The sequence below is a fragment of the Cryptomeria japonica genome, chromosome 10 (genome assembly GCF_030272615.1).
Source record: "Cryptomeria japonica chromosome 10, Sugi_1.0, whole genome shotgun sequence".
Classification (NCBI taxonomy): Eukaryota; Viridiplantae; Streptophyta; class Pinopsida; order Cupressales; family Cupressaceae; genus Cryptomeria; species Cryptomeria japonica.
This window is the reverse complement of record NC_081414.1, coordinates 694,207,428-694,495,785: the sequence shown is the minus strand read 5'-3', so window position 1 is coordinate 694,495,785 and position 288,358 is coordinate 694,207,428. Positions and strand designations below refer to the sequence as shown.

Sequence of the window (288,358 nt, the reverse complement as noted above, 5' to 3'; positions counted from 1 at the left end):
CTAAGGAAAGGAGAGCATTAAAATCACCCCCAAGCACAATAAAAAAATCATCATATCGTAAAAACAATTCAGATAAGGAATCCCATAAGTCGGTTTTATCTGAAGGAGAAGTCGGACCATAAATATTAAACATAACAAAAGAGACTTCAAACCAGTCAACCTTTAACAATTGCCAATGAGAAGCAAAAGATAACATCTCAACTTTGACTGATTTAGGATTCCATAAAGTTATAAGACCACCACAAGCACCCAAAGAAGGAACATGAACAACTTTCCAAAGGGACCATTTGGAAATTATGTTATCAAAAGAATCTTGAGAAAGTTTAGACTCTTGCAATAAGATGATATCCACTTTTGAAGAATCAAGAAATTTCTTGATCCTTCCCCTTTTGTCAGGGGCATTTAAGCCCCTGACATTCCAAGATAAAATCCTCATTTATCACAAGGAGAGCAACATGCCCTCCTTGTTTTGACTTGGGAAGAAAATTTCTCTACAATAGTGGATTGAATAACAACCGCAATCTCCTCCTTGATTTTAGCCAATTTTGGTTTCCGACCCCTCTTCTTAGGAGTTTTAAGAATAGGGGGGGAAACAGAAGGAGATTGCTCCAAGGCTAACTTCTGAGAGAAATCAAATCCATACACATTAGAAACAGTTGAAGAAGGACTATCAATAAGATCCGCATCCACACCTTCAACTGAATTTGGTTGAGAAGAGGAAACATGACAACCATCATGGACAGGCCCCGAAGAGGCAGATGCAAAAGAAAAAGAAAATTCGGGAAATTCCTTTGCAACAATCTCATCAAATAGATCAGAAGAAATTGAAAATAAAATATTGAAGCAATAAGCTGAATCTTCTTTTCAGAAACGAAAAGAGAAGAAGGAGACCTTGGAATGGGCAAAAAGAATCACTATCAAAAATCAAACTATGAACAATTTTGGTATCATCCGCCAGACCCACAAAAGAAGAACGAGGAGAAGAATTAACAGAGCAATGATTTGTGCAACCATTCGAAGGTAACAACAATTTTGGAAACGGAACCAAAGGACAAGAAATTTGAAAAAAACTCGCAGAGGAAAACAAAAAAGGTTCAAAACGAAATTCAGAAGACCAATAATCCTTGAAAGGACTAGGAAGAAACTTAACCGAGTTTGAAGAAATGGAACAAAACCGACGAATGGCAGACAAAACAAAGAAGAACACGACCAAAGAGCAGAGAAAAGTAAAATCCATCAAAGGCACATCACATACTGTATATCCAGAAAAATTAGTGTTAGTTTAGATAAATAATATATATAAATAGTTTATACATTTAAAGATTGTTTTATTTTACTTTGAAAAATAAAATCATATTAATTAATATTTTTAATCTAAATATTAATTTTCTTAATTGTTTAGATGAATTATGTTATTTTATATTTAAAAATATGATATAAAACTTTAAAAAATATTACTTTGTTCATTTTATTTATGAATAATATTTTCTTACTTTTAAAAAATGATTTATGATAAATATGTTCTTATTGTTTTTTTAAAATGAATTTATTTGAACGTAGATGTTTCATATAAGTATATATAATTAATGTTACATTACTATTAGATGATATAAAAAAATATTAATATTAGTATAATAATTATTAATTATAATGTAATAATGTTGCAGTCATAGTGCATAAAATAGTTTAATAATACTATAATATAAAAATAATATAATATAATAAGATAATAATATGGACTTCTATTTTATTAAAATTTGTAAAAAAAATCAATTAATTGAATAATTTTTTCCTTAATTTTAGAACTTTATTACACTAAAATAATTAATGTAATAATGTTGTAGTCATAGTGCATAAAATAGTTTAATAATAGTATTAAAATTTAATAATACTATAATATAAAAATAATATAATATAATAAGATAATAATATGGACTTCTATTTTATTAAAATTTGTAAAAAAAATCAATTAATTGAATAATTTTTTCCTTAATTTTAGAACTTTATTACACTAAAAGAAAACAAAAAAATTATTCAATTTTACTTTCAAAATATTATCACATTAATTAATATTGTCCATATTCATGTCAATTTTTTTAAAAATATTTGCTTTGTTACCCCTAGACAGTCAAATATTTTTAAAAAGAGTACCGTGTAGTTCCTAAAATGTATTATTTTGTGAGTTCAGTCAAGTAAATTATTTTGACTGTGGAAGTTTGAAAAAATTGCTCTTTAGTAAAATGATTCTTACTTAGTTTGACGATTTTTAAGGGTGTTATTGGTTTATTGCTTTCAAGTGACATAGGACTACATTTTATAATCACTTTATGAGCTTAATTATATTCTAAGTTGTCTACATGTAAGATCTAGGTCCCATGATCTTCTTGAACAAATCCAAGTTCGGGCTTTGTTACCTCCTAAACACCCAATTAACAACAATATAGAAGAAACATTATAGGTCATTCCAAAGTTAGGTTGTAACCCTCAATATAAGTATACAAAATAATACAACAAGAAATCGGAGATTAGAATTATCATTAGAATTAATGTTGATAATAATATAATATAAAGAATACAATAATAAAATTAAAAGAATAATTAAATAATAATGTAATAATAGATGGAATATAGTAATATATTATTTAATAGTCCAAGGTGTTGAGCTTAGTTGGTTAAAGCATTGAGTTCTCAATGTGGAGAATTCTAAGTTGTGACTCTTGGTCTTCCAAGGAAGAAACTTATAGCTATATACAAGAAAATAAGAAAAAACTAAAGATATATTTTTTTTTAATGCAATTTATTTCTTCCAATGTTACATCTATCTTTTATATCATATCTATGTAGAGTAGATTTGATATGAACAAATGTAACAATATGTATTTGTTTGTTTAGATGTATGCATATGCAAATTCACTTCTCTAAACACTGCATTTTTCACTTTTATGAAATTGATATCATGTACATTTGCTTTCCTACTTTTTTTCTTACCATAATTAGTAATTGTACCTAGCATTTCCAAAATGCAGACACAAAGTATATTTTCCTATTGACTTAATTCACCCAATTGAGGTACAAATGCTGGTTTATTTATAATGAAACATGAGTTTCTAATGGGCATCTATGTCCAGGATGAGGTTTCTTATTTGACCCACCCTGGTATGTGACAGCATTTGAAAAGACCTGTAAAGAGCACATTGGATTGTGGAAGGGAAAGAAAACAAATCGGGAGGGAGATAAAAAAATATTCTGCTCTTGACCGGCATGGTTTTCCTTAGTCTTTGCCTTCAGTAAACTCCACGTGCTTGACCAGATGTTAAGTTTGGCAATGTCATGATTAGTTACCATCTCTAATCATCTTAATTGCCTGTAATTCTCAGAGTCTGTGAGGAAACAATGTGGTCGGATTTGCCTGAGCATTTGAAGGAAAGAGTGATGGAATCCCTGCCAGTGGACTGCTTCTTTCGTTTCAGGTCTGTTTGCAGGGGATGGAATACCTTCTTGTCATCAGAGCACTTTAATTCCATTGCAAGGAACAGCCAGCCATTTCTCATTCTTTGCCCTTCCAAAACCCAACTACCATCCCTAATCTACTCCTTCATCACCCACACTTGGCGACCCATTTCTGTATCTTTCATACCTCATGATTGCCCTCTCAATTTTGGGGGATCTGCTTCAGGGCTTCTATTGGTAGGCCTCCAAACCAATTCCTGGTATGCCCATACTTCTCCAGTGCTATATGTCTGCAACCCACTAAGCAAAGCATGCTTGAGGCTGCCTGGAATGGCTTGTGTGATTACCATTATGGCCAACACTATTTCACCAGTGGGGCCTAAAAGGGATGAATATAAGGTCATGGTGATAGGCAGGGATAGCAGGGATATGGTTCTATTAGAGGTGTATGACTCAACCAGCAAGTCATGGAAAGTTGTAGGTAGGATTCCTGATGTGGTTATAAGGAATGAAAGCATGATCTACTCCAAGGGCTGTTTGTTCTGTATGACTGATGGGGGCATGATGGCCTACAATACTGAACAGGGGATCACAACAGTTGTGGCCATGCCCACAGCAGGGGCACACAATGTGTGGGCTCAATTGATTTGCTGTGAGTCCCGAGTGGTTGTGGTTGGGGCAATCGAAGAGAATTACAGTTTGAAGGGTGTTATTATGTGGGAGGTGGTTTTTCATGAGACGGTAAAGGATTATGTGTGGGAAGAGATTGTGAAGATGCCCAGTTCTGTATTTGATGAATTTAGAAGATGCTCGAATTCAGATTGGTTTCAGTGTGTGGGTGTGGGAGATAAAATCTGTTTGAGAGCGAATGAAAGCACGAAAATGCTTGTATATGATGTAAGTGGAGGTTCCTGGAGTTGGGTGTTCAATTTCCCTGCGGATTTGAGACATTAAGTATGAGATACCTTCCATTGGAAATCATGCCCAGTACCAGACTTTCTTAGTTTTTGTTTGTAATTCTGTGGTAGGAGAGTCAAAGTTTGAATGAATTAGATAAGCTCAACGGTATACCAGTAGAGCCCAGGTAAATCTTTCCCCATCTACAACAATGCGGGGATTCAGAATCCATAGATGTTTAAATGCACTGTCGATCCAAGACATCAATATGTTAATTTGCCTGTATTTACTAATTAATTAAGATCAGAGAACATTTTAAATTTTTTTATTTAATTCATAGATGTGATCAAAGATGTATTTTGATGCTATTGTAAAATATGTGTTGAAATGAATAACAAAAGAATGTGTATTAAATAAAAAATGTTAAATAATAAAATCAATCTAATTCTATAAAAAATATAGAATACATTCTTAAGACAAATTTAAAATTAAATGAATATACAAATTTTACTATTATGAAACTACATGATAACATTTTGTTTTGATTGAAGTAAGATTGAATTTTTATTTTGATTGAAATAAATGCTTTGGACTGAAGCTATGAATGACAAAGGAATTGTAAAAGACTCCAAAATCTTTTACATCAACAACCATAAGAAACATAAGACAACAATCAACAAATAAACAGACCCAAACAGATCCAAAACAACACTTTGATTCATAAACATGGCCCTAAAGAACCTGGACAAAACTATGAAATGTTGCTAAAACGTGGCACATATGATTACCCCCAACCAAATTTAGCAGAATTTGAGATTGGGCATGGGTTGCAGGGGTAGCCATCCCATACTCACAAATCTCAAATCTTCACAAAACTTGGCTAGCCAATTCCAAGAGGCTGTGCTCACATCATAAACAAGTATCAACATGCTTTCATTGGCTCTGAAACAGATCTTATCCCCCACTCCCACGCAATCAAACCAATTTGAATTTGAGCTTCTTCTGAACTCCTCACAGACAGAATTTGGCATTTTCCCAATCTCTACCCACTTATAATCCTTCACCATCTCATGAAAAACTAATTCCCACATAATCAAGCCTTTCAAACTGTGATTTTCTTCGATTGCCCCAACCACAACCAAACCAATCTTACAACAAACAAGCCGTGCCCACAAATTGTGTGCATCTACCGTGGGCATGGACACAATTGTTGTGATCCCCTGTTCAACATTGTAGGCCATTATACCCCCACTGGCAGTGACACAGAACAAAGAGCCCTTGCAAAAGAACATGTTTTCATTTCTTATATCCACATCAGGAATGGTGCCTGCAACTTTCCATGCCATGGTAGTGGAATTATATGCTTCTACTACAACTCTACCAGTGCTGTTCATGCCCACCACCATGACTGTATATTCATTCCTTTTATCCCCCACTGGCAAAATTGCCTTGGCCATGATTCTACTCACAGAACCCATTTCTGGCAGCAAGGAGTACATTTGGCTAAGAGGATTGCAAACACATAGCGTTGGAGAACTATACCCAAAGCAGAAATTGGCATTAATGTCGGCCAAGAGCAGCCCAGAAGCAGAACCTCTGAAATTGATGGGGCAATGGCACTCATGAGGTATGAAAGATAAAGAAATGGTTCGCCAAGTGTGGGTGAAAAAGGAATAGAGTAGGGAGGGCAGTTGGGTGCTGGAGGGGCAAAGAATGAGAAATGGCTGGCTATTTCTTGCTATGGAATTGAAATGTTGGGATGAGAAGAGAGCATTCCAGGTCTGGCAAACAGCCTTGTAACAGAAGAAGCAGTCCACTGGAAGGCATTCCAGTATTCTCTCCATCAAATGTTCAGGCAAATCTGACCACATTGTTTGCTCACGAAGTCTGAGCTTACCCATCTTCACAATTAGAGGCAATTCCTCAGTGGTGATGCTCTGCACAATTAGAGCCAAATTTCAGAGAATTTAGAACCGAGCATAATTTCCAGATGAAGGAATCTCAAATCTTTAGAAAACATGAGCAGCCAATTCGAAGAGCAATATTAAACTCTATATTTTAACAGAATGTTGTCACTCCTCGAGTCTGCAACTACATTATGTCAACATTATGTCTACACTCTGCCCCCTCAGAGTCACACTAGACCTTTTCAACAAAGGCAACGCCATTTCCATTTCTGCCCCAATGTCTCTATAGACTTCTTGACCACGGGCAAAAGTGAAATCAATTGGTGTGTTTTAGATTCTTGTCATTTGTAGCTCTCTTTCCACTTTTTAAAAATCATTTTTCTAATCATATTTTATGATTTAATTTTTTTATTATTATTTATGATTCAATTTGTGTTTTTAATGAATACATGTTTTAGTTTCTATTAATTAAAAATATATACATATATTCAAAAAAAATATAGGACACAAGGTCACATGATAGTGCCTTGAAAGCAAGATAATAGAAAAAAAAGAAGTTGCAGCTGGTCTTCAAAGCAAGATAATAGAAATAACAATAAAATCACTTAAATGGCGAGAGCAACAGAATGCAAGGTGGAGGGATCTTGGTCATGTGTTTTCTCATACGTTGATAGGGTTCAAGGTGATATGAATTGTTAAGAAAATTAATTTATTGAAATTAATAAAAGTGAAAATTTTAAATGATATTATTTTATGTAATTTTTTTTTGTAAAGTCTTGTTAATCATATATTTATTAAATATGTAATAAATAAAATAAAAATTATTTTATTAGTTATATTTATTTAATAATAAGTTAGTGGAAAATAGAGAGTGAACTTTCTATAAAAATAAGTTGAAAATTCTCCATTTCCTCTTATTCATTATCAATTAAGTTGTACTAATAATATTACAACATAGGTACATGTGTATTGACAATCATATGGTCAAAGTACTTACAATATAAGTATGACTAGTCTATCAGCAAATAGAATGCGTCTTTAAGTGTATTTGGCTATATTTATAGTTAATTTGAAAATCACCACAACAATCTTTTTTATTTTCAATTAATTAATAAATAGGGTCAAAGGTGCATTTTGGTTGCTTGTTGAATGGACAATTTGCATAAGTACTTGGGCATATGAAATGAGAGACCTAAATTTGGCGTTGTAGCATATAATGCAAACATTTTATAGCCATTAGAGTCAATTTTCAAACTATTAAAGTGGATTCAACCTCAACACCATGTTGCCATGATATCTACAAGGTTGATGAGGTAATATTTACATATTTTTAGTAGTTTTAATGGAAATAAACTTATTTATAATTATTTTAGGTTTTTATTTAATAAATGAAAACCTTTTGAACTCTTCTAAATCATAACCCATCAAGATTGAATGAATGAGAAAAGTTTGGCTAAAGAGAAGACACAATCTAATCTTATTCAAAAAATTTCCATTCCCCACCATGCTTGAGACACAAGAGAATATATCAAAACAAATTGAAGCGAATAAAATAAATTAATAATAATTAAAAACTTAGAAAATGTTAATGCAATGAACACACATTAGAGTGCCCTTGCCACATCATTAAAATCTTTTATCCTCACAATTTATACTACTGGCAAAATAAATACATGGTCAAATTGTAGAGAAAATGTATTACAATTTTATTCTATAAAATTATCATATAAATAAGTGAAAGATAAAAAAAATTAAAATATAATTTGTATGCATCATTTGTTTATTCAAGAACAAATACAGCTATGCATGTAAGTTGCAAAAAAAGAATATTCATTTGCTAACACTTAAGAATAAAAAATGATTTTTGAGATAAGTGGTAGATATTTTTTACCATCTTTGATGTAGCAATAATGAGGTGCTACAATATTTCTTAAGCAAACTCTATCGAGTTCATCCTTATTGACATTACAAACTATCCTTATATGTGTGATTTTGGGCCAAGGCTCTACATAAGATAAGGAAGATCACATCATGTTCAAGACTAGCCACTAAGAGCCCTAGCTAGGCCTTTGATTCAACATGCCATGATCCCTTCTACTATGAAGGAGAGCGGTGAGGTCGAGACCTTATAATCTATTAGTTCTCTCACACAAATCTTATTTTAGCATAATATGTCTCTTTCATGGGTTGATGAGAGTGTTGTTGACTTGGTGGTCAACACCTCCTTGGGGATTCATGACATGGCTTAATCGCCTCCCACGAATTAGGTTAAATCTAGTGTTTGTATTAGGTGTTGATAGTTCAAGCTTTTTGCGCAATGGAAAATGATTCCAACAATTGGTATCAAAGCCTTGGGTCATGGGTTCGAGTGTCCCTTCAATGGGTGTTAAAGGCTTAGTTAATGTTGAGGCAAAGATTGTTGACTTGGTGGTGAGCACCTAGGTGTCATTAGTCACCACACTTTTATCATTTTCATGGATCTATTTATATTATGGGTTTGAGGATGTCCATGATACATGCATTGGAGAGGATGATCCACAATTTTAAGAACTACATAAGGCTAGGAGAGAGATGAATCCATATTACATAATACATGGTCTATTAATAAATAAATTTCTAGATAGAACCTTTGACATTTATCAGTAGTTAATTATCAATAAAGTTCCACAATTGATTATATTTTATTTTAAAATCTAAAATCAACTATATATATATTTTTTTGATAGATAATGGGCCGAAGCCAATAAGGTGTACATACTCTACCCCCTTTGTGGGATTTGAACTTGTGACCTCTATTTCAAGAGCACGAATTCTCCACCACTAGGCCAACTCAAGTTGTACCTAAAATCAACTATATTGATCTATCATAAATTTTTAATTAATGTAAAGAATTATATGTAATATAAAATCATAGGGTCAACGTATTCATCCTACATCTATTAACCCTCCAACTCTTGTTCATTTAGTCATGTCAAGTTTTTGGGTATGTAATACATGATAAAATAGTAAATAAATTACATATTTTTTATTTTTTGTCATACATCAATGATAATTATGAAAGTCATATTTGGTGATGAATAGGTATTTATTAGACCTCCAACATTAAGACTTGTTAGCGATATTAATCATATTTCAACTTCTACTGAGATACATTTTACTATTTTTAAGCATTATGTATATACTTTATTTAGTTTTTACCTCAATAAATTTTAAAATTTTCATAAAAAATCAACAAGCATTATTGTGTCTCAAACCCCTCCATCACAACAACTCATTTAAGTTAGTTGTTATTGATTATAAACATTCTTAATCACTCCAAAAATAAAATTTCTCACCAAAATAAAATCATCAATTTAAATTTTTAATCATGAAATATTGACATGTCATATTTTTCACATAGTTTAACCTAGAGCCTATAATAATTAAATTTTGAATTGAATGAAATCATTCCATAACCTTATAAGTTACAAAAATAATTAAAACAAAAGTTTTAGAGATGCTACAAAGATCTTTATGGGATTATTTGGCACCATGTGATCAATTTTCAAGTAAGAGTATACTTCCAACCAAAGATATAAAATTGATTTTCATTAGTAAGTTTGTAAGTTGGATAGCTCACCAAAAATATGAAATGCTCATTTTATGCAAGTTTCAAAGTTCTCAAAAGTATGAAAATATGGTATATGTCTTTTATCAACATTTTTAGGGTTCACCAAAAGCAAAAAAAAAAGTGTAAAAGTTTTCTCTCTTGCAATTTTGTGTGACATACTAAACCTAAAAAGTTAATAATTTCTGTGATTATTTATTCGTAATTATTATTGCATTTTTTTAATATAAATAAAAAAAATTCGAAAGGTTAATAATTTTAGGTTTTTGACTCATTACTCTATGCACCACACTTACGTATGTCTAAATGGGAGCTCTAAAATAATTCATGGTCATTCATAAAAGAATAAAAAAATGATATTTAAAAAAAAATATTATGATCATAATTGCTTTGGCAAGAATGTTTATAAAACATATAAGCATAAACAAATAATAAAATTATTGTAGAACATCCTTGAAATAATTTTGTTCAAATGACTTTAATTTTTTAAGGTAAATGCACTCAATATCTTCCCTATGCATCCCAAAATGGGAGCTTTGGAACTACATATGGACTTCCATCAAAGCATAATAGTAGGAGAATTTTGCTAGATATTATAACTAAAGATGCTCTAATCAACATGCTTCCAAAATGTGGAAGCATAAATGAGGGATATTAACTATTTGAAAGAATGCCTCAAAGAAAGATCATCATATGAACAATAATGATTGTAGGTTTGGCATGAAATGGACTTCTTAGAGATTCTCTAATATTATTAAATTTTTACTAGATGTGAAAATTTTAAACTTATATATAATAAATTGCTAATCTATAGGACAGTCGTGCATAAATTTTTGGAATGACTTCATGCATACATGATCTATGTATGTAATATCTTTATGATTGAATATGAAAAAAGATGGTATAGATGAATAAAATGATCAGAATGATGATAACTCAATTGATGATTCCCTTATAATGATGAACTAGAAGAGGAAACTAAAGGGTTTACTAATCAAGTTCTAAATGAGATTGGATTTTATATTATCTCATAGTTGTTAGTGGCACCAACAGGAAAGATTTTTGACAAAGGAGCACAAAGCTTTGGCAATTTAGAAATGGATGATTTAGAGCTAACAATCTTTGATTAATAGGCACTAGAATGTGAGGGTTATCATTATTCCCTCATGTTTATAGAGGTGTATGGTCTAATAAAAATTGATGTTCATTTGTCTTTAAAATGAACACCTCTGTGGTTCCTTCTGAACAATTATATACCATGTTGAGTGTAAAGATGGTTGCAGAATGTAAGTGATCCATGTACTAGAAAAATAAACTTTTTTTTTTCTTTTTTTCCAGTAAAGAGTATTAAATTAAAATATTATCTACACAATTTTTATGTCATCATATCCATAGATACCTAAAATTGTCCTAGCCTAATTAAATAAATATTTTATTTATTTAATTATTTTTATTTTTTGATACATAATTGGCCGAAGCCTGAATAGCTTTTGATTGGAGCTATGAACTAGTGGGGACACAGTAGGGGGCCCCATCCCCATTACATATCTTTGAATTATTATTATTATTATTATTATTATTATTATGTTTGATTAGATTGACCCCAAGACCTTCCCCATCCTATGGAAGGCCAAGAGTCACAGCTTAGAATTCCACTTTTAAATGTCCCTATTAGGAATTGAACTTGGGTCTCCACAATGAGAACCCAGTGTTTTAACCAGTTAAGCTCAACCCCTTGGACTTATTTATTTAATTATTTTATCTTAAGCCTTCTAGTAATTAAATAGATCTTTGTTTATTTAATTAATTCACCAAGTCTTTTCTAGCCTTTCCCTATTTAAATAAATATTTTTTATTTATTTAAATTATCATTTTCCTAAATTAAGTAAATATTTTATTTATTTAACTAGTCCCACCTCTTTTATTAATTAAATAAATCTTTATTTATTTAATTATTTCATTAGCTTATTCCCTCCATGACAAGTGTCATTCATATCTTAATTTACCTTTAACCACCTCTCTAATATTTTACCATTTCCTATACCTACCCTCTAATTTGAGCCAACCATTTATCCTTCCACCTCTTAATCCTAACCCTCCATTTCTAGGGTGTTCTCTATAAAAGAGACCTCTTCCTCTTTCTTTCCATATGAAGAAAGTGATCAAGTACCTAAACTCTGCCAAATTGCATACTCAATCTATAATGTCTGCCAAGAAACCCTAGAGAACAACACTAACTAGCTAACCAACTAAACATTGAAGAAATAAGTTCTTTTTTAAAGATACAATATCACATTAAACTTAAAGGAAATATATACATTTAAATTAACATGATTACATATCATTAATGCAAAAGCGTAAATAAACTCATAACATCTAACTTACATCCTCTAAGGTATCGTAACATCATTACTGATAAAGCATCAACTAAAAGATACATGCAATATTCTCTACTTAAACTAATGACTAATCATTACACCTAGCATAAGATAGTACCCATTCTAAACCTTAGAGATATAACCATGAGATATTACATAAGCTAACACTTCTAAGACTAAATTCATTTTAAGAACCAACACCAAATGTTCCTATGCTAATAAATCTTGCAATCACAATGGATCTATCCATTCCTAAACTATAGCCAGTACCAACACCACATAGATTAAACACATGATAACATCATTACAATACACCTTACTCTCTATGCATTGTTCCATTACAGATCTACACCAAATTTTCCAATATAAATTATATCCAATTATAAAGCAAATAGATATATCTTATATACACCAGAGAATACATATGCATCTTGAACCACGACATTGGAAACTGGAGAGAAGAAGAAACATCATCAATATCACAAACATACCACCAGATATCTGAATGGTAGAAGGCATCAACCACCTGACCACGTGGAACCAATAAGGTCCACCCCTTGTGCTTTAGAGGATGACACAAGGCCCCACACACCTCACTTGACCTAGGTCGACACCTAAACATCCAAGGGGAATACAAACACTCACAAAGATGAAAACATACTAAAAGATTGAAACATCACAAGACATAGGATCAACCACAAAGCACAACTCACCGGAGGCTTTCACAACTCCACATAGGATAGGGAACTAGGATACAACTAGGGAAGAGTGTCATCACATGGCATCAACATGAGTTTCCTTGGGGTTCGACCCTCTCCAAACTCCAAACCCCGACACCCATTTGACTACACATGTGGAACCAAACAATCCTTCCATGGAAACAAGGAAGTTCGATCTACCATACATGCCTTGTTGAATATCCAGACAATTGAGAGGGTGGGGTGAATCAGTTGACAATAAATTTTCTTTTTAACCTTAATGTACAGATCCAAAATAATAAACAGAATTAATGAAACTTAAAAAAACACATGCAAGACTCAAAACAGACAAAAGAAACACCATATTTTACATGGAAAACCCAAGAAGGGAAAACCAAGGAGAATGCTAATTCTCAATATATAAACATCAATTAAGGTGACACCGATTAAGGTGATTTTTACAAAGGGTGGTTCATTGTCAAGGTGATCACTACAAGTGGGCTCACTGCCCTGAAAGACTCACTACCAATTTTCTCACTGTAGGTGGGATCAATGCCCTGAAAGGCTCACTACCGATTTGCTCACTGTGGGTGAGCTCACTTCTCTGAAAGGCCCACTGTCAAAGAAGAAAGAAAGATAAAGAGAATCTACCACAAAAACTGCCAGAACTACTTCTAGTAACAATCCACAACAATATACTCACACAACCACTAGATACTTTCAAGCTCGCATGTCTTCAACACAAAAAGCCATATATGAATTCATCAAATCAACTCCTATATATATAATCTCTGAAAATCATAATTCTCAATGTCGACTAAGACAGAGTTCTAAAATAGGTCTCCATTAGACATTCTGGTGGTGGTAAGGAATGGGAAGTAGATCATATCACACTGTTCCTCATCGAACATATCAACACACTAAATACAATACTAAACCCAAACCCAAAATGCATCTGCATGTTATATGACCTCAATATCCACTCCAAGGCCTCGAGCTTCAGACCAATCTGAACCCAAAGATAATACCGAGAAACATCTTCTAAGATACCAAGCACATCCGATGAAACCAAGAAACCTCCAAACACACAACATACCTAAACCAAACACTCCTTCTTATCATACCACATCTGGACCAAAGGATTTGACATCAATGACAACATATAATACAGTGCTAGCAATCTCCCCCTTTGTCATTGATGACAACATCCATCAACAACAACAACAAAGAAAACAAAATATCATCATTATGCACAACCATCTCTCTCTCCCCCTTTAACAACAATGAAAAAGGTGGAAAAAACTCCCCTTGAAAAAACTCATTCTTGCTCCCCCTTGAGAGGAAGCACGACAAAATTAGCCCAGAAAAGAATGTACACACTACTCACTAGACCAATGCACATCTGAAAAACATATTAGTTCAAACTGGTAGGGGGTAATACCCCTAACTTTGGTCAGAGATACTCAAAAGTATCTTTGCACAATGCCTTAGTAAATATGTCTTCAATCTTCTCTTTTGTAGGCACACACTCAAGTCTGACCTCATTGTCTAGAACTTTTCCCTCAAGACGTGATACTTGATAGATATATGCTTTGTTATGGAATGTTGTACCAGATTCTTTGAAATATTTATTGCACTAGTCTTATCACACATGATTGAGATAAGATCATCAAACTTTACACCAATATCCTTGAAAGTGTGCTTCATCCATAAAATCTGAGTGCAACAAGAAAATGTTGCAATGTACTCCGCTTCTGTCATAGATAAAGACACAAAAGTTTGCTTCTTACTCAACCGAGCAACTAATGGGGAACCAAGAAAGAATGCTCCTCCACTTGTACTTTTTCTGTCATCCACACTTTCGGCCCAGTCTACATCTATATAAGTTGTGAGGGTAAAATCTGAGTTCCTGGGATACCACAAACCGAATTCTTATGTACCTTTAAGATATTGGAAAATCCTTTCACTAATACATTTGGCCTAAAATTCCGATGAAGGTTTCCGACGGAGAAGGCATATTGTGACCAAATTTGATTTTTTTTTTTTAAATGCCCGCATTCGTCGAAATTTTGACGATAATTCAACATTTTGTTTTGACGGAGAAGGAATTGGCAATGAAATTTCTTTTTTTTTGAAAAAGTGCCAGTGTTCGTCGAAATTCCGATGACAACGGGCATTACTTAAAAAAAACCAAAAAAAAACCAAGTCATTTGATAAACATTAATCCCGCCTCTTCGTCCCGTCGACCTTTGCGATATTCACAAAAAAACTGGGTATTACAAGGAGGGAAACCGTTCTAGATTGCGGTGCCACCAAGACCTGGTTGAAGAAAAAAGGTAGGGTAACAACCAATTCATTCACAAGATGTTTTCTTGAAGAAAAAATCATTATGTTTGTGACAATGTGTCGAATTTTCTTTATCTAGTGATGAAATTGTTTGAAATATACATAGGAGGTTGCATTTGTGTTGGTTGATGATCGAGTTTTATCTTTATTATAATGAATTTTCCTACTCATAATTTTTTTTCCCTAGCTCATATTCAGTCTGGTAGAAAAAGAGAAAAATAAGATTGATTTGGATGGTTGATCAAATGAAATGATCAATTATCCTCTTTATAGGCATAACCTCTTAGGGAAGACCCTAATTAAGAACCAGGATGACCTAAACCTGTGTGATCAAATAGGGAAGAACACAGATTGTGCCACTTGTATCCAACATCCGTTGGAAGTGGCCTGAACGTAGGATCTAGCTGACGAGCTTACCTTGGGTATGGATGCTGGTATATATGGCCCTGTGATAGAAACTCCCTGCTGCAGGACCGTCAGACCACTATGATAGTGATCGAGTGCCATTTTTTGTCGGTGTTTTGGAAGGGAGGATAAGTGTACCGTGATAGGAAGGTGGTATAAAATGGAAGTTGAGAGGTATACGGTTATGAGGTGTGGGTTAAGATAAGATAGGGAGGTAAGTGATGAAGGATGTAATGGTGAAAGAGTAAGTTAGGATATGTTAGGGGAGATAATGAACTCTTTTGTGAGCTAATATAACAGGTGAATACCTCACAAAATGCATTGCTCTCAACCAAATCAATTTTGATCTAGATTAACTTATTTGTAAAAACACTCACAAATATTTCCCACTCTGCACTTCATGCCTAAAATTCCACTTAATTCAACACCAAGCATTTAGTTTTCCCATAAATCCTTATTGAAACTACTATTAACAATAAAATTAGGAACAAACAGACAATTTGAATACTTTCAACTTAAAATTAATGAATCTTGACTTAGCTTAGCCATGTCAAAACTAGGGGCAGCAAAAAGATCCAAATTTCTTTCCCTCAAAATTGAGTCTTGACCTCATTTAACCACATTTATTAACACTTGAAATGATCACTTATCCCAATTACATCAAGTTATTCACCTGGGGTACAAATTTCAAGGCACGTGGAGTAAGGAGACACTTTAAAAAGTGCACAACATATTCAAATAATAAGTTAGACCATGATACCAATGGACAAAGTGCCAAGGTTATGGTACCAAAAAAAATGGGGCACATCCAAGATTGACCTTTGTTGACAGATCTTAAGAATGTGTTTCACGCAACCCTTAAATCACATCAAATTAAAGGAGGCCCATAAACTTGCCCACAATTTTTAGTGAAAACAACAACAAAAGCTTTAAAATATGCAGGAACTCTCCAGAAAACCATTTGCTGCAAACTACTGAGTGGCTATCTAATGCAACCCCAACAATGATAGGGCAAATTCCAGATAAAGGTTCAATTATCTCACCAAAAAATATTATATTTTGATCTCATCGTAGAAAAATTCAAAAAGATTTCTTGCCCCAAAATTACTGAGTATCAACCATATTTAACAAGCTACATGAATTATCTAAAAGATCACTTGATCTATTTTACTTTATTTTGACATAACATAGCCAACCATGAGTAGTAGCTCAAAATGTTATCAAAGCTAGGTAAGGTTAGGAGCCCCAAGAACCTATAATGTGTCTTATAATGGGTGTTGAAAATAATCTACACTCAGGCCAACAATGGAATGGTAAGAAAGGGGGTGGTAGCTCAATGGTAGAGAAATTTATTAACAAATAGAATGCCTTAAGTTGGATTCCTAGCTATTTTATGAGTATTAGCTTAACATTTTCATGCGTAAATAATATCTACTCCCACTACCATAGATCCAACTTCCACCATTTCTCCTTCCACAACCTCTAGTCACCTTCATGTACCAAAGCCACTAGTGCCACACCTTTAGTATGAAAAATCCTTCACTTATCATCCACCATATGGCCTATTTATCAAATTTATTTCTTCTACATGTAAAAGCCATATGCACAAGATGGAATGACAATTGGTAGATTTAAAAGTCATTTACTGTGTAGTGATCGAGTGCCATTTTTTGTCATTTTTTTGGAAGGGAGGATAAGCGTACCGTGATAGGAAGGTGGTATAAAATGGAAGCTAAGAGGTATAAGGTTATGAGGTGTGGGTTAGGATAAGATAGGGAGGTAAGTGATGAAGGATGTAATGGTGAAAGAGTAAGTTAGGATATGTTAGGGGTTTGGAATGTAGGAAAGTGAATGGGGGGAGATAAAAGGATGTGAATGATGGAATGGGGTTGGGTAGGTGAAGTAAAAGTAAATGTGTATGAGGTTAAGGTTTAGGATAGGATGTAGGAAAGTGAAGGAGGTTAAGAGAGGGGATATGAAAGGTAGATGGAAGGTAATAATGATAGGAAGTGAGGTAAAGGTTATGAGGTGTGGGTTTGAAAATAGGGTGTAGAAAATGGAAGGAAGGGTCATCCATGCCGTAGTGCTTCAAAAGGAGCACATTCACATGAGGGATAAGAAGAGTCATTTCATGTCGTAGTGTACCTCCTTAAACCTTCCACCAACACCAAACTCAATACCAAACTCTTTCCCAATCTCGCTAATGGACTAACTCAACTCACTGTCAAATTGTGATAGTCAATGCAAGTTTTAGGACAGTAGTAATTAGGATCTTCTAATTATGGTGGGTCCTAGCCAACACAGGGTTATATGAGGCAGGGGTATGTTCAACAGTGATGTGTATTAGATTGTCATCAAAGTTTCCTGTTAGTGTTACTTTGTATCAGCATTAACCACTTATTGTCATTTCATTATAATCAATTTGTTATTCCTTATAAGAATTTGCAGTATTACCATAATTTGCATAACCTGAATCTGATTGTATTATGTAATCTTGAGATTATACGCAGATATATATATTTATATGTTATGTCTAGCAACAACATTATGTTATTTTAATGTTGTTTGAATAAATAGATAAAATTTACCTTCTTAACTTAATATGATATTAACTGTCATTGACTTGATTAAGAACATCTTAATTTATATTCAATGATGCATAAATCTGAATTTAAATATGTATATCATACTGGCTGATATATACTCTAATGCTAACTCAGGAAATTCATGCTTATATGTACCTGACACTGAACTTACCCCTATCTTTATCCCTATTGGTAGACTATCATTATTCATCTTGTATATTCTCTCTAAACTTAGGCATTAATGTTGTCCTATGCATTATCACATGACTATTTTTTCTTGTTCTTAGGGTTGTCTATTGCTCTAAACATGATTAGGCTTTTTCACTATGTTGACTACCACCTTTAATGGACTTCCATCATGAAGACTTATTACTATTTCCCTCTTTGACTATCACAAGATGACTAAAATGTTTGTATAGATCTAGGACTAGTAAGATCCTTATATAGTTACTAGGAGTCATGTCAGAGACACATAAAAGCATGATACCCAAGTTAGTAAGATCCTCTAATACTTAGTCATAGATCACATTCTAACAACAAATAGAAGGTCATATCTTGGTAAACTAACTAGTCCATGAGTAGTAGCTCAAAATGTTATCAAAGCTAGGTTAGGTTAGGAGCCCCAAGAACCTATAATGTGTCTTATAATGGGTGTTGAAAATAATCTACACTCAAGCCAACAATGAAATGGTAAGAAAGGGGACAATAGCTCAATGGTAGAGAAATTTATTAACAAATAGAATGCCTTAAGCTGGATTCCTAGCTATTTTATGAGTATTAGCTTAACATTTTCATGCGTAAATAACATCTACTCCCACTACCATAGATACAACTTCCACCATTTCTCCTTCCACAACCTTTGGTCACCTTCATGTACCAAATCCACTAGTGCCACACCTTTAGTATGAAAAATCCTTCACTTATCATCCACCATATGGCCTAATTATCAAATTTATTTCTTCTACATGTAAAAGCCATATGCACAAGATGGAATGACAATTGGTAGATTTAAAAGCCATATTCCACAACCTTTGCTAAAATCCTTTCTACAATGTGAGGTTTGTAACAGGATGCGACATCTATCAAAGCATAATAGAGATGAGATTTCATAGTGTTTTAAAGAAGATATCATAATTTTTCCAAAAATGTCAAAACCCTGCCTAGTGTTTACCAAGAGGAGTAAATAATGTATAGTTTGGTCTCCCATGCATATAAATTCACCCAAATGTGTGGGAAGGCCTTTGTTCATGCTATGTATCATATTATGTTATGTGCAGGGCTCCAAATTAGATTTGGTACGTGTTTGGGCATGAGGATAGTCTGATATCTCTATGTATCAGACAATAAAAGGCAACAAGAGTGAAGATTTTGGTGGGAAGACCAAGCGATTGGTATTTTGAAGTGGTTGATGACAGAGAGAGGGGCAAGGCAACCCTATGCAAACTTTGAAAGGGTTTGTGGATCAAAACCAAATGAAATAGATTAAATTTCTATGACTGTCCTAAGGGTATTGATTGTCATAGTCATAGTTTTACTAGTGATATTGTTTTTGTTTTGACAGAGTTGTGTTTGTAAACCCAAGTGTGGACATGTAATGGAGTCATGAGATGTCTTAAGAATACATCAATACTTAACAACAACATAGTGTGTAGGCACCTAAAATATGAAAGGACTACATATTGGAAGGCGCGTGTGATGATGCCATGAAAGGTCTGATATCCCTATGTATCAGACTGAGAAAACCAGTGAAAGACAAAAAAATGCATTGAGAAGGCAAAAGGTTGAATTGCCTAATGTTTGTTGTTGAAGTGATGTGTGGGAACCCTGCCAAGTCAAATACCTTGTTGTAGTTTCAAAGGGTGGAAAAAGAATAAGCATTTTATTTACCATCCTAATAGACCATCCATCATAACAATTATTACCAATGATGTGTGCATTGCAAACAAAGTTCTAGAGAAAGGCTCTTTCTATTGTAATACCAAGTGAGTGTTCATAGAACTTGTGTAGGGTCCTCCACGCCTAGAGTAAGGAGTTCGAAGCCTACATACATTGATTTGGCCTTGTGGCCATCAATGAGTGTTGACCCAATAGGAGCAGTCTTGAGACTGACAATTTTGGAAGTATGGCATTGTTGAGAGCCAACTATGTGTTAACCCTGTCTTCACGTATTATGATTAGTTGCCATGATACTTGACCCTATCCTCATGGTGTTGGCTCAATTCATATTAGTGTGTTTTGTTGAAGAAACATGATGTGAGAAGTTTGATGCAAAGGCAAGGGTAGAACTCAGTATTTCATATTAGGACAAAAACCACATTGATTAGGCAAGTCAGTTAAGGTCTCTCCAATATTTAGGATACTGAATTCACATTAGACACTCATGGATTACCCCAATTAGACATTATTCAACTTAAGATATGATACAAGGATTGCATACCACAAAGCCATTAGATATGTTTTGAGATGAAAAAGAAGAGTTAAATGGTTTTGGTTCAATGATGATAATTTGTATTTTCAAGTAATTTAATTTGGTATATTATACTGAAACGTGACTTCATAACTAACATTTCAACTTCTATATAACTAGTTCTATAGCCTGATTTTATTGCCTGTGAAGAAAGACCATGTCAGACAATATCAACGAACAACAAAATAAGGGGAAATTAATAGATTGTGGTCTAACTTGAAAAGAAAAGGTGATGGAAAATGTTTGTCCCTACAAAATTTGTAAGGGATTAAAGACTAGAAGACTTCTAATCAAAACAACTAAGAAACATTGTAGACTACATGGTCACATTGAAGGTGGACATGATTATCATCCATTGGTAAGTTTTTCATTATATCGTTTTAACAATTTATTTACATAATAAATCACTTGATGATGAGATCATTGATAAGTTGATACTTTGACATGTTTTTTTATCAAAACTCTTAGGTTATTGGCATCTTTTGGGTTGCATCTTGATAGTAAAGGATTGTGAATTGACTATATGTAATCCATGTGTTAAACCCAAACTTATGAAATCATGTTTGAACTTTGTCGGTTAATTCCTACAACCATACCAATTTATTCCTGCAGCCAAGTGATTTGTCCCTGTTGATATGTGGATTATTTAGGATAATGTCATATGTGAGTTAATGAATGTATTAATTGAGTAAGATATGTATACATGCCCTTGTATGTTGTTCTTGTTTAGTGTAGATAATAAATGATGCTGCGGTGGATGATTTCCTTGTGCCCAAAGACTGAAGAATCACGTACAAATAACTAGAGATCAAACTGAAGGGGATCCGAGAAGGCGCAACATATGTCATAATTGGAGTAGTCATAATTCACTATGGGAGTTTAACTCTAGTGCGTATTGAATTCACAAAATATCGCTATGGCGTGCAAAGACTGTGGTTCGGTTTAGATCCATTGACTGTTCCTGCAGCCAAGCTCTAGTTATCTCCTTCATCTGAAATTCATCCGCCTCTTCTTCTGGGTATGATTTGAGTTGTCCATTGTAGTTTATCTTTTCTTTATAACAAGCTCTTCCTTTTTCTTAGAGGTTAGAGAAAAATAGAAGGGAATTGAGCAAAGAGTTTTTGAAGGCATTCTAGAGTTTTCTTTTGAGAACATGTAATCGGTTTCAGAATGAAATAAAGTAAAGATATGTTGTTCTGATTTGTTAAGAGTATTTTGCTGGAAGTTTGATATCACTCATCCAAGGGGGCCCACTTGGTGAGTGATCCTATGTTTATGTTCATTGAAGTTCGTTTTTACCTAGTTGCAGTAGAAGTTCAAGACTGGATTATTCCTGTAGCCACTGGAAATAGATCCACTGATTGTTCCTGTAGCCAAGACAGAATGGTGTGATTTATGTTATTTACATTAGATCATTCCAGCATTGTTTTATAAAGCTTTCATGTAGCCTTTTATGACTTCCATTCTTGCCTTTCCTTTCTGCGTAATGTTAGTTACTGCAGCAATGCAGAATAATCATTTAAGGAGCTTAATGCATATATATTGTAGACCCATTTCAAGTTTTACATTCCTGGATTGATAACTAAATGAACACCAGCCATGAAAATAGTAAACTCTACAATATGAATGTCCAAACTTCGGATTGAGATTTCAATTAGAGTAATTATTATCATTATAGTTGGGGTAGACATTTTTGGCATCGTTGTCGGGGATGGTGTCAAACTGAGAACCTTTTATGGTTATTATAGTTTCTACTTAATAGTTTGAAATTTCATGAATCTGCATGCATAGCAGAAGAAGAGATGCCAGAGGTAGATTTCTGCCCACTCATCATAATCATGCAAAAGATAATTTCCCAGATATAAACCCTTTTGTTGAACTTTATCAAGTCCCACAGAATTTGAATCACCCTGAATCTGAATTTCTAGAAGGTAGTCTTCAATTCCTTTTTGGTCCACAAGAAGAAGAATTTCCTATAGTAACAACCCCCACAAGTCCAATGCAAGGGAACCCTCCTCTTGTTGGGAATAATCCACCACCACCACCTAGTCCAATGTTTGAGTTTCCCGCCTCTGATCAACATGATAATGCTAATCTCAAGAACATTCCAACATCTTCACTTCCTAAATTCTATGGGTTGGTGATAGAGGATCCAAATACATTTATGTTTGAGTTTGATGTTCTCTATAGGAGTCTTGACTATACTACAGATGCCCACAGACTCAAAATTTTTCCTGCCACTTTGAAGGAGTCATCTTTGAGATGGTTTATGAGCTTGGGTAGTAGCACAATCAATACATGGGATGAGATGAAATAGTTGTTTCTTGCAAAATACAAAGACTATTGTAGAGGCACTGATCGTCATGGGGATGATATCTTTAGAATGACACAAACTGAAGATGAGAGCCTTGAGGATTATCTGGAAATGTTTTTGTTTAGTGTCAAAAATTCCAAGCATAGTACTCTGAATGAAGATTCCCTCAAATTGATATTTTTGAGGGGTATCAGTGATGAATGCACCGATTCCTTAGATCTCATGGGAGGAGGTGACATTACACAATCTACTTGGGCTGAAATAGGGGAAACTTGCAAAAAGTATTCCAGATCTACATCTAAGAAGAACAGGAGATTTAAGCTAGGGGCACCATTATCAGCATCTGGAACTGGAGTTTCTAGATTGGAACTTAGTCATCTGTTAAAAGACTTCAAGGAGGACATAATAAACAATATGGCTACCCAGTTGGATACATTGGCACCTAAGAAGAAGCATGAGGAAGCTGATGCATTCCTTGCAGAATTCTGTCCTCATTGTAAACAATGGAAGAAAGATTGCAGATGTAAGATGGTTGCAAATGTGGAAGTACCTGACTTCAAACCAGTTCAAGGTGAGGACGAGCAAGTCTTCTATGTTGCTCAAAGAAGACCAAATTTTCAAAGACAAGGTATGCCACCCGATCCACTTTCTTTTTCTGGTTATAGTGGTAATTCTTATGCACCAAATAACCAATGGCAACCATAATATTCTCAAAATTTTGGTGACTATCCACATTGGTATGGGTCACAAGGCCAAGGGCAGCAATTTGTTAATCAAGTTCCACAATGGCAGCAACCACAAGGGAACTGGTATCCATCTCAGGGTCAAGGGAACCAGTTTCAAGGGAATTGGCAACCTACCTCTCAATGGAGGGGAAACCAATCATGGCCAACCCAAACTTTTGGATATCAGCCTCCTGTTCAGCAGCCACAACCTCCTTCTTTAATGCCTCCTCCAACAGCTACAGTTGCACCGCCTAAGCCAACACAATTGCCTACTCAACTGGTGCCTGATCCAAATATCAAATCTCAGCAACAACAACAAGCTTATTTAGCTGATGCTAATCAATACCCAGCCTATTCTTTATCACTAGATGATATTCACCTCCGATCTAGGACAACTCTACCTAATCCCTCTCATCCAATTATTATTGAGGTACAAGAAGAGCAGACAATCTCTGACCCGAAAGATACAATACCTTAGAATCAAATATTACCACCATTTTCCCATAGACTGCAAGACAAAGAAGTTCCCACTGAGCAACAACAAAGCTTTGATATTCTAGATCAACTAAAGCACATTTGTGTTAAAATTCCATTGTTGCAGGCAATAAAGGATATCCCTATATATGGTAAGGCATTAAGAGAGGCATGCCTAAAGAAACCCGACAGAAAGAGAAAGGATCCACAAATAGTGCATCTTAAGGGTCAATTGGCTAATATCATGTTAGGTAAAATTGCAATTCCAAAGTATGCTGATCCAGGTAGTCCTGTTGTGAGTATAGTCATTAATGGTAGTCAAATAAGGAATGTTTTGATTGATCTAGGGGTATCCATTAATGTAATGACAAGGGAAATAATGAAACATCTAGAGATCAATAGTTTAAGGACTACACCCACAGTTCTACAAGTTGTTGATGGCTCTACAGTGAAACCTGATGGTATCATAGAGGATGTCATAGTTATTCTAGATTCCTGGGAATATCCTGCAGACTTTATGATTCCATCTCCAAAAGCAACATTGGGAGGATATCCGATCATTTTGGGTAGACCCTCGCTTGCCACAACTGATGCATATATAGGGTGTAGATTAGGAGACATGACTATTTTAGATGGAAGTTCTAGAAAAACATTAGCCTTGTATTCTCCAGCACAACCACTACTTGAGCAGCAACAAGCTGTTTGGCCTACCTTGGGAGAGGAATCTGATGAAAGTGACTCTATTAATCATCTTCCACTCTAGCAAATATATGATAAGGAATCAATTCTTTATAAAATACTAATAAATGAATTCATAGAAGATCAAAAATTGCAAGAATTGGTTCTGAATATGGCAGGTCTAGACTTTCCTGTAGCCACTGATATTTTGCATACTCTATTGCCGCAGGAATTATCTTTCTCTAATTTTTCTGATATAAACCAAATTGATCTTACTATTAAGATAGAGGTGGAATTGAATAAATATTTGAATATCAATAGAGATCTATCAGATACTCAAAATAAGGGCCTTGGAGACTTGTTAAAGCTCCATAAAAATGCTTTTGCATGGGATTACAAAGATATGAGTGGGATTGATCCAGTAGTTTGTACTCACCGTATTTAAATAAAGGATGATTGTCACCCACTTAGACAACCTCAAAGAAGAGTCAATCCTGCCTTGAAGGAGATAGTTAAAGAAGAATTACAGAAATTCTTAAAAGCAGGGTTTATCTATCCTATCTCTGACAGTCAATGGGTATCACCTCTGGTGATAGTGCCTAAAAAAGGAGGCAAATGGAGAGTATGTGTTGATTATAGAGCTTTGAATTTGGAAACACGAAAAGACCATTTCCCATTGCCATTTGTGGATCAGGTATTAGATTCTCTTGCTGGTAAAAGATATTTTTCATTCGTTGATGGATTTAGTGGTTACAATCAGATATAGATAGACCTAGAGGATCAAGAGAAGACAACATTTACTTGCCCATGGGGCACGTATGCATATTTTGTTCTTCCTTTTGGGTTGTGTAATGCTCCAGCCACTTTTCAAAGAGTAGTGATTAGTATTTTTTCAGATATTTCTCAAGATATTATGGAAATTTACATGGATGACTTCACAACTTATGGTATTGAATTTGATCAAGCATTGGGTAATTTGAAGAAAGTGTTGCAACAATGTGAAGACTACAATTTGTCTTTGAACAGTGAGAAGTGTTTTATTATGATGGAAGAAGGAGTAGTCCTTGGCCATCATATATTTGTACAAGGCATAAAGGTGGATCCAGCAAAGATTGAGGTCATTCAACATATTAATGACCTTGTAAAGCAAAAAGATGTGAGAAGTTTTCTTGGTCATGCTGGATATTATAGAAGATTCATCAAAGATTTTAGTAAAATTGCAAGTCCCTTATATTCACTGCTTACTAAAGATGCAGAATTTAAATGGACCCCAACATGCAATGAAGCTTTCTCAAAGCTTAAGCATGCTTTGACTCAAGCACCCGTTCTTAAGGGGCCAAATTGGTCTATACCATTCCAAATCCATACAGATGCATCTGATTATGCAATAGGAGCAGTGCTAGGACAAAAAGTTGACAAGTTGGAAAATGCAATATATTATATCAACAAGAATTTGTAGGGACCTGAATTGAATTATACAGTTACTGAAAAGGAAATGTTAGCTGTCATATATGCCCTTAACAAGTTTACACACTATATTACAGGGTATCCCATATTTGTGCATACAGATCATACTGCAATTAGATATCTCATGAATAAGCCATCAATCACCGGTAGATTAGCTCACTGGTTATTGTTGATGCAGGAATTTGATATCACAGTTGTTGATAAGCCAGGAAAGTCTAATGTGGTTGCAGATTATCTTTCACGTCTTCAATTGCAGGAAGATTCTACAATGATAGATGACACTTTTCCAGATGAGCATTTGTTTCTCATACAGGCTCACACTCCATGGTATGCTGATATTGCCAACTATTTAGCTGTAGCTAAGATGCCAATTTCTTTTTCTCCTAAGGAAAGAAGGTTGTTGGTTGAGAAAAGTTTTAACTTTTCATGGATTGCTGATTGTCTATTTTATACTAGACCTGACCAAGTCATGCAAAGATGTGTCAGAGAGGATGAAACATATGACATCCTTCATGCATGTCATGATGAACCATGTGGAGGTCATTTTGCTTCCAAGAGAACAACACTGAAAATACTTAATACAAGATATTATTGGCCCACATTACACAAGGATGTAGCTCAGTACACAAGGAAATGTGACAGATGTCAGCGAATGGGCAAACCCACAAAATCAGATGAGATGCCACTATATCCTCAAATATTTGTTACACCATTTGATAAGTGGGGATTAGATTTTGTTGGCCCAATTGATCCCCCTTCTAATGGAAAATCTTATATCTTAGTATGTACAGACTATGTAACAAAATGGGTAGAAGCTAGAGCCATGACACATGCAAGAGATAATAAGGTGGCTGAATTTCTCTATGAAGAGATATTTACAAGATATGGAGTACCAAGGGAGATTGTCTCAGATTAGGGACCTCAATTTACATCAACCTTGATAAAAGCTTTGATCAATGAATACAATATAAGACACATGAAATCTACTCCATATCATCCATAGTCTAATGGACAAGTAGAGGTTACAAATAAAGAGCTGGAGGCTATTCTTACAAAAACAATGTCTGTTCATAGGAAAGATTGGTCCCATCGGCTTTTAGAAGCAATTTGGGCATATAGAACAACTTGGAAAACACCAATTGGTTTCACACCTTTTGAGATGGTTTATGGCAAAATAGCAATGATGCCTATTGAATTTGAACATAAAACCTTGAGAACAACTTTACAACTAAATATGACTTTGTCTGAAGCACAAAAAACATGCATTCAACAGTTAAATGCTCTTGATGAATGGAGGAAGATAGTTGTTCAACAAACAGAATTGATTCAAAATCAAAGAGCAAGATGGCATGATAAATATATCAGAGAAAAGAAGTTCAAAGTTGGTAACTGGGCACTCCTGTATGATTCCAGATATAAAGATGCTATGGGAAAACTTCAAACAAGGTGGTTAGGTCCTTATGAGATAGAAGAAGTTTTTCAGAATGGAGCAGTCCATTTGTCTACAATAGATCTTGTTCGATTTAAACTCTTAGTGAATGGACACCGCCTACGACTATATCACAAGCCAGCTACTAGAGAGGAGTTCCTGCAGCAGTTTGTTCCACAAAGTGACATAAAGGTTCCTGCAGCCACTGAAAAGGTTCCTGCAGCAACTGATGCGGATTCTGTAGCAACTCATGAGCTTCCTATTGCAATTAAGTAGGCTAATAAAGGTTATGTTCCTGCAGCCTCTGCAGTGGACATAATTGCCAGTTCATAATAAAATATTTCCATTTTATATGGAAATATTCTTCTCCGTACATAAAATTCAATCCACTACATTTCATCCCACGTTCTTACCTGTCAATTCATTTCATTTCGCCTTCATTTTTCGTGCAATTGCAGGTACGTGTATATTGTATTTTATTTTAATTGTGCATTTATTAGCTCATTATGATTATATCCCATTTAAGTCCGCTCCACTACTCGAAATCTTGTCAGCTTGTGTGGACATGTGCTAGGTTAAGTTGGGGGGGGGGGTACTTTATGGTTCATTTTCCAATATGATTAATTATCAGTCCTTTTTGGTACCCCAAATTGATATGCTTCCCATCATTGCTAATTATGTTATTATTTCATGCAAGTGAATGATAAATTTTGCCGCCAGAACTAAGATGTGTAAAGAGATTTCATTTTTAGCAATACTATCAAATATTCTAGTTCAGCTGCAGAGAGGAAAATAACAGAGTAAAAGATGGGCGGTGATCTAATTCGCCATGAGCCAATGGTTCATGAAGGGTTGCTACAGGATGGTCTTTGTGAACAGTATTTCTGAAACCACGGCTGGTTGGATTACTTCTTGAAAATTAGGGATTACAACGAAGAAATTGCTGTAGAATTCATGCATTCCTTTCATGAAGGGGAAGCTACGGTTAAAGGTTTGAGGGTAATTGCTATAGAACAACGAATAGCAGAAGTAACAGGATTGCTGTAGGAAGGAGAACTCTTTCCAGAATCAAAAGACGCAAGGAGTGCCAAGGCAAAGTTCACAATTCCTACAGATGGACCCTTGATGGTGGATAGACAAGGAACCAGAAGGGTTTCTTTACCCAAACATTGGCCTCAGGTAGCTTTGTATATCATGAAGTATATCACATGTGAAGGATAGTATTCAAACCTACATTCACCTCATTTTAAATTACTTAGTCATCTGCGGCATGGTCGACGAGTTAATGTACCTAATTTTTTATATCATCTCATCTCTACAAGTGCTAGGGAGACACGAAAAAATGGAAATCACTCTGTTAGCCATCATGGACTGGTTAAGCTACTTGTACAATGGTCCTTGAGAGATGTTTCGCAAATGGAATGGGGTGTATTTGAGGATATACTGCAATTTCAAATTGAGGATGCCCCTGTTGCAGATAACCCGTCGGTTGAAGAAGAGAATGTTGCAGAAGATCCTTCTGATGAAGATGAGGGTTTGCTTGTTGCTGAAGGAGCCGTAATTATGATAGAAGAAAATATTGAAGTGGAGTCAATTGAAGAACAACCCTCTACTTCTCTTCAAAGAGATTCACCCGTTCTGTCAAGGGAAGGCCAGGGGTTAGAAAAGGATGAATCAAATGAAGAACTTGTTATCCGGCCGCAGGTAACTTAGATTCCTCCTGCAGCCAAGAGGTGTAGGACAAAAACAAAAACTTCTATAGTCGTTCCAAAAGTATATGTAAGGAGAACAAGGAGGACACAGAAGGCCCAACCTGTGAGTAATCCAATAGAGATTTGTTAGGGGTCCCATAGATACTGAGAGTGGGGGGGTGAATCAGTATTTGACCGGTGATAAGATTTTCTTAACTTAAAACATGCAGAACATAATATAACAGTGTACTGGTATGCAAGAAATAATGCAATAAACAGAATCAAGAACATCCACATGAAAAACACACCATAACACAAGATGTTAACGAGGAAACCCGGTGTGGGAAAAACCTCAGTGGGATTTGTGACCCACAATATTCACTTACTGGCCAATAAGAGAATATTACTTACAATAGGGCCCTGCACATGCAGGAAGGCCAACTGCCTAGAGCTCACTGCTCAATGGGAAGTCACATTGACTTACAAATAAGGATTATACAAATCCAATAACTTGTACTGCTTTACAATAGCATCTTCAATGCCAGATTCAGTACCGGTTCCTGCTATGTTCTTTACATATACCCCTTGACCTATATTTCGCACTTTAGGTCTGCCTAATATTTTCTTTTATGCTTCTACATCACTCCTACAAATGTCTACAATGATCTCCTTTATATATAAGAGTCATTTTACAATTTGCCAAGTCGTCTTACAATAATAAACAAAATATTGTATAACAAAAATCCTGTCGGCCTTTGTGCCAGTATATTTCTTTTCTTTTGTGCCGGTGTCGGTGTCTTGATGCCGGTGTAGAATGTGTTTTGCTGATGCCGGTATAATGTCTTTGTCGGTGCCATAGGATTGCAAGGTTGCCATCAATGACAAAACCTTCAATCACATACAATGTCTCATTGGAGTGTGCATATGCCAACAAGATTATTGCAATAGAAACTTCGGAAGAAGAAAATGCCGCGGAGGAAGAAATTCAAGAACACCCTGTGGGGGAAGAAATTCAAGAAAACCCTATAGAAGATGAAATTCAAGAAGAGGTTGTTACAGATAAACTAGCAAATCTTGCTTCTGTAGCATTGCAATGTGAAGAAATTGTTGAGGATTTTCTACAACAACCTGAAGAAAATATGGGAGATATGCCATCCCAGAATGAGGAGTTTATTGAAGAAATCCCACGTCTAAGGTAGGACCTATTAGACCTCCTTCATCCCTAAGTAGTTTATCTATTGCTTTAACATTTTATAGGCAATGGGAAATAGAGAAGGATAGGTTGCAGGGGATAATTAATAAGCAGCAAAAAGAGATTGAAAAGAGAGATAATAGAATTGAGGAATTAGAAGCTAAGGTAGAAGTGATTTATGGCATGATTCCTGAGTTGATGCAGTGTAGGGCTCCCCTAAGAGTTTATGTAGTACATTTGAAAGAGCGGTATCTGAACCTCAAACTAAACCGCATTGTTAGGGACCTTAATCCATCCTTGGAGACACCTGAGGAATTCTATTATGCTTATCAAACCTCTCCTCCTACTATGAAGAATTTGTTATGTGAGTTATACTTACATAACTATGTTGTACCCCAAGACAGGGAATGGAATCCTTTATTGTATATTGGGGATATCCATATCAGAGCTTTAATGTCATGGATCCAAAATGAGATTATCATAGGGCCACAAGCCAGAGAGTATGATAAATTAGAGCTTGACTTTCCATTACCATTGAGAAGGGAGTCAGAAGCACCAAGGGTTCTCTATTATGATTGGCAAAAGTTACTGATAAGAGATGATGTTAGTAAGATAGTACTTCTAATGAGAGAGGAAGCCTATCAAGCATATGAGCATTTGGTTCAAACTGATAGGACAACCGCAATGAAAGGGTTAGCTCAACACTGAAATAATCTTCCAGAACATTTAAAATAGGGAGAACCTCACTCACTTCAGAATTTTCATGCAGCCATACAAAGAGCCCCCAGATACATACAGTTAGGCAGGGAGAAAGCCAACAACTGGCTTCCATTAATCTTTCAACATCTGATCCTTATGTGGCCACTTTTGGCATGCCAACCCGCAGAGCATAATTATAATGCAGTTGCAGAGGAAACAACTAGATGGTCCAGGTTGGAAAGAATGAAAGGATTTTATTGGAATTTGGCTTCCAAGGGAACCGGACAAGACACTATTGGTGATTTCAAAGTTTCAACAAAAATCAGAAATTTTCCTTTTGCTGCAGGAGCAGCAAACCCTTAAAGTTGGGGGGCATGATAAGTTGATACTTTGACATGGTTTTTTTATCAAAACTCTTAGGTTATTGGCATCTTTTGGGTTGCATTTTGATAGTAAAGGATTGTGAATTGACTATATGCAATCCATGTGTTAAACCTAAACATATGAAATCATGTTTGAACTTTGTCGGTTAATTCCTGCAGCCATACCAATTTATTAATGCAGCCAAGTGATTTGTCCTTGTTGATATGCAGATTATTTAGGATAATGTCATATGTGAGTTAATGAATGTATTAATTGAGTAAGATATGTATGCATGCCCTTGTATGTTGTTCTTGTTTAGTGCAGATAATAAATGATGTTGCGGTGGATGATTTCCTTGCGTGCCCAAAGACTAAAGAATCACGTACAGATAACTAGAGATCAAATTGAAGGGGATCCAAGCAGGCGCAACGAATGTCATAATTGGAGCAATCATACTTCACTATGGGAGTTTAACTGTAGTGCGTATTGAATTCACAAAATATCGCCATGGCATGCAAAGACTGTGGTTCGGTTTAGATCCACTGACTGTTCCTCCAGCCAAGCTCTAGTTATCTCCTTCATCTGAAATTCATCTACCTCTTCTTCTGGGCGTGATTTGAGTTTTCCATTGTAGTTTATATTTTCTTTATAATAAACTCTTCCTTTTTATTAGAGGTTAGAGAAAAATAGAAAGGAATTGAGCAAAGAGTTTTTGAAGGCATTCTAGAGTTTTCTTTTAGAACATGTAATCGGTTTCAGAATGAAATAAAGTGAAGATATGTTGTTCTAATCTGTTAAGAGTATTTTACTGGAAGTTTGATATCACTCATCCAAGGGGGCCCACTTGGTGAGTGATCCTGTGTTTATGTTCATTGAAGTTCATTTTTACCTAGTTGCAGTTGAAGTTCATGACTGGATTGTTCCTGCAGCCACTGGAAATAGATCCACTGACTGTTCCTGCAGCTAAGACAGAATGGTGTGATTTCTGTTATTTACATTATATCATTCCAACATTGTTTTATAAAGCTTTCATGTAGCCTTTTATGATTTCCATTCTTGCCTTTCCTTTCTGCATAATGTTAGTTACTGTAGCAATGTAGAATAATCATTTAAGGAGCTTAGTGCATATATATTGCAAACCCATTTCAAGTTTTACGTTCCTGGATTGATAACTAAATGAACACCAGCCATGAAAATAGTAAACTCTACAATATGAATGTCCAAACTTCGGATTGAGATTTCAATTAGAGTAATTATTATCATTATAGTTGGGGTAGACAATCATGATCATGGTTTATTTATGTTTATCAATTTTATATAGGTCCAACACCTCGGAGCACATGATATGGATCAACACAACCTGAAGAATATGGTTTTCGAAGTGGATGAACATGGAGGTGTGAATATCGAAGCTAAAGAAAATGATCCCATGGAAGATGACGATCATGAGCCACAAAGCACAATTGAAGATGATGGTACAAATACATTGATCCATGACACTTTTAGTACTCGCGCAACTGATCATGATGATGAAGATGACCTTGATGTTGTTCATGATGTCCCTCTACTTAAGAAGGCATCTGAGGCCCTTTACGAAGGCTCGTAGACAACTCTTCTCTCTGTTGTATTGTTGTTGGTGAACTTGAAGGTTATGAATGGTTTATCTAACATAACAATCTCACGTATGTTAAGGTATGTCATATATGTCATAATAAATGGTGAATCATGTTGTACCATTAATATTCTTTATATTAACAAATTATATTTTTTTGTTGTAGATTGATAGGTGAGTTTTTGTTACCACCATCAAATATTTTACCTCGCTCATATCGAGAATTATTTGCCATTATGAAAGGTATTGGAATGGAGTGTCAAGCAATAGATGCTTGTCCCAATGATCATATTATATATCACAAACAACATGAATTTTGAACTGAATGGTCTTAATGTCATATCAGGAGATATCAAATAGATCAAATAACAAAAAGGGTTCCTCGCAAGGTTCTTCGCTATATTCTCATTATTTGACGTATGCAACAATTATTCAACTGCACTAGCTTGGCACAATTTATGGATTACCATGCACACAATAGAAATCGAAATGACATTATTCGAATGCCTATGGATGGTTCAACATTTATGGACATAGAGGAAAAGTGGCCACACTTTAAAGAAGAACTTCATAATCTCAGGCTTTCATTGACAGCGGACGGTGTCAATCCATTTGGAGAGATGAGATCTGTTTACTCAGTGTGGCATGTTTTTGTTATCAACAATAACATTCCTCCATGGATGTCAATAAAGAGGGAGCACATAATGTTGGCAATGATTGTTCCAGGTATTTTATCATTTAAATATAGTCGTCTACATTTAATTATAAATATTGCAGTAAAATGGTCATAATAATTATGTAATGTTTTTGTTCATTCGATTAGATAAGTACCAAGTTAAAGATATGAATGTATATATCGAGCTTCTTATCGACGAGTTGCTGAAGTTATGGAATGGTGTCACTATGTATGACGTCTCTAGACCAATAGGACAAAGACAATTTCAATTCCATGCGATGCTTCTATGGACAATACACGATGCCCTAGGGCTAACACATTTTTGTGGTATGTTATAGTGTTTAAGTTGTGCATGAACATTATAATTCAAAAAATTATCATGTTTAATCCAATTATACATTATCTTGTAGGTCTTCAAACAAAGGGAAAATTTGCATGTCCCGTTTGTGGTCCAAAGAAGAAATCTCGTCATTCAAAAAGTTTAAGAAAGCAGGTGTTTGATGAGTATAGGCACTTTCTCCACAAAAATCATAAGTATTGAAATACTAAAAAATATCTTTTCAATGGGAAAGAAGAGAATAAATCAAAGGCACGAAGAATGACACCTCACCTGTGGAAGTTGGAATATAATAGAATTAATCGTCAAGGTAATGCCATTCCATCTAATGGTTTGTCATAAAACATCTTTTCTATTTTGTTTTGTTTACTGATGATGTGATTGATGATCATGAAGGTCGTGAAGGCATAAATGACCACCTTACTACATTTGTAAGTTGATAAACAATAAATACATATGTATCATAAGCATCACATGATGTATCATCATATATGTAATTGAGCATCACAATTTAAATTAACCAACCTCCAATTAATGAATCCAATATACCATTTTATTATGAAGTTTTTTTGCTAAGTCTATTAGTTTAATTTCGCTAACGTTTTTTATATTTTTTCTTTGTCACAAGGCAACATGGATCCAACACATATCGCAGATAGGGATGTAGGTTGTCACACTTCTACCGAGCAGGTAAACCTCATTGTAATTGTACAAATTAGGTAGAAGCAAACTATTACATTATTATGTTCTTTTTTTTAGTGATTTAGACTAATTATGTAATTGTTAATGATATTCTTGACACAGGTGGATGTTCGGGGAAAGGGAAAGGGAGCTGCAATACCTGAGCAACTCTCTAGGGATGTGGAATTAATAGGATTAAGTGATGATGACCCTGAAAATTCCACACACCCTATGGAATTCATAAAAAAGCCTCTTAGAAAAATTACTAAAGAGATTTTTGCTTTGGCAGCTGTGCATCCTATGACTGATGAGATACGAGAGAGGGTGGAAGTATTGATTCGAACAACAGAAAAATTGCAAGTAAGCAGTAATGAAAGCTTTTATTACAACAAAAGTTTGATAATGGTTTATATTTTATTCTCTTTTATGTCATTAACTAAAATATGTATGTGTTGTTTTTACAGCAGTTTATCCGCCCTCATGAAAGTCGTTGCCATGATCAGGGTGTTGCAGGTACTTCAGGTGATGACAATTTTCTTGTATTATCGCTTGCTTGGCTTATCACTTTGAGTACCCAAAACACATCATACTTGATAATGTCAATCTTGAAAATAAAGGTTCATCCTTGTTTACAATTCTTACACTTTTCATATATTTAATGTTTGATATATTTAATGTATTATTCTTCAGGTACTGTTAATGTTCTTGTGCAAATGCCGCCGCTGCCTCATTAGAGGTTAGCATCACCTGTATTGTTGACTGCAATGTCGACAACATGTAGCATGCAAACATCCTCTACTACACATCATATTGGCCCACCCACTATTGGTAGATCCCTCTTTTGCTCTATCTTCTGTTATGTGTTTATTTCCCTTCAAGTGTTCTTTCTTGGGGGCATTTCATACTGGATTCATTTTCTCTAGGAGGAGATGCACATGAGGATGCGCCAGAGGCGACTACTGCTGATAACATACCATCATTTCCTGTATCTTCTCGTATTGCTAGTACGGGAACGTTGCAGGCCACATTGGTGGTGAGCGACGAAGAAATGATTCCCTTAAAGATACAAAAGGTTCCAGGTACTTTAAAATTATTATTATATATAGTCTAATTGTAATTTACTTTATGATCACTCGTTTTGGACTAATGATCCCATGAATTTTTTTTGCAGGAAATGATATTTTCTATAAACATCTTAGTGACATTGCATTGCATATATTTGGGCCCACCATACGTAAAAGGTGGTACATCATATGTGAACTAACCCTAATCCACTATTTTGATTTCATATCATTGCTAGAATAGTTTTCCTTTGATCCATTTATTGAACTGTAATAAATGTAGCTTGAGTTCATTTCTAAATCTAACAGGTTTGTTTTTTCTTTAAAAGGTGGAATGATCAAGAAAAAAGGCAAAAAGATGAATTGACAAACCAAATAGTTGAGTGGTTTGGAAATGACACCTTTGACAAAACCAAGCTTCTTGAAAAAGTTGGCACATATCTAAAGTATGTGAGGGACCAATACAGGACCCATTTAGAGAGGAACCTAAAGTACGAGCATCCCCCCATGATTCCAGAGAGGGAGTGGAAGGACTTGATTTTGGATGCCAAGGAGAGAATTGAAAGGAAAAAAGGAAATACACCACCAGACGCCAAAAGAAGGTACAAGATACTATTAAGAATGTAATTATGTACTAATTAATTACTCTTTATATTTATATAATCTAACATATTTCAAAATTTTTATAGACTGAGTGACACATCAAAGGTAACTAAGGCAAGACAAGAAAAGCACGGGCAACACAAACTCGGCTCTAGTGGTTATATGAAACTTGCTACACGAATTGTAAGTATCTCATGTAAACGAAATATTGCATCAAAATATTAATAAATTGAAAACGATTTTTTTTTATCAAACAATGAAAGCAAAATTCACGATACCAAGCAAAAATGTAGGGCTCTAAATTCAATAGAGCGCCCATAGAAGATGACAAGAGAATTGCCTACCAGTAAGGCTATTCAGTCGTGGTTGATCGACTATGAGAATTGAGAGGGCATACACAATATTCGAGTGCATCCGTCACACAGGTAAATATGCTAAATGGAAATTGTTTCAAATTGAATACTTTACCAATAATCTAATTGATGTTGAGTTCCAACATAAAGTGACTATATTTGTTTTAAATAAGCAAGCAATGATAACAATGTGCATGACATTGGAATGCAACCTGCTAATCATGAAACACCACCCGCACATGAAGGTCTGGATGTGCATCCCAGTAGTGGAGGTATTCATTTGCTATTCAAATTTATTTATGTAGTTATTAATACAATTAAACATCTTAATTTGTAATTAGAGTAGTAATTAATGTAACCTTTTTTGTTAATATTTTAGAGCATCTAGTCGGTGGTGACCAAGTGGAGCATGATCTGGGTTCACAACATCAGGAACGTGATGTTCCCCACTCAGGTAAAGAGGACCACTGTTATTCCTTTAAACAAATATAATTGCAATTTGTGTTCAACATTAATGTAACCTTTAGTATTTCAACTCCAGATGATCTAGAGGGTGTTCAACATGTTGAGGTTGAGGCTAGACAAAATGATGTGGCCCCATCAGGTAAAGAGCGCAACAATTATGCTCTCTAAATTAATGAAATACTTGTAACAATAATAAAAAATGTTTTGAATTTAACCCATTTCTTTGTTATTGCAGAGGACCCCCCTTCGCTTTAGTGTCCTCATCCTCAGTATAGGACTAGGCATACATCAAGATCATGAGCAAAGGGCAGAACAACTGCTGAGGGGGGAAATGATGAAGAAACCGATGTTCCACTTAGTCTTTTCATAGCTTCAAAGAAAAAACAAAAAAGAAATGATTGTAATCTACCTTGTTTGATAATGACTGATTTTTATGTGCTAGTGAATGTAATTATGTGCTAAATAATGGTGATGGATGATATGTGTTACTTAATATTGATGAATGTTGCGTGTTAATGAATGTTATGTGATATTAATGAATGAATGTTATGTTTTATTAATGGTAGAAAGAATGGATGAATGAATGTTATAAGATGTTAACGGGGAATTTAGAGTGATGTTAGGGGGGGGAGGGACCAAATGAGCTTCCACCTTCACATGGTTGGCCATGTTAAGTAGAGAATATTAAACTATTCTCAAAACCAAGCGAAGCTCAACAAGATAACACACTTTTCAATATTTCATTATGTTGCACAGTTAATATTATTTAATAATGTATATTGAATCTTAATTGCAGGGTCCAACAGAGCCAACACGAACAACAACACCACAAGTTACTCGGTATAATGAACTCCCATATTGTCTTGTATGTACACTAACAATATGAGTTGCTTCTAGTGTTGATATCCATGGCAGGACTGCAAAAGTTATGAATATGCCTCATCCTTGTAAGTTTTTTTATTACTTGTCATTTTCTTTAGCATTTTGTTACTTCATGAATGAGAAGTTTTCAGATGTCTATTCCATGAATACCTCTCTATTGTATGCTTCATGATCTCGCTTCTGATTCAACTCTTTATATGTCCCAAAATTGTATGAGCCTAATAGCTTCTACTCTTGTTGATAGTTTGGTGGCTTTGAACAATGGCTCTTTTGAAGAAGCGTGATCCTTGTAATTTTGGCCTTCCATGATGTGAAAAAGAGGTTATGTTATGAATAATGGTCCAAATGGTTTAGTTATTTCTTATTATGTTGAGTATGAGTAAATTTGGGCTTCCTTGGCTATGGTCACTATTTTGTACTAACTATTGTCATTTAGTGTGATTTGAGCATGGACTTCAAGTAATCATGAGGGTGGAAACAATATTCAAGTTTAAGGGGGTACATGACCTTGACCAAGGGATGAAAGTATCGGGAAAGTACAAGTGATTCATGTGTAGATCAATGTATCATTCATCTATTAATTCCTAGCAACATTCTCGAATAAACAAGCAAAGAGGTATGTTGAGTGCATATATACATTTTATGTTGCCATGATATAAGTAAGATATCAAATATGTAACTTAGATTGATTTGCAATTTCAATCATAAATATTAGATCTTCCTTGGGGATTTTTGAATGCATAATGTCTCATTGATTTCAATATCTTTATTGCAAGTACTCTTTTCAGCATGAAACTCCACTCATTGAGGTCTCTTACTAAATGCAAGTCAGTTATCCTATCAATGATGATACATTTTGCATGCATTTTATGGGAAAATCTTATTAATAGCTATGGTTGGGTTGTTACTTTTTTTGTGAAAATATATACAAGTAGATTGGGACATTAGAGTTATAAACACCATAAATTGTGTTTGAGATCATTGTCCTAATTGTAACAGTCAACCACCATTGGCCCAAGGCCACACCAACACCGTTGTGACACCAAGGTTTGTGCATACTAGTGTAAGGGCTACTCTTAGGAAATTTCATTACCATTACATATACACACCTAGTGTGGTTTCCAAACACAACTTATTTGAGTAGGTAGTATCACTGGTAAACTTGTGATTGTCACAATTGGTACCCTTAGGATAGTCATTAATATTTGGTCCATGACACTTTTTTATGGCTTCTAAATGCTTCTATGGGGTGTGCAGGGGTCCCACACGTCTCTTCCAACATTCCATCCAATATTAATGTAATAAAGTTAATTATAAAGTGTCAAGATGCAAAAAGGTTAAAAACTTGTCAATTGACAACTAAAAGTGTCAATTTGACAATAAATTAAAGTTGTAAACACCCAAAAGTGGTTGTATGGGTGGTTAAGAGTTGGTTTTCGGTTTCCATGAAGGGAAGAGGTTTAAATATATTTGTAATGATCCAAAATTAAGAGGTTGAGGGTCGGATTTTCTTGGCATTGTAAGAGTTTGGGGTTTGGCAATAAAAATACAAGGTTTTCCTTGCAATTTTTCTCTAAAATCTTCACTTTATTGGTCTGAAACTCTTCTTCTTTGCTTCATTTTTTATTAGAAATGGATTTTGAAATGTAGAGGAGTGTTTGTAATATCATTTGATACTATTATTGAAGTTTTTACATTCAAATCTGATATACTTCTATTGGTTGTTCTAAAATCTGTTGTAGGTGATTGTTTTAGGGAGTTTTGAGAGTCACAATGCAAATGTGACCTATCCCACTTTAAGTGGTTGTTGTTTCTTTTGGAATGGATTAGTAATATTGTATCATATGTGTCTCTAACCTTAAATGTATAGGAAATAACGTGGAGATGAAGTGTTGATACCCTAGGGTAAGAGATTAAGTGAAGAAAAGCATGAAAATGGAGGCATGAGTATAGAAGAAGAAGATATACCTTAAGGAGGTAGTGTTTCTATGTGAAAAAGTGTTAGGGGATGGTAAATTCATGATCAATACCAATTTTCAAGATCTGGAAGTGAGTTTTGGGGTTTGAACAAGGAGGCCCTAGTTTTTTAGGCCTAAAAAGGGGGGTTTAGTATCTAACCTATCAAATGAGTGTGTATTGTCTTGAAACATGGAAAATATATGGTTTTGGAACATTTTTCAAGACTTTTTTTTGGTTTGGATTTCTAGTCGTACCATTTGTTGGTACTTTCTTTGGAAAAGAGGGCTAATTGGGCCTAGTTGGTGTGTAGCAAGGTGTTGGTCTGAGTATTTCGTCCAAAAGAACCATATTGTATTTTCACATATGTTATGTAACTTACAAAAGGGTATCCAGATATATAATTTTTTTTTTCAAGTGTTTTGGGATTATTTTGAGTAAAGGTTAGATTACTCGTTGAACATGGCTACTAGGGATTGGCCTATTTAGGGACCCGGGTAAGGGTTTGTGAGTGAACCAGTTGATAAGGTGAGTGAAGCATATTGGTTAAAGTGGAATAGAGTATGTAGAGACTCTAGGAAGTGTTGGAACAAGTTGGTGAGGTTGATAGTTCTATTTGGGCATCTTGGTGAAGCCTAGTGAAGGAAGGTGAAATAAGAAGAGTTGAGTTTTCAAGAAGAAAGAATAATGAGTTGCATCCATTCTCTTGGTGTTGTGCCCAATTGAGTATGTCTTGCTTATGTATGAAAATTTCATTTTTTATCTTTCCACCGACAATGTATTTGAGATGTCTTGCATTTAGATATGGCACGAGCTTAGTCCTAGAGTGAGACTAGGTAGTAGCTCCCACTCCTATCCCTCATCCATTAGCGTACCTATTACACTTGGAATTTGTGTTTGGGGAATTTTTTAATCAAGTGATAACATAAAAATAGACTTAGTTTAAAACAAATAACAAGAAAATTGGTTCCTTGAGCACGCCTTGAGGGCTATCACAACACCAAGGGTGTTTTGGGAAGGCATGCTCGCACATGGAGCGTTGGGACTTGTGCAAAGAGGCATGCCCACTCACACAAGGATTATGTGATCATTGTTCTCATTCACATGAGATAATTCTTGGTTCCATATGGTCCATCCCCATGTAGCACATACGATGAAAGGCATGCCTACACATGGAGCGTTGGGACTTGTGCAAAGAGACATACCCGCTCATGTAGCATAGGGATTGTGTGATTGTCGGTCTTGTCCATATGAGAGAATTCTTGGTTCCATATGGTGCGTCCCCATGAGCACATACAATGAAAGGCAAGCCAGCACATGGAGCCTTGGGACTTGTGCTAAGAGGCATACGATGACACTTCCTCCATTGCACTCTAGAATCTAATGCCTTGTGTAGTTTTAAAGTAGTGACCCTATGTGGATTCATGACTTGGTATCATCCTTCTCTATTGATGGTACACTGTATTGTTCCATTACTTGTGTCATGTATGCAACGTGTATGGCATGTGTGAGCCTATCATCCCCCTTGTATACTTTGATTGACTATTTGGAACTATCTCCACAAGCACGATGGGGTGGACCTAAGGGTTCCACATGGTCGGGTGGACTTAAACAAAAGAAAGGTTGGAACTATTTTATATCAAGTGTTTTGTGGGTGGTCATAATGCATTTATGTTTTCTTTTAAGATCCTAGTAACATTATTTTTAGTACTATCTTTACCTATTGTACTTTGCTATTGGACTCGATCAATCCAATAACCTTGTACATGTGATTTATTTTATTAAAGAGGATATTCATGTAGTCCAGAATGCATGATTATCATCTTTAAATATATGTTGAATATATAATAACGAGTGACTACTTAGTATGAGATATATATACACTATCTTTACCTATTGTACTTTTCTATTGGACACGATCAACCCAATAACCTTGTACATGTGATTTATTTTATTAAAGAGGATATTCATGTAGTCCGAAATGTATGATTATCGCCTTTGAATATATGTTGAATATATAATAACGAGTGACTACTTAGTATGAGATATATACATGTCATTCAATAGGTATATGTCATGTATTGACATAGGATGACACTTTATATGAGATTATCAATTTGGGATATACTTATAAGAAATATGTGTATATATAGCAGATAAATTCATTTCATGTATATATATAGTAGATAAGTTTTGGTAGCTCCCAAGAACAACTAACTTAGATAAAGTCATTTCATCTCCCTGATTGGCTTTAAAGGCTCTTGTATTTGGGTTAACTAATTCTCTATCAACACCATTTTTAATAGGTTTACCAGTACTCAGTGGTTCATACAGTCCTCTTAGGAGTTGGACCATCTCAACCATGGCGCACCTGATCATATTAGCTTGAAACAAGTGTGCCTCATATTAGCTTCAAACCTATGCTCCCTATTGGTAGCTAATGGGGATAAAATATCATTCGTTGTACATATCAATGAGGTTTGCTTTACGTCTAGATAATAATAATTTTTAAAAATAAAAAAAAATGTTCGTCGGAATTACGATGATGACTAAGCTTTCGCACTGATGATGGAATCGTCGGACCAACAATGTTCTCATCGATGCAAAGATTCTGGAGTCGTCGAAATGCCGAATCAAACTACACAAACATCTGACAAGGATGTTGTATGTTCGATGACACTTCCTTGTCGGATGGTCGTTGGACAAACAACATCCCTGTCGATGCAAAGTTTCAGACTTTCGTCAACATTCTGACGTCATCTAAACAAACATCCAACGAGGATGTTGTATGTCCGATGACTTTTTTGACCAGAAGAGAGATCATGCCTATCATCGGCAGAGTCCATGGGGTTTTCGTAATTTCGATGGTCAAAGGCATCATCGACAAGTCTGACGATGAGTTTTTGACGGTTACTTTTGTCAGCAGTCCGACGAAAAGTAGTCGCAATTCCGACAATCAGCCATCGAAAATTAGCCCCGAATGTACTAATGTTTTTACCACCACAACATGTGATTCTTTTGGTTCTTTCTAAAACCTTTCTACCAAACATACTGCATACATGATATCCAGTATGGTAGCAGTCAGATATAATAGTCCTCCAATCATTGACCTGTACTGACTAGCATCTGCCTTGGGTGATTTGTCATCCTTAGTTAATTTGCATCTGATAGTCATAGGTGTACATACCGGTTTGGAATTCTCCAGCCCAAACTTCTTCAACAGTTCTTTGACATACTTAGACTAAGAAATGAAAATTCCTTTATCATTTTGATTAACTTCTAATACAAGAAAGAAGTTTAACTCACCAATCATGGGCATTCCAAATTCTTTCTGCATCTCAACAACAAATCTTCTGCACATGTCTTCACTTCCTCCAAAGATTATATCATCAACATATACTACCACAATTAGAATTTTACCTAAACCTGTCTTGAAGTACAAGTTGTTGTTTGCTAAACCCTTCTGAAAACCTCGACCAGTTAGGTAGTTGTCTAGTCTCCCATACCAACCTCTAGGAGCTTGTTTCAGTGCATACAAAGCCTTTTTCAATCTGCAAACAACATTTGGATCATCCTTCAATTTGAATCCTTCTAGTTGTTCAATGTAGACCTCTTCTTTCAATTCTCCATTCAAAAATGCTGATTTCACATCCATCTAATAAACTTTGAAGTCCTTGAATGCTGCAAATGCCAAGAACATCCAGATTGCTTTCATTCTTGCAATCGGGGCATAAGTCTCATCAAACTCAATTCCTTCAATCTGAGTGTATCCTTTTCAAACCAACCTTTCCTTATTCCTTACAACCTTTCCATCTTCATCTAGCTTGTTCCAAAATACCCATTTAGTTCCAATCACATTATTGTCTTCCAGTCTGTTGACCAATTCCCATGTCTGGTTTTTCTCAATCTGATCTAGTTCCTCTTTCATTATCCTTCATCCAATTCTTATCATTACAAGATTCTTCTACTATCTTTGGCTCAGTTTCAGATAGCAAACACAACAAGACCTGTTATTGAGCTTCTTTGCTTCTTGTGATAACTCTTTTTCTCTTATCTCCAATGATATGTTCTTTTGAGTGATTCTTTTTGGCATACCTTGGAGTCTTGGATGTAGATGCCAAAGCATCTTGACCATTCTTTTGTTCACTCCTTCTTTCTTCTTTTTTTTTCCCTTTTTGCCGAACTCATCTGATTCATTTCCTACTGCTATCTCTAAATCCTTTGAAGTATTCTCATCAACTTTTACACTTGCACTTTCAACAATCTTATTCAACCTTTTTGTAAGGACCCGCTATTCCTAACTTTAGAAAAACTAACATAAAAAAAAAACATTACTATTTAAGTCTACATACATTTATTTCAAATGAATAACCATTAATATAAGTGCAAGATTTATCATTCGTCCATGTAGTTATGTAAAATAAGAACTATATGTCACCAAGTATGAAGGAATTATGGATATTCATATCAAAATAAATAAATATTGCAACCTAAATTTAAGTTATCTAAAGGTAATGTGCATGAAACTAGGAATTACTATGTCAACTTAGTGACTAATAACATTTTAAAGTTAGTGTGCATAATGTGAACTTAACAAACTTATATAATATAATTCAAGTACACATTCAAGAATGTAAGGATAATAACTACACAAAAGAAAACACACAAGAGATGAACCATGCACTCAAGGACACATGTTAGTAGGTTAGTAGTTTTCCTTACTTTTGTTAGTTACATCTTACATGGTGACCTCCTGTCACATTTTTGATAGTAGACCCCAAAGGCCCTTTACATGGATTACATAGCTTATTCATGAGACCACATAGGTCTTTTTACAATTTTATCATAATTACAATCATACATTAAGACATTGATAGGATAGTCCATTGGATTTTACAAACCAATATATATCTGAATCTCTGTCTCTGGATGTAGCATCTCTAGTGCCATCAGACTCACCTCCATCTACAACTGGAAGATGGACATGACCCAGGCATTTTATCCACCCAACCAAATGAAGCTTACGCTTCTCGGTGCTCATGATAAACTCCCATCCGTCACGATGGAGTTTCCTAGCAAACCAGAATCAACTGTCGGGAATGGAACATGTGCATGCATGTAGTATCTAACAACCAAACTATTGAAATTAGCTACATATGTTATGGTAGGGAGAAATTAATCAAGTTATTTGGCCAAATTAACCCTATTGGGGTAGGTGAAAACACCCTTCCTTGTTTTATCCCATAAACAAGCACATATTTCCAATGACATCCATCATAGACAGTAAATTTGAAATGAACCCCTCTCGGGTTAGGTTTAAATTCCACATTCAGTATTAGATTTATTTATGAAATTCATTTATTACTTATACCCAACTACAAATCTCCATTTAACGACAATAGATAATCACATCTTATGGATATAGTAGTGTACAATCAGGAAATTTTTGACAAGCTACAAGCTAATTTTAGTAAGTTGAAAATTATCAATGAAAAATTACTTACAGAGTATTATGAGGTGGTGTCGCTCCTCCCTTCTCCATATGCTAGTTCTACTTCTTTTGCTCCTTCATCTTTCTAGCCATTAGATGATGGAGAGAAAAGAGTCAATGTATTGCTTGAGGAGAATAAAAATGTTGTTTCATTCCTCCCTTCTCCATATGCTAGTTATAGTGCTACTTCCAGTTCTTCTTCCTTCTTCATCTTCTGAGCCATTGGCATCAGATGCTTCAAATTCAGTTCAGGAGTTAATAATAATGGCTCTCAAGGATGAAGTAGTAAGTTTGAAAGATGAGCTCAAAATGAGCAAAGAGGCTCAAAAAGGGACAATAGATGATGGAGAAAAAAGAGTTAGTGATTTGCTTGGAGAGTATAATAAGGTGGTGCCACTATCAAACCCTTCTCAATTCTTGTCACCAGTGTCAGATCAATATGTTTTAAGTGAGACGACTATAAAACTTCTAAACCACGTGACATCCAACATCATTGGCAGTGTAAAAAGTTTTGAGAGTGTTATAATATTGAGAGAATATGCAATCAAAGTCCATGAAGAGTCACAAGTGAGATTGCTATGCTTCCAAAAAAGTTGGTCTCCTCAAGTTAAATTTCTAAAAGTCTTGCTTGATCATGCAAAAATTGATGTTAATAGTTTTAGTTACATTTCATAAATATTTGCAAAATTTGATGTTGGGAACCATCCTACACACTCATGAGTATTTTCATGTCTTGTTAATTAAGTTGTAGAAAGAATGTAAAGAAATGCTAGTACTAGTAGATGAGATGCCTACTATTTTGATAGTAGAAGGTAAGTAGGTGAAATGTTCTTTTTGGAAGACTAATTTTTTCCTTACTATTTGTCGTGCAAATCGTAGAATTAATAATGATGGCGTTATAAACTTGAATATACTAAATGTTACACGAGACAAGATTTATTGCATTTAACATTCAATGGACAATATTTACGTTGCTATGAAGACAATAATAGGATGTTCAGGTTCTGATAGTTACATTGATCATGTGACAATGGTCAATCAATTTTTCCAGCCTAAAGCCTAGAGAGAATTTGGAACAAAACAAAATTTTCCTCCATTGTAATTGTAAATGTAATTACTAATTTTATATTTGAAAGAAACCAACATTGTTACATATGTAATTATATTTTCATAAAAGCAATAGCATAAAATAATATTTTTTCTCATGCTTGGATCTTAATATAACCAACCCAAAAATGTGTCACTTTCGTATTGATTTTCCAATTAATTAATACATAGAAGTATTTCTAATTTACAAAGTACAATATCTATATCTATTTCAAATCCCAAATAAAAAAAATGGGTTTAAGTTTTGTATTGATTTTCCAATTAATTGATACATAGAAGTATTACTAATTTACAAAGTACAATATCTATTTCAAATTCACAAATTTACAAATTACATTTCGAGCCCCTGGTAATTGCTGGTCTACTGGAAGTGGGTCATCCAATTAGCTTTTTTAGCATGCTCCACTATTGATTTGATAGAGTTGGAAGTTGTTCTAACTTATTTTATCCAACTTGAAAATCTGTTGACAATTCATAATTGATAGCTAAAATTGACTGGAATGTAACAATCAATGATTCATTCAATGATATCAACGGTTTGATAGAATCCAAAACTTTTGCCTCATCTACATGCATAGGAATCTAGTCCAGATCATTCCTCATCCTCTCCTCCATCTTTTTCTGTAAATCAATATTGCCAATGTATTTCTTAGATGTGTCAAAAGGCTGCATCAAACCAAGCTTTGTGGATAATTCAACTTTTTCATGTAGGCCCCACAACTTTCTTTCAACTTGATCCAAAAATTCCTCAATTTCATGTAGATTATAATATTTTTTAATCACATTTGATACCTTTATTGAGGCATCAATGTGGTTCTGAATATATTTCAATGCTAATTCACTATCACTGCCTGTGTATAGTTTTTGCAAGATCTGTGCATCCATTTTCTCTTTTGGTTTCAAGTCTCTATTGTCCCTAACATATTTTTTGAGCTTCTTATAATGTTCCATCAGATTGTCCAACAATGAAAAAAATTGAAACAATTGATCAGTCATCTTCATTATTTCCCCCACAAAATATTTTGTTTATATGCCTTATTGTTTGACTACATACTCCAGGTAGTCTTTTTCTACAAGACTTATTTACCTCATGTTATTTCATTAGGGATTTAGTCAACTTTTCATTGACATATTTCAAATTGTAATTCTTAGTTTGTAATTGTCCTCCTTTTTTATTGGCTTTGTCCTTTATGACCTTGGCTTGCACCAGGTTTTGTTCTATTTTTTTCTTGTGGGCACTTTCATCTTCATATTTTCACAATTGTTCTTCAGTTCATCTAACTTTTCCTTGTGATCACTATCTTGGCTTAAATATGTAGAGCCATATTTTGTTATCTTGTTCTCTAAATCCTTACTCTTGTTTTTTGTTTCTTTCCTTTGTGCTTTCTCATTTGCTAGGTCTACCTTTAGCTTTTCTTTTTGAGTTTGCAATTGATTTTTGACTCTTTCTATCTTTAGCAATAATGTGTACACCACTTGGTTGTTCCTTTTTGATACATTGATTTTGTCAGTATTTTTCATTCCTGAAAAATCCATTTGGACAATGCTTACATTATATTTAGATGGATCCATCTGATGTTCTAGTTTATTATTAACTCTGGGTACTATAATCATGTACTCCATGGTTTGTTTATTTGGATTATATGTAGGGTGTACCTTGGTTGCTGCAGGATTTGAAGTTACAGTATTAGTAATATGCTCTAACAATTACTTCTTTCCTTCTTTATCTGCATCTCTTTTCTCCTTCATCTTAGCTTCAAATTGTGTGCAATCTCAAAACCTTAGACTGCTGAAACAATTGAATGCTTAAATGGAGAAATTGAACTACTTGCAATCATGGTCATACTAAAAACTGGACTTGGAGGGGTGACTTCTAGAAATAATTCCTTTGGAGTTTGAGTTGCCATAATCTTTTGCTTCTTTGTAATTGTTTATTCATTGAGATCTTATAGTTGTTCAAAATCCTATAGAGATTGCCTCTTCTGACTATCAGTGTGAGGTTGAGGAATTGAAGTTTGAGATGAAACAAATTGAACTGGTTCTTCTATAATTTTTCCCCTTTGGCGGTTTTACTTTTAGATTGTTTTAGTGCTCCAATTCCAGTTTTATCATGCACATCTCTAGGGGTTACTTCAGGTAAAAAAAAAATCCTTGTCCACTAGATCCCAATGCAACACCATCTAGCCCATTTTTAAAATAATTGTTGCCCCTAAAGAATATTTTTGTTTTGTGGCTTCATTTGCAAAAGGTGTGTATCCATATTTTACCTAGCTAGTATCACCATCATGTTCAACAATTTCATAATCATCATCAAAATCTTCAGCATCACTTTCATCTTCATTGGGATGTTCTTTATTACATAAATTTGCTAAATTCATCATCCTCTGGGATATCATCGAGATCTGTAGTACTCATTGGATCACCTATGTTCTTCCTCATAGACTAGAACTCAGTTACCGTGTCCAATTTTTTTCTTTACAAGCTTTATCTAGTTTATCTTTGTTAGGATAATTGGTGAACAACTGAGAGGGGGGGGGTGAATCAGTTGTTAACAAATTATAACTTTTAATCCATAATATAACCTTAAACAAATCAAGTACTGGTAAAGCACATACAGATCTCGGTAGGAACAAATACCAGTAAACAAAACAACTTAACAATTAACTAGATAATCAATGCAACGCAACCATACCACTAAACACCATGATTTGTACTTGGAAAACCCAAAAAGGGAAAAACCACGGTGGGAAGCCTACCCATAGTCAGATGATACTTCTGTAGAAAGTATGTGTTACAATGAGGGGCCTGCACTTGCAGAAAGGCACACTGCCTAGAGCGTACTGCTCATTACAAAAGAGTCTCACTGACTATAGAGAGGCTACAACCATCTCAAGATAAATGGACAACAATCCAATAGAGTGAACTACCAGAAATAGCATCTACCATGTCTGATTACAGTCCCAGTTAAGCTCAATGTCGGAGGACTAAATCCTCTTATGAATCCAATTCGATCACTAATGATCAACCAACTAAATGATATTACAATATTCACACATTACATTCCTTGACCATGACCTTTTCAATAACCATGATATTCTACAGAGAGTTTCTATCTCTTATTTATACAAACCCTAAGGCCTAAACCAATTAGGTCAGCCACCTAAAATATATTACAATAAGATCATTACATAATTCCATATTACAATGATATGTCATGTCGGCTTAAGACCAAAACAATAATAACAAATATGTAAATCCTCTCGAAACATCCCGGTAACGTGTAGAGTACACGTTAGCATGATACCAGTCCATAACCTAGATAGGTACCAGACCTATTATGGGTCCACCATGCCAAAGCAATGTCTTCAAAGAATTGAAGTGCGATCAAAGAACATCTTTAACATCTTGAAATCCATGAAGAAGTTGCACCAACACCAACTATGCATCCTATCATGATTCCTCAATTAAAGCTCTACCGGTAAGGGTTTAGCAAAGTGTATGATAGCATCCAATTACCAAGCCAATACCAACTGACCAAAACATGCTCATGGAGTATATAACACATAAAATCAAATATACTTCACTGATCCAAACATGTCGGAAGTGTCCAACAGATAGTCTCTTCTGCCAGTAACACTAGATCTCCTACCGGTAACCAAAACTTGTCTACTGGTAACCAACCATAATAGCTAGTGTTGACATCAATGACAAGACATCAATGCAACACATAATCAATTCATTCATTATGCCAACAATCTCCCCCTTTGGTATTGATGGCAACACTAAAGGTGAAAAACATCTAAGTACTAAGAAATGCCAAACAAGTCTTCCCCTGTGGAAGACAACCAACAATCAATAGCTCTCCCCCTATGAATAATATCTCTGTAAGGTTCTAAATGATTTTTCACATTACTATCACTCCACCTTTGACATTAATGGCATAAATCTAACAAAAATATCAAAGCAATGATATAAACCTCTAAATCTCAAAGCTGACTACTCCCCCTAAGTAGTAGCACCACTCATCAGTGCCAGAATGAATAATGTCTCTGATAATGCATGCCAGACTGATGACAAACTTCATCAATCAAGTCTTTGTCGAAGGGGCAGAAACCCCTAACCTGTCTCTCAAATACTCAAATGATTCCTCAAACAACAGTTTAGTGAATATGTCTGCAATCTGTTCTTTAGTGTTCACATAAACCAGTTTGACTTCCTTTGCTTCTACCTTGTCCTTCAGAAAGTTATACTTTATTGAAATATGCTTGGTCTTAGAGTGAAATACCAGATTCTTAAACATTTCAATAGCTGCAAAGTTATCACAGTAGATAACTACTGGTTTACTACAATTTACCCTGATATCCTTCAACATTTGCTTCATCCACAAGACTTTAGTGCAATTAGTTGTTGCTACAACATACTCAGCTTCTGCAGTAGATAAAGAAATGCATGACTGTTTTTTGTTGATCCATGAAACTAATTTCTTTCCGAAAAAGAAAGCTCCACCAGAAGTACTCTTCTGGTCATCAGTATCTCCTACCCAATCTTTGTCAGTATATGCACATAAAGTGAAATCATTATTTTTAGGATACCATAAACCATATTCCATTGTTCTTGCAAATACCAGAATATCCTCTTTACTGCACATTCATGATTTTCTTTAGGATTACTTTGATATATTGAAACAATACTTATTGCATTCATTATATCACGTCTAGTCTGAGTTAGATATAACAGACCACCAATCATAGAATTATACCTTGTCGGATTTACCGGCGAAGAAGTATCCTTGATAGATAATTTCTCACTTGTAGCCATAGGAGTACTTACCGGTTTGGAATTTTCCATACCAAACTTCTTCAACAATTCCCTCAGATACTTAGTTTGACAAATAAAAATGTCTTTGTCAATTTGAGTAATCTGTAAACCAAGAAAAATTTCATCTCACCAATCATGAACATTTCAAATTCATTCTTCATGTTGTTAGCAAATTCCATGCACAATTTATCTTCTCCTCCAAAAATGATATCACCAAGAAAAAATTCAATAATCGGAATATCATTATCAATGATCTTATAATATAAATTACTATCAACACTGCCTTTAGTAAAACCAAGCTTCAAAAGATATTTATCCAACCTTGCATACCAAGCTCTAGGAGCCTGTTTCAAACCATATAAAGATTTCTTCAATCTATAAACCATATCGTTATCATATGTCAATGAAAATCCATCAGGTTTCTCAATGTAAACTTCTTCCTCAAGGTCACCATTCAAAAATGCACATTTAACATCCATTTGATAAACCTTATAGTTCTTATAAGCTGCATAGGCAAGAAATAGTCTAACAACTTCAATTCTAGCTACAGGTGCAAATGTCTCACCATAATCAATTCCTTCCATTTGAGAATATCCTTTACAAACCAATCTAGCCTTGTTTCTTATAACTAGGTTTTCTCCCTTTCTCCGTTTGTGAGAGAATGCATTGCTTGCATTTGCATATTGTACTTGGGTACCTATCATGGTCTAGTTGTCAGGACCCATCTTGCATTGTTGACTTGAGTCTTCATTCCCCTAAGTTGCACTTAAAGGGGGGTGTTGGTGTAAATAAATATTCATTATGGATATTATTACACTTTACTTAAGTTAACTTAGGATAATGCATCTCTTCGTAGTTTGGATTTGAGACACTTAGGGAAGTGTGCACATAGGGATAGAGCTTGTAGGAGAAATTCCACCTTTTGTGGTCTTGTTTTGCTATTACACTCCACATTTGGTGGGTCATCCACCTCTTGTGGAATATTATATTATTTCTCCTACCTACCCCTAGTATTTCTTACCTACCCTTGTTTCTCATTGAGCCACGTGTCATGATTGTGTGCTCGTACATCCATATGGCCTTGCCTATATAAGAATACCTATATTCATTGTATTGGTTAATCCAGTTGATCATTTTGCATATTGATGAGAATATAGTTTGTTCTTGTCATTCTTTTATCTCTATTGTATACTTTTCATTGTGCTCTTGATCTTGGCAAAATCTCACATGGAATCAGAGCCATTGGGACTTCATTGATTGGTTTTTGGAGACACTTTGGAAGGCTTCTATTTTTGGATCTGAGGAACAAGCATTTTTTGGAGGCATCTTGGAGCATTTTCGACCTCACCATTGTGTCTGGGAGGCCATTTCCATAAAAATCGAGTATAAACTTGACCATTTTTGGTGAAAATTGACTTTTGGGGGTGGAGGAATCTTTTGGCCAATTTGGGCAGTACGGTATGGAATTTTCGGATTTATAAAAAAAAAAAAAAAAAAAATTCTGAAATTTTTTTCCAGTCTTTGAAAAAAAAAAAAATTTTTTTTTTTGGTTTTTGGGGGTTTGAAGAGCTCCCCCCGCCCACCGTACCTTTCTTGCAGGCTTCGATAGTATCGCCAGCAGCACTGCCAGTAGCACTACCTAGCGACCACCGACCACCGACAACATTGCCAAGCCCTCTGTGCAGACTGCAGCTTGCGGAAGACCAGGCATTGCTACAGTTCAGGTCGTCGCCCACAGAAGCTCTGTCGTCGCCCACAGCTCACAGCCCACTTCCCGTAGCATGTTGCTCGCCTCCCACCACACCAACCCGCTGCTTCGGCTCCACCGTCGTCGCTCCCTCTAGACCTCGCCGTAGTCGCTGCTTCCGGCGCCTTTTGCCACACCGACCACCACCGTCGGCAGATCCCATTGGCCTGCCGCCTCCGGCCACTGCCTTTCGGTCGCCGCCAACTGCTTTCTGGCCATCGCCGACAGTCTCTTCCGGCCATCGTAAAAATGTTTTGGTCGTCGACTATCTGATTTCCGGCGACCGCCAACAGAAGCCAGCCTGCCTGCCACATCAGCGCCCAGTCAATGTCACCTAACTTTTTTGCATAGTCAGTGCCCAATCAATGCCCAGTCAGCACCCAGTCAGTTTTTTTTGGAAATTCACATACCCTTCTCCGTTGAGCTGTTTGGGTTTTTGGGCCAACTTTGGAGGCTCATAACTTGCTCAATTTTGCTCCTTTTTGGGTGCAATTTTTTTTTATTTGGGCTTATTTTTTGTTCTCTTCACAGTGGTGTGGTTATTTTTTGATTTTGGTGCACAAGTTTTTTGGAATTTTTAGATTCTCTTAGTTGTACCTGTCCAATCCTCAATTCTACAACTTCAAAGGCCTTGTTTGAGCTCATAAGACCTCCTTTTCAGGTGTTGTTTTTTCTGAAAGTGCATTTTTTTTTGTCTACTTTCATAATCTATGATCAGATTTCAGATATTTTGAGTAGAAATTGTACTTTCAGATATTGGTCTTATTTGGCCTATTTGGTACTTGTAAATTGCTTGGATCTTAGTTTAGATCTCTTGCACTTTTGGTTTGAGTCTTTTTGGCCTTATTGAGGCAGTTGTAAAATTAAAATCAAAAGTCCACTTTCCCATTTTTTGCAAGTGGCCCATTGTATACACACTAAGTATAAAGTGCCAAATCATCACTTTTGGGGGGGTTCTTTGATTGAGTGAATTTGGAGGGGGGTGTCTTGTGTGATTGTGCCTCTCTCTCCTTGTGATCTTTCATTTTTATTGCAATGAACGCTCATAAATTTCCACCTTTAACTCCACATAATTATGCATCATGGAAAATTAAAGTATGGAGCAAATTAATGGAAAAAGGTCTCAGGCATTACATAGATGGAACAATAGCAACACCACCTGATCCTAAGGCTGATCCTAATGCTCAGTTAGAATGGCTCACTAAGAATTGCATGGCTCTTGGAACTTTGTGCAAGTATGTATCAGATGATCTCATTTTTCACATTGAGAAGTGTACAACAATCAAAGAGGTTTGGGATATGTTTTAGAAATTGTATGGTCAAGTTGATGAAATTAGAGGTTACAAGATTGACAATGAGCTCACCAACTTGGATCCCAAGAGTTTTAATACAATCCAATATTATGTCACCAAAGCAAATGAGCTAAGAGCAAAACTTAAGGATTGTGGAATTGACAAAAAGGATGCTCAGTTGATATTCAACTTGTTGGACAAGCTTGCACCAGAATATGCAGCGTTTGTGTCTAGCTTCCAAACTCATCGTTTGATAGTGGGGAGTTCCTATGTTATGCCTTCATTTGATGCTTTCATAGAAATGTTGATATTGGAACAATCTAAGTTGTTCAACATGGGGCTTCTCAAGTCTTCAAAGTCCAAGGCTTTGGTGGCTAATCAAGGGAATCAAGGAAGTCAAGGCAAATATTCCAACAAGAAGAAGAAGCACTCTAAGTCAAAGCCACAACAGGAAAAAGGGCAGTCATCCTCTTCCAAGAAGGGGACACCACCTAAGAAGGATAAACCAGCTTGTGCATATTGCATGAAGTATGGTCATGATGAGCATCGATGCCACACCAAGCAAGTTGATGAGTTAACCAATCTTCTTAAGAAAAACAACATCAACTTGTCATTCACCTACACAAAGAAGGATTCAACTCCTTCCTCTTCCTCACATTCTAAGGGAAAAGGGCATGCATTTGTGGCTACAACAGGTTCTTCACAACAGTGGATACTTGACTCAGGTGTCTCATATCACATGGGTTCTACAAAGGAGCAGTTTTCTTCATTGGAGCCATCTAAGGTACCTCACATTTACATAGGTGATGATACACAAGTAGAGGTTGAAGGGAAAGGTTCAGTTGACATGGATGATGGAACATTTGAGAATGTTCTTTATGATCCTAACTTGTCTACCAACCTTCTCTCTATCTACCAAATCACTCACTATGTGACTAGGAAAAAGGTTGAGTTTGCACCAGATTCAGTTGTGGTAAAGGAACTTGAAGATGATGCCTTGGTAGCAGTGGGACAAGTCAATGACAACTCAGGGATTTATTCATTCTCCCACTTTGTGCAAAGTTCACCTTCTAGGTCCTTGCTTACTCATTCAAATTTTGAAAGTAAGCTATAGCATGAGCAGTTTGGTCACCTCAACTACCGCTATCTTTAGCAGCTTAGCACTAAAGACATGGTCACAGGTCTACCTCGAATCAGTTTTTCAGAGGGTGTATGTTCAGGTTGTTCCATGGGCAAGAATCCCGAGGAGAAGTTTGATAAGGGGAAAGCTTGGAGAGCTTTGGAAGTTCTTCAACTTGTTCACAACGATGTAGCAGGTTCATTTCTAGCACCTTCATTTAGCAAGGCCCGCTATGTCCTCACCTTCATTGATGACTACTCTCGCTTCACTTGGGTCTACTTTCTCATTCATAAGAGTGAAGTATTTGACAGATTTTAGGACTTCAAGACTCATGTGGAGAAGCAATTTGGGAAAGTGGTCAAGATTCTTCGTACAGATAATGGAAGGGAATATGTGAACAAGAGACTTGAGGATTTTTGTACATTTGGGGGGATTGATCTTCAGCATTTTGCTGCATACACTCCACAGCAGAACGGAGTTGTAGAATGCAAGAATAGAACTCTCAAATAAATGGCTAGTTGTATGATACAAGAACATTCTCTTGATCCTTCCTTTTGGGAAGAGCCTATCAGTTGTGCCACACACATCCAGAATCAGGTTCCTCACAAAGCTTTGCAAGGTATTACTCCTTTTGAGGCTTGGGCTGGTAGGAAACCGATTGTCAGACATTTCAGAGTCTTTGGTTGTCCAGCATGGGCTCGCATACCTCCGCAGAAATGCAAGGTATTGGAATCTCAGAGTCAGCCTTGCATATTTGTTGGATATCCTGAGGGTGTTAAGGCATATAGATTGATGGATCCTGAGACACATAAGGTGTTTATTGAGAGGAGTGTTCAATTTGAGGAAAGCTCTCCTAGCTTAGCCTCTCTACCTCCTCCACCTTCCTCCATTGTGGATAGTGATGCTAGTGATTCCGATGATGAGACTCCTTCAACTCTGACTCATAGGGTTACACCTCCGCAGGGTCCACTTGCAGTTGAGGAGCCTCATTCTCCACCACCACCTAGACCTCATTGGGCTCGAAAGACACTTGAGTCCACAGGTTCTCTTATTGGGGATCCTTCAGATACATAGAGAACTCGATCACAACATCAGGATCTTCCACATGCATTCATTGCTACTGCTTCTGATCCACAGACATTTCGGGAAGCATCAGGGGTTCCTGAGTGGGACCAAGCTATGGAGGAAGAGTATAGTTCCTTGATGAGGAACAACACATGGGATTTATTCCATCTCCCTAAGGGGAGAAAGATGGTTCGATGTAAGTGGATCTATCAGACCAAGTATGCAGCGGATGGTAGTGTGGATAATTATAAGGCTTGGCTTGTTGCAAAAGGTTTCTCTCAGGTTGCAGGTGTTGACTATACTGAGACCTTTGCGCCTATAGCCAAGATGAACTCCATTCACTTGACACTTGCTATTGTTGCAGCTCATGGTTGGGTTGTACATTAGATGGATGTGAAGAGTGCTTTTCTTCATGGTGATCTTGATGAGGAGATTTATATGGAGCAGCCACAGGGTTTCATCCTGGATACTTCCTTGGTTTGCAGACTAAGGAAATCTCTCTATGGCCTTAAGCAGGCCCCTAAGGCTTGGTACGCCAAGATGAATTCCTTTCTTCTCTCAATAGGGTTCACCAAATGTTATTCTGAACTGAATGTCTACATTTTGTGACATGATGACTCTCACTTGATACTTGTGCTCTATGTTGATGATTTGATCATTACAGGGAGTACCACATCCATCATCAGCAGGGTCAAATATGCTTTGCATGATAGATTTGCTATGACTGACTTGGGTCTTTTGTAATACTTTCTTGGGATAGAGATTTCACAATCACCTTCCAGGATTATACTATCGCAACCCAAGTATGCTCTTGATTTACTTGCACGCTTTCATATGGCTGATTGTAAGCCTGCACCAACTCCCTTTCTTTCAGGAGTCAAGCTTGAGGCTCAATGTTCTTCTCCACTAGTTGACGCCACTTCCACTTTGATATTTCATTTGCGGTTGGCATGGTCTCCTGCTTCATGCAGGAACCACATGAGCTTCATTGGAAAGCCACCAAACACATTCTCTATTACATCTAGGGTACATATCACTATGGGATTCACTATGCAGTAGGCACAGGACTTTGCTTGGTTGGTTACACAGACTTCGATTGGGCTGGTGATCTTGATGATCGTAAGTGTACTTCCGGTTACAGTTTTCACCTTGGTTCAGGCCCCATTTATTGGCAGAGCAAGAAGAAGCATGCTATTGCTCTTTCTTTGACTGAGGTTGAGTATTGAGGAGCTGTTAACGCAACGACTGAGACCATTTGGCTTCAACAAATTCTCACCGAGTTTAGGTTCACCACTCCATGACCGACAGTTCTACATTGCGACAATCAGAGTGCTATTACAATCTTGAAGAATCTGATCCAGCACCAGTGGACCAAACACATCGAGATTCATATGCACTATATCTGAGAGTTGATTCAGGAGCAGGTCATTGATTTGCAGTATTGTCCTACAACGGAGTAGGTTGCAAACATGTTCACCAAACCTTTCACCGAGAGTAAGTTCTAGCAGTTGCGAGCTCTCTTGGGGGTGCGAGATGTGTCATTAGGGGGGGTCAGCTAACTTCTCCTTCCTCTCTTATGCGGGGGACTTTTTCCTCTTTGAGGTTTTGTCCTTCTACTTTGAGAGTCTTTTGTACATTCATCTCTCTTTTGGGGGGGAGTTTTTTCCCACTAGGTTTTCTCCCTTTCTCCGTTTGTGAGAGATTGCATTGCTTGCATTTGCATATTGTACTTGGGTACCTATCATGGTCTACTTGTCAGGACCCATCTTGCATTGTTGACTTGAGTCTTCATTCCCCTAAGTTGCACTTAAGGGGGGGTGTTGGTGTAAATAAATATTCATAATGGATATTATTACACTTTACTTAAGTTAACTTAGGATAATGCATCTCTTCGTAGTTTGGATTTGAGACACTTAGGGAAGTGTGCACATAGGGATAGAGCTTGTAGGAGAAATTCCACCTTTTGTGGTCTTGTTTTGCTGTTACACTCCACATTCGATGGGTCATCCACCTCTTGTGGAATATTATATTATTTCTCCTACCTACCCCTAGTATTTCTTACCTACCCTTGTTTCTCATTGAGCCACGTGTCATGATTGTGTGCTCGTACATCCATATGGCCTTGCCTATATAAGAAGACCTATATTCATTGTATTGGTTAATCCAGTTGATCATTTTGCATATTGATGAGAATACAATTTGTTCTTGTCATTCTTTTGTCTCTATTGTATACTTTTCATTGTGCCCTTGATCTTGGCAAAATCTCAGACTTCTCTCCAGTAAATATGAGGCAATTTGGCTTCCATCATCATAGATCTTACTGCATCCAAAATGGTTCTATTCTTTATTTTAACTACTGCATTTTGCTGAGGAGTCCTAGGTGCAGATAGTTGTCTCCTGATTCCATTTGTCTTACAATAACTGTTAAATTCATGAGAAGTGAGCTCACCGCCATGATCTGATCTTAGACATTTGATTTTCAATCCAGTTTCAGTTTCAACCTTTGCTTTAAATATCTTGAATTTCTCAAAAGCTTCAGACTTCTCCCTTAGAAAAGTCACCCACATCATCCTAGAATAGTCATCAATAATCAGCTTGAAATACCTATCACCTTGAAAGATTCTAGTCCTTGTTGGACCACATAAGTCAGTATGAATCAAATCAAGTACATCATTAGATTTATCATGTATGCTCTTAAAAGAACTTTTGATTTGCTTACCCAATTGACATTCCCTACATATCAGATTATAAGGCTTCATAATCTTAGGTATATCTCTAACTACCTTAGTTGAACTGATCTTAACAATACAATCAAAATTAACATGACAACCTTTTATGCCATAACCAACTCTCATCAATATGAGCAATCAAACATGTCTTATTACCAGTGTTCAAGTGGAAGATATTACTTCCTGTCTAAATACCGGTTGCAATCTTCAAACTAGTCTTGTTTATGATTTTTTATTTTCTATCTTTAAACTGAAGTTGGAAACCCTTATCAACCAATTTACCAACACTCAAAAGATTATGCTTTAAACATTCTACATAATAGACATTATCAGTATTATGCTTGTCATCCAAAGAAATAATACCTCTATCTTTGATCATACATGCCTTGTCATCTCCAAATCTGACTTGATCACCATTGTATTCTTGTAGGGACAAAAATTTCCCTTTATCTCCAGTCATATGATGTGAGCATCCACTATCAATTACCCATTCATCCTTATCTTCAACTTTCGCTGCCAAGGCCTTCTCTTCATTTTTGATAGCCGGTTCTGGTTCATCTTCCTTCAAAGAATAGAACACCCATTATTTTCCATTGCCAGATCCACTAGCAGAGTCTTCTATCAGTTCATCCCCAGATTCATCAGTTACTCCTTCCTCATCTACTATGTAGCATTGTTTACTTTTCTTGAATCTATATCTGTTCTGGTTAGGCTTAAAATATTTCTTAACTCTTTCCTCAAACCTTAAAAGGTTCTTTTCCTTTATACTTACTTCCAGTTGGTCCTTTAGGTATTCTTCTAGCAAATAAGGCTTCAATTTTCTCAAGTTATTCATCTTCTTTCCTCATGTCTTCCAATTATTTTGCATATAGGGCTTTCCAATCACTTTTGCCAGTAGATGTTGATGATGATGCATGAAAAGTAGGTTCAGACTTTATAGCTCCAGAAGATCCAAATTCTTCTAGCTCAAAAGTAGATAATTTCCCAATCAGAATGTCTTCATTAACTGAAGTCTTTGCCATTGTCCTTAACTCATACATTGCAGTTGTCTTCATCTTGTAAGCCGGTGGAAGGGCTCTCAAGACTTTGGAAACTATTTCATCTTCACTTAGAAATCGTCCACAACATTGAATTCCCATAACAATCTCATTTACTCTTTCCATAAACACAACAATTCTTTCATTATCTTCCATTTTCAAGTTTTCATATCTTATCCAGTAACCATCAAGTTTGCAATTTGTCCCACATTCAAAGTTTTCAATTTGTCCCACATAACCTTAGCCGATGATTTAACAGTCAATCCCATGATTTGCTGATGAATAAGTGCACACAAGAGGGCTTCTCTAGCTCTGCAATCATTTTCAATATTCTTATCCAAGTCTGTAGGAGCAGGATTGCCAGATACCGGATCATAAGGTGTTTATCCTTTTTTAGTGATCTCCCAAATATCTTTTCCAAGACATCTAAGATGTGTCTCCATTCGAATTTTCCTTACCCCATAATTTGTTCCATCAAGCTTAGGGATTTCTCTTTTGAAAATAGTTGCCGGTGGATTAGAAGTGTTAGTTGTCATTGGTTCTACCTCAAGTGGTTAAGCTTCTACAAAAGAGAACCAAATCTATGATACCAATTATTAGGATAACCAGTGAACAACTGAGAGGGGGGGGGTGTGAATCGGTTGTTAATAGATTATAACTTTTAATCCACAATACAACCTTAAACAAATCAAGTATCGATAAAGCACATACAAATGTCGCTAGGAACAGATACTGATAAACAAAACAACTTAACAATTAACCAGATAATCAATGCAAAGCAACCATACCACATAACACTATGATTTGTACATGGAAAACCTGGAAAGTGAAAAACCACGGTGGGAAGCCTACCCACAGTCAGATGATACTTCTGCAGAAAGTATGTGTTACAATAAGGGGTCTGCATTTGCAGGAAGGCACACTGCCTAGAGCGTACTACTCATTACAAAAGAGTCTCATTGACTACAAAGAGGCTACAACCATCTCAAGATAAATGGACAACAATCCAATAGAGTGAACTTCTAGAAATAGCATCTACCATGCCTGATTACAGTCTCGGTTAAGCTCAATGCCGGAGGACTAAATCCAATTCCATCACCAATGATTGACCAAATCTTTTGCCTGAATGATATTACAATATTCACACATTACATTCCTTGACCATGACCTTTTCAATAACCATGATATTCTACAAAGAGTTTCTCTCTCTTATTTATACAAACCCTAAGGCCTAAACCAATTAGGTCAGCCACCTAAAAGATATTGCATTAAGATCATTACATAATTCCATATTACAATGATATGCCATGTCGGCTTAAGACCAAAAAACAATAACAGATCCGTAAATTCTCTCCAAACATCCCGGTAACATGTAGAGTACGCGTTAGCATGATATTGGTCCATAACCTAGATAGGTACCAGACCTATTTTGGGTCCACCACGCCAAAGCAATGTCTTCAAATAGTTGAAGCACGATCAAAGAACATCTTTAGCATCCCGAAATCCATGAACAAGCTGCACCAACACCAACTATGTATTCTATCATGATTCCTCAATGAAATCTCTGCCGGTAAAGCCTTAAGCCAGTGTCAGTAAGGGTTTACCAGAGTGTATGATAAAATCCGATTACCAAGCCAATACCAATTGACCAAAACATGCTCATGGAGCATATAACACATGAAATCAAATATACTTCACTAATCCAAACATGTCGAAAGTGTCCAACAAATAGTCTCTTCTACCGGTAACACTAGATCTTCTACCGGTAACCAAAACTTGTATGTCGGTAATGAACCGTAACAGCTAGTGTTGACATCAATGACAAGAGATCAATGCAACACATAATCAATTCATCTATTATGCCAACGATATGGTATTTTTTGTATGGTACATGGTTTGGCAACTCTCGTATAAAATTTTTAGTATCTATTCATTGGCATCTCTGGTGTTTTTTGATGGTGCAATTTCATTATTTCAGCTGACATCTGATCAAAAGAAACTCCTATCTCAGTGATTGTTTCCTCCGTTGTTTTTTTGACCTCATCTCACGAGTTCTTATTTTTCAATCTTTTTAGTGTGGGTTTACTTTCATGTTGAATTAAACTTGCTCTATTGTGATTGGCTACAATTCTTTATTTGATAACATCACATGGGTCATAATGCTAGTGACTGACAAATTGAAAATTATAAATTTTGAAAAAGGACGTTACGACATTGAATGATTTTCTATCAAATTTGAACCCTCCACATGAGAAATGTAACAAAGGAAATATGGTCTTCTTACTGTATGTTTGGAAGTATGTGTCATCCATACTACTTAGTTGTTGTACATATTCCAATGCAAAAAACCTCTCTATGACATGAATGAGAAGTTTGTAGGGTTGTTCCGTTGATCCATAAAAATTTAGCATTGTTAAATCTTCCATTAAGTACCAATCATCCAATTGTATTTGTGATCCCAATTGAATGCAATTTCTGCAAGAACTGGGCAATCGAGGCATTGGAGTATTTGTAATTGCTCGATTCAATGGAGCCAAAAAGTAGTCTACAAAATCTTTGTAGCTACTCTTATTATCATGCATTCTTATCTTATGGGTCCACTCATATACTGGAAGTGGAACCCAGGTTCATGAGGTTGTCGTACCCTGATCACGAATACCATGAGTCTTATGGAATGTAATCTCAAGTTTGTTGTCCATTTCTACAAACTTTTGACTATATTTCTGCAAAAATAAATAGCACAAGTAGGTTGTGAACCTGAATGTCGTAGTGAAAACTCCTTTAGTCATTGCAAATCGTTTCTACATGGTTTTTGGAACATGCTCAATAAATCTATATCTAGCATGTGGATTAGCAAAATGGATATTATATAACATTTTAAGGAGGCTTTAACCCACTTCCCTGTTAGTATCCAATCCAAGGCAAAATGCTAACATTGAGAAAGTATCATAAGCCCATGTTTTAAAAAATTTAATATCGTAAGGAGGCCTATGATCCTATTTGAGTTCCAATGTCTTCCTATTTTTTTTTTGAGAATCAATTTTTTGATGCTGAATGATTCCTTCATACTGACTAGCCAAACTTTTAGGGTCAATGTGGATTACTCCAAAATCTTTTGCACTTGCAGTGTGTTGCTACCTAATTCACACATCGCCCCATCGCAAATAGGGACCCCTATTTTCATTTTTTTTAGGTTTTGTCCTAGCTCTGCATTTTCATAAACCTTCATTTTTAGAAAGTTAAGAGTTAGAGTTTTGAGGTCATCCGGGCCAAACTGAGAATTTATGCCCAGAATTGAATTTAAGTGTTGTCAAAGTGTTCAGAAGGTCTAAAGGATGAAGATCACAATTGCTTTGGGTCATTTTTGACAACCTGCTATTTTTAGAATTTTTTTCTTTTTTGATTTGTTCTTTGAGATATTTTATTACTACCCATTTTGTCGGAATTTGAAAATCTCACCTCTAGATATTAAAAACAGGGCTTCAAAATTTTTGCTTTTTCTGAGATTAGGGTTTTGTTCTTTAGGTCATTTTGATCTTGCTATGTTTTCAGATTCAAAATTTTTTGCTTCTAAGTGTAAAAAGAAAGGGTTTGAAAATTTTTGCTTTTTCCGAGATTAGGGTTTTGATCCCCATGCCAACTTATTCCTACCCATGTTCTTAGATTTTGAAAATTATGTTTTTAGGGGTAAAAAGAAGAATGCAAACCCTAATTAGGGTTTTTTTCAAGATTATCAGCTATAATATCAGTTTCCATGTTCTCAGATTTCACAAATGAGGTCTCTAAGTGCAAAAAGCAAAATAGAAATCCAGATTAGGGTTTTTGTCCATATGAACCAGCAAGGTATGAACATGGGATGAACACTATTGACCAAGTCAAAAGAAGGCAAGTGAAATGACACATTAAAAATCTCGCCCAGGTTGAAGAAATAAAAATGGCAGACAAAATCGACAAGGCTCAAGGTTAAGCAAATGGAATGGCAAATGGTCAATCAGAATCATCCAAGAATGTCAAAGTATGGAAGATGTTTAAGCACAATCAATGTTTGCCAAGGCATTGGAGAATCGTCCAAGAAAAATTGTTTGACAAGTGTTAAACTCCTACCAAAGGTTAACTAACCCATGGCAAGGGTTACTCAATTCCTGCGTAAGGTTAGCTTATTTAGACACAAAAATGTCTGACAATTTTCGAAGTGTACCTCTTATCCAAGAAAAATTGTCCGACTGATGGCATAGTCCTATCAAGGATCAACTAACTCATGGTAAAAGTTAACAAACCCCTGCTCAAGGTTAAACAAACAAGAAACCAAGGCATGAAAATGGCTAAGTATGTGCAATTTTTACCATGTCCCACTTTCAAAGTTCGCCTTAAAATTATGGCATGAAATAAAGATGGAAAAGATTTGTTCAAGGAATTTTCAAAGTCCGCCTTGTCCATCATACCTTCTAAATACACTTAGGCAAGAAAAAGACATGACACAAGGAAGATGTGCAAAGTTCGCCAAAGCTTGAAGAAGAGTGTAGGGTCCACTTAGGTGAAGTGGAAGATGACATGGCATTCCAAGGAGTTGAAGATGGCAAGTATGATGATTGGACAATTAAAGTCAATTAAAAATACATGTCAAGATCATATTCTAGAAATAAAATAAACTTCTAGAATAAAGCAATTAAAACTTGCTAAAATTCGATGGAAGCCTCCAAGGAGAAATTCAAACTTCTAGAGGAAAGCATTACAACTTCCTAAATTTATTTCCTTGTGTGACAAGCAAGAGGATAATATAAAGCTTCTAGAAGTCTCCAAGAAAATTATAAAACAAGGTTTTATTTCATTTAAGACTTTAGTATTTGCCTAGGTCTCCAAGAAAATTATAAAACAAGGTTTTATTTCATTTAAGACTTTAGTATTTGCCTAGCAAGGAGAAGTTCGAACTTCTAGAAGAAGGCAAAGGGTTTGAATTTCCTAAAGATAGAATAAAACAATAAAGCTTCTAGAAGCAACTCAAGAAGCTATAAAGACAAGGTTTTAACAAGACTTCTCTTTGCCAAATCCAAGAAGCAAGTTTGAATTTATCCAAGGGAGATCAAAGTGAGCAGCTTTCAAGCATACAGATTATCGGATTCATGCCAAATATGATCATATTATTAGATTACCTTTGCAGAAGTAAAGCAAATTCAAGGATTTGAAGAAAATTTTGAATTCTTCAAAGGAAGCAACTCCAAAATCCAATTAGATTATTAAATTTTCAGAAGAATTTGGATGAGAAATAAAGAAAAATCAAGGATTTGACAGTTTGAAGGTGTAAATTCCACCTTGATCATCTCCAAAAAAAAGAATAAGGTAGGTCCTAGGGTTTGGAGAGGACAATCAAAAGGTTCAAGTTTTCCATTAACAAGGTTTGCTGATAAAATAATGAAGTTGTTGATGAAATTTTGAGTCAACCATTAATTATCCTTGAATCCACCTTGGGAGTGAAAGATAATCCTTCAAATTTGCACTTCACCTCGTCTAGAAGACTACCAAATTCACCATTGATAACAAAGCAAGAGAAATCTAGAGGAAGATTCATATCCAAGATTCATTCAAGATCATCATACACAACAAATTGAGGGTTTGATAAATATTCTAAGTTCTTAATCATCTCCAAACCCACCTTGGAAGAGAAAGATTGATTGATACACATGTGATGATCTTCCAAGTTTGATGCAAACCTGTCCAAAGCTTGTAAATTTTGCCAAGGAGAAGACATTCAAAGTTGAAATATGTCTCACGAAACGTGGCAAGACATGATCCAAATCCACCTAGGGTTGGACAAATAGAGCATCACACGAAGATGAAGTAAATTTTGCCAAAAAGATATGATGGAAAGACAAATTGTCTGATCCATCTTAAAATTCAGCATGGACAACAAGCAAAACAACTCCCAAAATTCGCTAAGTACAAGAAAAATAGTTCATGACAAAAGAGATGCATGACTGTACAAGCTCACCAAGACATGATGGATGAAGATTCACCTAAAGATGATTGACCAAAAGTTCTTCCAAGATCAAATCCAAGACAATATGTATTAGCATATTCCAAGAACATACTCCAAGCCTTCCAAGTTTGTTTTCAAGAAATGAAACATGAACCGAAATCTGTCCAAAGATGTGGAAAGTCTGCCCGAATAAAGTCATCCAAAATTTGCTAAGGAATGAGACATGTCCAAGGTCTTGTCCAACTAAATCAACTACAAATAAAAAAAATGTCCAAGGAAGATGTGAACTTCGCCTTGCCAAGAGGAAAGTCTTCAAACACAGTCCAAAAAGAAATTTGTCAAAGACATGTGACTATCCAAACTTTCCATTGCCATGAAGCATACCAAGACATCAAGACTGAGACAAAATTGTCTGAACTTTTCAAACCCTAAGACATGAAGAAATTGTCCAAACCTTTGCAAGTTTATTCCAATTATCCAGACATAAATGAAATATGTGAAGATACCTAGCTAGAGACCTAAAATTTGAGGAAAAAATTTCCATCCCAAGAGGATAAGATTGTGATCACAATTCACATGAAATCAGACTTGCAAGTTGGAAGATAATTTTATTTTTCAAAATTTTCAAAATTATTATTTTCAACACTTGGAGAAATTTTCAAAATTCAAAATTTCTAGAAAGTTCTAGAAGATTATTGGATTAAATTCAATTTTTGAGAGAAGAAATAAAACTTTCCATTTTGGAAAGATTAAAACAAAAAAAAAAAACTAATAAAAAATTATTAAAAAAAAACAAAAAACAAATAAAAAATTATTTAAAAAACAAAACAAAAAAAACAATAAAACAAATCAAAAACTTGTAACTTTAAGAACTCTAAACTCTATATATTTTCAACCAATTCACTTTCACAATTCATTATTTAGGTTGAAAACTTTAGAGGGTTCTGAAGAGAAGTTTTCTCTTAAAGTTCTAAAGAATTGTCTAGAAGTAAAAATTTCTAAGTGTTAGAGGTCAAGAAATCAAGAACTTTCTCTAATTTTAGGACAGATTTTCAGAATCAGAGGTAAATTTGAGTCATAAAGAGGATTCAAAACCTCAATTCGACTGAATTTCCACACCCTTTTGTCTTAATTTTATCAATTTCTTGGCCAAACCCTTCACTTTCAATCCACTTTTTAAAAAAACAATTAACCCATTTTTTGGCTGAAAGTGAAAATTTTAGGAAGGAGAATTAAAAATCAGAATTAAATTATGGAAATAATGTTAAGTTTCATGTGTTTTGCAGATAGAAATGAAGTTCTCTATCAAGGGAGTGCAACAGGAATCTAAAATTAAATCCAAATGGAAGAATATCACCAACACAGATCTCGGGCATGTTGATATGGAAGAGTTTGAGAGAAGGATGTATGGATATGATGGACACATTCCTAGAGAGATCCCTCACAAGATGATGCAGAATGGAATTGTCTAGGCAGCTAGGTTTCCACTAGCCAAGGAATGTATTGAACTAATAGTCGAATGTCCTTTGCACTATAAAGCACAATCGAGAGAAATTATTGTACCAGATGGAAGTCTTGGCTAATCTTTCAGAATTGTCCATCCAAGAGACCTTTAGCATACCGAAGCATAGTAAAACCACCTATAAGACTAAGGAGAAAGCTCATATGGTTTATGATAGTCAGTCCGAACTCTATGCTGAAAATGTGAATAATATTTGGCTGGAGAAGAAGAGACCTCAAGGAAAAGTACCTAAGTATTTGTTGCATCCATTCTTTAAGGAAGAATATGGAGATCTCATTCTACTACTAAATCGAATAATGAGCAACTCTAAGGGTCAATTGGTCGAAACATGGATGTATTATTTCATGGATGAGATCATTGCAGGAACCAATTTGTTCAACTAGTCATGTATAATTAGTGACAATCTTCATCAGAAGTTGATCGGCCTGTATAGGACGAAGGCATTCCACATAAGTTCATACATAATCTACCTATGGGCTGCAACCTACAGATATTCATGATTGATCTGTAAGGGCATATTAGGGAATGGTGAGAATGAGTTCAAGTCATATGATTTTTATCCTCAGTTGCAACTTAAGGATAAGAGTTTCTGAGGCCATGATGCATTCCTGATGTACGTCACCAAAACACTGCAAGGGGGTACTCACAAAAGACTTTCTCATGAATCAAAAAGTTTAATCAACAAGTATGGATCTTGGTTTATCCAGTTTCCAAAGTTCACCTATGTCATAATACAAGGTTTCATCGACCATCCTTACCGATTGCCAATCTACCCAACCAACAAGATGGTCCTACTATAAGTTCTCAAACAATTGGAGACATATCGGAGTTTTAAAAGAACAAGGCAAAAGGTAGTTGTATCATTTTCATTCTTTATTGGAAATATGGAAGAATCTTGTTCAACACAAGCAACTGAAAAGTGCCATGATAGAGATGCAATGGTACCCTTTTACCTTCTACCAATCTAGAGATAATTTTGATCCTCACCATAACATTAGATCAACAAAGGAAGAAAGATTCAGACATATAGTGGATATAGAAGACTATTGGGAAAATGTGGAAGATGAATTTGATATCAGAAAAAGAATGTGTTCCAGGCCATTAGTAAATTTCATCAGGATGATCGAACCTTTCCTTGTGCCCGATCAACTGGAAGATGATGAAGAACATACTCAACTTGACTTTGATGAGCATGCACCCCTTCCTCATATCAAGTGGTCAGTGCTAGATCATGCAAACTTAACCATCCTAGTGAAACCAGTCATGAAATATACCAGGTGGTGGGTTGGTCAGCAATGTCTAAGGTTTAATAAGAAAAATGCAACTTTGACTTTAATCTGATGGGAGCAGTAGAAGGATATTCTTTAAATGAAGAAGCAACACAAAATGCCAGACCAAGCAAGAAAGCTAAAAGGAAAGGGAAGGCAATTGAAATTGAAGAACTTGTTCAGAAAAAAGACAGAGAATAGAACTATCTTATTCCACCACATCAAGGAATGAGAAATACATATTAAATATTAATGAATAATTGGTTGAAATAGAAATTCTTTCTTCAGTTCATGAGGAAAATGCAGAATTAGTCCATTAGAAAGATGAACATCCATCATCTCCTACTGACATGGAAATCCTAGAATATGAGCATCATACATATAGTGAAGCAGAAGAAGAAGGGTTTCAAGAAGGAATGATTTACACTCTCTGGGGAATTGCACATGACCAAGAAAAAAAAGATGACCAAGAAGTAGAAGGCGTGGAGAAACCTATTGTTCCTGCATGGTTGAGGGAAAGATTAAAAATGAGTACACAAGCAATGGAAGAGCCAAAAGAGGATGACATGGCTGATTTCTTAGCCATATTAGAACAAACTGTTGTGAAGAAGCTGGCTAAAATATTTTCTACCATTCAAAGAGATGAGACAGGCAATCGTACAATACAGTTTGTAGTGCCTAAAGTAGCCAAGGAAAAAGGGGACATTGGTCCACATGAGTATGAAGTCACTACTTTTGACTTGGAACCAACTACAAAGGCCCACACAAAGGAAAATCTGGACAATTCAGTCGCATCCATAAAAGCACAGTTGGATGAAGAAACAGATAAGAAGCAAGAATATAAGAAAGAAGTGGAACGTCTAAGAGATTATATTCGACACTTGACTACCAAGATACTCAATCAAGAAAATCCAGAGACTCTCCTACTTTTGGATTCACAACAAGTGGTTAAAGGTTCCGAGGAAGATGCAGTAACAACCAGAGAAACTAGAGATTGGATAGAAAGTATAAAAGAAGAAGCAACCAAGTTCATAGAAGGGATCACATCAGCATATGATCAAACTTCTTCTTTTCTTTCTAGGATTGAGACTTTGGTAGAAATATGGGTTGATTTCCACGATGCCCAAGATAGAATCATTTCATCCCTTAGAGAGATGAGGGGAATCTCATCTCAAGAGTTGGTCAATCAAGAGATAATTGAAACACGCACTGCTTTTGATTTTCACAGTTGGCTCTGGACACTGGTTGTACAGAATGAGGTCTTGGAGAAATTGAAAGATGATGCTGATAAAATAGAAGAACAGATAAAGGCAATTCAAAACAATATCTTCCTTGTGGTGACAAAGATGGTTGGGAAGGATACCCTCCGAGAGAATGATATGCAGTTGGGGAATTTGGAGGTCAGAGTTCATAACATCTTTGCTACCACAGGACCAGTCTTGAAGTATAGTTTGGCTAAGGTGTTAAGCCTCATGTCCATTAAAGATGCCTTCCACAAATAGGAATTGGATTGGGAAATCACCTTTGCTTTGTCTGTTGAAGACTTGGAAGGATTAAAATTCAAGGTCAACATATTGCCACATGTCTCGATGGATGAGATTGACCAGATTGTGTCCAAGTTCATTGAATATCAGAAGAAGGGAGTGCAATCCTAAAAGATAGCTTCTTGTGTCACTTGTCTCATTTGTAATTGATCTTTGATATTATTTTGGGAAACATAAATTAGGGTTGTGTTGTTTAGATTTTGACCGTTGATCTTAAATTGATCTTGACCATTTATTTCTCTTTCAAAACTCTATATAAACCCCTCTCATTCTCTCATTTCATTGTTGTGGAGAGTTTTATGATTTTGTTGCACAGAGCTATTTGAGTAATAAAATATTCATTATCAGTAATGTTTTGAAATCTTTTTATTGCTAAATGGTTGCATGGTTACATACTCTCTTCAACAATTAGATTAGATTTGCTTAAGTAATTTGCTTCAAGTTGTTAGATGAATGATAGATTTGATAATATCGATTGGTGAAATATTGCTCATACTTTTGTTGGATGGATGATTTCCTTTCAATGTGCAAAGTTAGTCTGAGTTATTTTAATATGGATGTTTGACTTCTACTTGGAATAATATTATTTAATTGTTAGTATTCTTCCTAAGTGTGAAAACCTTAAAGCATAAACTTATAAGATTGCACTCGCTTTGCGTAGTTGTCTGAGTATGGCGAAATAGAGCTTCGCTTCCGGTTTCACCCAGTCTGATGCAGGAGCATCCTTGATTCACAACAATCTTACATCAACCAAAAACATTTTCTTTTTTGTTTTCTTTCCTGTTTGCAGTTTCAGTGTTCCTTTCTGCGTGTCCCTGTTTTGGCTCACCGGATCCTATGGAGTTGGATTATACTTGAAGACTTGATCATCTTTCTTGTTTTCAAACTGCATCTCATTTGGATCACTTTCCGACAAGATATCGCTACTGGTTTCCATGACAATTTCTTTGTTACTGGTTGTTCCTTTATTACCAGTTGCCTGAGACCTATTCTGGTGATCTACTAGAACCCATTCTGAAGCTTGTGGAGCCTTGGACGTTAATCTCGATATTTCCTGGCATGTGGCCAACCTTCTACGTTTTATCCTTTGGATTTTCTGAAGGAATCTCTTGGCGGAGGTCGACCTTGTTCATTTTGCATGTTAGGTCTTGTTCTTCAAGTTTTGATCCTTTTGGGCCAAATGGATCCTTTGGATTGATATATATTTGTAATCATGCTTTAGAATGCAATCAATTTAGAATCAATTGAAGATCAATTAGAATCAATCAGAGATAGACTGTGCTTAGAAGATAGATCTTTCGATTCAAGGTCCCAGTATGACCTATTCTACCAGGCCTCTGTGCTGGTATGTTGTAACTCGGTTGTTATCGGTTGGATGTAATCAAATTTCATGCATTAAAACTATATGTTCTGCATTGCCTCCATCATATCTTTGTGTTTCCATTGTGTTTACTCTTGCTAATCGGTTTGGACTGATCTCATTGAGGTCCCTCCTCACTGGTGACTACTTCAAGTGGTATAAGAGCGAAGTTTCGTTTCGGAGGTTGCGTGTCCTGAATTTTGTTGTAGGGTGGCGGATTGCGGATCCAACCTACAATTGCAGAGGACTAGCATGAATCAATGGTGCAAAGAGGAACTAGGAATGATGGATCACGTGGGAATGCAAACCCTGTTGTGATGGAGATGATGCAAGGAATAGCAGCCCGGTTAGAATTCATGGAGATAGCCCAAGAAGAGGCTGACATATTGAAGATGTAAGCAAAGATGAAGGAGAAGAAGCCCTGGCAGAATAAGTAAACCTACCGGCAGTTGATCCAAATGAAGAAAGGTTTTTAAGGGTTTTAAGTAGGGCGAACACTAAACCTCATTTTACCCCACTGGAATATGATGGGAAGTTAGATTCAGATGAATTGATGGATTGGATCTCAGAGATGCATAACTATTTTAATTTTGAAAACACTGCAAAAGAAAGGAAGGTGAAATATGCTTGTATCCGGTTGAAAGGTCATGCATCTCTTTGGTGGGAGCACTTGCAAGTTGATAGGAAAAGAGGAGGTAAAGAAAAGATTTAGACATGGGATAGGATGATTTCTAAGTTGAAATCAAAGTTTGTCTCGATGAATTATCAAGTGGATTTATTTCGGAAGTTGCAAAATCTAAGACAGAAAGAATCTAGTGTGAAGGAGTACACCGAATAATTTTACAAGTTGAACATCAGATCCAGACATGATGACGAAGTTGAACAAATTTCAAGATATTTGAAAGGATTGTGGATGTCTATACATGATGAAATCAATATGATCAAATTGGAGAGTGTTGAAGAGGCTTACCAGTATGCAATAAAGGCTGAAGAGAAATTGAACAAAAGACATGAACATAGATAGAGAGGTAGAGGTGGAAGGTTTACCAAAGGAAAATTTCAAGGAGGAAGGGGAACTAGTACAGATCAGAACAAGGACAAGGAAGTGAGCAAGGAAGGTAATTCATATCAGAAAGATGATAGAAATTTCTACTGGAGGAGAGAATTAGATGGTTATCGGAATGAGAACTTTGGAAGACAAGACAAGAGTGAATTTAGAGGAACCTTCTTTAAATGTGGAGGAGAAGGACACCGTGCATTTGAATGCAAGAAGACAGAGGCTACCGAAAGAGCAATAGTGGTGGAAGAAAACCCCGCTGAATTAGACATTAAGCTGGAAGATGGAGAATTGTTGATGATGAGGAGAGATTTGTGTCATACCTGAAGGAGATGAAGAACCCTTGCAGAGGAAGAACTTGTTTAAGACCATATGTAAGGTGATGCTCTGCAAAAAGGATTAGAAAATCTGTTTGATGGCAACACACACAAGAGCACAAGAAACAAACGTTAGTGTTAGCAACAAAAGATTATCCTAAACAGGCATATCAAGAGAGATATTAAGCATGAAATAGAAAGCATATAAACATAGAATGAAATAGCTAATCAAGATGCTCATAGTTGCTCCTCCCTTGTTCCTCTCCTCTCCAAGTCCCAAATGAGTGTAGCTCTCAGCAGCTTTTTGCACTATGGATGCTTATGGAGGATTGAGATTTAATATTAAGCTTCAAATATGAAATGAAAAGCTAAATACTATGCTATTGATGCTAAAATGATTGATTTTACCAAAAAGACAAGATTTTAGTTATGCTATGTTAAATGCTCTCTAAAAATGTCTATAGCCTAAATGCATACAAGTTTTCAGGATCTGGATTATGAAGGAATGGGCTCTATTTATAGGAAAAATGGAGCAATGGATGGCCAGGATTGAAAGGTTTAATCAAGGGTCAAGCTTGAAAGTTGGGGATCCATGTGCACAATTTGCACCAATGAAATGGTGACAAGTGTCAACATAAGATTGGGTTGAGAGAAGAGGTTGGAGGCATTAAATGCCTGAGGAGACCTCATGGTTATCTAGAAGGTAAGGGTCAAGCCTAAATTAGAATTACCCACTGGATTAGGAGTTAATGCAAGGATAAACCTTTGTGCAAATGATTAAGAGATAATCATGGTCAAAGCATTAAAGGCTTGATGAGACCCTTGGGTTGGGTAGAGGTTGAGTCAAAACAAATGTTTTAACCATGTGGGAGGGTTTGAGGTAACCATTAATGGTTATTGGAGACTTTGGGGATTAAGTGGTTGAAGGTTGAAAGCCTTCAATGGTTATCAAAGACTTTGAGCCATTTAGTGGTTGAAGGTTGGAAGCTTTCAAAGGTTATCCAAGACTTTGAGACATTTAGTGGTTGAAGGTTGAAAGCCTTTAATGGTTATCAAAGACTTTTAGGCTTTGAGAAGTGACTCCATTTTGCTTAGGAATGTGACAATAATTAGGGGATGGATTAAGTTAATTAGGAAGGGGTTAGAAGAATCTAGAAGGGGATTAGATTTTGCAAGTGGATTTGGTGGGTGAGGGAAAATAGGATTTTATTAAAATAAAAATTCATTTATTTCAATAAATGTGTGCAAGTTGTATTTGGATAAATATTCAAATAAATATTAATTTATTTAAATGAGAAAAAGGAAGATAAAGCATTAAAATGCTCGAAGACTTTGAGGGGAACCATTAAAGGCTTGAAGACTTTAAGGAAAACCATTAAAGTCTTAAGAAGACTATAGAAGGAAGCCATCAAGTTTGAAGACTTTAAAGCCATCAAGTTTGAATACTTTAAGGGAAACCATTAAAGTTTTCAAGTGGGTGAGGATAAATAGGATTTTAAATAAATAATTTATTTAAAATAGTTGTGCAACTTGCTTTTGTAGGAAAATACAAGTGGGTGGAGGATAAAGGTGATTTAAATAAATTATTTATTTAAAATAATTGTGCAACTTGCTTTTGTAGGAAAATACAAGTGGGTGGAGGATAAAGGTGATTTAAATAAATGATTTATTTATTTAAATGTGAGAGGTGGGATTTTGGGGGATTTAAATAAATATTAATTTATTTAAATGTGAGAGGTGGGATTTTGGGGGATTTAAATAAATATTAATTTATTTAAATGTGAGAGATGGGATTTTGGGGGATTTAAATAAATATTAATTTATTTAAATGTGAGAGAAGATTTAATTAAACAAATATGATTTATTTATTTAATTAATGGTATGAATTTGGTTAAGTGAATTAAATCAAATAAATTGAATAATTTATTTAATTAATAGGAGAAGAGGGTTAAGATGAATTAATTAAATATTAATTTAATTAATTATTAATTGATGGTTAAATAATCAAATAAATACTAAGTATTCATTTAATTAAGTGGATAGATTTATGTGACTACATTTGCCCCTCTTTGAGACGGTGCAGTTTATCGCGTTGTTTCAAAGAAAGAAAAATAGGTGTGAAGAAATGCCCCATAAAATGTAAATTTAATGGGTGGTATGCCCCCTCGAGAGATGGGCTGATTTTTTTGTTGAAAAATCGGGCGATCTCTCAAAAAAGAATGAAAAGTGGAGTTGAGGTAGAATAGAAGAAATTATAACTAATGATGAAAGAATGGGAGAAAATGGAGTGAATATGAAGAAATAACAAGCCAGCGAGTACCCTGAGGTCATGCAAGAGATACATAGCAGATGTAGTGTGGGGTTTGGATTGATGCTATACAATTGATCAAAATTGGTTGGACAATCTGGTGCAATTGGTTGAATTGCCCCGGTTAAGTCAAAGCGTGACAGTTGATGTCAGTTGGTCGCTTGGACATGATAAAGTCTGAGTAAGTGAATCAAAGTGACCTGATGTGACTTAGACAATTGATGTAATTGCCCGATGAAGTCAAGGTATATGAAGCAAAATACTCGTTGAGACGTAGACAATTGATGTAATTGTCCGTTGGATTGTGTTTGATTGGTTGATCAATTGATAGTATGTGCGTGTGATGGATGGTTGTGGGGAATCATGGCAGCCCCGTTGAGACTAGGTCATTATGATAAATGCTTGATGTAGTCTAGGATTACCATAATCGATTACCTGTTGAGACCCAAAAATACTTGATCAGAGTATCTGTTGATAGTCTAGGTGTGTGGGAGTCGATGTATCTGTGTAGACAGAGTAACTTGCTTGATTGTGTGGATGAATGAGGATGGAAAACACAATCCCTCCTATTAGAGATGGATGGTGATGAACGTGGCTTGATTGGGTTGATGGGAAACGATGAAGGATATGTGATGTTGATTATTGAGATGGGGAGGGTTGGGGGGTTCGATGTTAGAAGAAATGGAGGACCTATGACTCATTCCTATGGAAGAAGAGGAAAATAGAGTATGCATTATTATGACTATGTATGCATGATATGCAGCTATTATGAATGTATGGATGGTTGGAATGCAACGGAATGCAGTATATATAGATGAGATGGAATGATGATCCATAGTGCTCTATTTTCATCATTGAGCTTTTAAAATGTTGGAAGAGAATACAAGCATCTTGACATAATGATTCAAGATGACCGAAGTATTTCTTACATGGATTTGATATAGCAAGTTAATACAAGCAACTTGATATAATGGATCAAGTTGACCTGAGTATTGCTTGCGGAACAGACAAGGATTATCTCTGTTCATGCATGACTTGGATCGTCCTCCTTGATCTTAGGCTGATCATATCCTGAGACAAGTGCATACCATACTAAGAAATAAAAACCTTTATCCAAATTGGATGAGGAGGAACCAAAGAATGAGCAGTGTACCTGTAAACAAACAGTATATACATAAAGAATAAAGAATATGGATCCTTGGTAATGGTTCATGCTCATATGGTCGAGGTATACGCTGTAGTCAGCAAGCCGTAATGATCTATGACTGTATTTGGCATAAGATTACGTAGCTTAGTGAACTTCCCACGTAGACACCATTAGTACATGCCCCAAAACTTCATCGGAAATAATGCGAAAACGATACAAAATAATGCTGAAAGATCCCGATACAGATAAACAAATGAATTACTCATGAATCAACCAAGCATTTGATAGCTTAACATAATTTTCTTGTCAAAGAAAATGTCACTTTTGTCTTTGTTTTGGTAAGGAAGGATGCATCCTTGTTTTTAAAGACAGTTTCTGATTTGTTGTATGTGGATTGTGTGGTCGATTGATAAATGGTCATTGTGTGAGTACTGTGTTAATGTTGGTTTTGCATCTGCTTGAATGAATATGTACAAGGTGTTGCCATGTTTTTGTGTGATTTTCGATGGGTTTTTTGATGTTTTTGGATTTTGTGTAATAGTTTTTGAATGTTTTTGGATTTTGTGAGTCATTTTTGAATGTTTTTGGATTTTGCGAGACATTTTTGAATGTTTTTGTATTTTGCGAGACATTTTTGAATGTTTTTGCCAATGAATCACCAGTAATGTAGAATCCACTTCCATCATCTAGATTGTAAGGGCATTGCCCCCAAGTTGGACATGATTTATGAAAAAGCAGGATGCCAGACGCATGAAGTACTTTCTTGGATTACAGATCAAATAACAAGCCATGGTTAGATGGATGGATGTTTGTATGTATGAATGTGATCGCAACGAGCCTGAAAGATACTGGAGCCATTGCCTTTACGAGTGGCGCCTGTTTGCCAGGTTTTCGCCATCGTACTTACCCAAGGTGCCACTGGAGTGGTTGTTCACCATTTGGATGCATGATTTTTCTTTACTTTTTTGAATGTTTTTGTATTTTCTTTAGGACATTTTTCTGAATGTTTTTGGTATTTTCTTTAGGACATTTTTCTGAATGTTTTTGGTATTTTTTGATATGCAGGGGAGCCTGATGCCTTGTACACCTTAGGTATAAAACCGTTTGAGGTGCATGCTATTGATTGGATCTGCGAGCGGTTCTCCGTCTGATGTAGCCAACTGATATGCCCCGGACCCGAATATAGCAGTGACAACATATGGGTCGAGCCAATTTGATTCAAACTTGCCTTGATGTTCTCTGTTTGGTTGGTTGCGAGGATTCTCTCGAAGAACAAGATCACCTACCTCAAATGTACGAAGTCTAACTCGGTGATTGTAGCTTCTACTCATGCGCTGCTAACAGGCTTTGAGGTGATTGTATGTAGCTTGTCGCTTCTCATCAAGTAACTCTAAGTCCTGAAGACGTGAGACTCTGTATGCTTCATCATCGATGAGATTATGCAAGGAAACTCGTAATGATGGTATCTCAACCTCAATAGGTAAGATAGCTTCTACACCATAGACCAATGAATAAGGAGTTGCACCTGTAGGGGTTCGAATGCTAGTTCGATATGCCCATAATGCTGGATTCAATTGAACATGCCAATCACGACCGACATCATTGACTGTCTTCTTTAGGATTCTCAATATGTTTTTATTGGATGCTTCAGCCTGACCATTGCCTTGTGGGTAATAGGGGGTGGAAAAGCGATGTTGGATATGAAATTTCTCACAAAGCTCACGGACATCCTGATTTTTGAAAGGAAGACCGTTATCTGTGATGATGGACATGGGTACACCATACCAGCAGATGATGTAGTTGAGGATGAATGAGGCGATCTGCTTGCCGGTGACTTGAGTAAGTGGAACAGCTTTGATCCACTTTGTGAAATATTCGGTAGCGGTAATAATGAATTTATGGCCATTGGATGAAGATGGATGAATCTTACCCACAAGGTCAAGGCCCCATTGACAAAAAGGCCATGGTGTTGTGATTGGTTGTAGTTCCTGTGCTGGTGCATGTATCAGGTCACCGTGAACTTGACATTTCTTGCATTTCCTGACAAAGTAGTAGGAATCCTTTTCCATAGATGGCCAATAGTATCCAGCTCGCATGATCTTCTTGGCTAGTGATGGACCACTTGAGTGAGTCCCGCAAATTCCTTCATGTACCTCTTCCAAAACCTTTGTTATCTCATCCTGTTCTAGACATCGAAGGAGAGTACCATCAAGACTACGTCGGTATAGGGTTTCAGCAATAATGGTATATCGAGTAGTTTGGCGAATGAAGGTTTTTCGTTGGTTATTTGATTGGTTGGGAGGAAGGGTATGATCGCTGAGATAGGTGTAGAACTCACCGTACCATGGGGATTCGGAACCAACAAGGCGATATATCATTTCAGATTCGGGGATATCATAAGCGGGGATCCAAAGCTGTTCTACCAAGAACTCGTAGCGTGTTGAATTCTGTGGAAGATCTAGTAGAGATGCGATGGTAGCCATAGCGTCAGCAGCTCGATTCTGATCTCTTGGTATCTGCTCAAAAGTGATAGTAGTAAATGATGTCTTTAGAGTGTCCACCATTTGCTTATATGGCATGAGTTTATCATCTTTGGTCTAATATTCATCTGTTGCTTGTCGAATGACTAGTTGGGAATCACCATATACTTGTAGTTCTTGTAATTTCCATTGTACAGCTAACCTGAGTCCTGTGATCAAGGCCTCATACTCTACTATGTTGTTTGTGCATGGAAATGTGAGCCTGTAAGACTTCGGGATACTATCACCTTGGGGTGTGATAAACAGAATGCCTGCCCCCGAGCCATGCCTAGTGTACGAGCCATCAAAGTATAGTTTCCATGGTTGTGCTGATATGATCATGAATATCTCCTCATCTGGAAAATTGGAAATGAGGGGATGATCGCCTATGAGTGGTGCATCGGCCAACTGATCTGCAATGACCTGCCCTTTGATAGCTTTACGGTCCACATACTCGATGTCAAATTCACTTAGAATCATTACCCATTTGGCCAAGCGACCTGTCAATGCTGCTTTGCTGAGTAAATACTTGAGTGGATCAATCTTTGCGATGAGTTGTACCTTGTGTGTCAACAGATAGTGTCGCAATTTAGTGGCTGCTAAGATTACTGCTAGGCAAGCTCGCTCAATAGGTGTGTAATTGAGTTCATAGCCAACTAGTGTGCGAGAGATGTAGTAAACAACACACTCTTTGCCTTCTGCATTATGTTGTGCCAATAATACACCTAATGCTGTACTTGTCACTGAGATATAAAGTAACAACGGTCTACTTGGATCTGGTGGCATCAACAATGGTGGATTCATGAGATAGTCTTTAAGCGTCTGAAATGCTTGTTGGCATCTGGCATCCCACTGAAAGCGGATGTTCTTGTGTAGCAAGTGTGTGAATGGGTGACACTTATCAGCCAATTGTGCAATGAATCTTCAGATGGATTGAAGCCATCCTTGTAGTGTTCTTAGCTGACTGATATTCCTTGGAGGTGGCATGTCCATGATTGCTTTAACCTTTGCTGGATCGACCTCAATACCTTTGCTTGAGACAATGTATCCTAGAAGCTTCCTGGAGGTTACTCCAAAGACACATTTCTTTGGGTTGAGTCGAACATGATATTGTTCCAGTCTATCAAAGATTTTATCTAAGATGTGGAGATGTCCATCTCTAGTGAGTGATTTTTCTAGTAAGTCATCCACATAATCTTCCATCATGGTATGCATCATGTCATGGAAGATGGTGGTCATTGCTCTTTGATAGGTCGCTCCTGCATTCTTGAGACCAAAAGGCATTACATTCCAGCAGTATGTGCCCCATGGACATGTGAAGGCTGTCTTATGTTGATCTTTGGGTGCGATCTTTATCTGATTGTAGCCGGAAAAGCCATCCATGAGTGAAAGCATCGCATGTCTTGCTGTTAGATCCACTATGATGTCGATATTTGGTAGGGGAAAGTCATCCTTAGGACATGCCTTATTCAGATCTCTGAAGTTAGTACAAATGCGGATGCCCCCTTTTGGTTTGCCGACAAGCACAATGTTGGAGATCCATTCTGCATAATCAATTGGCCTAATGAAACCAACATCTAGGAGTTTCTTGAGTTCTATTTTGACTAGCACTGCAATTTGGGGATGCATCTTACGAAGCTTCTGCTTGACAGGTTTGGCTCCTTCTGCTATGGTGAGGTGATGCATGACTAAATCAGGATCAAGCCCAGGCATGTCTGCATATGACCATGCAAAGTTGATCTGACGCTTCTGGAAGAACTCTATAAATTTAGGTTGTTCCTCTGGAGTGAGAAGAGATGCCAGATGTATGATATGAGGATTTTCAGGAGTCCCCACATTGTATTCTTTGGTTTCCTCGATGAGAATCGTTGATCGTTCCTGTTGTGCATTAGCAGGGAGAATGTCAAACCCTTCATCCTCAGGTGCCTCAAAGAGGTTTTCACCGTTGGATACGCTCTTTCTTTTTACTTTTGTGGGATCAAACAGTGCCACAGTGTGGTTTTCACTGGAAGATCCATGTTTCATTGTTATATTTTTGCAGCTGAAAGGTTTGGCATCCGCCCCGAAGTATGCTGCGCTATTAAGTTCAATGGCGAATCCAGCTTTGTGATCCCCGCTTGGTAGATTATCCCATAATTCCAAAAAGTCAATGATAGCCTCATCGTTTTGGAAGAGGTCAAGACATGGAGGATTTGATTGGTTCCATTCGATGAGTTCAGGGTGGATAATGGGCATTACTTCATCGATTAGGTTAAGTGCGGGAGATGTATCAGTGAGGGTTAAGACGTTATGGTGAAGGTCGTTAATGGTACTCTCCTTGTCAGAATCAGGCGTAGGATGAGACATAGGGTCTGTGGAAGATGTTTCCAGCTCAGGTACCCAAGTGGTCTTTATCTGTGCTTCTCCGTAAACAGGGATGTCTTTGCGTGGTGGAGGTGGTGATGTGTCTTCCTCATCTGAAGTGTTAAGCTGTACAGAATCAAATTCCCACTCATGTGAGTCGGTCTCTGAATCACTCTCCAGCATCCGATTGCTATACCATACTGGGATGTCTTTGGAGTTAAACACGACAGGTGTGATTGGTTTATGTATCTTTGTAGTGATCGGTGCAGCAGGAACTGTGATGGGGATTAAAGGATTTGTTACTGGAAGTATCGGCAGTGTTGATTTAGTGGCTTCTGTTGGAATGGTTGGTGCCATAGATGTTGCTGTAGGTTTCCATACAGTTGTTGCTACAAATGGTGTTGCTGATGGGATTACTGGTTCGTTTGGTGGGATGAATGATATTGATGACGGTTGCGGTGGGGTTGTGAGCCTCGATGGGGCAGTGGGGATAGTGCTTGATGGTGCTTTGATTATGAAAGGTATCCTCTTTGCAGTAGGTGGGCAAAATGGTTTGCTGGATTTTCCTTTGAATCTGAGTTTAGGAAGGATCTCTTTTTCAAAGCCTAGGCCTGTATTACCTTTGGGCTTGAATTCTGGTAGCAGAGGTTCATGTTGTCCTTGTTTGCAGTATCCCAAAGCACTTTGACCATCATATCCCATTCTTTGCATAATGAGGAGGCCTTTGCCATACTGTTCTGTAGGAAGTGTAACTCGCAGTTTATCAGTGGTGATGGGATCTTTATAGATCCAGTCCGCTAGGTCCTCATCTTGTGTCTCTTCCTCTTGACTCTTTCCAAGGATGAATGGCATCAAGGCACATGTTGGTATGATTAGTGGTTGCTGGAGTAACTGCTGTGGCTTACCATGTGTTCTAGGAGAAGTGGGCATTTGTCCCACACAAAAGAGCTGACTCAAGTTGTATTCTCCAGGACCTTCCTCTGCTACTTTCATCTTAAGCTTTTCTTGCTTGGGTATAGGGGTGTTCGAACTGGCAAGAGAGGCGAGACTTACATATGATGTGGAGGAAATGGCTTCCCTATTATTAGGAACAGTAATTTCTGGTTGATGGCTGATATTATGGAAAAATGCAAAGGGATTTGCATCGCCCAGGATTGTGATCTCTGTACCGTTATGTGGGAACTTGATACATTGATGGTAGGTAGATGGAACAGCTTGCATGGCATGTATCCAAGGTCCCCCTAATAATAGACTATATGGCAGAGGAAGGTCCAGAACCTGACAGATGATGTGCTTTACCACAGGGCCCACTCAGATTGGTAGTACCACAGCTCCTTTGGATGAACGCTCTGCATCATCATAGGCCTTGATGGTGATCTTCTTGCGAGGATCCACTGATTCTATTGCATATCCCAATGCTGTGACCAACTGTAGTGTACAAATGTTTAGGCCTGCTCCATTATCTATCAAGACTCGCTTGATCCTGTGTTGGTTGATAAAGCCTTCAATGTGTAGCGAAGCATTATGAGGTTGTTGGAAAGAAGAGTTGTCACTTTCAGAAAAAGTGAGACAAGGTGATGACTTTAGATTTCCAACCATGGCTTGAAACTGGTCCGTATTCAGGTTTGCAGGGACTGACGCCTCTTGGAGTGCTTGATCCAAGATTGTTTTATGAGATGGCGATAGGCGCAATAGCTCTAAAATGGATATAAGCACAGGCGTTTTGTCTAATTGTTCCACAAGATTGTACTGCTTTGGGACGGAGGTGGTGCCTTGTGGAGCTGCCTTGATGGTGACCTTGCCACGACGTGTAACAACATTGCAATTTGAGGTGGGATTTTTGAAGGTTATGGTTGCAATTTGTTCACTGGCATCATACAGGTGATTTACAGTATAATTATACGCAGCCTGCGTATAATCAGTGGTATCAGTGCCTCGCCTAGAAGTGGAAGGACCCCTTTGATCTTGTGATGGAAGTGGATTCTTGAACATCTGATGATCATTATTGGTTGTTTTTGGGTCATGTCCTTCAACTTCAATTTCTCCTCGATCAATAAGATCCTGAATGAGATCTTTCAATCGGTGACAATTACTTGTCTTGTGTCCTCTTCCTTGATGGAACTCACAGTGTTTAGTATCTCTCCACCATGCCGGTTTGACCTGAGGCTCATAGTTTGATAGCTTAGGTAGAGTGATCAAATTTTGAGAAATGAGTTGTCACAACACTGTTTCAATGGGTTCCCCTAAGAGAGTGTATGTGCGTTTTTGTTTTTGCTGATGAGGTCTAGGTTCATCATGAGACGTGATGCGACCTTGATTGGAAGGAACATTTGTGTTATTCTTAGGTGGAGGATTTTGTCCTGCAAATCGAACCATAGGTTGTGCATTTTGGATAGTCCAAGCATCCACAACTCCATCGTTGATGATATTTTTGTTCTTGTTCCAGAAGTTCGGTTTATCACTATTGAAGCGCGGGCGAGGACCATCTTTTGATTCATTAAAGATTTTGATGAGTCCTTTCTTGATGAGTGCCCGTTCACACTTTAAACCCTTGGTGATCATATCATTAAAAGAGTCTGTGTCTTTAACATCCAGGTGAAATTCCATTTCTTCTTTTAAGTTGGAAATGAATATTTCCACTAGTTCTCGTTCAAGTAACTGAAGAGAACGTCTGCTAGACATTTAGCGCCATCGTTGCAGGAATACTGAGAATAGTTCACCTGGTTTTTGTTTGGTGTTGCACAGATCAGCCATGGTGATGTCGCGTTCAATATTATAAGAGTAATGAGATAGGAACTTCTGGATGAGTTCCTCAAATGTTCTAATGCCACCTGGTAGTCGGGAAAACCACGACGTGGTTGTTCCTCCCAAACTTTGGGGAAAAAGGCGCATTAGGTATGTGTCTTCATATGCCACTTCAAGACAAGCGGAATGAAATTCTCGGACATGATCACGGGGATCCCCCTTTCCTCTATATTTTTCAAATTTGGGTGTTTCGAATCCTCGTGGAAAGGGTGGCATATAAAGATTCCTATCAAACGGATAGGGACAGATGTCGTTAAGTGAGAATTGATTGGTCTTAACACCACTATGAAGTTGTTGGGCGAGATTCTCGACTTGTTGCCGCAACATCTCCATTTCATTTGGAGGAGGAGGTGGTGGGTTACCTCGAGGAATGTTATATCTGATGTGATCTCTACCTCTTTCCTCCTCATGGCGACTTTGTCTTTCTGATGCTTGTCTTAATTGGGCAAGATCAAAGTCAGAGGGGAGCTTGGCTCCTTCTTGAGCGAGTTTTAAGAAGTGAGCATCCGCATTACTCCTAAGTATTTCGTCAAACAGTCTATTAAAGAGAGGGTTATGCTGGGTCCTCTCTATTGTTGTAGGAGTGGGAGTATTTGGGTTTTCGTCATTCATATTTCCTCCAAGTGCCTCTTGAAATTCATTGAGATTTTCGTCTTCTTCTTCCTCAATTTCTATTTCTCGTTGCCTTGACCGTGATCGGGTTTGAGCCATTTTGTTTGCAAGTTTTGTGTGAAGTTGATTGAAGATGATGATGAGTTGTTGATGAAATGAAAGATTGATGGTTGGTGATTTGTGTTGTATGGGGATCTCTAGCACTTTAAGGTAGATGTAACCAAAATTCCTTCTTTGAATTGCTTGTTTGTTTTGAGGAGTTTGGATGTGATAAGGTGTAGAGAAATCTGAGATGTGTTACAGATTTTGACTACCTAGTAATGAGAGGATTCACTCATGAACTAGTTTTAACCTGCGTAGATGTGTCTCTTAGGATGAGCTTATCCTAAATGTAGAAACAATCTAAAAAGTGATGTGATGTGTTTGATTTCAAGCAATATCTAAAAGAGAACTTGGGACAAGAACCTCTTAATGTTTTGAGAGTTGGGACGGATTGATGATGAAGTGATGATGTATGAGTGAGATGATGGATGAAAATGTTTTCAACTTCAATAAAAACTTTGTGTTACAAATGGGACAAACTCTATCTCTTCCCTTTCAGGCATTGGTGGCACTTCTCGACCTGTGTTGTAGGTGATACAGATGTTTGGGAAGAAGTTGAGATTAATCTTTCCTCCTTGATTTTTGTGATAACTCAGAGCTCTATATTGCATAAAAGCTCTACGATTCAATGATTTTGAATCAAACTCGTTTGTTTTACCTTGAAGGTATAGACTCATGCGATGTGGAAAGACTCTATGTGAGACAAAGATTTGTCTATTGAGATAGAAGAAGTTCCTCCTTTTGATCAAAGCCTTTGAGCTTAATGGTCTCCTTTTCAAGTTGATATTCTAATGACACTTCTTCTTTCGCAAGATGTGAAGAATGGTCATAAAATTTGTCTCTTTGTTGTTTGCACTTTGTTTTTGGTATTTTTGTTTGTTTTTGAGAAATGTTGGATGAATACTATGTTTTTGGGATTGATTTTCTGATTTTTCTTTGACAAGAAAATAAAGCAAGCACACAAACACAAGAATGTTGCCTCAAAGGCACAATTGAGTATGGGTCTAGATCAACCCAATCCTTGGACTTGTTTTTGACCCTTCCTTTAGATGTATTTTAAGATGTATTTCCAAAGCCTGAAGTCGGCTCAATTTGCACTTGGTCTTTAAAACGAACACACTTCAAACACTTTTTATCCCTAAGGTCAAATGGCCAGTTGTGATAAATTTAGCCCACATCTTGATATTTCTTCGACTTTGGTACTACATACCTTATGAATCCCGCCTTGGCAGGTAAGGATGTGATATACTAAGTCTTGCACGAGCATAACAAATAGATGATCCCTATGATGGGGGAGTCACCACTTTTATCAAGCCACAAGTGACTTTTCAAAAAGCTATGTTTCTAGTCAAAGAAATATGTATGGTGAGTATCTTGGGAGCAAAACCATCTATGCTCTTGCACTAAATTATATCTCAAATATCCTCAATCAATAGAACAGGTGGGCTACTACTTAAAGGTGTTTAGTCATGTTCGATGCTTTTGGACATAAGTTCATTCTGCAGTGACTCACTTAAGAGCCTTGTAACTGGTGGTGGGGCCCATTTGTCCTTTCGGCCAGTTACACTGTAGGAACAGCTATACCCAAGGCTACAGCTTTCGCTCTCACCTGATTTCTATAGCGGCTCGAAGGATTTACCGCTCGAGGTCGTTCCCAAGAGTATCGATCCCTTGGCAGGCCTCTCTTAAAAAGATAAAATGTGAGTGTTACTAACACTTTTCTCTTGCACCTAGGACCACGAAAGCCAAGGGAGAGGATAGTGTGTGTTAGAAGTAGGACCACTCGACCAACTCTTTGCACAAGTGTGCCAAGCACGAAAAACACTTGTTCTTTTTAATCTATCATTGCAATGTGATCTAACTATTTGGAGATGTTGCTCCAACAATCATGGTGTTCTTTTTAATTTTCAAAGGCAATTGTTTGAGTAAACTAGAATTTGAAAATCCTGGTCAACTTAATGAAAAACACGTTTGCATGAAGTAAAATTGCTTTAAAAATGAGACAAGTTGATTGTGAATTTTATTTGCACCAAAAATGGAAGTGTGGATTGTGAGTTTTATCTTGATGCAAGAAATAAAATTTGCCTTGTTGATTTTAAGCACCAAAACGAAGTTTGTTTCCTAACTTGCAAAAAAAATAAAGTTGTTTTTGTATAAGTTTGTGGTTCTTTTTACCTTGGAACAATGAAATTCTTTTTAAGAGCCCCAAACAAATATGTGATTCTTTTTTTAAAAGCCCAAAGTTGAAATGTGAAGTTAATTTTAAACCAAAATAAAAAGTGAATTCATTTTTAAAACCAACTTCAAAAAACAAGTTAGTAAAAAAATATAAATCTACTTTTTAATCTAATTTAAATCTGCACAAAAGAGAAAAATAGTTAGTAAAATCTGCCTATTTGGTGGGCTTCTACAAGCCTAATTTTTTTTTTTTTTGGTTACAAGGTGATTTGTACAACGTTTTGTTACAATAGCGCTAGTCTGCGTTTGAACAGAGGCACTATTTAACACAAACGCACTAAAAGAAAGGGAAAGACAGAGAAGGAAAAAGCACTGAAACAGGGTGAATAGCGCCAAAATAATGTCAAATGCACCAAAATAGTGTCAAAAGCGCAACCTGTGTGACATTTTCAACATTCAAACATGTTATTGGTTAAAAAAAAAAAAAAAAGTTGATCTTTTTGGTGTTTGGATTCACATCGGGTTCACCAAATGATGCTCTGCAAAAAGGATTAGAAAATCTGTTTGATGGCAACACACACAAGAGCACAAGAAACAAACGTTAGTGTTAGCAACAAAAGATTATCCTAAACAGGCATATCAAGAGAGATATTAAGAATGAAATAGAAAGCATATAAACATAGAATGAAATAGCTAATCAAGATGCTCATAGTTGCTCCTCCCTTGTTCCTCTCCTCTCCAAGTCCCAAATGAGTGTAGCTCTCAGCAGCTTTTTGCACTATGGATGCTTATGGAGGATTGAGATTTAATATTAAGCTTCAAATATGAAATGAAAAGCTAAATACTATGCTATTGATGCTAAAATGATTGATTTTACCAAAAAGACAAGATTTTAGTTATGCTATGCTAAATGCTCTCTAAAAATGTCTATAGCCTAAATGCATACAAGTTTTCAGGATCTGGATTATGAAGGAATGGGCTCTATTTATAGGAAAAATGGAGCAATGGATGGCCAGGATTGAAAGGTTTAATCAAGGGTCAAGCTTGAAAGTTGGGGATCCATGTGCACAATTTGCACCAATGAAATGGTGACAAGTGTCAACATAAGATTGGGTTGAGAGAAGAGGTTGGAGGCATTAAATGCCTGAGGAGACCTCATGGTTATCTAGAAGGTAAGGGTCAAGCCTAAATTAGAATTACCCACTGGATTAGGAGTAATGCAAGGATAAACTTTTGTGCAAATGATTAAGAGATAATCATGGTCAAAGCATTAAAGGCTTGATGAGACCCTTGGGTTGGGTAGAGGTTGAGTCAAAACAAATGTTTTAACCATGTGGGAGGGTTTGAGGTAACCATTAATGGTTATTGGAGACTTTGGGGATTAAGTGGTTGAAGGTTGAAAGCCTTCAATGGTTATCAAAGACTTTGAGCCATTTAGTGGTTGAAGGTTGGAAGCTTTCAAAGGTTATCCAAGACTTTGAGACATTTAGTGGTTGAAGGTTGAAAGCCTTTAATGGTTATCAAAGACTTTTAGGCTTTGAGAAGTGACTCCATTTTGCTTAGGAATGTAACAATAATTAGGGGATGGATTAAGTTAATTAGGAAGGGGTTAGAAGAATCTAAAAGGGGATTAGATTTTGCAAGTGGATTTGGTGGGTGAGGGAAAATAGGATTTTATTAAAATAAAAATTCATTTATTTCAATAAATGTGTGCAAGTTGTATTTGGATAAATATTCAAATAAATATTAATTTATTTAAATGAGAAAAAGGAAGATAAAGCATTAAAATGCTTGAAGACTTTGAGGGGAACCATTAAAGGCTTGAAGACTTTAAGGAAAACCATTAAAGTCTTAAGAAGACTATAGAAGGAAGCCATCAAGTTTGAAGACTTTAAAGCAATCAAGTTTGAATACTTTAAGGGAAACCATTAAAGGTTTCAAGTGGGTGAGGATAAATAGGATTTTAAATAAATAATTTATTTAAAATAGTTGTGCAACTTGCTTTTGTAGGAAAATACAAGTGGGTGGAGGATAAAGGTGATTTAAATAAATTATTTATTTAAAATAATTGTGCAACTTGCTTTTGTAGGAAAATACAAGTGGGTGGAGGATAAAGGTGATTTAAATAAATGATTTATTTATTTAAATGTGAGAGGTGGGATTTTGGGGGATTTAAATAAATATTAATTTATTTAAATGTGAGAGGTGGGATTTTGGGGGATTTAAATAAATATTAATTTATTTAAATGTGAGAGATGGGATTTTGGGGGATTTAAATAAATATTAATTTATTTAAATGTGAGAGAAGATTTAATTAAACAAATATGATTTATTTATTTAATTAATGGTATGAATTTGGTTAAGTGAATTAAATCAAATAAATTGAATAATTTATTTAATTAATAGAAGAAGAGGGTTAAGATGAATTAATTAAATATTAATTTAATTAATTATTAATTGATGGTTAAATAATCAAATAAATACTAAGTATTCATTTAATTAAGTGGACAGATTTATGTGACTACATAAGGTATTTGGTAAGTGTTGTAAAGTTGTTATTGATAGTGGTGGTTCAGATAATCTTGTTTCAGAAGAGATGGTGAATAATTTAAAATTAGAGAGATTGAAACACCCTAAGTCTTATCAGATAGCATGGATTCAGGATGAACATAAGTTGTTAGTAAGTGAACAATGCTTAGTAAAATTGAAAATTGGGAATTATCATGATGAATTTTTGTGTGATATTATGCCTATGGATATTTTTCATCTTTTGTTGGGAAGACCATGGCAGTTTGATAGACACGCAATACATGATGGGAGGAAGAATGCATACACTATTGTGGCCAATGGGATGAAACAAACCTTGTTACCTTTGGAGGAACCTTTGAAGAATGAAGTCTGTATAAATACTAGAATTTGTTTAGTAGATGGAAGCAAATTCATGGATGGACTGAGACATGAGAATGTGTGTTTTGCCTTAATTCCTAAGAAGACTGAGAGACCGGATTCGAAAGGAGAACACCCAATAGAGATAAGAGACTTGCTGATAGAATATGAGGACATCATTTCAGATAATGTACCTGATGGATTGCCACCTATTAGAAGTATTAGTCATTGCATGGACTTGGTTCCTGGAGCTAGTTTGCCTAACAAAGCTGCAAACTCGTTGACACCAATAGAAAATGAAACTAAATAGACAAGTGCAAGAGTTGTTGAAGAGAGGGTTGATTAGGGAACGTTTGAGCCCTTGTGCAGTACCAACAGTATTAGCACCTAAAAAGAATGGAGAATGGAGGATGTGTACCGATTCAAGAGCAATAAACAAGATCACAATGAAATATCGATTTCCTTTGCCTAGGATGGATGACATAATGGAATGTTTGAGTGGAGAAAAATACTTTACAAAGATAGATTTGAAGAATGGATATCATCAGATTAGGATCAGAGAAGGTGATGAGTGGAAGACAACATTTAAGAAAAATGAAGGACTATATGAATGGTTGGTGATGCCTTTTGGATTGACTAATAAACCAAGTACTTTCATGAGGCTGATGAATGAGGTATTCAAGAAATTCTTGTGTAAGTTTGTTATTATGTATTTAGATGACATTCCAATTTTTAGTAAGACAAAAGAGGAGCATTTGTTGCAGTTAAGACAAGTTTTACAAAGGTTGAGAGAATAAAAGTTGTTGATCAATATCAAGAAGTGTACTTTCATGAAGGATGAGTTAATCTATTTGGGCTTTGTGATATCTGAGGATGGTTTGAAGATGGACCTTGAGAAATTGAAATCCATTCTTGAGTGGCCTACATCAGAAAGCATTGGAGAGGTAAGATCATTTCACAGATGGGCTAGTTTTTACTGGAAGTTTATCAGAAATTTCAGTTAAGTTTGTAACCCTATGACTGAGACCATGAGAGGAGATAAGAAGGAATTCAAGTGGACCACCAGAGCAAACAAATGTTTTGAATTGTTGAAACAAAAAGTGACTGAGCAGCCTGTGTTGGCTTTACCGGATTTCAATAAGGCATTTCAAGTGGATTGTGATGCAAGTGGAACAACAATAGAAGTAGTTTTGAGTCAAGAAGGGAGAGCAGTAGCATATTTCAGTGAGAAATTGAATGATGCCCAGAAGAGATATTCAGTGTATGATCAATAATTTTATGCCATAGTTCAAGCCTTGAGGAAATGGAGACATTACTTGTTGCCTATGGAGTTTGTATTGTATACAGATCATCAATCTTTGTAGTATTTAAATAGTCAGAGTAAGTTGAATCAAAGACATATGAGATTGGTAGAATTCTTGCAGAGTTACACCTTTGTGTTGTAGCATAGAAGTGGGAAATCTAACAAAGTTGTTGATGCGTTAAGTAGGAGAAGGAATTTGTTGACAGAGATGAAAGTGACAATATTAGGTTTTGAATATTTGAAGACCTTGTATGATGAAGACCTGGATTTTGCAAAACCTTGGAAAACATGTAGAGAACCGGTTATGGTTGATAGAAGCAAATGGTTGGATTATTTCATTCAGGATGGGATGTTATTCAGGGGAGTTCAATTATGCATACCTAAGAGTTCCATGAGAGAGAACCTGATAAAAGAGAAGCATAGTGGAGGTTTAGCTGGACATTTTGGCATTGATAAAATAGTTGCATTAGTGAGTGAGCAGTACTTTTGGCCCCAAATTCATAAGGATGTTAAGAGATATGTGCAGTTGTAGAGTTTGTCAAGTTGCAAAAGGTAGTAGTTAGAATGTGGGATTGTATAAACCTTTGACAATACCGGTAAGACCTTGGGAGGATATAAGCATGGATTTTGTACTTGGATTGCCTAAGACACCGAGAGGGAATGATTCTATATTTGTGGTAGTGGATAGATTTTCAAAGATGGCTCATTTCATACCTTGTAAGAAAACATCAGATGCATTACATGTAGCAGACCTATTTTTCAAGGAAGTGGTGATATTGTGTGGATTACCTAAGAGCATAGTTTCAAACAGAGATACTAAGTTTGTTGCCTATTTTTGGAGAACACTTTGGAAGAAGATGAAGACAGATTTGAAGTTCAGTTCTAATTTTCATCCATAGACTAATGGACATACATAAATAGTTAACTGGAGTTTGGGAAAATTGTTGAGATGTTTAGTGGGAGATAAAATTGGAAGTTGGGATTTGATCCTTGCACAAGAAGAGTTTGCCTATAACAATTCAGTGAATAGAAGTACTGGAAAAACACCTTTTGAGATTGTTACCAGAGTACATCCTAGAGGAATAGAAGAATTGAGAGAGATTAGTAGTGAATACCGGAAGAGTTTGGAAGTAGAAGAATTTACAGATCACATGGCAACATTGCATATTCAGGTTAAACAACATTTGGAAGACATGAATAGGAAATATAAGGAGAAGGCAAATGAGAAGAGGAAACATAAGGAATATGAAGTTGGCAATGAAGTGATGGGAAACTTGATAAAAGAGAGATTCCCGATTGGAACTTATAATAAGTTGCAAATGAAGAAGTTTGGACCCTGTAAGATTTTGAGGAAGTTCAGCTCTGGAAATGCATATGAAGTAGGGCTACCAGATAGTCTAAGTATTTCACCTATATTGAACATTGCAGATCGTCATAAGTACCATGAACCAGAATTCAGTGAGGATAGTGTTGTAGACCATGAGAAACAATTGCCCCAGAAGGAACCAGATCAGATTGAAGATATTTTGGACAATAGGATTTGGCATAGTACCCAGAATAGTCAGTACAAAGAATAGCTTGTGAAGTGGAAGAGCAGACCAGTTGCAGACTCATCTTGGATTTCTCAGGCAGAGGTAGACCACCTTGGTTTCCCTCTGACCCCAACAAAGTGAGAGTCTCACTTTTTCATTAACCCCGGATGTTTGATTCAAGAGCATCCCCGGTTCACAACAATCTTGCATCAACCAAAAACATTTTCTTTTCTGTTTTGTTTTTTGTTTGCAGTTTCAGTGTTCCTTTCTGTGTGTCCTGGTTTTGGCTCACCGGATCATGTGGAGTTGGATTCTACTTGAAGACTTGATCATCTTGCTTTCTTTCAAACTGCATCTCATTTGGATCACTTTCCAACAAGATATCGCTACCGGTTTCCATGATAGTTTCTTGTTACTAGTTGTTCCTTTGTTACTGGTTGCCTGAGACCTATTTTGGTGGTCTACCAGAACCCATTCTGAAGCTTGCAGAGCCTTGGATGTTGATCTCGATGTTTCTTGACATGTGGCTGACCTTCTACATTTCATCCTTTGGATTTTTCAAAGGAATGTCTTGGCGGAGGTCGACCTTGTTCATTTTGCACGTTAGGTCTTGTTCTTCGTGTTTTGATCCTTTTGGGCCGACTGGATCCTTTGGATCGATATATACATTTATAATCATTCTTTAGAATGCAATCAATTTAGAATCAATTGAAGATCAATTAGAATCAATTAGAGATAGACTATTCCAAGAAGATAGATCTTTTGATTCAAGGTCTCGGTGTGACCTATTCTACCAGGCTTGTGTGTCGGTATGTTGTAACCTGGTTGTTACTGGTTGGATGTAATCAAATTTCATGCAATAAAACTATATGTTTTGCATTGCCTCCATCATATCTGTGTGTTTTCGTTGTGTTTACTCTTGCTGACCAGTTTGGACTGATCTCCTTGAGGTCCCTCCCCACCAGTGACTGCTTCACAATCATTACTGTGTCTTGAGTTCATAGGAATAGCTTAGAAATACTATAGAATCCCTAAACCTTCATCTTTTTTATCTTTTTTGAAGTCCTAAATCGAAAATTAAAAAATATGGAGCATAAATCGTTAAATCTGCCTAAGTTCAACCTGTGAATGATTTGAGTTCGCATGTAAGTCCCCCTTTAAATATTTAGCATACACTACCCAAGCAGCTATCCCACTAAAGTCACTCTTTTGCATATATAGACCTTGGAGTCACCTTGTGGTCTTCTCGCAATCTTGGCACAAGTAGTGATTTTGTTCGGGAGAGGATAGAGTATCCTTGTGGTATTTTATTCTAAGTGTTTGGTATATGATAAAACGTACACCAACACAGTTCTAGTAAACCCTAACAGTTGACCAAGTCCTTCTGCAGTAATGTGTAACACTACTTCCTAGCTATCTCTCCTAACGATTGCTTTTTCATTATCATCATAATTCTAGGCACAAGCCATTATAAATTATAGGCAAGGGAAGACCTCAGGCAACATCATGCAACCCAATCCACTCATCCACGATGCCCCCAACTAGGGTTTTTTTTTTTTTGAGCATGTACCTTCATGGTGGCCTTATTCTCAGATGAATATCTAAGTCTTCAGGTAAGACAACCATATATTATAGGATCATAAATATCATGGTACTCATCGGTTAAACTTAGGGTTTTAATTAGTTTGACATAGTTTATTTTTTTGTCTTTCATATTCTTTTTAGGGTTAGTGCTACTACTGGTGGTAGACATGCTTGTAAATAGACAACCTTGAATCTTAAGAGATTACAATTATAAACTGTGTAGAAAGCCTAAACCTTACCCGTAATTTGAATAGTTGAAGAGGAAATTTGAAAACTAGGTCTATTAAGAAGAAACAAGAAACCTTGCTCCCAAGTGTTGAGTCCCCACTCTCTTCTAAATATTCAAGAATCAAATTTATTGAAGTTGAACAAAATATGTTCGTGATCAGACAATGGCCATTGCCACTAAGACATTATAATTTATATTTAGTTTTACACATGTCAGTCAATTATTTTAATGTAATGATAACCACATTACTGTTAGACAACTCAAATAACCAGAGGACAACTGAGAGGGGGGGTGGGGTGAATCAGTTGTCACTAGATTACAAAACTTTAAGCATTCAAAACCTTATTACCGGAACACATAAACTCAATACCAGAATGCATAAACCAAATATCGGAATAATAGATATAGCAATTAAACATAAGCATAAATCACAAAACAGTTACCATCCATTCATAACACATGACACCAATATTTGTACGTGGAAAACCCAGTAAAGGGAAAAACCATAGTGGGAAGCCTACCCACAGTCAGATAATACTTCTACAGTATGTGATTACAATATGAGGGGCCTGCACATGCAGGAAGGCCAATAGCCTAGAGCGCACTATTCATCACAAAAAGGAGCCTCACTGATTACATAAACATCGGACTACAATCCGGAAAGAAGAGTGAACTACAAGTATAACATCTCCTATGCTTGAGTACAGTTCCAGTTAAGCTCAATACTCGAGGCCTTAAACCTCTCTTACAAACCCAATTCGATCACCAATGATCGACCAAACCTTTTGCATATGATTACAACATTATTAGATAAATCTATATCCTTAACCTATGATCTACAAGGAGATTTTACATCATATTTATACCAACTTGGGACCTAAAAAATTAGGTCGGCCACCAAAAAGATAATACAATAAGTTCATAACATAAATCCACAATCTAATGATCAACTAAGTGGGCTTAGGCCAAAAACAATGTAAACCAATCCTTAAATCCTGTCGGTAATGCATCAAGAACATCCTCCAACATGTTACAAAAACTGGTCCATAGACTAGATAACATCTTACCCAAAATAGCTTGCCATAAACCAAATCCAATAGCACTGATGAACTGGAACACGAACAAGATAACCAACAACATCCTGAAAGCCATCTAGAAGCCGCACCAAAACCACTTATTGCGTGCATCAAAATATCTTCAACAAAGCTATGTCGGTAAAGCCCTTACCGGTGACCAAAAGGCTTACTAGAACAAATGATAGCTCCTAAGTCATCAACCAACTGATTGTGATACACATATGAATAGCATGAATGACAAATCCAAACCAATTCCACAAACCAAAGCATACCAGATCATATCGGATCAATATCATAAACCAACCACTCTACCGAAACCAACTAGAAACCGGTAAACAACCAGTGTTGCCATCAATGACAAAACATCAATGCAACACATAATCAATTCCTCCAAATTGCCAACAATCTCCCCCTTTGGCATTGATGACAACACTAGATGTGAAAAATATCCAAGTGCCAAGAAATGCCAAATAAGTCTCCCCCAATGGAAGACAACCAACAATCTCCCACAAGATGATATAGCAATGAAACTCTAAACCAAACTCCCCTTTGATTGATATTCAATTAAGCTCTTTTTTTCATATATATCTCTCCCTTTGACATCAATGCCAAAAATCTGACATAAACATCAAAGAAAAGTCATAAATCCTCTGATTCTTACAACTAACTACTCCCCCTGAGTAGTAGCACCACCTCATCAATTCGGAATAAATAGTAGCTCTGATAATGCATACCAGACTGAAGCCAATCAACATCACTCAGGTCTCTAATAGAGGGGCAGAAACCCCCAATTTGTCTCTAAAGTACTCAAATGATTCTTTAGGCAAAGGTTTAGTGAAAATGTCTACAATTTTCTCTTTAGTGTTCACATAAACCAGTCTGACTTCATTTGCTTCCATCTTCTCCTTCAAAAAGTTATACTTGATAGATATGCGCTTTGTCTTAGAATGAAATACCAGATTCTTTGATATATCAATAGCAACAAAGTTATCGCAGTGAATAACTACTAGTTCATTAAAATCCACCTTTATATCCTTCAACGTTTGCTTTATCCATAGAACTTGTGTACAATTAGTAGAAGCAACAACATACTCAGCTTCAACAGTAGATAAAGAAGTGCATGATTGCTTCTTGCTGATCCATGAAACAAGTTTATTTCCAAGAAAGAAAGCTCCACCGGATGTGCTCTTTCGGTCATCAACATCTCCAGCCCAATCTGCATTTGTATATGCACATATTGTAAAGTCATTATTTTTAGGATACCACAAACCATATTTAGTTGTTCCCTACAAATACCTGAAAATCCTTTTCACCGCACTCTCATGATTTTCTCTAAGATCACTCTGATACCTTGATACAATATAAATTACATTCATTATATCCAGTCTAGTCTAAGTCAGATATAACAAACTTCCAATCATAGACTTGCACTTAGTAGGATTTACAAGTGTAGATGCATCATTCTTTGTCAATTTCTCACTTGTAACCATCAGAGTACTAACCGGTTTACAATTTTCCATACCAAATTTCTTCAACAACTCTCTAGCATACTTAGTTTGAGAGATGAAAATACCTTTATCAGTTTGAGTAATCTACAAACCTAAGAAAAATCTCATCTCCCCAATCATCAACATCTCAAATTCATTATTCATATTGTTAGAGAATTTCATACACAACTTATCTTCACCTCCAAAAATGATATCATCAACAAATACCTCAATAATCAATATTCTATCATCAGTAATCTTATAGTATAAATTATTGTCAGAATTACCTTTAGTGAAATCAAGCTTTAAAAGATATTTATCCACTCTTGCATACCAAGCTCTAGGGGCTTGTTTCAATCCATATAAAGACTTCTTTAACCTGCAAACCATGTTTTTGTCATCTGAAAGTGAAAATCCATCAGGTTGCTCAATATAAACTTTCTCTTCAAGATCTCCATTCAGAAATGCACACTTAACATCCATCTGATAAACCTTGTAATTCTTATGAGCAACATAAACAAGAAATAATCTCACAACTTCAATCCTAGCTACGAGTGCAAAGGTTTCACCATAACCAATTCCTTCCCCCTGAGAATATCCTTTACAAACCAATCTATCTTTATTCCTCACAACTTGTTCATCCTCATTCAATTTATTCCTAAAAACCCATTTAGTTCCAATAGCATTCTTATTTTTAGGCCAGGGAACTAAAGTCTATGTGTTATTCTTTTCTATCTGATCTAATTCTTCTTACATAGCTTTCATCCAATATTCATATTTACAAGATTCAATTACTGATGCCAGTTCAACTTGAGAAATAAAACATACCTCATCAGCTACCAACCTTACATACCTAGGAGTCTTTTGATTTTCTGTTCCTATGTCTCGATCTTCAGTTACTGTTGAATTTTCTGATGTTGTTGGAGTAACTGGTTCAACATTCTATTTCGGTGTAAGTGCTATTGGTTCAGTTATGATATTTTCCACTGTTGTTTCTCTCTCATAGGTTCTGATTTGACTTATGTTCTGCTCATCCCCTATGACATTTGTGCTCTCCATAATTCTTTGCAATCTTTTGTTATAACATCTATATGCTTTGCTTTCATTAGAATAACCAAGAAATATTCCTTCATCACATCTACGACCAAAATTTCCAATGGAATCATCTCTTTTGATATAGCATTTACTACCAAAGATTATGAAATACTTAACTGTCGGTGTATGACCAAACCATAACTCATAAGGTGTTTTACTGGTATCTCTTTTGATATGAACTCTGTTGAATGTGTATACCGTCGTGCTTACAACTTCTCTTGAGTAGATATGAGGCAGATTAGATTCCTTCATCATAGTTCTAGCTGCATCCAAGATAGTTTTGTTCTTCATTTCCACAACTCCATTCTGCTGAGGTGTCTGGGGTGTAGACAACAATCTCCTTATCCCATTCTTTTCACAATAGCTATTAAATTCACTGGATGCGAATTCTCCACCCTGATCTGACCTTAAGCATTTAATCTTCAATCTTGTCTCAATCTCAACTTTATCTTTAAAGATTTTAAACTTTGCAAATGCTTCAGACTTCTCCTTTAGAAAAGTAACCCACATCATTCTAGAATAATCATCAATGATTAGCATGAAATATCTATCACCTTGAAAACTTTTGATTCTAGCAGGACCACACAAATCAGTATGAATAAGATCAAGAACATCATTAGATTTATCTTGTATACTCTTAAAAGTTGTTCTGATTTTCTTTCCCATTTGACATTCCTTACATACCGGATTAAAGGGCTTTACAATCTTAGGTATATCTCTAACTGCCTTAGTAGAACTGATCTTCACAATGCAATCAAAATTCACATGTCACAACCTCTTAAGCCATAGCCAACTCTCATCAATTTATGCAATCAAACATGTCTTCTTACCGAAGTTCAAATGAAAGATATTACCTTTAGTCTATGTACCGGTTGCAATTTCCAATCCAGATCTGTTGATATTCTTGCATTTTCCATCCTTTAACTGTAACTAAAATCCTTTATCCACCAACTGTCCTACACTCAAAAGATTATTCCTTAAACCTTCAACATAATAAACATTATCAGTGTTATAATTACCATCCAGTGATATTGTTCCTCTTCCCTTGATCATACATGCTTTGTAATCTCCAAATCTAACTAGACCACCATCAAATTCTTGTATAAATAAAAAAATCATTTTATCTCCAGTCATATGATGTGAACATCCACTGTTAATTACCCATTCATCCTTGTCTTCAATTTTAGCAGCAAGGGCCTTCTCTTTAGATACCGAATCATCTTCCTTGATAGCCAAAAATACCCATTCCTTTCCATTTCCTGATACACTAGCTCAATCTTGTGCCAGTTCATCATTAGAATCAGTCACACCTTTCTCATCCGCATAGTAACATGATTTGTCTTTGTTTTTCCTGTACTTATGCTTGTTCTGATAATCATGGTTAGGCCTAAAAGATCTTCTAGCTCTTTCTTCAAATCTTGAATTCCTTTTAGGACATATAGATGCAAAATGACCTATCTTATTACATGCAAAGCATTTAAAAGGTGATTTTCCTTCATACTTACTTCATTTCGGTCCTTTAGGTATTCTTCTAGCAAACAAGGCTTCAAATTGCTCAAATTCTTCATCTTCTTTCTTCATATCCTCTAGTTCCTTCACATATAAATCTTTCCAATCACTCTTGCCGATAGATGATGCAAATGCATGAAAAGCAGGTTCATATTTCACAGCACCAAAAGGTCCAAATATCTCAAGCTCAAAAACAGATAGCTTCCCAGCCAAGGTATCCCTATTAACAAAGGTGTTTGCCATCATTCTCAACTCATTAATTGCAGTAGCCTTCATCTTATAAGTCGATGGAAAATATCTCAGTACTTTAAAAACTATTTCATCTTCGCTTAGAGATCCACCACAACATTGAATTCCCAAAACAATCTCATTAACTCTCTCCATAAAAGCAGTAATCTTTTCATCTTCTTCCATCTTCAGGTTTTCATACTTCACCCGATAACCATCAAGTTTAGCTATTTTAATAGTAGGGTCGCCTTCATTCAAAGTCTCCAATTTGTCCCATATAGCTTTTGCAGTTGATTTGTCAATTAGTCCCATTATTTGATGATTAGAAAGTGCACACAAAAGGGCTTCTCTAGCTCTACAATTAGTCTGAAGCTCTTTATCTAGACCTATCGGAGGAGTATTGCCAGATGTCAGATTAAATGATGTAACACCATTCTCAGTGATCTCCCAAATCTCTTTTCCAAGACATCTCAGGTGAGTCTCCATCTGAATCTTCCATACCTTGTAATTTGTTCCATAAAGCCTAGGAATTTCTCTCCGAAAAACAATTGCAAATGTACTTGATGAACTTGAACTGCTAGATGCCATAAGATCTTCCTCAAGCGGTTATGCTTCTGCAGAGAGGACCAAGCTCTAATACTAATTGTTAGAGAACTCAAATAACCAGAGGACAACTGAGAGGGGTGGGGGGGGTGAATCAGTTGTCACCGGATTACAAAACTTTAAGCATTCAAAACCTTATTATCAGAACACATAAACTCAATACTGGAATGCATAAACCAAATACCAAAATAACAAATATATAAATTAAACATAAGCATAAATCATAGAATAGTTACCATCCATTCATAACACATGACACCAAGATATGTACGTGGAAAACCTGGTAAAGGGAAAAATTATGGTGGGAAGCCTACCCACAGTTAAATAATACTTTTGCAGTAAGTATGTGATTACAATATGAGGGGCCTGCACATGCAGAAAGGCTAACATCCTAGAGCACACCGCTCATCACAAAAAGGAGCCTCACTGACTACATAAACATCAGATTACAATCCAAAAAGAAGAGTGGACTGCAAGTATATCATCTCCTATGCTCGAGTACAATTCCGATTAAGCTCAATACCGGAGGCCTTAAACCTCTCTTACAAACCCAATTCGATCACCTATGATCGACCAAACCTTCTGCATATGATTACAACATTATTCGCACATAGATAAGCATATATCCTTAACCTATGATCTAAAAAGAAATCTTACATCATATTTATACCAACCTGGGACCTAAACAATTAGGTCGGCCACCAAAAAGATAAAACAATAAGTTCATAACATAAATCCACAATCCAATGATCAACCAAGTCGTCTTAGGCCGAAACAAATGTAAACTAATCCTTAAATCCTTCCAGTAACGCATCAGGAACATTCTCCAACACATTACAGAAATCGGTCCATAACCTGGATAACGTCAGACCCAAAATAGGTCGCCATAAACCAAATCCAACACCATCAATGAACTGGAACACAAATAAGATAACCAACAACATCTTGAAAGTCATCTAGAAGCCGCACCAACACCACTTATCACATGCATCAAAATATCTTCAACAAAGCTTTGTCGATAAAACCCTTACCGATGACCAAAAGGATTACTAGAACAAATGATAGCTCATGAGTCATCAAATCCCAAACCAACTGATCGTGATACACATCTAGATAACATTATTGACAAATCCAAACCAATTCCACAAACCAAAGCATACCGGATCATACCGGATCAAAATCATAAACCAACCACTCTACCAGAACCAACTGGAAACCAATAAACAACCAAAACAATTGATGTTGCCATCAATGACAAAACATCAATGCAACACATAATCAATTCCTCCAAATTTCCAACAATTACATGTAGTGACGAATACTTGCCTTTTTACTTTTTAGTATTGTAATTTAAATATTAAATAACATAGTAAAAAATATTATATTTATTTTTGGCATTAAATAATAATTATATTTACACATGTCAAGCAATTAGTTTAATGTAGTGATACCCATGTTACACGTAGTGACGAATACTTGCTTTTTTACTTTTTAAATTTTTAGTATTGTAATTTAAATATTTAATAGCATAGTAAAACATATTATATTTATGTTTGGCATTAAATAATAATTATATTTACACATGTCACGCAATTATTTTATGTAATGATACCCATGTTACACATAGTGACAAATATGTTGACGACTTTTCCTGCTACCCTCAATTCTAAGGGAAATCAAGAAACCTAAGCCATGGGACAAGGAATTCACATTAATTGTTCAAACCTATCTACAAATTGAGGACAAGAAAACACAACACAATAGGGCTTAAACTAGCCCTCTTCACTTTGAGCTCCACCAAACTCAGGAGGGCATTCCCAAATCGCAATTTCATGCAACATTTTCAATTCATCCCTAAACAACAACAACTACAAGTAGTTGATGGTGGATAATTCTCAGGTTTATAAACAATGGGTGTTCAAAATTCACCAAAATCCCATTTCTTCTGGCTAATCACTGAGAATAGTAAAATAAGCATCTCCGGTTTATCATATGAAAGGATAGAACGATAATACTCTCACAACATGTTTCTTTATCCTTCAATTTCCCTAGAGATGCCAGATCTGAAATAATTAAACAAGACATAAGGAAAATAGAGAGAAAGAGATTTTGAATATTTTGAATTTCCTCGAGTCTAGTTGTGAAAATCTTGCAAACCAGTGCCTAATCCAGAATGCAAAGTCAAGACCCTATTCGAATATAAGTGTCAGATGACAATTCATCTTAATTAGTGAGCTCTTGTAACACTAATTCCTAACATCAATGCAACCCCTATTGTTACTACAAAGATTATTCTTACAAAATCCATACTGTATCCCTAAACTTACTGCAATACGAATGAAGTAAATTAATCTCTTTCTCAAAGAGAACCTACAAACAGTATTACACATTCACAAGATCTTTGTAAAGACAAATAACAAAACCCTTAATATTGTTATTCATGTATGACAAGGAATACATTGTGGAGACAATTTCTGCATAAGTATTCATGATAGATCATAAACTAATTGACATTGTTCATCAGAATATTTACATTCTTCCTTGTTCTAGACTCACTCCATGACTCAGACACTACTACTACTACCATTTCTAGTAGTATCCCCCCCAAAAACAAATATGCACCCACTTGAATCCCTTTTCATGGTCTTGGAATTCCTTTTATAGTAATAAGGAATGTGACAAGCTTCAAGTTGTTTACAACTGTCCTCTTTTTCTTTTGACGCGTTTTTTTTTATACGCACATGGAAGAAATGTTCCCATAATAGAACTTGAAATAAAAAAGACAAAAACAAATAGACTATGTGTCAAAACCCTTGATGAATCAACGAAATGAAGAATAAAAACTGTTGAAGTCCAAGTACTGGAGCCGTGCCACCATCACATTATTGATGACCTTGAAGATGCAAAACAAACTAAACGAACTAGCAGAGGAGCTCAACAAACTAGAAGAGGAGCTCCACAACACTAGGAGAGAAGCATCCTTAAAACTAGAGGAGCAACTCACGAAAATGAAAAAAAAAGCTAGTAAATCTAGAGGAGGAGCTCATCAAGTAATGTTGTAATGAGAACAGGTTTTCCAACTTTGGCAATCAATTTGAATTTAACAGGCTATTTGCTAGAGTCGGCTATCCCCTACCCTCATTATTCTCCTCTCCTCTCCCCTTGATTCTTAGTCATCAGATGATGATAGGTAGCTTTTGAAAGGCCTTTTGCAACTGTAGTTGCCTTTCAATATCCCTTTAGATACCTTCTAAATTTTCTATATCCCTTTAGCTACAAGGCAGTTCACTATATTATTCTCCACCCGGTGTCATAGAATTTACATCTTGTGTATACACAGTCCATATTCATATATGAGCGCTCCATTTCTAAAATCATTCTTGAACAAGCAGAGAGAGGGATATTCAAAATACCGCTCAGCCAATCTATTTATCATCAACTTTGGAAAAAGCACAAAATTCAAAAGCTCTAAATATAGCCAAGCCAATTGTATCATGCATGTAAATAATTTTTTTTGCCTTTTGTCTATTCAAAAGGTTAAAACTTATCCTCTATAATCACTTAACTGCCCATTCAATTTTCTTCAATGACAGTCCATTATCCGTACCCATGCAACTTTTCATGCCACCGTTTTGAATTCATAAAGAATTACCAGTTTCTAATCTGTGTACACAACCTCTTTGCAATACAGTGTCATGTTCTTGAATATCAATGCATTTAGCATTAATATTGATGAGATGTTGATTGAACTTGATTGATCTTAACAATGCTTTTTCGAGTGTGATTTTTGACATTTCAGATCTTCAAGGATTTGAAGACATCATTTGATATATTTTAAATACAAAATCATCATCTTTATTTAATGTTTGAGTACTTAGTTAACAATAACCAATGAAACTTGCTATAAATAGGGATGTGGACATGGATTGGAAATAACCACATAATGGTTTTCAATGCAGTATTGAGTGTTTTTAGTTTTGATATAAGTTTTTAAGGTTAATAAGGATGACACCATCCTATTATTGTGGGTCCTGTAATTTTTCCTACCTCCAGTTATGTAGTCTCAGAGGAAAAGATAGACTAATTCCATTTAGAGTTAGGATGGGTAGGATTGGAAAGAATTCAATGGGTAGAATAAGGCAAGAGAAAGGCTCTAAAAAAAAAGCAATGGAATATTAATGCCATATTGCTCTCTTCAGAAGTATTGGTACAAGTAGATGCTAATGATATGACTTTTCGTATCACTAAAGCTACTTGTACACCTGACAAAGATATCCACAATAGAAGCCACTCTTACTGAAATAGGAACTATGGGGCTTTTCTATAACTTAGGAAGCTTTGTATTAAGTATCTTGTGAGGTCTTATGTGAATGTTATAGAGCCTTATTTCATATCATTACTTGAGATCTCTGCTACCTTATTCTATTGTTTTTTGTGGTGATTTAGAAGTAGATTACTTCTAACCTTGGCGATCACTTGTAACCTTGGTGAACCTTGTACTTGTAGTCTTATACCAAAACCTCCATGGTATTGGTATTCGAAGCAAGTGAAGCTGAAGGTGAAGGTGTCAATTTAGGAGGTCCACTATGGGGACTTTTTATGCAACATAGGAAGTCGAAGCTTTGTATTAAGCATCTTCTGAGGTCTTCTTAGGGTTATTCATTTGCACAATGACAAAGGAGTTGTTTTGTTCCTATTTTTCAGTAAGGGTAACTATTATTACTGATGTGATTTTCATTGTAAACGAATGATCATGATAGTTGACTGTATTTTTTTGAGGTGATTTCGATTTTGATTGTACATGACTGATCTTGAGTTTATCATTTCAAGGTGATTGTCGTCATTTCTAATTTCAAGGCTATGTAAAATCCACATCGTGATATAATTTTGATATGTAGTTAATGATAGAGTACTTTGTCAATAACATATTTTTTCTATAAAGAGGCACAAGGGATGGATTATCGTGATTTTGAATGCAATGTTCTCATTTCTCAATTCCAATAAGTGTTTTCTTAGGTTAAAAAGTATTAAAGATGATGCAAATGTATTGTTGGGGGTACTGTGAATTCTCCTCCCTCTAGTTATGTACTTTTAGAAGAAAAAAAAGACTAATTCCGCACAAACTAAGGATGGGTGGAATTGGAAAGATTTGGATGGGAGGAATAAGGCATGAGAGGGGCCCTCAAATAGGAACTTTGGAATTGCTATGCACTTTCGAATGTTTCCTTTCTCTACTTCATATTCTATAATTTTGTCTTTTTCTATCCTGATTGCTTGATCCTGTATGAAGAATTGAAGATGTCGTAAGCAGATTTGCTATTAAAAATGGGTTTCAATTCTTCTATGAATAGGATCAAATCTGCTTCCAATATAACATCTATAGCAAATTGGTATCAATTGTGTCAATTTGTAATTCATCTATAACTTTAGGGATGAATCATGTACCATTTAACATTGTAATTTAAATCCATTATTAATATAATTAATGGTTGTGCTACTACTGCCCTTTGTTATTCATTTGCAGTAAATAGTTATATTATGTTTGTTTGTTGTAATTGTCAAGTGCTTTATTTGGAGTATTTATTAATTCTTTCAGAGGACTTTAATCTTTCCGTAACAATGAGTCAACAAGTCATACTTGTTATCCATCATGAATCCTTAATATTTGCATGTAATTTAAGCATTTTAATCATCTACTTTACAAGAAGCGAAAATCAGACACATCACTCATTAGTCATTAGCAATACAATCCAAAGACAATCAAAATCCTTTGATTATTGATTTCATAAGATTTTAGAATACAACACTAGAGACTACTTGATAATCATTGAATTAGATTTCAAGTTTTGTAATTCATTAAAAGAAAAATTGAAAATAAGAGAGGAGTGGTTACAGTACTATTTTGCAGAACCTATGGACTTACTCTTTATAAATTCACTCTTGGTGAAAACGTTTTACAATGCTCAAAAATTAAATTCATATTCTAGATCAGAAAGCTCCCAATCCATCTAGCTTGAGCTGCTGGAGTCCTCCAATATGTTGCAAGTAATCTTCAACATTGATTTCTACACTAGCCACCTCCACTCTTGTCATTCCACTGTCAAATCTTGACAATGCATCCATGTATGATTAAAACTTCTTCTATATCAGTGTTGCATCTGCAAAGATGTCCACCAACATGGGATCCAATATAGTCTCGATTTCTACTTTCCAATCTATCTTTGACCTCAATACCTTTTTTCCTTCAAGACTGCTCCTCTCTTTGTCAAACAGGATTGGCATGTGGCAAGTAACCAAACACTAGAAGCTTCTAAGCTCATTCCTAATTCTTTGTGTATACATCTTATGGATGATGAAAACTTGTTTCATCACCTCAAACCTTGACTTGAACTGTACCATAATGTCATACAAATAGTGAGGAAGGGGCTTGATCAAAGCAAATTCTAACACAACAATTGTCTTGCTCATATGTGATAGAGAGCAAGCAAGGAACCTTTTCCATCTCAAATACTCTTCAAAGAACCCTAGTAATTCTCTATGTTCATCCCAAGTTGTATTTGCATGATCCAAAATTCTATTTGATCTTGGACTCAAACAATGATTGAGTCATTTTTGTCACTACCTTCTCCATCCTCAAGGTATTCATCCTCAACATATCAATCTCATTGTTTAACCTTGAAATATCTAGCCTAGCTTGAGCTAGGTCTCTCCTTAGTCCCATTCCTTCTTCAGTGGAGTACTTTATCATTCTAGGAGGCTTGTATGTTGGTCCCGCATATAATTGTTCCTCCAATGACTTTACCCTATCCCTTAGGATATGAATCCTATCTTCCTTTATTGCTACCTTATGAGCAAATTTCGCCACATTCAGGGTCATGTTTGTGGCCTCTATTGTAGAAGTATCAACCACCCTTTTGACAAGTAAACTCCCAAATAATTGATCCATCTCATGACTTAGTGTTGGCCTCCTTGTAACTGGATGCAAACACCAAATAACCAATTCATCTAGGTGATCATAAAAAATAGCTCCATAAAGTACCTTGTTCCTTTGTTCCTTTGCTCTGGATCCAAATCAATGTCATGCCTTCTCCTCGAGGCATCAAATGCAATGGAAGAGGAGATATCCCACCCCTCAAGGAGAAGTACACCACTCTGCTTCACTATTTGTCTACCCCTCTCAGGAGTCATAACAACCAATTGCTCCTTAGCAATCTTCAAAAGTTCATCCTTCATCTTGAGTCTTCATCAAGCTTGATACCTATGTTTCTCTCTAGTTCACCCACCATGTTTCTTATCACGAATTGTTGGAATTCTCGTGTTAATGAACTGACCATTGCTCATAAATTGCTCACAAGCATTCAACCTTATGTCCTCACTGAGATCTCCTCCTTGCTCAAAAGCATCGAGGGCCAATTTCTGAGGGGGGGCCTGAATTGTGACACCCAATTTGGTATCAAATCTATGTTGAGACAAATGTGCCTCTCCTTGAAACTCAAAACCTTCATAAGATTGAAAAGGTATGTCTCTTCCCAGAGACAATGTGTGCAAAGGATTCACAACTCTAGGACTCTTTGGAACTTGATAAAGTTGCCCACTTGAAGAGGAAGAAGTAACCATTGGCCTTTTCATTGCAACCTATGCAAGTAGTCTCCATGATGGAAGTGGCTCTTGGGATAGTGCTAATGATGTTTGAGCACGGGTAGGAGCAAATGGTGGTTCTTCATAGCAAGGTAGGGGAGATGGTAGAGGGGAAGCAAGATCAACAGGGGAACCAATAGATTGAGGAGAATTAGGCTCCTCTTCTTCCACTTGTTGAACCCGTGGTTCAACAACCAATCTAGGCCTCTCATGTGGCAAAGGCATCTTATCCACATCTGGATAAGTTCCAAAGATAGCCCTCATTCTTGCCTCTGGTATCATCAACATCTGCCATGCAAAAGAGTATGAGCTATCTGCTCTCTTCTTTTTGTGCTCTTCATACTAGATCTTGTACCACCTTTCTTTTAATCTTGAAAACATTATAGTAGTCTGTAACGTTCTTAATAAAATCCTCCTCATCACCCCATTGATGTTGTTGGGGCTTTGCCTTCCCAAATCCTTGAATGAACCACTCAGAATCATAGTACCTATACTTGGCCTAGGGAAGGTTGTATTTATTCAACATTGAATCCAGGATATCATATGCCTTCCTATTGGTAAAATGATACATCCTTGACACAACTTGTGATGAGAGCAAAGATCTTTTCTTATGAGCTCCCCCTAACAAGGACCTCTTTGCCTCTACTAACTGATGCATAACCTCCAAGAAAGCAACTTTATCTTGCATAGTAATAAGCAAGAGTCTAGGGGTAACATGGCTACCAAAAACCCTAATGATAATATGGTCCTTAAAGTAGAACCATGACCCCCAATTATAGGTAATTCCCAACTCAGATACAAGGTCCTTAGGCCTCAAAAAGTTCTAAACCTCTTTGATCAAGCCCCATCTTACCTCTCCCTGAAGAATGCTCAACAACTTTCTAACAAAATGGTTTTCAAAGGTATGATAACTGGACTCATTCATATGCATATCCCATATATAAGTCCATTGTTCGACTGTGAGTGTTTCTCCTCTTAAAACAAGAGTGACATTAGGGTCAAAATACCAAACCTTGAGACCTTTGTACAAGAAAATGTGCATTAATAGAGAATAATACCAAAAGTTCAATGATTGCTCCTTCCTAAAATCACAAAGGGCTTTGTGAAGACCTTCAGCTACCAAGGTAGCATAATTAAAAGGCCTATTAATATCTCTATCCTGGGTGTCCATACACAACACTAGCATCCAATTTGGGATCATACTTCTAGCATCAACACCACATACTTGGGACAGAGCATAGTAGGTGTCTGTAAAGTAACCAACAAATAGACTAGTATTGTAAGGAGCAACCTCCTTTGCAGTAAGTTGTCTCTCATCTATTTTCAAGCCTACACGCCTAAAAGATGCAAGCTTCTCCCAATACAACTTTTCATTGATCTTATACTCTTTCGAAATCCTCTGATTTGATAGCCCAATCCAAATTAGGATTAAGCATGAATACTTCATCAATTACTTCCTTTGTAATAGCTATCAATCTGCCTCCCTCCTTGGCCACAACTTCCCTAGTGTCTGGCCTGTAATTGTTGGCAATGGCTGCAACCAATTCAATATTCGCATAGACATTAGGGATTACCAACATTGCCAGATTGTAGCTCCAAATGTCTGATACAAGGACGCGTTCCTTCTTTTTATTGTAGCCCCTTCTCCAGAGGCTAAATCTCCTTGGTGGGATCAAAGCATCCCTGCATCCATTGGAATAATCCATTATGAACTCATTAGGTTTAGCTCTTGGCTTAGACCTCTTCTGTGTTTCTGTAGATCTTGGAAGTTGTGCTATAATCTCCTATAAGAACTTCCTCTTGCCCAGACTGGCAGATTCAGCCATTATCAGAATTAAGGTTCATAAACAAACACAAACACTAGTAAGGGTTTGGGAACAAAATTCAAAACAAGCTTCTTTGCAACTCTGGATAATCAGAATAGCTTATGAAAATGGAGCACACACAAAGAGCACAAGAATTAATATGAAAAATGTAACTATAACTTGTGCGGAAAAGGCTAAAGCATAAACCCTGATAATGGCATCACAGAATTGCAAATGGTGTATAAACTGTTTTAGAGCGTAGCACATACAAAATGAAATCGAGATGAAGCTAATATAACCAAAATTTTCTGGATTATTTTTAAATAAAAATCCCTTCCATAAAGGTAAACCATCATCCAAATGCATAACTTAGAGGATTTACCCAATTAGAACAAATACTAGCCATAACTCAAATTCGTGATATTTTTTCTCATGTTTGTTAATAATCACAAGGCATGGGAATGCGTTAGCACCTCAAAACATTTGATAGTGGGAGGAAGAACAAATACAATTTACAGCTTTGGGCTTCCGAAATTTAACCGTCAAGGTAAGTATTTAGTACTGATACAAGTGGATGTTAACTAATACTGACATCTAATCTATGTTACCTCATTCGTGCAATTTTCGCAGTCATAATGTTTAAGGAACTGAAGTAAAGAACAATATTCAATTTGATTTAAGATGCTCACATAGAGACCTATATCTGATAAGATGAATATAGATGGCATGAACTTACTTTTTCTGCTGTGGTCCAGTAAGAATCACTATCCAGTATAGAACATAAAATTGCTAGGGCATTACATGCATATGGCATACCCTACAGATAGAAGTATTTCCGCTACACAGTGATAGATGCTTTAACAAAAGGCTTGTGCTGTGGAAGTTCCATTCATATATTACTTACAACATCTATGACAAATTTTTATGACAAATAAAAAAATAAGCCATGATATAAGTTGTTACTGTCTGTGAACTCTCCTACAAATAATGCAAGCTTTAGTTTTAAACTGATGCTACAAGAAAAATCATATACCCACGTGGATGCATTTTGAAAAGAAATGGAACCCCAATTCACCTTAAAGTGATAATAACATTTCATACAAATTTTGTAACTCTAATGAAATCCAAATGCCTTTGCCCTAGGATTTTAGCATTGACCAAATACAAAAGTTAAATAGCAAAGAAATGCTTAAGATGAAATGACTTAGTTCTATCTTGTGAATTTCATATGCACTAAGATCTAATGAAATCCAAATGCCTTTGCCCTACGATTCTAGCATTGACCAAATACAAAAGTTAAATAACAAAGAAATGCTTAAGATGAAATGACTTAGTTCTATCTTGTGAATTTAATATGCACTAAGATGGTATCCTAATTAGGCTTAAAAAAACCTGTAATATTGATCTTTAACTCAAACTGTACTGCAGCCTAGATTTCCTGCATGCCACCATTTTACATTCACCCTAGAGGCTCTGATATCATGGTAAAGCACCTAGGAGTTTACCAAGCATCACACAGGTTCAAGTCAAAGCTTAACTACTCGATAGTGGCCTCCCCTCCCATGCAATTCCCAGAAAGAGAATTTACCAAATAAAATACAAAAATATTTGAGACGGGAATGAACACAATTGCATTTACTATTAGTAACCATATTTTCACCATAAACGAAAGAAAACAATATCAGATGTAGGGAGCTAAACCAACTGAAGAAATCCTTAGATACTGAGCATACTTACCAGGAGATGGGAACTGGTACCGGTATGCATTTTATTTTTAAAGTTGGAGATTGGTGCTTGGAGACAGGAAACTTTTTCAAATACTTATATAGGAATTTAAATTTAAAAAAAAAACCTTGCAATGAATGTGCAACTTTATAGAATATAAAATACTAAAATGCTTCAAAATAAGAAAATCGATATGTTTTAAAGGATCGAAATAGATGTCAATAAAAGAAAAAATAATTATATTGATATTGGATAGTCATCATCATAATATAAAAATAAATTTTAAACTATAATCATCTGGAGATGGCTTAAAGCATTATACAGGGGCCCTCCAGGATGAGTCGGATGACCATATTTTTAATCTATTGAACTTAGATGCATGTACAATTCTTAAGCCTTGTTATTGTTTCTCATCGGACTATTACCTCTTTGGTATTTGAGAAGAATTTTTATGCTGCAAAATAACATAAAACTTCTAAGAAAAAAATAGAAAATTACAAGTCTACTAGTGTACTTCAGTTCTTTCAGCTTTGTCAACCACATATCAGCACTTAAGGAAATCCCAGTGTAATTTAAATGATATATAGAGTTAGCCAATTTTCAAGTGACGCCTCTAGGAAACATATAAAGTTGCAAAGAAAATTCATCATAAATCTTCTAATGTCTGAAGACATCCCTATACGGGCATCTCAGATGGGGACAAATCTCTGATATGTAAGATGAGTACCAAAGGTCAGGATATGAGTCCGCTTATAACTATGGTATTGAATCTTGACAGAAGCTTCACAAGTTCGGTCTCTAAATAAGAGGAAAAGGGAAATTAATAATTTTGTGTAAGGGACAACTGTCAAACCAAAGAACATCAATATTAATAGGCAAAATTTGGAAGCAAGTAGCATGGTGGAAGACTGGAATTGAACAAAATGTTTTTCAGAGACCTTTTTAAAAGTCCAGACCAACCATAGCAATCGACAGTTACCAAATTTACAGATAAAGGCAAGGATTTCTCACTATAACTTATAACTGATAAACAGGGTCAAGTGAATACTAACTCAGATATAGTAAATAAAAGAAGCATAAAGACAAAGGAAAAACATATATGAGATGCAAAATTAAAATGATTGTTAACCTTCCATCAAATGTAATATTCCACCATTCATCATGGAGGGGATAACCATTCTGTTCACAATTAAGAAGCTGAAGAAGAACCCAAAAATTACATGTAAAATCCTGAGTTCTCTCTAATCCTTAGTCAGAACTGTTAGATTTGTTGCTTTTCTTATCTGATTTGCTTGAGCTGCTTTCTCTTCATTTTGTGATTCATCCAATTCACCCTCTTTTCTGAAAATATACCCAAAATCGCATTTTGGATCTCACTTTTCTATAAATATTTAATCCCATATCTGTTTTATTTATTTCAATTCTCTTTACTTTCTCAAAATGCTTTGTATCAAATTGTGATTCATTTTTTCTTTTGAGATTCATATTTTCTGAAGAACTAAAAATTACATGCAATATCTCATTGCTTTATAAATCCTTAGTCCCAAAACTGTTTGATATATTACTTTTCTCATCTGCTTCACTTGAGCTGCTTTCTGTGTCACTCTCTAGTTCATCTAAATCATCACTTTTCTTTCCCATTCCGGTATTTGCATTGGAAGCCGAGGAAGGAATAATATGTCTACTATAATATGGTTGTGAGGGATGAGACAAATAGTGCGAGGAAGGTTGAAATGCATGGTATCCAAATGGAGAGGATCGATAATGATTGGGAAGATAGGAGTTTGCATGATGCCATGCTGGCATTGGCAAATAGCTACCAGATGGACGTTGAGTAACATATGGAGGAAACATTGAAAATGGTCGAGGCATGGAAGACAAAGGTCCTGTCCCAGCAGCAATGGTTGTTATTATACCTGTAGTAGTAGAAGCTGATGCAGCTTGAATAAGTGGAGATGTTAGAGGAAGAGTAGCTCCCGAAGCAGTCAAAGTATGATGAAATGTCATCGGACTAAATTGTGCTGATGCCATGGAATTTTCAGAAACAGATGGAAAATACTGTGCCATATGTGATACAGGGGGCTTACTGAGGATCAGAGCATGGGATCTCTTCCTTGATGATTTTCCTGCTGCTGAAACAGCTCTTGCTGACACTGAAGCTGCAGTTGTCATAGCCTGCTGTAGAATCAAATACTTTGAGATTATTAACTCTTTGTCACAAAATATGGTGTCGACTACATTAGTAAAATTACAATCTTGTCCTTAGGAAATATACAAAAACTGAGTATTCATAATGTCCAGCGCATATATATCATAGATGATGATAAATGAATGACCCCTGAAACATCAGAATAATAGCTATCTACACATTATATTTGCCAAAAACAAAATCTTATGGGATGGACCCTATCCATGACATTCCCATCTTGAATTTTCATTTTTCCATAATCTAGATTTGCATTCACTGCCTCCAAGAAAGAAAAGGAATTCAAAGATTTGCAATGTCTATGATAAACACAAATGCTCACATAGGACTAGACCATGAAAGTGTTAGTTTGAACTTTGAAGCTACCACCCATATGCAACAAAGTACAAAACTAATCCCAAACTATTAACTATGTACATAAGTGAACACCTTGTTATTGACATATACTCCAATGTTTTAACTATGACAAGTGTAACAAATGTTGATTGTCTACGTATAGTCCATACAAAAATAGTTTCCCTCTCAGGTTCCCTCTCCATCTGCTAGTGATTGGCTTCTGAACCTAATACAGTGTTATCATGCTCCTTTAAAATATTCCTTGTATTTTGTTCTATGCTATATTTGATACAGCTTTCCTGTAATGCACTTAACAATCTTCAATTGAGTGAGACAGAAAAGAAGCATAGAAGTCTTTATGATGTAGTAGTTGAGATTTAAGTTACATATAGATGTTGGTTGTGGCATGCTTGAATTTTACAGGTGTAGTGTACATATATATGCAATTGAATATATATGAACTTGAAATTCAATAAAAAAATTAGGCTTATTATATCCTCTGTCAAAATATCTCACCAGTGGATAGAACATTGAATATGGATGGAACAGCTCCTCCCCTTGAGAATCCTCATCTGACCTACAAATTTTCATACATTACATGTAAATATGAAAATTAAAACTTGAACCAAGTAGAGAGTAGATTCTGATTTAGAATGTCAAAAAGAGAAAAATATCATGTAAATATGACATGAAGCTTCAATTTTTGTATGGCTTAATTATCAACACAGGATATTTGCGTTATCTAACCAGATTTGTTCTTTTCATAAAATTAGATTTGAGTAGGAACATCTGAAATCACGTCATCATGAATACATTGAGAAGAGGGATGCCTAAGGAGGAAGGAGAAATATCAAATATAAGTGTAATATCTGACCATATGAATAAATGCCATTAACCTTGACACAAAATTGACAAGAAACAATTTTAAAATCTGATTAATGTGTCAATTCTGGAATCAATTAAAAAACACCGTCCTTTAAGCATGCATGCTCCATTTATGGAGGTACATTGATTGCAAAAATGTTACATATGTATAGAATTCCTGCATATAGACTTTCAGTCTTTCAGATTACCAAGTGAACATGCATTAGTAACAAACTTATAAAAGTAAGAAAAGATGGAAATTAGCCATTCTCAGGAGATTTCAGAGGCAGTTTTCTTTTTATTCTATTCATACAAATATTGTCTTATTTATATTTTAAACATGCAACTTCTATTCAGGGAATGCTATTTTTGTATGATTCAATGGGGGAAGCAAGTTGCGGTGTAGTAGTTTTCCATTTTTACCATCTTTACTTTTTTATTTGGGCTCAATTATATCATCCCTGCTATTCAAATAATTAACCCTCACATTTGTTAATTTTGGATCTGCCATAATTTAAGTAGGAGTCATGCTGATACCTCTTTTGGAGATTTTCCACAACTGTTCATTAAAGTTTAGAGTCAATCTAACATGCAATGACATGAATTTCCATAAAATGTTTCTTTCAGCTCTACAAATTCAGATTTCTATTGAATCAAACACAGGTATGGTGATACTGGTAACTGCTCCAGTGTACATTCATAAGATAAATGAACTTGGGATTCCCCCAGTATGCCTTACCTGATAGAAAAGTAAGACCCGTGAAAAATCATTTTCTAATTCATCACTAGATTTATTACAGGAATATATTGTTCTATTTCATTGAAAGATATTTCTTGAGGAAAAATAATATCTTAAATAAAAAGACAACTGCCATAATTTAATCAATGTTGACAAATTTGAATACCCAATCTGAGCAATTTGACAAGAAACAAAAATACACGACATGCCTCTATGATGACTTATCAGAATTAATGTTTGAAGTTGAACAAACTAAGACAAATCTGAGCCATATGTTACAGTTACAATATCCTAACGAAAGGATCATAAACACAAACACTGATCCTTAGTCGAAACCATCTAAGTTACTAAACCAAGTATTGGTTCTGGTTTGATTTGTGAATTCAACCAGAAAAAAATTTGGGTGTTGGATTCATGGATTTGGCAGTAGAAAAAAATATAAAAATCATAAATATATACATATCTACAGCCTAAAACTAAGAATATACATGTATATAATAGATGGAAAATTAGGGTTTCACAAGTTATGCTTTGTAAACTAGGAAATGACCTAAATTTCACGTGCATTACATTAAAAGGGGGATGAACTCAATAGATCCAACCTCAATTCCATCAAGAAGAGGATTGAATGCTGATTGGAGTCATATTCCCCTTTTGTTTGAGTTGAAAATGTAATTGAAAAGATGTAACTTGAATGTCAAACCTAGGGTAAGAAGGTAAATGCATGAACTAACAATTAATATAAATACATATCATTAATATTAAAAATTAATTAAAATATATAACTATAAATATTTTAATACTAATAGATTTTTATTATTAATAATAACTATTTTTAAGATAGAAAAACATTATTTGAAATTTCCTTCTAATATTTGTGTAGAAGATTTGATATCAGATTGTATTTGTGCATTGCCCATATTTTCAATGCAATATAAATCAAGTGCTGCTGGTTCGAATCTCAGTTGTGTTTGCATGTTATTTATTTCATACTTTGTTCAGTTGTTGTCACTTATGCTAGCCATACCAAAAATATTTATCCATTGTTGAAGATTACTGTGCATCTTTCTATTAGTGTCATTCTTCCCCAAAAAGGCCATACTGGTTATGGAACAAATAGAGCGGCCAAACAATTGGCTAGACCATTTGCAGAACTAGATGCCATTGTACCAGGGACTCAGGTATAGTCCAGCAAGTCAGATTAGCTGATGATATATATGTTGTCGATTGCCTACAACATTATGACTATACCCAGAGCTTATAGCTACCAGGCAAATTGAGCCATCTCTGTCAAGCCATACACACTAGAGATTTCTGGTAGTTCAATCAGCCATATAACATCAACTAGTCATCCTACAGTCAACAATATTAATTTCATTATTTAGTTGTACTATACAACAAGTGCAAGGACTGTTATCATATTTTGCAGTTTCTAGTAGTTGTAGGGCCTCAGATTAATCCCATTTGTTGTTGCATTTAATGTTTATATTTTCCATTTAATCATTCTGTACAGCAGGAAATAAGATTATTATTAAAAATGTAGTTTCCAGATTCCATAAATTCATTATAACAAGCTCTACCAGTAGCATATAGTTCTTGTTAAAATGTGTGAATAGCATGTTTGATTGATTAGCTCCATCTGAGTTGATTCTTATTTGTTCTGTATTGATGTGATTTAACTCCATTGTGTAATACAATTTGGAATAAGGTTTGAATGGTGTCATCAATCCAATAATATTAAATCATTGAAATAGTTCTTTGATTAGCAAAGATACATTAATTGGCTTGCTAATTCATAAGGAAGTGGTCCACTGACACTTGTTCACCGTATGCTCTCACCTTGCCCCAACGTGAACCTAGTGACCAAAAAGTGGCAAATTCCTGGCACATGCCTTGTCAAGAAACACCAATTCTAAGTCATGAACTTGCTAGCCTACAGGGAACCTAACATTTTGATGTAGATAATAGCACCCACATTTCAATGACAAAAAGGTATCAAAGATAGAAAAATGAAGACATTTCAAGAATCCTTATCAGAAATGTTACGAACTTTACAAAATATGAATAAGGAATAAATCCTTTCATTGTTCCAGTGAAATAAAGGGACAAAGTAGTATAAGGAAGATCGTCTACAAATAAACAATCAATTGTCTAACCCACACCTAATCTTTCCTAGCCAAAGTTCTTATGAAAAGAAGAACCACCTTGGATTGGAAAGTAGAGTCAAAATATAGATGACGTCAAAGCTTGTTGGAATCAAGGTTAACCCACCAAAAATAGGAAATGGGCTTTTGGTCCGAAGAAATGAATTTATTCAAAATAGGACATTACAACTTCTCCCCTACAAAACACCTTATCAAGTACCCAAGGCTCTTGTTGACCACCTCTATTTGTCCATCCATCTATGGATGGCAAGCTGAGCCAAATTGAAGCCTAGTGCCTTGTTTATTGCACTACAAAAATCAAGTCATGGCTGCTACATATTCTTGGTAGTACAAGAACAAAGTTCATTCTTAGGTGTTCCCATGGCTTCTTCATACCAACAATTACTAGTATAGTTCTGCATTCTAGCTTCTTCCTTTCACTAGTTGACAAACCTTGCATTGTTACACAAACTTTTTGACATTTGTCCGTGATCTTGTCTAGGTCTAAGTGACCATGTAATCCTCCACTATGATTTATCCTCGTGAGGTTTTCATGCATGGACCCTTTGGTATGCACATCTACATACCCCTCAACAGCAATCCATCCTACAACTCTTATTTGTCCACTTTACCTGATTCATTTGTTGTAACCCAACTTCCACCTTTCATGCCTCTTGAAAATCCTCATCCTGCACATAATTTTTCCTACAGTGTGAATATCTTTGACCACCCTCATGCACACTTCTCTCGACAAAGTGCATCTCTAACCTAGCACATCTAGTACTTTGTTTGACTTACTACTGTTCTTGAGTATAAAATGTGTAACTCTGCAGGTACTTGATCCGCTTCATGTGTCTCTAATTTAACTTATGCTAGTTGTTGATAATTTGCAATGCTTAATGGTTCGTATATTGTATGAACTCATCAGGTAGTAGACAGTCCCTCCATTTTCTCAATACTTGCACTACTGCATAAAACTCTTTGCCATTTCTCTTCACACAACTTTTGAGACACCTATCTTATGTGCATAAGGTGCTCTTCCTAGATCTTACTAAAAAAGAAAGATATCATCCAAATAAGAGATGAGTTGAGTGCCTTGTTCTTTAGCCTCGTGAAGGTTCTTAATATGTTTTTCAATTCAAAGGGCATAACCAGCCACTTCTACAACCTGTTTTTGATTTTAGTGTTCATCTTTCATTCATTGCCTTGATTCTAATATAGCGATAGCCACTCTTCAAATCTATCTTGGTGAAATATTTTACTCCACTAAGGTTGTCCATCTAGTCATCCATATGTGGTAATGTAAAACAATATTTGATGGATATCTTGTCTATCACTCTTTTGTTGATGCACTTTCTCCACTTTCCATCCTTCAATGCTAACATGGTAGGTACTATGCATAGGCTCAAACACTCTCTAACTAGTCCCTTTTCAAGTAACCCCTCCACTTGTCTTCTTATCTCCTCACTCACTTGGCACATCATCCTATAAGATGCCTTATTTGGATGGCTTGATCCTAATATCAAGTATATGGCACAACTTATGTTGCATAAGTGGTAAACCACCTATCATCTCGCTCAACATATCATTCTTATACTCTTCCAATAACTCCTTTACCTCCTTCAATTCTCCTTTGTGCTCTCAATGTTCATTTTTATATTCATTTGTCCTATATTATCATCATTGCGTGTGCACCTCAACATTAGCACCATACACTCATTCTGTCTTCACTTCAAGAATTGCTTCCTTAATACTAGCAGCACTGTTGGGCTCCCTTCTACCTTTGTTCCCTAGTCCTTGAGTGGCACTAGTTTGTACCTGTTATCACCTTTATAGGGTGTAAATTCTTTCTAATCTATTACGTCATGTCCTCTCATCATATTGTCATGGTTGCCTAATAGGATGTAACAAAATTCCATTGGTATGATGTCACAAGTGACTTCACATTTGTATGTTATGATCTTGACTTCACCTTACATTGCTCATTCACTAACATCTTGTACCCTTTCAATAGCCATGACAACTTGTAAGGATTAGAGTGCACTTCCCTCCTCAACCCCAACTTTTCCACCAAATCAATTGAAACAAGATTGTCTATACTACCACAATTTATTATCATTTTGCAGCACTTACCTCTCAACTTACACATGGTCCTAAAGAAATATTTCCTCTATGTTGATGTTCTTCTCCTCTCCCTTGTTGATTTCAACAAGACATGTCACAAAACTAGCACTTCTCATTTGGGCCTCTCTGCACCAATGACTAATGCACTACCCTCCAAACTTCCTTCAACCACACGATTGCTTACTTCAGCCCTTTGCACTACGCTTTTCCATTGTGCCTATTTGTGTTCAAATTCTTGATGTCTCATATCTTTACATCAAAATCGTTCTTTTGGGAATCTTTTTCCTTGTCCTCACCCTCATTGACGAGAAAATTCTTTCCCACACAATGCACTTCCACTTCCTCTTGAAGTGCTTGCATCGCTCATGTGCATCTATGCTGACTTCTCCCTATCACTCTGCACATTACTTCCTCTCGTGCATGCAAAATTTCCTCTAGTCAGGACACTACTTCCTTGCCTTCTCCATATGCTTTCTTGAATCTTTAATGTGCATTGGTTAGCCTCCTCCACAATATTGCGCATCACCATCTTCAAATCATCCTGAATACTAAGCTGCAACCCATTCACATACTTTCCAATCTATTATGCACCTTCTTCTATGTGTCCTACCCAATAGTTAAGTGGTAAAACTCCTCTGTGTAGCTCTAAACACTTATCTCCTTTTGTCTTAGGCTCTATAGTTCCCTAAATAAGATCATCTCATAGTCCACTAGTAGCAACTTTGCTTCAACATGGTAACCATCCTCCTCCATGTGTGGATCATTTCCTCCTGTGTTCCCTCTCTCTATGGTTGTGATCCCTCCATAAATATGTGTTTCCCTTCAACTTGATACATGCAAAATCTTACCTTTCTTAGGTCCTTGACCACCTCATACTCAAAGCACTCCTCCAACTTTGTAACCCAATCCAACAACTAATTTAGGCACAAGTTTCCCATGTAACTTGGAATATCTACTTGTGGATCACTACGCAGTCTAGAGATGGCCCTCATCAATCTCCTGTCCACTGGATTTTCATTACCTTTTCCCATTGGTAACCCTAGTGCTTTATTGTCACAAAATTTTGCGTCCATCTATCTCTATTGTACATTCTCCATTTCTACCATTCTTGCTTAAAGATTTATTAGCAACTCTTCTAGTTCCACTATTCTATCTTAGTTTGCCATTTTTTCTCCCTTGTGCTTCTCGTAACCACTCGCTCCATTCCTTCTATTAGTGGTCTAAGCCATAGGTCCCAAATCCCGAAGGACTAGTAATCTCTAAGTGCCAAGAGTGTCAAACTTGAGAAGATTACCACAAACCTATCTTCAGGTTGGGCAACTAAGGACCAATGACTAAGGTGGGTAAGGCCTTCTTCATTTCTGGCTCTACAAGACCAAGGGGGTTTCCCTAAGATGTTGGGTTGATGATAGACAAATTGGAGACCTTAATGCAAACTATACTCGGTGCACAATGTATCCCAATACTGGTGTCACAATATACTTATGTGCTAGTTTGGGCACGTATAAGGACAAGCATCTTACAAACATATAGGCTGCCATACAAGCATCTAAGAATGCATTTTATGATAACCCCTTGTGTTGTCATGCATACTTAGAGATGTCAACAAAACATACTAAGCTACTAGAGCTCAAAGATGTTTGATTTAATGGATTTTGAGTGTGTTGAGGACTGTGAGAGAAAAAAAACAAGTCCAAACCAGTGCCTATATCCAGTTTGGGCAACAGAGTCTCTCAAATGACACAAAACATGTAACAACTGAAACCAAGGTGATATCTTAATCAAGATATCACAAAAGACTATGCTGTTCTAAACATACCAGCAAGCTAGGCACTACCAAAACATTCAGAACAACAATAGATAGTTGCAGACTATTAAATGAGTCTACTTATTAATCCATGCTGATGCAGAGGAAAGACATAAAACAATCCGACAGCAACCTAAGGTATTCAAATACCCATTCAAACCATCATTGATGAACTAAGCCTCTTTGGCTTTTCCCTCTTGACCACTTTCCCTATGGGCCATTCAAACTCTTCAATGGTACACATTTACTTGAGACACTTTAAACAGGTTCAATACACATCTTATAGACCTTTTGACCACTAGGCCAAGTTCCCTTCACAACTCTCAACAACAACTCTAAACATGAAGCAAGGTTCCTTTCGTGACATACTTTGGATCTGCACTATAGATGGTACAAAGAAATCATGCAATACAAAAATGATGCTTTATCTTTTAGACCAGGCCTACAAACTATTCACAGTCCACTTCCTCACATGTCCCATTAATTTGACAATGGATTTTGATCTGGTTAGACATAAACTTCTATATGCTGTCCTAGACTATCATACAACGGTCTATTTGGACTGTCACTGCACAATACATGTTAAATTCTCAAAAAGGGTCAATGGCTTCTTAGGACAGGTCTGTAAGGCCTTCCACACTTACACAACCTTCTCCAATCACAAAACCCACCAAAACACACAGAGTCACATTCAACATGTCCTCCACTATCTTGACAGTCTGATATACCAGGAAAATCAGACCTTCAAACACTCCAAAGCATGTGCACCATTAACCATCAGGCCTAAAGGCTTAGGGATATTGTAAAATACATATGTACAGACCTCTCCACGCATTTTGAGGGGTTTTCATTGGTGGAGAGCTGAGAAACACATTTTTTTGTGCTCACTGGTTACCCTAGGTAGGGTTACCAGTCTGAATAAAAATACAATAACTTCCTTAATACTTGATGAAATCAAATGAGACAAAAACCAAAATGGAGTAGATTCATAGTATTTTCACGCCCAATTGGTTTCAAATCATTTAATGAACCGTACAATCCATACCATTTTCTGCAACAGCCTGCAACTTCCAGAAAAAACAGTCTTATATGGCTGCCTATGGCAAAATGGCCATAACTTTCTCCAAACTCAATGAAAAACCACCAAACCAATTGAAAAATGAAAGGTGATTCACATGAGAACCTTTTCCAATCAGTCTCAGATCATGAAATGGAAAATAAAGTCCATACAAGATAAAATAGCAGCAAAAAAAGTGATAAATGTTCAGAAATTTGTGTTTTCCTTCACCAAAATCTCCAATACAAGTTCTCCCACATTCAACAACCCCTGGGGTCATGTGTACATGGCATATTTATGCTATTACAATCAGGTTTGCCCCTGCAACCGACCTCTAACTACCTTTTAACAACTTTTTAAAAAGTTGGCATTACAATGTAGAAGTTGTCATGACACCATTGACAACTTTTGAGCAACTTTTGACCAAATGACCCACAAACTTCCAAAGTGACTCCAAATGATCATTAATGGTCTAAAATGACCTTATTAACATGAAACAGCATAGAACAAGACAAAAACTCAAAATTTGACTCTTGGAGGCATGATAGGGTTGTGGGTGCTCCTGCACCACATGCACACACCCATACATCTCCTTTATCACCCTGAAAAGATATATTGCAAAATATTTACAAGAATTTTACAGTCATTTATCTGGATAACTAATCATAAACACATCAGAAAACATACACCATGCACATGGAGACACTCAATCAAGGTTGAATCTGCCATTAATCATCCTTTCTTCAATTGTTACATGCATTATTACAGATTCAGGACATGCCCAGATTGTTACAATTTCGTAATGTCTCTACCCAGAAATGGGGATTGAAACCCAACCACTTCCCATGGATAACTCTTTCTCTGTGGGCTTGCTACTACTCTCTCCTTTGTTATTTTCTTCTTTGTCATCTCCTTACCTTACACAGAAGCTATTTGTAAGTTTTTATTATTTGCATTGGGTGTCAAGGAGAACTAGGGCATGATGGTAGCAAGACACATTAACATCCATGCTATCAATCACATGCATACAATTGGGACATGAATTCAAATTTGATCGATCATAGAAAGCATGACTAGACGCATCCGTAGACCAATCAAATCTAGCATTGAAGTTTCCCAAGGTTTGAGCATATTGCAGGAGAAAACTGCCTGCAAAATATGCGGACTGCAAGATTGGTGAATTTTTCTAACAAATTGGTCCACAAGTAATAACTGTACTATGGGTACCATTTCAATCCATGAAAGTCGTAGTCAAAAATCATTTAAATTCCTTCTACGATGTTCTGAATTTGAAATCTTTCCATTGAAGGAGTTGTTGAGCCATTAATGGTGCTTGTCAATATGAAGAACAAGTTTTCAGGCATGTTAGCAGGGATCAGGCCTTGGCCATTCACTGTACCAAATAGAACAGCAATACAAATCAACCAGGAAGAAAAGAGCATTGGGACTCATGATCGGAACTGCATCATACAGTCTGCCTGCATAGAGAAAATAGGAACAATGGAAAGAAGCTCCTGACAAGCCGAGAGCCAAAAGATAGTACCTAGTCAAATTTTATGATTTTCACAATAAGGGAAAAATGACCAAGGTATGGAGGAAGGGAAAATACAGGACATGTAAGATTTCTCTAATCAGTTTTGAAATATAGACCATAAGGGGCACAAAATAAAAGGAAATTTGGACACACAAAATTTGAGGTGCCAGCACCTTCTACCCTACAATTCCTTTCTAGAAGGTGTGTTGTATTCTACTCATGCATGCCTCCATGGAAGACAAAATCTATTCACTACGACTATTAATTAACACCAATTGGTATCGCCCCTACCACTCATAGGCTAACCTTTAGCTGGGATACCAAATGATGCAGATGGGGTTTGGGTTCCTATTTATAAAGCCTAACCACACAAGCCTTCACACATAGACAACAAAAACCCACTAAGAACAGGACAACTCGACCAGCCAAAACTTTTATTTTCATTATAGTTTGCACAATGTTTACAAATAGTTATAGAGCTACAGTTACCAACCACCCTATTGCCTTCCAAATTGAGCTTAATCACCTCAAAAAGCTCTAAGCTCAACCTTCTAAATTTTATACAATTGCCTCACTGGGCACCAAAAGTGCACCCGCAAATATTAAATGCAGCCGCTCCCATTTCCATTTTACTTACTTTGCTTTGGCATTGAATGTTCCCATTTGAATTCTTCTGCCATCCTCTCAATGCCTAGCTTGCTATGCCTTTCCTTCCTATCTGTTCTATTTGATTTTTTGTCTCCCTGATCAGATTGCCGTTGCATCAAACGATTCCTTCCTAGTGATTAATAGCAATGTCAGTCCTATTCAACACTCTATTCTAATACATACCTAGAATGGCACCAACCGAGATTCCTATTTGCCTTCTCTTCTTGATTGACAATTAAGGAACCAAAGTTTGTTTTGCATGGCCAACTGTATTATTTGTAAAATTTATGATATTTGAAATATCTATAATTCATGCTTATATGGCTCTAAGCATGTGTAGGGATTATGTATTTGAGCTTTTGGATTTGACTGTGTGTGCCTTTTCCTTAAAAATGTTTCGAATCATACTCTATGATTCATCATCAGGATAGTGAGCTAGAGAAGAGAGTAAGTGTGAATTGCAGACCAAAAACCACTTAAATAGTGAAGGGATTGGTGGGAAGGAGGGGAGGGAAATGTACAAGGATCAAGAGATTGGAAAATAATAAAATAGACAAATTAAAAGAAAGAAAAGGAAAAATAATAATAAGAAAGAATACTTAATTAAAAGGAGAATTAATATTAAAGAACCAACTTACAAGCAAACAAAAAAAAAGTAAATGAATAAAATAATAATAAATATAAACAAAAGAATAAAAAACAATGACATACAAAAAGGTCATATCCAAAAGGACAATAAAACCAAACAACAAAAATACTAAAAATAACAAATAAATAAAGAAAACACTGATAAAACTTAGAAATAAAGAAAAAAAAACAAGGGAATGAAGAATAAATGAACAAACTAATAACACATACACATATGTATATATGTATATATGTGTATGTGTGTGTAAACATACAAACAAACACAAGAAAGGAGCCTACCCAAAAAAGAAGGGGAGATAAACTAACAAAGCAAAGAGGCTAAAGGCCAAGGCCCAAGGAATAAAGAAGGGAAAGAAGGGGGGCAAGGCAATGCCGAGGGGAGTTCAAGAGGGGTGGGTGAGAGAATCATTTTTGAGGCTCGAGAGTAAAGGGTACTAGGAGAAACTCAGATTCCAACCTTCATTGCGATTTAGGTTGGTGGGGTGTTTATTGATTTCTACCACCTCTTTGAGTTTCCTCTTGAAATAGTTATCTTCTTTGGCAAGGATTTGAGTATTTTCTAGGCAAATGTGGTGTTTGGTTTTGGAAGAGTGCTCCGCCAAGGCAGATTTAGAAATATGCTCATGCATTATGTGAGCACCATGTTCCTTAATTCTGATGCTAAAGGAGTGACCCATTTCCCCAATGTGCACACTACCACAAGAACACAAAACCTTATAGACCCTAGGGTTAAGAAGAGGGTCAATTTGGTCTTTAAGAGAGGGGATACGGTGTCTTAACGGTAAGAAGGGTTTGAAGGTACAAGACCGACCTTTTTTATGAAGAATCTACGAGATTTTGTTGGAGATACCTTCAATATAAGGGAGAGAGGCTATATGATTGTCACGAGGGGGCAAGTCTCTTGGCTTAGAGAGGAAACAAGCTCGAGCTTGACTGAAAGCTCTCTTTATTTTCTTACTTTTGTAACCATTTAATTTGAAAACCTGAGTGATGTGGGCAATTTCTTGGTCAAGGTTCTCATGATCACAGATGAGAAAAGCTCTAGTGGCTAAGGTTTTGAGGATACCAACTTTTTGGGTCGAGTGATGATGGGAAGAAGAATGAAGGTAAAGGTTGGTATGGATAGATTTGTGGAAGACACAACGAGCAAGGGATCCATCAGGCTTTCTGATGAGCAAAATATCAAGGAAGGGGAGTTGGTTATTAGTTTCAAGCTCTTTGGTGAAGGTAATGCTATGGGCTATGTTGTTAAGATGAGCATGGAATTCCTCAAGCTTTTCAAGACCATGAGGCCAGCAAGCATTAGTGTCATCTACATAACATTTCCACCACTTGGGCTTGAGGGGAAAGGAATGGAGGGCAATTTCTTCAAAATGCTCCATGTAAAGGTTGGCTATGATAGGAGAGGGGAACCCCTCACAACTCCATCAATCTGTTCATAGACAACATTATGGAACGTGAAAAAAGTATATCTAAGGCATAACTCCACAAGAGAGGCTACTTCATGATTAGTCTTGTGCCTAACTACCTCAATGGAATCAGGAATAGGGACTTTAGTGAAAAGGGAAACAACATTGAAACTAACCAAGAGGTCATTGCCATCTAGCCTTTCGTCTTTGACAAAATCTAAGAAGTGTGTGGAATTTTTGACAAAAGAACCAGAATGGCCTATGAGGGGAGAGATCAGCTTAGCAAGGAAAGCGGCAAATTTGTAGGTGAGGGAATCTATGGTGTCCACAATGGGTCTAAGGGTTCCCAGATTTGTGGATTTTTGGGGCTCCATAGATATGAGGGGTGAACTCTCTACTAGGTAAAAGACGCTTCTTAGTGGCATCATCAAAGGAGGACCGAGCAATGGCAAGCTTGACATTCCTAAAAAGTTCAGCGAGGGGATTGTGGTTTAAGATCTTATAGCTCTCATGTAGCCTCTCTCCCTTATATTGAAGGTATCTCCAACAAAATCTCGGAAGTTTCTTCATAAAAAAGGTCTTACTTGTACCTTCAAACCTTTCTTACCGTTAAGACACCTTATCCCCTCTCTTAAAGACCAAACTGACCCTCTTCTTAATCCTGGAGTCTATAAGGTTTTGTGTTCTTGTAGTAGTGTGTACATTGGGGAAACGGGTTGCTCCTTTAGCATCAGAATTAAGGAACATGGTGCTGACATAAGGCATGAGCGTATTTCTAAATCTACCTTGGCGGAGCACTCTTCCAAAACCAAACACCACATTTGCCTAGAAAATACTCAGATCCTTGCCAAAGAAGATAACTATTTCAAGAGGAAACTCAAAGAGGCGGTAGAAATCAATAAACACCCCACCAACTTAAATCGCGATGAAGGTTGGAATCTGAGTTTCTCTTGTTACCCTTTACTCTCAAGCCTTGGAAATGATTCTCTCACCCACCCCTCTTAAACTCTTTGTTAACCCCCGCCCCCCTGCATTGCCTTGCCCCCCTCCTTTCCCTTCTTTATTCCTTGAGCCTTGGCCTTTAGCCTCTTCACTTTTTTAGTTTATCTCCCCTTCTTTTTTGGTTAGGCTCCTTTCTTGTGTCTGTTTTGTATGTTTACACACACATACACATATGTATATGTGTATGTGTTATTACCTTTTGTTCATTTACTCTTCATTCCCTTGTTTTTCTTTTCTTTATTTCTAAGTTTTGATTAGTGTTTTCTTGTGTGCTTTCTTGCCTTTTTTGGGGTTCTATTGTCAATTTTTGTTTTTATTTCTATTTTGTTTTTATTGTAATATTCTTCTTTTAATATTATATTGTCTTATTTCATGTTTGTCTACTCGCTTTGGGTGTATATATGCTTATTTTCATTATTTTCTTATTGTTATTCTTATTACATACTATTTTGTTCTTTCCTTTTAAGATTTACTTGCTGAAAATATTTTATAATTGATTTGTTCCCCCTTTTTTGTGTTATTTGTTCTTTTATTTTATTTTATTTTTTCATACTTTAATTTGTTTCTAATCATTTTATTTATTTATTTGTTATTTTTAGTATTTTTTGTTGTTTGGTTTTACTGTCCTTTTGGATATGACATTTTTGTATGTTTGCTTGTGTTATTTATTCTTTTTTTCATATCTATTATTATTTTATTTATTTACTTATTTTTGTTTGTTTGTTTGCTTGTATGTTGGTTCTTCAATATTAATTCTCCTTTTAAGTATTCTTTCTTACACCAATCCCCTATACTACTTAAGTGCTTTTTGGTCTGCAATTTACACTTATTCTCTTCTCTAGCTCACTATCCTGATGATGAGTCGTAAAGTATGATTCGAAACGTTGATAAGAAAAAGGCACACAGTCAAATCCAAAAGCTCAAATACATAACAATTATGGACTGTGGAAACTTAATGTCTACAATGTGTAGGGGTGTCTTTCAAGGTTCACCCTCAATAGATATGTTTATGTACTCTGGTTAGTTCTTAGTTTGTTCTAGAGTTTGTTTTTTCTAATCCTCTAGGCTACTCCATGCTATGATAATTGGATGTATTTGTTGAATCCCACTGATTTTATTTAATTAGTCGGAAGTGGTGTTCTCACGGCATATCAAATCATTTGATGATTTATCAAGATTCAATTGCATAAATTCAAGTCAATCTTAACATGAGCTTTGAGTTCCCAATAAATCATGACACGACATTAATATAATTGTTTCTTTATTTCCAATAAGACTTTATGATGAGGGCCCTAGTCAAGTCTCTTCGCAGAATAACCTGTTACATAGGATGATGTTGACCAAATATGATCCATGACTCAAATCAAAGTACATAGCAGAATAATATTGTATGAAATATTTCCAAAAGGTCACTAAATTCTCAATGCAAGCAGGCACAATCCTTCGCCTGTGGTACAGGTAAGGATTGTGGATGAGAACAGCGGGTAAGCATTCTGATCCTGCATGGTACAAGAAAACCTTCTGACAATAGCACAGGTACAAATGAGATCAATTTAACTGTCAAGGTGGAGATCAGTTTTTTGTTATCATGCAGGGAAGGGCAATATGTATGCAATCTCCTAAATCTAAAGCTAATGGAGGCATTAATTACTGAAACTATTTTCAACCTTAGTAATAGAATTGTCAATCCAGATTGGCTGATTATTATCAAATTACTGTCTGCATTATCTAATTGGAAAAGGAGAATATCCTGATTGGGATCACAATATGCTCACTGCCAGTGTCTTCTAATTGTGAATTCTTGATGCTTTCTTCAGTGAATGGACTTTCTTGATTTGTTTTCATCATCCTTGGTTGTTTCATCTTTCTATCTAAGAGCTTCTAGGCTTTGGATTGAATGCCATCACCTTTACATTTTTTTTTTTTTTGCATCCAATGTTTTATGGTTTTCACAAGGCACCTGGATGAAAAGAATCAAACCAAAAGAACACAAATGACTTACATAAGGATTTCTCCCACTCCAAGCCACCTTTGGTGGCATTCAAGAGACAAAACCTTAGTGGGACTTGTGTTTAGTAGATAAACACCTGTATGAACAGTTTCAACCAAAAAAACATTAAGATGACTTTCCCTTTAATGTGTAAGCTTCCTTGGGAATGGTCCTATTATTTCACTGAATGAGTCCATTTTTCTCAGGAATATAAAGATTTGTTAATTGAATCCTCATTCCATGGTCTTTAGAAAATTATATGAAAAGGTTTTAAACTCCTAGCATTCTGTTTTCCTACGACAGCCTTTAAGGCTTTGAATATGCCAAAATTCCAAATACATCACAGTTTCTTTTCAAGAAAAATAAATAAGTCTTTCTGCAGATGTTACAAATAAAAGCAGGGAAAAACGTACAGACCCCAATGACTGTGTTTTCATAGGTCCACACATGTTACCATATGCCAACTCAAGAAGATTTGAAGCTCTCTAGATTGCCTCCTTCACAAAACCTTCTATGGGCTTACCCATGATGCAATTTTCGCAAATTGAACTTGCCTATGAGTCGAGATAGACCTTGCACCATAGTTGATTTCCACCAAAAAGAAGATTAGAACACCAAGATCTTGAAATCTCAGATACCATAGATAACTAATAGAGTCATCTTTTGTCTTGGTGAGTGTTGCTCTACTGAAGTGTATACTAGCTACTAGATGATAGGGATCAACTTCCTCTTTCCTTTGTGCCCCAACATTCATATCCTCAATCACTAATCCTGCAATTGTAATCATAAAAATCTTAAAAAAAGTTTTTTGGTCATTGTTATAAAGCTAACAAATTATTTTTTAAATTCAGAAAAATAGTATCTCACCAATAATCTTTTTTGTTACCATCCAGTAGCCTGATGGCTTGTGTTATTAAATTTGTGTCCTCCCCAAGTATTACATTTTGATGGCAGTTCACATGTTCAACTAACTCACCAAGCTATTCTTTCTTGTGTCTCATATGCCTCGAGGCATCAGAATCAACACCACTTTCCTCAGAGGTAAGGCTTGACATCAGTTTATCTTAAAAACCAGTTATTTTCTTCATTCTTAGTGTTTTCTAAGTTACCAGAAAGTTTCTTAAAGTCTGCCATGCATATTCCCACTGTTATCCCTCCTGTTATCCCAGTTTTGCCACAGTGGATGAATTTTTCTTTACTATTAGTTTGCTTAAAATGAGTTTAGGTCTCTTGTTTCTTTTGCCTATTTTGATAGTACTTAAGTGCAGATGGATTTGATCCTCTTCCACACATACAATTTTACATTTCAAGCTCAGTAAATATGAAGACAAAGAAACATATAGAAGGGAAGTCTGGAATACTTCAATTTTGACCACAGATTTGGGTATGGCATCAATAGTCATTCAGAACTACATTGAAGTTGATGCAAATAAATTACAGTGTGTCCTAATATCAAGCATATTAGGATATGTCCGAAATTATCAAATGAAAAGAATGCAACCATATGGAAATCAAGTGTCCAATATAGTCATGTTCAAATAAGGATAAAGGAGATCATCAAATGAAATTGGACTGTGACTTCATCTTAAATGCATTGCACTATGGTAGGTAGGTGTTGATATGCTACTAGTCTATAATATATATGGCAATACCTGTACCTAACATGTCCAGTTACTCCCAGATTGCATTAAAGAGATACTGTTTATGGAATGAACATTTGTAAACAATTGATGACCAGTCCTCATTCCTTACCTGTAGTACTTCTGAAGCAAACCAAGATTTCCATACTTTGTCTCTCTACGGACTACATCATCTGTGAATCCAGCCATGAAGAGAAGCGTAATGCCTAGGGCTTTGAAGAAGAAACTTCCAGTTCGAATATGAACTAACATAGCCATTTGACATATTAGAGGCCCAAAAGATTTCAACTTATTCCTTCCCATGCGTTGTCTCACATACCTGCATCCATAACATTGCAAAGACATTAAGACAGCATTAACACTTATTGGTGGTGTACATGCATGTTAATTGTTACAAATTTGTAAGAATATTGTAACATTTTCATAGAGAGAGGCATTCATGAATTCAATCCCCAAAGTTAATAATTATATTAATATGCTGGAGCACCCAGATGCAGATAATGGGATTAAAAGACATGTCAGCCTATAAGAAATAACTAAATTATGGCTAAAGCATATTCTCTATTAAATATTCTGGAATTAATTAAACTCATCAGTATGACAAATTCAATGTTGACTTAATTTACTAGTAATGTGTAACATTTGTGCCTGGTTTAAAAGTCCAACTGTACCAGTGTTTCTCTTCATTTTTCCTCCATTTCCACAAGTGTCCCCTACAAAAGAAGTCTTTCCTTGTGTTGTACCCTTACAAACTCAATGTGTAAGCTTACCTTTCGTCCATTTGTCATCACATAGATCACAGGTTATGTGTTAGTCCAAGTCATTTGTGGTCTCCCCAGTCAAATTGCAAGGTCATATTATCATGGTTAATCCATTGACTAATGACTTTTGCAAGATGGGTAGTGTTGTGACCATTTCACACATTGCCCCATCAAAATGGGGACCACCTTTTATTTTGAGTCTTAGCTGCTTAGTCTAGTCTCTCTCTCTCCTTTTGCAGGATGAAATGAGCAAGTTTGTAGGGTTTGGGTCCAGCTAAAGGTCTACAAGAATTGCCAGTAGCGACAATCCAAGAGTCCAAGGTTGTAAGTTGACTCCATTGTTTTAGTTTTCTTTAGTCGAAGTTGTTTCCAAGAGTCTTCATCTCACAAGCTTGAAGGGAGAGAATGAATCAAGGTGATAGACAAATGAGAAATTTTAAGATGTCAAATCACCTCAGTCTCCAAGCCTCAAAATCACACTTCATGTTGAGTCATAGATGAGCGAATTTTTCCTTGAGTACATTGTTTGAGAATAGGTGTAAGTATGAGTTTGAGTGTTTGAATGAATTATTCCAAGGATTGAATTCTTGTGCAATGAAATAATCGATAGGCTCATTTGTAATCCGCCTCATCTCTAAGTCTTCTCTAGGTTTTAACTTCATGACTTCACAACTTGAAGCGAACTTCATGAGTGAGAGATTTGGAGAGAACTTCATGTTTGAAGGATATGAAGCGAACTTCATGAATGAGGAGATTGGAGCGAATTTCGCTATTCAAGCATTCATGAATGAGATTGGCGATAAAGGAATGAAGTGAAGGATTTGAGAATTCTTACTTCATGAGTTCACCTTTTGGAGCGAATTTCCAACTTCATGAGTTCACCTTTGGAGTGAATTTCCAATTTCATGAGTTGCACTCTTGGAGCGAACTTCATGAGTTGGGGTATTGGAGCCAATTTTACCTTCAAGGCTTCACGAGTGAAATGGAATGATAAAGAGATGAAGGAATTACTCACTTCATGACTTTGCATTTTGGAGCGAGTTTCCAACTTCATGAGTTGGGTTTTTGGAGCGAATTTATTACTTCATGAGTTAGACTTTTGGAGCGAACTTCATGAGTTTACAGTTTGGAGCGACTTCATGAGTTAAGGAATTGGAGCGAACTTCAGGTTTGAACAATTTGGAGCGAATCTCATGTTTGGAAGAGACAAGCGAGCTTAGCAAGCAAGGCGATTGAAATAAGACTTCATGTGCACACCACTTAGAGCAAATTTCAAACACACTTCATGAGTTGATGATCCCAAGTGACTTCATGAGTTCACATTTGGAGCGAACTTCATGAGTTGAGCTTTTGGAGCAAATTTTATACTTCATGAGTTCACATTTTGAAGCGAACTTCATACTTAATAAATCAAGAAAGTGGAGCGAATTTTATGCAAAGCTGAACTTCATGAGCTAACAATTTCGAGCGAAATTCATGATCAAAGGTAGAGGAGCGAACTCAAGTATGAATGCATTTCATAAATTTGGATATTAAAGCGAACTTCATGAGTTGGTGATGAGGAGCGAAATGCACTTCATGAGTTGACAAAATGGAGCGAAGTTCACTTAATGTTTTATAAATTTACTAATCCATGACTTTAGCGCCCAAAACAAATTTGAAATCAAACAAAATGTAGGTCGGCCTAAGGTAATTTGTTATTTTGTTTTGATTTAGCAAAGCTGCCTCCATAGGAAAAGACACAACTTCTCACCTTGATCGCCTATAAGAGAAGGTTTAAAATATTCATTTCAACATCAAATCAAGCAATTTATTCCTTCTCCCTTGAGCGAATTTCATCAGCAAGCAGTCTGTAGCAAGACTCATTAGCAACAGCATTGATAAACAGTTAAGGAGGCTGATCGCACCAGGTCGTTCTATATGAGCTCCTGTGTCATATACTCCATTGCAAGAAATTTTGAGTATTTGGGACTCATGTACAGGGGCGTAGTTGGAAGGAGACTTGGACAAATTAAGGTATATGATTGTTATCCACAGCTTAAGCATCCACCAAAATAACACTACAGGAGGGTGAATGATGCATTCACTATGCATATCATAGTTTTAAAACTCGTGGACTCGCCACGGACTCGCGAGTCCATGGCTGCCCCTTGACCCCGCAAGGGGCGATGCCCCTTGACCCCGACTTGGGGGCGCTGCCCCCAAACCCCCGTCGAAAAATATAGGGGGAAATTGTGCCGATGGAAGTAGGGAAAATTTAACCTTTGAGTCTGATTAGGCTCCATATAAAAGCATAATTAGCATTGAAGAAATCTTGGTAATATACATTTTAGAGTTGAAAGTTTGAAACTATGAGTATTTGACAAGTGTAATGTTTCAATTATGGCTCTTATGTTCTCTAAATGCATTAATTTCTTTATGTTTTTTTGTAAAACTACGGTTTTTTTTTGGCCGAGTCTTTCACGAATCTTTCACGAGTCCAAGTCTGAGTCCAAATTTTTGGTTTGCCGAGTCCGTGGCGAGTTCGAGTTTTTCAACTATGATGCGTATCATGAGGCAGCTTCAAGGTGGATCACAATAGAGACTCTCTCCAGAAGCGCAGGCCATGGTAGAACAACATGGTGCGTGGTTCATCCAGTTTCCGAAGTTCACCTACATCAGAGTTCAAGGATCTCCCGTTCCTCCCTACATGTTGCCGCGCTACCCAACAAATAGAATGGTGCTACTCGAGGTGGTGAGACAGTTATTGGCGTATATCAAGGCATATAGGCATAAGCATGGAGCCGGTGTTTCTTTCTCTATCACACTTGGAGATTCCATTGAATCATGCCCATCCATTCATGTAGCAAAAGATGCCGAACAAGAATTAGCACTACATTCACTCAGGCCATTCACAATGAGAGATTGCTTTGATCCATATGGTAAAGTGAAAGAAGTCCTGGGAAGAAAGAATGAACACTGCTGGCATCTTGAAGATTATTGGATGAACGTTCAAAATGATGTGGAGGTAAAAAAGAAGAAGTATTCTAGACTACCTCTCGATTTCATCAGGAAAGGCAAGTTGTTTCATGTAGCTGATCAAGTTCAAGATAGTGGTAAATATCTCCAAGGAGCCTACGCCAAAGAAGATAAAGAGATCAAATTCAAATGGGCAAATATAGAAATTGATGATTTGAAAGAATTAATGAAGCTAGTCTTGGAGTACACTCGCATATGGACGGTTGTACAACACCAGAAATTGAAGAGAAGAATATAACATAGACATTCCACTTAGAAGAAAGGGCAGATGATGAAGTTGAAGCTAGTGCAAGTGGGACAGCACATCAATCATCTCAGTCAAGAGGATCAAAGAGAAAGGAAGATCATGGTGAAAAGGAACCCTCAAGGAAGAAGCATAAATCAAGTGCGAGTCATCCTTCTTCCACACAAGAAGAACAAAGGATGGAAAAGGAGTGAGTCAAGGAGCCAATGAATCAGCAGAGTCTACAGTCCACAATGATAAAGGCAAAGAAAAGGCATCTCAAGAACAAGAAGATCTCACTCATCTCATTCAAGAGATCGAAGAAGGTGGAGAAGATAACGATGAAACTACTTCACCACCTAGAGATGAACAAATGTACGAAGGAGCACAAATTCAAGAAGGAATATCTTCTATTCTGGAATGGTTAAAAGAAAGATTAGCTCAAGAGGTGATAGTAGTTAAGGAAGAGCAAACATATGATATAGCAAGTCTTCTAAGCCAAACTCGAGAGGTCACTGAGAAGAGGAGAGCTACGAAGATGTCAAAGGTGATTAGAGATGATTCGGGATCAAGTAAGTTACAAATAGCTACTCCAAGGGTTGAGAAGTACGAAGGAGAGATCACATCGGATGAGTATGACATGGAGACTATTGATTTGGGTCCACTCACCTCCGAGCAAGCTATTGGTGATGCGACCGATTCATTGAAAGCAGTCAATGACATGTTGAGAGCTGAAATAGAAAAGTATAGAAGATTGGAAAAGGAAATAAATGCGTGGAGGGATTATGTCCAGCAATTTCAACAACCATTTAGGCATCAGAGTCCAGCAGCCACACCACCTCCCTTGCTTCCTCCAGAATCAGTTGATCATATGGAGAAGATGAGGAACTCCGCACAGGTGATGGATACATAGATAGAGGATCCATATACTAGATTTAGCAAATTTATGAAGGACATAATGAAGACACTCGACACAGTCGTAAAAATCCTTGGAAGAACTCATGTTCTCAGAGAAGCCTTCGAAGCACTTGCTCATGCTCGAGATGTCATCATTCCAGTACTTCAAGTAATCAGGAAAACACCGAGGGAAGTCCTATCAAGAGAGAAGATAAGGAGAGAAGGAACAACACCTAGCCTTTTACAATGGTACTAATAGCTTACTTCGCATGAAGAAGATCATCTTTGAGGAGATTGGAAATGGGTGTAGTCAAGTTCAAGATGATATGCACCGAGTCCATGATAAGATAGTAGAAGTAGCACAAATTGTTTCAGAAAGAAAGATTGATCCTGGAACGATTATAGAAGCTAAGGAGTTGGACGAAAGAATAAGAGCTATCTTCCATGGGGCTGATGGAATGATCACCAAGCAACAATTGAATAATATGGTCGAGTCCGTAGTCTTAGCAAGCAAAACTCAAGAACTAGAACCTGAATGGGAGGATGCTATTGTTAAAGATTTTGATGAGGTCATGCACATGGAGGAGCAGTTGAAGTCTCTACCTGAGATCCCGATGACAGAGATAGACGATATGGTGACCAGATTCATCGAATACGCCAAGAAGGAACGTGAGAAAGGGAACCAGATTCTAGAAAAAAGTTTGTTATGATCCCATTTGGCATTTCATTCTCCTATTAGAGGACGCTTCCTTGATTCCCGTGTCGGCACATGCTATTTTCTCATTGGTTGATTTCGTGGTGATGTTTATCTAGATAGGGTTTCATTGGTATCAAACCCTAATTAGGGTTTAGTTGGCAAGATCTAGGCCCTTAATCTTCATTCGATCTCGACCCTTCATTGTATTTGGGATTTCTATATAAACTCTACTCGTTTCATTTGTAAAGGTTAATAGAATAGAATGAGATTAAGAGCAATAGGAGAGAAATAGGCTAAGGTGATAGAATAGTGACAAGAGAAAGACTTGAAGAATTGTTGTTGTTTGGCTATTGGATCAATAAAACATTGAAGTTATGGTGTTTTTACTCAATCCTTGAAGTCTATCGCATGGTTCTTTATCTTCTCAAGTCAATCTTTGATGATAGTTTAAGCATAAGATTAAATGATGGAATGTTGCACTTGATATATTGTGAAGCTCGTTATCCATACCACTAGCTACTTGTTGATTGTAAGATAGCCTTATGTGTTCAATTGGAACCTTTAAAGTTGTTTAAGTTCGATTATTGCTCAATCATTGATATGCATTCAACTAATGGTGTCTATGATTAGTAGTGATTTGAAAATCTCCAAACATCCTTAGAAGATTGCACTAGTTCTAGTGGAATTGTTCGTGTATGGCGATGCTATGACTAGTTGAGTTTCACTTGTGTCATTCTCCATCCATTCATTCTTAGGATAGCTTAGAACCTCTCTAAACCCCCATCTTTTGCCATTATTTTGGATAGTCATTGAGTAGTATTAGGAAGAAACTTCATTGCATATCATTCGCAAAGTCCTTCGTGAAAGCTTTTGTAACCACAAATGCCCCTTGATGAAACAACAATTACAATGACCAACTCAACTTATCCACACGTAGTGACCCTACATTCATGAACCTTGGAGTCTTCTCAAATGATCCTTAAGATAATCTTCAACATCCGAGAGATTTCGTTCAAGAGAGGATAAGATACTTAAGGTATTTTATTCTGTGTTCGCATGTGCCTAAAAAAAACACATCTACAGGTAGCACCACAAGTTTCTAAAAGAATAATGACAATACTTGACATAGTGTCAAAGGCATCAGCTAAGAACAAGGGACCACCAAAATAAGTAGTCAAGAAATAGGTACAAATAGCTAAGAAATGGAAATGAGAAACCTTGAAAAGAAAAGAGCAACCAAAAAGGAAAACTAAAGAAAACCAGGTAACACTATCTGGACTAGAAATGGTGGAGTTACCATTACCAGCATTGATCACTACAAAGGGAGCAATAGAAGATCTGATAATGCTCATCAAGGCATGTCAAGGGACAAGAGGGGTACTCCCACTAGGATCACACCTAACATCCAAGGCCAAAGTAACCCTTGTATTAGTGAAAAAGATTGTAATATGCATATGCCCTTGTGAATGATGTTGCAGGGGAACATGTTGAGGTAGAAGCTATGAGAGATGTTGTCTCACAAATCTATTTATATCTATGAGAGAAGTGGCAATATCCAATCTTCATTTAGGGCTACCAAACTCCGGGATGTATTCAAAGGAGGTGATCTACTTGGGGGCTCTAGAATCCTACAAACCACATGTAAGGATCTGTGTCAAAGGGTGATGGCCTCCCAAAGACAAAGATCTAAACACATCAGATTTTCATATTTAAAGAAAGTAGAGAGATTGTTGCCTAAGTCCTAGTAGAGGCAATAATATCTCCCTCAAATCTCACAGTAAAATGGGGCATGTAAAGATGAAATGTTCTTCACTCTCAACCTCCTAGAGGGAGAAAAGGTAAGTTGATTCAAGGCGAGGGATATGGTGATCTATCTCAACTCATAATTGATGGGAACACACACACATTTGGCCTAGGAGAAACCTCGAGCCATGTGGCCAATGACATTGGAGAGAGTGAGGGTGGCAAAGTATGCCATTTTTTACCTATAAAAATGCCCTATAAAAAATGCTTAGTGTAAAAATAAAGCTTTGGGCCAAGAGCCATAAGAGGAGATCCAAGTGAGTTGGATGTACTACTTATAAATGTCTCTTCTAGTAGCTCTAGTGATGGTCTCCTTAAAAGGGAAGATCCAAGCAAGAGCATCAAAGGAATATATGAGAAAAGTTAGTCTATCAAAAGATGCCAATAGAAAAAAGAAATCTTTCCTTGGAGTACTAACAATGATGCTGCCAGACCTTATGAAGCAATCTGCTTAGAAGTGCAAAGAGCTAAATATGAGTCACCCATGAATCTAAGTTTGTGTATATAGAAAGTAAGCTGAAAGATAGTCTTAAGATACGATGGTCGAGTAGCAAACTCTAACTGGATAATGCTCCAAGGAACAATATGCTTGCACCTGATAAGGCATTGCAACATGAAATCTAGAGTCTAGACCCTCTCCATATGGGCACAATCAATGGTTCCTAAGTTAAATCACCAAACATCTAAGCTATACAAAATTTGTGGGCTTGATGATGGTATCAAAACAGTATCTTTGAAGGGATATCTTGGAGATGTATATGAAAACATTGACATTCCAAGAGAGAGGGGCATATCCCTTAGAAAGACATGAACGTGAGAAAGCTTTTGTGTTGAAGGAGGGACTAGAGAATTGGACTTCCAAGTATGTGTAAGTGGATGTGATATCCAAGGCTGCCCCCAATAAAATAACTGGAATCTAGAAAAAAGACGTTTTAAGATTTGAAAATCATGACCTTAGTTTTATTGAGATTGACCATAAATTTGTAGAGATCACAAATATAAGCAAGGGTATCAAGTTGTTTTAAACCTTGAATTGAGTGAGAGAGGAGACCAACATCATTAACAAAAAGTAGAATGGCAATAACCACCTCATATAAAGTGAAACCATAACCTAACTAAGCATGTTGCTAAAGAAATACCTCCAACTCATCAATGTAGATGCTAAAGAGTGTCAAGAAGAGAAAACACCCTTGTGAACCCAAAGGTAACCATGAAAAAGTCGTAGCAACAATGGGAGGTATAAAATTACCAAATAATTATCTCATTAAGCTTCCAAGCAACAATAATGATAGAATCAAGAATGCCAATATCGCACATCCACTGGAAAAGCAAGTATCTTGGAAATGAGTCAAAGGCCTTCTTGAAGTCTATGAAACAATAAAATAATGTGCAAGATCAATGGAAAGCCTCCTTAGTAATAGCCTAGAGTGTCAAGATATGATCAATTGTTTGATAATCTCCAATAAACTTGGCTTCCCCATGAGCAAGAAGATTACCTTTCTCCAAGTACTCAAAAAACTACATATCCAACACTATGGCAAAAAATTTGGCAAAAGTAAGTCCAATCATAATAGTCTTGTAGTTGCTAAGATTAGTGAGATCACTAGACTTGTGAATTGGATGAATTATATGCTGAGACTAGGACCTAGGAAAGTCATTGAAAACTTTTGCCAAAGGTGAGGCTAGGGAATCTACACCATATTTGATAAATTCAGCTCAAAGGCCTTCGCATCTAGTTGCTCAACTGATACATAACTTCAGAATAGCCCTCCTAACATTACATGTGAAAATGGTGGCAGCAGGCAGTGAAGTGGAGACCACAATAGTAGGTTGATTGGGCATATCATAAAGAAAGCTAGCATAGGAAATCTAGGCTGTGTGGCTAATGTTAGAGTTTGTAGATTTATAACACCATTCAGCTAAAGGAATCTCCTCATATCAGTATGAATCTTCAATTTATGTTTCCAATAAGTTTTGGACATGCTCCAAAAGTTGTTATCACCAGTTTGTTAACAATGGATGCTATAACTCAAAGAAATGCAAATGCTTGATGACTTTGAAAACTACTATCAAAATAACACATCTTCAAGTTTAGGTAGGCTTGCAATGAAGTACATTAATGCTTCCTCCCAATGATGACTACAAAAGCCCAATGGTTGTTTTTTCTTGTTAATTTGTTCATCTCTCCTTTATTTAGTTGACAGTCTAAACTTCTTTTACACAAATTAGCAAGGACATCTCCTATTAATCTTTCCTATAAGATGTTGGAAAATGAGCCACACCCAAATTGAAGATGGAGTAGTCACCAAAAGGGCTAGTAGCTCAATGGTAGGGCCTTGGTAGAGCACCCCAGTAGCAAATGGGAGGCCCTAGGTTCAATTCCTAGCTGGTCCATGAAAACTTTAACATGGTATCATAGCCCAAGTCAGTAGAGTTAGGCCAAGATAGGATCCCCAAGAACCTGCAATGTGGTTCAAGGGGATGTTGAAAAATCAGTCACCTGAACTGAAGATGGACCGGTCACCAAGAGCAACCCAGCAGCAAATGAGAGGCCCTAAGTTTTACTCCTAGCCGGTCCATGAAATGTTTCACATAAGAAATCTCACCTAACCCCACAATAAGTTTTGAAATTCCCTAATTGACTTCCTGTTGAGGGATCAATAATTTCTAATAGGATCTAATCTTTCAACTAATGTTTGGCATGGGTACAACTTACAAGTACAACTACTGCTTGTACCATAGTGGATCCCCTCTTCAAGAAAAAATATCTAACGCATTTTAAGTATCTTGTTGGGAATTAGGATCTTGCTACTATTGTAGGAATCCTGCCTCATCCAAGTCTTGTTGCACAATAGATCACACAAACAAGAGCCTAGTCATTCTCTTTTCTAGAAAATGCATCAATTGTCACAATCTCCCATTCTTCTCCTTTGAAGACGATGGTTGTTCTATCAAATGCTTGAAAAATACATAATTTGTAATTTAAAAATTGAAACCATTAGATATTAGCACAATAACTCAACTACATGAAGAAAGGCTAGCATATATTTTCATGTGAATATATGTCTAGATTATTCTCTTAATTGTCATTTTTTTGTATGAAATATATCTATACATTATTCTCTTTCCATTATTATTTTTCTAATGCTAGAGGACAATCTTCTTGCATCAATACTACTATGTACCTTTTTTCATAGCACCTAGAGAAATGATACACTAAGGAAACCTCAGATTGCTTTCCATCTCTCAGAAGATTGGAAATAGTACTTAAAATCATCATTAGCTTAGACTTTGTAGCACGGTATAGATGGCCAGTTTCTAAGGATGGGGTTAACTCGTTCAGCTTCATGAGAACTCATGGAAGAGGGTGCAAAATCAAACTTCTAATCACTTCTTGAAGGGAGGCGAGGATAAAAAGGCTGGACTAGAGATCAACCCAATGCATTTATATGAATCAAAGGTGCAGAATAGTCTTAACATCAATTTTGTAGACTACCCCATGATATAAAGATATTTAATCATTTGATCAATCACCAATCAGTTCAGTTTAGTCCATTGAAATTTATGCGGCCTTTTACCCGCTAGAAGTATCACAAAAAATGCAAATTTTGCATCTCTCGTAGGGAGTCAAGTCTACTTTCCACATGGATTTTGTTAGATATAATATCCCTTGTACAATTTGATGTAATTTTTTTGCCATTTATAACACAAGGAATATTGTCAAACAATTCACATACATTCTTCTAGCTTGCTGGTCTGAGTTATCAGTCTGATATAACTGCGTGTTATTGACACCAAGGCAAAAGAAATGCTTGCAAACGATTTCTATAATATCTAAACTATAGACTCAATGCATAAATGACTTCTTTTGATTTTTCCAATGCATAAATATGAATTTCAAATGAAAATTGTGCACCTACAGCCAAGAGACATTTTCACAAACACTTGATATGCAAACTGCTATTATAATAAACATGTCATCAAACAATGGCCTGCAACTTATTCCTCCTTTATTGAATGCAATTTCCAAGTACAATCAATCAAGCTTTAAGCTTGCAAATGTATGCATACACCCCTTAATCTCAGGCAAACATATATTGCTGTCTATGGTAGTAATAACAATAACTAGTTTGGTAATACAATCAGCTACAAATTGTGGAGAGAATTTGTTTGGAAGATAGCCCAATGCCGATGTGAAGAAACAAGCAATACCCAATACAATGAGGCCCTCCTAAGCCCAAGTCGTATACCTTCCTTAGCCGCCCCTATTCTATTGTGTCTGAGACTTCAATAAATTAAATAACAGCTGCCACGGTCTCCTTTCCACACCAAAAACCATCGATCTCTCCTTAGGATCAGAGCGCTCAAGTTTGAGAGTGGAATCAATGCATAATATGGGGCCTATGATCAGAATCGAGGTTCTTCCTCAGCCATGGCAATGTCTGAAGATGACAGAGATATAACTCAGAGCTGGTAGGTGTAATCAGCACTTGTTCTTCCTCAGCCATGGCAATATCTGAAGATGACAGATATATAACTTAGAGGGCTGTAGGTGTAATCAGGACTTATGAAGCATAATCGTTGAAGACTCCCAACTCCAAATTGTCCTCAAAAAAATCTTCCAAACCAACTCTACTAAACTTGGTCCTTGGCCAACCAATTAAGCTCTATGAGATGACTGAATTATCACCTCCACATCTGCAATAATCTCAGCTGATAGTTTCACAGCCTCAAAATTGCTTAACCTATGAGAGTTTCCGTTCCCAAAGGCTCAATAATGGCAGAAACCCAAACTGGTTCCTTCTCCATACAAGAACTCCAAAACAGATATCAAATCCAGGATGATTAGAAGCTTAACTTGACCTTCTTTTATACTTTTTCTCCATCCTTTCAAGAAGCTTCTAGAAATACTATTAAAATAATATTATTTCACTTAAGTAACTTTTATGATGTAATATTAATTTCAGTCACTTTATTAAATTAATTAAATATAAAGTTCCCCTTTTAATTTTTATTTATTTGATAGGTCCATGTATTGAGACAACTTAATTAATTATTCTGCCTCAAAAAATGGGGACATTACATTAGAAGAAAGATTTGGCACAAAAATAAGGAAAAATTTATGTAAAGTGAAAGGTATGAGACTGTGCTCAGATTGCGTGGTTTTGATTTAAAAATGATGTTTGAGCATTAATTAATAAAAATTTAGTCTCCAAAACAGATTACTCACCACCGTAAATGATCATATAGAGGTCCAACACCCCAACAAGCCTCAGAATGCTAAAAGAAGCATAATCAAAGGAAATGAGTGTCCCATTGTTCACACTGATTTTTCAAGTGTTGTCTATCTTCCTAGACACATTTGTAAGTGAATTTGAGTAATTCATTTGATGACACTAACAATGTGACAGACACAAAACACCATAGTCAGATCAACAATTAGATATGGCTTAACCTGAAAAAAACCATCATCACCTCAATGACATAACACTACTAGTTACACGTGATGGTCATAGCTTCTTGTTTCAACTAGGTATTGTTGTGAGGTATTCACACATCGCCCCATTGCAAATGGTGACCCCCACTTTTCGCTTTCTAGGATTTGTCCTTTTGCTTAGTCCTAGGTTGTGTTGGGGTCTTTGCTATTAATCTTTGGATTAAAGGGGTAGAGTTTCTTAAGTAGCCAGAGAGTTCATCAAATCAGGTTGGTCTCCTGAGGACAGAGTGAAGATAGTCGGTTGTGAGCATGAAAGTAGATGGAGAACCCCTTGAATCATTCCTAGGTTTCTTGTGTTATCTGATCATATTTCTAAACAAACCTTGGTTGAATGAATAGTGTCCTCTTACGTCCTGTCCTTGCTCTAAGTCTGGAGTGAACTCACTTTGAGGCTCGTCCCTTACACCAAAGTCAGAGTGAAATTTGCCTTAGACCCTGCACCTTGCTCCAAGTTTGGAGCAAATTTGCTAAGACCCTGTCCCTTGCTCAAGAATCCAAGCGAATTTCCACCCTAGGCACTCTTAAGGGTCAAATTGATGGTATTTTCATGTGGAAAGGTTTGAAAACTTAAGGCTAAAACCAATATGGTAGAAGAAAGAGGAAGATATTGAACTAAGGGTCTAACACAAGGACATGTACCTTGCAAGTAAATTAGAGCGAATTTCATCAAGGACATGTACCTCACTCCAAGTTGAGAGCAAATATTTTTCCTTGAGATCATGTACCTTACTCCAAGCCTTAGAGCGAATTTTACCAAGGCATGCACCTTGTCCAAGCTTGAGGGCGAATTTGTTTGAGATCATGTACCTTGCTCTCTATCTTGAGCGAATTCCTCAAGATCAAAACCTTTTGGCGCCAAAAATCAATTTAAAATTCGAATTCCAAAAGGAGAGGTTGAAATGTTCAAGTCAGCTGCCCTAAAGGAATAAATTCAATTACATTTGCTCAAAGATCAAGTCGGCTTCACCCTAAAAGGACACATCTCCTCATTAAGACACTTATATAAGAGGGGTCAAGAACATTCATTCAAACACCAATTCACAGCAAGTTCCTACCACAATCAACGAATTTTGGAGCAGATCAGTACTTTAAAGGGGGTAATTTCATCAAAACAACAACACATTCACAAAGGAAGAAATGAACTCATCAAGAAGATAGCAAAATTTGTTCAAAACAAAGGAGTGATCCCCTCTATAGAAACACCTATCAAACCTGCACATCACATGAAATCAGAGATTATGTCAGATTAAGGGATTGTATAAGCTATATATCATGTGAGATTGATGCCCATTTGTTTGTTTTGCAGGAGGTAAGGAAAGAAATTAAAAAAGATCAGGTTGGAGGAAGATTGTAACAAGGTTCTCAAGGAGAAAATTTCAACACCAAGGACAAGATACAAGGAAGACGTCTTCAAGATTCTTCATCAACACCAAGAACACCTCAAGTGCAAAAAGAAGACTCAAAATGCTGCTAGGTTGAAAGACTTCAAATCTTCAATAGCTGCAAGCAATAGAGTGGGATATCTTCAAGGTTCTCATTCTATCACATCAACATGAGGAGATCAAAAGTTGCAAAGAAGAGATCATCCAATTACCTCAAGGCACTAGAGCATAAAGGAAGAATAACCTACATGATGGAAGAATGTTTTACAATCTTGAATTCCCTTCAGGAATCCAAGAATCGAAGTCAGTATAATGAAGAGCTACATTCAACCACTTGAATCACTCATCAAAGTATATCATGAGCAAGAGAAGGTCAATCAAGGTCATCACCAAGCATATATCTGCTTCTCATCATCATCATCACTTTAAGCAAACTGGATAATGTTGAGTATCAAGAGATATCTCTCAACATCCCTTCATGATGATGAATCAAATCAGGTTTACAAATGCAAGATTGAGATGGCAGCCCAGTCATCCCTTCCACTAATCAATGAAGTCCACATCAACATGTCTAGATGCAACGTACCTAGTTCATACATGAAGGCACAAACTCCAAAGTACCTACCCTCAATATCTATTGGTCCACATTCTTTGAATGTAATTTTCTCATTGGCTAAGGACACTGTTGTAACAAACCCTAATTAGGGTTTCCATTGTAAAATCTTAGCCGTTGATGGAGATTTGATCATGGTCATTAATTGTAAATGAGCTCTCTATATAAAGCTCAAGCTCTTCATTTGTAAAAGCGAATAGTTAGCAAATAGAATAGTGAGTAATGAATAGAGTAGTGAATAGCAATAGAGTAGAGTAGGAGGAGAAGACAGAAATTGTTGCCTAAGTTGTAAATGAACTCCATTTTCATTGAAGTTATGGTGAAGTGTGTTGTTTCTTTACAATGTGCATGGTTTTTGGTTGGACCTTCATGTTAGATGGTAAATAATTAGATTGAATGGAGGGATTTGTTGAATGCATTTATGTTGAATCCGTTTAGTCCATACCACTAGCCTCTTGCTGATTGTAAGTGTGCCTTGTTTGGTCAACTGGAATGATAAGAACTTAACTTCAATTCGTTATACATCCATTGCTTATGCATTAACTTGAATGGTAATCAATGTTTGATGGTATTGATTCGAATATCTTTGAAATGTCCTTAAAAGATTGCACTGAGCTTATGTCAAATTGTTCAAGTTGATGGTGAGACCTCGCCCAGTAGGATTCCATCTAATCATTCACCCATATTCTTACATTCTAGGCCTTGGAATAGGCTCTCTCAACCCTTCATCTTTGCCATTTTTTTCAAACTCGAGCTAGTTTAGGATAAAACAAAGCATCACAAGATCACAACATCGGATGATCTAAGTTCCAGCAATTCAAGCATTCAGGCATTCAAACGTAAGTCCCCTTGTGATTCCAACATAATCACATCAAACCAATGAGCTTATCCACACATAGTGACCCTACATTCACGAACCTTGGATTCTTCTCAAGTGATCCTTAAACTAATCTTCAGCATTTGAGAGATTTTGTTCAAGAGAGGATAAGATACTTTAGGTATTTTATTCTGTGTTCGCATGTGCATAAATAACACATCAACAAGTATCAAAAGACAGTATTGTTGTGACCATTTCACACATCGCCCCATTAAAATGGGGACCCCCTCTTTTTGCTTTCGTTTTGCCTGTTCTTCTCTCTGCTTTTAGGGTTTTGAGTAAGTGAGTGAGTTGTCTGGACTAGGGTTAAACAAAGGGGGTTTCTTTTGGATATTTTCAAGCCGAGTCCAGTCAAATTTTGAAGATTATTAAGCATCCTCCCGAAGATTGCAATTTTTGAAACAGGATGAGCCTGTCAGGAAGTCAGGTATGTCTCAGGTTAGGTCTAATCAGGATTTTGAGGCAAATTCAAGCTATGTCTAAGTATTAGCATTTTTTGACGATGGAATTGTGTATTCTTGCCTAGGTAAGTTTTGATTAAAATTTTGTTGAAGGCTTGCTAACTGGTCCCTGGCCTTGAAGATGACCTAACCCTGCCTGGTGGAGTGATTGAAGACCTAAATTGTGGATATTTTGGCTTATAAAGGTGAAATCGCTCCTGTCCCTCTCCCAGGGACCAAGGCGAAAATGTTATTTAGTGCATTTTGTCTCTAACTTCCTTTAATTGTTTTGTGCAGGGTCTCCAGGGGAGATGATTGGACGTGAATTGAAGATTTTGAGGATTTTGAAGGTTTGAAAATGATGAAATTTGAAGGATTAAGATAAATTCGCTCCTGTCCTCCACTGAAGGACCAGGGCGAAATGATTTATTTTGGTCATTTTTTGGCCTTGGTTGATCAAATTGAAGCATTAAGGACACAATGAAGGATGAAATGAGCATAATGGAGTATCCAGACTTAGTTAAAAGCAATGAAAGGTTGAACTTTTTGTCTAGCAAGATGAATTCGCTCCTGTCCCTCACCAAGGGACCAGAGCGATTTTCTTTGTACACACCTTCTTGGACCTTTTCTGGATTTGGGCTCTTGTTCATGGATTGTAAAAAGATGATATCTTCCCCAGCAAAGGAAATTTGAGATGAAAAGTGAAAAGATTTGGCCTTGAGGACAAAAGGCGCTCCTGTCCCTCACTAAAGGACCGGAGCTTGAATTCCAAATTTGCATTATCCTTGCAAGATTTAAGTGATTTCGCGATTTGAGGAGGTCAAGGGAAGTATGTTTTGCCCGTTGAATATAACTTGAGTAGGCCACAAAGAAGAGAATCAACCCAAATGGCAAAAGGCGCTCCTGTCCCTCTCCAAGGGACCAGAGCGATTCTCTCACAAGACAAATTTTTGGCAAAGGTAAAGCGAGTTTCATGTTTGAGATGAATGAAGGAAGGCATAATCGGTCCATTGAAGATAATTTTGAAAGTTAGCAAAACATAAGTGAGCTCATAATTGCCAAGGCGCTCCTGTCCCTCACCAAGGGACCAGGGCGAAAAACACATTAACAAGCCTTCCTCCTCAAATTGGGACGAAGCCAAGCCAAGGCACGAGATTGCAATGATATTTAAAGTGCTTCAAGATGGAATGAAGTTGCAAAGGCCACAAAATTCGATGAAAATTGGCCAAGGCGCTCCTGTCCCTAACCAAGGGACCAGAGCGAAATCTTCAAGTATGCCTAAACACTTCAAAATTTGAAATACTATTTCTTGTTTCCAGGACTCAAGATAGAATGGAGAATCATGTTTTATGCCTTGAGGGTAATTGGAGGTTGATGTGGTCAAGAGATTGTGCAATAAACTAAAAAGCGCTCCTGTCCTTCACTGAAGGACCAAGGCGATTTTCATAAAATCAAAAAATCCTCTCCAAAATCACGGCAAGACAAGGTTGTGCAAAGTGAGAAATATCTTTCGAAAGATGATGAACAAGGAATTGCCCCCAAGAATCGACAATCTTAGGCTCAAATGTAAAAATCGCTCCTGTCCTTCACTGGAGGACCAGGGCAAAAATCTTTGGAGAGTCTATTTTGCCTTGAGAAAACGAGTTGAACATGCACTGAAGGGACGAAAGAGATCATTGCTTACCCCACAACATGAATTGGCAATTTGGAAGATAAGGAATAAGGACTCAAGGACAAAATCGCTCCTGTCCCTCACCAAGGGACCAGGGCGAAAATGTCCTAAGGAACACTCCTTCCAAAGATCGAATAAATCAAACTCAAAGTTCCAAATGAAAATCCCCAGCAAGGAATACAAGGCCAAAAATGAAAAGGCGCTCCTGTCCCTCTCCCAGGGACCAGAGCGAGGTTATTAACAAATTGATATTTTTACCATGCCTAGGCGCCAATGTCCTCCAAATCACATTAAATGCCAATTTCGCTAAAACTCCAAAATATTTTAAAAATTAAATTGACATTTAATAAAGGCGCATGGCATTTAATAATTAATTTTGGAGCCTTGGAAAATTGTTTTTTTTTATTAATTGAGGCATTTCGAAGTTAATTATTATTAAATTAAATTTTAAAAAAAAAATGGAGCGCTTTGGGGTATTATTTTAATATTTTGTCAAGTCGGCCTCTTTCTTTTTTAATTTTTATTTATTTTTGGCCTATTTTCACCAAGTCGGCCTATGGGAAATGAAATGGTGAGCGCTCTATATATTTGGGGTGTGTTTTCATTATTCAAATCATTCACTTATTGTTTCAAGTGCGATTTGGAAGAACAAGAAGGAGTGCGAAACATGATTTAAGAGGAGCGAATTTTTTGGAGGATAAAGGTGATAGAATTAATACTTGCGAAGACTAGAGGGAGGCGCATTTTGCTAAAGGGAGTCTTCAATCTTCATTTTGCCTAGCAAATTTTCCTAATTTTGCATCGTTTCTTAGAATTAATCCTCAAGTGGAGGTATGGCGAGATCTTCCTAGTCCAATGTTGAAATTTTGAATTTTGAATTTCAAATTGCGTAGTTAAATTTAGGAAATGATAATTCAAAGATTTATCATGAAGTTTCCTAAATTAAAAGCTTCAATCTTCCTTTCTACTCTATATGTTTAAATTGCAAAATATATTACTCATTATGAAATGTTGTGTAGGTGTCAAGATGGCGACCCCAAAGGCAGGAGCATCCACTAGTCGTCCAGCTCTCATGAAGGAAGATCAAAGGAATGAAGAATTGGAGACCAAGATCGTGTCAAAATGGAGCAACATTGGAGATACCAACTTGGGAAACTTCAGTGTGAAGAAGTTTCGAGAGGTCCCTTACATTGGAAAGCCGTCACCTGTCGCAAAGAGAATAATTGAAAGTGGCATTATCAAGGCGGCCGGTTTCCCTCCAGCAGTCTTGTGCCATGAGCTGATGATCGAGTGCGCCCGCCATTATAACCCACAATCAAGATCAATCGTGTCCAAGGAAGGAAACACTTTGGCTTACCTTTCAGAGGAGGCTATAAGTGAGGCTCTTCATCTTCCAGAACATAGGGATATGATTTACAAAAGCTTAGAAGGAGCCAGGTCCATGTATGAAGATGATCCAGACACTTGCTTGAGCATCATCAATAAGAATTGGTTACTCAAAAGTCGTCCTCGCCTGAGCAAGATTTCCAACACACCACATAGGATCGACTTCCAGGAGGAGTACAGAGATTTGATAACTTTGCTCAATCGAGTTACAGGGGCTCCTCAAGCCTTCTATTTTGAGAAATGGATGTTCTACTTCATCCAAGTGATAGTTCAAGGAAAAGGAACAATTCATTGGGCTAGAATTATCAGCCATTGCTTGGACGTGCAGTTAAGAAGACTGAAGGCTACCAAATCCTTCCACATGAGCTCGTACATCATATATGCCTTGATCAAGAGTTTTGAATATGCAAGACTACCTCACAGAGGAGTGATCGGAAGAGGGCCCGGAGAAGTCAGAGTTTGTGATTCTTATGTCCACTTGCATCATCCACCTGGAAGTAACTACAAGTTAGTCAATGATACCTTCACGATGAACGTCACCAGGACATTGCAAGGCGGGATTCACAACCGGTTATCTCAAGATGCACAGGAGCTTGTGAAGAGGTATGGTGCTTGGTTTATCCAATTCCAGAAGTTTACATATATTAGAGTTCATGGGTGTCCTTCACCTCCATATATGTTGCCAAGATATCCGACAGATAGGGTAGTGTTACTTGAGGTGACTCGACAGTTGGCGGCTTATGCAGAGGCATTCAGACACAGGCATGGAAATGGAATTCCTGTGCCTATCATACTAGGGAATTCAGTTGAGGTATGTCCTAATGCTCTAGCCATGGATGACGCAGAGAAGGAGTTGGCCTTATATTCATTTTCATTCTTTGCCTTAAGAGAGAATTTTGATCCTTATGGGTATATAGAAGAAACAGTTGGTAGAAAGTACAAACACGAATTTCAGATAGAGGACTTTTTGATGAATCTCTTAGATGATTTAGAAGTGAAAAGAAAGATGCATTCCAGGTTACCTTTAGATCTCATCAGGAAATGCAAAGTTTACAGAGTGGCTGATCAAGCTCAGGATAGTGGCAGACATCTCCAATCATCTTATGACCGAGAAGACAAAGCAGTGAAGATAGATTGGAATGAACCTGAGGTTTTTGACTTAAAAGCTTTGATGGCTCCAGTTTTGTCTTGTACTCGCAGATGGGTTGATGTGCAACATCAAAAGTTGAGAGAACAGAACATACCTATGACTTTTACTTTGGAGGAAAGACCAGGGGAAGGAGGAGCAAGTGTAAGTGAAGGCAATCCTCATCCTAGAAGCACAAGTGAAGGTAATCTTCGAAGTGCGAGTGAAGGCAATCCCCATCCTAGAGGTGCGAAGAGGAAAGAAAGACCTGAGAAAAGAGAACCCTCCAAGAAGAAACAAGAGGCCAATCGAGATCGCTCATCCGGTACATCTTCTCGACATGAAAAAAGGACAAGTCAGAATGTAGGACAAGAGAAGAGGGTACCTGAAGTTGAGGAATCTATGGAATCAATGGTACAGAATGATACACACGAAGAAGGGCAGGCGTCTCAACGTTCATCAAGTCAATCTCCTCAAGTTAATGAGCTACATGAAGACAAGAATAATGATGAAGTGACATCTCCTCTCCGAGAAGAAGAACCATTGCCTAAAGAGATACAAGTTAGGGAGACAAGATCCGCCATTCCAGACTGGTTGAAGGAGAGGCTAACAAGGGTGATTGTGATCGAAGATGAAGATAATGTAATTGACTCAGAGAGCCTTGTAGGAAATTCTCAGGGAGTAACAGAAAGGAAGAAGGCCACCAAGATGTCCAAGATGATCAGAGATGAGACAAGGTCCAGGAAGTTACAGATAGCTACACCAGCAGTGGACAAGTATGAAGGTGAAATCCTTGCAGAAGAGTATGATGTAGAAACATTTGAGCTTGGTCCGCTCACAGCCGAGCAGACACTGGATGAGGCAACTGATTCATTTGAGGCACTTAAAGACAAGCTTAAATAAGAAATGGAAAAGAATAGAAAGCTTGAGCGAGAGGTCGGTGCTTGGAGAGGCTACTTTAGCCATCTCAATCAGCCTTTGGGACGTCAGGATCCAGCAGTATCTCCTGTGCAAGCACTTCCCCTTGAATCAGTTGGCAAGGCAGAAAGAGTTAAGAGCTTGGTTCAGCTTATGAGCTCTTGGATTGACAAATCCCATACCGTCGCCATTGAGTTCGCAACAAGAATGATGCAGACCACCCATCGAGCTATCCAGGTCCTTGAGATCATTCACAACCTAATGATAACAGTAGCCGCCTTTGCACACACTAGAGATGTTATCATTCCTGTTCTGCAAGTAATCAGGCAAACGCCAAGGAAGATCCTAGCGCAAGAAAAGATAATGGATGGAGGAGCTCATAATTTACTCCAGTGGTCAACTCTACTCCAGATGAAGGAAGTTCTTTTCGAAGACATTAGCACCAAATGCAATCAAGTTGAGGAGGTCATCCATCCAATTCAGGACAAGGTGTTTGAGGTGTTATGTTCTATTCTTGGCAGAAGGATTGAAGATGAGACAGATGTGAATCTTCAAGAGTTGGAAGAGAAGGTTAAAGTCATCTTTTGCAAAGATGAGAATATTATCATAGATGAGCAAAGGGATCAAATGTTCGCTACTATGCTCCTGATTGAGAAAATCAAGGAACTCGAACCTGGATGGGATGCGGCTCTTCTCAAGGCTTTCGATCAAGTTATCCACTTGGAGGAACGAATGAGGAATCTTCCCAAGATTCCTATTGCTGAGATTGAATGAATTGTGTCCAGATTCATTGCATATGCTAAGAAGGAGCATTGGAAAGGGAACAAGGTTCTAGAAGAGAGGTTGTTATAGATGATGTGGCACCTTAATTATCATTGGTCTATGTTTCCTAGATTTTTGTGCCAATTAAATATTTGGCTATGCATTTAATATTGTTCAATAAAAAGGGGAACTTTTGTAATAAACCCTAATTAGGGTTTAGGTGTCATAATCTCAGTCGTTGATCTTCTTTTGATCTGGGCCGTTCATTGTAATTGAGGATGCTATATATACCCTCATTCATTTTCATTTTGTTATGAGAGATTAGAAGATAGTAAGTTAGAAATTAGAAGATTAGAGCTTTTGGAGAGAAGAAAGTTATTTTGTAGCAAGATTGAGCATTGAAGAGAGAATTTTAAGCAATTATTGTCTATTTTGGCTTTGAGATCAATAAAATATTGAAGTTATGGTGTTTTATTGCAATTCTTGTGGCTACTTTCATGGCTGCTTACTTTCTTGAATCATTCTTGGTCGAAGTAGTATTTAAATTTGAAGGACTAAGTGTTGGGCTTGATCTTTGGTGATATTCACGTTCCAAACCACTAGCTTCTTACTGATTGTAAGAACGCCTTGTGTGGTCAACTGGAGATATTTGGATTACTTAAACCTTCAATCATCATTGAACTATTGATATGTACCTTCATGGTAGTGCCTATGATCCTTGATGAATTGGAAAATCATTAGTCACCTTAGAAGATCGCATCAATTTCAGTTGAGTTGTTATGTTTTGGCAATATTGAAATTGGTAGAATCTTACCAAGTCTAGCCTACATTGAGTCATTCTTAGGATTAGATTAAATTCATCCCTTGCAAACCCTACCTTTTGATCTTTTTGAGAACTTGTTAGTCTTAGGAAATCTTGTTCTTGCAGCTCGGAAAACGTAAGGCCCCTTGATGAAACAGCATTCACAACGACCACTGGTGCTTATCCACACGTAGAGACCCTACATGAAAGAACCTTGGAGTCATCCTGATTGATCCTTTTTTGCGACATCTTCAGCAATCAGAGGCTTTATTCAAGAGAGGATAAGGTACCCTTGGGTATTTTATTCTGTGTTTGATTGTGTACAAAATACACGTCAACAAGTATAAATTTGCAGTCTTACAAGTAGAAATGCAAAGCAATTTATATTTGCAGCCAATGTCTGGTCAAATGTCCCTGAATCCACTACTATGACCTCTTCTATCTTCTTAATGTATCCTACAAGCTTGAGATTATCAAGTTTATATGGAGATCCCCACTCAAAACTAAAATAGTGAAACATAGGACTCATCACAACACAAGCATTGAACAGGAATAAGAAAAACAGGTCCTTTCCATGTAGTTACACTTATATCAATAATTTCCATTGCATGCACTTACCTTATGTGAGCCTATTTGTCACAACTACACATGCTTTATCACCTTGTGTTTCACTAAATCAAGAACAATTCTGTGTAATCAATAAGCCAAATTGATTTGCAACAGAATGTGTGATCTTTAATTATTCATTGTCTATTCATCAAGACCCATAAACATTAGTATAAAATGATACCATCACAAAAGACATCACATACCTACATAGGAATTGTTAGTTTAAATAAACTATCTCATTCTAGTTGAGATGAGAATTTCACTACCGTTGGATGTTTCTTTCAAGAGAACCATAAAAAAGTAATCAAAAAGCTTTTTCACATTTGATAAATTGGCTTTTATTAAACATGTAAAAAGATACTTCATTGCAGCTGCTAAACTTTACAGATTCACTACTAAATGATTATTAATCTCTAGGGAATATTAGTGCACAAAAGTACCTCTATATAAAAATCATTCCTTCAATCAATATACAATGTCCTGATTCACCTTTACAAGTTGTTACTTACTCATTTTGAGGAAGATTCCGTGTCCTGCCACCATATTTAATGCAGAGAAACAAGCATGATGGGCAACTTGGATCTGAAGGACGCATTGCCTTTTCCTCTTGAAGTATAGTAACAGGGCATAGAATCAAATTTTGTCTGTTAGGGTAGAATATCTTTCGCCGCACACCAGGCTGCTCATACAATACATGCTCCTAGAAAACAAAAGTAATCAGGTGTTAATATGATCCCTTCGAAGAAAATAAGAAATAAAACTTAAAAGAACTCAAGCACAAATTTTTCTACTGACAAAAATAAGTGCAAGGGATTCTTAATCAGATAGCTGGAACCAACAATTTCCTCTATTCAAATATGGAGCATTTTTTTGTAAGAGAACATTGTAAATAGATCAAGTTCTGTTTGCAACTTAACTTATTTCTGAGTGCTATTGTAAAACATCAATGATGATAACTTTGAAAGGGCATACATAACTGAAAACTTTACTCATTGATCATGATAGTGAAGCTCCATTTTCCAATTCATTTTCAACAACAAACCATATTTTCATAAGTGAGATTGCCAATGAAAAAAAATGATATTATTGAGTTTTTAGCTCAGATAGGAACTTCTGCACAGGTTCAGTGTGAACATGTTGAAAAAAGTTCAAGTTATTCTATTTTACATTTCACTTTCAAGGATAAATTGGAAGTCCTTTATTTAGCTAATATAGTTTAAACATTAGAAGTTTAAACACACATTAATGACTCAGACTTATACTCCAACTCAATCTCTTCAAGAGATAAGGATGCTTTTTGGAAGATTTGACTTTTAGTTGAACAGTATAAAAAATAGGAGTAAGATAGAAAAAGGTAATATACAGTAAATTTTCATGCAGCTGTTAGATGAACAGTTTGTAGAGTTTTCCTTGTAAGATTTTCAAAGGAATAAAAAGTTGATTTGGAGGTGTAAATTATTTGTGTATTTGTTTTATGCTTCCACATTTGAAGTTTCACAATTGTGTGATTAATACAAGATTAGAAGAATAATTTTGTTTATTAAACATTATGACTTCAGTCATCTTTCTTGAAAAGCATAACATGCTATTAGAGCCAACCTGGGCAAGAGGAAAATTGTATAGCCTAAAGGTAAGGAATTTTAGGGATTTTTCTTTGGAAAATCATTCAAGGTTTTCCCTTGTGGAATCGCAAGTTCTTTTTTATGAAAATTGTGTAATGTCCCTTTCATAAGAGTAAGTGCCAGACAAAGACAGCCTATTTTAATTCCCATATGCCAATTGGGAGGGGAAAAGGAAATAATTAATCAATCAAATTAGGTTGTCTAAAGTGACGGGCAACTTTTAATTTTATTTTTTTCAAGTTGAACAGTTAAATTAAAAGTGACTTTTTGGGGGCCCAAAATATTAACTTAAATTATAAAGTCACTTAGGCAGAAAAATGAATAGTATTTTATTACTTTCAAAAAAGGTGTATAAAGAGGAGAATTGAGAAGGAAAATTCATTCTTGGTATTTTCATTTGTAAAAACCCCAGCTTTAGAAGTGAGCAATTTTTCATCTACTACCCTAGGGCAAAAATCCTACAACAAGATTGATTTCAGAAATGGAAACCCTCCTAGCCAATTCACAAGTGGATTCATACAGGATGCACAAGTGTGCGTAATGTTTGGAGATTAAAGATATTTGTACCCAAGTATTGAATTAATATTTTCTTCAATTTCGTGGCCATGTCTAGAGAGTGAGTTGAAAGTTATTTCTGATATTATTTGCCAGAAAAAATTTAATAGATTTTATAGAGTTTGAGTAGTGGCTATGGATTAAACCTTTTCAAGCCACTTAAATAGAGACTTCCATTTAATTTCAAGGCAGTCCATACAAATGTGGAAACAGGCCATGACAAATAGGGAAGCCAACAACTTACTTTATGGAAAGCAAATACATGTTTGAGCAACTACCTCTATAAAAAAAGAGGGTGTGGGAAATATTATAAGTAATTGCTGATGAAAGCGAGGCCATGGGACCCTTCTTGTCCAGGCGCACTTCTCTAAAGTCATTAAGGATCTTTTTAAAAAAAATGAATTATTGGGTCTCTTTGTGATTCACTAACCAAGCTACATCAGCAAGAAGGGAAATGGGGTTTGGAGGTAGCTAATGTTGAGGTGAAAGGAATTGTGGGACCTCAAATAATTCAGTCGCTTCAGTTTTATATGGTTTCTTGTGCATTTGGATGGAACACGGCCTATAACTGAGTCAATTATCATTTTCTAAAGAGGTTGTTGCAAAAAGGTGAAGACTGCATTATTAGATATAGTCATTTAAGGAGGGTGCTGAACCTATGGGAATGAAGATTATTATATGCATCAAATATTATTATATCAAGGCTTCCTCTAGCATATTGTTGCAGATTTAAAGGTCAATATTTTGTATTCATTTTGTGTTCAACGTATTGGTAATATCAAATATTTATAGCTGACCAATCAATGATTTTATCATAGGGTTTTGAGTTGTCTTAGCTAGTTTGCCACTGAAATAGACATTATATACATGTATTGATTTTTTAAATGAAATTTGTATATGCATTTCTACCTCAACTGTAATTTTGTCAAACAATTGTCAAAAACAAAAACAAAAAATTAGCTGGACACTTTCCAGTGGTATCACAGTTGATTTTCCTAAAATTTTGTTGGGGATTGGATAACTTCATGCAAACAGATAACTGATATGCAGACAAGGGAAAGAGCTAACAAGCACTATCAAAGGAATTTGGGAAGAGGGCAATTTAATTTTCTGAAATACCCAGAAGAAGAGTTTCCTTTTCCAGACTTTTCGATTGAGGAATAAGTAGGAGTACCCATGGCTGATAGAGAAAGAGGAAATGAAGGTAATAACACAAAGCAAATACTTAATAATCTTGCTAGAGGACAACAACAATTGGCAAATCTTTTGACACAAATGTTGCAAAACATGATCATGCCCAAGGCTAATTAGAACAATAATAACAATAATGGGGAAGCAAGTATCTCCAAGAATAACAGATCAAACTAAAATACCAGGATAGTTATAGAATCAATAGCTAGACCCTTGATGCCCACATTCCCAAGCAAAGAAGAAATTCCAAAAGGTAATGCAGGACAGCAAAAAGATAAAGAAAGTTATCTGGACTACTTCCACAAGTATGAGCTGAGTTCCACAATGTTATGTCTTTGACTGGTTTTTGCCAACGTAAACTAAGAAACATACCTGTGAGAAAAAGAACAACACCTAATCAGGATTCGTAGCGAAGGATGGGATTGTCCATAGCTACTTTTGATGCCTCCAGTAAATGAACAACACGCGTATGGATCCAGACACTTGATACATACTTCTCATCAAATCCCATGTTTGAAAATGATGCCAATATGCCACACTTCATCTGGAAGGGTATGCATGTAAATGGTGGTGCAGAGGGATGGTGATACAAAGGCATAGCCTTATAGACTCAAATGCAGATTTCAATCAGAGGCTCATTAACAGGTTACATAAGAGGGATCCAAAGTTGCATTTAAAGGAGCTTGCACTGCTGAAATAGTATGGATCCATTGATAATTATGTGTCAGATTCTCAAAGGCTTTTAGTTATGGTTCTTGATGTCTCTGCAATCTGAAAGAAGACTTACTATTCTTTTTTATTGAGTGATTGATTGAATCACTTAGAGGTTGACTGAAGCCATTTGACCCACCTTCTCTACACAATGCAAAAATATTAGAATAATATTAAATTATTTAAAGATAAGTCTTATAGTTGTAATAAAGTCACCTTACTGGCAAGTCTTCTTTCTTTTCTTTTAAGTTCTCTTTTTAGTATTAAGTGATTCATGGAATGTTTATCCATTTGGATGGTTTCATTCTCCAATCTCTATAAAAGGAGATGAACCTCACTGTAATTGTATTCTATTAATTAATAGAATATTAAAACATTGTATTCTATTGTTTTTTGCAATATAGTAACAGAGCAGTCTATTAACTTTTGCAATTTGGTATCAAAGCAGGGAGTCACGTGGAACAAAGTTAAATCTTGTGGAAAAACTCGTGAAGGTTTCAAGTTTAATCACAGGTTGGCTTTTTTGGGTGAGTAGATTTTTTTCAAAGAATCATGTAGAACTTTTCTTGCAAAATAACTTGCATGTGCATGTATGTGAGTTGCATGTAATTGCATGTAATTGCATGTGAAAGATTCATGGTGTTGAAAGTTGTGAGTATTTCTTCTATTATAATTTTTTAAGCTTGATAGCTTGTGGGAATCTATTAGAAGGAATTGCATATTGTTAAAGGCTTGTAAATTGCAGTGGAGTTCTATGTGATACTTTTAAGCAGATCAACATCCTAAAGTTACTCAAAATTTTGGCAAGAAGATACTAAGGTTTGAAAAAATTCAGTTTTTTAATAATTTTCAGAAATGGAAATTTTCATTGGAGTTTTCCTAAATGACTAGCACAATGAAGATGGAGCAGACTCAAATGGTTGGACAGCCATGCACTTTGTCTATGGGTTGTCTTTAAGTAAAATGTGCCAAGGTACTTCTTGAAGCTAATGCCAACACACTTTGTTGCCATGTTGAAGATCCTCCAAATGCATTTCTAGGATGTAATGTCCCCTAATGGGACCCTCTTATATTCTGGCCTAGAATCACAATTTTAGTGCATGGTAAATACAATAGAGGGACACTACTGTCAACTAAGCTTGGTCTGAACCTGCACAACAGGTTAGCCAACATTTCTATTATGCTATGATAGATCATATATTCAACATTCTTTATATATTGCACAATTTATATGAAGGATTCAACAACCCTTTCTCTCCCTACAACTATCCCTATTATGGAGCTCAAGGAGAATCACACAAGGCGCCTCGAGTCTATCCCTCTCCAACAAGCCCAAGAGCACCAAGGACCTCGTCATCTTGGCCTCTTGGCCCGCACTCGGGGTTGGCGTAGCGGCTGGGGCCTAGTGCTCTTGCTTCCTTGTATTCTCCGTCCATAATTGGTTGGTGAGATTGAAAGGTGTTACAGACCATCATACAATTTGCTTAATCGTCATATGCACAGTTAGTTATAGAAAGGCATTATTAAATTGTCAAATCCTATCTGATATTATCCATAGGAAAGTATAAAGATGAACAATAAAAATACTTGTACGCTCATACCAGTCTGACCCAAACGGTTGATAATATTATTTCCTTGGTGCTGTGAGCAGGCTTTAAGCAGTGAATTCTTGGATCTACTGATGAATGACTCTTTGATTTGTATTAATCTGAAAACTTCTGGAAGACCCAATCATGAATGACCGCTTCTCCAAGGGCAAATCCGAACACTTTCTGAGCATACACCTCTGATCTTCTGTCTGGAAGAAAGAAAAGTCCAATGATCCCCTTGCAAAGAAGAATTTGTCCTTATTTAAGATGGTCAAAGACTATGACTCTTTGTGAGAGACGTGGTGGTTTATGGAGTCATGTCTTTTCATAAACAAATTGTTATCTTCTAAACTGTTTCCTCAACATACATAGTTAAATCGATTAGTAATGAAACCATTTTAAGGCATAATTATTTAATTAATATAAATTGGCATAAATCAGATCATTTAATAATTATAATGTTAATTATTGGGCAGACATTTTAATCTAATTATTGGGTTAAGAGTGGGGACATGACAGTCCACGCTTCCCAAATTTGCTTGTCCTCAAGCAAAATTAGCTTCTTATGTAATTAAATGAGTATTAGAAGCATGACACACATTTAAGACCTGAAATGTAACGTTCTCTAGATAAATTCACATCCTCTTAGATTATTTCTGGTTATTCACATATTCTAGATTACTAAAATATGGAGCATACATTTGAATGTATGAAAACACGGAGCATATATGAAGCATACACATATTCTAGATTCCTTCTTATTGATTAGAATGATTTATTGTTTCATCTTTTACCCTACAATCTAATGAAGATGTTGCTTCTTATGAGAAGACTTCAAATTGTCATATCACAGTTTTAATTTTGGGAAATCTTGTTTATGAGATTATGGTATTGGTTCTTCTATGAAGCTCCATTTCCACATCCCTTCTTCTTTTGACTGCAGGCTCTTAAGATCTCCTTTATAATGCTTGGCTTTCTTGTTTGGAATTCCCCTTTGTTTCTTCGTCAGTCATTGCCTCCATATTAGGTACTTGGCTTTTCTTTCCACGTGTCCTGGTTTCCATCCTGCCTTGCATTTAAAACACAAACCTTTCCCTTTTAAGTCCTCATGTTGTCCTTTTAATTTTTCCTGATTACAAATGTGTCCATGCTGCCCTTTTTCCTTGCATTTGAAGCATAATCCTTTTCTTAGGCATTCCTTCTTTTCTTGGTGAGATAGAGGGAGATAAGTTTTTTGTTGTTCATATTCATGGTATAAAGATTTATTAGAAGGTTGATTTCTTGTAAGACACTTATCTTTTGATGAGCGAGTGTCAAATTCCATTGCCTTTTGAAAGAGATGAAACAAGATTGAGTGACAAAAGGTTAGCAATTTGAGCCCTAAAGTCAAATTCGCTCCTGACCCTTCCAAGTAAATAGGAGCGAATTCCTTATAATTCTCTTTTATGGCTGAGTTTAGATCACAAACCTTGCATGAGTGAGAGAGGAAAGGAATGCTAAGGCCTTGTGGATGAGTTGAAACAAGTTTTGAATCGTAAAGCATTGAGAATTTGAGTAAAAACATCAAATTCGCTCCTGACCCTTCCAAAGGTACATGAGCGAATTTTCCTAAAGCACCTATTTGCTCCTTGTTTGGGTCAAAGTCTTTGTTCCCACGGCGTGAGTGAGAGAGGATTAATGAATTGATTCCTTGAAAAGTGTCGTGAAAGCGAATTGCATGCACTTGGATCATGGAGAAGTTTAAAATTTGAGCTTAAAGAAGAATTTCGCTCCAGCGAATTCTCCTAATACCCTCCCTTGGTCCTAACTTTCGACCATAAACCTTACTCCTACGCCTTGATTGAATGAAGATTGGTCGATACATGCCCTTGGAATGAGTTGCAACAATATTGGATGAGGAATTTGAGTGAAAATTGCCAAATTCGCTCTGACCCTTCCAAAGGGTCAGGAGTGAATTTCATTAGGTCATGTACCTCTCTAGGGTACACAAGCGAATTTCTAAAACTTGATGTTTAACCTCAACTTTTGAGCAGAGGTGCCTCCTTAAGGTGACTTCTTAGCATGATCTTAGGCCAAGGCAACTTGGATAAAGATGAAGATAGAGTGTTTGAGTGAGATCCAAGCTATATCCCCAAATTCGCTCCTGACCCTTCCAAAGGGTCAAAAGCGAAATCCTTAGAAAGGCCTAATTTCTCACCAAAAGCATTGAGTGCACATCGCTTTGAGGGCAAATAGACTTGATTGAGATGGAGGAAGGACCCAAAAGCTAAGTCTAAGAGCAAAGTTGAAGGAAATGATGAGAGTTTGAGTGCAAATAGCTATTTCGCTCCTAACCCTTCCAAAGGGTCCAGAGCTAATTCTCTTGAAACCTCCTTTTGCTCCCAATTTACATCAAGCCTAGCCTTGATTGAGGTTGATTGAACTTAGAGGCATCCTTAGACATGCATTTGAGTGAGTTGTGGTCACAAAGTGTGAAGAATTTGTGCAGAAATGCAAAATTCGCTCCTGACCCTTCCAAAGGGTCCAAAGCGAAATTCCTAGGTCTTGTACCTTGCCTAAGCCCTTGAGCGAAACCTATTCCTAAGCATTTTTTAAGGCAAATGACTTGTTTTTTATGAGAAAAGGATGAGAAATGAATTTCTATAAAAGAAAATTGAGCAAAATGCCAATTTCGCTCCTGACCCTTCCAAAGGGTCCAGAGCGAATTTTTCTTGAGGCTTGTACCTTGCCCAAGGTCCAAAGTGAAATCCTTCTTTTAGGCCTTTTTGGTGGTCAAATAAATGATGTCTTTAGGAGAGAGGGATTGAAAGGTCAAGTCTAAGACAAGGCTACGTGAAAAGGAGTATGAATTGAGCCTAGAGGATCAAATTCACTCATGACCCTTCCAAAGGTACAGGAGCGAATTCTTTCAAAATCTACATCTCACCTCCAATTTGGGTAGAATCCTTGGTTCCAGAACTTTGCATAAGGAAGATTGAACTCATCCAAGCCTTAAGGACCTATAATCATGGTTTGAGCTAGTAGAAATGAGTAAACTTGATGAATTTGAACACAAATGTCAAGTTCGCTCCTGACCCTCTTTAAGGTGCAGGAGCAAATTTCTTCTAAAAGTGTATCTTTTCCTCCTAGCTTCAAGGGAAATTGATTCAAATATCTTCTTATTGATGATTTAAGGTAAGAAATGCCATGTTAGAATGAATATATATATATATCATGTATTCTTAATCATCTTTTGTTTTCTTTGTAGATCAAGAAGGTCGGGCTAGAAGGAAGAACAGACAAAGACAAGGAGGACGTCATTAGGAAGCTTCATCATCCTCAAGGGACCCCTTAAGCGCATAAAAGAAGACTCAAAGTGCTAAAGACTTCAAGTGTTTAACAGTTGCAAGCAATGGAGCTAACCATCCTCAAGGACCTCATTCTATCACATGGGGAAATCACAAGATGGCAGAGAAGAAAGATCTTATAAACACTTCAAGGCGAAGTGAGCTACCAGAGGAGGAGTGACTTGACTGTGAAGAGGCCTCATCAAGCACAAAAGAGTCAAGGAGAGGTACATCATTCATCAAGTATAAGGACGAAAGAGGATCAACCAAGGTCAGTGCAAGGGTACGTTGAAGAAGCAGATAGTTCCAGAAGAGTTAATCAAAGTTAGATTTTCATTATCACCACATTGAGTATCAAAAGAGATACGACATTCCTTGACCAAGCAAATGCTAGACAAGGTGGCATCCTAGTCACTATTCCTCCAGTCAAATAGGTCCACATCAGCATGTTCAAATTCAGTGAATCACGCTTATGCACAAAGGCACAAACTCCGATGTACCTACCCTTGTTTCCTATTGGTTCTCCTGCATTGAATGTAATTTTTTCATTGGCTAAAAGGTTTTATTGTAACAAACCCTAATTAGGGTTTTCATCCTAAAATCCTAGCCATTCATTATAAATCAATCTGAGCCATTGAATTGTAAAGAGCTCTCTATATAAAGCTTTGGCTCTTCATTTGTAAAGGTTAATAGTTAGTTAATAGATGTTAGAATAGCTAATGGTCAATAGTGAATAGAATAGCAATTAGAGTAGAGTAGGAAGAGAAGGCAAGAAATTGTTGCCTTGGTTGTAAATGAACTCTATTTTCATTGAAGTTATGGTGAAATGTGTTGTTTTCTTGCAATATGCATGGTTTCTTGTTGAATCTTCATATTAAATGATAGATAATTAGATTGAATGGAGAAAATTGTTGAGTGCACTCATGTGGAATCCGCCTAGTCCATACCACTAGCCTCTTGCTGATTGTAAGTGCGCCCTACATGGTCAACTGGCATTGTATGAGCTTAACTTCAAATTGTTATGCATCTATTGATCATGCATTAACTTGAATGGCAATCAATGTCTAATGGTAATGATTTGAACATACCCAAAACGTTCCTTAGAAGATTGCACTGAGTTGGTGTCGAATTGTTCGGTTTGATCGTGAGACCTAGCCCAGTAGGACTCCACCTAGTCATTCATCTATCTTCTTGCATTCTAGGTCTTAGAGTAGACTTCCTGAACCCTCAATCTTTTACTTTTCTTTATCTCCCAGAGAGTAGTTAGGACTCAAGTTCCAGCATATCGAAGCATTAAGGCAATTGAATGTAAGTCCCCTTGTGAATCCAGCAAAATCACATCACACCAACAGAGCTTATCCACACGTAGAGACCCTACATATAAGAACCTTGGAGTTATTTCGATTGATCCTTAGGCAAATCTTCAGCATTCGGATAACTTTGTTCAAGAGAGGATAAGATACCTTGGTATTTTATTCTGTGTTCGCATGTGCATAAAAAACACATCAACAGAATCCCAATCATAGCAAGCTAGGATGGATGACTTGATAGGGTGCCTTAATAACTGTTCTCTCTTAACCAAGCCCCACTTTGTGAGGGTGTCTAAACTATTCTCCCTCTATCAAACCATACTTGTGAGGGTGTCTTTATCAACCGTTCTCCCTCATATGCCAGAGAGGGTGCCTGAACCGTTCTCCCTCATATGCTAGAGAGGGTGTCTAAATCGTTCTCCCTCTATCTGTTGATGTATGTAGCTAGGTCGGAGCCCTTCTAGGGCCGACCTAGCACACCTAGCACATTTGGATTAGTCATGTCCTATCTTAATCATAATATAACCTATAAAGGTTGTAACGTGTTGATGTTGACCCATATTAGGGTCTTGTGTAGCGTGTGGAATCAATTCAGTCTTGGCACCAAAGTTAAAGAATTAAATTGTAAATTATATGTTCCTTATGTAAGCCGATTTGATGAATCAAAGGATATGTCACCTATATATACAAGTCAACATTCATTGTTCAAACACACAACAATTACATTCCTATCTGCTATTCAGCGAATTACTTCAGAGAGCAGTGAATTATCTCCTAAGTCAGTGATCATCATTGGGAGCATAGCGAACACCATTAAAAGGACAGCGAACACCATTTGAAGGACAGCAAACCTTACCCTAGGTGCAGAAACTGTTCTTTCTGTCAGCGATCATCATTGGAAGGTCAGCGATCTCCATTTGAAGACAGCGAACACCTTCTTGTGGTCAGTGAACATCATTTGAAGACTGTGAATTATCATTGGTGACAGCAATCTTAATTCTAAGGCTGCGAACTTCATCTCTGAGTCAGCGAACCTACTTGTGACAGCAACCACTCTATTCTTAGAGATAAGTGCATCATTGTGTATGCTGTTCTTTTGTGCATATCTTACTGGTTTTAATTGCTTCAAGTGTTGAAGCATATTGTAATTACCTCTGATTACTGCATAATAAAGATCTGAGATTAGTTGCTGGGTTTTTCACCTCCAAGAGGGAGGTTTTCCCAGGGTAGTTTGGTGTTCTTTGTGTGCATTGATTTGTCTATCTGTTATTGTTATCTAATTTGCTACAGTCTGATCTAAAACTAACACTATCAAATCATGAGGGTGTCTGAACCGTTCTCCCTCTACTGTCAATCTCTTCTCAGAATATTCAGAATTATGCCAAAAGCCAGACTTATATAAACAAATATACAGAATGTTGATTATTATCTATCTCAGAGATTGAAATATCCCCTATAATGTATTGACTGAAATACAAGGAATATTTACTGATAATCTGACTTTTGAATCTGTGCGTTATGTGGTTTTGTGTTTGCGTGTTATGCTGATAGAGTGTCTCAGAAATTTTCAGTTTGATATGGAGGTCATCCAACACATATTTCTCATGATTTAACAACTATTAATGACTACTATTGATTGAATGGTTGCTAAGAATGCATATACAACTGTCTTATGATGTATTATATCAGATTAGGCCCACAATCATGAACTTACAGCTAGCTGAGATTATAAAAAACAGTTGACATACAACCTCGGAAAATCATGTATGAGATGCAACCATCACTCCTTCCTTTCTTATTTCAAATGATGATCAAATAGGACATTACATTGACAGCACTATGATCAAACTCTACGGCCAAATTGGACCAGAACACATTAACTATTATCAATGACCACTATCAGATTTTGTGAAGACAAACAACAGGTATGGACTCATGCATACAAACTGAGATTACAATGAATTATCAATGTCAAATGAAACTGGAGTATAGCGCCTTGAAGAAGCAAGCAATATCGTTGACTAAGAAGCCTCCAATCAGCTGTTCAAACCTTTGTCTTCAGAAATCGCCCCCTTTGCTGTAGTGGAGTGGACTGATATTGATTACAGCCTGCTGCTAGCTTCAATCTTTCTCCCAAAAGATCGCCTTAACCTCACCAATGCAGCACTACCCTTCTTATTGAGGTTCGATGCCTATATAGGGAATTATGTACCAAAATCAAGGGTGAAGGCTGACTGCTACAAATTTGTTTCAGACTGATTTGGCACTGATTCTTCCACAAATACACCTTCAAAATCTCTCAAAAAGGATCACCTATCTCCTCCAAAATTATCGCTGGCCTTATTAGGAAGATTTGATGCTTGAATGATGAAATATGACCCAAATCGTGGGTTTGGAGGTGGAATATGATTTTGGGTTTCAGACCTGTAATACAGTCAGCAGCTCACAAATTCACTTCTAAATATTCTTCAATGAGATTGCCTTCCTATTTCAGTCAAAAATCAATACACAATGGGCATTCAATATGTCAATCTGAAAATACCATAAACTCCATCCACCATGGAAAATACAACAAGCTCAATAAGCACACTATGGAAGACTGATTTGTCTCCCACTCTCAACTCCAACCCCTCGGAAGATCTCTCACCTCCTTAGTTATGCTAATCACAGGGAGTTTTCGTTCCCAAATGATTGTCTGCAGAAATCCTTGGCTCCACAAGTCTACACAAGAAGAGATATCCAAACAATTAATGATGAACAATGAACCAACCTCCTCTATTTATTCTTTTCACATCCAATCATGTGGTTCCTTTTATCACAAAAGCTTGCACCCTTGCTAAGCTATCAACTCAGCGACCTTGTGAAACATGGAAACAACCCCGAAGTGTGAGACCTTGCGCAAGGGTTGAATCTCCGGAGAAGGCCGGATTCTTTCTTCAATTAGGTGCAGGTGTTGAACCAACTCAACACTTTAAAACTAAATCCTAAGCCTACCTAAACAACTTGCAGAGGTAAAGGGAAGAGAGAATGTTGGAAATAGAAGGAGGTGATGCACCAAGAAGAGATTGTTCCTCTTCCCACTGAGATGACACAGAATTAACTAAAACACTCGGGAGATGCACAAAATTCAATTGCATGAGTGACTCCAATGCATGTACGGAGGTTAGAATTCGCTAAGTGTCCAAAGGGGAGATGGATTCCCACAAGTCACACTCAGAAAACAAGTTAACACAGCATATAGAGAGAGAAAAGCCACAAGACATACACCTATAATGAAGGAAAGAAAACATACACAGCATACATAGGTTGAAAGAAGTCAAGAATGGTGATTTTCAATTAATTATAAGGCCAATGGCCAAACTTACAGTTGCATAAATGCAAGATAAATACAAGAGAAGTGGGAGAGCCTAGAATAGCTCAAGCCAGTAGGGAGAGAGCCCTTTAGTTATACAATGAGGCTTAACGGCCTTTATATAGAAAAAAGGGTTACAATGGTGATCATGGCCCCCTGCATGTCAATCTGGAAGTGCAGGGAAGTGCATGCACTTGGCTTGTACATGCAAGCAACCTATCCATACCTCTAAAGGCAATTCTGAGGAAGGTGGATTGACTAACCTTCCAAAGTCAGTCATGACATAAGTCACCAAGCATGGCCCCGTACCTCCCTTGATGGAAATCCTACCCAAAACATTTAATGCACCCTTGTGGCTCCACAAAAGAAAGTGCACAAGTCACCAAAACTATCGGAGCATTAAAATCCTTGAGTGTCGATCGCGCCATTCGGAAGTGTCACCAGTCGGAAGGAAGCTCGGACTCCCAAAGTGAGAAAAACAAGGGAAGGAGCAAGGAACTTCAAAACCTCGGGGTTTCGGAGTTCCGAGATAGAGAAGAGAAGAAAAGGAACTTCGGAACCTCGGGGTTCTGCAGTTCCGAAGGAACTAGAGAGAGAAGGCAAAGGGGGAAGGAACTTCGGAACCTCGGGGTTCCAGAGTTCCGAAGAAAAGAAGGAAGAAAGGCTAGGAGGGAACTTCGGAACCCCAGAGTTCCGGAGAGAAAAAAGCAAGAGAAGGGAAAGAGAAAGAACTTTGGAACCTCACGGTTCTGGAGTTCCGGAGAAGGAGAACAAGAGAAGGCAAAGTGAAAAGAACTTCGGAACCTCGGGGTTCCGGAGTTCTGGGGAATAAGAAAAGGCCAAGGGAGGAACTTCCTCCGAACAAGGCAGCACTTCACACTTCATGATTCTTCTCTCCTTGATCAACTGGGGCAGCGCTGGTCATGGGACATATCTCTGATTGGTTCTCACTGATGGACCAAGGGTGTCATAAAATGACAACAATTTCTTCTAGAAGATTCTTCTCTTATCCTATTGTTACACTTTATTAATTTATTACACATTAATTAATTTAATAGCACTTTTTAAAATATTATTAAATTACAATTAAAAGTGCACACCTCTCACAATACGTGTAATCTCCTTATTTCGCCATAAAATCAAGTAGACACAAAATGTGAAGCTGTAAATCACTACAAGTCGACCCCCTAATCAATCTCCTTGGCCTACAAGGGTCAAGTGATAGGCCAATCTCGTGAATATCTACGAACTAATGAGAAGGGGACATTACAAAGATTCACAAATGCTGTTATGTAAAGCCAGTTATGTATATATATGTATACGGTAAAAGTATTGCACAGAAAGTCCATACCAAAAAGACACTTTTTTCCCAAGTATTATTATGTGGATATGAACAGCCTCCAAACTTTGATTCAGATTTTCCATATCCGTAAACTCGCTATATCAGTTCTGATCTGATCCGATCGATGGTGTTCTCATTGGATGCTTTGATCCCTTTCCTTTATATCTCTCAATGAGAGGGAGGGGTCACACCTCTTCATCATGTATGCCCTTTGGCAAGAGACACACCCTTTCATCATTAGTACCCTTTGAAAGAGTGCAACTCTTAATTATTTCTGCCCTTTTGAAAGGGACAAAACTTTCCACAATCAGATCTGCACTTTTATTTAAATCAGATCTGCACCTCCAATTCCCCCAAATTATCCCCCTCAAATGAGGTTCTCTTCTCCCTTTTATTTCTCATGTTTGAGGGAGTCGCAGCTTTTCATTTCATGTCTTATGACCATTGATTAACTTAATTAAAATTTAATTATATTTAATTATATTCTTTTATATTTTTATTATTATTATTATTTACCCTTAAATTCTATTCCAAAGTGGGGGCATTACAATGTTATTGTTCTTCAAATATGCTGTTCTGTTTTAAATACTAAAGTAATAATCTGCAAATATGTTTATATTGTCTCAGTACCATCAGCATTCTTTTGATGATCTGTTCATATCATCTCAAAATGAACTCATTAGAAAAATTATGTCATTGTTTTCTCAATACAGAACTTGTTCTCAATTTAAATGATCTGAATCACAGATTGCATTGTTCCTTTTAATCTGTCACAATAAGATTTATACTCACAGTACTTGTGGCTTATATACTGTAGTCTCAAAAATGTGTTTATCCCCCTTTGCACCAACTTCTGTACAGTCTTCTGACTTACGGCATTGAAGTCATCTTTCAAACACACTCACAGTGTCTTCTATATCATGGGCTCACTAACTGATATACAGATTCACCATAGACTTCAATTTTATTGGAAACATCTCGCATCTACTGCTATCATCAGACTGCCATAGTCTTTATAAGCAGGAGTGACTTTCTTTGTAATAATCTCTTTTGCTTCTCTCGTGTTTTAACACCACTCAGTCTCTTTTTAATGTTCTTCACTCAGACTGATATAAATAATGTTTTCTACTGGTTGTATAGTTATGAATTAGTTTCAAGCATCCATAACTAATAACCACCCCAAGGCACCGATAATAAATATAATTGCACCAGTTTCTCAAACAATTTTCAATGGAGTATGACCCGATACTCTTCAAATATAAACAATATGTTGGAAACAGATGTATATCTGTGAAAGTGCATTCATCTCCATGTTTTGATACAAACTAATCATCAAAACAGAGCAAAGCAGATCGAGGGTAAGAATTAATTTTATTGTTACTGTGCATTGTTAATTTTCTTAATTGTTTGCATCGATAATAACATTGTTCTGAAAACCATAGGTTCTTGCATCAATACGACATCTGCAGTTAAAGAAAAGTCATCACCGTGTGTGTTCAATCCATTTCACATGAAATGCTGTGAGTGACATCAATGACAAACTCGTCTAACACTCTATTGATGACTAGCAACCTTGCAACTAAGAAAGAAATTGCACAAATACTTTCATGCCTTTAATTATGGAGAACCTTCTATGACCCGTAACTATTCTACATACTTGCATTTTTCAGCAACTTCTCATGCATTCACCTCCTTTGATAACATACTACAAAATAAGCTATGAGGACATTAATGTATATGAATAATAACACTATTACATTATGAGATATTAGAGTGATTATTACAAAGATGTTCATCTCCTTATATAGAGTTTGAGAGATATTACCAACAATTAAAGATGTGACACTGGTCCAAGATTCTAAATACTAATAATAGCTAAGCCACACCACTAAAGTCAGCATAGTGACTTTCTTGCAGAAGGCAAACCATATATTCTAACAGCATCAGATGCAATTATTGGACTAATCGCCAATGTCCCCCTTCGGATTCAGGACATGGACTAACCACCTGTTGATGTGTGTTTTATGCACATAACATTCAGAATAAAATACCAAAGTAATTTACCCTCTCTTGAACAAAATTGTTAAGTTTGTATCAGATTTAGAAAAGCTGGTAATTTTAATTTTTATGTGTACCTTAAAACTGTATATTTCAATTTGCAGAATGATTATTATAATACTGATTTCTGAATATATTTCTGACTGCAAAAAATGACGAATTATACACAGTTCAAATTATCAGATTCTTTAATGCTGAGTACACAGTGTTCCTTTCACAGTGTTATTGCTCAGAATGTTCTCCACGATATTATTGATCCACCTTGGCAACCTTCCAAATGGAACATATGCGATAATATATATATGTTCGACGGTCACATAGGCTCATGACTCTATATGAAACCAACATAGTTTCACATAGAATCGTGACTCTATGTGAGTCTACGATTATCTTTGATAAGCAATAACAATTGGTATAACTAATGACCAATTATATATGTAATCGGTAATATGTATATGAACCGATAGTTAATCAAATGATCATAATGAAAATCAATAATAATACACAGCAATAATAATCGATCATGATATTACATTATGATTATAATGCAAATCAATAATAATCATAATGTAATATTGTCATCGATAATCAGAATACTGATCTGCAGTTAAGTGTAGGATAGGGATAATAAATAATACAAATGTCCAAGGCCGATAGGCCACTTGGACATTTGATTAGATCAGTCAGAGGAATCCGACCATAGCTACATATCTTCAACAAAATCACCTCAAATGCTAAGGATAAGATCAACTAAAATGATTCCAAGGTTTCTGCAGTCAGGTCTTGACGAGCAGGTAACTCAATGGTCGATGTGAATTGTTGTTTTCACTTGGGGACTTACACAATTGTTCGAATTAACTTCATTGATCATGATATGGAATGGGTGTGCTAATAACTTAGGATTTGGCAATGTAGTTTTGGACTTAAGACTTACTAAAAAATGGCAAAAGGGAATAGGGTTCAGGAAATCTATTTTAAGCCTAGGAATGTAGGAAATGATGAACAAATTTAGTGGAATCAAACTAGGCAAGGTCTCACCATCAAATCGAACAGATTTTGACACGAGCTTAGTGCAATCATCTAGGGTATACTTCACAGATCTTCAAACTATTACCATCAAGCATTGAGACCATCCAAGTTGATGCATAACAATGAATATGTAATAATCGAAGTTAAGTTTGCATAAATTTCTAGTTGACCACGCAAGGTGCACTTACAATCAACAAGAGGCTAGTGGTATGGATTCATAGATTCCACACAAATATACTCAACAATTCTTTCATTCAATCTAACAAACATGAAAACAAATTCTAATCTAACTTGGAGGAATTGAGAACCTTGAATGCAAAACAACACTTGAAAAACAAAATCACCATCAAGTCGAACAATGATTTATATTCAAAAAGCTGCAACATATACCAACAATTCTACAAAAAATCTCTTACAAATGAGAGGCAATGAGGTATATATAGTCTTATACAAAATGGATGGCCAAAATTAAAACTCAATCAAGGGCCAAGATCATGCCAACGAAACCCTATAGTTGCCCTAATTAGGGTTTACATAAAAAATGGAGCCACCAACATATGGCCCAATAGAAAGATACCTAGTCATCAAATAGGGAATCTTCTATAATATTTCTCCCTGCATCTCTCTCTCTCCTAGTATACTCCAAGAATCTAGCCAATATAGAATCTAACTCCTCCATGAAAATGTTGGGTAAGGTATCCTGTTGTAAATCAATCGCATCCAACACATCCGAGCAAGCATCCAAAGTGTTCTCCCAATCTAGCATGAGCTTCTGCGAGTTATGAACATGAATCAACAAAGAGACCAAATCATCTATCTAACTCTTCTTCAAAGAGTCCAACTGATTGAAATACATGAATTTGATTTGGTCTCTTAATTCTGCTAAGTGTAAACCACTAGCTTCATTGACATCAACCCCCAACAACTCCTCAATTGAGACAAGGATCTTCAATTGAATATCATGAATCGATCCTTCCATCTCTGCACAACTCAGTTGTGCACTCTCATAACTTGATTTCTTCATGCCTAATGAACAATAACAACCATGGAAATCATATCTATCTCCATTGTGCACAACATTCTCCCTGGCCAATGTGGACTTAAAAATCTTCTTCAAAGCTCTGAGGCGTGGAATAGTCTTCTCTTGAATAGGTTGGAATTCTTCCCAAACTCCCTCCAAATACTGTATTCTGAATATGAGCTCTTTTGTCCTATCAAATGTTTGGACAAACTGAGTAAGGAAATCATTCGCTTGTCTCTTTGTATTTTCAATCCATTTCTCCACCTCTGAGAGTGTATCTCTTGCTGCCTCATAATGTGAATGTAGTCCATGATCAATTGCAATAGGGGAAATAAGGGTGGGATTCTCATGCCTTATCCTTGCAATGTATTCTCTAAGTCTAATATTCTCTTCTTCGTACTTCTCTCTTTTCTCTATCTCTCTATCCAATCTCGCACTAATTGCCTTGAGGTTATCACCAACCTCCTGAAATTCCTACTCTCTTGTAGTACAGCCAAGGGCAACTGAAGTAATCTAGAAATCCATGGGAGTAGCAATGTCCGCCGTCACACCTCCAATAGGAACAGTCACCTACAAAATCCGCATTCTTGTCTCATCTCTAGCTATGTGTGACAAAATCTCAGCTCTCTTAGGTTCTTTATCCTTACTGCTCCTAGCTAAGTAGTCATCAATATCATCAATAGGTTGTGCCTCTATCATCTTCTTACTTTTCTCCATACTCTTCATCAACCAATTGGGAATAGCGGCCATCTCCATACCATCATCGAGACACATCTCTCAATCAAACCCTCTCAATGCTAAGATAACATCGTCATCATCATCAGGACTATCCCTAGTCAAATCATATACATTCTTTCCCAAACTAACCTCCAAAAGGACAGTAGGGGATCCCGGCTGATCATCATCCTCATTAGGTGGAGCAGATGTCGTTGTGGCATGTGAATCCTGAATATTCTCTAGTAGTATCACTATGTTGGAACATTGCTTATTCCCCTTGTTTTGTTCTGGCACTTTAACTTCCTTGATTGATGAGACACTGAGGGGTGGCGAAGGAATGATAGTCTTTTGCTTCTTCTTCTTCTTAACCTCCTCAATCTTCTTCCCTCTAGCCTTGACTTCTTCTAGTGTGTTCTTCCTTCTCTTGGGAGCTTGACTCTCCTCATCCGCATGAATCCTGATATCACTGATAGTCCTCTGATCATCTTTGGAAGAGGATTCCTCCGGTTTCATCTTTTCATAAGTGAAGGTAACACCCATATTAACTAATATGTTCATCTGAATATCCACCCATGCTCGGGAGAAACTCAAGACCTCTCTCATCAATACATTCAATCTATTTCTTCTGGTTCTAACCAATTAGGCAATAGAATCGCCTTCTTCATTTTATTTTCATATTGTGGATGCGTATGATCCCTGTCATCTAACACTTGGTCAGGAATGAAGAAAAGTACACACTTCCTCATGAAATCCACTGACATTCTAGACCACATTCTTCTCTTTACTGCCTGCTCGTCCATCAGGTTGGCCCAAAAATATTCTATGTCTACCTTATGGATGAACTTTTCTCCCCTGATCCTTCCAACTTTCTTATCTAGATCAAACCTTTCTCTTCTCTTGTATGTTGCAAATCGATAGAATGCAAGTTCCTCACTTGTTGTGCTAGCTACTAAAGTGGATTGGCAAACCTCCAATGTCTTCCCAACTGAAATAGGAAATGACATGCCCGTTCTGTGCTTTTCCTTCAGGATGGAATCAAACTCCAGAAGTTGTCTCACCACTTCCAACAAGATCACTCTGTCAGAAGGATACCTAGGAAGCCTGTAGGGTTCGGATTGAAATCCATGAATCCTAAGGTATGTGAAAGTGGAAAACTGTATATACCACGATCCATATTTCTCTATCAACTTCGTTGCCTCCTTAGACAACCTCCTATGGACTCCACCTTGCAACATTCTCGTTATGTACATTGTGAATACATCATTCACTCTCTTTTAATCTTCAATTCGATACATGTTCAACTGTGGATAGCACTTATAACTCCTGAATTGTCCTTGTCCATTCCCGACTTCACCTCTACATATCAATCCCTTGTATGTAACAAATCGTGCAAGCAGGTACACCAAATAGGAAGTCATAGCGAATGACCTCGATCGCTCCACATTCCTCAGCTGAAAATCCAGATTGTCACTTATGATTCTAGACCAATTTATCAATGTTCCTTTTAGACAATCCTAGATGAAATAGAATATTCATCTATCATATATTGCACCTTGTGGCATCCCCATCACTCGGTTAAGCAGGAATACTAAATCACTATATTCATCTTTGAAGTCTGTGCACATGAGCGTCTTGGGAGCCTTGGAATGATGAGTCCTAGGCTCAATCATCCACTTCTTGTTCACTACGGTTTTGCATGCATCCATCTTCTTCTTATATTGATCTTCATATTCATCCTTAGTTATATCTTTCATGTCCGTCCCACGTGGAATTCCAAACACCTCATCGATCACATCCTCAGCAAGGTAGGCAATGATGGAACCCTTAGGAGTCTTGATCATTCGGGAGCGAAGATCTTAACATTGTGCACATTCCAGGATAAGCTCACTGTATTGTATGGATTGCAAAAATCCAGCGGCCTGATAAATGCCACTCTTCATAATGTTCACATAAGCTGGGGAAAGAATCTGGCTCCCAATTTCAAACATGCGCTGTCGCATCTAGCTCATGTTCAAGAAATGCATGTCCGTGTATGTAACCTCCTTCCATCTGGATGACATCTTGGATTCTGGATAGAATCCAATCTCAACTATCTTTTGTTGTTCTCTCCTTTCTTTGAGTCCTAACTTCGACATCGTATTTGTACGAAGCTAGAAGTTAGAACTTTGAAAAATATTCCTAACAGAAATTTTGATTTCCTAATGATTTAGACAAATTTGGGTATGGAAATCAAGAAAATAATCCACACTCAATAGAATGCAAAATGTGACAAGGTTGGGTATAAAACCCTCATGAAATTCATTAAAATCAATTATTTTCAGACCAAAGTCTGAAAACACCTCCTTATACTAAGAAATTATATTCAAATTAGAGTGCAAAGGAGTATACCGGATCAAACAATGACTAAGGAAAGGTGTGAAAGGTTATGTTTTCACACAAAATTATGTCTGAAGACACCTTCCGAAGTCAACAATGGCTGCCAGCAAATCTGAAGACAAACTGCAACTTCACAAATCAATCTCTAAAAACATGTTGCAATCACCCAAATGTGCACAAACTTGATGAAAATCGACTTCAATGGTGAAAACAATATTTTGAGGACAAGTCTGAAAATGAATTGTTTCAGACTTACCAGCACCTTGCAAAGTAGTAAAAATCCTTGAAAATGATAAAAAATGCCTTCAAAACAAGATCGCCAAAAATGACAAGTGGCTGGAAATGAAGAATTGCTGAGGACAGCTGCCTTACAAAGAAGTTTCAGACCTGCAACAACTCAGAAAAGCTCCGAATATTGACTGAAAATGCCTCCAATCAGCCTCTAGGAAAAATCGCCTTAGGTGGAAATCAATTGGGAACAAAGTGTGAAGTCTGAAAATCGAATTGCCAGCCAATAGTGGAGGTAGAAAATCTTCAGCAATGGTGGATATATCAGGTCTGAAAACAATTACCAGCAACTCCCAACAATGGCGCCACCACCTGAGGATGAAATCACCAAAAATGGAGGTAAAACCTCTCCAAAACAAAATCGCCTTCCTCCAAAAATGATGCCACCTCCAAAAATGATGCCAAAGTCTGAAAAATGAAGCTTCAACACACTCCAATGGCAGCCAATAAAAATCGCCTTGGGCTGGAAATGAGGAAAAATGAGCAACAAAACAATCTTCAACCCAATGTGTCAACTTGACACTTCACCAAAATTCGCCAACTGGAGGAAAAATCGATTTAGCAAGCACACACTTGGCAAATATAATAATATAATAATGCTGGCCTCCTCCTTTTAAACTTGTTTTCACCTTTAACTTTCACCACACAAGCAATGTGGGATAAAAAACTTGTACTTATACTTGCCTGGCAAAAAACTGATTTGCTTCTAGAAGGTAAAATCATTAAATGCTCATTGCAAATCATTTATTAATTGTTTTTTTATTTTTAAATAATCGTTTGCACTTAATAAAAACAATTAAATTTGGGGTCACTTTATTGAAAGATTTTAAAATTTAGATAAAAAATGACCAACAAGGGAAAATCGAATTTAATTGGGATAAAAATCCCAACAAAATCATTAAAAAATCATTAAATATCCCCTTTGGGGGAAAATCGCCCCAAGTAGGGATAAAAATCCCTATCAAAATCTTCATCAACTTTGCACAATTGGGGTCCAGGGGAAAATCGATTTGGGTCTGGAATGAAAATTCCAACTTAAACTTCATTACTTAGCACAAAAGAATCCTCCTGGGGGAAAATCGACCACTGTCTGAACAATCATCTAGACACAAAAATCATCAAAATATCTCCAGTGGAAATTCGCCTAGGGTCTAGAATGATTATCCGCATAAAAATCCACAAAATCTTGTCACAAAAGTCCTAGTGGAAAATCGATCCATGTCAGGAATCGTCATAAAAGTCATTTGTAACCTTATCCACACTCCTAGTGGAAAAACAAAGGTAGTCAAGAAAAATCCCAACACTTAGTCAAATTCTCAGTAATCTGCTGGAAAATCGATCCTAGCATGGATTCTGAATGGGGGAAAAACAGGGCATGTTCGGATTCCAAGGGAAATCCATGTCCACTCTGGATTTTGAGTGGGGAAAATCATGGGTAGTCAGGAATATGAGGAGAAAAGCACCTCTAGTGTGGAATTTTGACCTTTTAACCCTTAGAATATGGATTTTCGTCCTGAAAATGATGATTTTTCCACTCATAATCACTAGGAAAGCTCAAAACTCAATAAAACTTATCTGGACTTAGGCAGATTCACGAAAAATTTGAGCGAAACAGAAGGAAACCTATCGGGATAAAGTGCAAAATCAACTTGAATAACTTCCTAGGAGCGAGAAAACAACTCCAAAAGGTCCTGAAACACCTTAGCACTCAAAAATCACCGACGAGGACATCCAAAAACACGTTAACGCTCAAAAGGTCTACAACAAAATTAGGATCATTTAAAATTTCAACTTTACGTGCTTGATCCTATAACTTCAAAAAACCCTAAACGACAATAGGCATGATCAAAAATCCGAGACTCGGGCACAGGAAACTCAAAATTGCCTACTATGCTACCAAAACCCTAAACTAACCAACGCGGAAAGCAAGAAAGAGGGGGTCCTCGTTTGCAATGGGGTGATGTGTGAAAAGGTCACAACAACACCTCCCATGGATTTGTTTATCTCTAGCATTTGTATTTGGTGTTAACAAGTCGATCTTTTGGCGCAACGCCAAACATGTTCCAACAAATGGTATCGGAGCCAAGTCACGGGTTCGAATCCCCTTGGGTGATGCTGAGGGGGGGATTGTTGGACTAATCGCCAACATCCCCCTTCGGATTTGGGACATGGACTAACTACCTACCATGGATCCGTTTATCGTTGGCATTTGTATCGGGTGTTAACAAGCCAATCTTTTGGTGCAACAAAAAACATGTTTAAACAACAATATGATCAACAATAGTTATTTAAACTTCATGTGCATGCATTTTTGTAGCATTCACTATCATATCTTGCCCCTCCTACAAGAAACTAACAATTATCATACATGAATTCTAGCCACTACGATTTTCAATTTCGTATGCACAACAAGGAACATGCAAGAATATTGAAGATGCAATTTGTTGTGAGGTATTCACACATCGCCCCATTGCAAATGGGGACCCCCACTTTTTTTTGCTTTCTAGGGTAGTGTTAGAATCCTTAGCTATTAGCCTTTGCATTGAAGAGGTATAGGTGGGTAAGAGGCCAAGAGTCAGGTGGATAGCCTTGTGTGAGGTGTGAAATGAAGTGTTATGAGACGAGGGGGTGATAGTCGACTCAACTGCTCAAATTCTACAATAGCAAGATAATGAAGAGGAGAAATCAAATTGAGCATACAGAGGAAGAGGTTTGAGGGAGGAATCCTTAAAAAGTCTAAACCTAATCAGCAAGGCAAATGTTTCTTTCATCATCCGAGTGACTTATATGCATCCCAACAAGAGATGATCTTCAAGAGCAAAATGTGACTAAGTATATAAAATTTTCAATTGCTCCCTAGTAGGAGCGAATTTCGCTTCTACTGTTCCTCATTAAGAGCGAGATCCTTACCAAGCTCTCCAAGTCACTTAAAATACCTGTCATCATTGTGTGATATCTCAATTTGATCAAGCAATACAAGGAAACATCAATTGGGTCAGATACATAGGCAATTTCAAGTGCCCCTCTCTTAGAGGGGATCTCACTCCTATTGCCTCAAGATAAAGGTGAAATCATATTCAAGGTGAGTTTTGAAGACTTTTGGTGTGTAGAGGCATAAACTAAGGCATAAAGTGATAAGATTCAACTCAAAAGTGCATTTTCAAGCTACTTCAAGTGCTCCTCTTCTGGAGCGAAATTCACTTCAAATGCTATTGTAAAGATTGTAAAGAGCTACTAAATATTTTATCTATTCTAATTGCTATCTACTCTAATTGCTGCCATTCTATCTACTCATATATAAAAGTAAATAGAATTTAATTTAGTATTTTCTTTCAGCATTTTCTCTATCTTCATTTAGAAAAGTAAATAGAAAGTGCTTATTGAAAATCACAAAAGGAGCTGACCTTTTAATCCTGAAGGTTATACTATGAGTCGCATCTCACACTCACAGGCTTCCAATGCTTGATATCTATGTGAGTGCAAGTTCTATAGTGTGAGTATAAACTTAGATATCAATAGTTTCATTAATGGTATACTACTCAAGGGCTGGTTCACAGTGATGTAACACTATTAACTGGATTCTGTGTACTTCACTAATTGCACAAACTTGTAAACAATAATAGCTAAATTAAGCCATGCTTGTTTTAATACACCATTATTTTCTTCAAACTCATGTAAGAAAGGATTTGGAGAACTTAATTCATAATCTAGGATATATTTCACTATTTATTTGATTATCTCAATATTTTGGATGAAGTTTTGATTTATTCTACATGACTTTCATCATATGGTTCGTAAAGAGCACATGTTGAGGCTTTACATATCCAGACTTGGTTTATTTAATTGCTTTCCATGGTGCAGAAGAACTTGCAAAATGTAGTGAGGTCAAATACCAGTGTTACATACCTTCCATCATGCCATTCCAGGCTACCTAAACAGAACAAAAAAATATTAATGCACTAGAAAAGAATTAGACAAAACAAAGAAAGAAATTTTAGAAATATACTGTGGAGAATGACCTCTCCACACCCTCATCAAATCACTGTCAAATACAGATGTTTCTTAAAGGCATCATGAACTTAAGACCCCAACCAAGACATCTTCTGATTCTGACTGTCTTCAAGGGGCCATGGAAAACAATAAAATGAAAATAAGCATAGCAAGTGCATACATATCTCCAAAAAAGGGAACCAACCAAGACATCTTCTGATTCTGACTGTCTTCAAGGGACCATGGAAAACAATAAAATGAAAATCAGCATAGCAAGTGCATACATATCTCCTAAAAAGGGAACCCTAGGGTAATTTAGAATGTTCAAAGAAACTAAAAGAGAGAAAGTGTGTAAACAAAAGGTTCAAAAAGATAGAAAAAATAAGAGTGTTTAATTCTAGATTAACAGGGTAGGAAAAATGACGTACAGATTTCATATGGTATATTTTGTCTATAATACTCTCCTATTTACTAAAAAGCTAGATGTTACCCATGGTTAAAGCTACTTTATATAGATTCACTGCAACGAAACTTTAGGACATTGACCATAAAATTTGTTGAAGATCACTGGAAAAAAGAAAGCGGGAAAGTTTACTGCTAGGATTCAGTTTCATCAGCTTTGACTATTAATAGCCTGGTCAAAGATGACTATATGATGGATAAATAATTTTATTAACACCTTCCATTGAAAAGTGGAAAATAGCATTTTTTGTGCATGGAAAAATTGGTTCAGTTATTCGCAACCTATCTTTCAGTTAATGTTAACCCTCATCAATGCTGGACAAATTTGCCGACATAATCAAAAAGATTGAAAACTATTTCCAATCTCTATAGTTAAAGAAGATCCGCATGACAATAGACATTATGAATATTCTATATAATTAATGGGATCCAATGAACATAAAAGTAGATAAAAACATAGAAGATGAGATCACTTAACTACCTAATGGATTTTGTTTATGCAATATGACAACTTTATCTGTAGTTTTAAGAGAAGATTATTTCTTTCTGACCATGGGGGCAAGGCCTGAGAAAAAAAAAGGTATAGTATCTGCGGAATACTCTTTGTCTAAACCAGGACCATTTTGCAGAGAACAGTAAGGCCTATCAGAGTAGTGTAGAAGGCTTGGAAGATATCTCCAGTAGCTGGAAAATATACCTCATTTGGACATGAAAATTTTGTGATAGAACACTGGACGGGTCCACATAAGTCCCTTGGTAGGTTTGGAGCAACACAACTGTGGGAGCTCAGCCAACAGACAGAGAGTTGGCCCAGTTCAGAGAGTATACCTTTTCACCATCTACTCATTGACCAACTTTCATATTCAAATCAGCATTGAATGTATATAATCTCTATGTGTTGGAACTCCATCCTCTCAAAGAGATTGCTCTCCTAAATGAATTCACCAATTGACCACTTCAAGAACCTAGATAAGAAGGGAAAGACTCAACCACTTGTGCAAGAAATTTTAATTTTTCTCTGTTATTGATTTTCTGGGCAACAAAAAAAAAAACTCAGTATGCTGCTGCTTTTTACATAAATTGATGATCTTGTCAAGAAGCTTGTTTTAAGGAGTTGACAATTTTTTCAGTAAGTCCACATGTGATGAATCACAACATTTATCTTCATGATAAGCACCCAATAAGTGAATGTTGGTGTATATGATGAGAGTTAATGTTAGGATCATGTCAAGGTTTGACTCTTCTAAGTTACATATGATTGAATTCAATGAAAATTGAAATCTGTACCTACAAACCCTTTCCGTGCATCCATTTTTTACAATAAGCAGAAAAAAAGTGGTGACAACAATGCATCTTGATATATTTGGAGTGCAAGCTGGTATCAAATTTAAACACATCTTTTCCTAAATGTTGAACTACTGTGAGTGAAGAGTCAAATGGAATGGAAATACACTCTTTCAGCAAATGAAAATGCCAAATATATTTTGCGAAATAATGAACAAAGTATATGTGTTATTGACGAGTAATCACTAGAATGAACAGTCCTCTAATGGAAAGCAAAAGGTACTTTACAAGCAAAAACAATGTAGCACAGATATAATAAGGATCACATACCCCAGGATCTTTTGGAGACACGTAGGCCTCCCCTTCCCTGAGAATGGTAAAATGATTGAAATCCAGTTCATACATATCTTCACATCCATGTCTTATTCCCAGTGAAGCAAACACTATAATTTTACGCATTGTATGTGATTGTGCATTTTTAAGTGCAAGAACTCCTGATTCCATAATCCTTCTAACTTCTCTGGGACAAAAGGCTGTTTTTGGTGGCTTCTTATACGAAAGAATAACCCCTGGAGATTTTGAGGGGCCCATTTCATAATAGGGATATTTTTCACCATAAAAAGACTTTTCACAACTTTTTTTCTTCCTATCTTTCTTCTTCTTCATTCTTTTGACTTTTGTCTCATCTCCCACATCTTTCATATGACAATCAGTGATAGCTAGAAGATGAGCTTCATCTTGCTCCTCCTTTATCTTCACACCTGAACTCTTCCCATCATCTAGAACATTAGACACAATCTCTAATCCTCGAATCTCTGTTCCCTCATCCTCTTTTTGCCTGCCTATAATATTTCTTGCACTATCCTTAATTTTTGTATGTTCATACTCATCTACTTCATCAGCATCATATGCATTATCAGAATCGACATCTGAATCATCACTTTCATCATATTCCTCCTCAGAAGCACCATCTTGGAATTTATCAGAATCTGGAGTTTGTATCTCCTCCTGTCCCATCCAATTTACAATGGTATCCTGTTGAGCAGTCAATCTAATAGCTGCTCTTGCACCTTCATGTTTGATGTGCAATGCATTATTAGCAGTTTTCTTATTATCAGTGTCTTCACCCTCACCAGCTTCCTCTTCATTCCTAGTTCTCTTGAGCTTCTTGATATCATTTTGCATGATCCCAGGAGAATCATCCTAGCAAAGAGAATAGAGCACTTATCAACTTCATACAAATAATTCATAAAATTATGTTCAAAAGACATATTTTCAAATCACTACAACTAATCATCCATGGATGGAAAAAGATGAAAATTTAGAGAAGACTATATGAAATCGTTTTTCCCGGAAAGGCAACATAGAATGATCAATGAAGATGCACATGAATGCTCAAATGACAAAAAAAAGATGCTTCACCATGGTTTTGACTGTAATATACAATTTAAGTTAAGAAAAATGAAGATGGTGATAACACTAAATGCTATAAAATTACAAACAAAGAAAATTCTGATCAAATAAAGCCAAATTACAGATGAAAACCATAACACTCTTTCATGAATCCAACAACTTCATTGTGACATCAGATCTGCTGCATTAATAAGAGAAGGAACAAATCAAGTGGAGAATGTGTTCTGATTACAAAAATGTATAATCCCATTTTATAGTTTGTTGGGATCCCATAATTTATATTTCATTAAACTATAAAACCATACCATGACTGTGAATTGTACTTTGAGTATCACTTTGAATTATGTCCTGTTTGCTAGACAAATTTAGTCCATATCAAAACTGAGAAGTATTCATGTGGAAATGAGTCTATCAATCAAATTCTTCCAGATCGATTGAACTGAGGTTTAAATTTGACCACTGAAGAAGATGGATAATTCCTAAATCGGGGAAGAAAAGGCATTCCATGTGCTGGTGAGAGGTTTTAAAGATTCAAAAACATTGCATGTCATACGAGAACACAAGGAAGAAATTATATTAACATCCACAAATGATGCAATTAGATCAATGGGACTCAAACAATCAACTATAACAGAAAGGTACCTACCTTAGGGAAATCAACTAAATGCTATAAGATAAAGCAAAAAGTGAAAAGGTGAAGTGATTGAGCACCGAAACAAAACATCTTAGAACAAGTATGAATAGCCAAGTAAGGAAAGGACCTATCTGTGAAGTAGAAAGCTGACAAAGATCAAATTTGAAGATCATGAATGAAATTATCATTGACATATCCCTATAGAAAGGTTTGGGCCAAAAAGCCAACAATGTTTTCATCAATCATCACAAAGGGACCAATGCAATATTTCATAACATCCATTGAAAAATGTCAAAAGCTAAGGGGAACAGATTGGGAATACTTTGGAGGCAGCAGGGTAATCCCACAAGAAATTATCCTAGTACCCAAGGGTGACAATCCTTTGGTGCAAGAGAGATAACTATTAATCTGTATTTGTCCTGCTAATGCAGACTGCAGTCCAGGGGACCTTGAAAGCCCCTGATGCCAAAACAAAGATCTTTAATGCCTAGAGCAAGAGTAAGATGCATGGCAAGTAACTTAACAGAGATATGAAAGTCCACTTAATTACTCTTAACAAGTGTAATAGGTTGAGAGGGTGCAATCAATCAATAGCTCTATGGATCCCTTGTAAGGGCCTATGCACTAAAGTGGGAGCCTTTTGAAGAAAGAGAACAAACACCTTTGACCAAGGTAGAGGAAGAAAGTGAGTAGACAACCATCTAAGGATTTAAACACAATTATACCTCACGCAATCCCATAGTAGACAGAAACCTAAACATAAGGTGCTCATCAGCCAGTACTTCTTGGAGAAAACGAAGAAAGATCTTGTAATTTTGTTACCATTTTAATTTGTCTTTTGCAAGATACAACAAAACGACAGTGTACAAGGTAAAACCTCTATTCAAATTTGGAGGGGAGGCTCCCTAAGATATAAGCTAAACCTGAACTTAAGCCAAACTGAACCTAGATTAAAAACTCTAGGCAAAATATAAAAATATGCACACTATACAAGATTCACTACAGGAATTTGCATAAAGGAAATAATACATGATTATGTTTTTTGCCTCGAATATAAGTGTTGTGACCATTTCACACATCGCCCCATCAAAATGGGGACCCCCCTTTTTTCAAGTCCTAGTCTCTCTCAGCCTAGTGTCTCCCATGCAAGTTTGAGTGAATAGGGTAAAGATGATCGTCAGCTCGATTGCTCAAGGTCTGCAATGGTAAAATAGTGAAGGGGAGAGGTCAAAATTGAGCATAAAGAGAAAGAGGTATTGATGGAGGCACCCTAGAAGATCAAACCTAATCAACAATGCAGGTGTTTCCTTTATCATTCAGGTGACTTATATATGTTACAGTGGGAGGTGACTTCCGGAGGCAAAATTTCACTAAGTACCAAAAAAATTCCTTTGCTCCTTGGTTGGAGCGAATTTTGCTTCTATTGCTCCTTCTTAGGAGTGAAAACCTTTCCAAAATCCCCAAGTCACCAAAATCACCTCGAATCACCATGAGAGTGCAACGCATGATCATCAACATTGAGTTAGGTCAAGTGTATAGGCATCTTCCATTGCTCCCCAGTTGGAGCGAAATCCACTTCCTTTGCCCTTGAGTGAGAGCGAATTTGATCCTAAGACTCTACATTGAGCATGGTTTGATGCCTTAAAGTTGATGGAATGAAAATTGGTGGGTGAAAGTGAGTTTAAACTTCAACTTAAGAACCATTTCCATTGCTCCTCATTTGGAGCGAAATCTTGTTCCTTTGCCCCTTCCCAGGAGTGAAATTCTCTCTAGAGCTTTCCTCGAGGCTAACTTGACACATCCACACATCAAGAAGGTAAAATCTCAAGGCCTAAAATGATGCAAAGACAAGGAATTGACAAAGTCAAGCTAGAGGATCAATTTGAACATCATTTCCTTTGCTCCTCATTGGGAGCAAAATCTTATTCCTTTGCCCCTTCTCAGGAGCGAAATTGCTTACAGAGACTCCCTCTAAGTTGATTTGATCACTTGAAGCAATGAAAGGCGAAATTTGATTAAGTATGAGAGCATTTCCTTTGCTCCCTGACAGGAGCAAAATTTACTTCCTTTGCTCCCTGACAAGAGCAAAATTTACTTCCTTTGCTCCTTGTTAGGAGCGAATTTCACTATCAATTCTCTTGTTTAGGAGTGAAATTCTTCCTAAGGCATTCCTTGAGGTCAATTTGACATGGTTTTCACATATGGATGGCTAAAGGACTAAGGTTTGAGTCAATGGAATGAACGGAATTGAAGGAGTTTGAGATAAGTATCCAAAATGTGATCATTTCCATTGCTCCTACTTGAGAGCAATTTTCACTTCCATTGCTCCCACTTGGGAGCGAATTTGTCTTCCTTTGCCTAATAATTGGAGCGAAATTTTTCTTGCAAAGCATTCTTTGAGGTGTATTTGATGCTTTCTCTTGTCTAGATTATGAACTTTCAAGTTTGAGTTGATAGAGAGCAAATTTGATTAAGTGAGATGAAGATTCCATTGCTCCTCCTTTGGAATGAAAATCATTTCCATTGCTCCTTGTTATGAGCGAAACTCACTCCTTTTGCCTATATTTCAGAGCGAAATCATATGTTAAGTAATTGATGGAAAGAATTTGATAAAGGTATGGATTGGAGAAACGAATTGTTGAAGAGATGAATTGATGAAGTAAGCATTTGGCTAAGTGTTGTAAATCTTCCATTGTTACTAGCTACGGGCGAAAATTTGTTCCATTACTTCACTTTGAGAGCGAAAAGTATTTCCATTGCCACTAGCTAGGAGCGAATTTTCCTCTTGACCGTTGGAAAGAGCACTATTCAAACATATTTTTGAGCGCCAAAGCTATAATTTAAAATTCAAAAGGGGAAATTTTTAAAAAGCGGTAAGTCGTCTATCTAAATGGGGACAATTTAAATTTTATTTACTTAAAACTAAGTCGGCCTTCACCCAAAAGACACATCTCCCTCTTGAAGCGCCTATATAAGGAGGATCAAAGCCATCATTTAGTCATCAATTCAAAGCAAATTCCTTCTCTCTAATAAGCAAATTTCAGGAGCAGATTAGCGAACTTCTTTAGCAAGATAGCAAATTCAATCTGCACTAAAATGAATTCAGTCACAAAAGGAGAATTCGAGGTGCATATCCAGCAATTTAGAATATCGAATTCCATTATTGAGCAGCAAAATTCATCATCTGCACTAAAACGAATTCAGTCACAAAAGGAGAATTCGAGGTGCATATCCAGTAATTTAGAATATCGAATTCCATTATTGAGCAGCAAAATTCATCTTAAAGTGTAGCGAATTCATCCTTCCCAAGGCGAAATTATCCAAGTTACAGCGAATTCCTCCATATTATCAGTCACCTTTTGATCAGATTCAAGGTTAATCTATTAAAAATCAAAGGTGAAAGATGGCGGCACCTAAGCCTAATGGAGCTGGAACTCGTCAAGCCCTCATCAAGGAAGATTCGAAGAGCGATGCGTTGGAGACCAAGATCACATCCCATTGGAGCAATATAGTAGACACAAACCTTGGGAAGTTCGATCTCAGGAAGTTCAAGAGCTCGTTGTATACAAGTCAACCTACTGCGACAGCAAGGAAGATGATAGAAAGTGGAATAATGAAAGCAGCTGGCTTCCCTCCCACGGTGTAATGCTATGAGTTGATGATTGAATGTGCCAGGCATTACGATTCTCACACGAGGACAATAGTGAAAGATGGAACAATGCTTGCCTACCGTTCAAAGACGACCATCAATGAAGCCTTTCACTTACTTGAGCCGAGGGATATGATATACAAGAGCGTAGAAGGAGCGAAATCAGTTTATGATGATGATCCTGAAGCATGTTCGGAGATAATCAACAAGTATTGGCTATCGAAGAGTAGACCAGGTAAAAGCAAGATGCCCAATAGACCGCATAGAGTTGATTTCAAAGAGGAATTTGGGGATTACATCACTCTACTCAATCGACTTGTTGGTGCACCATAAGCCTTCTACTTTGAGAACTGGATGTTCTTCTTCATCGAGACAGTCACCAATGGAAAAGAAACAATCAATTGGGCCAGACTCATCAGCAATAACTTGGATGTTCAACTGAGAAGACTAAACCGCACTAGGAGATTCAACATGAGTTCCTATGTCATCTTTTCACTTGCGAGGAATTATGAATATGCGGGGTTGATGTACAGAGGTATAGTTGGAAGAGGACCCGGAGAGATAAGAGCATGTGAAGCATATCCATAGCTACACCATCTGATAAAGAGTCACTATAGGAGGGTTAATGATGCCTTCACTATGCATATCACAAGAACCCTTCAAGGTGGAATTCATCAAAGGCTATCTCCAGCAACACAAGCATTGATTCAACAATATGGTGCATGGTTCATTCAATTTCCAAAGTTGACATATATCAGGGTTCAAGGATGTCCTTCTCCTCCATACATGTCACCATGCTATTGGACAGAAAGAATAGTGCTACTTGAGGTGGTGAGACAGTTAGCAGTATATGTTAAGGCATATCGACACAAACATGGATCTAGTATTTCCTTTCCTATTTCACTTGGTGATTCAATTGAAGTTTGTCCTTCTCTACAAGTAGCTAAGAACGCCGAAGAAGAGTTATCTCTCTATTCACTCAAGCCATTCACTCCTAGAGATTACTTTGATCCATATGACAATGTAAGAGGAATTGTACGAAAGAAGTATAAACACCAGTGGCAGTTAGAAGACTATTGGATGAATGTCCAAGATGATGTATAAGTGAAGAAAAAGATGTATTCCAGGCTACCTCTTGGTTTCATCCGGAAGTGTAATTTATTTAGTGTTGCTGATCAAGCACAGGATAGCGGCAAATATCTCCAATCTGCTTATGCCAAAGAAAGCAAAGAGATCAAGATCAATTGGGTTGACATGGAGATCGTAGATTTGAAGGAGTTGATAAAACAAGTCTTGAAATACACTCGCATATGGATACCGATAGACATCCAGCATCAAAATTGAAAGAGTAAAATATGACTAAGGCATTCAACCTAGAGACAAGAATAGATGATGAAGAAGAGGCAAGTGCGAGCAAAAGCGCTTCTCCATCAACTCATTCCAAAGGTTCGAAGAGAAAAGATGATCATAAAGAGAAAGAAGCATAAGTCAAATTCCGGTCATCCTTCCAGCACTTCCTCAAGTGTGAAGAAGAGATGAATTAAAATGAAAGACATAAAAGGCAAAGGATTGGGAAGGAATCAAGTCATGGAGCGAACGAGTCAATGGAATCTACAGTTCAAAATGACAAAGGTAAAAAAAAGGTATCACAAGGTCAAAGGGATTTCGCTCCTCCCATTCAAGTGAATGATGAAGTGGGAGTAGAAAAGGATGATGAAAAAACCTCCCCTCCTAGAGATGAGTTGTTGAACGAAAAGAAACAAGTGGGAGAAGGAAGATCATCTATTCCTACATGGCTTAGGGAACGGCTTGCTAGAGAGGTGATAGAAGTTGATGAAGAATCAGTATGTGATTTGGATAGCCTCCTAAGTCAAACCCAAGAGATCCCTGAAAAGCAGAAAGCTACGAAGATGTCTAAGGTGATAAAAGATGATTCGGGTTCCCGGAAAATACAAATAGCTACTCCGACGGTTGACAAATATGAGGATGAAATTACTGTGGAAGATTATGATATGGAGACTACTGATCTAGGTCCAATCAATCCGGAGCAAGCCATAGGTGATGTGAATGATTCAGTAAAGACACTCAATGATATGCTTAGAATGGAAGTAGAAAAGAATAAGAAGTTAGAAAAGGAGATCAATGCATGGAGGAACTACTTCCAACAGTTCAAGGAACCATTGAGGCAGCATGATCCAGCAGTTACACCACCGCCTTTGCTTCCTGCCGAATCAATGGATCATATAGAAAAGATAAGGAATTCTGCATAGTTGATGGATACTTGGATAGAAAATTCCTTCACGAAGGCAAATAAGTTTGTAGCAGATATGATGAAGACTCTTGGTAGAGTTGTAAAAGTTCTTTAAGGAACTCGTGCTCTCATAGAAGCCTTTGATGCATTTGTCCATACTAGAGACATCACTATCCCCATCCTACAAGAAATGAGGAAGACATCTAGAGAAGTTTTGGTGAAAGAGAAGATAATGAAATATGAACCTACACCGAGCTTCATATGATGGAGTAGCCTACTTCGCACAAAGAAGACTGTATTTGAAGATATTGGCAACAAATGCAGTCAAATTCAAGATGCTACGCACCTCATTCATGATAAAATAGTGGAAGTAGCACAAATCATCTTGGAGAGAAAGATTGATCCTGGCACAATTGTAGACGCCAAAGAGTTAGAGAAAAGAATAAAAATTGTCTTCTATGGGAATAATGGAATGATCATCGAAAAACAATTGGAAGATATGCATACATTCATGGTACTTGCGAGCAAAATAAGATATCTTGAGCCTGAATGAGAGGCTTCCATCATCACATCTTTTGAGGAGGTCATTTACTTGGAAGAACAGTTGAAGAATTTGCCAAAAATTCCAATGACTGAGATAGAAGACATGACGACTAGATTCATTGAATATGTTGTTAGCGGCATTATTGTACACAAACATAAGACTAGTTAATTACGTTGTAATTGTGTTGGTTAGTTGGTAACTGAGGGGTGGCAGTTGCAGTGCGACGGCTGGCACTCGCACCCCCTCGCCTCGGCATCTTTATATACTTCCGAATGTAACTTGTGAAAAACACTTATGAATGGAATAACATCTCTTATACTTGTCTATGGCGGTATCATTCTGCATTACATGCTTTATGTTTTAAGTTATTCACCCGAGAGGGCAAACATTTGGCGTCGTTGCCTAGACGTGCTCGGGAAGGAAGACGCGGATGGCACATGGACACGATGGGCCTACCCGTTGGTGAGATAAACCCAGAGGCCGACGACGCACGAACAGAACTTTACACAAGAGAAGACACCGCAACAAGAGAATTTTCAATTCTACTCCAAGTAGCCATCCAGACCTACGTCCGACGAGAGGCGATGGAGGCGGAAATCCCACCAAATGTCGTGTGGACAGCGTTGGAGGTGAGCCCGGCAATAAACCGGTTGATGAACCATCTTCCCCGGTTGCTTGCACAGGCATCACTGGCCCAACAAGCTCGCCTAGAGGAGATTGCCCAAGAAGAGCGACGCCAACAGATCCTTCAGCAGTACGAAGATAACAACCGACGGGAAGCAAAATGGGATGGCGCCAAGCCAGGAAGGAATTGAACCTTGAATCTTCTATATTCAAATAAAAGTGTCATTGACACGAGTTGTATCTAAGGAAATGAATTAATAAAGACGTGTTTTGATTTATGTATTGTGAATTATGGAAATGTACGGCAATTAATGCCCAACCTATTGAATAAAGATAGAAATAAAAAAGCAGAAATGGACGAGTGGGAGGCCGTGCAGGAGGGCCTTGATTCTGGAGCAGCAAGTAGAACGTAGACGGAGGCTGAGGCAACTTGCCAAAGGACAACCTGCCGAAGGGTGGCCCGAGGGGAGCCAAGGAGGTGTCACAGAGGGAGCAGAAGTCGAGGGAAATTTCTACGCGTCGCCAGAACACCGTAGGGTGCGGAGCCACGAAGAGTTTATGGAGGAAACAAGGTTAAGGAGGGATCTAGTCTAAGAGACTCGGGATCGGTTCAGAAACTTATCCCTTACACCACAAAGTGAGGATCACCAAAGGGAGCCAAGAGTGGGCACGGGTGACAACGAAGGGGAGGATAACCGTACGGTAGGTGCCACACTCGACAGGCAAAACACTGTACCTCCAGTCACCCACGCAGGACACACCATCGGGACCGAAGGGAGCGGCACAAGGGCACAAACACAGCCACAACCACCTCCAAGAAGACGACCCCCATCGATGGGGAGTAAACAGAAACTGCCGAAGTTCAATGGCAACGGGAAGGAAGATCCTGTTCGCCATTGTCAAACGTGCGAAACCATATGGTCAGCAAACGGTGTTGCCGATCAAGATGAACGGGTAACACAATTCCCAGCAACCTTGAGAGGAGTGACCATAGACTGGTACTCAGATATGGACAAGGCCAAAGTCGGCACATGGCCCGACCTGAAGAAGGAGTTTGGGATAGAGTTCCGCCTCCTGAGAGATGACAACGAAACAGTCGCCGAGATCTATGGAACGAAGCAGAACAAGAACGAAACTGTCCGAGCCTATAGTCGGCGGCTGAAGGAACTATTGGGAAAAATGGAGAGTCAACCAGCAGATGGGTTGAAAAAGCGATGGTTCGTGGAGGGACTAAAGCATTCCCTGCGAAAGAAGATGAAAATCGTTCGACCTACATCGTACGAAGACGCATACAATAGAGCGATGGATCTCGAGAGCGAGACCAAGACATTGAAGAAAAAGAAGAAGAAGGATAGCTCGTCCGAGGAGGATGACTCGTCACAGGAAAGCAGCAGCGACAGCGAGGCTGGCAAACAGGTGCAAGCGCTCCAGAAAGACATGGAGCGAATGAGGAGGGAATTCAAAACAATGAGAAGCACCGATCGGATCGAAGGGGACATATGGTGCACTGAGTGCAAAGAGGAGGGGCACACAAAGGGTACTTGCCCGAAGAAGGCATTCTGCGAGATTTGCCAAGTGATGGGACACTCCACCAAGGAGTGCCCATACAACATGAAAACCCGAAATACGCAAATGAACCAAGTGTTGTTCACGGAGCAGGCCACAACGTCCGCACCAGCGGGTACGAGCCAACAAACGAACACAATGGCATCATCTGGAGGATACCGGGATAACAGACACGGCAACAGAAGAAATAATAACAATAACAATAACAGAAACCGGATCCAGTATGACGCCAAGGGCCGGCCAATGATCCAGTGTAGGGCTTGCAATCAGTGGGGAGACTTCGCCCGCGATTGCACAAAGGAAGCCAACCCTCAGCACCTCTGCCAATGGTGCGGGCCAGGCGACCATGAGGACGCAAATTGCCCGAAACCTGGTGTAAACCTCCTAAACATAGAACCCACAAAAGCAAAAGTGTTGGCAATCACAAGGGCGCAGGCCAAACAGGGTGCATACCCAAATCCCCACACGAAGACAACGAGAGTGCGGGAAGCAAGAGACGAGATCACAAAGGAAATGGCCGCACAAGGACAGAACAACAACCAGACCTCAAATCCGCCACGAACGAGGGGAGAAGAGGAAATCTTACGGCAAATATTGCAGATGGAGGTACCCGTGAGAATACAAGACCTCCTGGAGACCATGCCGCAGTTAAAAATGGCTATCTTAAACTCTGTACCCTCACAGGTGAAAATGAGGGAGGTCATGAGCCCCACAGCCGACCCTGTGTTAAGGGAGGTCCTAAGCCCCACGATCGACCCCATGTTGTTGGTAGTCAACAGCGGAAGCCAACCGGAGGTGGTAGAAATGGGCATACTGGGGACTACCTCGACAGACACTATTGTGGACGGAGGGTCAGGAGTAAATGTGCTCCCAAAAAACTGGGAAAGCCTACGTTGTGGCCCCCCACGTTCAACCTGCTAGGGGCAGATCAACATGGGATTAAACCCCTTGGTACCCTCATGGGCTAGCAAGTGATGATTGGCACGCAACCATTCGTACTGGATTTCGTAGTAATTCCCCTGAAGCAAAAAGGGTATGACGCCATTCTCAGGCGTGGGTGGCTCATTGCAGCAAAAGCAAACCATAACTGGAAGCGGAATACTATTTCCTTGGAAAAGGTGGAGAGGAAGTAAGTGATCGATCTCCGTACGCAAATGGTGAGTGAGGAGTTGGCATCCTCCTCCGACTTGGAATCGGAGGGAGACCAGTTGGGGGAGGGCGGAGACGGACGCCGCATGGAGCCTAGTGACGAAGGGGTGTTAGAATTGGAGGCATGCTCAGGGGATGACGGGGACTCCTTGAATGGCCTCTTCCATTGGCAAATGGGAGATTATGAAATATTTACACCCTCGTGCAATGTATTGAGCATCAAGGAAGAACCAGATATATTTCCCCCAGAATATGGCAAGTACAAGGGGAGGCCTCGGTGAACGAGACACCGGCACACCAATTCCCGAAGGGGGAGCCCATTAAATACCAGGAAGCCAATTTAAAGGAGACAAAACTCGGGGGGATGAGTGACCCCAAGATCATCCTTGTCGGAAATGACTGGAACCCAGTGCTGAAGGTCGCAGCCTTCAAAATCTTTATTATTCTTCTTCTTATGTACGGGAAGGAGACCATGGTCCCTGTGGAATTTGTGGTTCCAGGTCTTCGGATGGCCATTGAAAATAGACTTGCCACCAACGGATCCAAATTGAAACCCTACCACGCGAAGCGTGCAGAGGACCCGAGAGGCTAGAAGGACACCCGAGAGGCAGGAGGGGGACCCGAGAGGATGGAAGGGGACTCGAGAGGCCGGGCAGGCGACTTGAGAGGCATGGGACCAACACGGGAGACTCTTGGGCAAGGAAAACCGAGAAGGATGAAGGGCGATCCCAAAGACAGGGGACCCGAGCCGACGACTCTCTAGACAACTAAATTAGGAAATTGGAAAAAAAAAAAAGGGGGCCACGGTGGAACCACCGTGCGGTGGACCACCGACGGTGACCACCGTGCAGTGGACCACCGTACGGTGGACACCGGCGGTGGTAACCACCGTCGTGCAGTGGCACCCGCAACTACAAAGCCTGAAGCTTGCAAAGACAAAACAATTAAAACGAAAAAAAACATAACCCCCGCAAACACAAAAAGCACCACGCAGCCCACGCACAGGGAGAAAAAAAGAAAAAGGAGAAGGAACGCAAAGGGAGAAAAAGAAAAAAGAAGACGAAGGAAACCCACAGCCGTCACGCACGAAGAAAGACACGCAGCCCAGCCCGCACAGCAATAGCCATACACAACAAAAGAAGGTCGTTACGAAGGTGTCCAACAACCATACAATTTTTAACCAGAAATCAGTTATACTAGAGATTAATGGATTCAGCAGGGAAACGAAGTTGGCAAAAACAACTGCAAGCTTCCTCCAGTAGCAACCAGAGGGATAGCAATACCAGGGTTTTTTCGTCAGGCATACGTGTTACAGGTGGCACCATGGATGCCAGCGCCTGACAGAAGCAAAAGCAGAAAGCACCACAGGCTGCCATAAGTGCGAAAACTACATTAACACCCCAGAATATCACCTTTGAAGGCCTGAATGGGTCGGAATGCCGGAAATGGTGGCAGGACACTCCCGACAATGATCTAGTGAAGCAAAACCTCCGTAAGGCGAAAGTGGAGTGGGCTATTCGGATGCCCGTGTTTCCTATCCGCGAGTATGAGGGTGCCCTATGGTTCATGGTGGACACCTTCGACAGACACACATGCACCAGCACTTTTGAATACCTCGGGAAGGATGTTACCATATCCTTCAAAGCGAGGGACTTCACGAGGGTATTCGGTATTCCAGGCAGACAAGGCAAGAAAATAGAATTGAAGGCTAAAAAGATGAAGCAAGAGGAGAAGGATCGGTGGATTAAATTAATCTCCAGGAACTTGACGACAACAGAGCTGGACAGCGTGGCCAATGCCACGAAGGGTCGAAGAATCCGTAAGACCTTTGTTGCAGAGGGCCACTGGCGGTGCATTATGGATGTCATCAAGAGCAGATTGACAGGGTCAGGTAGGGCGTCAGACATCACCCTCCCTCAGATTATGCTTATGAACAGGTTGATGAATGGCATTGTGTATGACTGGGCTGCGTTACTCGCAGAGCGCATGCATGAGTTTTTGACGATGTAGCATCGCACATTCTATATGTTGTACTATGCTATAGGGTTGTTCCTGGAGGCCACGTGAGAAGCAGTGTCGGAGGCAAAGTTGGAGGTATGGCCACAGGGACCGTTGGCAGCAGGTGAGCCTCCAATAATGTATTGGAGGCACTTGGACATTGGGCACTCTTCCGCGAAGCGGAAACGAGCAGTAGATACAGCCTCGGCTTCAGGGGAGCCTGACAGCGGGAGGGATTCCAATAGTACAGAGGAATCAGAAGCGGACGAGGAGGATGATAGCAGCAGGGCGATGGAGGAGCGGGTCCTGTTTGCCCCACCCCTGCTACCGATGGGCACGCTGATGCCATCATCTGGAGTGGGCGGCACCTTTATTCCGGCCTTCGGGCAGAGCCGCACGCCAGTTACACTTGGCCCCCTACAACAACGGGTAGCATCACCAAGCCCAACCACGGGGGCACTTACCGAGGACATGGCAGAGTCAGGGACGGAGGAGTCACCGCATCGGGTAGTAGTCGCCGAGGAGCAAGCGCTGAGGGAGGTCATGGATACGGAGCCGCAAGTACGGTTGGATGTTGTGGGGACTGAGGCAGTGGTGACTGTTGCTGCGTCCTTGTTGGAGGAGCCGATGACAGCGACCCCTTCCCCAGTCGTAGAGATGTGTGCCGATCCGTCGGTCGTGGCTATGGAAAGTTGGCTCACACAGTGGTTTCAGATGACATTGGCACAGCCGGAGGGAGCTGTTGTATTCTCACCGTGTCGAGAGACTAGAACAGAGGTAGTCGACTTGGATGATTCCTCTAGCGAGACACATGTGCCAGCTGTTGGGCACGCGGCAGGAGAGGTCGTCTCTGCCATCCAGATGCCAGGGGAGGGTACACCATTGGTGGCGGAGGAGGTACCTTCACAGCAGGATGCAGTTGTGTCAGCTCCGCCAGAGACTTCACCCGAGAGGGCAAACATATGCCAGGAAAGAGAAGGAGAAAGGGAATAAGATTCTAGAAGACAGTTTGTTATGATCTTACTTGGCAACACATTTTCTCATCGGAGGATGCTTCCTCGATTTTTGTGCCAACTCATGTCATTTTCTCATTGGTTGATTTCATGATGATGTTTATCTTGATAGGGTTTCATTTGTATTAAACCCTAATTAGGGTTTAGGTGGCAAAATCTTGGCCCTCAATCTTCATTTGATCTTGACCCTTCATTGTATTTGGAGTGCTATATAAACTCCATTCATTTCATTTGTAATCATTAGACATTAGCTATAAGAGATAGATATTAGATGTAATGTCCCCATTTTGAGGAAGAATTAATTAATTAAGTTGTCCAAATTATTGATATATTTTATGGATAGCTTGATTAATTATTTTAATTAATAATATTAAGTTAATTATTTATAAAGTTATCAAATAAATTAAAATTGAAAGATGACTTTATATTTAATTAATTTAATAAAAGTGACTAATTAAATATTATTTCATAAAGTCACTTCTAGAAGCTTCTGGATGTTGGAGTGAAAAAATATAAAGGGAGATCAAGATGAAGCTTCAAGGCAGATTTGGGAATTGAATTTGATCATTGGTTGGGTTTTGTAGAACCAAGAGGTGTCTGCAGACTTGGGTCTTTGGGAACGAAAAACTCCCATAGATTGCATAACTGAGGGAGTGAAAGACCTTCCAAGGGGTTGCAGTTGAGAGTGGAAGATACTCAATCTTCCATATTGAGCATATTGAGATATTACATGGTCATGGTGTTTGGGTTCATGTGGTTTTCAGACTTATTCTTGAGGAGCCTTAAACCCATTTATTTCTATTAGAGAGGAAACCGATTTTGTTGAAGATCATTTGAGAACATTGTTGGGAGTATGCTGTTCAGAATTTCTGATTTGAGACCGAATTGTAATTTCTGATCCTAACCCACGATTTGGGTCATATCACATCATTCAGGCCACGAATCATTATCAAGAAGGCAGCAGCAGCATTGGTGAAGAAAGGCGATTCCATTGGTAGATGATTGGAGGTCGAATTGCATGAAGAATTGATCTATTTGCAGGTCTGATACAAAACTGACTTCAGACTATACACCCACGATTTGTTCATCTTTCATCATTGAGGCATCAAAAGCTAAGTTTGAGGTCAGCAATTTCATTATAAGGCAAAGGTGATTCCTTTTATGTCAAGTAGAGAAGGTTTTGTGGAGATATTGGCTTCATATCAGTCCAAAATCAGAATCGAACCTGTATGTGGTGCACCATCGATTTGACTCATATCCCCATGATTTGGCATCAAAACACACCATTAAGGGAAGCGCTTCACTCAAGGGACAAGGGCGATCATTTAGGAGGAGGTTTGGAGTACATACTGCTGATCAATATCAAATATCAGACTTTCTAATTGCAGCAGCAGGGGCGAATTATGAAGTGGATCAGATTTGGCACATTGGTGGCTCTTTGTCTGTGATATTGCTTGCTTCTTTACAGCGCCTCATCCCAGGTTCATTTGCTAATAACACTTCATTGTAATTATCAGGTAAGGATGCCAAAAGACTAGGACTGTCATTTGTCTTCAGACTGTCTAAAAAGGTCTATAATATCAGTCCTTATATTTGATCAATTTTGTTGCCTATGTAATGTCTTTGGATGGTCAAATGAAATAAAGAAGAGAGGAGTTTGGATTGCATCTACTACATCTTTACATTTATGATTGTCTGAGGATGTATGCCAAGTGTTCATCATTATGTCAGTCTGCCGTAGGACATGGTTTTTGATGACTTAAACTCATGAATATCATTCATAGATTGTTGCTTAAGCATCTCTAGTCATCTATCGATTAAGAAGAGTCATTTAGGGTTGATTTTTTATTGAAATGTTCATATAAGATGGTCTTTATTACAATCTGAAAACTCTGTCAACATAACACACAAACTTCAGAACTGCATAACACGCAACTTGGACAGTAAATATTCCTTGTTTTCAGTCATCATAGGACAGGGGATATTTCATTAGAGTTCAAGAGAGATAAGAGAAGGACTTGAAGAATTGTTGTTACTTTGCTATTGAATTAATAAAACATTGTAGTTATGGTGTTTCTATTCAATCCTTGAAGCTTCTTGCATGGTTTTTCATCCTCTCAAGTTAATCTTTGATATTGATTTAAGTATTTAGATTGAATGATTGAATGTTGTACATGATTTATTGTGAAGCTCATAATCCATACCACTAGCCTCTTGCTGGTTGTAAGCGTGCCTTGTGTGGTCAACTGGAATCATTGAAAGCGCTTAAGTTCAATTGTTGCTTAATCATGGATATGCATTCAAGTGATGGTGTCTATGCTTAGTAGCGATTTGAAAATCTTCAAATGTCCTTAGAAGATTGCACTAGTTTTGGTGGAGTTGTTCTTGTATGGCAATACTAAGACTAGTAGAGTTTCACTTAAATCGTCCTTCATCCATCCATTCCTAAGAATAGATTGGTATCTCTCAACCCTCATCTTTTGCAATTTTTTGATAAACATCTAATAGTAATAGGAAAGAACTTCATTGCATATCATCCATAAAGCACTTCATGAAGTCTTCTCATACGTAAGGCCCCTTGATGAAACAGCAATCACAACGACCACTCGTGCTTATCCACCAGTCAAGACTTAACATACCAGAACCTTGGAGTTATCTCAAGTGATCCTTAAGCTAATCTTCAGCACTTGAGAGATTCTGTTCAAGAGAGGACAAGATACTTTTGGGTATTTTATTTTGTGTTCGCGTGTGCCTAAAAAACACATCAACAATAAGCACCAAACTGTTAATAGTCAAATATTAAAAGAAAGAAACTACTAATCAAACACACAAATGACACCTTCCTATTGGCTAAAACAACGATGAGCTATTTAGTGAAAACAAGATTTTGAAAGGAATCACAATAATAACAAAACATATTCCAAATACCAAAAAATTAGCTTGCACACTTGGTATTCACTTTCAATCTAGTGTATGCAATTGCAAACACATTTTTAATTTTTTAAGAATAGCTTCAGAAGTGTACGTGTAGTATCCACCATCCTTTTCAGTTTATGTGTTCAAAGCGATTATTTATAAGTTACAAATTCTCAACATTTGGAACTTTAAAATAATGATATTTTGTCACATAAAGTGAGCTTTAAAGTGAAATGCTCCAAGATTGGCAAAAAGTTGGAAAAAAATAACTTAAAGTAAATCTAATCTAAAATGCAGTTCAAAAAGAGGCCCTCGTCCACTGTCCAGAAATAGAACATGGGAAATAGCACCTAGGGAAATTAGTCATTACTAGAAATAGCAAAGCTGGCATACAGAAGCCCTTCTAAAATTTGAAACATTTTCTGCAATGCAACCTCAAGAGATCCTTCAATCCAAAGCATCATATGGCAAATTGCTTAAATGCAATAGGTTTGAGTTACAACAATGCAACATGTTGAAAAATACACTAGAAGTTATTGAGTTGGGTGGAAAATTGGAATGTATCTACCACTTTAAATGTATAGAAAAACTTTTAAGTGGGTAAACCAATATAAATGAGAGCCATGTTCATTTTTTCATGCCAATTTAGACTCAAGAAGAATTTGATGTGGCTTAGACATGAGTAATGTGTGTCAGAAAAACTTTTAGACGGCTGAACTGAGCTGGGGGCACACCAAGGCAATGTTTGCCACTTTGATAAGTGCAATGTCTGTCACTTTAATAACTTAGGTGGAACTTTTTACTCACTATTTCTAATCAACATTTTTAGCCACTTATGTCAAGAAGAACTTTTACTCACTTGCGCCAAGTGGAGAAAAGAAATGACTTAGCCATTTGTAAGACCTTAAGCAGAAAAAACCATATAGCAAAGCCTCTCTAAATGTGTGATTGGCAAAATTTTTAAGTGTTATTGCCATATTTATAAATGTAAAGTTACTTTACAATTGTTGAGCCATTTCTAATCGTTGTCCTTGTTGATATTACCCTCATGAGACGTAAGCGGGGGAACTTTTATTTGCTTATCCCAAAGCAAAGAAATCATGTGGTTAAATCACTTATGCCACTTTTCAAACCTCAGCAAGAAATTTTTATGTACTTGAGCCAATGTGGAATTTTACTCCACTTATTGCCATCTTTTGCACGATAGATAGAACTTCTACATAGTTCATCCAATCCAAATTTACACCTAGTACAGCAAAAGAAGAAACCCACAACTTTATGAAAGTAGCGGCTAGGTCTGAGTTTGCATATCGACCAGATATTTGGCACCTATAACTCACAACTTCCTCAAAATAACTCCAACTTTCTATTTGCCTTGTTTTTCTTCATTGATTCTTAGCGTCCAAACAAAATGAAAGATTGCAACATATTTTCCAATGCAAATAATATTTCTTCTAAAGTTTGCGTCCTATGCTATAGATCACTTCGCGGCTAACATAAATATATTTTACTCTTCATTAAAGTTCTTCCATAAGGCATTCATATTGAAGAGACAAATTAAGAAAAATCTCCAGTAACTCTACATGTTGTCTCTAAAAGAGGCTTCACAATTTGTTCTTAGTCCAACAATGAAAGCATTGTGAAAGACCTAAATGATATTTCCAACAGCCAGCTAGGGTAGATAGTCTCACTACCAAAACTAGAAAACCCCTAAGGTTTTCATCCTAGGGTTACAAGCTCCAACAAGCTCTCCAAATCAATATGTTAAAATAACCAAGCATACCTCAAATGAGACCCAAATTGCTCTTTTACAACCACTAGAAAAGTTTCTAGACACTTTTAGGTTTTCCCTCTCTTTTCAATTCAAGCTTGAGCTTGGGGAAAATAATAAGTGGCTTTATTAAAATCTCACTTAAATCACCCTTAAAGTCACTTAATAAAACTCTATTAAATTAATTAAATAATATTGCCCTTATAATATTCTTTTGACAGATAATATTAAATAATTAAATAAATTAATTCCCTTTATCCCGACTATAGCCTATAGGAGTTAAAAAGGCTAATAAGTCCTAGAGTGACTACACAAAAGGGGACATTACATCCCACACCTGGCATGGTAACTATGGCCCAACAAATCAAGATGTACAACCTCTCCAAACTTGTAATCCACTGATCACAAACTGTACATCCAGCACCCAAATACAATTAGCAATCAATATTCCACAAGAAAGAATGTTATAGCACATGTAGTCAGCGTACAATGTATATTATTATGTTTCATAATATTGGTTATCCAGCTATGTATTAGTTGTTTGCATTAAGTGTTTGTCAGCTTCAGGTAGTTATAAGTGTTGGTTGATAGTTGCGTTCCTCTTGGCAACCATCGGGTCATTTAAATAGGTTGTGTATTGTCAATGAAAGTAGTATGATCTAGTCAGATCAACTCCAATCCTTGGTTGACTATCTCTATATTGGAAATATTGTCATTGATGTCAAAGAAGAGACTTGATTGCACACGAGGTCTAGTTATGAAGTCAAGGTGATCGACAAAGTATATGATTAAAGGTAAAAGAATATTGAATCATTATTGTTGAAAGAAGGAATATGTTTGTGGACATTGAACATCTTAAGGCCTACATTAGATTAAGAAAAAATAAAAGATATTTGCAACACAAGCAATTCCATCAATGTGAGAGAAATGTATAAGAACTCTATAAATGGTCTACGAAGAAAAAGAGAAACTTCATAAGTCAAAAGGCATATTTATTGTGTATGTGAAGATGAAAGACAAAATAAGAGACTTTCTTAAGGAGACAGCGATGTGTTAGAAGTTAGAACAGCCATTAAAAGATCATTTAGAGCAGTGATAAATATAAGGTGACCACTTGATAAAGGAGAACATTAACTAATTCAAATAATGAGCAGATACGATACAAGGAGGATCCTGATATTATTGCAAAGTGGGTAGTGTGGTGTGGCTATTGATAAAGCCGTTGAAAATTATAGAAGCGATAGTGAAGAAATATATTGAGGTCTTGAGGCAATTTAAGGGAATGACTGTATGTGCACTACAGCGATTCCCATACTTAACATATCGACTCTATTAAAAGAGACTTGAGTTGTTTGACTTGATTGAGTGGCGAGTATTTGCAGCGATAAATTATAAGACAAGAAGTATTTGTTAAGAGTCAAACAGTTATAAAATTTGACTTCAGTATTTGTTAAAATGTCAATTCATTAGCACATATCGTGTGCTCAGTCCAATGCCATTTATCTTGGAAGTTTATCCTGTGCAAGAAAAAGAGCATATAAATCAAGAATCCACAGTGGAAGGATGCTATACTGTAGACAGCGATTTGTTTGAGAAACAAAGGCAGTGATAACAAGCCATTCTATGGACGACTTTATCCATGTTCTATGTTTGACAAAGTCAACTTGGGTATAAGGTATGACGTGTTTGGTTGGTTTGTCCGATTCATGCAGAGATAATATTGAAAGCAGCGATAATATCATTAAGGCAGTCGAATAGATAACAAACACAACGAACCATTGAGCAACGATGATATGACTGAAGCAAATTAAGAATGACACTATGTATTAAGTAGTGATATTACTATCCAGCGATCAAAGGAGCAATACACACGATGACAAGTTTTCACGAGCAAGGATAAAGACAAATAACTAAAGTTGATTATACAAATATCAATATGCTGACCAGTTCATAAATGCAGTGAATATACAGCAGATGGCATTAATAATAATGGTGGTTTTCATTATGGTGGCTTCATCTATAGTATGCAGCGATTCAAACCTTACAAAGTTTTTGTATCCTCCAAAAGACAGCAACTACATCAGTGACTTGTTGAGAGACAGCAACGATGGTATATTAAGAAGAACAGTGCTTATGTTTATGAACATTATAGCAATCAGATCTTTTGACAAAACCGACCCAATATGCACAACATTATTTTATTTCTCGTCTATGATTTGAAGCATATATCAATATACCAAGGCAATGGTCGACTTCATAGAACCAAAGATTAGAAGCGACTACATATACAACAAAAGACAAATGTTCATTAGCCATCGCTTGGGAATGTAATTACTAAGCACCAAACAAAAACATTTAATAACAACGAATAATCTCAAACCAGGCGACTTCAATATAGCCGACTTGAAATCAAATAATATGGGACGACTTTATCATAAGGATGCTTATATACATGAAGCCAAAACAATTATTAAAGTATGTGATTCATGTTTAGAAGACAGCGATTAAAAGAAATTAATCAAAGTTGATGCAGCAAATAAAGACTTAAAGGTGTGATTTGATTTGTATAAGATGATAATCGATTTGTTATTAAAAGAAGCATATCAAAAAGGTGAGATTTCATACTCCTAAGTCCTAACATATGCGAACTCATCTACATGGAAAGATATGATTTTAGTGGTGTATTTATTAAACAAACAATATCATATTAAATCCATGCTCTATGAGGAAAAAAGCCAGCGATTAGTAAATGGAAGACACGTCCCTTCAAAGAAATGTTATTCCAAAAGGTGATTTTTGAAATAAGGACTCTTGGTGAAGAGTCGCATGAGGCAATCATTGTGTAATTAGAGTAGATTGGTGAGTAAAATAATGATATCAATCACATACAGATCTGCAAATGATGACAGAAGACAGATTGATGATGCAGATATAGGAATTAGGTATATAAAGTGAAGAAAAGAAATATATAAAGATATTCAAGGGAAGGTGTATGTAATTGTGAAAAAGAAATATTCAGGTTTGAGCAAAAACTATATCCAGATTTATGAAGTAATTGTAAGGGAGATTGGAACAAAATCTAAGAACACATGCAGAGATACCAGTCAGTTTTGTGAAGCAATTGTGATTAGTAGTGTGGGAGTTTTATGATCATCATTCAAGCATTAAGGAAGATTTATGTGCAGACTGAAGATAATATTGAGAAGGGTTTTATGGCATGCTTATTGTCATAATACTAGCAGATTTGAAAAGAAGATACAGTTCAATTTGTGGAGTAAAATAGTATCCATCATTCGTTGAGAAAGCAACATTGTTAAGGTGGAAATTAATATTATCGAGGTTGGTGCCTCATTTAGGTGGAGTTGGTGCTTCATCCTTGTGGGTTGGTACTATAAATCAGTTGTGGGAGTTGGTGCTTCCAGTGGGTTTGTAAAAGAAGAAATTTTTAAAAGCATTGATTTGCCGTGGTTTTCTCTTGTGTTCTACTATATATCTTGTGTTCTACTTGTGTTCATAGTAGATAGATCACACATGAATGTTGGTATGCAATGAATATGTTTATGAGATAAGTTATATGCTTGTGATTAAAGTTCAAGAAGTATGTTTTCCTCATTTTTTGTTTTCAAAAATGGACCATTACATAAAAATTGTCAAAAAATAAAAAATTTACTCTATGGAACGCTTCCCGAGAAATAATTCCGCCTTATCTTTTAGACTGAACTAATCCTTAGTCCATCCACAAACCACGTTTCAAATTTCATCGCATTTTGGGTCCGTTTGCTATGTTTTTCCTTCAATTTCGGGTTTTTTCTCCCTAACTACAGGCTAAGTCACCAGGTTCGAATTCGAATTCGAAGTTCGATAGCTTTGAAATTCGAATGAAGTTCGATGAGGAAAAAATTCGAAATGTATAAAATTTGAATTAAATTCGCCATATGTAATTTTTTAAAATTTTTAATAAATATATGTAATATATCTATAAAATTGCCTAAATAGTTTAACATTGATAAATAGATTTGAAATCATTACAAAAAGATGACACATTTATAAAATATAAACCATAGGAAACATATGCTTTCACGATTGCAAAGATGTTCTTTTGTCAAAAAGGTACAATAACAATCAAAGAATTCAAAACTTTAAAATAACTCTAAGTCATCAAGAGCACTTGGCTGGGATGCCAAATCATCATTATCTGTATCACTACTCAGTTCATCATCTGCAAAGTCAGGCTCATCTGCATCTGGCATTGCTATGCCTTCAAGAGTTTGTTCTAAAGAAGTGGTCTTTGCTGATTTGTTCATCAGCAATTTCAAATTGCTGCGAACATAGACAAGATCTCCCAACTTTCTAGTCAACAATTTGTTCCTCTTTTTGGAATGGATGTGATCAAAGCAACTCCAATTCCTCTCGCAAGCTGATGAACTTGCTCCCTGACTCAAAATTCAAATAGCAAACTCTTGCAGTTCAGGAGTTGATGATCCATAAGCGATCCACAGTCTATATCCAAGCATACGTGGCGAGTCATTGATAAATAGATTTGAAATTATTACAAAAAGATGACACATTTATAAAATATAAACCATAGGAAACATATGCTTTCACGATTGCAAAGATGTTCTTTTGTCAAAAAGGTACAATAACAATCAAAGACTTCAAAACTTTAAAATAACTCTAAGTCATCAAGAGCACTTGAATGGGATGCCAAATCATCATTATCTGTATCACTACTCAGTTCATCATCTACAAAGTCAGACTCATCTACATCTGGCATTGCTATGCCTTCAAGAGTTTGTTCTAAAGAAGTCGTCTTTGCTGATTTGTTCATCAGCAATTTCAAATTGCTGCGACCATAGACAAGATCTCCCAACTTTCCAGTCAACAATTTGTTCCTCTTTTTGGAATGGATGTGGTCAAAGCAACTCCAGTTCCTCTCACAAGCTGATGAACTTGCTCCCTGACTCAAAATTCGAATAGCAAACTCTTGCAGTTCAGGAGCTGATGATCCATAAGCGATCCACCATCTATATCTAGGCATACGTGGTGAGTCATATTTGGCTTCTGCCCCTCCAAACATCCCTTCTCCTCTCTTGTATTGCCAACTTTGATCTCTGATTAGTGCTGCAATTTCTGGATCTGGTGCATACCTGCTAATGGCTTGCGCTTGGTAAAGCCCTGCCATGATTTCATTATCACCCCTTCTATCAATAGCAAACAACTTAGGCTCCAAAAAGCAAGCTACCACATGTAAAGGTGTGTGCATCATTTTCCATCTGCAATCAACTGTCTCCCATATTTGCATATATTTTGCTTCTTCATTATTTAGTGCTTTTTGAATAGATTCCTTACATCGGTCCATGCTTTCATAAAGCATGCCAAGGCAAGGAGTGTCACCATCAACCATATGAAGCACATCAATAATTGGTTCACATACAAGCAAAACTTTTGCTGCACTTTCCCAGAAATTGTTGTTTAGGATGATTTGCTCTATGTTCTTCCCCTTAGGGCCTTTAGAAAGCACTGAACTTTCCCACTGATTGGAACAAATAACAGATCTCAAAGCTGCTTTTTCTTCAACCACTCTTTTCAAAGTGATATAATATGAAGCAAATCTCGTTTCACAAGGCCTCAACAATTCCTTTGATGCATGCTGCCTATAAATACTCAATGTGAGACGATTATTCCGTATGAAATTTGCAATTGCTCTCCCTCTATGAATAGCTTCATTTACCCATGGGAATTTAGCCAAGTCATGAAGCAACAAATCGAGACAATGGGCTGCACATGGGCTCCAATATATCTGTGGGTACTTCTCTACAATCAGCCTCCCAGCTCCCACACAATTTGCTGCACTATCAGTTACCACTTGAACCACATTTTCCACCCCTACTTCAAGAATGGCTTCCTCTAATATTTGAAAAATATACTCTGAAGTTTTCTTGTGGTTCATGGTGTCAATGACTTTCAAAAACACAACACCTTCAGGACAAGACACCAAAACATTAATCAATGGCCTTTGACACATATCTGACCATCCATCACTCAATATAGTGCAACCTGTTTCCTTCCAAGTGGCTTTGACATCAGCTAAGTTTTCAGTCACTCTATCTTTTGACCTCTGCAAAAGAGTTGTCCTAATAGCCTCTGAACCTGGGGGTGTGTACCCTTTGCCAAACTCTGCAATTTTCTGAACTGCATTACGGAAATGAGGATTTCTCGCAACATTGAATGGAATAGCACTTGTGTAAAACAAATCAGCAACTGCATCATCCACCTGTTGTTTCTCTACTGGTTTCCAAAAGTTGTTCAGTGTTCCACTCTGTTTTGATACACTCACCGGTTTGGATTGCACAGAAGAGGAAGACATGACAAATGTGAATCTAGATATATCTCCTTCAATTCTCTGTTTCTTTTGTGCCTTCTTCATTTTGCCTACCGTTGAAGCAGCCAACTCTTTCTCTAGAATAGCTTTAAGTTATGGAGTCGCACCTATACATGTTTGAACACCTCCACCTGGACGCCCTGTATTAGCCAAGAAGTGGTCTCTAAGCCTTGTTAAAGTTTCAATCATAGTTCCCTCACATAGGTTACATTTGATGTGAGTTCCATTTCGGGTCACATGCTTCCATGCCTCAAAAGTTGATTTAGGAGGAGCCATTAAATGAAAATCTGCATGTTTGGAAAGAAAAATTAAAAAACACACTACTTTTATTTCAACCTTTCAAGATAGAAATACTTTTAAGTTTTAACAATTTCACAAATGACCTCTTAAAAATATATAATATTAAACAATATAATTAAAAACTATTAATATAAAATTATAAATTATATAAATAATATTAAACAACATTATAAAATATAAACATTATAAAGTATAAACTATTAATTTATTAAACATTATAAATAAATATTATAAATAAATAAATGTGTATTATGTGTATCTTGTAATATTATATTGTATAATATAATAATAATATTAATATATTATTAAACCTAAAAAAAATTTAAAAAATATAAAAATATATAATATAAAATTAAAAACTATTAATATAAAATTATAAATTATATAATAATAATATTAAACAACATTATAAACATTATAAATAAATAAATGTGTATTATGTGTATTTTATAATATTATATAATATAATAAATATAATAATAAACATATAAAAATTTAATTATAATGTTGTTTAATATTATTTAATTATTAAACCTAAATTTTTTTTTTAAAATAAGAGAAGTCGAAGCCTACCTATGTAGGTCGGGACTCGAGATAGGCTGTGCAGGTCAAGACTCGGGAGACGTCCGTCTGCAATGGTGGCGGTCTGGTGGGCAACGTCAGGTAGCAACCGTGGGCGACATCAGGTAGCAATGGCCGTGGTGGTCGACAACGTCGGGTAGCAATGGCCGTGGCGGTCGGCAACGTCAACTGGAACTAGTGCGTGGCGTCCGTGACTGCAACTCTGTCCATGGCCGCCCATATTTATTAATAAACCTCGACGAAACCCTAAAACGCAAGAGAAAAAAACGATTTTCATCATCCCTAAATTTTTATTCGAATCTAATCGAATTTAATCGAATTTTTTAGGTTTTTATAGAATGTTTCAAGTTCGGAGAATTTTGAACTTCAAGGTTGAAATTCGGTCGAACCTGGTGACTTAGACTACAGGTGGGAAATTTTCCTTAAGTTGCAAGTTTTGATGTTTTCCTTTGTTTTAGTCTTTGTAGGGAAATTTAAGTTAAATACAAGTGCACTTTATGAAATTAGAACTTGTAACTTACTTTTTATTTCCCCCTTGATGCTTTTTGGCTTTTGAAGTCATAATAGGGACTTTTTGGATAAGTTACAAGTTAATTTTAAATTATAAATTTAAAAGTCACTTGTAATTTTTTTATAAAGTTCCTATTTAAGTGACTTTACTTGTAATAGGGATTTTATTTCCCTATTACATGTTTTATTTTCTTAGTCACTTGTAAAGGGAATTTTAAATCCCCATTACAAGTTCTTTTTTAAAGTTAAGTTATTAAAACTTGTTGAGGGGATTTTATTTTCCTCTTACAAGTTATTATAACTTCTATTTCTCTCTCAAAAACCCAATTTTGCCTTATGCAATGAAAAGTGACATTTTTAACTTGTAAATAAGTTTTCAAAACCCAATTTGCTCTAGAATGGAGATAAAGTAACATTTTAAACTTGTTGCATTTCTCCAAAAACCCAACCAGCCAAGGAAGGCGAATTTGTTGAGAGTTTCACCTATTTTCGTGGAGATTTTTTAGGATGAATGCGTTTTGAATTCTTATCCTATTTTCATGCATCTTGAAACTCTTTCCATGCCATTTGGTGGATTCATTTGCTGGTTTGAAGGCGTGTTAACAGTAACACGTGTTTGCCAAAATACCAAGATTTTGTTCTCCAAAATGCCACGAATCTCTTCTCTCCCATATCGTTTTTCCTTCTCAACCCTAGGCATGGAGATTTAGGGAAGATTTGACCGATTCTTGTGCCAGTTTTCAAGGCATTTTTGCTGCTAAAGACGTTTTTCAAAAACGTGGCTAGGGTTTTGAAGTTCAATTTGTTGCTTATTTAAAGGTTTTAAGTCTTCATCACAAGGATTATTGCATTTCCTTGGAAGAGCATTTGGATTGAAGCAAGATATGTTTTCCTTTCTTTTTGTTTTTATTTCTTGTCTTCTTGTTTTATCTTTCTAGTTGTAAATTTGTATATGTTGGTTTTGCCCTAAAATTGGTTTTGTGAGAGAGATTTTCCCCCTTGGCAAAGCAATTTTTACATTGCATTGATCTTCCCCATTTTCCCTCTTTACTTGCATTCGGGATTTTAAATCCCGATTACAAGTAGGATCCCATGTGATTAGAATATTTAATCATCTTTTGGTAAAATTCCAATTTTCTAAGTGAAAAAATACCCATTCTTTCAAAATCGGGTTTTTAGAACCGGATTACATGTTGAAAGTTCTTCCCATTTTCTTGAAGATGGCATTCCCAAAACCCTTCCATTTTTGTTCATACTCATTGCCTTTATCCGTACATTCCATTCACGTCATTTCCCACATGTCAAAATCTCACCTTTCACTCATTTCTCCATTTTCTGTTTTACAAGTATACTTGCATTTGGGTTTCAAAAATCTGATTGCATGTTTGTTCTTCCCACTTGTATACTTGTAAGACTTCCCCAAGATCCGAAATTGGTCAAAGTCACGTTTTAAACAATCCTATTTATTTCCCATCTTTCTCTCACAAAGTTGTGAAGTGCAAGGGCTGGAGTTCTTCCCATTTGAAGAAGGAAAAATGTTAGTTGCAATTGATTATGATGTTGCTTTAACACTCTTAAGTCTTCATCGCAGCATACCAGGTTGTTCTTCAATGTCAGATTTACCACCATCTCCCATTCCAAAGAAGATGAAGTATAAATATGAAAAGTACCAGAATGAAGTTTCCCCTTCACAAGTTCCCTCTCCTTTGGATCATATCAAGGATACGAAGATAAGGCATGTTGACATGTCAAAATTCATTAAAAGGGTGGAGTATCCGCAAGATAGTAATATGCAGTGGTTGTTGGACAGCCACATTCATCATGCATCTTCTTTTCCAGTGGCTTCCCTAGAACCTGAATTTGTTCTCGCTTGCACTCACCACTTCGACAAGGAGACGAGAACCATTAGAAATGATGATGGTAAGGCAATAATCCGCCTTGATGCGGATACTATTGAGAAAGTCTTTAGAATACCATCAGCACCTATGTATATGGAGATTTCAAAGGATAGTGCAGCTGAGTACTATGTCAAGAGGGAAAAGGACTACAAACGCCACATTAACAAGTGGATTCATGAGCCACGAGCCACTTTCACAAGGTGGGCTAAGTTGTACCGTTGTGACTTCAAGTGGAAAAATGGAGACATCATTACTCTCCTCAGCAGGATGATGGGTCTTGAGCACTCTAATGTTTTTGAGCCCTGGATGTAACAGTTTACCATGTTCATAAGGCAGTCCCATCATATATCATGGGGAGAGATTATCAGTGACGCTTTGTGTGAACAACTTGCAGTAGTCCTTACTACCATGACCTTCTACATGAATTCATACTTAGTGTATTTGGCAGCATCACTTAGACATTTCACTGATCTTTCTACCAAGGGTGATCGCTCGCTTATACCTGTGTGGGAATACTATGATCAGCTGCCCTTAAGACCCAGCAGACTACATTTCAGGAGGGTTCAAGATGCATTCTTTGGTTACTTCATGTGCCAGTTTGACAAGACTCTAAAGAACAAAAGGGTGTCAGATGAAACATGGGAAAGAGTGAATGAGTATGGTTGCTTGTTCCTTCAATTCCCGACTTTCACTTATATAAGAGTCGGATGCTACAGTGGGCAGTCATACATGCTTCCTAGATACTCGACTGATAAGATTATTCTTATGGAGTTGGGAAAACAGATCATGGATGTACATGCACATCAATCTGTCAAACATAAGGTTGGGATGGGGATTTCTACAACCAACCCATTAAAGATTGGTTGGTACTCCCTTATCACATCCACCAAAGCCAAAGCTATGGAGACTGAGATGCAGGAGATTAAACTCAAAAGGTTTAAGCTGAGGGCAGATTTTGACTACCGAGGTATGAAGGAAAAGATCAAAAAATCCTTCATACATGTGCGTCGCATTGAGGATATCTAGGTGGATCTCCATACAGAAATGGAGGTTCTCAAGATGGACTACTGCAGGCTCACCCTTGAGCAGGTTATTGATTTGAACCTAGTAGACATTCCGCAATGGATGATTGATGATGGGAATGTGCTTGATCCAGAGTATGTCTCACGAAGGGTTGATGAAGCCCCACTTCCTTTAATCCAATGGTCACATAAAGAATGCACTTCCATTCTTGAGAGATTCCAGCCTATCCTAGCTAACACCAACACTTGGCTCAAAGGTAATGGTGTTAGACTCATCAAGATTAAGGTTGGAAAAGAAGACATCTCTATGGGGCCTCTTGACGTAAGTCTGAGATTCAAATCAACAACAAGGAGGGTGTATCATCTTCAGGCACTAGGATCAAATTGTGGGTTAGTCAGGGAATAGTGCTTCCTCCTGAGGAGGCGATAGTTCATGGAAAATAAAAATCCCAGATTCACATTCATGTGATTGATCCTGATAATCCGAAGGAAGCACAACAATCTGATGATGCTCCTAAGTCACTGGCTTCGGAGTCACCTCATGAGATTCCCTCCTCAGTTTCCATGGAGCTGCCTCTATCTCCTCCTGACACAGTAGTGGATGAGTCTCCTCAGAATGTCGTTCCTATTTCAGCAGTTCAGCCACCTCTTGATCATCAACAAGAGAGTTTGTTGGAAATCTTCGAGGATACTCCTGCATGCATTCATTTGTCAGAGATTGATACCTCTACTTCCGGCTTTGAAGAGTTTATGAGACAATCTTCATGCCCTTTGGTTACCGAGCAAACCATGGTTGCCATCTAGACAGATACTTCTCCCAGGGTGACCACAGTTGTTCAAATAGAAACTGCTTCTCCTTTGTCTTCGGTAGCTACTAGAGGAGAACTAGTCATTTTACCCCCATGACTTAGTTTTTTTACTCCCAAGAGGAAGAAGCGGGAAATTTCTCTTGATGTCTTTGATTATCACCAACTCAAGCAATCTAGGCCCAAGGTTGCTAAAAAAGCCAAGACAATCTCAAGGGTAACTATTGACAGCAACAAGATGAAAGAGGCAGAAATTGTTGAACCTCTTGCAAATAAGCCACGTGAGGAAATGCAAGCTGCTGATTATAGGGTTACAAGGATAGAATTGGGTAAACAAACACATGAAGTGGTCAAGCATGATGCCCAACAATCCGTAGCTTCACTAGTACAGTGGTATGATGAACTTCTAGCGAAGAAAGACAAGCTAGAAGAGGAGAATAGGCAACTTGTTGCAGTTGTTCATAAAATCACAAAACCTGCTGGTGAAGGGAGTAATCCTTCAAGTTCTTCTGGTTCACAAGAAACGATTTGGGGAGTTGAAAGAGCTGCTCAAAAGGTACAAGCGTTGGACTCTTGGGTGGATCAACTTCATGATCTGTGTGCGCAAGTGCTGAAAGACATTCCAAATGATGGTTAAGTTGTAGACCATTGAAGAAAAATTGAATCGTACCTCCAAGACTTTCAAACAGAACTTGGAAAGGGTTGAAGGTAGCTTGACGGTTTGGCACAAGATGCCTCGACAACAGTTGAGTGTTCTTCAGGAGCATGCCATTATTCCTTCCAGAGTCATGTATATGGAAATTGAAGGGCTTCTAGAGAACAAAGCCCTTGTTCTCAAATCCCTCATTGAAGAGATTGATGACGCAATGAGATTGCGAGTTGAAGTATTCCAAGGTGTTGTTTCTCATTGTGAGAAGGCCTCTTGCAATATCATGGGTCAGAATGGGGAGTTGATACCAGAAGAAGAAGTGCTCGCAGATCTACAGATGAAGATTCATAATGAGTGGAGGAGTAAACAATTTTCAGCTGCCTCAATTCAAGTTTTGATGAAACATCAAATCTTCTTGCATGAAATCCAGTCCACTTTGGAGAAGAACAACTCTATGCTTCTTCAATGCCATGATACCATTGCGAAGACCATGGTTGTTGCTAAGAACACCCACGAGCCGAATCTTGTTGAGCTACGAATGATCGTCCAGAAGTATTTCTCAACACTTAGTTGCATTTTTCTAAAATTGTAATTTCTTAGTTCTAGTTGTTGAGACATGGACCCGCTAGGACTCAAACCTAGGACCTTCCATACGCTACTGGAGTGCTCTACCACTGAGCTACTGGCCCCTCTTGGATCAGTCCATCGTCGGTCCAGGTGTGGCTTATTTCCAACACCAACACCCCCCCTTAAGCCACACCTCTCGTGTGCTTGGGGCTCCTAACTTGGACTTGGCTCTGATAACATGTTAATGTTTTTCAAATTCCAATTCAATGATGAAGGTATATATATAATGTTGTATTTCAATGTAAATGTTTATCACAATATATTCGGCCTCAGTGGACGCTGCAATGTATTAGGCCTTATTGGAACTCTGTGCTACTGATGATTGCTTTCTGCTGATCCAGGATATCATGGCTGAACCTAAACTGAAACAGCATCCTAAGGTGCTTTTCCTGTCAGTTACACTTCCAGCCCAATCTGAATCTATGAATCTGTGTAAATTCAGATCAACTCTCTCATACTTGAGACCAAGCTTTAGAGTACCTTGTAGGTATCTCATGATATGTTTTACTGCTACCAGGTGTATCTCCTTTGGATCACACATAAACTGACTCAAAGCATTAACTGCATAACAGATATTTGGTCTCGTACTTACCAAATACATCAGGGACCCAATCATTTGTCTGTATAGAGTAGGATCTGTGGGTTATGATTCTGCTGGTGCTTCCTTAAGTTTATGAAGGTTTGTTTCCATCGGAGAAGTCATAGGTCTGCAATTCAATATTCCAAATCTCTTCAAAATGTCCAAGGTATACTTACCCTGGTTTAGTATAATGCCATCAGAATTTTGCCATACTTCCAATCCTAGTAAGTAATGAAGGAGTCCCAAGTCCTTCATGTCAAATTATTTAGCAAGGTCTTTCTTGCACTGATCTATGAGGTGATCTTCTCCTGTGATTAGCAAATCATCAACATATAGAATCAATATCAGCATATCACCTTTGTCTTGCTTATAGTAGAGATTTGGATCTGCATCATTCTTTGAGAAGCCTAGCCCTGTGAGATAAGTGTCAATTCTTTCATACCAGACCCTGGGAGTCTGTTTAAGCCCATAAAGAGCTTTCTTAAGTCTACACACATGAGACTCTGCATCATGAATCTCAAACCCTTCAGGTTGCCCTAGATATACTACTTTTGCAATCTTTCCATTAAGGAATGTTGTCTTTACATCCATCTAATGTACTTTCCATCCTTTTAATGTTGTAATGGCTAAGACTGCTCTTACTGAGGTGTATTTGGCTACAGGTGCAAAGGTTTCTTCATAATCAATTCCTTCCTTTTGTGAGAACCCTCTGGCTACAAATCTGGCCTTGTGTTTCTCAATGCTGCCATCTGCAGCATGTTTGATCTTGAAAAGCCATTTCGAGGAAACCACAGATTTTCCAGCTGACCTAGGAACAATCTCCCAAACATCATTTTTCATAATGGACTGATATTCCTCAGACATGGCATTCTTCCATACTTGATGTTTAAGTGCATCTGATACATTGGTAGGTTCATCTTTTGAAAGATCATTCATGAGGGCAACATAGCTGGTGAATTTATTAGGCCTTTTGCTTTCTCTGAAGGTTCCTGAAGGGGCAGCATACTTCTGAGCTTCTTCTACAGTTTTGGTGGCCCATAGTGGTATTTTCTTGAGATTTTCTCTAGGTGGGTTTTGAATCTCACCTTCATTTTGCTCAAGATTCTCCCTCTGAAGCTCAAGGGCAGAATCTTCATCTATGCTAGGGGCAGGAACAAGGACTTCAAGTTCCATGGAACTTTGGGCTCTTTTGAAGGCTAAATCTTCTTTAAAAATTACATCCCTACTAAGTTCAATATGCCTTTGACCAAGTATATAGATTTTGTAAGCCTTGGAGGTTTCACTATACCCAACAAGTATTCCCCTTTTTCCAGAAAGCTCTAGTTTTAACCATTTCTCTTTAGGTACATGAATATAAACAAGGAACCCAAATATCCTAAGATAGCTGATATCTGGCTTTGTTTTAGTAAAAACTTCCTCAGGGGTTTTGTCTTCAACATGGGAGTGAGGACATCTATTTTGTATATACACGGCAGTGCTGGTGGCTTCTGCCCAAAGATTGGTATTTAAGTTTTGATCAAGGAGCATAGCTTTGGCAGCTTCTACAATTGTCCTATTTTTCCTCTCAGCTATCCCATTTTGTTGAGGATTATAAGGTATAGTAAGCTCCCTCTTAATCCCAACATTTTTACAAAAATCCTTAAACAGATCTGAGGTGTATTCCCCCCCATTGTCAGTTCTTAAGGTTTTAACTTTATTTCCTAAGGAATTTTCTGTTCATGATTTAAATTTTTTTGAACCTATTAAGGATCTTCTGATTCTTTACATTTCAGAAAGTAGATCCAAGTCTTTCTAGAGTAGTCATCCACAAATATTACATAATACAAAAATCCTCCTAAATAGGGTACAGACATAGGTCCACATACATCAGAGTGGACTAATTCTAAAACATTACTTGTTTTCCTAGTACTATTTTGAAAAGAACCCTTGGTATTTTTACCTAGGGCACATCCCTTGCATGCCCCTAGGGTATTTTGACAAGGTTTTCCATAGATGTTAAAGCTCTGAAATTCAGGTGCCCTAGTCTTCTATGCCAAACTTCATTAGCATCTGCAACTTCATGGATTAGGACTAGGTTGGGCTCTGTGCACAGCTCATACAGGTAGCCTTGTCTTTGACCAATGGTTTTGGCTTTCTTAATGGACGAATTCTTTGGCCAAGCCAACACTTTGTTGTCCATGAAGGTCACCCTGTACCCATTATCCTCTAGTGCTGAGATGGAGACTAGGTTCCTCTTGATGCCTGAGATATAGTACTCCTATAAGCTGTAATGATAAGCCTGACTTCAGTCTGATGGTGCAGGTTCCAATTCCTCTGACTGGATGTGCAGAGTCATCTCCGATTGTCACTTCCTCATCAGTCTTCTCTATCATGGAGTCCAACACTTCTCTAAACCCTGTAATATGTCTGGATGAGCCACTGTTGATCAACCATGAGTTAGCTTTGTTTGATGCTTGGTTTGAAAGTGCTAAGTAGAGTACATATTTCTCGAAGTCATCTTCTCCCTTTGATTTTCCAGCTTTGGCAAATGTAGCTTGTTGTTTAGCCCTTTCAAAACATTTAGCAACATAGTGCCCGAATTTGTCACACCTGTAACATTGAATATGGGAGAGATCCTTCTTAGAGGTATTCTTGCCTTGACGACCTTTCATCTTCTTAAATTGTGTCTTCTTGCTTTTCTTATTGGAGTTCGTATTTAGGACTTGGAGATCTTCATCTATACTCTTTTGTTTGATCCCTTTCTTATTTAACCTTGACTCTTCTTGCAAACAATCTACTCTTAGCCTCTCAAATTTTGGATATTTAGCCCTTGCACTGATACCTTGGACGAACATTTCCCATGTACTAGGCAACACATCTAGGGCAATGAGTGTTAAATCTTTGCTTTGGATCTCATATCCAAGTGTTGCTAGTTCATTCCTTAGGGCTGATATCCGCATCAAGTAGACATTGACTGACTCCCCTTTGATCATACTTATATGATTTATTTCTCTTTTTAAGGCCAAGGTTCTACTTGCATTGGATATCTCAAATGCATTTTCAAGTGCTTTGAACATATGGTAGGCCGCCTCATATTTCTTTATGATACGCAGTATATTATTCCTCACCCCATCAACTATGATTTTTATGGCCTTTTCATTGCCTTCGATCCATGTCGTTTTGTCAGGTTCGTTCTCAGGTTCTTTAGATTCATCTTTTACAAATGATTCAACTTTATTCTCTCTTAGAATCATCTTAATTTTGAACTTCCATGCTGAGAAATTGTCACCTCCTTCGAGCCTATCCTCAAATCTGACAGTGTTGGCCATTTGGAGAAATGCGATGTTAGATATATTCTTGACTTGAATTTTTCACAAATTTGAAAGCCGCAAGTCCGATCTACCGGCACTCTAATACCATGTTGAGACATGGACCAGCTAGGACTCGAACCTAGGACCTTCCATATGCTGTTGGAGTACTCTACCACTGAGCTACTGGCCCCTCTTGGACCAGTTTATTGTCGGTCCGGGTGTGGCTTATTTCCAACACCAGCACTAGTTTTTTTTTGACATGTTTACTTGTAAAAATGTTTTGTAAATTGCAAGTCAAGTCATTACTTGCACTTTTGTAATTACAAGTAGACGAGTAACAAGTCAATTTAAAATAGGACTTGTAACTTTGAATAAGTCATAGTTAGTTATCGAATAAGTCTTGGTGGTTGAGAGAATTTCTCAAGTTAGTTAGGATCCTCCCACCTTTTTCTCAAGACTCCTCTCCTATAAATATTGGAGGGGGTCTATTGTAATCTTTATCTTTTGGAAAACAAACAAAAACTCTGCCAAATTTGCAGCAAAGAAGTCTTTGAGCTTTAGGTGTAAATTGATGGATTGAAAGGAATAGAAGAAAATTACTCAAGTATTGAAACTTTGTGCTATATTCTTGAGTTTATGTTCAATATTACCTTTCTTGCAAGTGTTTCTTAAAGGGCTTAATCAAATTTGATTTGCAGACTTTGTGCTGCAAGTATTGGAGATTAATTTAGTTAAAGTAGAAGTTCTATTGAGAAAAGTTGTAAGACTTTGTGCTTACACTCGTTCGTAAGAGAGATTAGAAGTAGATTTTATAATAAGAAATAGCTGTGAAACTTTGAGCTCACACTAGTTCTTGTTGTCTTGTGTAGAAAGAAATAAGTTGTTTCAGACTTTGTAATGTCATAGTTTGTTCTCGATATCATTAGAATAGAAAAGGGTAGTTAGGACTTCACATAGTCAAGACTTTGAGCTTGGTATTGTTGTCCCGTCCCGAAGGAAGTGACGGAAGTCTTTGAACTTTCAAGAAACTTCATTTCCTTTCTCTCATTTCATTTTATAAAGTTGTTATTGTTGTTTTATGTTAAATTGCTATCACTTTTCTGTGAAGAGAAAAGGATATTGGCTTTCTTGAAAAAAGAAGAAAGATTGTTGTTCCATCCTATTTTAGTTTTAGTATTAGATAGATAGGGGGAGCCTTCTCTTAATTAGGAAAGTTTTACTCACACACTGTGGTTGAAGCCACAATTTTGTATATTTACCCAAGTGTACAAAATTTTCAACCAACAAAGTAAAATTTTGTTAATATATTGATTCACCCCCCCCCCTCAGTATATTCTTGTGCTCTTCACTCTAGTATTCTTTTGTAATAAATTCATGTGCAAATGAATATATATTTTACTCATGTATTTGTATGCACTGTCATCTCTGTTATTTATTCATGTATTTATTTAACCAGATAGAGAAGTAAACATTTGGTGCCATTGCCTTAAAGGAAATCGAGTCAGATTTGAGTGATTCAGATCCTAATAAAGGCAAGCAGAGGCCACAAGGTGGTCAAGACCATGAGATCAAGTGATCTTTAAGGATCATCAAGCAAAGGGACAAAGGAGAAGATTACAATTAACACTTAGAGGAAAATACAACCGTAAAATTCCCATGTGAGCCCCCTTCCAAAACATAGTCAAGTTGAAAAGTCAAGACATCCTTCTCTAGATGAGGGAAGTTAAAGAGACGAAGTCACATTCCTTCATAGAATTGTATGAGAGTAGCCTTCAACACATTGAAAGCTTGTCAATCAAAGGAGAAGAATCCAAGCCAAGGTTGTATAAAAGAAGATTTGAAGGCAAATAAAATACATAGAAGGTTGAAGTTGAGAGAAGAATTGAGGATTCCTACGTGACTGAGTGCAAGAGAAGCATCGGAACATCTGAATCAAAGCTCCACTAGCAAGAAGATTCTAAGTACTAGGTTTGCATCAAAATAAAACCATGGCAAGCCCTACCAGAGAAAAGAAAAAGTTGCAGAAGTTTACAAGCAACGGACAGGAGGATCCTATTACCCTATAAGACTTGTGAAACAACCTAGACAACAAATAAGCAAGATGATAAGGCAAATTTGGCTACGATCTTTTCCAGCCACCTTGCGAGGTGCAGCAATTGAATGCTATATAGAAATTGACCAAGCCTCCATAAATACATGGGAGAGATTAAAGAAGGCCTTCAAAAAAGAGTTTAAATTGCTTCGTGATGATAATGCAATAGTAGCAAAAATTTACAATGAAAAACAAGGTAAGCACAAAAATGTACAAGCTTATAATCATAGACTTAAAAAATTGCTAGTAAAATTGGAAACAGAACCAAATGATGGTCTAAAAAAGCAATTGTTCATTGAAGGTCTACTTTTGTCATTAAAAAAAGATGAAGGTAGTACTACCCTCATCCTATTTTGAAGTCTATAATCAAGCAATGGACATAGAAAGTGAAGATAAAATGGACATAGAAAGTTAAAGCAGTATCATTCAGGGGCATGCAAGGGATGTGCCCTAGGTAAAAATACCAAGGGTTCTTTTCAAAATAGTACTAGGAAAACAAGTAATGTTTTAGAATTAGTCCACTCTATAATCAAGCAATGGACATAGAAAGTGAAGATAAAATGTTCTCATGTAGTAAATGAAAAGCAAAGGAAGATGGAAGTCTAGATGACAACAATGACAATGAATCAAGAACGGTACAAGGACGCCATAGGGACATGCTCCAAATGATGAGAGAATTAAAGGCGGAGAAGGAAACCAACAAAGAAACTAATGAATTATGGTGTACTAAGTGCGAAATTGAGGGGTACACAAAAAGTAATTTTCCTAGAAAGATGTTTTGTGAGATTTGCCAAGTTATGGGTCATTCAATAAAGGAGTGCCCATACAATTTGAAGACAAGAAGTATGAAAGTACTCTTCACAAGATTCCACTCCATCAAAGCCACATAATGCATCTCCAAGTGGTTATTCAAATTAAAAAGGAGGACCAAATCAAATCTTGTATGACCCTAAAGGACGCCGAATCATACAATGTTGACAATGTAATGAATGGGGACACTTTGCGAGAGACTACTAGAACAAGCAGCACAAGGTGAAATTATTGTGTGAATGGGCAGACCTAGAGACCATGACGACATTGAATGTCTAGACTCTAAAGCAAAAGGCTAGCATCAACCTAATTGTTGTTGATACGAAAAATGAAGTATTGGACATTACTCATGCCAAAGCAAAGAAGGCTATGTACTCGGACCCACATATAGAAAAAGAAAGGCTTCGTGAAGCAAGGGTTGAAATAGAGAATGCTGTGGATATGGAACACTGCCACTCAAATGCAAGTGCAGTAACAAATCAATCACAATCCAAGAAAAATATTACAAGGTAAGTACTTCAAACTACTGTACTAATTAAACTAGTGGATTTATTATAAAGAATTTCTGAACTTAGAAATGCTATTGTATTGAGGGAGAATGATATGGCTCATGCTACAGCCCAACTGGAATCTATTGAGAATGAAAATCCAATAGCCGAACCTCCACTATCAGGCAACCAAGTGATTGATCTGATGTTATTGATAGTTAACACAACAAAGAAACTGGTAGTGGTGAATGTGGAGATCCATGGAAGGAATCTCACCAATATACTTGTAGATGGCGGGTCTATTTTGAACGTACTTCTGAAAGACACTTGGAGAAGTCTTAGCAAGTTGACCATTTTGCCCCCAACTTTTCAACTAGTCGACACAAATCAACAAGGTATTAGGGTACTTGGAACTTTAATGGTACAAAAGGTAATTATCAGAACCCAAGCATTTTCATTGGACTTTGCAATCATTTCATTAAAGAAGAAAGCATATGATGCATTGTTGGGTTAAGGTTGGCTGGTAGCAGCCAAAGCCAATTACAATTAGAAAAAAAATACAATATCCATTGAAAACAAGGGTCAAAAGTATGTAATTGATTTAAAGAACCAGGTCGTAAGTGAGAAATCAACTTCCTTGAATTCGTCAAAATCATAATCTAGAGAAGAATGGACAAAGAATTACAATCTAATGGAACCATACAACGAAGGAATTCTAGAGTTGTAGTCATGTTCGAAGGATAAAACAAATCCTCTCCACGACCTATTTCACTAGCAAATGGAGGACAATGAGGTATTTTTGTCGACTTGTAATTTTCTAAAAGCTACGACTGATATTACTAAAAGAAAAACATTTATCATGAAGCATACAAATATTAGTCAAGTCATATCAACTTCAAAGAAAATTTATACAAAAGGAAAAAGAAAATTAGAAAATAAAGGAATAGTGGAAAGGAAGAGGTGAAAATACTATTCAACAATTGAAGGAGAAAATAATAAAAGGCTTGATTACATAAAAAGGCCAATTACACAGCTTGACTATATTAAATGGTTAAATTATGTCATATGTCCAAGCTACATAGCATGGTAAGTTCCTAAATTCCTTTACATAGTGCAGTGGAGTGTGCATCATACAGTTACCATTTTACTCAAAATCATATGGTTGTCTCCTTCAAAATACGTAGTATGGCTTGTTCAATCATACGGCCAAAAAATTCATTCACTCAACACAATGTGTAGTCAAAAGTACAACATTTTAAGGCAGCAATAATCATATGACAGCCACTCCCTCGGCATAACATCAGGCAGCATTCAATTTATAACTCACAACAACCCTTTATTGACATTGTATGGCTTCCATTTCACATCATATGGCCCAAGTATTTCTACATTCATCAACGAAGCCAACCAAACATCTAGTGTTTCCATCAATGAAGGCAACCAGCCATCACATTCTTTGTATAGCGGTCCTCGGGAATGTAAGGTGATACTACACAATAGAGTTTTGACATCATACAACAACACATCCTTTACACTGTAAAACATTAGGCCATATGTCTCACTCACCACTTTGCTCAGCTCAACGTACAACATGGAGGACATCACATCATATGACCACTCGGGTACATCCTCTAGCAACAACAACTCTACTGTAATATCCCTTGCCTAGTCTGATATGAAATTTCAGTTTTTGACCCCTTTGGAATTTCGTCAAACACTTGTCTTACAAGTGCTTAGTTTGCTGTTCTCAATTCAGTTTGTTATAAGGGACATAAATCACTCAAAACTTAATGAAGATCATCCATTAATAACCTGAAATTGAAGTGTGATGACCAAATGTAGAGTATAGACAGCAATCTATCACAAGTGAAGCTCATAACATGATATCTATGAACTGACATTTTGTCAAATAGATGTCATTCAACCTCAGAAAACTTGATCATACAAAATGCAGCCACAAACCACTTCAAACTTCAGTGGTTATCAAATGGTTCTTGTTTTCAACAATAGGAGGGCTATTTAAACATAATATGAATGCTATGGGATGACCGAACAACACTACTTCACAAATATATGATCATATGATGATAAAAGTGTTCATGAATTAATGGAACAGCAGATAGACATAACTACAAACAGTTGGCAAACATCTTTTAATATTGACACCAAGCAAGGTAATCTTCTGATTGTTTATTCATGAGACAAAGTCTTAACTACATAAACTGATTACAACTATGCATTCATTCTGAGACACACATTTTCAGATCTGTCTGAAGACATTGACTGATATAATTATTCTAACCTCTGAAAATGCAGTATAGAATGGGCAATAAGGAACCTGAGCGATCTGCAATGATATGGGGAGCCAAATCGGTAGTTTTCAAGCCTTCCCAATATCGAAATATGCCATAAGAGGGACCGCCTTGTCTGCTGTAAGTGATGCCTCAGAGATGTTGCTGTCGCTGCTGTTAGATGTCTCCCAAATTGACTTCAACCTGATCGGATTTTTCCTCCAATTGCAGCACCTAACTCTTATGATGGTTTTTGAGCAAGGTGGAGTGTCTAAGCATGAAGTCGAGGGTCCATGGAGATGGCAGACCAGGTCAGGTTTGGCCACTCCAAACAAATAATATCTGCACTTTTACCACCAATAAATGCCTCAAAAAGAATCGCCTTTGCCCCACCTTCAATCTGCAATCATCAATGGGCAAGATCGATGCACAAATGGAGAGATATGAGTCAAAATGTGAGTCTGCTATTATTCACGACACTGTAGCGACGGCACTGTTCACGACCACTGTTCACAGCAAGGTGAAAAGTCCTTCGATCTGCTCCAAAACTCTTCCAAATTCTTCTTCAAATCGCCAATAGATTGCCAAGGTTCTAGAATGAATATTGCCAATGTAGAATACCTTGCACCACCTGAAATCTGATATGTATCTCCAATTAGCTCAAATGAGATGACTGAGATGTCACCTCCTCTATGCAACCCCTCGAGAGATCTTTCACCCTCTCAGTTATGCGATCAATTGGGAGTTTTCATTCCCAAAGACCCTTAGTCTACAGACACCAACTTGGTTCTACAAAACCAATTCAATCAACAATTCATAATCCAAGTCTGCTTTCCTTCTCTTACCCTCTTCTATTTAACCTTTTCCATAACCCGTCATGAGACACCTTCTAGAAGGGGGTAGGTACACTTTATTATTTAATATTATTTAAGTGACTTTTTAATTATTTTAAATTTTTATACTTAAGTCACTTTTTAATTAAATTAATTAAATATAAAGTCACTTTTAATAATTAATTTATTTTAATGACTTTATAAGAAATTAATTTAATTAATTCCTCCTCATTACTCCTATCAGCCTAGCGGCTAAAATTGGGGACATTACATCTACATCGCAACGAGTTTCTTCCATCTTCAGCACTTGACAAGTCCCCTCAATTTTTAATGTACAAGTGGTTGTTGTTCTACTCACACGGCCTCAATTGCCAATTATCTTCATACACATAGCTCCCCTTGTCTGGCAAAGACTAATTTTTCTTCACCATTTGGCAAAATTCTTTTTGCACACAAAGTGCCTACATCATACGGTTTGGTGGCATCATAAAGTAAATGCAATCCTTCATTGCACGACAACACTCATACATGGTACGGTAGTGTTCACAAATGGTCAATCACATCATATGTCATCTTGGGGAGAGCATATGGCAAGCAATTCGATTTTTGGTTGGTATCATATGTTGGCTAAACACTCCAAAATCTCTATTTTTTGGCTTTATCAGCATTACTTTTTACCTTTTAAAAAATCACAAAAATGATGTGCACCATGAAGATATGTATGGTTTTGAAGGTCTTAATTTGGTCTTGGTCCCAAGACCCTAGAAATGGCACTATCGCTTGACTCCACTAGGGGCATTGTCCCTAAACCCCCACTGCACTCATTTGATTTTCTAAGTAGGCTACATCTGAGATTGCAAGGTACACTTCCAAGTTTGTGTATAAGTCTTCATCTACAATATCATCATCAGTCTTCCCTAATATTACTTGATGTTTACTTGTTTCCTAGAAGATGACTTTTAGTCAATGTACAATGTTTGTGATTATGTTTCAATAGTGCTAGTTATCTGACTATGTATTAATTATATGTATTAAGTGTTTGTCAACTTTGAGTAGTTATAAGCATCGATTGGTTGACAGTTTTGTTCCTCTAAGCAACCATCAATTCCTTTAAGTTTAAATAGAATTGTCAAGGAAAGTAGTCGATCTAGTCAGATCAACTCCAATCCCTAGCTGACCATCTTTGGTCTTCTTCTGTAATAATTTCATGTGCAAATAAAGATATATTTACTCTTGTATTTGGTATGCATTGTCATCTCTATTATTAATTCATGTATTTATTTTATCATATAGAACGGTAAACAGTGCTCACCAAGTTTCTTGGAATGGTACGGTCTGATTAGAATTGTATAGCCAGTAGGAAAACCCCAATAATCACCTAAAACAAACTCTTCAAAACTTCAGAGAAGTTAAATGAACCAATATCGAATCTACATCTCACAACACTACAAAGATCTTCATATCTGCAAACCAAAAACTAAAACTTTTATTTGAGCATAATGATGACCTCTATATGATATCACTCAGCTAGCTAGGGGGTTTATGTCCCCGAAACCAACAATTCCAAGAGGGTTTTTGTCCTCAAGAAGCTTGGAAGAACTCATATTCATTCCAACAACATAACAATATCATATTCACAAGTCTAACCTTCAAATGAGCTCGCATCCTTCTTATATATCTTTTTGGAGGGAAATATTCAATTTAAAATTATAATAATTACCTTTTCCCTCAAAAATGACTTTTAAAAAATTTAATAATATCTTTTTATGTGCAAATGCCCCCCTTTTCCCCTAGGCATCCACTTTAGAAGCACATTATCACTTTTAAAAAAAGGATAGGACACTTAAAGTCGTCACTTTGATAATATAACATTAGAAACTTAAGTGAATATTAAAATTATTTTACTCGAGTTATGAAAAGCACTGAAACACCATCGAAATTAAACTCTAATCATACAATCATGATATTGTAGACTTGGGATGATGATCGGAGCCAACTAGGTGACTTATTAATAATAGACTACTCCAAGAAGGTTGGAGAACTTCCCAAGTATCAAAAATCACTTCTGAAAGTGGCATGATGATCCACACTACCAACTGAGCTCATTGCCAATAACCCAAGTCACTATTAACCAGCCCAAAGCACTCCAGAAGTTTGGAGTTCTCCCCAACTCACCAAGAAGCTTATAAGAAAACTCAAAAACTAGGCAAGTTGCTTACAAAACAATTTAGCACAAAATGGGGACATTACATAACATCCTAAGTGCAACTTGGCAAGCTATTGTACATTATTTAAAATGTGTGGTTGTTACCCAATCATAAGCTCAACTATTTGAAAAAGTTGTACAAGTCAAAACATGTCGTATAACTTGAAGGAAGATATATTAAGGATGCCATATCATTCTAAAGCGTTTAGTACATAACTACTAGATGTTGTACATTGTGTGATGGGGATTGCAACGTAATTTAATGCTGAGCATTATTTTATCTGCCTCTAGCCAGACCATCATCTATCATAACAGGTTTAATCTTTGGGCTTGTAAGTGGATCTCTGCATTTTAATGATATTGTTGTCAATAAATTTTATGAATATTACAAAGGTTACTACTAATTGTATTCAGTAATTATAGAGATGTTTAATATCAGCATTTTCTAAGTTTCAATGGGTTTTAGAAGGGTTTATATCATTGTTTGGGTTATTTAGCATTTTCTATCGCTCCATTATTGCATCAAATCATTAAAAAAAATAGAAAATTGTAAAAGTATCATTGAGGAGTTTTACTGTTATTTTGATAAATGTATGATTCAAAGACTAGTTATTCCTGATCATAGCCAGTGTAGGGTTTAATTTCATGGTCTACCATTTATATTCAAGTTTCTTATTATCTTAAAATATCAAAAAAAACATATTTCTAAGAAGGGATATTACATATTGTCAGCCTACAAGGTTCGATCTAACTTTTAATGGAGCATTGTTAGTACCTTGGAATGATGACAAAAGAATTTAGAATAGAACAATGAAGCTTGAAAGAGAGAGCATTGGCTGCACTTCGCACAAAAATTGATATAAACATATACCGTGATGAATACAACGAATTAAGTCAAGCAGCTTGTAATGACTTAACATTCCAAGAATTTTGTGATCTAAAGATGAAGTATTGTCCTAGGAGAAGAAGAACTCAGCACAAGCCATAGAAAATGTTCTTGGAAAAGGAAGAGAGAATAAAAACAGAGGTTCAACAACTTACAAAGGAATCTGCCTTACAAGATGAAGATAAGGATCTTTTGATAGAAAAAGATGTTTTTTGACTTCTAATGATTGTCTATGTCAACAAAATACTGATGAAGTCAAAAAAGAAAAGGCGTCACTTGTTGAATGCAAATAGCCAAAGATGGAAACGAATATGTGAACCCTTGAACTACTCATCAATCTTCTAAAGAGTGAGTTAGAGCCATGTGTGGTTGATTTTCAAGATAACCATGTCAATGAGCAAGCAATTGAGGTGAAGGTTTCAATTGATCCTAACTCGGAAATCTCAAATCACAAGAATGGTGGTGTTGACGATATCTCAACAATTTTTATTTTGGCAAAAGAAGGTGAGAACTTTGATTACAGCCCAAAGGTATGAAAAAAATTTATATTTTAGATTCATTGCTCCATACATTGTCATCACAAGATTTTTGTCATCATGGGAAGCACTCTAAAAATGTGAAAAGGTGAAAGATACAACTTGCAATATAGTGCATATAGCTTCTCTTACTCAAACCCAAAGATGTTCATGCATATGGAATCCGGGTTATATTTTGAGGTACAAAAAAGATAAGGGTTTTGGTGAGATCAAACATCCTAACTAATGAGCTCCTCATCCCATGCATTTGGTTTAAAGATAAGCTCATCAAGAATCGTATAGAGTATGTTGTCAATTATAACAAAGTTATGAAGTTGCAATGTTTGCAATTCATGGGGCAATTCATGAAGTTGAGTTCTACACTTGAAGACAATTTTATGAGGCCTAGTGCAGACCAATGTCTAATTGAGTCAATCACAATTGCAAGGCATCAAGATGTTCATTATTGGGATGTGGTAAGAAAGAGGAATTTGTAGAGAATGAAAGACTCTAATTTGGCTTCACCATTCATTGTACCAAGCTACAAAGATTCCAACATACTTTTATGAGAATATGAGAACCATGCCAAGCTAGTTACCAGTATTTGCCTCAAAATTCATGACATTACTAGTAATTGAGAATTGGGAGTGCTTTCAAAGATAGAGCCCAACCTAGGCAAGTTTATTATCAATCTCAATAGATTATCATCTTCCAAACACAATAGCATAGTCCATTTTTCACAAAGAGGCTTCCTACAAAAGATCGCTACACAAATCAATGCAAACCCTTGTTCACCATCAACAAGCTTCCAGTTGTCCAAATTGGAGGAAATAACAACTCAACTTAGCTAATTCAATTATTTTGAAAACAATGGTGTGCTCAAAATAATCTCCACCATTCACTAGATAAGCCAAAAACCAAAATCTAGGTGTTCTCAAACATAGAATTGGACCAAACCTAGGACATTGTGGATGCCCCTCTCATTTGCTCTTTTGTATTTCATGTTTCTTGATGTGGACTTGGCTTGTGCCTGTGGTTGTGCCATCTATAGTTTGGATGTGGATCATTCTTGTGGTGCTTTGATCTTGTTTTAGATATTTCATTGTTGCAATATGTGACTCAAGTGCTTATCTTATGCTTGGTTTTGATATATGTTATGTGATCATGTTGGACCAATGATGTGTTGGGTTGCTTCATGATAATCATGATTATGTTGTTGCATTGAGATGTGTGTTTGACCTACTATGCCTTTGATGATTGTGATAGACTGATGTAATGATTCGGAACTGCCATAGAGAGATGTTGATATGGATGCTTTTGATTAATGATTAAAATGAAACAGGTTAACTTGATAGGTTGATTTAAAAGTAATAAGTTACATTTATGTTATTGTATTTCGTTATAGAGATTAAATGCTCATTGATACAATTGATAGTATTCATGTTAGATTCAATGGATTGTTATAACTTATAATGATTTTGTTTTTGATTAAGGGAAAACAAGTTTTGAGGGGACCAGAAACCCCGTACATCAAGTTTTAAAGGGACCCAAAACCCTCAAATTTTGCCAAGATCTGGAACCTACAAAGAAACTTCTGCCATAAAGATAGGCAAATAAGATCAGCAGACTAAAACAACAGATTTGGCTAGAACCAGCCAAAAGCTAGCACAGCCAAAAACAAAATTAAAAAAAAAAAAAAAACCAGCACCAAACCAGTTGGCAGCACAACCAAGCATTAGATGAAGTCGATAGACTCCCACATCCAAACATCAAAGATTTTCCGGGATCCCCTACCCATATTCAGAAAAATCAGGCAGCAAAAGGCTAGCCCGTCCCTTAACCAAAAACAGCTACAGTTTGTGCTGGGCCCTCGAAAACTATTAGCATCCAGCCATAAGTGATTACATAAAAGAAGCATTAAAAACTGAATCGAGACATGGGGTTTTGAAAGGCTCCCCTAACCTTCAAGAGATTGGCTTTTGCATGGCTCCCACAACCAAAGGGTATATCAAGGCCCCTGCAAAGCACAATGGGTTTTGAGCAAGCTCCCAGAACCAGCAGCAAGCTAAGTTTTGGGAAAGGCCCACAAGTTAAAGCCAACAGAGAAAAACCAGCTGAAAATAATCTCCCCTCCGTCAGAGCACTTTTCCACCTCTATAGGAAAAGGACCCACCTCCATAGGATCTAAAGAGATACAGATCACCAACTGAGCCTTCCAAGCACCATTCAACACCATAAGGTCCGGGGGCAAAAAACAACCACACCCACACACAGAAGATCTGAGATTAAAAAAGGCTCCTGAAGCCTTCACAAAAAACAGAGGCCCGTAGTAAATAAGAACCAAACGAACTGACACAACCAGATAATCCACCTCCATAGGATTAGAGTGATCAGGAATAGTCATTATGGTTAAGAAAGCAGAATAGTTTCCAACCTCCAAAAATAGGGCAATAGACCCCCTTAAAAAAATCCATCTTGAAAAGATTGACTAGACACTCCTTCCCCCCACCAGGATGCTATTCACCTCTATAGAATAAGCAAGGAGGGGAAAAGGAGGAACAGAGGTCCCCTGTGAAGAAAAAAGTCGTTATGATATTATGATGTTGACCCGTTCGGGGAATATATATATGCTTATCATTGCAATGAAATATTATTGATGTTGTTATTTAATGCAGTTAATTATATGAGATTACTATTAATGTGCCTTAATTAATGATTAGATGTAAAAGGGATGATATCGCATCATTCGAATAATTGAGAATGCATGAGATGTTAAAATCCCCTTCCTATGATTTTAGTTACTTTGATTATATATATGCATGAGCAGGTACACGGCAATATATATGTATGCATGAGCAGGTACACTTGCCGTGTAAATGTTTTAGTGACTAGAAGTACAAGGCATCCACTCCACTTGGCTCCGTAGGTTTGAGCGTGCCCATATCCCCAATGGTGGGTATAGGAGATAGCACACTAGCCATTTATGTCACCAAGCCTTAGCCATCATTCCTAATTTGGACAATTTTCATAATTGCATGTGTTTAAACCTTTGATTACCATCTTGGTAATGTCTGGTTACCCTAATGCATATTTGTGTAAGACCTATAAAGACTGTTTGTGCATAGTCAATCTATGGTAAATTGTCACTATTATAATGCTTATATTAATAATATTTAAATACCATAGTAGCATTTTGATATTTAATTGTGTAATATAGCTTATATGTAACCAATATAATGTGGATTGCATGATTTTAGCTTGGGGGACATTTTGGGGATTTAATTGATATTTGAATTTAAATTGGGTACTGTAGTGACGTTTTCACACATCGCCCCATCGCAAATGGGGACCCCCACTTTTTGCTTTCTAGGGTATTTGTCTTAATCTAGTTGTCTAGACTCTAGCCTAGTAGTAGTTTTAGAGCTTTTAAACTCTTGCTTGAGGGGGGATACAATGCAATTTCTACGTCATGTCAAGGCGTGAATTCCATGATGGAGGCTCAGGAATAATCCTCAAACAGATCTGTATTTCAACAAAGGGTGGTAAGTAATAGGTGAGGAATGTGTGAAAGAATGAAACTAGGAGTATTAGTTTCTTATAATATCTTCACCAAAGGGGCGAAATCAGCTAACCAAGCCAATAACTTTGTGTCCAAGGAAGTGAAGAGCACATCACATTGGAGGTGAAATGCATGGATCAGCTACCTGCTTAAAAGCAGACATGATTTGGAGAGCTCTAAGTGAGTACCTTCCTTGACATGCTAAATACCTGGCACCTTCCTCACACCATAAAAACCCCGATCACCCCTTTGGAACATGCCTCACTGCCTAAAATCCCCAACATATGCCTAGCTACTCCAAATCCATGACATGCTTGAGGACATTCCTCATGCCTTCAAAAGCCCGACCTTCCAAGGAAAGGAACCTTCCTCATCATCCAAAAACCCTGACCTAGTTAGGTGACTTCAAATTGTTGAAAGTTTGGACTTGATTGCTTTGGCAAAACAAGGATGAGAATTATTTGAAGTTGACTAAGTATGAAGAAGTCATCAAAAGAGGAAGGTAAAATGACAATGAAAGATGCACATCCCTCATCACCTTCACATGTTCCCCATGCCTTCCATTCCACGACATATCCTTGACAATATCCCTCATGCCCTTCATCCCACGGCATATCCTTGTCAAGCTTCCTTATCCACCTCCAAACCCCAACACCTTCCTAAGTTACATCCCTCACCACCTTCTTCCCACGGCACATCCCTCATCCTCCAAAATCTCCGATCCATCCTAAGGAACATGCTTCACCACTTCCATCCCTCATGCATCCCTCCCCACAGCATGTACCTGACCCCTTCATATCTGCAGCATATACCTGACCACCCAAAATCCACAACATCCCTCATGGCCTCAAATCCATGGCACATTCTTCTTGTCAATATTCCTCATTAATCCAAAAGTCTGGCACATGCCTGACCACTCATAATCCCCGGCCTAAGTAATTTATGAGGTGCAGCAAGTCTGATTTCAACTTAGTAGAAGCACTAATCAGACCTCTGAATGGGTGAGGAAGCCTATAAGATAGATATAAATTCCTCATTTGAGCATCATTCCAATCGTAAGCAAAGCATCAAGTGGGCAGATCTGCAAAAGGCTGAGATCAAACTTAGGCATAGTAAAATTATCAGACCTCAAGGAGGATTCAAATATGCATCACTTCAAATAGGAATTAGAGGTATGAGAGAAAGATTTTTATTTTCACATATGTTTGATGAAATACCTGTTTGTTTTGTAGGTCTGAAAGAGGTTTAAAGATGATAATGAATGCTGCAACAGCAACATGGAAAATGTGCCTAACATAGTTCAGGCACAAGTAAATCATTTGGAGAAGTAGGTCTAACTGGAAGAAGATCAGAGCAACATGTTTAAGGTTGAAAGCAGTGAAAGGAGGATAACATTCAAGGCTTTCAGTGCATCAACGCAAGGAAGATTGAACCATGCAGAGAAAGGCATCATGACTACAAGGATGATGAGCTTAGGAGAAATTCAGTAAGGCAAGGAAGCAGATTGCTCCACATGATGAACACTCCAGCATTCATCAACGTTGCAAGGGAGAGATAAAGACTCATCATCGTAAAGAGAAGGATATCAGCATATTCAAGGCACAAAAGGAAGGAAGATATGACTATCTTGAATTTCCTCCAGAAATCCAAGAATTATTGCCAGTACAGCAAGAAAGCAATGCAAGGAAAAGTCCAAGACATCAAGGCAGGAGATAGTTCTAGAAGAGTTGATCAAAGTTAGAAGAAAATGCAATTTGGGAATATCTCCCACCATCATCTCATTCCCTCCATCATCACCATCGGTCAAGCAGAAATGTTGAGTATCAAGAGATATGCCTCAATCACCTACATTTGTGATGAGTTACAAGCAGCTAGCTGAGGCGGTGCCTAATCATCTTCATCCACCAATCACTTCATTCCAAGTCAGGTCCAAATTCAATGCACCTGACTCATTCAATGAGGAGGATAACTACCACATGTGAGCACAAAGTTCTATGTACCTACCCTCATCATCTATTGGTCGAAATTTAAAGAAGGGCACATGTCCTATTTATTGTAATTTTATCATTGGTCAAACATTAAATGCTATGTAATGGGTGTAACAAACCCTGATTAGGGTTTTTATCTTTCAATCTTGGCCATTGATGTGGATTTGATCCTGGCCGTTCAATTGTATTGAGAGCACTATATAAGGCTTCACTTCCTCATTTGTAAAGGTTAATAGTGAATAGTTCAATAGCAAGTAGCAAGTAGTTAGCAATTAGGAGTAGAGTAGGAGGAGAAGGCAAAAATTTTGCCAAGCTTGTAAATTAACATCTTTTTCATTGAATTTATGGTGGAACGTGTTGTTTCTTCTACATATTGCATGGTTTCTTGTTGTATCTGCATGTTAAATAATGTTGATTAGATGGATGGAAGCTATTGTGGGTGATTAATGATGAAATTCGCATGTTAATATTATTACTATTTCGCTGATTGTGAAGCATCTTGTGTAGTCAACTAAACTCCTTAGCCAAGCTTAACTTCTATTGCTACTTCATTGATATGCATCCTCTTGATGGTATCTATTTTGTTGGTGGTGATTTAAATATCATATGCTTACCTTAGAAGATCACACTAACTTTGTGGATTTGTTGCTTTGCATGGCAAAGCAAAGTCTAGTAGAGTTTCACTAAATCATTCATAGTCTCTTACATTCCTAAGATTAGACTAGCTCCCTAAACCCTATCTCTTTTTCCTTTTGTTTTAAGTTAAGTGAATTTCCCTGTTCCAGCAACATTCAGACATTTAAGTATCAACGTAAGTCCCCCTTGTGATTCCAACAAAATCACATTATACCAGAGAAACGAATATCGCCTGGACTCGACGAGTCCGAGTGCGAGTCACCCTCGCCGAGTCCTGGGGACTCGGACTCAGACTCTGCCGAGTCCAGACTCGCCAGACTCGCCGAGTTTGGCGAGTTTGGTCCGAGTGCGAGTCACCCTCGCCGAGTCCTGGGGACTCGGACTCGGACTCTGCCGAGTCCAGACTCGCCAGACTCGCCGAGTTTGGCGAGTTTGGCCCAAACTCGCCAAACTCGGCGAGTCCCGTGCCTGGGACTCAGCCGGCGGCGAAGTCAATGAAAAGTTAAAAAAAAAACAATTTTAAATGGTTTTTTTGACTTGTTTTTTTTGTGTTATTTTTGTTTTATACCTAAAAGTGACTTTCATTTCATTCATTTGCAAAAATAGGAGGAGTAAAGTGAGATAAAAAGAATAACAAGGGTGCATTGAAGAAAAACCAGCAAGGAAGATTTCTTCAATTTCTTCAATTTTCTTCAAGAGTTCTAAGAGGTAACATTGTTTTTTTGAGATTTTTTTGTTTCTTATATGCAAAAATTCATTTTTCTATTCTTTTTTTTTTGAAAGTTTTACATTTTATTCCAAAATCTTTTCTATGTTACTATGTAGGCCCAGGGTTTGTAATTTTATTTTTTTTAAAGTAGGGTTGGACAAACCCTACAATTTTTTAAAAAAAAAATTGCAAACCCTACTTTAGCTTTTTTGAAAAAAATGTTCAATGAGAATGAAATTATGAATGCACAACACAGAATGAATGTCTTAATTTATTTTTGCATTTGTAATGTTTTATTGCAGCAACCTTCACATTCTTATTTGCCTCAAGTTTCACAAAACAATCATACAATGTCCTCTTCTAGACCTCCCATTAGAAAGGACCCTGCTTGGAAATATCATGAGGATTTTCCAGGGCAAAGAAAAGGGCAAACAAAGTGTATATTTTGCAAAACAATATTCCATGGAGGCATATATAGATTGAAATACCATATTGCTGGTGTGCGTGGGCATGATGCCGACCCATGCACAAAAGCAGTCACTGAGGCCGTACGTGATTGCTATGTAATGGTTGAAGAAATTGAAAGGAAAAGGAAAGAAAAAGAGGATCTCACAGTCATTGGGAGACATGCACCTTTAGGAACAGGGACACAATTAGGTTGTGTTGGAGGGCCTTCTTCCTTACCTTCATATCGTCCCACTCATTTTGCTACTACTCATGCTTCCGGTTCTGCTTCTATAAGTGCCAGTGCCAGTGCCTCTGCCCCTTCTCATGTTCCTAGCACTGGCAGTGGTAGTGGGAGTGTTAGCATTGGACCTAGGATTCGTAAATCTAGGTTGGATACCTTTTTTGCACCTCGCACTACTCCTGGGTCCCAACAGTCACTTGAGAGCATGGGTTGGAACAAGGAGGTCCATGATGCTGCTAAAATGGCAGTTGGCAGATTTTGGATCTATGGCAGTATTCCATTCTTCATAGCCAGGTAAATGTTTTATGTTTGATTGTTTTAATTTTTATAATTTGATTGTTCGTATTAATTTTTGTTGTATATAGTTCATTATACATAGTACATACTTATCTCATTAAAATTATTTGTGACAGGTCACCTTATTGGCAAGAAATGGTTGATGCCCTTACCATTTGTGGGGCGGGGTTCAAAGCCCCTTCTGAGTTTGATTTGAGGGGACCCATTTTGACTGAATTGGTGAATGATGTGAAGAAAGAATTGGGTGATCAACGCCAAATATGGAGCACTAAAGGTTGCACCATCATGACTGATGGTTGGACAGACAGGAGAAATAGAACTCTCCTTAATTTTCTTGTTTCTTCCGCAGGTGATTGATTAATTTTAGTTTCATTTAGGCATTAATTTTTTATTTTTCATTTAATGATTTATTGAATGATCATTGATCTTGCTTTATTTTTTTATTTCAGGGGGCACCGTTTTCATCAAGTCTATTGATGCCTCTGCCCATTGCAAGAATGCCACCTACCTATGTGAGCAGATAGAGGAGGTGATTAATGAGGTGGGTGAAGAGAACGTGGTACAGGTGGTGACTGACAATGCACCAAATTATGTTGCTGCAGGTAAACTTTTGATTACAAACTAATTTTGTTTGCAAATTAATTTCTATTTTGTAACCTCATTAATTACAATGCAACAAATTATGTTGTTGCAGGCAGACTATTGATGGAGAGGCGCCCATCTATAGTTTGGACTCCATGTGCCGCCCATTGCATTGACCTCATGTTAGAGGATATTGGAAAACTTCCATGGGTCAAGACATGTGTAGAAAAGGCAAGAAATGTGTGCAAATTTGTATATAATCATTCATGGGTGTTGGCTCTTATGAGACAATACACAGAGCATAAGGAGTTAGCTCGTCCAGGAATCACAAGATTTGCCACAAACTTCATCACATTGCAGTCCATGCTTCGTTGTAAGATGGCCTTGAGACGTATGATTGTTGGTGAGGAGTGGTCTTCCTCATCCTATGCTGCCACCCCAGCAGGGAAAGATATGGCAGACTGCATTTTTGATGAGCGAGGCTTTTGGAGCCCTTGTGATGAGATAGTGAAGGTAATTTTTTTATAAATTCTACAATTTTTATTTAACTTTTTGTTTTATAACTTATTCATCATATTCTCTTATTTTCTCATGTTTTAAATTACACAATATTTTCAATTTTACAGTTTGTTAAGCCCTTGGTGGTTTTGTTGCGAGTTGCGGATGGAGAAAAGCCTGCAATGGGCTACATATATGAGGGCATGGATAGGGCGAAAGAGGGCATCAAATCTATCTATGCAGGGGATGAGAGCAAGTATGGTCCCATTTGGCAGATCATTGATAAGAGATGGCATCATCAGCTTCATAGGCCCATCCATGCAGCAGCCTATTATTTGAATCCGGCATTCCATTTTAGCCCTACTTTCAGGGCTGATGCGGAGGTCCTTGATGGGCTATACTCAGTCATGGAGAAGATGGCACCTGTTGGTTGTACTCAGACAGATCTTATGCGAGAGCTACAGTTGTTCTCAAATGCACAAGGGGAGACCTTTTCTCGTCCTATCGCCAAAGAAAGTAGGACAACTATGATGCCAGGTAAAAATAAATTGTAAGGCTTAATTTTAGTTTTATTGTATATTGTTAAATGAGTTTATGAGAGACTGATTTTATTTATTTTTCTCATTTCAAACTCAGATAATTGGTGGAGCTTTTTTGGCCCAACGACACCAAATCTTCAGAAGTTGGCCATTCGCATCTTGAGCCAACCATGCAGTGCATCTGGTTGTGAGCGCAATTGGAGTATGTTTGAGCACATACACTCCAAGAGGTGCAATAGATTATCCGTGGAGAAGATGAATGATCTTATCTTTGTTCACTACAACCTCCGCCTGAGAATGAGAAAGAATGCATTAGCTGACATCTCTCCTATCATTCTAGATGAGGTTGATCCTGAGGCAGAGTGGGCCATTGAGACAGATCCTGTGGCTGTCTTTAGTGATGATGACACTGATTGGATCGACCAGGTAGATATAGAGGCTGAGGCTGTAGCCATGGCAGAGGAGGAGCAGAGAGCACGAGCAGAGAGAGGAGATTCAGAGGCAGATGGTGATAGTGACACAGATGGTGACAGTGACACAGATGTTCCTGATGTTGGTGAGCATGGCGTGGTGTCACGAGGAGCGGCTATGGCTGCCCAATCATCTATGACCTACCTTAGACGCCTTCGTAGGGGGCCAGGGCCTTCATCGGAGCCGACGTCGGGGCCGGAGGGTGCAGACTCCTCTGCGCCATAGGCTGGTAGATGTATTTACCTTTGTTATTTGTATGGAACATTTGATGATGATCATATGATGACATGGATTTTTTATTCCATGAGTTTTGTAATATTGTATACATTTGACAATATTTATATATCTATGTTTGTTATTTCCTTCAGCTACAATTTGCGTTTATGCTTATGTGATAGATCATAGATGTATACTTGTGTATGTATTATGTAATGAAATGAGCCAAGTTTGATGATGTTATTGTGTCTTATTCAATAAAGGGTGCATGAAACAAGTTTTAAATCTTAAAAAATCTCTAAATTTTTTGAGTTTTTCACTTTCTCGAGTCCAGCCGAGTCTGGAGCCAAGTCTGACGCCGAGTCCCGAGTCCGAGTCCGATTTGGCCTTGCCGAGTCCGAGTCCGATTTGGCCTTGCCGAGTCCGAGCCGAGTCCGAGTCCCGTTTCTTTGCATTATACACACTGAGTCTACCCAAGAGCACGTCAAGACTTGACAATTGGAACCATGGAGTCATCCCATTTGATCAAGCAGTTTAGCACTTGGAAGGATTTTGTTCAAGAGAGGATAGATTACTTGTATTTTATTATGTGTTGCATAGTGCATAAAAACACATCAACATGTAGATAATAGGGTCAATGATGAGAGTGGTGTCCAATGGATCCAGAGCACAAAGGGGCAACCAAAGTAACTCATTGGGCATTTTCATAATCAAGTGGAAACATTAATTAAAATTTTGGGTTGGGAATTAAACACTAATAAGATAATGGATGCCCCAAGCATGCCTTGAGCGCAATCATGAGGCCAAGGGTGTCTTGGGAAGGCATGCCCGCACATGGAGTGTTGGGACTTGTCCGAAGAGACATGTTTGTTCATGTAGCATTAGGACACGCATGATCATCATTCTCGTCCGTATGAGAGAATGTTCGATTCCGCATGAGCCATCCCTTCAAGCGACACGATGGCACTCCCCTCTCTTTCTCTCTATGTACCTAGCCCTCTAGATATGAGTGGCACCCAAAAGATGATACGCCTTCCATGTTGATAGTGCTTCTTTTTGGATTCATGTGATTACCTTATATGTTGGTCATTTGGTCTTACTATCTCTTTGGTGATTGGGTGATGATATTGGTTCATACTTGATGATTTGAGGTGTTCCTTCTTGTTGAGTGTATCCTTATTTTGCACATGTGATTGATTTCTTTGAGATTATGGCTCTACCTTCTTTTATCTTGATGTGGCATTATAATTCTTATTTGGTTGATATGATCATGTTGAGTGTATGCTCCATGTTTGCTCTTGTGTGAACCTATTACTCTGCTTACATGCTTTGTATGACTATTTGGTCCATGTGACTATCTCCACAAGCATGGTAGGGTGGCCCTAAGATTACCACATGGTCAGGTGGCATTGCAAACTATTGTTGGGGACCGATGGACTTGGTTTAGGACCGGCATTGAGGAGCTTCACCGTTATCCTCAACACTTATCTTCTTACCCCTTCATTCATGTATGATGTAAAGCAAATGTATATAGATGTAAGCTTCATAAACATAGATTATATATGTATTGGACTCTCCAAGAGGAGATGGATGTAATTGTAACATATTGTATTGTATTTGGTATCTTTACTTGGTCCAAATTTGGAACCAGCCATGAGTATGAATTTGTATGTTCCTCAATTCTTGATGTATGACAATGGTTACCATAGGAACACTACCATTGATTCTTTAAAATGAGCATAGATGAGATTTACTTATTGTGGTCATGAGCCCTTGACCGGTTTAGTGTGGTTTGGAGCATTTCAGAGCCATTATGAGCTCAATCGGAACTAACCGTGGGGTGTCCCAAGGTGTCTCAACCTTGTTTCTTGGTGGTTTGGACATCTCTGAGTGTTGTGAAGTCGGTTTTCAGAAGTTATGGGCGTAATGAGTATATTTTGAGTTCACCTAATTCCTGGCTAGTATAGTAGGTGCCACCTGGTGACTCGATGGCACCGTTCTTGACTCATTTTCTCACCATTTTGCTGAATTCTCTTGATTCGAGGGACATGTGGGTATTTTGACTTCACCAAAGGGTTCGGGGTGTCTGGGACATCAAATTGTCCAATAGAGAAGCTCACTCATTCGAACAAACGCATGTCTCAAGGACAACGGCGTGAGTTCACCAATCTCGACGACACTAGCACATCCCAAGGACACTAGCATGGGTGGAGATCACTAGCGCATCACGCTAGTGTCCACCTGGCATGCATGTGTCTAGATGGATGTCTTGAGTCAGGTTCGGAAGCCCGTCTTCTATCATTTGATCCAAAGAGGTTTCTAAGAGTTTCGGGTGTCTTTTTGCCCCAGTTTCGGATTTGATGTAAAGGTAGCAACTTAGGGAACCCTTAGAGGTGGTTTGAGAATGTTTTGAGTGGATTCAGTTGATGTTGAGAGCGTCTGTCTATGACTAGGGTTTCGTTGGAGCTCATTCATTATGCCTAGGACCTAGTAGTTAGTCATGTTTGTCAATTTGAACCTTGCAACTTTGGGGATGGTCTTGTGTGACCCTATCCACCTCGTGGACCTCGTCCTAATGTTTGGGAGACTTTTCCCCTTCTTCGCTTGATGTTTTGGGTGTTTGGTCTTCCACATGTGCATTGTCGGTTATCAGTAGTTTGATCTAATCCTGAGGTTTGGGTGTGATACTCACATATGTTATGCATGATGACATTTAATTACTTCAAAAAAAAATATTTCCATGCATTCTGTGTATTTAGCTCTTGGCCTGTAGGGTTCCTTGGTGGGGCATTACATATTGTCCACCAATATTTGCCTCAAAATTTGTGACATTACCAGTAATTGAGAATTTTGGAAGTTCTTTCAAAGATAGAGCCCAACATAGGCAAGTTTATTGTCAATCCCAATAGATCATCATCTTCCAAACCCTTGTTCACCATCTACAAGCTTCCGGTTGTCCAAATTGGAGGAAATAACAACTCAACCTAGCTAATTCAATTGTTTTGGAAACAATGGTGTGCTCAAAATAATCTCCACCATTCTCCTGATAAGCCAAAAACTCAAATCCAAGCGTTCTCAAACATAGAAATGGACCAATCCTAGGACATCATGGAATAATACCATTTTAAGTTTTGTGATGAACAAAATAAACCTAGGACCTAATCTCTATGAATTGGCCACAAAACCAAAAAGAGAATAAAGTTATTTTCTATTGATTTGATTGAACAACAATTTACAAAAAGTAGTGTACATGTATTTCATGTCCCCTTTTTCGGATTAAAATAATTAATAATATTATTTAAGTTGGGCCTAGTAATTTCTAGTTTTAAGAGCAACTTAATAGTAATATTATAATTAAAATAAAAGGTTTTTTCTAAATACTAGTACTAAAATAAAATAAAAAAGTTATTTTTTAAACTAATACTAAAATAAAAAGTATTTTTCAATGCTCAATAAATATAAAAAGTATTTTCCTCCTATTCATGGGGCTAAGCAGGTTGATCTTCTTGTTAATTCCAGGCTTGGTGTGAAATGGAGAGCACTGAATGAAGGGTGGATAAAGATCAACTTCGATGGAGCCTTGCAAGGCAATCTGAAAGAGTGTGCAGGGGGTTGTGTATTAAGGGATCATTGGGTTGCCATTCTGAGGAAAAAAGCGAAATATTTAAGAGTCGGAACAAACAACGAAGAAGAATTTTAGGCGGCCCTCTAGGTTTGCAATGTGGCCTAAATGAAAAGGCGAATTACTTACATTTGGAGGGAGACTCGCTCCTAACAGTTAATGCTATATAGCAGAATTGGAAGCTCAGAAAATGGCTAACTCCAATTTGGGAGTTAATTTGAAAATTCGATGATTTTAGAATATCGCATGTGTATAGGGAGGCGAATGAGGTGGCAGATGTTCAAGTGAAAGGGGTGTTGGAAGCTTGCGCAGAAAAGATAATTATGGGAGGGAATAAGGTTGGTTATATTCCCGTTTGGTGAGGCCAAAAAGCACAAATTGGCATCATTTGGAGGTGAGCCAACGCAGCACAATACAAGCTTTTAATGACAAAGCATAGGAGGCTTTATGAGTTTCAAGAGCAAAGTGTGGGAAATAATGAATTGAGTCTATTTTAAGGCCTTGGTGGACAACACAAATGCATCTAAAAAAAGGAAATAGAAGGAGAGATGGAAACACTAGTTAGGCTTACTTGCCAACATAGGCAGATGGCAATTTTAGGAGAAGTGTCAAAGAAGAGACTGAGGTGTGTCTTTAAGACTAACCACGGGCTCATTCTTTACACTGTCAAAGGAGTTTTGGCAGAGGCGTTCTTGAGAGTAGATCATTGGTATAGAGTTAATACCAATATTTCCTCCATGTTTTTGCCTCACTACTGAATGTGGGGGAGTCAAAGGAAATGGCAGGGGCATTGTGCAAGAAATTAATTTGGAAGTGGCTTCTGGGAAAGTGGGAGGATGTGTTGGAGAATGTAGTGGAGGAGTCTAGGACATATTACCAAGAGATTTCTATATAATTCGAGTGTGCATCCATAAGGTCGATAAATTTCCGCTCATATTTGCTTCGTTCCCCTCCTGCCTTCGAAAACATCGAGTAATGATGAGGAAGAGCACTCTCTTTCTAAAAAGGATGTTGGGGTTGGTTCCAGAGGAGGGGTTGGATGGATGCAAGTGTATATCAAAGAAGAAAAATTAGTTCAATTTGGCAGAGGAGTGGCACACATGATGGAGGATGACAACTCAAAGCCGGATGATAAAGAGGAGACAGTGGATGATCATAGCGCTTTGGACCAGATTGCCCCAAGAAAATCAAAAGGCTCGACAATCTGGGTACCACAAAAAGAGACGTATAGATGTTTAGGATATCAGTTACATAAAGCTATTGTTGCCCCAATTTTAAATGTATAGGGGGTTTATGTTTTAGAGATAACTGAAGTTTGCAGGTCACCATTTTGTTGATATGGGTGTCTGCTAATAGGTTTTAGGTGTCATTATTTATAGTCAGCCAGATATGGCATATGATAGAGCAGTAAGTCATGGACTGAAAGGCAGAAATGTAATCCTTTTTGATAATTAATACAATGGGTGCAGCCCCAATAGGCTGCTATTAATCTATCAAAAAAAATATAGAAAGTATTTTTTTAAAACTAATATTAAAATAAAAAACAATTTTAAATGCTAAATAAAATAAATAAAAGTATTCTAAAATACTTTTGAATTGGTCTTAAGGGCCCATTTTTAGAACTATAAAAGGAGGTGTCTATCTTCATTTGTCCATTCATTCAAATTATCTTTTGTATCCAATCTTTAGATTTGAGCAGTTTCTTCAATCTACGCTATCCACAAACAAAAACCTTTGGTGTATTTGGGGTTTGAAAGAACAAAAAACCCTTGGTGTGTTTGTACTTTGTAGTTTGAGAGAACAAAAACCCTTGTTTCCAATCTTGGGTGATACTATCTATAAATCACAATTGTGCTGATTGTTGAAGGATTTGGAGTTATCTACAGTGTTTCTGTAGTACCACTACAGTGTTTTTTTGCAAGCAAATATCATCATTTCATCACCAACACATACCTAAAGAGTTATATATTGAGTTTCAGGTTTTTGGTGAACATTGGACATCACTTGGACCTGGAACTAAGTTACCTTAGCTGAGCACCACATTGAGGAAGTAAAATTCAGACATCTAGGGCACTTTATGAGCCAAACCAACTGCTGCATTCATCATCCCACTCGTCACTTAATGTGTCAAGGGTGATTGCACCTGTTGAAGGATGAAATCATGAGCTTGTATACTATCTGCAGCATCCATACCATGCTGCTCACAACATAATCTGCCCAGATTGCATGGATATTGGCAAATATTGGAGTGGCCACTTCATTTTCTCCCTAGATCACAGGTTAACAGCTACTGCAGCAATTGTCTAGGGTGCTGCCTTGGGTTCCAAGCATATCATGTGATTCTTAGTAATTCCTCAAATAAAATGTTTAAGTTTTCCAGATTATGATCTATAGGAAATAAGAGGTTTGTCGCCTCAGTTGCTGTCATATAACCTTGTTTATCAACGTACTGAAGATGTCAAATATGAATACCATGATATGAGGACTTCCAAATTACTCTATTTGCTGTAGTCATTTGCATTTCTTATTACACCACTTGCTGGGTTAGTGGAATTGAGTTTATATTGGTGTTCCTAACCATTGAAACAACTCAGATATGAGATTATATTGCAACCTAGGGTTTATACCAGACATACTAGCAATTATAATTGTTTAAATTTCATTCAGATTCATCATATGAATTGGTGTTTCAGCATTTGAGGGTTCGAACAAGTGCTCCAGCTATTTGTTTTAAAATTTTAATTTGTTGTTACAGTTTATTTTGGTTGTCAAAATTCAAAAAAGAATATCAGATAATCAGACAATAAATAAAATACAAAAGGGGCTATGATATATATATAAGCCTCGTGGCTGGAAGAATCAAGATGACAGATGTCAAAGAAGTTACGAGTTAACTTCCAATTAGGAGTTAACTTAGTTAAGTTCAACAGAAGTGGCCTTGATCAGAGGTGGCACCTAACTTCCATCAATCAAGAATTAAAGAGGGAATGATAACACTTAATGACCTCATATCAAAGGTGATGTGTCTTTATTAGCCACCTAGGTAAAGGAAAATAAAATATCCTATCATCCTAAGTAAACAAATAGGTGTAACATTATATTTACAATATAGAACCATCATAGGTGAAGTATAACATTACACCAACAAAAATGACTACAACAGTGAAGACGGTCATCAGTATTGTTAGTGATGTTAGAGCAAACTCCAGGTGCATACAAGATGATCAGTGAGGTGTTCAGGACCAATTAAGAAAGCATAGTGAGAACCCAATCCCACTGTTGTTTTGTGACTATTCGGTGAGGCCCAATCCAACCAGAGGAGCAGTTGAGGTGAGGCCCAGTCCCACCTAAGGATAAGCATAGTGAGGACCACTCCCACCACTACAAATTTGTTTATAGTTGCTATTGAGGAGTAGCCATCCACCCTATGGGAGAGTTAATATGATTTACTTCCACTTTTGTGTGTTGTGGACAGATGGGTGTGTCCCTATTTACATGGGAATAAATGCATAAACCATTGGGTGTGTCCTAGATCATACTCATTTGGTGTATCTCAATGAACGATGGGTTTGTCTTTGATATTTTGGAAGTGTAATGAGGCCTTTCCCACTACACGATTGTTCATTAGTGTGATCAACTGCAAAAGAGTTGGCATATGTTGTTGATTCTTTCCGAGTGTTTGAACTGTTTGTATTATTAGCGGGGAGGAGGAATTAGGAATTTGGCTATTACACCATAGCATTTTAATGCTTGGTGAGAAATAAATAGTTAGAGAGAATGAATTGTTAGTTTGTTGAGTGATTATAACACTCACGTAGGAGAGGTTGAGAGAATAATAAGAAGATGATAAATCTTGGTTCTTAAATACTAAAATCACAAAAATCTTGATGTTGTATAAATATTTGTTTAAGTTATGAATAAGACATACTGTGTGTGAAATTTCTAAACTCTAACCAAATTCTATCACCAACTACACAAAAGAAGCTTGACTTCCAAATAGTTATTTGCCTTGATAATGTGAAAATATGGTGCTTTGCCAAACTCTTCTTGAATTGGGGTACAGATGTTTTTTGCCCAAAGCTCTTCTTTCTGATGTGAAAAGTTGGTAGTAATTAAAATGTATTGTGTGTTCCAATGTGTGAAACCCTACTTCGATCGCAGTGGTTAGGATTGTCATTTTGGGACTACACTCTACATTAAAACAAAAGATAATTCCAAGACTCAAATGCTTGCCTATGTGTTTTAAAGAATTCAAGGGACTGCCCAAGTTGATGAAATTCATGCAATATGGAACATTCAAGCATTGTGATCAAGATTGTTCCAAAAAGGAAATTAGTATACAGGACGCGAAAATCCAAGTTGGGTGCACGTTAGAGCTTAGATATTTATGACCTTGAAGAGCTTTTGGTGTTCTCTTTTCCTGGACAGGTTAAACAGATATAGATAAACTGTGGGTTATTCCGTAAGGATATTCACTCAGTGCAACCAAAGATTTTATATGGGAAAACTTATAGGGCTCAAGCATAAGTATGGTTTAGTCCCTTGAGGCTATCCACCCAATGCACATTGCAAGATGGGATATTAAAATGGGGAATGCATGAAATTGGAAGACCTAATTTCGTTGGATAAACAATGAGTTTTCTCATTCTCAAACAAAACAAAGAGTAATACCTGGTCAGATAAAATGGCAGAAGCTTTTTCCTTTGCCTGTAACTGTGCTTCCAAAGAAGATACTCTGCCCAATAGCTCAGCATTCTTCAGACGTTCTCTTTCAAGTTCAGCCAAGACCTGACCCACATTCACTTCATGCCCATTCACCCCATTTCTATTCGGTTCTTGCTCGGTAGGAATATTGCTGCTGCCTCCTTGCTTGTATGATGATGAAAAATGAATACCACTATTATTGTTATTCCCAACGGTAATATAGGGCGGCTGACCGACAAGGCCATTGGCACATGAAGAAGAAGGTGGTATCACTGTAGAAGAATAGTTTGGAATGGATACCAAGAACCCACCAAAGCTGGAACTCTGTGGAGCTAAATCTGCGCTTAGATTTACATTTGACTGTCTATAAAATGATGCTTTTGTTGTACTACTTTCTGGATGATGCTCTTCCCATCTGGGTTTCAACGCTGTCCCGCGAGATTGTAGCTCTGCCATTGAAATGTTTCATGGGGGTGAAGGTGGCAAGGTGAATAGTGAAGACCATGCTCAAGAGGTTTTGGTGGATGACTATGGGATTTTCCTACTTTTGGAACGCTAGCATTGGAAAAAGGAATGAATGTTTTATAATAATGGGTTTGGAGCAGCATTGTTACAGGGGATGATTTTGGAAAGAGCAAGGAGTGTCCCCCCTTGAGATGGGTGTAGGCGTGCACACTCAAGCTTTTGTAATGGACGTCATGTGAGGTGCTCGTTGGAAGTGGTGTTTTCTTTTAGTTTCATGAGAGTCAATTCAAAGTGTAGAATGTGTTTTCATTGAATACAATGCCTTTAATGAGAATCGTGGGAAGACATTATAATAACATGTTTTGCGAGTGTTACAGCAATCAAGGAAAGGAAGACTTATAGTGATAACGTCCATTACAAGGGATGAAATGAACTATTAGGAGATTATCCAGGTCGGTCTCGATACTTAGCGGCTTTGAGAGATGAGTTTGATTTGTAGATGTTTAATTATATATTTGTCTTAATTCTTGAAGATTTGTATTTAATTATATGTTATGTATGGATTTGCATGTTTTCATATATAATTTTTATTTAGTTTTAAGGTATATTTAAGTTTCAATTTTGTAATAGTTTTATAAAATAAATTATCAATTTAAAAATAATATAAGAAATAGGATTTTTTTTAAATTTAAATTTATTTTTTTATTAAGTTAAATAGTTGAACTTATATAATAGTTTACTATTATGAAAATTTAAATATATATAAGTAATAAGATAACTAGTTAATGGTAGGTAGATAGAATTAGTAAAATAAATAGATATAACAAAGATAGCTACAATATCAAGTAAACAAGACAGCACATAATCATGAACATAACAAAAATAAATAATAAATAATTTATTCATATATTAATATAACCAAATCAATGATCTTGACAAAAGTGTGTTTCTTGATTATAGAAGTATTGTGGTGAATTCTTATTTTAGTTGACATGTTAGTGGCGATGTTGTGAACTTTGTGTGTATTAAACAACTTTCATCCAAATTTTTGTCACTCAAAAAGAGAATGTTCAAGCTAATTAAAAGGTCTAAATTGAAGCATTAAAGTATTTGATTACTTCTTTAGATTCTTCTAATCATCCATAAGTTGAATAATTTGTGATTGGATAGTTCTTATCTAATCAAAAAGATTTGCATTTGAATTCAAACAACTCTATAGTGACAAAATCTCCACACCATAAAGGACAAGCTCAAGTTCAAGTATTTGGAGAATTTGAAAAATAGATAGCCATCAAGAATTCAACATCATAAGGGGTGGGGTTGAGTTCAAATCTTACTATAATTTGGCGTAATGGATACTCATCAAGGAGTTCTTACCATAAGGGATAAGACTAATATTGAGCCTCAAGGAAATTTAGCAAAATGTATGTTCTCCAAGTACTTGATACCATAAGTGATGGGGTTAATTTTATATGTTATGATCAATGTTTTATTGAGTGTAAAGTCCTAACATCACAAGAGATGAGGACGTGTTTAAATATTAGGATAATTTCACAAAAAATGGACACCCCTCAAGCACTCAACATGAACATAAGGGATGAAATCAAGTTTGATTCCAAAGAGAACTTGATAGAATGGATAACCTTTAGGCAATTAACACAATAATTATGAGGCTAGGTTTGAGAACCAATATCAATTCTCACTGAGTGTAAAGTGTTGACGCCATAGTGGGTGAGGTCAAGTACACACCCTATAAGTTTTTTGGTAGAATGGATACCTTTTAACTAATCAACATTATAAGGAATGAGGTTGATTTTGAGTCAAAAACTAATTTAGCAAAGTGAATATCCCTCAAATATTTAACACCATAATGGATGAGGTCAAGTTTAATTTCAAAAATAATTTATCTATGAGTACAAAGGCTTGACAATTGAAGTGATTACTAGTTGGGCTACAATTTGAAGAACAATTCTTGTTTAATGTAAAAGGCCTAACACTAGAAGGTTTTGGTTAGGTTTGAATCCTGAGAGAATTTAATAATAGGGACATCCTTGAATAAATCAAATTACATAAGAGATGAAATTGTGTTTGAGTATAAGAAAATTTTGCAAAACAAATGTGAGGTGAAGTCAAGTTCTAATCCCAAGCCCAATTATTTCAAGTGCAAAGGCTCAACACCATAAAATATGAACTAAGGCTCAAATCCTAAAAAATATTTTATAAACAAATAACCTTTAATTCTTCACATCAAACCCAAAAAAAATCAATTATTCATACATTCAATACCTATAAACTATAAAAATAAAAATAAACATTGATAATCTCAATAAAAAGTATTATTATTAAATTTAACTTATATATACTCTAAATTAGTTATAATAAAATTGAACCCCTTATAATTCTATTTAAAAAGACAAGGTTGTTGAGGGATGATTGATTGGTTGAGAGCTTTTAACCTCTCTCAATGGTCTACTTGACTATATATTGGAAGCATCCTTCATGATGCAATGTGGTGAAGAAGGATCATATCATATATAAAATTATTGTCTTAATGTTAATGTGAATAGAAACTAGAGATGGGTTTTGAACCCTTGAGGTTAATGTCCTCTATGGGAACCTCTCACCTCTGAAGTCCCATATCTCATTTCTTGGAGATGGATAACATGTCACCTTGAATTTAAATATAGAGTTATATTCTTAATAAATGTGAAGCTAAGGATATCAGTTCATGATGTTGTAAATATTAGTTTGTGATGTCAACTTAAAGACTAACTATCATTAGTCATGTGCACATAATAGATGGATGTTTGACCCTTCTCCCCAAATAGCTATAGAGGTGTGAGGTAGTCAATGATAGCATCAAGCTAGCTATGTTGAACATCTAGAATACTAAGAGGGAGGGGGGTGAATCAATATTCCCTTAAATGTATTAAAAAATTTAAATAACCATCCACATAACATAATTAATTGTAGTAAAAAGAAAGGAAACTATGAAAGCAAGACATAACACTTGACACTAGTATTTTTGCGTGGAAACCCGTAAGGGAAAAACTACTGAGAGTGTTAACTCTTAATATCTATAACCAGTTAAAAAAATATTACAATAGTGTTCACTACACATAATAGATGGATGTTTGACCCTTATCCCCAAATAGCTATAGAGGGGTGAGGTAGTCAATGACAGCATCAAGTTAGCTATGTTGAGCATTTGAAATACTAAGAGAGGGGGGTGAATAAGCATTCCCTTCAACACGTATTAAAACTTTTAAATAACCATCCACATAACATAATTAATTGCAGTAAAAAGAAAGGAAACTATGAAAGCAACGCATAACACTTGACACTAGTATTTTTGCATGGAAACCCATAAGGGAAAAACCATAGAGAGCGTTAACTCTAAATATCTTATAATCGGTTACAAAATATTACAATAACTTGCTCACTGCACAACTCACTACCCAGATAAGGCTCACTGTCAAAGGGCTTGTTGCCCAAAAATAGATACAAAATAAACTATTGTAGTTGCATCTCAAACATGCATGGAGTACAGTTCCAATTAGGCATTGTAAACAGATTATGCACACTTCATCAGTTCTTTTGTTATTCACTTCTTAAATCAATCACATATCATTGCATATCATTGTATATATCTCATCATCATTACTACTACTCGCACCAAACGTCATACATATATATTGAACCATATTTGATTCATGTCAACTACATATCCTTCATTCCAATAATTGAGTTGGTCAGAAACACACTTTACACGTGACACATTTTATCCACATAAGTCAGCAAAAACATGGTGCAAAAATATGTCCACTAGAAGTTACACATTGTGATCTATCCTTAGTCTTGTCCCAAAAACTGCAAAGCAAAATGTGATCATCTAACAAAATGCAGACTCCTTGAGCTGATTGTCTTGTACCGAAGAAATGGAGTAACTGTTGAATAGGACTTTCAGACCTTTTCGTGCCAACATGTGAAATCTTGAATATAGGTACTTCAAGCATCCGCAAAATCATTATTGAAACTGCAAATTGGTACAATCAACCGTGGAGTAGTGCGGACCAAAATAGGACTCATGTATAGATAGTTTAGCTTGTTGGACTAAACTATCCAAAAGCATTAAGCTCATGGTGCCACGAGCATCAATGATAACATTCCAACATTCTCCCCCTTTTCCATTGATGGCAACATGTACAAAATTGTACCATATCTATCTCCTTATTCTTATCTTCTACCATCTCCTTATGTCTCCCAAAACTTCCATATGTCTCCCCCTTTGACATCAAAGACAAAGGGCATATATAAAAAGAAATCTAGTGAAAACTAAGTGAAATTATCCCCCTAAGTAGAATACAAAAAGATTTTGTACAAGCAAAAATTTACATACTTTTGTAAACAAAAATATTGTCAATCGGATGTTGACCCTTTGATCTTTTGCAGATATGTCTTCCAGGCATCCTTGTTTTCATCCCAAGCCTGCACACACATCATCAAGAAAAGTGTTATGAATGTCCAATGTTTTTAATATATTTTATCCTTCTTCAACAATGGTGGGAGTCGAATTAGATTGATCAATTTGTTGTGCCTTTAGAAGGGCACAAGAGACTAGAGACACATTTTCATTGATTAAATCTTCGAGGTGACCAAGAGAAAGAATGATGTTTTCTCTTTGTTGTTGTAACTCAAAGAACCTTTTGTGTATTTCCTCAACGGAAGGCCTAGTGGAACCAAACAAATCTTGTTCCAGATCAAAGTTGTGATAGGTTGCATTGATCTGAGACCCAATAGAGTCTATCTCATGTCTAATCCTTTTGGTGGCCTTAGGCCATTGCAAACTGTAATGATATAAGACTTTAGCTTCTTTAAGGAACATTTTTCCTTTATACATAAGTTAAAGAAATCTTTTGTATGCAGCAACACACTTTCCTTTAAGCTCAATTAACTTATTTTTCTTTTTCTTTTCCTTCTCAATTTCTTTGATACAACATCTTTGAAACCAGAAGAATAAACTTTACAAGAATTCATTAACAATTTAAAATTTTCTGCACCTAAAAGAGATGGATCAATATTGCTTCCGGGTGTAACACTGTGTATCACTTCAACAGCTTCCTCGAGCATTTTTTCTTTCGAAATTGTTGTTCATCCATCAAATCCTTTCTATCAAATCTAAGAAATGCATCTCCCAACTAAAACTTGTGCTGAGTATACATCTTGCTTAAATCAAAGAGTGCCTTAGAATGAGTAACATGTTGGAAACTAAGTTGCATATTCAACAAATTGTCCAAGGGATATTCATCATTGCCAGAGGAATTTCTAGCTTCCATTTCTTTCTTTTCCTCTTTCCTTTATTATCATTTTCAACATTCTCTCTTCCAGCTTCCTATTTTCCTTCTTCATCTTTTGGCTCTTCTTTATCATGTTTTTCAATTTCAATTTCTTTCTCATCACAAGTTTTTTGTTGGACTTAACTTTAGACTTTTCTCCTTTAGGATTATCAAGGGCAATTGTCATGTCAATCTACTCATCCTTTGTCATAACATATGTGTTTTTCGAAGGAGGAAGGGGTGTCTCACCCATAATAGTATCCTTAGCTACAAATGTATCTTGATCTTCATCCTAAGACTCTTGATGCACTGTGGCATCAATATCATCATCCTTGTTTGACAACATTCCAAGTTTTTCTACCATATCCTGCAAAGCTTCAACTATCTCTCTCTATAGCTTCTCTAAAAACTTCCTTATCTCTATGCATCAGAATATTTTCTCTTCTTTTTTATCTAAATTCATTTGAATAAACTTTCTTTAATGTAGCTCTACCCTCTTTTGATAAGGTTGTGCCTACAGTCTTTAGGGCATGCAGCTTGATCTTTTTGTTGTCTTCTATTGCTTCATGCCTCAATTTTGACAGCACACTCCATATATCATCGGGAATATCATTTTTGAAATTTTCCATATATGTTTCCAAATCAATAAAATATTTTACAGATGCCTCAACAATTGTTACCTTATCTACCTCGTCTTCTTTTTCATACATTTCTCCAACCTCTTTCATCTTATCATCTAACAACATATAGTTGAACAAAGTGTTTAGCTTCAAAGGCTTCTTCTTCTTAGTTTTCTTCTCTTTTCTTCTTTTTTTTTTTTTCTCGAAGTACATATTTTTCTTTTTTCAGCTACAATATTTTCTTCATCTAAGGATTCTACAAGATGTTTGTTTACCCTTTTGAGTCACAAATTCTTCTTTTTAAACTATGTGTTTTTTTTTCTGATTCTTCTTCTTCTTTCTTAGAAAAGTTTTCTTTCTGTAGCCTTTTGTTTTACTCTCCTTGGAGTAGAGAAAGGGGTTGTTTCTTTCTTCCTTTTTATGGACTTATCATTAGATGTTGGAGGAGTATTTTCCTCTACCTGAGTTTTCTTCTTCTTCTCAGGGGTAGATAGAATGGTTCCAAAGGACGTAGGTGTACTCGAAGAGGAGGAGATTGTGGTTCTCTTGGAGCTTTTGCAAGGCCTATTTCTTGTCTCTTTAGATCAATATCTTCTTGGGAAAGGCCAATTGCTCTAACAATTTTATCAGTTTTCTTTTGAACCATGTTGTTAATGACGAGCTTCATCTATTTCATATGCACTTCTTTAGATTTCTCCTCATATGTGCCATGTCTTTCTTGAGTTTCATCTTTAGGGCTGCTCAAGAGAACTTCAGCCAAAACAATTATTTATTCTTCTAACACTTCATATCCAAGAGCTAGTATTCACTTAGTTCTAGGCTCTACCGCCTCCACAATGCATTCATTTGTAGTTATTAGAAAAGTAATATCATTGTGATATTTTTCAACAAGTCTTTTGGGAATTGTTTCACTTTTGCATCCATTGTTGAAATACAACAAAGAAAGCAGTAAAAGCTTCATCTTCCACTATCAAGTCCTAAAACATGTTCATGTACTTATGTATCTGATGTGCCACTGGTTTGCCGAAAATCCAACCTACATTCTTATAACCTGAAAGTTCACCCAAAAAGTAGAACAATATGCACATGGCTAATGCACCATACCGAAAATCATGTTTCTTTTCTTTTGACCGCTTCAAGTTTTCCAGAAACTATTGTCTTAACAATTCACATAGATGATAGTCTACATTTTTCATCACCATCTCATAGGCTACATTAATAGTTGTTGAAGAGGGGAAAACGTAGCGAAGTAAGATTTAATGGTTACAATCCAAAGAAAACATAAAACATTAAGCAAACCACTTATATCTTGCTAATTCTACCTTATCCTTTGGATTGAGCTTGATGAAGTGGAATATACACCCTTGGTGACGCTCCACTTGATGTGCTCCTTGCTTGATTGGATGTGGATTGCTCTCCTTTTCTCAACAAGATTATATTTGGATTGGATTTGGATGATGAGGATGATTGAGATGAATTGGATTAGATGAGAGGATATTTGGGCTTTATGAGGGTATGATAGGAGGAAGATAGAAGAGAAATGGGCAGCATGAGAATGCTATGAGGAGTGGATCCCTTTGTGAGGAAATGATCCTCTAATTTATAGATTGGAGGAAGGGCCAAGATTGATTTGGTTATGGAAGGGTTAAGATTGATTTGAAATGGTGGGCATGGATCAAGGATGCCTTGGGAAAATAAACAGGAATATAAAATTCCTTGGGGAAAGGGGAGAGGAATTAAAAATTCCAAAATAAAGGATGCATGGAGGGATTCAAAGAATTTTGAATTTATTTGAGAGGCTCAATGTTGATGTGACATGAGTGGGAATTTAAAATTGGAGAAATAATGATAAGTGGGATTAAGAGAGATTCTAGAAGAATTAACTAGGTTGAGTGGGATTAGGAAAAGTGATTTGTAGGAATCACATGACTAGGTTAATTAATTAAAATTAATTAATTGAGCGGGTTTAGAGGAAATAATTATTGGAGGGACTTTAGAAGAATAGAGGAACAATTAATTTATTTGATAAATTAATTACTGGACAATAGTGACAAGATTAATTAAATTGGATTTAATTAACACTGAGAAAAATAAGGATAACACAATCAATTAATTATGTTGACAAGCTTAAATTAATTAAATATTAATTTTAGGTGTCTACATTTTTCCCCTCTTTGATATAGCGTCATGAAATGATGTTATATGAAAGAAGACTAAAACATAGTGGAAGAAAAGGATAAGGACTAGTAGCATAATGCCCTAGCCATAAGATGAGGAAGAATGACGAGGAGGAAGGATGATGAGGAAGTAGTTGTATGCCCCCTTAAGAGGATAGGTGGGTTCAAAGAACATGGGTGTTCTCTCGAAAAGGATGAGAAGACGAGGTTATGAAAGGATGAAGATGATGAAAGAGGGAATAAATGAATGGATTGGATTCTTGTGTGTGAAATGAGATAAATAAATGATAAATGGATGGGATTTCTTGTTGAGCAAATATAGAGAGCAAACCTAGGTTTGGTATTGCCATGGATAGTCTACACCACTGATTATAAGAACCAGGATGATATGAAGATCCGAGGCGTGGACTGACGCTTAGTCAAACAGGTATGCCTTGCACACAATCATGCAAGTGTTGATAAACACTAATGAAGGTTTGTCGATTCATACAAGGAAAACCTTCAAACACACCATGCCATGAAAACTATGCCCCATTATACACCAACCAAGACATACCAAGATATAGGATGATCAAGGAAATCCTGAACAAGTATAGTCCTGGGACAGAAGATGCACATGACCAACTGACATCTCTTGCCAAGAGTAGGACATAGATTTGGATAAACTGCCAGACATGGGAAGGATTCATCCTGATGGGCAGGGTGTGGATAGATTGATGGAGGACAAAAGACAAGTTGGATGTGGAGGGTCTGCAAATGAGAGGATTGCCACTTGGATTTGACTAGCAAAGTATGGATTGGTGCTTGGATTAGGCACAAGTTAGTGTAAGCTCGGATAGATGGGAAAAGCTCAGTTTGATGGATTGGGATAAGATGGAAAAAGGATAAATGATTAGATAGGATGAAACGGGGGATGGATGATTGAGTAGGATTGGATTGGGGATGGGGTTAATGATTTATTTGGAAGAGATGAAGAATATGATTGGATGAGATAGGATTGGATTAGAAACTAGATAGGATGGGGTGGATTAGTGGATAGGATTTGATAGAATGGAACCAATGACAAGGGAGGACCAAGGATTGGTAAAAGGATGGATGGATGGAGGGAGGGAGATATCATTTGGATAGGAGATAGATGGATTGAGTGGATGTATATGAATAGGATATGAAGGAATAAATGATGGAGGGTAGGATGATGGAGACCCAAGGACTATGTTGCAAAGGAGGAAAATGCCCCGCTAAGGATAGTGGAATGAAGGATAGGAAAGATGGTGGATAATAATGTGTGAGGTGGAAAGACAATGTGTAATGGATATGGATGGTAGAGGATTTAAGGCTTGTGTGTTCCAAAGCATGCATAAACATTATTTTGCCTCTAACATGGTGAAGACCAAGGATAAGAATGGAGGATTGAATTTGGATAAGATGAGGGATATGAGATGGAGGATATGGATAGGATAGTCAAGATCAAAGATAGGAAAGGAGAATGGATTTGAATAGGATGCAGATGGATGGGAGGATTGCATGGATGAAGCTTGCCCCCAAGTGTAGAGTGCAAGAGGATGAGGGGATTACACATGATGATTGTTTACCAAGTTTTCATCATGGTACTTACCCAAGGCGCCACAAGAAGTGGTTTTCACCATTGGATGAAATGATTTTTCTTTACTTTTTTTTTGGTTGCTTTCTTTTATTTATTTTTTATTTATTTTTGATATAGTTTGGATGGATAAGGATGACAATGAGTGGATATGGAAGATGGTGGATGCGTGAAGGAGGAAGGAAGGACTCAAGAATTTAGCTCCATGAATGGTATCCCTTAGTATTTCTTTTCACTAGAGGTATGCTCATAGATGTTGGTAACCATAATTGAGGAGATGAAATTGATAGGGGATGGAAGATGAGAATTTGCAAAGGAATGGACTAACGGAATGGGATTGTGAAAAATGGATGATGGATAATGGATGGGGTTTTAAAAAAATTGTGGAAGATCAACATTGGCACACACCTTGAAAGGTGGGGGAGTAGTGGAGGAGAGGGTTTTGAATTAGATGGAGGATAAAGTGTGGATTTTGGGAAATGAGGACCCAAAATAGAAGAAGGGGCTGATGGGGTTGAGATGGTGGATTTTGGGACATAAGGACCTAAAATGGATTTTAAAGATGGAGGAGTATTAGATGGAGGATTAGAGGACTTATGAATGGATGGAGCTTTTGGATTAGCAAGTTTGGATGCCAATTTTGATTTTACTTTGAGATGAATTGCTTCTTTGAGTATTATGGCAATCCACATAGTTTTTGATTTTTTCTTTTGGGGCCTATGTGGCCTTTTTTATTTTTCCTTCTTTCAGTTCTTATTTTTCTTTTGAGCATGTCGTTTTGAGGGAATGTGTTGATCCTTTGATTTTTGTGGATTTTGAGCTTTATGCTTTTTAGATTGGGTATCCAAATTGCTTCCAATAGCAATGGGATGGGTGCATGAGGATGAAGGATTGATGGATTTAATGGATGATGGGATAACAAAAGGAGAGTGTTGGGAGGTATTCAATGATGTGTGCCTTTGTTGATCTTGCTTAGGGATTATTTGAGGTGATGGAGTGGTGGATGGAGGGATGTAAGGACCCAAAATGGATGGAAGGAATGGAGGATTTAGCTTTAAAATATAGGGTCCCAAAATGGATGTGGATGACATGGGATGATGGGATTTTAATTTGCATGAAGTACTTTTGGATTTAGGAGGAATAGAGGATGTACCAACATCTTGAGCATTAGCTTGGGGACCCTTATTATTTTAGAAACAAGATGCAAGTTCATTTTGAGGGGGATGAGATGTGGAAGGAAGATTAGGATCTTTAGATGGATTGGGATCATGACATGAAGATGAAGGGATAATTTGATCTTGATTAGGGAGGGTACCATGAGATGGAGTGGGAGGGGTGATTGGATCATGAGATGGGAAAGGATCATGTGATGGAGGGAGAGGGTTGGATAGAGGAATCATATGATCATGAGAGGAAGTGGAGGGGATGGGATCATTAGATGGAGTGGAGGGAGATGCACTATGAGATGGAGAGGATTATATGCTAGCATGATTTGGAACAAGCTTTTGACATGTTTGGAGTTGCGGGGATTGTGTGATGGAGGAGGACATGGAAGCTTTGATGTGAGTAGATGGAGGAATGGGGGTATCATGAAGTGCGGGGGATTTTTGTTTTGAGGTGGAGGTAACTGGGGTGGATGGTGGACTTGAGTAGACTTGGCAACTTTGTTTTGAGGTGGGGATTTTGTCTCCTTTGCTAGCATGTCTTGGATAAGATTATGGATGATGAATTTGGAGGACGTGGATAATACGAATTTTGGAGGATTAGGATTAGATGGAGGATGGGGATTAGATGGGGGATGAGGATTGGATGGGGGATTAGGATAATGGATTGGGGAATTAGGATTAATGCTTGGAGGAATATGGAGTAAAGGATTTGGATGGGGAGTAGAGGTAATGAATGTGTTGTAAAAGGATGGGGATTAGGATGTAGATGGGAGGGGAGATGAAGGTATATATGTGGATGAGGGATAATATGGAGATACAGATGGGGAATAAGATGCATTTCCCTTGTTAAAGGTAGAGGAAGGATGAGATATATGATATAGATTGGGATTGGATATAGTGTGTTGAGATGAAATGGATGGGGATATGATAGATGGATGGGATGTTATGGGATTGACTTGGTAGGTAGGTTGGGGTGGTTCGTGAACTTCCATGAGCATCTGCTCATACCAAGCTTTGAAATTCTGGGTAGTCGTGTTGAGAATGAAGGATTAGATTGGAATTGGATGAATATGAGGATTAGGACTTGGCTTCAAATGATGATGGGTCGAATTTGATTGGATTTTGATTGGATTTGATTTGTATTGGACTTAATTTGATTCGATTGATCCTTGGATTAGGACTTGATTTGATTAGATTGGTCCTTGGATTACGACTTGATTGGATTGGATTGGATTGGATTGGATTAGATTGGATTGGAATTTTGGAGATTTGATTGGATTAGAGGGAGAATGATTATGGAAGAACGGATAGATAATAGGAAAAATAAAGGGGAAGTCTACCCAAAGTCGAATGAATGATTAGGACAAAAATATTGGTTGGGGAAGGATGATTGTTTGAATGGATGAAAGTGGATTGGGGATTGGAGAATTACTTGGATAGATAGAAATGGATTAAAGATTTGATGATGACAAGATGGAATTTGGAAAGAGAGAGGATTGATTGGTTGGAGGAATGATGGACTTGGCAAGAGATATCAAGCAATGAATACACATTGGCCACTAACGCACATAGAGAATCCAAACACAATGTGCTATCCTAGGAAGTTGGATGAGGAGGAAAACCTTTGCTTGCTAACTCGGGTACACACCCAATAGCTAATTAGAATACAGTCATTGAGTCTCACGCAATGGATTCTCAATATCGTATTAGCCGACTCCAAACGCTAATGGGGGCACGATGTGGCACGTCTCTCAGGAGAGTTACTATCTCCCTTGCACAAAGATTATCCACCTTTTGGGGGTGAACGAGGTGGCTTCTATTCCTAGGGTTTTTAGTATAGATTTTCATTCGAAGACTACTCCTTGTAGTCGTGCAAGCACAATTGAGGCCTATAGCCGTACAAAGTACTAAGCAAGATGTAGTCACGCAAGCATGATTGAGACCTCAAGGGGCCCTACAAAGTGCTCAATATGAGAGTGAACTCTCAAATAGCTCCGTCCTTCAGAATTTTCATCCCAAGAGGCCTATTTATTATAGTGAGTTGGAATGCTTGGGTTTTAGCCGTACTCACTTGGGTCGTTCCCCTCTCACCAAATCGAGAGGGTAGGCCCGCCAAGGGTAAAAACATGCAAGCAAACAAGAAAAGATTCGAGGGTCTTGATTTCTGATTATCTATGTATACAAGAGCATACTCTCCTACCTCTACACTTTCCTCAAACATAAAAAGCAAGAGTTCTTTTACCCCTAATTAGATCTAGGTGCCTAGATTAAAAAGATTAAGAAAAACGCAATGTTTGGTTGGATTTCCTTAGGCGATTTGCAAAATATCATATTAGTAGTTTTGTTCATGTCTTGGACCGCTTAGGCAAGACCTGTAAAAATAAAAAATTTGATTAATAGACAAAATTCTGTAGAAACAATGCTCACGTTGTTCTGCAGACACCTGCGCTAAAGCGTTGAAACGCCTGCGTACACGCTGCAAGGGGTCTGAAAAGAGAAAAACAAAAAATGCAGAGAAGTATAAAATTCAAAAAATGTAGAATATACTTGAGGCGAACACGCTATTCTAATGGTGGTCGCATTGAAGCAAGTTAGCACAACCAAAAATTTGAAATTTTGAAAATTCAAAAATGGGCAGGATTCTGCTAGAGCGCCCGTGCTATTCACAAATCGCTCACGCTAAAGTGACACTTCCAAAATAAAAAAGATAGTTAGATGCAAAAAACTAACTTTTTTATTTTTATTTTTTAAGTTTTTTAGCCTTTTTAGTGTGTTTTTAGGTACTAATTTTGGAATAAAAATAGAAGGTGAAAGAATAGAAGAGAGGAGAATGAATGAGATGATGTTGTAGGTGGATGTGTTGTTCCCACGGTGCTCACGCTGATCCATGGACCTGCAAAAGAGCAGGTTAAAATTTTCAAACTCCAATCCCACGTGCTAAAGCACATGCGCACATGCTAAAGTAGGTAATGCTCGCACTGATCTCAAGGCTATCGCGCTAGTTTGTAGTCACTCTTGTTGTTCTGAAACCTACAAGCAAAACAAACAAGAAACTCCAAAACAAATTAATTTCTAAGGACGTGGGTCCCACCGGGCGTGCCAGAATGAAGAGGGGAAAAAAGTGAAGTAAGATTTAATGGTTAGAATGCAAAGAAAACATAAAACATTAAGAAAACCACCTATACCTTGCTAATTCTACCTTCTCCTTTGGATTGAGCTTGATGAAGTGGAAGATGCACCCTTGGTGATGCTCCACTTGGTGTGCTCCTTGCTTGATTGGATGTGGATTTCTCTCATTTGCTCAACAAGATTATATTTGGATTGGATTTGGATGATGAGGATGAATGATATGAATTGGATTAGATGAGAGGATATTTGGGCATTATGAGGTTATGATAGGAGGAAGATAGAAGAGAAATGAGCAACATGAGAATGCTATGAGAAGTGGATCCCTTTGTGAGGAAATGATCCTCCAATTTATAGATTGGAGGAGGCCAATGAAGGGCCAAGATTGATTTGGTTATGGAAGGTTTGAGATTGATTTGAAATGGTGGGCATGGATCAAGGATGCCTTGGGAAAATAAATAGGAATATAAAATTCCTTGGTGAAAGGGGAGAGGAATTAAAAATTCCAAAATAAAGGATGCATGGAGGGATTCAAAGAAATTTGAATTTCTTTGAGAGGCTCAATGTTTTTTATTAAGGTAAAAATAGGTTTTGAAGAGGCCCTGAAACCCTTTACAAAAGATCCTTAATAGATAAAAGTATTAAGAAACTAAAAGGAACTTACATAAGAAAAACCAGCAAAACAACTAGAAAAAAACAACTAAAAAGCCCCAAAAAACCAGCCAAACCAGACAAAGCACAAAAAAGGAACTAATTTATGTTTTTTAGGGCATTAGCCAAGTTACTGCTAAATCCATACAGATCTTTGATATTATCTCTAAGATTAGGGATATCCTTAGCAGACGCCGCAACAACTTTCTTCACACTCACCCTAGTTCTCTTTGTTGCTCCACCAGGCGTAGCTTCCCTGCTCCCAGTCTCGATAGCATCTTCATCAATGTCGAGGTCCACCACCGGTTTGGGAGAAATGGAGCTTTCAAGGACCTTAGAAATATCCTCTAGGTTCTTTGTAACAACAGACAAGATATTCAGGATCATTCCCAACAGGTTTTTCATTGCCACTTTACCTTCTTCCGGATAGTCAATCTGAGTTGGGCCATCTTTTTAGTGTTTTCCTCCATGTCTTGCTTCCATTGATTCTAGTTCCTGTCGTCTTCCTTCCTTTTCTCATCCATATGCTTCCCATTTTTTTCCAAATTCTTCAAAACTTCATATGTCAATCTGTCAAAACCCAATCTAGCCTCGGTAAGGTTTTTGAGGTTATCCAGGAATAATCCTTCTCCAACACACTCCTTATCCTTACTCAGATTATCCTTAGTCATTTCCTTCTCGGGTTCCTTATTCTTTTCCCTCTCAGAATCTATTTATTTTTCCTCATTAACCTTATCATCCTTCTCCACCATAGGCTGGTTGTTGTCATTGCCTAAGCTAGCACTATGAATTGGACTATCTTTGTCAGACACGTCCTCAACTTCATCTTCCTCTACACCCACATCCTCATCTTTCCAACTTTTCTCATCTCTAGACTTGTCCGTTTCCATTTCACTGCCATCTTTTCCAGTTTCCTCTATGTCATTCTTGTCATCTTGGGTTTTCATCCCAGTGGTGCTCTTGTCTTTTTTGCTCTGAGTTGACTCTTCCTGGCTGGGTCCGCCTTCCTCCAGCTTTCTCTTTCCTTTCCCTGGAGAAGCAGACAACCTCTCATTTTCTTGAATGGCAAGGATTTTGCAGTGCTCATAAATGAGCAAAATGAGGCCATAATGAAGCACCGGGTTCGAGGGGTTCTTGTTGTGTTTGTTGAAGGACCTCGACAAAGACCTGAAGAGATAGTAAGGCAAGGAAACTCTTTTCTCATGCCTGAAACGGTTTAATAGCACAAAGTGATGTGTATGGGCCCTAGTAAAATGACCCTCAACAATTATGTATTCCATGATGGCATTCAAAACATAGCCCCGAATTTTCTTGATGTTGGAGGCATCATAATAACCCCTCATGGCTTTACCAATTTTAGCCCTCTCCTTTTCCTTATGCGGAAAATGTTTAACCACATTATTGGAAACCTTAAAATCTCTAAAAAAATTGAGCCCTAAGTGGGGCATACCTGTTACAGTCGCAATGAGGTATGCGTCCAATTTGAACCTCACACCATGGATTTTAAAAGATCCGTTACTCCAATTTTCAGTTATTATGGAGACTACAAGATTAACCCCACCTTTATCATAATCAACCAGCTTCTCCATAAAATTCGTCAGGGACCCTTTTTCCAGCTTTGTCCATACTTTTGGCATTTCCTTCCATCTGGAAATGTTGTCTGGTTCCTCCCTCCTTAGATACCCTCCCATATTCAATTTCAGAATGTCACCTCTATTCTTCTGCTAGCTCAAAGCTTTCTTCCCGTTGTCTCTCAAAATTTTGAAAATGATAACCCACAAAGTGTGCGGAGTGTTAATATCTTTGGTTGCGATTCTGCCACTTTACCAAGTAATCATAACCTTTCTATAAATGCATAAATCACTCATTTGAACTATCATAATTATGTGGTCCTTCTTTCCCCGTGAAGCTATCCTTTCTTAGGAGATCTTTGATACTAAAATTAAAATTATCTTCCCCATGCCAAATAGTTTGAGCTTCGGAATTAACGCCTAGGTTCGCCAGGCGATCCGCAATCAAATTTTTTTTCTCTAAAGGCATGTTCAATTATGATAACTTTAAAACTAGCAATAATTTCTCTTGCTTTCAAAATTATGTTTTCAATAGACCACGATGGCTCTATTTCCCCCTTCAAGCACTTGATAATATTTAGTGAGTCTCCCTCCAGCCATAAGTTGTCATGATTTAGGTTCTTAGCAATAATCAAAGTATTCAGAGCAGTTGAAGCTTCAGCATAATGACTAGTTTGACTACCCAAAGGGCCAGCAACCGCCACTAGGCAACTTCCAGCAAAATTCTTGACAATGCCCCTATAACCAGCTTTACCCGGATTCCCTTTCAACGCCCCATAAAAGTTGGCCTTTATCCATCCCTAAAGTGGGAAGCACCACACCAGACCTTCCCTACCCTTCTCCTTACTGGATTTGGTTGTAGAAAGGTTCCACCTATCATTAAAGTCTTCTTTAGCTGCTAGACCATGATCGGTACCATTGAGACATTCAAATATACTTATGTATATTTTATCCACCACAACTTCAGGATTAGCACTTTTATCCCTAAAAATCCTATTGTTGCGCTCCTTCCAAATGTTCCAGATAACATTAGGGAAAGTAAGTTTCCAAAGCTCCACAATCTTAGGGTTGGAATTAGGACAGTACCATTGCTACTAGGACTCCCCTAGAGAGTTCGGAAAAACCCAACTCAACTTCCACCTACTAAAAATAATTTTCCAAATTTCCTGGCTGAAAGTACACTTGTGGAGAATATGGCAAGCTGACTCTTATTCCCTGCAACAAAGAGAACACATGTTAGGAAAAACAAATCCTTGCTTTTGGAGGTTGTCCAAAGTCAACACCTTGTTTTGGATAAAGATCCAAAAAAAGATATTAACTTTAGGAATTAACTTCTTATTCCACACTTTAGCCTAAATAGGAATATCTTCCATAACTTTGTTGTGGATAGCCATTGCTGGAGACATAGACTAATTCCCATCTGGGGTTTCCCTCCAAATCAAACTATCCTCAATGTTGATGTGACATGAGTGGGAATTTAAAATTGGAGAAATAATGATAAGTGGGATTAAGAGAGATTCTAGAAGAATTAATTAGGTTGAGTGGGATTACGAAAAGTGATTTGTAGGAATCACATGACTAGGTTAATTAATAAAAATTAATTAACTAAGCGGGTTTAGAGGAAATAATTATTGGAGGGACTTTAGAAGAATAGAGGAACAATTAATTTATTTAATAAATTAATTATTGGACAATAGTGACGTGATTAATTAAATTGGATTTAATTAACACTAAGAAAAATAAGGATAACACGATCAATTAATTATGTTGACAAGCTTAAATTAATTAAATATTAATTTTATGTGTCTACAGTTGTCAATATAGAGTTCTCTTTGCTAGTGAAGTAAATTTTGTTTCCAATCATTAGTGATGCATACTTCAAATCAGGATTAGTAATTGTACTAACAAACATAACTCTTCCATGTGGGGTAGCACTAGTTAAATTAGCCACCACCGTGTTCTTTACTACCTTCATTATTGGAACTGATCTAGTAGACCATAACCCAGTAACCCTTCAATCACTTCCTTCATTCATACATGGTTGGTCTAACCACAAAAAATTATCATGAAATCTATTGATTTCCATATGCACCTACTTGTCATCATAGAAAAAAAATAGAAATCAATTATAAACATTCATCAACTTGTTAACTCTTTATTCCATATATCAATGGGGTTTCCATGGTTGTATTCTTCCATTTTAACATGTATAAATGTTGTAACATCCTCAATCAGTAAAACTCCATATGGAATGGTTGACAATGCACCCATTAGATCATCTTTGGTTGACTTGTTAGGGTATCGTTTAAACTTGGGATGGGCCTTAGCATTAACATCAAAAACATTTGGAGTCGCCATTGAAAATAAACTAAGTTGCAGAAGATAGGGTTTAGAAAACTGGGCATTGAAATACCTCTTTGCACTTTGTCAAAAACTTTTGCACTTGTTTGCCTTGCTCTCTTTATCTTCTTTGACTTCAAATGAATGAAATGACTTAGAAAATTTCCTTTTAAAAGTTCATTCAGCTTTCCAACACACACAATAAATATTTTGTGAAAAAATTGCTAACAAGTCTGTCTGTCACAGTCACAAATCCAATGTACTTCAAATCACTACACTTCAGTGTTTGTTACCGCAATCTTCGCCAAAAGGTTAATTCCAACACTCTACACATTATATCTTCATGTTGTGATAACAACATCACATTCTTTGGCAGGGGATAATGATCTTCATTTTAGCTCTCCTTAAGCCGAAGCTCTTTAACTTAATTTTCGAGGGAACTTTCTACATCGGAGCTAGGTGAAACCACATCTTCTTTCTTCTTCCAAATCTTTTTCATCTCATTTTTTACTTCTTTCACGTTGATCTTTTCACAAGTTCATCTCTTTTCATCAGGTTATCCTTCGTTATACTTTTGTTTCTGCAAAACTTCGCAAGGTGTTCCAACTTATTGCAATTGTAGCACTTATCATTCCTTTGTCCTGTATTTCCTTTGTTCAGTCTAGATCTCCATAGATTAGCCTTATGACCAAAGCCATTGCATACATAACAATGACCATTGAAGGAATTCATTCTTCCATAGCTATTCATGATTTGACTTTTGCATTAACTAGCTTTATGACCTGTAGTTGGGTGAAAATTTAGGGTTTCCCCCATTGGATGGATGAAAATCGCTAATTTTTACTTAAGGAAATCAACACATTCAAAAGAGGGTTGCAATCCAATAGATCTAGTCACAAACTAGCAAGAATTAGGACTGAGAATTCTAACTGGATTGGATTTTTGATGATGTGAATTAATTAAACCTCTTTTGTAAATTGAATTACTGAAATTAGGGTAAATGTGCTAAAATGAAGATGAAAATGTGGAAACAGTATGTTATAGTCGTCGGATTGAGCCACAAACCTGGATCTGAGAAATGTAAGAGCATTCGGACCTGCTCCGTGAAGGAGCTTCTAAAATATTGGGACTATGGTGGTGGTCACCTTGGTCCTTCAAACTTTTCACACTCCAAAGGGGAATTGATTTGTCATTGTAGATAACGCTTATTCTGAAGATTGTAGCTCTATACCTTCTTCCTACACAAAAAAAGGGAAATATGTTGGGAATAGGGGTTTGCCTAAGCCAAAACCCGGTTTAGGAATTAACCTTGAATGAAATATTACAAGTACCAAAATAAAATAATGGAAAGATGTACCTCAAATATACAATGAGTGATAATGATGTTTTGCTTCTTAAATGTAATGCCAAAACCCTAATCACACACACATGCGTGCATATGAATGAAGTAATGTTGCTCCACAATGAATAAATGAAGAACATGTAGCCTTGAAGATCTCTAGAAATGCTTGATGATGAATGCTTCAATCCTTGAATGATAGATTGATTGAATACGAATCAGATGGATGCCTTATGATTCTCCTATGATGATGAAATGAGAGGGATGGACCTCCTTTTATACTTGCCTGTCGAAAAACATCTTAATTTTTTGACACAAGCCAACATGGAGATCAAATTCCTTCTAGCTCATTGTTACTGTTAAGGGGGGCCAAATTAAGGTCCCAATTAAGAGGACCAGGGCACCACGCTTTGGTCCTACCCCATTTAAGGGCCAGAACCAAGAGGCCATGTGATGTGTGAAGAGAAAAGGAGACTAGATTTGAATGGTATGAGAATAATTAGGTCCTAGTCCAACTTTGGGACATGAACACTAAGATGAGGGCCGAAATGTGGACCAAATTGTAAGTGTAGGATTTTGCCAAGATCAAGGGCATAATGAAAAGCATAAAAGAGACAATAGAATGACAAGAACAAACTATATTCTCATCAATATGCAAAATGATCAACTGGATTAACCAATACAATGAATAGAGGCCTGCTTATATAGGCAAGGCCATATGGATGTATGAGCACACAAATATGACATGTGGCTCAATGAGAAACAAGGGTAGGTAAGAAATACTAAGGGTAGGTAGGAGAAATAATATAATATTCCACAAGAGGTGGATGACCCATCGAATGTGGAGTGTAACGGCAAAATAAGACCACAAAAGGTGGAATTTCTCCTACAAGCTCTATCCCTATGTGCACACTTCCCTAAGTGTCTCAAATCCAAACTACGAAGAGATGTATTATCCTAAGTTAACTTAAGTAAGTGTAATAATATCCAAAATGAATATTTATTTACACCAACACCCCCCCTTAAGTGCAACTTAGGGGAATGAAGACTCAAGTCAACAATGCAAGATGGGTCCCGGCTACTAGGCCATGATAGGTACCCATGTACAATATGCAAATGCAAGCAAAACTATGCAATGCAATCTCTCACAAACGGAGAAAGGGAGAAAACCCAGTGGGAAAAAACTCCCCCCCAAAAGAGAGAAGAATGTACACAAGATTCTTAAAGAAGAAGGACAAAACCTCAAAGAGGAAAAAGTCCCCCCCATAAGAGAGGAAGGAGAAGTCAGCTGACCCCCCCTAATGACACATCCCACACCCCCAAGAGAGCTCACAACTACTGGGACTTACTCTCGGTGAAAGGTTTGGTGAATATGTCAGCAACCTGCTCTGCTGTAGGACAATACTGCAAATCAATGATCTACTCCTGGATGAGCTCTCAGATATAGTGCATATGAATCTCAATGTGTTTGGTCCGCTGGTGCTAGACCGGGTTCTTCGAGATTGCAATAGCACTCTGATTGTCACAATGTAGAACTGTCGGTCGTGGAGTGGTGAAACCAAACTCTGTGAGAATTTGCTGGAGCCAAATGGTCTCAGTAGCTGTGTTAACAGCGCCTCGATACTTAGCCTCAGTCGAAGAGAGAGCAATAGCATGTTGCTTCTTGCTCTGACAACAAATGGGGCCCGAACCAAGGTGAAAACTGTAACCAGAAGTAGACTTACGATCATCAAGATCGCCAGCCCAATCGGAGTCTATGTAACCAACCAAGCGAAGTCCTGTGCCTGGAGCATAGTGAATCCCATAGTGATGTGTACCCTGGATGTAATGAAGGATGCGTTTGGCAGCTTTCCAATGAAGCTCATGTGGTTCCTGCATGAAGCGAGAAACCATGCCAACTGCAAATGAAATATCAGGGCATGTATGAGTCAAGTAGATGAGACTACCCACAAGCCGACGATACAAAGTGGCATCGATGGGTGGAGAAGAACACTGAGCCTCAAGCTTGACTCTTGAAAGAAAGGGAGTCGGGGCAGGCTTACAATTAGCCATATGAAAGCGTGCAAGTAGATCAAGAGCATACTTGGGCTGCGATAGTGTAATCCCGGAAGGTGACTGTGAAATCTCTATCCCGAGAAAGTAGTGCAAAAGACCCAAGTCAGTCATAGCAAATCTGTCATGCAAAGTAGATTTGACCCTGCTAATGATGGATGAAGTACTCCCTGTAATGATCAAGTCATCAACATAGAGCACAAGTATCAAGTGAGAGTCATCCTATCGCAAAATGTAGACATTCAGATCGGAATGACACCTGGTGAACCCTGCGGAGAGAAGAAAGGAATCCATCTTGGCGTACCAAGCCCTGGGGGCCTACTTAAGGCCATAGAGAGATTTCCGTAGTCTGCAAACCAAGGAAGTATCCTGAATGAAACCCTGTGGCTGCTCCATATAAATCTCCTCATCAAGATCACCATGAAGAAAAGCACTCTTCACATCCATTTGATGTACAGCCCAACCATGAGCTACAACAATAGCAAGTGTCAAACGAATGGAGTTCATCTTGGCTACGGGTGCAAAGGTCTCAGTATAGTTAACACCTACAATCTGCGAGAAACCTTTCGCAACAAGCCAAGCCTTATACTTATCCACACTACCATCCGCTGCAAACTTGGTCCGATATATCCACTTACATCGAACCATCTTTCTCCCCTGATGGAGATGGACTAGATCCCATGTGTTGTTCCTCATCAAGGAACTATACTCTTCCTCCATAGCTTGGTCCCACTCAGGAACCCCTGATGCTTCCCTAAATGTCTGTGGATCGGAAGCAGTAGCAATGAATGCATGTGGAAGATCCTGATGTTGTGATCGAGTTCTCTATGTATCTGAAGGATCCCCAACAAGAGAACCCGTGGACTCAAGTGTCTGTCGAGCCCAACGAGGTCTAGGTGGAGGTGGAGAACGAGGCTCCTCAACTGCAAGTGGACCCTGCAGAGGTGTAACCCTGCGAGTCGGAGTTGAAGGAGTCTCATCATCTAAATCACTAACATCACTATCCACAATGGAGGAAGGTGGAGGAGGTAGAGAGGCTAAGCTAGGAGAGCTTTCGTCAAAGTGAACACTCCTCTCAATGAACACCTCATGTGTCTCTGGATCCATCAATCTGTATGCCTTAACACCCTCAGGATATCCAACAAATATGCAAGGCCGACTCTGTGGTTCCAATGCCTTGCATTTTTGCGGAGGTATGCGAGCCCATGCTGGACACCCAAAGACTCTGAAATGTCTCACAATCAGTTTCCTTCCAGCCCAAGCTTCAAAAGGAGTAATACCTTGCAAAGCTTTATGAGGAACCCGATTCTGGATGTGTGTGGCACAACTGATAGCCTCTGCCCAAAAGGCGGGATCAAGAGAACGTGCATGTATCATACAGCTAGCCATTTCTTTGAGAGTTTTGTTCTTGCGTTCTGCAATGCCGTTCTGCTGTGGAGTGTATGCGATAGAATGCTGAAGATCAATCCCCTCAAATGTACAAAAATCCTCAAGTCTCTTGTTCACATATTCCCTTCCATTATCTGTGCGAAGAATCTTGACCACTTTCCCTGATTGCTTCTCCACACGAGTCTTGAAGTCTTGAAATCTGTCAAATACTTCACTCTTATGAATGAGAAAGTAGACCCAAGTGAAGCGAGAGTATTCATCAATGAAGGTAAGAACATAGCAGGCCTTACTAAATTAAGGTGCTGGAAATGGACCTGCTACATCGCTGTGAACAAGTTGAAGAACTTCCAAAGCTCTCCAAGTTTTCCCTTTATCAAACTTCTCTTCGGGATGCTTGCCCATGGAACAACCTAAACATACACCCTCTGAAAAACTGATTCAAGGTAGACCTGTGACCATGTCTTTAGTGCTTAGTTGCTGAAGATAGCGGTAGTTGAGGTGACCAAACCGCTCATGCCATAGCTTACTTTCTGAATTTGAATGAGTAAGCAAGGCCCTAGAAGGTGAACTTGGCACAAAGTGGGAGAATGAATAAAGCCTTGAGTTGTCATTGACTTGTCCCACTGCTACCAAGGCATCATCATCAAGTTCCTTTACCACAACTGAATCTGGTGTAAACTCAACCTTTTTCCCATTCCCATAGTGAGTGATTTGGTAGATGGAGAGAAGGTTGGTAGACAAGTTAGGAACATAGAGAACATTCTCAAATGTTCCATCATCCATGTCAACTGATCATTTCCCTTCAACCTCTACTTGTGTGTCATCACCTATGTAAATGTGAGGTACCTTAGATGGCTCCAATGAAGAAAACTGCTCCTTTGTAGAACCCATGTGATATGTGGCACCTGAGTCAAGTATCCATTGCTGTGAAGAACCTGTTGTAGCCACAAATGCTTGCCCTTTTCCCTTAGACTGTGAGGAAGAGGAAGGAGATGAATCCTTCTTTGTGTAGGCGGATGGCAAGTTGATGTTGTTTTTCTTGAGAAGATTAGTTAACTCATCAACTTTCTTTGCGTGGCATCGATGCTCATCATGACCATACTTCTTGCAATATGCACAAGTTGGTTTATCCTTCTTAGGTGGTGTCCCCTTCTTGGAAGAGGATGAAAAATCACCTTGTGATGGAGAGGATGATTGTCCTTTTTCCTGGTGTGGCTTAGACTTGGATTGCTTCTTCTTCTTGTTGGAATCTTTGCCTTGACTTCCTTGATTTCCTTGATTAGCCACCAAAGCCTTGGACTTTGAAGACTTGAGAAACCCCATATTCAACAACTTAGATTGTTCCAATATCAACATTTCTATGAAAGCATCAAATGAAGGCATAACATAAGAACTCCCCACTATCAAATGATGAGTTTGGAAGCTAGATACAAATGCTGCATATTCTGGTGCAAGCTTGTCCAACAAGTTGAATATCAACTGAGCATCATTTTTGTCAATTCCACAATCCTTAAGCTTTGCTCTTAGCTCATTTGCTTTGGTTACATAATCTTGGATTGTATCAAAACTCTTGGGATCCAAGTTGGTGAGCTCATTGTCAATCTGATAGCCTCTGATTTCATCAACTTGTCCATACAATTTCTGAAACATATCCCAAGCCTCCTTGATTGTTTTACACTTCTCAATGTGAAAAATGAGGTCATCTGATACATACTTGTGCAAGATTCCAAGAGCCATGCAATTCTTTGTGAGCCATTCTAATTGAGCAATTGGATTAGCCTTAGGATCAGGTGTTGTTGTTATTGTTCCATCTATGTAGTGTGTGAGACCCTTTTCCATTAATTTACTCCATACTTTAATTTTCCATGATGCATAATTATGTGGAGTTAAACGTGGAAATTTATTAGGACTCATTGCAACAAAAATGGAAAGAGCACAAAGAGAGGCACAATCACACAAGACACCCCCCCAAATTCACTCAATCAAAGAACCCCCCCCCCCAAATGTGATGATTTGGCACTTTATAAGCAGTGCATATACAATGGGCCACTTGCAAAAAATGGCAAAGTGGACTTCTGATTTACATTTTTACAACTGCCTCAATAAGGCCAAAATAGTCTCAAACTGATAATGCAAGAGATCTAACTAAGATCCAAGCAATTTACAAGTACCTAATAGGCCAAATAAGACCAATATTTGAAAGTAAAATTTCCACTCAAAATCTCTGAAATCTGATCATATATTATGAAAGTAGACGAAAAAATAAGCACTTTCAAAAAAAATGGCACCTGAAAAGGAGGTCGTATGAGCTCAAACGAGGCCTTTGAAGTTGCAGAATTGAGGATTGGACAGGTACAGCTGAGAGAATCCAAAAATTCCAAAAAACCTGTGCACCAAAATCAGAAAATAACCACACCACTATGAAGATCACGAAATTTTAGCCCATTTCAAAAAAAATTGCACCAAAAAAGGAGCAAAAATGAGCAAGATATGGCCTTTCAAAGTTGGACTGCAAAACTGAAAAGCCCAATGGAGAGGGGTCAAAAAAATTTCAAAAAATGCTGATGTGGTGCTGACGTCAGCAATTCACTATGTTAAATTTGATGGCTGTATGATCGTCGCAAAAACTTCGCCTCCCTGCTGACTGGGCGTCCGTACTGTACGGACTGCTAATTGGGCAGGTGACTGTGTAGGCCATACGGATGATGTGGTGTGATGACTGTGCTGCCGTATAGTCAACGTGGCATGATGACTGTGTGTATGGATTAGCCCGCAGGCCAGTAGCCGCCTGCCACGTGGCAGACACGGGGCCACCTGTTTTGGTGGTCGCTAGCGAAGGAAGCGGCCGGAGCTGAGGGAAGCCGGCGGCGGTGTGCAGAGATCGGCGGGCGAGCGGTCGCTGAGCAGCGGGGAGATCTGGGCACTCGAGCAGCGGCGAGCGACGGGGACGGTAGGTACCGGCGCGGGTACAGGCGTAGGCGGCGGCGCGTGGACCTACACGGGCGGTGTCAGCGAGCGGGGCACGGAGACTGGGCGGTACGGAGGCGGCAGCGGCGGGTGACGTGGGCCTGAGGCACCTGCGACACGCAGGTACGGTGTACGAGGGGGTCTGTGGACCCCCCAAAAAACTAGCAAAAAAAACTTTTTTTTTTTTTTTTTTTTAAATTTTTCGAAATTTTTTTTTTTTGAAAAATAATTTTTTTAAAATAATTTTTTCGAAATCCGTACGATAATAGCCAAAATGGGAAAAAAATAAAATTTCTCACCAAAATAGGTTGACTTTATAGTCGAAATATATGGAAACGGCCTCCCGGATTCAACAGTGATGTCCAAATCGCTGTATGACGCCCCCAAAAAATGAAGATCCCCAAATCCAAAAATGGAAGCCTTCCACGATGTCTCCAAAAACCAATCAATGAAGCCCCAATAGCTCTGATACCATGTAGGATTTTGCCAAGATCAAGGGCACAATGAAAAGCATAAAAGAGATAATAGAATGACAAGAACAAACTGTATTCTCATCAATATGCAAAATGATCAACTGGATTAACCAATACAATGAATAGAGGCTTGCTTATATAGACAAGGCCATATGGATGTATGAGCGCACAAATATGACATGTGGCTCAATGAGAAACAAGGGTAGGTAAGAAATACTAAGGGTAGGTAGGAGAAATAATATAATATTCCACAAGAGGTGGATGACCCACCGAATGTGGAGTGTAACAGCAAAATAAGACCACAAAAGGTGGAATTTCTCCTACAAGCTCTATCCCTATGTGCACACTTCCCTAAGTGTCTCAAATCCAAACTACGAAGAGATGCATTATCCTGAGTTAACTTAAGTAAGTGTAATAATATCCAAAATGAATATTTATTTACACCAACAGTAAGGGAGTACAATTTAAGACACTACATGACCAAACTTTTTGCAAGCAAAACATTGACCGAAAAATGATCTAGCATTTTTATTCATCTCGTTTCTACATTCTATGGCTTTATGTTCAAATCTATTGTGCGAAAAAAAATAACCATTAAAAGAAAAATACCTTTGACCATTAGGCTGCATAATTGGGGTTTTTTCTTTTTTATTCCAAAATTGCTTTCCTTTAGCAGGATGAGCATGTTATGTCTTCTCAGCTAAACTGGCTTTGATTTTGTCTTCGATTTTCTAATGTGAGCATTCACCAACTTCAAATCCTAATCCACTCTTGTTTTTTGGAGTCTTTTGTATAGCTAACATCTCATCAAGCTTTTTTGCACATTCTAAATTTGTCTTCCTGATTCTTTGTTTTCTCCAAATCTGATCTTAGTGAACTACTACCTCTTGTTTTAGTTTCTTGAATTCCTCTATTTTTCCTTTAGTTATACCATTTAGACAATCCTTAGTCTTTTTCTTTTCTTCAACCCGGGTCTTCAACTTCATAATCATGTCATTTGCTTGTTTTAATTCTTCGCTAACCACCTTAAGTATTTCTTTAAATTTTTTGATCTATTCCCTTCACTTCCTTATGCATTCATTTGCTTCTTTGATGAACATTTATTCTAGTTCTCTATTTTTTATTTTCTGTATTTTCAAGATCTTCAAGAGCTACCTTAAGTTCTCCATTTTTATCAAGTTGACATTCTCCTAAGAATTCTTCTTGGACAAATTAGGTGCCATATGTTCAACCTCCAAGATCTCCTTCAATCTATTAGGCTCATTCAAAGGACAAGGATTTGATACCAATTGTTGAAGATCCAGAATATTGAGAGGGGGAGGGGGTGAGTCAATATCCCCTTAAATGTATTAAAACTTTTAAATAACCATCCACATAACATAATTATTGCACTAAAAAGAAAGGAAACTATGAAAGCAACACATAACACTTGACACCAGTATTTTTGAATGGAAACCCATAAGGGAAAAACCATAGAGAAGGTTAACTGTCAATATATTATAACTGGTTACAAAATATTACAATAATGCTCACTGCACAACTCACTACCAGAGAGTTCACTGCTCAGATAAGGCTCATTGTTGAAGGACTTACTGCCTAGAAACATATACAAAATGAACTATTATAGTTGCATCTCAAACATGCATGGAGTATCATTCCAATTAGGCTCGGTAAGACCCTAAATAGATTCTACACACTTCATCAATTCTTTTGTTATTCACTTCTTAAATAAATCACATATCACTGCATATCATTGTCTCTATCTCATCATCATCATTACTACAACTTGCACCAAACATCATACATATATATTGATCCATATTTGATTCATGTCAGCTACATGTCCTTCATTCCAATAATTGAGTCGGTCCAAAACACACTTTACATGCTACACATTTCATCCACATAAGCTGGCCAAAACTTGGTGCAAAAAGATGTCCATTGGAAGTTGCATGCAATGATCTATCTTTAGTCTTGTCCCAGAAACCACAAAGAAAAATGTGATAGTCTAACAAAATGCAGACTCCTTGAGCTAACTACCTTGCACTGGAGAAACATAGTAACTACTAGATAGGGCTTCCAGACCTTGTATCTTTCAAACCTTTTCATGCCAACATGTGAAATCTTGAATATAGGTACTTCAAGCATCCACAAACTCACTGTCAAAATCATAGATCGTTACAATCATTTGCAGAGGAGTATAGACCAAAATAAGACTCATGTATATATAGTTCAACTTGCTCGACTATCCCAAAACTATCCAAAAGCATTAAGCTCATATTGCCATGAGCATCAATGACAACATTCCAACAAGCTATCATTGATTTATATATAGGTTAGGTGCCCCTATTTATATATTAATTATAATGAAACTCTATGCAAAGTTTCCTCTTGTAATATGAGTTGTCACTCCTACTATCAATATTGTATTATACATCTAGAATAAACTTATAAAGACATAATCCCATGCAAATACTTAACATGTTCTTCCTCTACTATGCCCATTGTAAGGAAAACAAAAATCAAGATTCACTTTATTGAGTATTAAACAAGAAATGTGAGAAAAAAAACACCTTTAAGTAATATTGATGTAATCACATGAATAAAAAAATGCATGAAAACAATGTACTAAAAAACCCACAATTTCCTAATGAAATAGGTAATGAAGCCACTTTCACACCTACTATTATTAAGTCACCACCTCTCCAAAATAAATTATTGCTTATCATTACATCAAAATCTATCAAACTAGATATACTAAAACATGATTTTTTATATCACTTAACAAAAAAAAGGATGTAATTGTATAACAATATTTTTAAAAAACTTAAAATAATAAATAAATACATTACACTATATTAAAAAGTCATCTTATGTAAGTTACCTCATAAGGATGGTTATATAACAATACCAATAGAAAAGTTAGAGTATGTCCTTTTACTGTTATATTTAAAGTCTATGGGTTAGTCTTTATTAATTTCATTTTCTTAAATTCTTTTAATTGGTAACAATAATGTTTAGCCTAGTTTGAGTTAAGTGAGGTCACAAATGAGAGACCATCTTTTCGACATGAACATGCAATACTAATGCAAAGAATTCAAACTCACAAGCATAGTAGTGGGGATGCAAGACTTGCAAACACACTAGCCTAGTGAAGGTTTGGAGCACTAAGTCACTTAGCATGAAGGCCACCAACATCAACACAAAGGTTCAAACCTATGAGCACAATGAGTCAACAAAGACACAATGTTTGTGATCACAATAACCCAACAAGGGTTTGAACCTTGATGGCTATAACAACAATGTCATGATTTAACTGTCACTCTATGTCATGAACGACTTTTTTCTAGTTTATGATTATTATTTAATTATGAAATATAATTTAAAATGTTGATTTAAAAAATGTTGTTATGTAAAATTTTGAAGAACAAAATGTTTGTTATTTTTTTTAATTTTTTAAAGGGTAAACAGTTTTGGCTGGAGCTATGAACCAATGAGATCATTAACAAGGGATCTCATCCACAACACGAACACTCAACAATAACACCCCAATAGAAGTTTGGTCCTTGGTTACAAGAACCACAATGCCACAAATTAGCCATCACACTATGCCATTATCAACATAAATATGTTTATGATTTAGTTGAAGATTGATTTACATTATTTTTGGTGTAAAATATATAGATGAAAAAGGCCAAAAGAAGAATGGAAAGAGAGGTAGTGTGTCTTTTGCATAGTTCTAATAGTCGAATCAAATAAACTCTTTTATTTTAGAATATCAAGTTTATAATGACTTTCAAGTCAATTACATAAATTTCTTTACAAAATTTGCTCAAAGAAAAGAAAGTTGAAAAATAAAAATGTGTGTGTGTGTGACACAAAAATTTAAAAATGTTCCAAATTACCAAAGGATCATAGTTAACTAGTTGAGTATAATTGGTGAGGGTGATGGTATGTTCCTTGATTAATCCACCAAGATTCAAACCCTTAGAAGTATAATATAAGGGATGAGGTCGACATCACGTTAGATAACTTTGGTAGAACAAATGCTCCTCAATCCTTGGTTCTAAACTGAAGAAGTATCAACATAGACTCATGCTCCCATATCAAATGACAAAAAAACAAGATGAAGTTGACATTATGCCCTAAATAACTTTAATATAATGAATACCTCTCAATCATTGACTCTAAACTGAAAATATATCAACATAAACTCATACCTTTATATCAAATAACAATAAAACTCATAATCAATATAAAATCTTCCATTAAAAAATAAATAAATAATTATCTATATATTAAATTATTTTTGACCCAATAAACCTTCTATTCTATTTGATTTCTCTCCTTTCTCCACTATAGATATATGGGCGAATCACTCGACCCCTGCCTTGGGAGTAGAGGATGATTGTCAGTCTCATATTCTGACTGGATTGCCGTGCTATTGGGTCTGTTTCTGCCTACCCATCTTTTCGATCAACCTCCCAAAGCTCTGTATTCAAAGTACCCGCCTGCCAAGATAATTCTGCAGATTGGGCCAGAATTGAACAGCCCAAGATGGGCAGGGAAGGAAATCCACCAAATGGGCAAGCCTTACTGTCAATTGGGTTGGTCCTAGAATTAGGAAATGCATCAGCTGGGTAGGTATTACTATCAATCTTATTATGATGGTGGATCATGGAGTTTGAAATGTTGGTACAAAAAGTTTCAATTGGGTTGGTCCTAGAATTAGGAAATGCATCAGCTGGACAGGTATTACTATCAATCTTATTGTGATGGTAGATCCCGGAACGTTGATACCAAAAGTTTCAATTGGGTTGGTCCTAGAGTTAGGAAATGCACCAGCTGGACAGGCATTACTATCAATCTTATTCTGATGGTAGATCCCGGACCGTTGATACAAAAAGTTTCAATTGGGTTGGCCTAGAATTAAGAAATGCACTAGCTGGACAGGTATTACTATCAATCTTATTCTGATGGTAGATCACGGAATTTGAAAAATTTCCACACATTCGAATAGATATCACAAATTATCAATATAATAGTTTGTGGAAATCTAATATGTGAATTGATACTAAAACTAGAAAACCCACCAGCTGGGCAGGCATATTATCAATTGGATTGATGCTAAAATTCCCTCCCTGGTGGACTGACTCAATTATTCAATCTTACTGTTATTATCCTCCATTAAAGAGAATATTGAAGCAGACATGGCACGTGCATGGCTCCATGCATCAATGAGACTCTGCTATAATATGCGAAAGGACATTCAATGTGTTTTATAACACTCCTTTAGAAGTCAGTCAAATCTTTTTTAATACTGCACTTTTCTGCTACTAAAATCTTTGCAGGGAGAAGACTGACTGACTCCTAGTAATATCTGTTTCCTGGTCTTCTCTAAGCTTGACTCTCTCATTTTGACGTGCACACGTGCATGCTAAAAAATATAGTACTTCACACGTGCAAATGTGTGCTTGTTGGCATGAAAGGAGTGAGATTGAAGCATTTCTAGTGTATTTTAATGGTTGGGTTTTGTGAGTTAAATGGAGATACCAATTGAGTACATTAGGAATGGTTCTTTTATCCAGGTTTGTCCTATTTTAATAGCTGCTTTGTCTCATTAAATACTATTAATATATGCTTTCTTCAATGAAAGAATATATATATTATATGCCCATATGTTGAAATCATAATTAGCATCATGAGTACAAGATTAAAGTGGTATAGTTAATGGTGTGATTTCTACGAGATCAACAAGTTGTATATGTTATATCATTCCTTGAAATGTTCTTTTGGATTTGAAAATAAAGGAGGCACATGCAAGGAAGGAATTCGAGAAATAGAATTAAGATAAGGTATAACTTATTCATGCATGGGTAAATGGGGATAATATGAAAGGCTCAAATCAACATAACACACACCTAAAGGAGATGCACCATTTCCAATTGTACCTATGAATTGTATATATAACAACAGAGCAAGTGGGATTTTGTCATTGCATTTTGGGATCCCCTCACATTGGGGAGGTGCCCAATTCACATTTATAAGTAGTTCTCTCATTTGGATGCAAGATAAAATGGAGGAGGATGTGGATTGAGTTGAATAATACTAGTCATTAAGTAATTGGTGGTAGTAATGTGACACTTGAATGGAGCATAGGGATTGAGGTGTACAAATTAGAATTGTAATGAAATTGGTAGAATAATAAAATGCATAACTAATTATAAAAAATTGTTAATTTGTAAGTATATTATTATAGTGAGCATAAATATCTTTTTAATGGATAAATAAATGATCAATTAAATAATGAATAAGTTTAGGAGTTGATATTTGAAATGGTAAAATTTGTTTATGTATGCAATCTTTTAATTAGTTTTGGGTATAAATTGATGTAGTGTCTTAATACAATTACATAGTAAAAAGTGATAAATTTGTGTATTAAATTTGGTTTTTTAAATAATTTTCATTTATCTTTAATTATTCTCATTGTCACCTTTTTTTATACATTTAGTATTATCTTAGCTCTATTTGTATGAACTCAAACATATTTACTATTATTAGTTATTTAATTGCACTTATCATAGCACACATACTCATATATTTGTCTTAGGTCAATTCATCATCACTCAAGATCTACATCTCAAAATATGTAGTTATCTATCCTAGGTCAATCTAGTGGTTCTTAGGATCTATCTTTAGCTACTTAGGATTAAACCTAAATTTAATTTTAAAAATTTAAATTGCTAATTCATGCCCTTTCTTGCTAGTCATTGGAAGCCAACCTAATACATGTTTATGTAGCTATTTGTTGTATCTTAATACACATTTATATATTCCAAAGTCTATTAGAAGGAGGTTGAAAATATCATCTCATGAGATTAATTGGAGCAATATCAAAATAGAAAAATTTCTTTTTCCTTTCGCATCCAAATTTAGACATGAGTACATGGAGATCAGTGACCATTCTAGAGTTTCTACAAGGAGGACATGACTCATGGGAGTATGGTGAGTTATCCCTAAAAGTTTCAAGACCCTATAATTAATGAAGACAACACCCTAGTTGTACAAGTGTCAAGAAGGTAGGTTTGTCCCTCTAAGTGCATAGGTGTTAGGTAGGAGTGTCCATCTTCATTGTTAGTCTCCATGATTATTACATAAAGCTAAAAAATGTTGGGGTCATTTTTCTAGTCTTCCATTATGCAAGTTTCTTCAATCAAATCTAGTATATCTTCACTTCTAAGGATGTATTTTTATATCTTTCTTATTTACACATTCTTATTCCAACTCTTTCTAACTAAAATTAATTCAAGAAAGTTAGTGTATTTATATGTTTACCAGATTACAATATCATAGTATACTTTAAATTTTGTTTAGTTAAAGTAATGCAGTGAATGAATAATTTCAAATAATTTATACTCGTAATCAACTAAAATCTTCAAAATTCTTTAAAAAATTAATTTAATTTCAAATAAACTATATACTACATTCTAAATAAAATATAAAAATTTCAATATCATATATTTTCATATAAACTAGACTTAATTAAGATAAAATATTGAATAATCCTATATTATTTATAATAAATTGCAGGTCAACATTATTTAATAAAAAAATCAAACTACAAATCCATTCAATTTAAATTACTCCAAATACATTCTATTTCATAATAATGACTCCTATATATATAGTAAGATGCATATAAAATGTATTCCTTATCAACTTAATCTAAATCACACATAAATATTAAATTGATATTATAAAATAAAATTATAACTTGATATCTATTAGGTAATATCTTCATGCAATTCTTAATTTATTCTAAATTTACAAGATGTAGTTGAAATAAATCGAATAGATATAAAAATTATATAAATTAAAAAAATTAAATAATAGATAAATTCTACCAATTGAAAATAGATTAATTTTGGTTTCCGTAAGATTAATTTGCATAAATTTTATCATCTTATAAGATTCAATGGATTTCAAACAAAATAACCTATACTTATAAGTTCAGACTATTTGCAACATGTTTAATGTTTGAAATAACTATTTAATGAGTTTAGGACTTGATTATTCTATTTAAAATGAATATTAATATTATTATAATCATGAAAAACATAAAATATTTATTAAAATAAATAGCACTCAATACATAAAAATGAGTAGCAGTTTTTTATATTAATACATATATGATTTTTAGACTAGGAGAATGGTATTGACCGACCTTGCTTTTTCATGGTCATAAGCTTGCTAACATTTTCCTTGCTAGTTTTTGGTTGTGGTAGAGAGCTTGTTCTCTCTTGTATCATGAGTTTATGCTGCTACAATGGAGAGTAGAAAATAGGATTGTTGATTTCAAAGGTATTTCCTCTAACAAACCCTCATCTTTAGGATATGATAATGTTGTTTTCTTCTTGTTGAATGCAACAAGCGAGTTTGAAGTTGTTCAAAAGGAAGATAAATGTGTAAGATCAAACTGTTGTTTGGAGAGAAAAGTGAATATACCTATATTAGTTATCAATTAGAATTCAATTGTAGATAGCATGTATTATCTCTCTAAAAATGCTCCAATTTTCAAAATAAGGGAATTAAAATATCTTTACCCTTCTTGGAGGATTTTCCTTGCAAGACTTGGCAACCTAAAATATATGGATATTATCCTTGCTATAAATGACTAAATTTTATCATTTTCTTATGAATGGTTGATCAAAGTGTGGCCTTTAAAGGGATGCCCTTATTTTCATAATCAAGTGGGTTTATTCATCAAATTCTAACATGTTGGTTTCAATCTTGCAGAAGAGCTCCTTTTTGAAATTGAAATTTGGATCCATCTCCTTCATCTTCTTTTTGAGTTCTAGCTGAGACCTACTATTGTGAAATCCATCATTGTAGTCCTTGGGACACCCATTGATTCTTCTTATCTCATGATCAAAATGAGGGTAACTACTTGTTATTACATTTATGTTGAAATTCATCTCAATAAACCTTTTCTCAACCTTTAGATATTAGATTGAGGAATATGCTATATATCGAACAAATATAATAGATTGTGAAGCTCTTCCTTTGTGGTGTTATATTTTTCATGCTTATGAAAACTTACTAGGAAACTATCCACTAAGGATTTCAATTGCCTCTCAATCCCTTCCTAATAATTTTATATCCAAATATCATGTACAATGAAGAGCTTAGGATCATTTTTATGTTCATGATCCAGATGACTTCATACCTATGAAATTTCATCATAGAGGAAGGCCTTTGAATAAACATAAAATAGATATACCAAGAAGGAACTTAATAATATATTTAATGTCCTTAAAATTTATGATGATCTTAGATCTACCATAATTGAGAAGCTTTCATTTGACCAAGACTTGGATTTCCCTGATTATATTGTTCCTTCTATCCTAGCAAAAACTCGTGATATTATTGGCTTGTAGGTGCTCCTCAACTAGAGGGTTTCTCTCTCTTTGAGATATAATGAGGACTTAGTCAGGAGTGAGGTAGTTCTTAATGTTAACTCTAATATTATGCAACCTCTCCCTCTATTAAAGATACTCCTTTTGAAAAATTTATAAATTGTCTCATACCAAAAGATTTTCTAGCTCAAGATGCAAAGGATGATTCTAAGAAGGAATATCCTCTTCTTTTAGAACTATAAGAAATAATGTTAAAAAGGTTTCCTTAGATAATAAATCCAAAGTTATAGGGACAAAAGATCAAGAGAAGAATAAGATGATTGGGAAACCCTTAGTGGAGTCTAGTGTAATTGGGATATTGTATTTTCACCTCTCTGTTCCACATAAAGAATAGTGATATCATGGAATATTTGTGGTTTGGATTGTACCCTTGATCAAAATTTTGTTAGGTAACTTCTTTAGGACCTTTATATCTTCTTTCTTTAAGAAACAAAACTCTTTATGGAGAAAAAGTTTATATTTCCTCTAAATTTTCTAGAAAAGAAACCAATATTTTTGTATTAGATCTCAATGAATTTTTAGAGGTCTAATTTGCTACACTTATTTGGATATCTTGAATCTTTATCTAGTCATGATAGTTCCTTAAAGGAGAGCCCTACTACCTTGGTTTGTGTGGACTCATCGTCAATAAAAGATTAGTTGACATATAATGCTCCTCCACATATTGTTGTACGTATGTGGTTGAGGACACTTCATCACCTCTAGTTGAGTATACTTCATCTATTATTGATGCTTTTGAGTTTAGGAATGCTTCTTTAGCAACTTCTAGTGGTTTGGTGTAGCAATATTTTTTTTGTCTTTCAAAGATAGCTCATTATGACACATTTCTATCAGACATTGAATTTTTATTTTTAGAGTTCTAGATTGTATGCTTGGACACCATTGAGGATATTCATCTCCTCTTTCATGATATCTACTATAGATTTGATACTTATTTTTAAATAGTTTGAGGGTGCATTTAAACCATCTTGTTATTACTTTGCATGTATTTTCTTATATTATGGTAGTACCAGATTCTCAATAGTCCAACTATCACCATACATCCATGGTCATTTTACTTGAATCTTTTATGGTGCCTAATTCATCACATCAATGTTTTTCACATTTTAGTATTGGCCTTAAAAAATTTTTGGAGCAAACACCTTCCAAGGAGGCATCATACATCTTGAGTTTTCTTTTCTAATTTTCCTTTCATCTTTGGGAAGATAGCTTACATAATTTTGTGGTTTTATTTCTTCCTAAGGGGAGAAATGTTGTTAAAAGGGCTTGCATCATCTTCAAAATTTATTGTATGACATCTACCATCACTACAAGATATTATTCATTGAGGTGGGGTTGTATGATCTCCCTCTTTCTCTCTTATGGGAAGGATTTTTCCTCACATGGAATTTTGTAGAACTTCTCATACATTAGAGAGCATATTTTCTTTGTTTAGGGAAGCATTTTTCTACTAGGTTTTCTTGTCTTCCTTATGAGGTACATTGTACTTGGGAAATATACTTGGGCACCTTGTTAGGATTTGATGTTGGGGCCCACTCCTTTTTCCTCATTCCCAAGCTATTCTTAAGGGGGGTGTTGGTGTGCTAATCCTACTTCTAGGTGGCTACTTAAATGGCTTGCATATGTTGCAAGGTAGGTAGGGTGGTAGGTAAGATACTTTTCCTATATGTACCTCTTCCTATTCAGTCATACCTTACTCAATACATCAATCTTCTATTTTTCTTTGCATTTCTCTTTCTTGTCGTTTCCATCTTGCCTAGTGTTCTCAAGTAAATTCTCACAAAATTGATTCAAAGGATAGTTCTGAAAATTTCATGCATCATTGATATCACGCCCAGCTTCCACTTCAAACTATTTATGAAATACTCATAATATTTTCAAAAAAAAATTGGGTTTTATTCTACTCATTCTAATATCTCTAGAATATATTTTGATTTTTTCTTTTTTGTTTAGTATTGAGAGAAATATCATAATTTTATTGATCATAAAATGAAAGAAATTTTTGGACACCCAACTTTGATACATTGAGAGAGAAATGAGAAGAAATGATAAAAGCTAAATAAAAAAAATTGCACACATAAATATATAATGCTTATATTTTCTTCACATTATACATAATACAAAGTGCATCCATATATATAGGATCCCCATATCCTATCTTATAGAAACTAACTTAAATGACTTCCCTAAATATATGAGGTGCATTGTACTTGGGAAATATACTTGGGCACCTTGTTAGGCTTTGATGTTGGCACCCACTCTTTTTTCCTCATTCCTAAGCTATGCTTAAGGGGGGTGTTGGTGTGTTAATCCTACTTCTAGGTGGCTACTTAAATGGATTGCATATGTTTCAAGGTAGGTAGGGTGGTAGGTAAGATACTTTTCCTATATG

The 288,358-nt window shown here is 36.9% G+C and overlaps 5 protein-coding genes across 6 annotated transcripts; 3 read left to right on the top strand and 2 right to left on the bottom strand.

The window, feature by feature from the left end:
- The first annotated feature begins 3,393 nt into the window (after nt 1-3,393).
- Nucleotides 3,394-4,404, top strand: LOC131076559 (F-box/kelch-repeat protein At5g15710). Its single transcript, XM_058013798.2, has one exon. The coding sequence runs from the start codon at nt 3,394-3,396 to the stop codon at nt 4,402-4,404; it is 1,011 nt and encodes a 336-aa protein (XP_057869781.2).
- Nucleotides 4,405-5,147: 743 nt separating this feature from the next.
- Nucleotides 5,148-6,521, bottom strand: LOC131076558 (F-box/kelch-repeat protein At5g15710-like). The gene is made up of 2 exons (XM_058013796.2): nt 6,465-6,521; nt 5,148-6,284 (listed from the first exon to the last, which is right to left on the bottom strand). The coding sequence occupies exons 1-2, from the start codon at nt 6,519-6,521 to the stop codon at nt 5,148-5,150; spliced, it is 1,194 nt and encodes a 397-aa protein (XP_057869779.2).
- A 107,116-nt stretch (nt 6,522-113,637) lies between these two features.
- On the bottom strand, nt 113,638-249,960 carry LOC131076582 (uncharacterized). Of its 2 annotated transcripts, none has more exons than XM_058013838.2 (6): nt 249,186-249,960; nt 184,745-185,617; nt 156,701-156,891; nt 132,821-133,027; nt 115,619-115,679; nt 113,638-114,735 (listed from the first exon to the last, which is right to left on the bottom strand). In XM_058013838.2, exons 1-6 carry the CDS (start codon nt 249,672-249,674, stop codon nt 114,088-114,090), a joined length of 2,469 nt encoding a protein of 822 aa, XP_057869821.2. In that variant the 5' UTR covers nt 249,675-249,960; the 3' UTR covers nt 113,638-114,087. The 2 variants fall into 2 exon arrangements, with proteins under 2 accessions (XP_057869821.2, XP_057869820.2); XM_058013837.2 differs by having other exon boundaries at nt 113,638-114,738; nt 249,186-249,959.
- On the top strand, nt 238,588-239,844 carry LOC131066921 (uncharacterized). Its single transcript, XM_059213273.1, has 4 exons — nt 238,588-238,935; nt 239,036-239,188; nt 239,285-239,681; nt 239,795-239,844. The coding sequence occupies exons 1-3, from the start codon at nt 238,722-238,724 to the stop codon at nt 239,290-239,292; spliced, it is 375 nt and encodes a 124-aa protein (XP_059069256.1). The 5' UTR covers nt 238,588-238,721; the 3' UTR covers nt 239,293-239,681; nt 239,795-239,844.
- Nucleotides 239,918-240,938, top strand: LOC131066920 (uncharacterized). The gene is made up of 2 exons (XM_058001818.2): nt 239,918-240,203; nt 240,303-240,938. Exons 1-2 carry the CDS (start codon nt 240,074-240,076, stop codon nt 240,899-240,901), a joined length of 729 nt encoding a protein of 242 aa, XP_057857801.2. The 5' UTR covers nt 239,918-240,073; the 3' UTR covers nt 240,902-240,938.
- Nucleotides 249,961-288,358: the final 38,398 nt, after the last annotated feature.

Coding starts and splice junctions, on each gene's coding strand:
- LOC131076559 (XM_058013798.2), top strand. CDS start 3,394: ATGTGGTCGGATTTGCCTGAGCATTTGAAGGAAAGAGTGATGGAATCC.
- LOC131076558 (XM_058013796.2), bottom strand. CDS start 6,521: ATGGAAATGGCGTTGCCTTTGTTGAAAAGGTCTAGTGTGACTCTGAGG. Junction 6,285..6,464: donor TGACTCTGAGGGGGCAGAGT/GTAGACATAATG, acceptor CTAATTGTGCAG/AGCATCACCACTGAGGAATT.
- LOC131066921 (XM_059213273.1), top strand. CDS start 238,722: ATGGTTGATGCCCTTACCATTTGTGGGGCGGGGTTCAAAGCCCCTTCT. Junction 238,936..239,035: donor TTTTCTTGTTTCTTCCGCAG/GTGATTGATTAA, acceptor TTTTTATTTCAG/GGGGCACCGTTTTCATCAAG.
- LOC131066920 (XM_058001818.2), top strand. CDS start 240,074: ATGGAGAAGATGGCACCTGTTGGTTGTACTCAGACAGATCTTATGCGA. Junction 240,204..240,302: donor TAGGACAACTATGATGCCAG/GTAAAAATAAAT, acceptor TTTCAAACTCAG/ATAATTGGTGGAGCTTTTTT.
- LOC131076582 (XM_058013837.2), bottom strand. CDS start 249,674: ATGGCAGAGCTACAATCTCGCGGGACAGCGTTGAAACCCAGATGGGAA. Junction 156,892..184,744: donor TGTCTCCAAAAGATCCTGGG/GTATGTGATCCT, acceptor TTTGTTTTCTAG/GAGCATGTATTGTATGAGCA. Junction 133,028..156,700: donor CGGAATCTTCCTCAAAATGA/GTAAGTAACAAC, acceptor TTATGGATGCAG/GTATGTGAGACAACGCATGG.